This window comes from Saccopteryx leptura, chromosome 1 (assembly GCF_036850995.1).
Source record: "Saccopteryx leptura isolate mSacLep1 chromosome 1, mSacLep1_pri_phased_curated, whole genome shotgun sequence".
Lineage (NCBI taxonomy): Eukaryota > Metazoa > Chordata > Mammalia > Chiroptera > Emballonuridae > Saccopteryx > Saccopteryx leptura.
Genome location: NC_089503.1, coordinates 34,764,194 through 35,052,551, shown reverse-complemented (window position 1 = coordinate 35,052,551; position 288,358 = coordinate 34,764,194). Strand labels below are relative to the sequence as shown.

At 36.7% G+C, this 288,358-nt stretch overlaps 2 protein-coding genes across 3 annotated transcripts; one reads left to right on the top strand and one right to left on the bottom strand.

Annotated features, from left to right (window-relative positions):
• Positions 1–45,344: 45,344 nt before the first annotated feature.
• On the top strand, positions 45,345–287,970 carry ANO3 (anoctamin 3). Its single transcript, XM_066364170.1, has 27 exons — positions 45,345–45,442; positions 119,237–119,431; positions 120,472–120,543; positions 133,078–133,196; positions 173,331–173,489; positions 186,196–186,296; positions 191,526–191,570; positions 195,273–195,404; positions 198,955–199,061; positions 200,736–200,791; positions 202,028–202,149; positions 206,703–206,837; positions 214,271–214,367; positions 220,834–220,894; positions 252,265–252,347; positions 253,081–253,221; positions 254,012–254,176; positions 262,665–262,701; positions 264,780–264,891; positions 265,676–265,733; positions 270,556–270,653; positions 272,315–272,448; positions 273,688–273,840; positions 278,288–278,435; positions 282,800–282,880; positions 283,058–283,163; positions 284,897–287,970. The coding sequence occupies exons 1-27, from the start codon at positions 45,397–45,399 to the stop codon at positions 285,077–285,079; spliced, it is 2,946 nt and encodes a 981-aa protein (XP_066220267.1). The 5' UTR covers positions 45,345–45,396; the 3' UTR covers positions 285,080–287,970.
• Positions 220,108–234,734, bottom strand: MUC15 (mucin 15, cell surface associated). Of its 2 annotated transcripts, XM_066364178.1 has the most exons (4): positions 234,545–234,730; positions 226,556–227,277; positions 224,239–224,388; positions 220,108–222,359 (listed from the first exon to the last, which is right to left on the bottom strand). In XM_066364178.1, the coding sequence occupies exons 2-4, from the start codon at positions 227,238–227,240 to the stop codon at positions 222,199–222,201; spliced, it is 996 nt and encodes a 331-aa protein (XP_066220275.1). In that variant the 5' UTR covers positions 227,241–227,277; positions 234,545–234,730; the 3' UTR covers positions 220,108–222,198. The 2 variants fall into 2 exon arrangements, with proteins under 2 accessions (XP_066220275.1, XP_066220285.1); XM_066364188.1 differs by lacking the exon at positions 224,239–224,388 and having other exon boundaries at positions 234,545–234,734.
• Positions 287,971–288,358: the final 388 nt, after the last annotated feature.

The window sequence follows — 288,358 nt, the reverse complement described above, 5'->3', positions numbered from 1 at the left end:
TTTTATAGCATTTTCTACAGAAAAAGAAGTTGAAATACAACTCACTACTTCTTCAAAATTGGTTGATCAAATATTTAAAATCATTACTGTTTTAAAAAATTTTGTTTCACAATTTCTTATTAATATCGCCATGCAAATTTTCAGTATTGCTATGAAATCTGGGAAATCCTTTTTCCATTCCCCTCATATATGAGCTACGTGACATCACTGCATTTCACATTTTCTGCAGGAATCACTCTTGAATCCTCTATGTGACAATGTCAGCATGTTTCTAGGGTTCCTTCCTTGGTCTTGGAAGGTTCAGGGGAAAGGAGGGATCCTGGTGCTTCAAGTTTTTTGTCTTCACAATGAATTTGTTCTGCAAGCACAGGCAGTAGTGCCATGTCTCCAGTTAATTATTTAAAGCAGGGGTCGGGAAGCTTTTTGGCTGAGAAAGCCATGAATGCCACATATTTTAAAATGTAATTCCGTGAAAGCCAGACAACGACCCGTGTACATTACGCATTATCCAATAAAAATTTGGTGTCCCAGAGGACAGCTGTGATTGGCTCCAGCCACCCGCAAGCATGAACATGAGCAGTAGAGAATGAATGGATTGTAATACATGAGAATGTTTTATATTTTTAACGTTATTATTATTTTATTACAGATTTGTCTGCCAGCCAGATGCAGCCATCAAAAGAACCATATCTGGCTCACGAGCCATAGGTTCCCAACCTCTGATTTAAAGCATTCAACAATTAGTTTAACACAAATATATAGTAACTCATTCTTGCTACTAAAAATGAGAACTAATAGAGCCCACAATTTCCTCACACTGAGTGAATCTGTGCTGAGTAATTTTTTAAAGATGATTTGACTTTGAGTGATGGGCACAACAGTTCAAACGCTATAGAAATGTTTACCTGAAACATATGTATTCTTATTGATCAGTATCAACTTATTAAATTTTAAAAAATGAATCCATATTTGAATCTATTCAATAAATATTTAAAAGCACTAGTTCTCCAAGATACTACACTTCTCACAAAAATTAGGGGATCAGGGAACATGCAGATTCTCCAATACTCTCTGCCTTTTGTATAGTACATTTTCACTAGTGAAATAAAAGATGGTTTTGCATCTCATTTGTGTAATTGAACAACTTTCTTTGACTTGTCGTTTGCTTTTCTGATGTTCTTGTTTAATAAAAAAAATCAAATGCTTCTTTTTTATTGTTTTGTATTCATTTTTAAATATCCCCTAATTTTTGTGAGCAGTATAGAATTCTACCATCAAAACACAGATCTGGTACCTTAAATTCTAATGAGAAGTAATAAATAATTAAATACACAGATAATTAATATTAATAAACAAAACACAATTAAACTAACAAAAACGTACAAATTATAATGAATGCTTTAAAGGAAACAAAATGCTATGAGGAAAACAGAAATCGAGAGTTTGGAGACCAAATCTAGATAGAGAAATCTCTGAAGCATTACATAACTTCACACCTGCAAGATGAGACAGAGCCAGACACAAGCAAAATGAGAGAAGTATGGTCAGGGGTGGGGATCTGTTTGTGCAAAAAAAACCCCAAACAACTCAGGACTTAAACTACCAGGCTCTGTTTGAGGCAACTTTGAGGAAAATGTTGCGTGGAATCCAGTGGCTAGGGGCGTGGAATGATGTGACTGGGTAGCACCCGCGTCCCCACGTCACTGCGGTCTTGTAGGTCAGGGCCATGAAGGTCCTCAGAGCAGTGGGAACAGTTTCACGGTTGGACCTGCGGCAGTCATGACACACTTTCTCTTCAGTCTGTAAGGCTAAACGCCCTGCGTGCGGCAGGGGGTCATATGAGCGCAAGAGAAAGGAGGTGGGCAGCGCAGTTAGGCGGTTGACCCATCAGTGCGGGCAGGAGGCAGGCGATGGTAGCTTGTGCTAGGCAATAGATTACAGATGGAGCAGAGCGTTATCAACTACTATAGATGGTAATGGCTGGTGAGTAGAATGTGAGTCAAAGAACAGAAAAAAGAGCATCCAAATTTGACATGGAGAAAGACTGAAGGAGAAACATATTTTGTTTAATCCTTAAAGCAATCCCATGAGCGTTTATATACACTTTCCATCTACATGAAAGTGAATAATAATGAGAAAGCTTTACCTTTCCTGCTGCTGCCCTTCCATTTAGAAGTGAAAGAATATAACTCAATTTCTTACTGGATATATTGCCTTAAGAAATACACATTTTGAATACTGATCTTCCTTCCTCCCACGAAGTTTCTGAATGTTTGGACTAGTTGGTCTCAAAGTATATAGTATTTAAATTAAGACTATGAAAAGTAAAATTACACTGGGGAACAAAATTTTTGTTGCATCCACAAAAACACTTGTTCTTACCTAATTCGAGTGTGCTGATCTCAAATCTGACATTAGTTTTTCTCTGTAAGCTACAGTTTTTTTTGCAATTCAAGATTTTTAGGTTTTCATCTTATTGTAAAATTTTCAACATTTTTAGTTTAGCATAATGAAGTAGAATGTCTTCTTGGGCATCATCTTTGTGAAAATATAATAATTTATATAATGCTGTAAATACACTAAAAGATATGATTGCATCAGAATTTATCTACAATTTCAAAATAGAACATATTAAAACACTTATTTTAATCATAAAATGTGTGCAAAACTTATTTAAATTCTATTCAGGCAAAAATTTGTGTTTGTAGCTCTTGCATTTGTGTACTTGTTGAGGACAATCCGGTTTGATGCTCCAGCAGTAGTCTGCTCATCACTAACAGCTCCAAGATTTTCAGGAAACTTATCAAGGTGACTGTTCAGGAAGTGAATCTTAACGCTCATGTTACATCCAATGTTGCGGAAAGCCAACAACATCCTTTGAATCAGAAGATCATAGTTTTCTGCTTTTCTGTTGCCAAGGAAGTTCTTTGTAACTGCCACAAAAGACTGCCATGCTGCTTTCTCCTCCTTATTCTTCTTCCTGGCAAATTCTTCATCACGTATAAGGGTTCAAATTTGAGGTCCATTGAATACACCTGCTTTTATCTTCTCGAAAGACAGGGCAGGAAAAGCAGAAATAGTATGTTGAAAGCATTCACTTTCTCTATTCAAAGCTTGAACAAACTGCTTCATTAAGCCAAGTTTGATGTGAAGTGGGGGAAATGATCCTGTCTCAATTAACTACAGGTTCATTCACAAAATTTTGCATCCCTACTTTCAGAGCTTCATGTTTTGGCCACTCCTTCTGTGTCCAGTGTTTCTCCTGAGCAGTGTTTCTTCTGTGTTCGTGTCCCACGAACACAGAAAGCAAGGATACTTCGTGAAACCTCTCTGATGTCCTGGCAGGAAATTTACCATTTTAAGATCCACACAAATGATCCAATTAAGCTCCTTATACTTCAGAAAGTCAAGGACAATTGTTATATCATTCTTACTAAGTCATTCAATTAGGGTTAGCTAAACTGCTGAGGGGTTAATGACTGCTTGGCATCAGAAGAAGACCCTTCAGATTCTACAACCATTTCTTCATGCATCTTATCAAAATACACTTGATTACTATGCTCACTTTCTTCGTCCTTAGAAGAAATAAAACCATTGAAAACTGGAACCGGGAGTGTCTCAGAGTGTGGGATAGGTCATATTGCTGAAGGAATATTAGGATATGCGATCATATGCCGTTTTTTCTTGCTGATGCCCTTTGTATGGATCAGACAGAAATAACAGTCACTGCTGTGGTCCTTAGGTTACCGCCAAACCATGGGAATACCAAAAAGCATTCTTTGCATTTTCCTTTTGTACAGTCACAAAGCATTTCCTCACAATTAGGACACACAATATGAAGAGGCCAATTCTTGTCTTGATCGCCAAGGAGAACTTGAAAATAGGCAATATATGCACATGTCACAAATAATAAAATATTGCGCCTTTGACGTTGAAGAGTGTAACAGCCACATATATAACAGAAGGTGTCAGGACTAGTCTTACATTTACGCCTACTCGAAGAAGCCATGATTCAATCTTAAAACAACATAAGAGGGTGTTTTTATCAGATAATAATTTTTTACATTTAAAAACAACTACAATTATGTAAAAGTGATGTTTGTAAAACATTAATTGCCTTGTGGTTATGTTCAATACAAGAGTCCTTGCCCTTTAACTCCAATTTAAAAACAAATGCATACCATTAACTGTAACAAAAATAAATTAAAATTTCATAAAAATTAGAGCATGCACCAAAAAACGGATTTCAGATTTGGAATCAGCGATGCAGAAATATATAGAAACAGTTCTATAACCTCATGCAACAGAAAATGAAAAAAAAAATTGTTCCCCAGTGTTTTTGTTAGAGCCTGTGTGCCTTCAGAATTTCCACTAGAGGGCACTACAACAATGAGTTTTATTTTCCTCTTTTCCACGTTCAGTTTTTGTTAACTATGCTAGTCACCCACCCGCAAAGTTAATCTTTTTTATTTTTTTAAAAGTTAAATTGTTTTTTCAAATGTTTATTTTATTGATTTTAAAGAGAGAAGAAGGGGAAGACAGAGAGAAAAAAGAAACATCAATTTGTTCCTTTATGCGCCCTGACTGGAGATTGAATTGGCAACCTCTGTGCTTGGGAAGGGTGCTCTAACCCACTAAGCTATCCAACCTGGACTCACAGACTTAATTAAGTCCATTCACTCTGTAATCTTTTAGAAAATTGTATGTGAATTTGATACAAGAGCCTAATGTCTTGATCAAAACCTTCTGGAAAGAGAAAAATGTAGGAAATGGATGAGAAAGTAAGAAATTCCTATTATTTACATAATTGGCAACAAAGCATCTGAGTTAAACTGTGGTAGAGGAACAATCTGAAAATATTTTAGTAAGTGAGGCATTTAAGATTATATAAAATTTAATAAAAATTATTGTTATTACCTTAAGATCAGTGATAGGATTGAAATAATTTAGCAACCAGTTCTCTGTCCTACTGACCATTTTAACTATAAAAAAAGGTATACCAAAAGGTGGTTAATCATTTCATGCATTTAATAATTAAGAACACTATAAGAGGTGCACAAAACCGTATTATATTATAAGAAAGAGTTTTAAAATATTAATGAATACATATTAAATAATACCTGGCAAAAAACAATAAAACTGTTATTTAAGATATTTCCATATTGCTTCTTGATTAACATCCTCACTTGATTTTTTTTTTTAATCTATGGACAGAATGAACAATACTATGGGCACTTAGTCATCTGAATGTTAAAAAAAGGAATAAGGAATATAAATATGTGATTTCCACATTGAGTGGCTGCCCAGGCACCTTAAAGAGAACCCTGATTACAAGTGCCATTTTAACAAACCGTTCATCAAAATTAGCAAAAAATTAGGTATCAGTTCTGCCAAACCAGTGCGAACCGGCTGAATCCCACCACTGTTTAAGGTATATAAAATCATTTTGGTCTGTCTTATTCACTATGCTGTCTATATTTTTAATATTTAAATATTAAATTAATAATTTTATTATCTAATTAATATCTAATTAATAATTACAAACAATTAGAGGGTACCTTTTAACATGGCCCCCAAAATCTGTTTTTCTAATAAGAAAAACATTTCTTAATATAAAATTATTTTGGAAGCACTTGAGTCATAAAGGGTATCTCCAATTTAAGATATAACACAAAATATGCATACTCATAACAACAATAATAATAATAGCAGTCACAATATATAGAATCTTATTTAATCATTTCTGTTAGATCTGAGGTGTTCATTTCAGATGCGTGCAACCCTTTGTCTTGTGCTGAATAATGAAATGCTGTGTGAGCACTGCAGTAGCAGCAGCGATGCAGGGGAAGGCATGAGTGATAAAAGGCATCACTCAGAGTGGAGTCTCTGAAGTGCCAGTAGCTGAGTACCCTTCCAGGAAAGCATGTTTCTGATTCGGGATTGCCTTCCTCCCAGGCATCTGACACAAGGTGGTGTGAATTCTGAAAAGCCCTTGGGTGTAATTTGTTGCCTCTGGATATCAGATAAAGTGACAGATACAATACCACTTTTTGAGGTGTGTTTGTTTGTTTGTAGTGAGAGAAATAGAGAGAGGGAGACAGAAAGAGGGGCAGACAGGAAAGGACAGAGATGAAAAGCATCAATTCTTTATTGCTACACCTTAGGTTTTCAATGATCACTTTCTCATCTGTGCCTTGATGGGGTGGGGAAGTTCAGCCTAGCAAGCAACACCTTGTTCAAGCCAGCAACCTTGGACTCAAGCCAGTGACCTTGAGCTTCAAGCCAGAGACCTTTGAGCTCAAGCCAGTGACCATGGGGTTATGTCTATGATCCCACACTCAAGCTGGTGACTTCAGGGTTCGAACCTCAGTCCTCAGCATCCCAGGTTGATTTTCTATCCACTGCGCCACTGCCTGGTCAGGCAAGTTTTGAATCTTGATTAAGTCAATGCTATCTAATTTACTTGTATAACATGTGCTTTTGATGTCATACCTAAGAAACCATTGCCTAATCCGAAGTCACAAAGATTTTCTCCAATGTTTCTTCTAAATATTTTATAGTTTTAGCTCTTAAATTTAGTTCTATGATTTTGTTTGAGTTAATCTTTGTCTGTGAAATAAGGAAGCCCATCTACATCTTTTTGAATGTGAATATCCAGTTCAAGCACAATTTTTGAATAGATTATTCTCTCCATATTGAATTATCTTGACACTTTTGTTGAAAATCAGTTAACAATTAAGATAAAGGTTGATATCTAGACTCTTAGTTTTATTCCATTATTCTGCATGCCTAACCTTATGCCAGGTCATCAGTGCCTTCATTAGTGTAGCTTTGTAGTAAGTTTAGATAATTGGAAGATTGAGTCCTCCAGCTTGTTCTTCTTTTTCAAGATTGTTTTGACTATTCTGGGTCCCTTTCATTCCCATATGAATTTTAAAATTGACTTGTCTGTTTCCCTCTCTCTCTCTCTCTCTCTCTCTCTATCTCTCTCTCTCTCTCTCTCTCTCTCTCTCTATCTCTCTCTCTCTCTCTCTCTCTCTCTCTCTCTCTCTCTCTCACACACACACACACACACACACACACACACATACACACTAGCTGGAATGTTGATAGATATTGCCTGGAAACTGTATATCAATATGAAGAGCATTGCCATCTTAACAGCGTTAATTTTTCTGATCCATGAACATAAGATTTATTTTCATTTACTTAGGGTTTTTAAAATTTCTTTCTACAGTGTTAGTAATTTCATAGTGCAAGTTTGAAGATAGAAAAAGAATATTCTCCTTTTGTTAAATTTATTGTTATATATTATATCATTGCTGATGATATTGTTAATGGAGTTGTTTTCTTTATTTTTAATCATTTACTGCTAGTGGATAAAAATACCATTTATTTTTCTATATTGTGTCTTGCAAAGTTCTTGAACTTGTAAGTTATAATTGTTTCTTGGTGTATTTCTTAAAATCATATACGTGTGTGCTATTTATACATAGCAATAGTTTTACTTTCCAATCTGAAACATCATATTTCTTTTTCTTGACTAGTTTTTCTTCCTAGAACCTATAGGAACAATAATGAACATCTCCTCTTGTTCTTGATCTTAAGGTGAACGCTTCATTCTCTCACACTAAGTATGTGTCAACTGTAAGTGTCTCATAGAAGACTTTTATAAAGGCTTAAATAATTTGTTTTTATTCCTAGTATGTTGACTGTTTTTTTATCATGAAATGCTTATAGATTTTATTATGTGGTTTGTTTGTGTGTGTGTCTGTTAAGATGTTCATATGATTTTTTTCTTTATTATGTAAATATGGTACAGTATATTATATTGGTTGATATTTGTAAGTGATAGCAATCTCTTTTTCTTGGAAATATCCCATTTGGTCATGGAGTATAATCCTTTTTATGTGTTGCTGGGTTTGCTTTGCTATTATTTGGAAATTTTGTTGAGGATTTTGCATTTATATTCATAATAGAGTTTGGTCTTTAGTAATATTTTCTTGTGTTGTCTTTGTTTTTAGCATCAGGGTAACACTAGGTTTATAAAATTAGTTGGGAAATAATCTATATTCTTATATTTTTGGAAAATTTTCTGATGTATTAGTATTACACTGGTGCCTTGAGATATGGGCAGACCAACACACAATTTTTTTTTAAGATACGAGCTGCAACTTCTGTTCATATTTTTGTTCAAGATCCCAGAGAAATTCTGAGATATGAATCATGATTTGGGAAGCTGCCGCTAGTTGGTGCATTGGTGCACAGGTCCAGTATCAGTAGCACAACACCAGCATCTTGTTCTTTCTCACGTGTTACACGCAGAATCAAGTCGAATCTTGTGTGCTGTACTTGTTCTTGCATCATTTTTGCATTTTTTACTAACTTTTCTGTGTACTATCATGGGGCCAAAGAAAGTGAGTGTAAAGGACAGTGGTGAGAAGAAGAAGAGAATGATGTCAATAGAAGTAAAGCAAGAAATAATAGAAAAACATGAGTGTGGTGTACAAGTGATTGAACTGACAAGGCTGTACGACCGCAATACATCTACAATTTGTACCATCCTTAAACAAAAGGATGCCATCAAAAGTGCAAATCCAGCAAAAGGAACTACAATTCTTTCCCAATTAAGGACAAATATCCATGAAGAAATGGAGAAGCTTTTGCTGGTATGGATAAAAGAGAAAGAGCTGGCAGGAGATACAGTGACGGAGACTGTAATATGAGAAAAGGCACGTATTATTTATGGCGACTTGAAGAAGAAAGAATCATCAACCTCGAAAGAGGCAGCAGAAGATACGTTTAAGGCAAGTCACAGCTGGTTTGAAAATTTCAAGAAGAGATCTGGAATCCACTTGGTGGTGAGGCATGGTGAAGCTGCGAGTGCTGATGTTGAGGCAGCTGAGAAGTACATCGCACGTTTTGCTGCGCTTATCGCAAAGGAAGGCTACATCCTCCAGCAAGTGTTCAACTGTAATGAAACAGGATTGTTTTGGAAAACAATGCCCTGGAGGACTTTCATCACCACGGAGGAGAAGAAGCTGCCAGGCCATAAACCCATGAGGGACCGTCTGACCCTTGCCTTGTGTGCAAATGCTAGCAGTGACTATAAAGTAAAGCCACTGCTAGTGTATCATTCCAAAAGTCCTCGAGCCTTTAAGACTCACAAGATTCTTAAAGAAAAACTGCAGGTTATGTGGCACACCATGCTGGGGCATGGGTTATGCAGCAGTTTGTTTTTTTTTTTTTGAAGGGGTAAATCTCGTCTTTGGACTGGCAGTGAAGAAAAATCTTCAAGAAAATAAACTCCCAATGAAAGCATTACTAATTCTTGATAATAATGCTCCAGCCCACCCACCTGGTCTTGAAGATGACATTCTCAATGAGTTAAAATTCATAAAAGTCCTCTACCTCCCACCCAACATGACATTAATCTTGCAGACTATGAATCAGCAGGTCATTTTCAACTTTAAAAATCTTTACACAAAGCACTTGTTTTGTCGCTGCTTTGAGGTGACTGAGAATACAAATCTAACCCTTCGAGAGTTTTGGAAAGATCACTACAACATTGTGATATGTTTACTCATTGTTGACTTGGCATGGCAAGAAATTACAAGAAGAACCTTGAACTCGGCATGAAAAAAGTTATGGCCTGATATTGTTGCAGACAGGGACTTCGAAGGATTCAAACCAGAGATTGAGACTGAGGTAGAAGCGTTGGAGGAGATTGTGTCCCTCAGAAAGTCGATGGGTCTGGAGGTAGATGAGGGTGACATAAACAAGCTCACCGAAGAACATGAGGAGGAACTCTCAACTGAGGAATTGAAGGAGCTACAGATGATGCAATTTATGGAGCTTCTGCAAGAGATTAGTAGTGAGGAGGAGGTAGAGTCGGAGGAAGTGATTTCTACAAGTGAAATTAAAGACATGCTGGCAATGTGGAAGAAGCTTTCAAGTTTCATTGAAAAGAAACACCCAGAAAAAGTTTCAACTGGTCGTGCTTTAGCACTTTTTAATGACACTTGTTTGTCACATTTTCATAACATTTTAAAAGGCAGGCAAAAGCAAACCTCTTTGGATAGATTTTTATTTAAAAGTCCTGCAAGTGAAAGTGCTGAAAGTGCAGCCAAAAAGGATAAAACAGGTGATAATTAAATGAAAAATACATAATGTTAAGCTTAAAGTTAAGAAAGTGCAGTTTTTGACAATTAAGATTTTGTGGTTTCATTTTAAGTAAAGACAGTGCAGTTTTAGTTTTGTTTAAAGTACATAAAATGCAGTTTTAGTTTACATTTAGTGTTAAGAAAGTGCAGTTTTAGTTTACTGTCTACAGTGCCTGTATTTCTTCCTCCCTCCCTCCTCCTCCGCCATTCACCTCTGTTAGCTGCACTCGTCTGTCTCCAAGGTAGCAATATAGCACTAAATAACACTTTTTTCTTTTATTTCATATATTTTGTTATGAATTAGTAAAATATACATGTGTGTTTCTTAATTAAAAAAATGTCTTTTTCGTAATTTAGGATGGTTTGGGGATGTTTCACAGGGCTGGAATGGATTAAATCTATTTCAGTTGTTTTAAATGGGAGAAATTTGTTTGATATATGAGTTGAATGACTTATGAGCTCGGTTACAGACGAATTAAACTTGTATCTCAAGGTACCACTGTAATTATTTTTTATATAAAGTTTGCAACTGCTTGCATATGAGTTTATCTACAAGGAATGCTAGGTGAACACAGAAAACTACACCCAACTGATTCCAGCCACATAGAGAGACACAACACACAAGTACATACATGTACACCCCCATTTCTATGCCCACAAACATCTACCAGCTAACTCAGTCACTGTGTGTTATTAGCCACACCCATCAACATCTTCATTACAAATTTTCATCAGATTTCAGATAACACTTTTACCATCACTTCACAATCTACAAGTCTTTCTTTTCTGTTTTTTTAATTTTTCCATTGATTTTGGAAAGAGAGAGAGAGGAAAGGGGGGAGAGAGAGAGAGAAGCATCAACTCATTTCACTTAGTTGTTCTATTTAGTTGTGTACTATCTGCTTGTTTCTCGTACATGCCTTACTGTCGGTGGAACTGTGACCTCTGGTCACTTCAAGTCAATGATTTATCCACTGAACCACCTGGCCAGGGCACAATGTATAACTTTTTCAACAGCCACTTCCACAAACAAACTTTGGGTCTCTGTCAAGTAAAATGTCACTTTATTGCAGTATTTACATATATGTTAACCATTAAGAATATATATAAAACTGTGCTTCCTTTTTTATTAGGTTTTAATTTTTATGTCATCTAAATATTTTAGTGTTGTGTCCCTAATCTCATTTTACCATAGTTCCTGTGTTTTTACTGATGCATTCTGTATAATGTGGTAATTTTTAGGAATGTATATGTCAAGCTATAGCAAAACTATTTATTTCTTTAAAGATTTCAAGTTATTTAAATACTTTCTTTTGCTTTAAAATTAAAACCACAATGAGTAAGAGGTTATGGTTTGCCTAATTTTAAAACTCAAGAGTGTTTTAAAAATCTGATTCTGTCTATTCATCAATTCCTAGGGAAATAATATTCATCTTAAAGGGAAAAAGCTTTGGAAGCCAAGGCATCTTTATTTATTATTCTTGATTTAGTTCTACTCAGTGTTTTTCCAAACTAAGTATCCTTAAAAATTATTTTACAGGTTGATAAAATAAAAACTATGTATGAGTAAATAAAGGTGTTTTTTAAGTCACTCTGGCCCATCTATTATTTGTTTATTTTACAGTGATTAGAGGAAATGTGTCCATCTAGCATTCTCCTGATGAACTATTTAAAGCAGTAACTTGAAACCATTAAGGGTCTCTAGCTTTTTGAATACCTGATAAAAGTTATGGATCAACTCCCCATAACAAAATACACAGTCATACACAAGAATTCTGAATATTATTTTATGACATTAAGAGAATCTCCAAAGCCCAGTTATGTACTTTCAGTTAAAAGAAATCTTGCTATTGTAGAGTTTAGCTTTGGAAGTGAGTTATTTTATATTCACTAAATTCTAAACCTTTGGCACCAACATTGATAAAAAAGAAAAAAAGATATATCTTATGCAGTAAGAATGAAGTCATCATCTTTCTTATATATTATCTTTTGTATATATCACTCTTCTTGACTCATATCAATGAGCAAATTCATCACCTTTAAACCATATTATGAAGAGAGCTGTGTATTCCAAGAATGAATTCCTTTCTAATTCATACATAACTTTTCACTAGATATTTAGTTCAAAGGTTTTTAAAAATGTTATGACTATAAACTTAGTAGTATATATCTTCCTTTATATAAGCATGACAGGCCAGGTGAAAGTTTGTCCCATATTTTATGAAAATGGGCCTTCACCAGAGAAGAATTTATTACTTAAAATATTACGTAGTAGATTGTATTTCTTTCCTTACAAAAGGTATTTACATGCATTTTTTACATAATATTTTCTGTGGTTCAAGTTTATTGGTTAGGGCAGAAACTACTAGTAGGTAGGAAGGGAAGAAACTGTTAGTTGCCTATTCAAGAGCATTCTCTCTTTCATACTTACTCACCGGACTCTTCTTCGGGTATGAGAAAGCAAAAAGCACAGAATTAGCGGGGCTGTTTTCCAGAACCTTGGATTTGAATCATGATCAGTTGTAGCATTTCACCAAAATCCCCTCCCCTTTAAATAGGAAAACAAGAAGTTTGGTCGATACTACTCTGAAACTCATTCTGCCTTTTTTAAATCCTGAGTAATTTTTCACAACCTGGTTCTATTGTTCCTCCCAATAAGTAAATCCAGGTTTTACATTACTAGAAAAAAATATATATGAGATCTATGCATCTGTAGTTTTTTGGGTTGTTGTTGTATGTTTGTTTATAGATCATCCTCAGACTAGAGCAAGTTCAAGGATTCCATGATTGTTGTTGTTGTCACTATTGTTTTTTACTATTTAGCTTTGTAATATAAGAAAACCTGGGGTAGAGGGGAAGTTGTTTTATGGAAATACATGAAGAAAGAATTTGTCACACTATGAGGACCTTAATGATTATTTAAGCAAACTACTCATTTTACAGATGGAAAAAGTGAGCCAGAGGATAGAAAATGAAATTTTCCTTCCCCGAGTATCAATTATATGTCCATGTGTTCTGCATATGTAGTTCTATTATTATTAATGTATTAAATGTCATCTCTGTAGCAATTTTATAAAGTTGGTATTACTAATACCAATATACATGTGTGTTTGGTGGAGGAGGCCACAGAAGAATGGCATGTTTGAACCAGTTGTGGGAAGATGGGTGGTGGAAGCTGAAAGAACAAGGGTGAAAAGTGGCTTCTGTACAAATACGGTGTTTTTAAAGGACTGTTGTCCACAGTTGGAAAATTAGAGCTTATAATCTTTTCTTAGGGTTCATCTGACGATATGGTGATTGCCTCAGTACTCTGAGCATACTTTCAATATGGAATTTGTAAAACTGCTGGAAGGCCATAGAGCTATTCTCAAAGTCCTATAATTTCAATATTGATCTGCAATAACCTCCTTGCTGGTGCTTTATATAACGTGACCTTACTGAATCCTCACAATGGTGCTATTTAGTTATTATTATTGTTTCATTACCACTCTCTGAAAAGGGAAGGGAAAGTCTCAGTAGATTTAGCAACTTTGTCAGGGATGTGCAACAGAACTGACCAAACCAAGAAGCAGACCCTGTTCTGATTCCACCTCTGACTCAATGACATTGTTCCACACTGGGAACAAAGTCCTATGATTTACCACAGTTTAATTTGTCATTCTCTGAAACTTCAATAAAATTTTAAAAAATCATATGCCTTTTTTCCTTCCTTCCTTCCTTCCTTCCTTCCTTCCTTCCTTCCTTCCTTCCTTCCTTTTCTTTCTCTCTCTCTTTCCTTTTTTCTTCTTCCTTTCTGTGTATTTTTAAGAGACAGAAATATGTCTGAGACAATGGGTACTGATGTCACCAATTGACAGTCTTCCACTTTTGTCATTTCTTGAACAAATTTTTGACTAACCCTTTTATAGTAAAGCCTTAACAACAATCAAGCTCATTTAAGTCAAGTGATTAATGGAGAAACTGACAGCTAATAAAAGGCTTTAAATGCAGTTAATAACACTTAACGATATTATGAAGTAAAAAAAGAAGTTATTTATATTTCCTTAAAAAAGTTACATTTTTCTATAAAAAGTCAATATGTGAAGTAGATCAACTGCTCTTTCCATCAGATACCAGGTCAGACTGAAATTTTTAGAGATGTCTTTCAATGTTCTCTGGGTTTCCTCTTGCAGATGTTATTGTTTGGAAATAAGACTCAGAAAACAGAGCCCAATGGACACTTTAAGCCAAATTCCTCCTTCTTCCCACCTTCACCCATGCTTCCAACTTCTATATTCTTAAGAGATTATTTTTCCTTCTGTTCTCAAACTATAGAGCTGACTCCCTGTGGATGACTCTGTTTTCCTTTATGAGTCTGAAAGTTCTCTTGTGATAAATGTACTCCAATGCGAACTAGAAAAGGGAATGGTAGACAGCTACTTAAATCCTGTGCCACTAATTTCACTGCCTAAATATGTGTTTTTTTAATAAAGAAAAGAAAATGAATTGGTTTAATATTCTCTAAAATAAAGTGTCAGTGGGTAGTAAAATGACTTTGTTTTTCCTTTGCATTGGTAACTGATCTTATGTGCAATGATTTACATAGAAAAATGTTTTTGGTGCCTAAGAAAAATAAGCTCTCATTACATTAATGAGTTTATTAAAACCCTACTGCCTTGGGAAAGTTAGCAGTTTCTTAGTGAGTCACTAAATGTAAACATCTCTAAAATAAGAAATGAGAAAATGTATATGTGAGATGCCAATGCTGGTGATGACCGTAGATTAACTGACCCACTATTTAATGCTTTGAGGGCAGGCTAATATTAAGCAACATATTAAAGACATAGAAATTTATGTCATGTTTCTTTTTTACCAGTCTGAAGGGGAGAACAAAAGTAAGTATGCTTTCATGGTAGAGTCCTACCAATTACTCGCATAGACTGAGTTCTTCCTTAAGCCTGAGCTTAGTTTTACCAGGACACTTGAAGGTTTTACTGATGTTAAAGTTTCAGTGAGAGAGAGGGCAGTCTTGCTATTCCTGTGTTAGGTGATAGAAAATCATCACATAGGTGAGAAATTGTAGATGCTTCCATTATATTTCACCACAGTGAGTAATTATTGATGAATGATAACAAAGGTGTTTTGCAAAGCTCTTCTATTTCCATAATGAATAAGACCATAAAAATTCTTAAATTTTTTATAACTTACATATAAACAAAGGAGCCAGGTTTCCCTATTAAAAGTATTATTAGCAAAAAATAAAAATAAAAAAATAAAAAAAAATTATTAGCTTCCAAGGCACATAAAGGTGGGTTTTCTCTGAGCCTTTGAGCATCAAGAACTGGAAGCTGGAACATTTGTAAAGATTTAGAATCCCTAATGTTATACATGAGCCCTCTTTGGGCCACTATAAGTCATGGCTATTCAAAATATATTTGGCAAGCTCTAGAGATAAGCCAGAACCAAGGCAGCCCATTCCATATTGAATTAGTCCAAATTGTATTGGTTCATATATATACAAGGCATACTTTAGGAGTTAATATGAGATTATTTTCTATATATTAAAGTTAGCAATCACTGACTACTTTTGTCTTTTTTTTCTGGCAAAATATCCTCCAATACTTCAACTATTGCACATGTGAATTCCTTTTTACTCCCTAGTATTTAAGCCTTCTCTTTTGTTACATTTAGCTACCCTGAGGTATTTCTTTTTACCTTTCTGAAATCTACCAGGAACATTTAACATTTTTTAGTAGTGAGTATATCTGTCAATATCAGGAATAACCAGTGAGTGTCACTGTTCTAACATAGACAGATACTTACTAGTTTGTTGTCCTATAATGATCAACATCCTTGCAGAAACCATAAACCCTGTAATTTTAAAGAACGCAGGCAGTGGGCTGGATGAATCAAGAATCCTTCATTCCACCTACATCAGCTGCTGTAAATTCAGACAGATTTATGATTGCTTTTTTTCCTTCACTACTTTAGTTTTGAAAGAAAATCATTTATCTTGCTTCCCCTTCAAAATAAACAACTGATTATTATCCCCCAAATGCTGCTACCATTCAATTTTTTTATGCTCATAAAGAACTTATTCATGACTACTGGTAAATATTATTTCTGACTTTACTTCAATCATTTATTAAATAGATTATATTTACTAGGGAAGATAATAATACTGAGTATGCATTTGAACAGGTTTCCTAGTAAGCACTTTATGTTTATTAATTCTTTTAACTTTATAACAATTCAGTAAGGGAGTCATTATTTATGTCATTGTGTGAATCAGTGTTTGCAACCGCCAGCCCATGGATTGATTGGTGCCGCCAAAAATTGCATGCCACTTCACGAAAGAGTTCAGCACCCTGATGCTGTATGAAGATTATAGACCCAATGATCTTAGTTGAATTCACTTTTGCTCACACTGATTTCCACCTTAGCAATCCCAAAAATAATTCTTCTATTTTCACTGGTCCCCAAATGTAGAAAGGTTGAAAACCTCATGAAAAAGAGGCTGACAGAGATGAATAACCTGAATCAGAGTGATACAGTAAGTAACACATCTGACATTACAAGCCATGACTGTCTGACACCAGACCCGTTTAACCTCCTTGCCCTCAGACATTTTGCCCACATGCAAAAATGGAAAGCTTAGAAACTAGTATCTCAATCTTTGAACATGTTGACATTTTAATGGACTCTACTGATATAACCTCTGTCTTCCCTGCCTGAATTCTGAAATAATTGAGAAATAGAGCACTAGAGACCGACAGATGGATATAAAAAATCAGTTGTATAATTTATAAAAGCTAGGAGACTAGGACTTTGATGTGTGGCCAAATGAGCTTGCCCAATTTCTTCTCTTTCTGAATCAGAGACCTATCCGTCAAGTAAATAGCATAGCAGGGGAACCTTAGGCAACCCTTGTAGTGTTAAGTATCAAATTTTGTGGCAGGAGAGAGAAGGACAGACTTAAGTGAAGAAGAAAGAAGAGTTTGCTGAACGAAGCATTACTAGCTCCTCCTCCCCCTGCCCCCAAACCCAAACTTGCAAATCACATAACCCAGATAACTTAAAATTTTCCACAAGGGAAGAGAGCCCAGAAGTGTACTCTACTGAAGTTTCTGCTTAGGCAGACAGGAGTGCATGGAAAAACTGTTCCTTGAAACAGATGTGTTTTTTTTATCTGCAATGCCAAACAAGGTTATTTCAGGCTTTGTAGCACTTGTTGTCATAATAATTTCAAAGATTTGGGCTTTTACTTTGAGTAAAGGGGAGTTCATTGAGTGAAAGATTTCAAGCGAAGTAGTCATATTAGCTGGATTTCATGTTAAATTCATCTGCCTCATGTTTATTTACTCTCCAACTCAAACCTACCTTCAATTGAGATTGGAAAACTGTGGGTGAATATGAATTTGTGGGAGCAAATATCAGAAAGCTCATTTGGGAATGTTGAGTTTAAACATGATTCTTTCACATCAAATGGAATGTGAAAAAAAACAGATATGTGACACATCCTTCATTAGAGAGAGATGGGTGAACTGAAGATGTACATTTAAGAGGTATATGCATATAAATGATATTTAGAACCATGAGACAGGATGGGATCACCAAAGATAGTGAAGAAATACAAAGAAGAGAAAGGTATCGAGATTAATCCATGAGCTTCTCCAGAATTAACATGTCAAGAGATGGGAGGAATGCACAAAGGAGCTTGAGAAGGAGCATGTAGTGGGGTTGGAAAAAAGCCAAGACAAGGTGGATTCCAGGAAGACAAGTGAGAAAAGTGCATCAAGGAAGAAGACACAAGAAATTATGTCAAATGTTCCTAATATATAGATAAACTGGAGACTAAGAATTGACCATCGACTTTGACAATGAAAAAATTGTTAGGGTCTTTGGTAGTCTCAGTGGAGTTATAGGACAAAAAGAAATAGATATTGTTGCCCGACTGGTGGCGGTACAGTGGATAGAGCATCAACCTGAGACGTTCAGGTTGAGCATGGGCTCACCAGCTTGAACATGGGGTTGTGAGTTGAGCATGGGATCATGGTGTGGGATCATTGACATAATCCCATGGTCACTGGCTTGAACCCAAAGGTCACTGGCTTGAGCAAGGGAGTCAGTGGCTCAACAATCAATGAATGACTAAAAGTGACACAAGTACAAGTTGATGCTTCTCATCTCTCTCTTCCTTTCTTCTTGTCTGTCTGTCTCTCTTAAACATACACACACAAAAAAATTATTGTAGAAGATTTAACAAGAGTATTAAAAATAGTGACTACTATTGACTCTACTTTTGTGGAATTTAGGAGCAAAAGAAAACATATAAATTGAGAAGAAGCCACCAAGAGAACTAGAGTAAAAGGGGAGAGTTTTTTTTCTTTCTTTCTCTTTTCAGGAATTGAAACAGAATGGTTGTATGTTGATGAGAGTCATCAGCTAGTGGGAGGAGCAGAGACTGGATTTTATTCTATAAGTAGAAAGTATGGGGGAATTATTGGGCTGATGTCCTGAGGTAGTTGAGAGGGGTGGCAGCTACTGAATAAGTAGAGGAGATGGGCTTAATTGAAAGTGCAGTTAGTTTATCTGAGTATACAAAGACAGAATAACTGAGTACAGATGCTGGTAGGTGGGTGGGAGCTGTGGAAGTTTTCTTCAGATTGCTTTCATCTTCTCAGTGAAATAGGAAGCAAAATGATTAGCTAAGAGTGATGATTGAAGAGGAGGTGTTGGAAGATAGAGTGAGGGAATGAAATATGAAATAGTTTTGTAGTAGAATGGGAAAATAAGATAACCAGGGAAATAAATATATTTGGACTATTAATCAGCACTAAGTATTCACTTGAGGTTACTGTTATGAATTTAAAGATCAGTTCCCATTTTAATGTTTTAATCTCCAGTTGTGGTTTAATTGTCCAGGTATATGCATGAAGTAGGTGTGATAAACACACACACACATACACACACATACACACACCTTATATTTAAAAAGAGGGTTTTGGTGTCTGTTTGTTTGTGTTTTTTGCAACTCCTCTATGCCATTCAAAAACATTTTTAATAATATTTATGATCATGTTACAGCTCTATCAGAGATGATATTTTAAAAATAAGAATTCAAAGGGATAAATGCTAATGGAGGGAGACTTGACTTGGGTAGTGAACACACAATGTAATATACAGATGATGTGTTGTAGAATTGTGCACCTGCAAACCTGTATAATTTTATTAACCAAGATCACCCCAATAAATTCAATAAAAAATTTTTTTAAAGCTTGATACCATGTCTCTGAGACAATTGCTGATATTTTTCTTTATTTTGACTTTTTCCTCTTCAACATTGATTTTGATTTAAAAAAAAAAAAACAAAAATATGTACAAAAAATAGCACACTCAACTAACATAATCATGTACATAAATATAAAAAATAATTTTAGTGATCATTCCCATCTCTTTCATAAATATAGGGAAACTAAAGCTCAGAAAAGAGAAATGGGTCCATGGCACACAAGGTCCTGTACAATCCTACCCATAGAATCTTCTGAGTAAGCTGTACCTTATTTGTTTTCTGTAGAGCCAGATTGCAGATCAGGCTCAGCCTTATGTTAGAACAGGACCAGGGGGGTATTACTTGAGATTTTGGCAGTCATATAAGAACAAACAGCTAGAATCTTTCATTACAGACAGTCTTCTGCAGAACAGGTATGTAGAAAGAGTTCTGTGCTAATTCCCAGCAGATGCTCAACCTCTCTTCTCTTATATACTCAAGAGCTCAGCTGAAGCAAAAGGAGCTTATCCTTCCATAATATCCTTCGCATCATTGTAAGGAAAACAGCACTACTGTTGCTTTGTTACCTCTTTATTTTCTTAATTACCTCTTCATAATGTTGAGTTTCATAAGATATAGCAACCCAATAAAAAATTCAGAATTACCCTGTGATTAGCTTTCTCATTTCCATTTAGAATTGAAAAATCTAGAGACATGGATTCTGGTCCTATCTCTTTTACAGCTGTGAAAACTTGGTTAAATAACTGAGCTTTTTTGGGCCTCTAGTTTCCTAAGCTAGTAAATAAACAGAATGGATTCAATCAGCCGTATAAATGTTTTTCTCATATAGCCTCCAGGCTGTATGAGAAATAAAAGTACAGTGAATATAGTTTTTATTTAAATCAGAGCTAGAATGGCTCTGTTGGCTACTCTCTTAATACCCTTCCACCTTTCTAAGTTTCCTTGAGACCGCTGAACAAAACTCTTCTGCTCCAAGAGTCACAATTTCAAAACCAATAGACCAGATGAAGTATTTCTTTGGCTTTATTGTGCTAAAAGCATATGATGTCACATTAGAGGAGAGAGAAAAATGAAAGGTTCAGACAAAAGATGTTTATGCACCTGAAGACCATTAAATACCATACACCATAGGTTGTTGTATTAATATTTTCCCCATATTAATGTAGTCTTAAAGAGAAAGAAGTAAGCTCAAAGTGGGATTAGGATAGACCTTTGTCTTCTCATCTCAATTTTAAACCCCACAATATAAATCTGTTAGAAGAATTTTCATGGTAAAAAAAGTGGTGTAGAGTGATTAATATCACAGATTGTAATGCGGGGAAGTGAATGATGACTCAACCCTGCTAAATTCTAGCTACTGGGCAGAGGCTGGGAAGGTGCTTGATAATATCCAGTCGACATGTCAGTCATCGTATGATATCTGTCTCACACAATCCCTCACATGCCAACTGAATTTTACCCTGATCTTTGAAAAAGTGAGGAAAAAAGCTTCCTCACGCAAAAGTGGTAAAGGTACAGAGGTCCATTAGAAAAATAAAAGGAAAAAAAAAAGTCAAAATATATCTGATTATTTCAATGGATAAGCTAAGGGATTGAATACTACTTTAAAAATTCTTTTTATATTTATCTCATTATAGAAATAATACAAGTAACAATATACAAATGCTGGAATGTATTTAAAATCACAGAAGAAAATAAGTCTAAAATGTTACTATTTGGAGATTAGCACTTTTAATATTCTGTACTATTTACTTCAGCTTTTGTATGGACATAGCTATGTATTAATAAAATTATGGCCTGACCTGTGGTGGCGCAGTGGATAAAGTGTCGACCTAGAAATGCTGAGGTCGCCAGTTTGAAACCCTGGGCTTGCCTGGTCAAGGCACATATGGGAGTTGATGCTTCCAGCTCCTCCCCCCTTCTCTCTCTTTGTCTCTCTCTCCTCTCTCTCCCTCTCTGTCTCTCTCTCTCCCTCTCTCTCTCCTCTCTAAAGATGAATAAATTAAAAAAATAAATAAATAAAATTATGATGACACTATGAAAAAATTTAGCACACGCAATATACAGTGTGTCCATAAAGTCATGGTGCACTTTTGACCGGTCACAGGAAAGCAACAAAAGATGACAGAAATGTGAAATCTGCACCAAATAATAAGAAAACTCTTTCAGTTTCATACCTATTCAGTTTGATGTGGGCTCACACACAGACTTTTTAGGGATCCTTAGGTAGCTATCCCGTATAGCCTCTACAGACTTGTCACTGACTGATAGCCTACCAGAACGGTTTCTCCACCAAACTGCTGGTTTCCTTCAACTGCTTATCCCACCGAGTAATGATATTCCTATGTGGTGGTGCTTCGTTATAAATGCACTGATATTCACGTTGCACTTTGGTCATGGATTCGAATTTAGCGAGCCACAGAACACACTGAACTTTCCTCTGTACCATCCACATCTCGACTGGCATGGCCATGGGCTGCTCCGCTGTATACATGGAGTTACGTCATCATCTGCACATGCACACATGCTGCCACATCCTACAGAAACTGGGAGGGTTTTCCTTTTATTTGGTGCAGATTTCACATTTCTATTGTCTATTGTTGCTCTCCTGTGACAGGCCAAAAGTGCACCATGACTTTATGGACACACTATATAAAAATATCTTATAATCAAACCCTCAAAAATATTAATTATTATACATATTAGCTTTTATAATATGTTGGTTAAATTTGCCATATTCTATTTTTATCTCTGATTAGTAATAAGGATTAATAATTTTTAGTATTTAAATAATTTTCATACTTTAAGATTGCATTTAGAAAAGCAAGCTTTTTATTTAATCTTTTTTAGTGAATTTTTGAATAGCACAGTTAAGTACATGTTAACATTTTATTATTTAAAATAAATTTCCCCAAATTGCAAACATTCTTCATAAAAGTTAAATATATACATATGTATTTGATAAAATGTAAATTTCCTATTACTTTCCAAAACTACTTATTAAAGGTAACAAGTATTACTTGTTTAATGCATAGAAATTTCCTTAGCCATTCCAATTTATATAGCAATAAATACATACAATAGGGGGGATTACAAATGGGTCATAGTATAATCATTGCTGAAACTTGCTTTTTCACTTAAGATATATAATCACTTTTTTCCACATCAGTACATGTAAATTCAGCTCAATCATTTTATTTTATTTTTTTTTTTGAAGAGTAATTATAGTTTAATTTTGTGGGAAAAATGGTGCTTTTATTTTTTTTATTTTTTATTTTTTTTAATAAATTTTTATTAATGTTAATGGGATGACATTAATAATTCAGGGTACATATATTCAAAGAAAACATGTCTAGGTTATCTTCTCATTAAATTATGTTGCATACCCCTCACCCAGAGTCAGATTGTCCTCTGTCACCCTCTATCTAGTTTTCTCTGTGCCCCTCCCCCTCCCCCTAAATCTCTCCCTCCCTCCCTCCTGCGTCCTCCCTCCCCCCACCCCTGGTAACCACCACACTCTTGTCCATGTCTCTTAGTCTTGTTTTTATGTTCCACCAATGTATGGAATCATGTAGTTCTTGGTTTTTTCTGATTTACTTATTTCACTCCGTATAATGTTATCAAGATCCCACCATTTTGCTATAAATGATCTAATGTCATCATTTCTTATGGCTGAGTAGTATTCCATAGTGTATATGTGCCACATCTTCTTTATCCAATCTTCTATTGAAGGGCTTTTTGGTTGTTTCCATGTCTTGGCCACTGTGAACAGTGCTGCTATGAACATGGGGCTACATGTGTCTTTACGTATCAATGATTCTGAGGTTTTGGGGTATATACCCAGTAGAGGGATTGCTGGGTCATAAGGTAGTTCTATTTGCAGTTTTTTGAGGAACCACCATACTTTCCTCCATAGTGGTTGTAGTACTTTACATTCCCACCAACAGTGTATGAGGGTTCCTTTTTCTCCACAGCCTCTCCAACATTTGTTATTACCCGTCTTGTTGATAATAGCTAATCTAACAAGGGTGAGGTGGTATCTCATTGTAGTCTTGATCCGCATTTCTCTAATAACTAATGAAGCTGAGCATCTTTACATATACCTGTTGGCCATTTGTATTTCTTCCTGGGAGAAGTGTCTGTTCATGTCCTCTTCCCATTTTTTTATTGGATTGTTTGTTTGTTTGTTGTTGAGTTTTATGAGTTCTTTGTAAATTTTGGATATTAGGCCCTTATCTGCAGTTCAATCATTTTACTGGTTTTAGAGTATTATAAAATTTTGACATACAATTTTTTTTTAGGATTTGTTTCTAATGTTCTAATGTTAAACACAGTATGGATCTATCTTTTGTCTTTGTGAATGTATTTCAGTAACAAAGAATCCTGGAAGGAGAACTGCAGACTTACAGTGGATATGTGTTTTAAGTTTTAAAGTTACTGATATATTAATCTCCAAGTGATATTTACCGGTTTAAAGTCATATTGAGAGTATATAACAGCACCTGTTTCTCTACACTTTGCCAACCCTGTCTTTAGGAAATGACTGCATCTGTAATAGTGTTTTGATTACCTCCTTCATTCAACTGTTAAGAATTGAGACACAGACAAAAGTAAAGCATATATGAGAGGGAGGGGGTAGGGGAGAGGGGAGTAAAGAGAGACAAATATATGGTGATGGAAAATGATTTGACTTTGGGTGGTGGGCAGACAACACAATCACTATAGAAATGTTTACCTGAAACCTATGTATTCTTATTGACTAATGTCACCTAATTATATTTAATTTTTAAATAAAAAATATTGAATTTTTACAAACTTTTATGATTAATTTATAAGTTCACTTGGATAGTTATCAGAGAATATGCTCGGGAATATACTTATTTGGACCCATAAAAGTACAATCCCATGCTTGTCTTATTATGCCAACCTGGTGAAATGTGCTGGTTTGTTCTGATAGTTTGCATAATTGTTATAACAACAAAATACCCATTTCTGAGTGTTTGTTTCATGGGTGCTTAAAAACCTCTATTTTTATATAACATAGTATATAACGTTATATAACGCATTCACATTTCTATACATTTGCACAACAGACACATACAAACTGTCTTTGGGTTAAAAAACCATCTATTCTTCTTTCCTATCTCCTAAAAGCTTTCTGCCTAGAAAGAGAATCTTTGCTTTCTAATGTATATAGATAGTTTGTATTTATTTCCCACATGGCATATAACATATTTTAAAACGTCTCGTAAAATTAACTTGTTTAGATAATTTATTTCATTCAAAACTAATGCTTACAGCCTGAATTGTGGTAGCGCAGTGGATAGAGCCCCAACCTGGAACGCTGAGGTCACTGGTTCAAAACCCTGGGCTTGCCCTGTCAAGGCACATATGGGAAGCAACTAATATGAGTTGATGCTTATGGCCTCTCTCTCTCTCTCTCTCAAAATAAATTTTAAAAATTTACTTTAAAAAACTAATACTTACATTTAATGTTAAACTCATGCATATTACATATATCATACCCATATCCATATCTGTATTACAAAGATGTAAAAAGTCATCCTACAAAAGGTTCATAAGAAATTTATTATAACACTGGTTAAATAATCTGAAAACTACTTAATATTTTAAAGAGAGAAGGGAGTTTTAATCATTCTTTGAACCCCCTCAAAGACAGAAACAGAAATTAAGAAAAATTGAATTTCTAGGGTTATCTACATAGTTTGTTGGTTATGACTCATTTTCATCCCAAACCTTTTCATTAGTTCTTTAAAAAGAAAAAAAAAGTAAACAACAATATTCCACAGAACTTTGACCTAATCAAGAAAAACAACTGTAGATTATGTTGTTTCAGCATTGATAATGCATAATGCATGGTTTGGATTTAATCTAATTTAGAAATCATCATTCATTGAAACAGTTAATGCTTGCAAGCATTATTACTACATAGTCCCAGGGTTTTATTTGAACAACTTCTGATACTGGCTGCCCTCACGTCTCCTGTCTCAAGGTCATATGTAGTTCCTCAAATGATTTTGGTGTGACCACATTTGTCCACTTATTTAAGGGATTTAGCAAAACCTGTTATAGGCTTGTCCATGAGTCAGATTACAAACCTAATTTTTGCTTTCGTCATGAAACCTGAAAAAAAGGGGTTTCCCAGCAATAGCAAACTTGATATCTAATATTTAACACATAGTTTGTAGAGACTTATCCTTAAAGACCAAAATGTTAGAAATATTTCAATTCACTTTTGTGTTTCTGAGGATGAACTAGTGGTGTAATGTAAAATTTTTTCAAAATTCTTTTATGTACCTGAAACCTGTATATTTTGTTAATTTATATCACTCCAATACATTTTATAAAAAGGAAAAGAACTGGTTTTCAAACAAGATATAAAACATTTGGCCAGATACACATCCTGACATAGAAACTAGCATTTTGAAAGTGATGCATAGTGGACAATCTCTGCAACTATGTTTAGAATATAGAGTTCCCCTAAGAGCTGAAGATAACTTAGTTTCCCCAACCCCTGCCACGTACTCCACTTATGGCTCTTCACTTCCTTACTGGTTTCCTTTATTTTCCTTCTGCCTACCCGCTGTGGGTATTGGCGAAGAATCTGTCTTGACCTCCTGTATTTTTTTCTTCCTATTCTCTTCCAAGAGCTTATTCCTTATATAGGTTCAGTCCTTACCTTTATGTGTGCCTAACATCTCAATCTATGTCTCCTCATTTTACCTCTCTCTCAGGCTCCTGACAGATTACAAATTACAGAATGGTTATTTAAAAGCATTATAACAAGTACTGAATTGTCCCCAAGTCGACCCAAAATTATGTCTGAAACTGAGTCCACTGTACCTCACTCCAACTTGAACTTTCAGCCTGCTTCCCTAACTTGATAAAGGTTAAACTTATGTCAGGTCCCCTATGCTTGAAAAATTAGCACAAACTATGATATATGCTTTTTAATTTAGATCTCTCCACTTTATCCACTCTCCAGCCAACTGCGCCATTGTCATGTTTCTTTGCTAATGTACATATATATTTTACTTTTTAGTTCCACAAACTTGATTGGTAATTCCACCTAAGAATTCCTCAAAGATTTATCTATGACTTTTCCATAATTTTCTACATGCAATTGCCAGTTTAATTATCCTAAAACTTACTTTCAGTAATTAAGGTCTGTTCCTCAATATCCTTTGTATGTAGTCAATGATAGAGAGTAAAAGATAAGATATTTTCATTTTCTTGGTCATCATGTGACTGAATTGGACAAATTTTTGTCAACTTCTTTGTAATTATGCCATTCTCTGCATTTGTTGCTCTGTAGCTCTGTAAACAGGTTTATTCAACCCTATGTCCTTCTTTTTTCTCATAAAGCCCTCTGCTTCCATACTGTCATTCAGTATTTTACACACCTGAAGTAACTTGGTATTATATTTTATGTATCAAAATCCTTTATATAACCGATCTTTAAATAATATTGTTCTATTCAATGTAGTTTCATTATAACATTGATGAAATGCCATAGGAACTTAACTCTGATAAGTTCTAGCTTATGGTAAACTTGGTTTCCTTATATGTTGTTTTACTAAAAGTTTCAGAACCCATCAATGCCGTTAAGTGAAGATGAAGACACTATACCCTTTAAACAATTTTTATTTAGTGAATCAGAGAGAAGAAGAGAGAGCAACATCAATTTGTTGTTATACTTATTTCTGCATTCGTTGGTGGATTCTTGTCTATGCTCTGACTGTGAACTGACTCACAACCTTGGTGCATGGAGACAACGCTCTAACCAACTGAACTACTCAGCCAGGGTGTAACTGCTTTAGAAGTTCAATTTAAATCTGATCTTTACCTGAATGCGTTTAGCCCAAAATGTTTATGGCCATTCTGAAAAACTTCTGTAATTTATCTCCCCAAAATATATAGTTTTATCAGTTTTATCATATTAATAGCACAATAACCAAATCTAAATATTCTTCTTGAAGACACAGAAGTGCTAGGTAACAAAGAATAATGAAGAAACCTGGTTTCAAGTCTCAGTTCTGTGACTTCAGAGCTGCATATCTCTTAAGGAGCCACACACACTGGGTCTCAGTCTGTTCATTTGGGAAATAAGTAGGGGTGCATTAGATACTTTTCAAGTCTCTTTCATTTTATGATGTAGAAACTGATATTTAAAGGCATTTCATACACCATAATATATAGCATACTCTACTATAATAACACAGACTCCATTATTATAAACATTATTATAAAATAAACTCTATTATGTGTTTATCTGGTGAATAGTAAAATTTTTAAGCCTATTCCCTTATAAGACTATTTAAACTTCAAAATCAAAATAATAGATTGCAGAATGGTTGTTTTATTTCTGTTACTGTATAAAACCAGTTATATTCAGTTGACATGCTAGTAATATGTGGGGTTACCAATATCTGAATAATCTCAGGCAATTTTTATTGAAATGAAAAATAAAAACTTGCTAAGTACAAGGTACTGTGCTAAATAAACATTAGCAAACTTAAAATAGAAATAAAGATGTAGAAATGAATCTGGAAGCATGGCAACTACCTACAAAGGAACAATTGTCTAATGAAAGAGTCATATTGAAAAAGAAATAACTATAATTATATGCATAGAAACTGTTGATTTCTATCACTTATTGAATACATACTATGAACTCAAACTTATGCCAAGGGATTAGCATATACAGATGCTAATTAACATGACCAAATTTTAATTTTTATGACATTTGAAGGAGGTTATTATCATTCCTATATTGCAGAAGAAAAATAATGTGAGGTCCTGGCAAATTGGCTCAGTGGTAGAGAATTCGCCCAGTGTATGGATGTCCCAGGTTCAATTCCCAGCCAGGGCACACAGGAGAAGTGCCCATCTGCTTCTCCACCCTTCATCCTCTCCTTTCTCTCTGTCTCTCTCTTACCCTCCTGCAGCCAAGGCTTCACTGAAGCAAAGTTGGCCCGGGCGCTGAGGATGGCTCCATGATCTCAACTTCAGGTGCTAGAGTGGTGTCAGTTACAATGGAGTAATGTCCCAGATGGGCAGAGCATCACTCTCTAGTGGGCCTGCTGGGTGGATCCAGGTCAAATACATGTGGGAATCTGCCTCTCTTCCTCCCCACTTCTCACTTCAGAAAAATACAAAAAATAAAAATAAAAATAAAATAATGTGAGAGAGGGACCTTAATTTCCCCGCGATCACATAGATAGGGTATTGACAATCCATTGCATCTTATTAAATTTTTTTGAGGCTTAGGAACATTTTTGTAAGAATGCTTATTTTAAAGGAATTGTTATTTCTAAGTGGAAATGTTAGTTAGAAGTTGCCTTTGAAAGTAGTCTTAGAATTGTATCTTAAAAGAAAAAAAAAAGATTTTTCATTGACCTGGTGGGTAGGCAAGGTATTATAAGCATAAAGAACAGATTGACCAACATTCCAGAGGCAAGCTGTAGAGGCTCAGGGAATTCTGGTGATATAATATGGATACAAAGAAGGGCATGGAGTGACCAAGGGGAAAGACAAAGCTTTCAAGGGTGGGTGGGCAGGATATTAGAAGAGTGTGTAACTAACCCAGGGAAAATGTAACTGGAAAATCTAACCATTCTAAGCTCTTTCAAAAACGACAGCTAACTCAGCTTGCATAACAGCAAATAGAAACTACCCACCTGCTTAGTTTCTACTGCAATTAACTGAAAGTTGTGTCCTCCTACATACTTTTCTAATTTGACCTATACCACATAGTAGTTTTATAGAAGCTGTAGTCAACACAAAAAATTCTCTTTTTATTTTCAAATAATAATTTTCTGCTGTCTTTCTGGTCTACTGAGCTTCTAAGCAAATTTTTTCTTGTTCTTTTGTTCACTCTCACAGGCTTGCAAAAGTGCTCGTCTTATCCTGGGCTTGAGAAGAGCGCGTGGGCTGCCAATGGTGTAGATAATGAAGGTGAGGTTGAGGGAGGGGTTCCAGGCAATCCTGCCACCTGTGCTCTTCAGCATAATGGAGTAACAACTTCAGAGTCTTTGTCAGGTGTGAAAACTTAATATAAATTTGCAGTATCATAGTCATATTATTAATGATCATGAAGCTCCTCATGCAGTTTGCAAATACAAAACTTACATACAAAAATCTTCGCACAATTTTTTTTTTTTTTTTTTTTGGAGATGGAGAGACAGAGAGAGGGACAGATAAGAACATACAGACAAGAAGGGAGATGAGAAGCATCAATTCTTTGCTGTGGCTCCTTAGTTGTTCTCCCACCACTTACTTTTAAGCAATGTATTACATTATGAAATAATTAGTAATCTCATTGTAAGTATTAATAAATTAGCAAAAAACTACTGTACAAACCATTTTATATACACTTAACTATAACTTTTAAGATAAGATTTTTGATGTAGATTTTATATGATAACTATAAAAGTTTGCTATTGTGTTCTTTCTTTACTATTTTTTTGTATTTATTTTCTGAAGTGAGAAGTGGGAAGACAGAGAGACAGACTCCCGCATGTGCCCTACCGGGATCCACCTGGCATGCCCTCTAGGAGGCGATGCTCTGCCCATCTGGGTGGGGTATTGCTCCATTGTAACCAGAGCCATTCTAGTGCCTGAGACAGAGGTCATGGAGCCATTCTCAGCTCTCAGGCCAACTTTCTTCCAATAGAGCCTTAGATGCAGGAAGGGAAGAAAGTGATACAGAGAAAGGAGAGGGAGAAGGGTGGAAAAGCAGATGGGCTCTTCTTCTGTGTATCCTGGCTGGAAATCGAACCTGGGATATTCACACGCCTGGCAGACGCTCTACTGCTGAGCCAACCAGCCAGGGCATTTCTTTACTATTTAATGTTACTACCATTTTGTTTCTAAAATGGATTTCTTATAGTAAGTGGTATATACAGAAATTATCAGATGCTTCTACATAACCAAAGTAAGGATTATGAAATAAAATTAGCCAAGAGAAATGGTAAACCAATGAAGAATCATATGAGTAAAAATAAGCTCTGGAATAATACCAATGATAAGAATATTAGAAGAAACTGGTAATTACTGAGTTCTATGCCAAGTGCTGTAGTAAGATATTTGCATGGGTGCATTGATACCTCCCAATAAGTCTATGATGCCAGAACTACTGTCATATAGAGATAAAGTAAATGAAGATTATACATGTAATGTCATTTGTCTGTGGTCTCACTACTTCTGCCCTAATTGGGGCCTGAACCAGGACTTAAAACTAGGTCTGTCTCCTGAAGAGACAAAGCTCTTGACCATTCAAATATTGGCTTGATCCTAAAACCTAGCAACACACAAAATTTCTACCTACTATAGAAATCAGAATTAAAAGTATTCTTCTTGTTAGGTGCTATATGAAATAAACTGTTACAGAGTCCATCCATATTCAAGGCCAAGTTCAGTGACTCTAAAATTAGCACTCTTTCCACAATTTAGACTGTTTTAAAATGCATGAAACATCAGAGACCTCTAACTAAGGCTCAGAGAAATAAAATATATTCAGGCATATCCTTCAGGAATTAATTGCATAAATTTTCACTGAGATCTTCAGAGGTGAAGGTTGCATACTTTCCTAGTTGTCTCCCCATTTGGAAACCTGTTGGGAATCACCCATCTAACCTTGAACCCTCTATGACTTGAATTGGAGAACTTTAGGTAAAAGCCCTGGGTGGATGTCTCTTGGATACAAACACCAAGAAATGTGTGAATGAGTGCCCTTTGTGCAGACACAAAAGAATGCATGTGAATGGGCTTTAGAAAACTAGCCTAGAGGATCTAGAACAGTGGTTCCCAACCTTTTTTGGGCTATGGACCGGTTTAATGTCAGAAAATATTTTCATGGACCGGCCTTTAGGGTGGGACGGATAAATTTATCACGTGACCGAGACAAGCGTCAAGAGTGAGTCTTAGATGGATGTAACAGAGGGAATCTGATCATTTTTTAAAAATAAAGCATCATTCAGACTTAAATATAAATAAAACGTGAATAATGTAAGTTATTTATTCTTTCTCTGCGGAACAGTACCAAATCGGCCTACGGACTGGTACCAGTCCACGGCCCAGGGGTTGGGGACCACTGTTCTAGATTGCCCCTTCCTTTGTGCTTCTTAATTAGCAAAAGAACAAGAACATACTGACCCAAATTAGCCCTTTGTCCGTGTCAGCAAAATGGCCATTAGTCATTCTTTCCTCTTATCTCCTGGTCTCCATCCCTTGTAATCAATCCTGTTATCTCTGTTCTCCTGCTGAGCAATAAAAGCTGAGAAGGAGATTCAGGAGGTCTTCTCTCCCTCCCTTGGCAGGCCTCCCCCTCTTCCTCTTGACATCAGTTTGTGTCTTGAGTAGGTTTTTTACACACGACACTGGTAATTTCCAGCAGGCGGTAGTATATAAACCAAAACCAAATATTATGCTATACATAACAATCACCACACTAAAGGTACAGTTTGGTGATGCAACTGTTAAAAAAAATTAGAAAACTTAAACTAAGACTAGTGGTTAGGGAGACATGACTAACTGGCATAAAATAATTAGAGAACAGCTCATGGTTCTTTATAATTAAGTGCTGACTGACAGTATGGATGAAGAAGCTCAAAAGAGACTCATGTGGGTGGGTATGTTCAGGGAAGAGATGGCACACCAACCAGAGAACTCGGATGATGAATAGCAGGTGAAAAACATTCCAATAAGAAGTTATGGAGAGAAATATTTTCCATTACTTTTTATGAAGCAAGTTAAGGAATATATTTTGATCCAAGCTGACAGAATACACTGGGGAAAAGAAAGAAATCTGGTGGTAAATTAGTTTATGTCAGATTATGAGAATTTTTTTATATTTAATTTTGTTTTACCCACTACAGCTACATAACTTTATAAATGCATTACATATGATAATGCACTTGCTTTTGAATGTATGGTTGTTGTTTTTTCTTCCTTTTTTTGTCTTCCTTCTCTTCCACTCCTCTTCAGTCCAGCCATGTTAACCCACCCACCCATATTAACAACCCAGTCTATAACTTTCTATATATATTTTACCCTGTTCAAGTAATGAGACTTAATAGTAGGATAAATCATAAATTACTATGTACTGTGTATGAGGTTTTTTTTTTTTTTAATTTTTTTTTAAATTTTTTTTTAAATTTATTCATTTTAGAGAGGAGAGAGAAAGGGAGAGAGAGAGAGACAGAGAGGGAGAGAGAGGGAGAGAGGGAGAGAGAGAGGAGAGAGAGAGACAATGGGGAGGAGCTGGAAGCATCAACTCCCATATGTGCCTTGACCAGGCAAGCCCAGGGTTTTGAACCGGCAACCTCAGCATTTCCAGGTCGACGCTTTATCCACTGCGCCACCACAGGTCAGGCCTGTGTATGAGTTTTGTTTTCAGTCTTTGTTACCAACACCAATAATGCAATATACACCCTGATATACAGGTCATTTATTCATGACTGTGTTGTATGAATAGATTTCTAGGAGATGGATTATTGGTTAAAATAGGCTCTAATGTTTCATAGTTCTAAAACTGTATATAAAAGAATGCTTTCCCAATATCCCCTATAAAAATAAGCTCCTTTTCATTTTTGATACTGTGAAAAGCCTAAACGTATACCTTGTAATTTTAATTTATATATCCCTGACAACCAGAGAAAATATTTGATAATGTGGTCTATAAATACTCTACATTTCTCTCTCTCTTTTAAAGTTTTTACTTTTTTTTGTTCTTTTTTATCAATCAGGGAAACAGAATAAGAAATTCAGTAAGTATTATGAAATAGGGATTTGTTATAGGAATAAAAACATACTTAATTATAGCAGTTTTTGGAGTATAATGATCCAAGATGGTGTGGGTCAAATAAGTTTGCAAATATGATGTATATATTTGCTCTCTTTGTTTGTGGGCAACAGGCTGTAGGCTGGCAAGATCTTTATAGCCTAAGGCTTGGCTTTAAGACTAAACCTTTCCCACACTTTTAATCATAAAATCTTCTCAACACTAAGCTTTTCCCCACACCCTTGACTGTTGCATGATATGGGGTGGTGCTCTGTTATGAGAAGTCCCATTTATGCCTCAGGTAAGTGGCTTTGTATCAGAGACTTCCTTATTTGTATACTGGCTTAAAGGCTTTAATTTCTACTCTATAAAATAAGAGAGACCAGGGGCTCTCTCTCTCAGTTCCTGAAATTAGCATTGTAGAAGAGAGGCAGCCAAGATGGCAGAGTACTGAAGGAGAAGCCAGTTTATGCAGAGTTTGTGCAGAGAGGAGATAGGGAACAGAGGTGAATAAGGCTGGTGAGGTAAATAAGCCTTTGATTCTAGGAAACTCGGATAAGTCAGTGGCTTTGGAAGCCCTGAATGGAAAGGGAAGTGTTTTCCCACTGTGTGTATTTCTCACCCGCCAAGTGCAAGCTAGGATTAAAGGTAATGGCCCACCAGTTCTTGGCTCCGTTGTTTTATTACTGCCTGTCTGAATCAAATGTGAACCTGCACGGGCCAGGTGGCTATAATGGTGGCTGCGGCTACTGGCTTTACAGATGAGATGTCGGAGGATCAGAGCAAAGGCACTAGCCAGCCTTTCTGGAGCACTGGTGTGGAAGAAAGGTCAGAGCTTGATAGGGAGTTTGGAGCGAGACCAAGAGGGAGGGCCAGTGGAGCAGCCTGTGGAAAAGCTATTGCTTCTGTGTCTGCTTGTGGCATGGCATTTTTATGGGGGAAAAAATAGCTGCATACAGTACCTGGGAGAACGAGGGCTAATTAGAATCTGTCTGCACCTCTGTGTGACGCTGTCATTGATTCTAAGCACAATGACCTTCAGAGCTCAGTAGCTGCTGCTTACCTTCAACATTCCTAGTTTTGCCCAAATTTCTCTTTTGTTAAGCTGGAACCATACAGGGAAGGAAATTTGGAAAAACACAGTTGAAGCTTAGCAAAGTGAACACAAAACAGATGCGACAAAGCACATGATCAATGTTTGTAAAAGTACATAAAATACAAAGATTACATATATACTTATAAAGTTATGTTAAATGATGTTCATTGATTGTAGGAAGTCATCTAGATCTTTTGTTATTTGCTTGCTTTGGTTTACTATATTGTTTAAATTTTGAGTGGCATATATTGTCTTCCATTACAATTACAATTTTATTAATTTCTTGACTGTCTCATAGTTTTGCTTTTGTATTCAAAGCCATATGGTTTGATGCATAAAATATATGACTTTTATATCTTATTTATTAATTATACTATTATCTTTACCTAATGTGCTTCTTTAATATTTATCCTTCTAATGTGAAATTAACTAATATGGAATTAATATTGTTAGACTTGCTTATTGTTTAATTTTCACTTACCTAGAATCACTTTGGCCACAACTTTATTATTTTTCCTTAAATATTTTTATTCATTAAAAGTATATATCTTGGTTTTAATCAAATCTAAGTCTTTGTCTTTAATAAAAAAAAGTTATTCTGTTTATATTTGAAATATTGAGTGATATACTTGATTTTAATTATTCCATCTTGCTTTGAACTTATTATTTATGTTTGTTGTTGAGCATACTGTTTCTTTTTCCTTATTTTTTCTGGTTTAATCAAGGTGAAATATATTTAATTTATTTTCTTTGATAAACTATAGGTCTTTTGCCATTCATTAAATATTACACTTATTTTTTCTTGTCCTCATAATCAGATGCTTTAAAACAAATTGTTTTGTCTATAAAGTACATGCTTCTATTTGTCTCTCATTTGATCTTTTTCTCCAATAAAAGAAAGTCTTAGTATTATTTTTACTTTCCATTTTTTCTTTCTCATTCTACCATTCCTCATTATACTCCTGTCAGATTTTCCTCTCCCCACCTCCAACTACCTGGAGTTGTTGAAAGAATTGATAACTAATAGTAATTTATTTTATAGTGTCTCCTTTCTTTTTAATATATTTTTATAGCTCTATAATAAGTATCTCTAGAACAAGTGTATTATTCACCACTTGAATTTAATCAAATAGATAAGTAGATTTTATACTATTATATTTTACTCTTATTTCATCTTAAAATTTCTCTCCTGATTTTTCTTGTTTTTAGTAGTCTTTCCTTAAGTATTTAATCAAACAGATTATGTAAGTTATATATTCTGTGAATTATTGCAAATCCTCAAATGTCTCCTTATACTTGAGAATAAATTATTTCTGTCTATGTATGTGATTCTGGGATGAAGGCACTTTTATCAATCTGAAGAAGCTATTCTAGTTTCCAGCATTACATATTTAAAAATCTCATGTCAGTCTCTTTTCTGTTTTACTTAGTCAATAATTTACTGATTCTTAAGTAACAAAATATAATTTGAGGATTGGGAAACACAATCACTAGAGTTAACAGGCCAAATTTCTTGAAAGGGGCCATATGCAAATCCTTATTTTTATACTGTAAAATGTACCACTATACATTTTTCCTCCAAATGTTCAACCATTGTTTTACAATAAAATACCACAAACTTGGAAGACTTCAAACTAGGTTTATATAACCATTTGCTTTCTATTCTTAAGTAATACAAAGATGTACTGTGTACTGTTTCTTCTGGTATAAAGCTTGCAAAAACTAAATATTTTATATATATATATATATCCTGACTGAATTTGGCACACAGATTTCAAATATATATTTGTTAAATGTAATGAAAAGAAAATATGTAACTTTCTCCTATTACTTGTAGAAATCATACAGGAGGAAGAAGAACATTATACAGGGTGGGACAAAAGTAGATTTACAGTTCTTCATGTGAAAAATAAAACTAAATAAGTCAAGAATGTACTCTGTTTCACGTGCTCACTATTTTTGCCCCACCTTATATGATGTAAAGTATGATTCACTGAAAGTTTTTTAAGGCAAGATAATGTGATCAATTTTTCAGTGATGCTAACCTATAGTGTTTTATATTTACTTTAATAAATGTTAAGGTGATAATTGACATATTGATTATTAATACATAAATGGTTTCAAGTTACCCATATTGATTCTTAAAGTAAAAGCAATGCTGTTTCATTAGTTAAATTATTAATTCAATAATGTTTTTATCCAATGACTTTTGTTTTGGCAACCTTTTTTTGTGTTTATCATATTATAGTGTCTAATTTCAGATTAAAGTTCAGATTCCCATAATGCTTCTCTCTAGATTAAATCATGGGGCTTTCTGTACTATTTCCATGACTCTCCTTTAATCCTAGAAACCAGCTATAAAGATTGTATTTATGAGGTAACAGTTCATAAATAACAGACAAGAATCTTAGAATATGAGAGGTGAAAGAGACAATAAAGAGCATCTAATTGATGTTTGACAGCATGACAGTTTACACATGGTTCAAGTGTGGAACTTTGGTCTCCCCAAACATTGTCTTCTTCCCGCTTTTCTCTTCTGAGGTTGAAAGGGAGCTTCATGCCAAGGTGCTGATTTTTGGTTCAGTTTTTTTAATTTTATTTATTTATTCCTTTTTTTTTAGAGAGGAGAGAGAGTTAGAATGAGAGACAGAGAGAGAGAGAGAGAGAGAGAGAGAGAGAGAGAGAAGGAGCAGGAAGCATCAACTCCCATATGTGCCTTGACTGGGCAAGCCCAGGGTTTTGAACCGGTGAACTCAGTGTTCCAGGTCAACGCTTTATCCACTGTGCCACTGCAGGTCAGGTTTTGTTCGGTTTTAAATCTGAGCTATCATTAGATTAAAATGGCATAATGATTTTTATTCCAAATCATTTTTAAGTACTTAATATCATTTTGTCTTTTGTTTATTTTTACATTTATTTTTCTAATGTACATATTACATATTTATCTTTTTTTTTAACAGAGACAGAGAGAGAGTCAGAGAGAGGGATAGACAGGGACAGACAGACAGGAATGGAGAGATGAGAAGCATCAATCATTAGTTTTTTGTTGTGCATTGCGACACTTTAGTTATTCATTGATTGCTTTCTCATATGTGCCTTGACTGTGGACCTTCAGCAGTCTGAGTAACCCCTTGCTCGAGCCAGCAACCTTGGGTCCAAGTTGGTGAGCTTTTGCTCAAACCAGATGAGGCCACGCTCAAGCTGGCAACCTTGGGGTCTCAAACCTGGGTCCTCGGCATCCCAGTCTGACGCTCTATCCACTGCGCCACTGCTTGGTCAGGCTATATAATACATATTTAATGGTTAATGTGACCATAAAACTTCTCATCTAAACCAAGCCACTCCTTAAAATTCCAGGCTATTAAATACACTGTGACAAAAGACAACCGGAACTATAAGGTTAAACTATTGTTAAACAATATAAAAATAAATCAGTATTTCCTCCATGCACACTTAGCTATATTTTGAGTTTTATCATTATAGATATATCTATGCTGTATAATATCTTACTGAAATTGATCTCACTCTGTAATATTCTTTGCAGTCTGCTTTTATTAATAAACAACATATAAAGGAGCTTTATTCCAGTAAATAAAATTCACACAGACTACCTTTTTAAAACATTGCTCAGTATTAAATAATTAATCTATTTGGAAGAATGCCAAGCCAGCCAAGCCATCAACCACATTCCTTGCTCCAACTGGACTAGTTCTGTTCAACTAGAGACCACAATGTAGTCACAACCAGTCACTCCAGCTTCTCAAGAGTCAAGAATGTATTAGCTCTGAAAAATACATCAGTTGGTACAAAAATTACCTTCATCTCCATCTCCTTACTGGCAAATACCCAAACAATCAACAGACAAGAGTCTTAGACCAGTTAGCCGGATGCATCTGCATCAAGCTACTAGACAAGACCAGCCATAAACAACTAACACCACTCACCCTGGAGCACCAGCTGAGTATCAACTTTGCTCAAAAGCATGGAGATTTGCCCAACTTTGCTGTAGTGAGTAACATGATCAGATGTCAGTTTAAGTGCTTACTTCCATCACTCCCAACTGAGCAGACATAGAAAATAAATCAGTGATTACCACATTCTTAAACTTCAAAAAAAAAATCACAGCAAAAATACTCTATATGAAATTATCTGCGTGGAAGGAATGAGATCACAAAGCAATGCAAAGCTGCCTGACCTGTGGTGGTGCAGTGGAGAAAGTCTCAGCCTGGAGTGCTGAGGCCACCAGTTTGAAAAGTCAGGCTTGCCTGGACAAAGCACAGATGAGAAGCAACAATAAGTGGATACTTCCCACTCCTCCCCATGCCTTTCTCTCCCTCTCTTCTCTCTCTCTAAAATAAAAAAAAAAAAATTAAAAAGCAATTCAAAGTCACAGTTTTAAGAAATCTCATGCTGCAAATGGCTTTTCTAGTCTACCTGAATCATTATCAGCTAGAAGCAGCGGTCATTGGGACTTGGACATGAGCTGCAAAGTATAGAATGGTGACAACAATTCCAGTGCCATGAGGACTTTTCCTGGATGTGGACTTTTCTGGACTCCTGCTCCCTGTGACAGCTCCTAACAGACTGAACTGTGGTTGGGTTGCATTTTTCAGGGATTTGGCATGGTGATGGGGCCAACTTGGACTTGGTGAACATGTTAAGGACACTACTTTTCTATGAATTCTTGCTGTACTGGCCAAGAGTTTGCTTAAAGGCTTTTAATCACTGTAAAAAAAAATAGAAGACTGGATAAAGAAGATGGGGCACATATACACCATGGTATACTATTCAGCTAGAAGAAATGATGACATCGGATCACTTACAGCAGAATGGTAGAATCTTGATAACAGTATGCGGAGTGAAATAAGTGAATCAGAAAAAAACAAGAACTACAGGATTCCATACATTGGTGGGACATAAAAGCGAGACTAAGAGACATGGACAGGAGTGGGGTGGTTACGGGGTGTGGGGGGAGGGAAGGAGGGAGAGGAAGAGAGGGAGGGGGAGGAGTACAAAGAAAACTGGATAGAGGGTGACGGAGTACGATCTCTCTTTGGGTGATGGGTATGCAACAGAACTAAATGACAAGATAACCTGGAAATGTTTTCTTTGAATATATGTACCCTGATTTATTGATGTCACCCCATTATAATAAAAATTTATTTATATAAAAAAAATTTCTATTGTAGTTCAATGTGCTAACATCTTTACATGTCATATGTTATGAAAAATTTTCATATGCATCAATATGCCTAATAATTTCAAATAAAATTTTGGTTCAGGAAAAAAAATCTCAAAAGGTAATATACTAGACTTATATTTTATCTTTAATTACTTAATAAAAAATTTTTTAGAGAAAGGCGGGGAGACAGAGAAATACCCCAACATGTGCCTTGACCAGGATCCACCTGGCAAGCCCACTAGGGGGCGATGTTCTGCCCATGTGTGGCTGTTGCTCCATTACTTAGCAATGAAGTCATTTTTTTTAGTGTCTCTGGCAGAGGCCATAGAGCCATTCTCAGCACCTGAAGCCATCTCGCTCAAACCAAACAGCCATGACTGCGTGAGGGGCAGAGAGAGAGAGAAAGAAGGGAAAAGAGTGGAGAAGCTGATGGTAGCCTCTCTTGTGTGTCCTGTCTGGGAGTCTAACCCAGGACATCCACATGCCAGGCTCTACCACTAAGCAAAAAGGCCAGGGCTGGGCTCATATTTGAATGTTTTATTATGAGATTCCTTTAAGAAATTAAAAACAGTAATTGAGGATCATGGAAAATTATTTATTCAGAACAATTAAAATGGACTGGATTCTTTAGGCAACTTGAAGACATAATTGTAAGATTTTAACAGAGGCATAAGATACACCCTGCTGTTCAGTCCATTATTGCCTACTTTGTCCCACATATCTGTCTTCTCTTGATGATGTCTTCTTAAGCAAATAACTTTGTTCTTGTTTCTTTAAAATACTGTGTAATAAGACCACATCAGGCTGCATTCAAAGGGGGTAGAGGCTCTTATTTTCCTCCATTGCTTTTTCTTAGTTTTATACCTATCAGGAACATCATAGCTGAAGGCTTCTCTGATCATACAATCTGGATTATCAGCAGTTCTAGTCTGCTTAATTCTGTTGTTGTACTGTCACCTGTGGCCAGGAAATACAGATGTTTTGGGAAACAGTTGCTAAATTGCACCCTGGCTAGTTGGCTTAATGGATAGAGTGTTAGCCTGGTGTATGTATGTCCAGGGTTCAAATTTTGGTCAAGGCACATAAGTGAAGAGACCATCCACTTCTCTTCCCTTCCTTTTCCCCTTCTCTCCCTCTTCCCCTCAACCAGTGGCTTGATTGGTTCAAGTGTCATCTGGTTGCTAAGTATGATTTGCTTGGTCTGAGCACATCAGCTTCAGGTGCTAAAAATAGCTTGATTGAGTTGAGCATCAGCCCTAGACAGGGTTGCTGGGTGGATCCCAGATCCTAAATCCTGGTTGGGGTGCATGTGGGAATCTGTCTCACTATCTCCCCTCCTCTTACTTAAAAAAATTTGTACTCCATCTTCTCATTTATCACAATATGTGTGTGTATATTTTTTAGTTTGTATTTGTCTTTAATATAGTGTAGATAAGCCTGACCAGGTGGTGGCACAGTGGATAGACTGTCGAACTAAGACACGGAAGACCCAGGTTCGAGACCCCGAGGTTGCCAGATGAGCACAGGCTCATCTGGTTTGAGCAAGGCTCACCAGTTTGAGACCAAAGTCACTGGCTTGAGCAAGGAGTCACTTGGTTTGCTGTAGCTCCCCAGTCAAGGCACATATGAGAAAACAATCAAGGAACAACTAAGGTGCCGCAAAGAAGAATTGATGCTTCTCATCTCTCTCCCTTCCTGACTGTCTGTCCCTACCTGTCCCTCTGTCTGACTGTCTGTCAAACACACACACAAAATATGGTGTAGTGTAGATAACAACTATAACCAAGAAAGTACTTAATATATTAATATAAATATATAAAAATATAATTTTTTAAAATATAAAACATTCTAATATATTTTTCTTGGCTTTCCATAAGAAAGAAGCTAACTGCTTCCTGGCACTAAACAAACATTTTTCTGGAAGTCATTTAAAAATCTAACCTCATTTCTTTCTTTACTTATTCATCAGGAATCATTTATTAAGCTTGTGTGGCAGAAACTATAATGTTTGCTGAAGAAACAGATATTCTACACTTAAGTTTTCTCCAAGAGACCAAGTCTCCCTTAATAATCTCTTAGTGAGATTGCTCTCTCCTCTGTTCCTTACTCTTGGCAGATAAACCCATTACTAACATGAGCTGGCTATTGCACTTCACCCATTAATAGCTTACATAACTGGTTCTAAAAAGGAAATAACCGCAAAGAGAATTTTTATCTCTATTTCTGTCTCCACCTAGGCAATAGGAAGCAGACCTGTCAATTTCGATTAATTCAGAAATTCAAGATGTTTAGGGATTCTGACAGAACTCTCTGAGTACCTAGGATAGAACACATTACAGGGAAAATCCCAGTTACCTAAGTTGAGAAGGTCATATATCAAAATTCATTTGAAAAAATTATATATATATATATAAATATATATATGTATTACTAATATAAGAAGAGTTGGTACACAATATTATGTTAGTCTCAGGTGTATAATAAAATGATTCAATGTTTATATACCTTACAATGTGATCATTACACTAAGTCAAGTAATCATGTCACCTTGTAATGTTATCACACTATTATTGACTATATTCTGCTTCACCTTTTCACCCATGAAAGGAATAAAAAACATCTTAAAGAACAAAGTCCTTACCTCTCTGGGAAGCAAAAGTTAGCATGGGGCTTGATAAATTTATTACTGAGAAGGACAGGAGACAGGTGTTGAGCTGTGGGAGGGCAGACACAGCACAAACCTTGACAAGAATGTAAGAAGCCAGTGTGCAAAACTGGAAAAGAAAGAAAAATTGGAAATGTAGAAAGATAGAGATGATATTTAAATATATGACCATAATAAATATAAAATCAATATGTATCATTTGTAGAAAGTATGAAAATGATAGAAAAATATGGAAGTATTAAAAAACATCAAACTGAATCCTAACTTTTAAAGGAATTATTCTGGACAATTCGAACGTTTTTTACATTCTTATTTTTTCTAGTTTTGCAAATCATAGGATCATATTCTATATATTAATTATGCCTGTTCACTGAAAATAATATAAAGTAAAATTTTTTTCTCATTATTAAAATTTGAAGCTTTTTGAAACCAAAAATAGTAAGAAAAAGTAACCCAACAATTATTTTAGCCTTCCCTAATTAAATTATTTAGCATTCATTCTTAGTCTTTCTAACATGAAGATGCTGGTATCAAAATATTTCCTTTTATCAGATCAGAGGAAGATTTATTTGCCAGGAAGATCTTTATTCAAATCCCTTTCTGCACTCCCCACTTCCAAACATACACACTTTCTCTCTTTACACCCCCCCCCCACAGAACTTTTTCATCTTTTTGCATTGCTTTTCTGTAAAACAGATAGTGCTTGAAATTCCTAGGCCCTTCATACGCTGTTCCTTTAGCAACATTCCTTAAAACATGATTTTTAAACAAGCAAAGATGGTTGTTGAATCCCTTGCTAGTCAATCTGTCAGTCCAGCCTAAGATGTTTCTAATAAAAGACAACTTCATGAGAAGATAATGTAATCACAACTATAGTTCAGAAGTTAGGGTGCAACAGTGTCAGAAATAACACAAAACAATTTTCGGGGTGAAGTAACTAATTTCTACAGTGGTTTAAACTCATAACTCAGGTCTAGATCCAGCACATACATCCCTGCCTCTTGCTGGGTCACAGTATGGGAGATGGCTGTAGAAAATCAGACATCTGCAGAAAGAAGAGGTTTTAGAAAACCTCTTGCCTGAGTGTAGAGTAGAATTAGAATCTTTTGATCTTTCCAACTGCTCCTCCTGACCAAGAATTGGATTAAGGCTCTGATTTCAAAAATATATATTCTAATCTCAGTGTTTTAAAAGGGTTTTGAAAAGAAAATCAGATCCTCATAGGTCATAATTCTATTTAATTATCTATTGGACACTGATTTCCTGCTATGACCTACCCTTTGAATATATAATTGAATTTAATCCTCACCTATGAGGATTGGGTTGTATAAGAATACAATGAGTTGTTGGCTTGTGTCAGAATTTTATTAACTGGAAATGAACCAAACATAACAAAAACACCTTCAGGCAACTTATTTATTGTTTTGAGTTTCAATGCTCTTGTTAAAATATCTGCTAAAAGTGCCTTTGTGGAGATAGTCTCTCAGGTTTGTTCTAAGTTGCAGGTAAACTGACGTGCAGTTTGTTCTTCCTAACCAAGTGTTTCTTCAGCGCTGCATACTGAGCTCTTACTGATTGCTCAATACTTTTCCTTCCTGAAGGAACATTATCCTTCATTAAAGCAGGCTGCACGTTCCCTGCTACACTTTCCACTGAGAGCGGAATCCAATTTCTCTCTTCTTGCTTCAGCTGACTTCAGCCATGAGAACTCAAGAGAGACTCTGAGTCAGAAACACAAGACTGAGCCTAGCCAATGTACAGAATGCCCAGAGAAAGAATAAATTATAGATTTGCGCCTCTAGTTTCATAGCGGTTTGTTATGCAGCTATATAAAACCGGAACATTTGCTTTTCAAAGCTATGTTCCATTTGCTACCCTTGTATTGTGCACCACACGTGAAATCAAAGACTGTTCCATAGTCGATTGACCTAATTGATGTTCTGAAAAGGTTAAATCTCGGCATAGTTCCTTCTCTTATCTGCCTTTATTTGAATCCTTCACCTGATTCTGAGTTGATCTCACAAAACTTAAACCCAGGATACCACAGACCTTTTTACTGTGTGTCTATTCAGTAATGTTACATCTTCCAGAAGGAATTTATGAGGCTTAAAAAAGGCAGCAATGGGGCAGAGCATCGCCCCCTGGTGGGCAGAGCGTCGCCCCTGGTGGGCGTACCGGGTGGATCCCGGTTGGGCGCATGCGGGAGTCTGTCTGACTGTCTCTCCCCATTTCCAGCTTCAGAAAAAAAAAAAAAAAGGCAGCAATGATAAGAGGAAAACAAGACTGTCCTGAAAATGTGTTGAGCTGACTCGTAATTCTATATTGGATACTGGAGTTTGACTTTCACCTCTTTGGGCATCAAGGGCCTTCTCTTTCAAATAGGGTGTTGGTTTGTGTAATCTTGAGAATTCTTTGTTGTTCTGGGTCTCAGTTTCTTTTATAATGTTAGAATAAAAATATTCTGCCATGTATACTTTATAGGATTTCTATGAGGATTAGTTATCATAGACTCCCCCCCCCCCCCAGTATCTGTAATAAATGATCCACTGTCACTATCATATATGAGTCAAGGTCTCTAGCTGAAGCACAGGTCGGGAATTCAAGTGTAACGAGCTAGTTATTTAACGTTGCTTTTCTAATAAAACCATTCTACTGGATAAATGGAGGCTATCTGTATTTTCCACATTGAAGTTTAAGAGGGAAGGACTGAAAAATGTCTCGGTGTCTACTGTTGCCTTCTTCTCAAAGAGCCCAACTTGGCTCTTGTAAGTACCAGTGTTTACAGACCAACTTAGAAAAAAATGCTTGTGCCTGATACAAATCATCCTCAAAAATGAAAAAGAGGGAATTGCTTGAGGCTCTGGAAATTTGCTGGGACTTTGCAATCAGTAGAAATAAGTCCTCCCTACCTCTCCCAGAAAACCCCGCGGAATTCCCACCCACGCTGCGGCACTGGAGACAGGAGATGCGGGGTTATTCCGCGAGTAGCCACTAAGGGGAGCCGGACGGTGGACCCTCCTCCGACGTTGCCATGACAATGCTGGGCGCGCAGCCTAGGGAGTGATGCGCCCGCTAAAGCAGGTATCGAATATCAGCGCGCTCGCTCTGGCTCTGGAATTGCGTGGAGCCAGGAAGCCTTTCACAAAGTCTGGCTACTGTTCCTCTGCCTTTCTCTCGGACAGCTTCCTAACCCGGCGGGGACGTACTCAGTGAAAATGGTCCACCATTCAGGCTCGATTCAGTCCTTTAAACAGCAGAAAGGTCAGTTGGAACCGGTCCCCTTCCTTGCGGGTGTCCCGTCCCCCTATGCATGCCCTTGCAGTTGTGTAGGAGCCTTTTTTTTTTTTTTTTTTTTTTTTTTTTTTTTTTTGCAGGCTTAATGCGACGCAGAGGTGGAGAACTCTGTGAAGTTTTTTTTTTTTTTTTTTTTTTTTTGATTGCTCTTTGTTTTAATGCCTCTCCCCTCTGCATCCGAGATGAGTCTGAATTCTGAGCCTCCGCACGATATTTGGGAGAAGTGGAATTCGTCATCTCAGGGACTTGATTTAATGTGAATTTCTGCTAAGACTGGTTCAATGCATTGCAGTAAACCAGCTTAGTGGAGTTGTCCTACCAGCATTCCGAGGTTTGAAGACAGAAGGGTCAGACCATGTTTGCCCCTGTCTGTGAGTCAAATGGCTCATGCAAGCAGATCTTTTAATTGGGAAGCATTCACATCATCCTAGGATGCATCAATTTTTGGAGAGTTCAAGAAGTTGGCCTGTTGAAGGGGCTCAGAAACTTTCTTGGAAAACTTTATTTTGTCCATGGCCTCTGCTTGAATCCAAGGTTCAGGTTTCTGTAATTATTGGCAGCTTTGTATTTTCTCTTAGCTTCATGGTTCTCCCTGGATGCAGTGATGAGTCCATATGTTTATAGTCAAATCAAGAATTTTTCCAAGTTATCCTCCTCACTCTTCATCCTTTGTTCTTTATTTTGTTTAAAAAGAATTTATAGAGTGTGTGTACATTGAGGCATATTTCAAGTGTTCTGGAGTTTGAAAACATTTATTAAACAGCAGCGTTGCCATTTTATTGCATTAATGATGTTAATTATGCCATTGTTGATCATATGCTATCTGAGAGATGTGAATTTTGGAATGGTAAATTTCCTCATCCAAAGTGAAGTAAATGTTTACTTATTATTTCTACTCTCCCCTCCGATGCCATACACACACACACACACACACACACACACACACAAAAAAAAACTTTGCATGAATGGTGGCATGATTACTAGACAGTGTAGCGATCGCATCATAAGGTATATAAATGTCAAATCACTATATTCTACACTTGAAACTAGTACAATGTATACCAGCTATATCTAAGTATATAATATATATTTCAACAGTTGTTTCTATATAGATATTTGACTTTTTTTCTTTTAAGCAAAAAGTGTGTGGACGCACCAGGGATAACTTATTAGGGATTCTTATATTAAGCACAATATTGGACTGAGTTTTGAACTCACAATTTTATACTCTGTGCAAGGCCTCTAGGTGCTTTAAAAATATATAGTATGCCCTGGCTGGTTGGCTCAGTGGTAGAGCATCGGCCTGGCGTGCAGAAGTCCCAGGTTCGATTCCCAGCCAGGGCACACAGGAGAAGCGCCCATTTGCTTCTCCACCCCTCCCCCTCTCCTTCCTCTCTGTCTCTCTCTTCCCCTCCCGCAGCCAAGGCTTCATTGGAGCAAAGATGGCCCTGGCACTGGGGATGACTCGTTGGCCTCTGCCCCAGGCGCTAGAGTGGCTCTGGTCACAACAGAGCGATGCCCCGGAGGGGCAGAGCATCGCCCCTTGGTGGGCAGTGCGTCGCCCCTGGTGGGCGTACCGGGTGGATCCCCGTCGGGCGCATGCGGGAGTCTGTCTGACTGTCTCTCTCCGTTTCCAGCTTCAGGAAAAAATAGTATGTTGAAACAGAGTGGGGTGGGAGACTGCCCAGCTAAACAATAATTTCAGCCAGTATACAATTCCACTTCAAATTGAAATGTTCCAAAGAGAATTAAATTGCTTCAAAAGGTTGTTTTCTTTATTATTTTAAACTTTAGACACATAGGGGCTTTTAAAATGAAGACATAAGTTATAGGAACTGTGCCTTGACATCGTACAATTAATATCTTCTTCTAACAAGTGACTGGGAGATTCATTTCTGAAACCTGGAACCTGGAACCTTGAAGTGGCCTCCACATGATTTATTAAGCATCGATACATACTGTGTTTTTAAAAACAAGTAATTGCCAACTTGAAGACCAACTGTCATTGTTCAATATGAGTGATAAAATCATTTTGCTATTCTTGGCACTCCATATTGTTTTTTTTTTTTTTTTTAATGACACATTATGAGCCTTTGTCTTCAAGTCATTCTTTACTTTTTTGGCTCATAGGACAACTTTAGTGAAAAGATAACTATGTAGAGGAGGAGGGGTAGGAAGGAAGTACCATTCAAGTGGTTTTGCTTAATTGCTTCTTAACTCTGGATAGACATTTGAAAAAGACACACCAAGCTGAGGGTTAGCTATTTTAATTTTTCCAAGAGAAAGAAGCAAAATGATATTCTAAATACTTCCTGACTCAGGAGTCATGAAACAAAACACTTGTACTTTTCACCATAACATTAACCTGAGCACTACATACTAAGAGTGGAGAAAATTCTGCGATTGGAACTCTGGAATCCTGCATTTTCAGTTTGCCTTGATAACTGGCTTAGGTGTGTTTAACTTCTTTGGACTTGGCTTCATGACTTTGGCTTTTTATTTCCCTTTTTCTCTGTCATATGGGGAAGGGCCGCTGGCAGTGTGACAGTGGAAATGATTTCTTCCTGAGCCAGAAAAAAGGAAAGCATGTTTTCAGTTCACCTATTGGAAATAATTTAGTTGAGTAATCCAGTTTATGAGGATTATTTTTGCTTTAAGTGAATACGTCAATGTATTTTTTTAAATGTATAATACAGTGTGTCCATAAAGTCATGGTGCACTTTTGACCAGTCACAGGAAAGCAACAAAAAACGATATAAATGTGAAATCTGCACCAAATAATAGGAAAACCCTCCCAGTTTCTGTAGGATGATGTGGCAGCATGTGCGCATGCTCAGATGATGACGTAACACCGTGTATACAATGGAGCAGCCCACGGCCATGCCAGTCGAGATGTGGATGGTACAAAGGAAAGTTCACTGTGTTCTGTGGCTTGCTAAATTCGAATCCGTGACCAAAGTGTAACGTGAATATTGGTATGTTTATAACGAAGCACCACCACATAGGGATAACATTACTCGGTGGGATAAGCAGTTGAAGGAAACCGGCAATTTGGTGGAGAAACCCTGTTCTGGTAGGCCATCAGTCAGTGACGAGTCTGTAGAGGCTATACAGGATAGCTACCTAAGGAGCCCTAAAAAATCTGTGCATGAGCCCACATCGAACTGCACCTAATAAATATGAAACTGGGAGAGTTTTCCTTTTAGTTGGTGCAGATTTCACATTTCTATCGTCTTTTGTTGCTTTCCCGTGACCGGTCAAAAGTGCACCATGACTTTACAGACACACTGTACCTAGAAACAGCCTGAGATATATAAAAAAAAACACCCTTATTATACGACTTAAAAAATGTCTGCCATCAATTAGAAAACAGATACACTGTATTTAATCTCATTGATGGCATAGTGATTTTTCTATATATGTGTATGTAGTAATCCAACCCTGATCCAAAAACTCCTTCTTATTCAGCAAATCAGTAGAGATGCCAGAATAGTTATCTGTAAAATGAACTACTATATGTAAAGCCCAATTTCTCTATTAATGTAATTCATGGTCTTCATTTTTAGCCCTGGATTTTAATCTTCTGTATTATGTTTAGAAGTTTTGCTCTTTGATATCTCTAAGCCTCAGTTGCCACTTCTGTGAAATGATAATGTTTACATTGCAGATTTGTAATGTACTTAGCAGTGTGTGTAGCACACAATTGGGACTCAAATAACTTAGTAAATAATAACCATAATAAGCCCTGGCCGGTTGGCTCAGTGGTAGAGTGTCGGCCTGGCGTGCAGAAGTCCCAGGTTCGATTCCCTGCCAGGGCACACAGGAGAAGCGCCCGTCCGCTTCTCCACCCCTCCCCCTCTCCTTCCTCTCTGCCTCTCTCTTCCCCTCCCGCAGCCAAGGATCCATTGGAGCAAAGATGGCCCGGGCACTGGGGATGGCTCTTTAGTCTCTGCCCCAGGCGCTGGAGTGGCTCTGGTTGCGGCAGAGCGACGCCCCGGATGGGCAGAGCATCGCCCCCTGGTGGGCAGAGCATCACCCCTTGGTGGGCGTGCAGGGTGGATCCTGGTCGGGCGCATGCGGGAGTCTGTCTGACTCTCTCTCCCCGTTTCTAGCTTCAGAAAAATACAAAAATAATAATAATAGTAATAATAACCATAATAGTCTTCTCTTCTACCTTCTTTATCCTCCTCCTTGTTCTTCCTCTTCCTCCTTTTTCTTCTTATTCTCAGGTTCATTGACCTTTTGTTGATTCCCTAGGAGTAAAAAAAAATCTTTAGTAGTTACCTTGTAATTTTTTAACTGTATTTACTTTTTTTCTCAGTAAGTTTTATTTATTGGGAGTTTATCTTAAGAGAAACAGTGAACTACAGAGCATCAAAGGATAGTCATGTGCAATCATTTTGAGTTACAATCACCAACTACCCAAATCATATGCCCATATGATTCTTCAGGAAAACTGCAACGTTCCCATAGAGTAAATTTAGATATTCAATTCATTTTATAGTTTTAAACTTTCATTGCAAATAAATCATACGCACTCGCTCTCCACTCACCCATATTTATCAAGCTCTTACTGTGTGCCAGTCTTTGTGCTTAGTGATGGCATTATCAAGAACACTTATATCCCTGAACCTATTGCTACAAACACCTCCTTCTCAGAGAACTTTGTACAGTAGGAAGTCCAAGATTTCTGTTTAATGCAACCTTTGTGAGAATTGTAGGCAACTCTACATCTTTCTAGAAAGATGTTGACATTTTATTTCTTGGCAATGCCAGGTAAGTTGTATTTTCCGAGGAGGACATCCACATACAAATGTTTTTGTTTTTTTGTTTTTTTTTTAATTTTTTTTTACTTATTTACTTTTTTAGATTTTATTTATTCATTTTTATTAGAAAGAGAGGGGAGAGAGAGAGAAAGAGAGATAGAGAGAGAACAGGGGGAGGAGCAGGAAACATCAACTTCCATATGTGCCTTGACCAGGCAAGCCCAGGGTTTTGAACCGGCGACCTCAGCATTCCAGGTCGACGCCTTATCCACTGCGCCACCATAGGTCAGGCCAAATGTTTTTGAATTTTTATTATACTTTAATTAAATTCTGAATTGTTTTGATAAGAGGATTAATATGTGACAAAGTAAAAAGTGAGAATCTTTCACGGGTGGGTGGCAGGAAGGTCATTTATTATTTATTTCTGAAGTCCCAAGGGTACATTGGATGTTTTAGCCTTACAGACAATTGGGAGTGCGTGTTTTTACTTTTGCCGTAGCACATATTGGAGGAACACATTAGCTGGCAAATCAGCAGGGATTTTTGGTGGAAGTCCAACTGTACTTCCCAGCCTGGCTTGCTCTGTTTCATTTGATTTATGATGGAGTCATGTGTCTTACAAGAGTGAGCAAGAAAAGGACAATGTGAGTTCTGGCTTCTGCCAGCTGCTGTTTACCAATATATCGAGCAAGAGTTTTAGTGAAACCATGGGTCACACCAACACAGCTTGTCCCAGAAGTCTTGGATTGAATGGGACCAGCGGAAGCTGTCAAGTGATTTTCATTATCCTGGACATCTATTTAAAAATGAAAAGAGTACTTTTAATAATTCCACTAAATCAAACACTTCTTAATAAAATGTCATTTAATAATAATAATCTTTACACTTATATGGGAATTTATAGACCATAAAGTTATTTCTCAAAATAAATAATTTTCTAATACAGGTACACACCTATAAAAGTTCTTAGTGACCATCCTGTTTTGTTCCCAGAACCTACTTCATAATACCCAGAAGGAATGGTATTGAAAGAAATACCTACTTTCAGTTTCAGAATCTCTGGTATTCACTTTTTCAGCCTCCTCTGCCCCTCACTGATATCTTCAGGATCTAGAACCTTCATATACTCTTACTTAAGTAAAACTAGAAAAAAAAATCTGAAGCTATAAAATATTACAGAAATTCATTGGCACCTATGTATAACTCTCCCTGGTACTTTGGTAGTTTATCCTTTTATTTATGACTAATAAAGAGAAGACAATATTTCTTGTTTTAATTCCCAGCTGTATAGAAAAAAAAAATTGCAGGAGATATTTTAGGAACAAAAATTATACTTCTTTTAGGCTATTACTGAATATCAACCTGAATTATTAGAAAGAAGAGTTTCTAGTTTAGAGCCCTCAGGACTTCCCCTTGTCCTTAATTTCCATCCTCTCCTTTCTTTCCTTCGCACAGGAGCTTTCCTAGATGCTTATAATTCTTGTTCCCCATGGATAATCTCTCAGTAAGGGCAGGTCAAACTATGAAAAGAATTAAGAGCTACATGAATTCCCAAAGAAAATACATACATCTGGAACAATTTTTAAAACCCTGTGTATTTCAAATGGCTCAGAAGAAATACTGTTTATTTTCAAAATAAGAATATTGATGTTTAAAAGAATGATTTTAAATTAGCAGAATTTGAATTTATTATGTGATAAGTATATTCCCTCTAATTAGGAATGAAAAGAAATGGGAGTTTAAAAGAAATTCAAGTCTAACATGTGGTGGCCCAGTGGGTAAAACATCGACCTGGAACTCTGAGGTCGCCTGTTCAAAACCCTGGACTTGCCTGGTCAAGGCATATATGGGATGTGATACTTCCTGCTCCTCCTCTTCTTCTTCTCTGTCTCTCTTTCTCTCACTCTCTTCCCTCTCTAAAATGAATAAATAAAGTCTTAAAAAATAAAAAAATAAAAACATAAAATAAATTCGATCACAAGCAATATAATGTGAAAATGTGAGTGTTTAAAGTTATCCAGAGGTTCAGTTATCCCTTTTCTTAAAGATTTTAGGGAGTTGAAGTCTTCATTAAATCAAGAATTTAAAATTATTCTCTGCACATGAATGTTAACTGAAAAAAAATGGGGCAGGATGATTATACAAATCAAGTTACCAAAACAAACCCAAACCTTTAAAAAGTACCAAAAATTCAACCGTTTTCTGTGTATCATTTTAGTAATTTACAATTGTGCAAATGTTGAGAAACTATGAATGTACAAATTTTGGGTTAATGTCAAAGTGGCTGTACCTTGATGAAAAAAAATTGACTTAAAGTTCCCTGTGAATGGATCCTGTAGCTACGAGTATTTACCTTTTCTGAGCATAAATTTCCAATCCATCATTTTGGAATTATAATCCCTGCCTCTTAGAATTTTAGTGAAGAAATAATAATAATCGTAACCACAAAAACAACAGCAGCAGTTAATATTGTGTGAACACTACTTACCACCAACTGACCCCAGAGCTTAAAAGTACAGTGCATTATTTCATACTTACTAAAGCTTTAGTAGTTGGACATACTCCTTTAACTGTGTTCAAGGTGAGGGAATTGAGGTTTAGATGTTATATGCACTGGCAAGTTAGCTTTTCCTGATTGGTGGAGCTGAGGTTTGAAGCAGCCTTTCCTGGTTCTGAAGTCCACCTTTGTACTTGCTTTACATTCTGTAAGGAAGCTTGGTTGCTGCAGGTTCTTTGGAAGAAAACACAACTTAAGCATCTGGAAGGCATCTCACTCCCATCGGATTCCCGCCACAGCTGTCCATAGCTTCTTCCCTTGCTCTGAAATTTCTCTGCAAAAATATTGGAGTTCAAGGCAGAGTACTATGATTTCCAGGCTTGATCAGAAGTGGCTCAGTGTCACTTCTGTGGCTTTAATAAAATAAAAACTTCCAATAGGATAACCCCCACACTCCCTTTTGACTCTGTAGTTCACCAATGGTGACAGAAGTGTGAAATTATGTTCTAAACCTGGCACTCCATTAGTAAAGCCAACCTGGCTGTTCCTCCAGATTCTGCCTTTCCTCTTGAATGGCACTGTACAAATTTTTGCAAAGTGACAATTACTTTATATTCTTCTTGGTATCAACCCAATTGGAATGTAAGATGCTGCACTAGCTGCAGGCAGGATCCAAGTTCACCAAAACATGAGTCAGCATATTCCCATCCTCACTGTGACTGACATGCAGTTGGCCAAAGAGGAGAGGACTTTCCTATGGGTGAACCTAGGTGGATTGAAAGTGTGTTGCTGAAAGTATTTTGCAAATGTACTGCATCAGTCATGGTACAGAGATAATAGGCTACCCAAAAGCCATCTTCCTAAAATAACTTCTAAAATTGTACACATGCATTTTATGTCTGGCTTTGAAGCACTATTAACAACACTTGAGAGGTGGGAGCTTGTTGCTCTGCAAATATATACACAAGGACTGGTTTAAACACATTTTCCATCACTGGCTGTTATCATGAGCAATTTGTTTCATCGACCTTAGCTCGTTTCCCTCAACTATAAGATCAAGGCTTCCCAAATTAGCAAGATCTAAAGAATTGCCTGGAGTTAAAATGCAAAATTTTCAGTCCCTCCTGACATAATATCTCATCTTTAAGGAGACTAGGAATCTGCTTTTTTATTTTTTTAAATTCATTACTTTTTTTTTTTTTTTTTTTTGTATTTTTCTGAAGCTGGAAACGGGGAGAGACAGTCAGACAGACTCCCGCATGCGCCCGACCGGGATCCACCCAGCACGCCCACCAGGGGCGATGCTCTGCCCCTCCGGGGCGTCGCTCTGCCGCGACCAGAGCCACTCTAGCGCCTGGGGCAGAGGCTAAGGAGCCATCCCCAGCGCCCGGGACATCTTTGCTCCAATGGAGCCTTGGCTGCGGGAGGGGAAGAGAGAGACAGAGAGGAAGGAGGGGGTGGGGGTGGAGAAGCAAATGGACGCTTCTCCTATGTGCCCTGGCCGGGAATCGAACCCGGGTCCCCCGCACGCCAGGCCGACGCTCTACCACTGAGCCAACCGGCCAGGGCCAAATTCATTACATTTTAAAAAAGAGAGAGCCAGAGAGAAAGAGAGAGGGAAAGAGGGAAAGAGAAACATTGATTTGTTGTTCCATTTGTTTATGCATTCATTGGTTGTTTCTTGTATGTGCCCAGACCAGAGGTTGAACCCAAAACCTTGGCATATCATGACAAATCTCCAACCAACTGAGCTACCTGGCCAGGGGAGGAATTTTTTTTCCTTAAAAAAATGCGTCCTACAGCATTCTTACAATTGAGACTGTTTGAAAAATAATTTTGTAAAATAATATACTATGTAAGTGCTGACTGAGATAATGAATTTGAGTACAGTGAGTTGTAATAGGTGCTCTCTATTATTAGTAGAGGCCGACTGTATTAATGCCAGATACATTGACCTCCGCACATGTGTGTAGTGCTACGAATATATATACAACTTCAGTGTGTTTCTCATACTAACTATGCATAATACCCTGATCCTTTCTTTCTAAAGTTTGATGAGGTTTTTAAATGGAGCTTTAGTCTTGCCTCATTCACTAGGCATTTCAGTAAATGAGTTATTAAATTTGTAGGGAAGTTCTCTTGGACTTTGTCTTCAGTTGTCTGTCATGACCCTTGTAAATACTCCAAATGCTATCAATTCTTTATCTTTGGTCTAAGAATTTTATTTTATTTTATTTTTGTATTTTTCTGAAGTGAGAAGCAGGGAGGCAGAGAGACTGACTCCCACATATACTCAACCAGGATCCATAGGCATGCCCACCTGGGGGCAATCCTCTGCCCACCTGGGTTGTTGTTCCGTTGCAGCTGGAGCCATTCTAGTGCCTGAGGCAGAGGCCATGGAGCCATCCCCAGCGCCTGGACCAACTTTTCTCTAATAGAGCCTTGGCTTTGGGAGGGGAAGAGAAAGATAGAGAGAAAGGAGAGAAGGAAGGGTGGAGAAGCAGATGGGCGCTTCTCCTGTGTGCCCTGGCCGGGGATCGAAGCCGGGACTTCAACATGCCAGGCTGACGCTCTACCACCGAGCCAATCCTCTAAGTATTTTAGTTCCCACTTTTTTACTGTGTAACTTTTTGCAAAATAAAGCACTTTTGGTGAATTTCATAGTATCTCAGAATGTCTTTTTAAAATGAAATGCATAGTCAAATTTTAGAGCTTTTTGATTTATTTAAAGAAATGATGTATTTTAGGTTTGTATTTTCTTATAATTTACTTTTATAATTTAAAGTCACTGTGAGAAAAGTAATTGGTGAAATGAGCAGGGATATGGAATCACATAAAATTAATTGTGTTTGAATCTTAGGAATTATATAGTGAGTGATCATGTCAAGCTAACTAATTTCAATGGGTTTCAATTTCCTTATGTCTGAAATCAGAATAATAAATGCTATTATTATATGCTCTTTTTTGACAGACACTATCTAAATTCTTTTATTTGTATTAAACCAGTTAATATTCATAAAAAGAAATTTCTATTAATTTCATTTCATTGGTGAGGAAACTGAAGGACAGAAAAGTTAAGCAAGTGTTCAGGGTCACGTCTAGGAGTAATGGAGCTAAGGTACTTACCTGTCAGGTAGAAATGTTATGTTAGCTATAGTGTATGGTTAGTTCATTCTAAAGAGATTGATTGCTACATAGTAGTTCCATTACTTGACAACTAGTGTTTTTATAAAACAATACTTTTTATCTACCCCAACTCCACATCAATGAGATTATAAATTGTTCATTACTCAGTACATGGTTTTTGCTTTTTACCTATATAATCCCTGCTTATCTACTTGGTTACACCAATATTCCCCAATTCATTTTTCAAATAACTTTCTCAAAGTTCAGCTGGTTGTAAAGGTTCAACCTCTTTTTCCATTTAAGTAAAGTGAGCTTAATTTACTAACATTGGTTCAAATTTAGACTTAGGACATAAAAAATGTATTTTAGTGAGGTGGTGGTTCTCACAGATATAATAGTATACTTCCAGCCAGTAGTACTAAAGGATTTTTAGTCTACTTGCCTAAAATAGTCCTGAGTAAAGACGGGATATATAAATACAAGACTTAGAATAAAAGAGACACATATGGTCAAGAACTTGAGTGGAGGAATAAGCAGCTTGGATTCAAATGATACCTCTGTATGATTTGCTGTGTATGATTGTATGATTTTTGCCATAGTTTTTACTTCAAGTTTCTCTTTTTCTCCTATATAAATGGGGCCAACTGGGTTGTTTTGAGGGTGCCTTTATATAGTTACTTAAAAAAAGACATTTACCAATATATATACTTCTTCCCTTTTTGCTATTTTTTTCTGATCTTAAAAAGTTCTGAGATATTCCAGTATGATATATGCTTACAGTGTAAATGTTTCTATGAGACAGTGATCAGGAAAAGTGACATTTAACATACTTTTCTTACAGTTCAGTACTTAGGCTGATTTCTTTTGAATCATGGCATATCTATGAATTTTAAAGTAACAAGAGTTTATGTTTAGAAAAAAAATTATAAGTAATCCCCATATGTTGTTAATCTCTCAATTCACATTTATTTCCGATATAACAGTAGTAACTTCTGATCATTTATGATCTGTAATTATGCCTATAAAAATTATAGAGCTGTTTTTATTTATAGATTGTAAGTGTGAAAAATGGCAACCAAAAAGAATTTTATTCAGGTAGGGTTCAAATTACATCTTTCTCTTTATTGTGCTTTATGTCTGTTATAATATGAAATGAAAAGATTTAAGATTTCAGTCACTGAGCACAGACAAAAATAGGTGAAGGATATCTTTGATGAAGAAAATACAGTCTATTTGCTTCCTTTCTTTGGTATAATGCCTCCACTGGGCTATTGTATTTTGAATGATGCTTCTCTCTTTCTCCAGTATTGCTCCAAGATGAGTGAGTTGGTGGGTCACACCACATTGAACAGCTTGCAATTAGTCATAACTCTTAGCAGATATGAAGAAATCACCCACTTATGCCCATTTAGGCAACATCACTCTAGAATTCAAATCATGGATAGCAGTTAGTTTTCCTATATAATTTATATAAATCCATGTTTTGCTAAATTTATTTTTATATGCTCTAAAAACACTAAATGATGATATAATTAAACAATGAAATATAAACAAGCATATTCTGTGTATAATTGATGTTCAAGACATAATTCTTATAATTTTCCTCATACAGCCTGAGACCTGCATGGTCCTTGAGTACCCCATTGTTTTTGAGAAAGGCATGATTTGATATTAAATAATAAAAAAGGGACAGGAGAGATTCTGTAGCTCTCTCTGCTTCTAACCTAGTCTTTAAAATACCTACTATAGACAACTGGAAATGTGACAATCAAGACTTCCTTAGAAATTACCCAATATTCCTTCCACCAACACAAACATCTTTGATGTGAATGGTATCCAACAGATACCATTAAATATATTAAAGCTTAATATATTTAAATTTTATTTCTGTCAAGATTTTTTTTTTTGGTCAGATATAAATGCTTTCTTCAGATTCTCAGTAAATGAAAGGATGTTGTCAAGTGTTTATTGAATACTTAAAAATTTCTGTCTTAAAGTGTGAAGGATTTGTACTGAACTTGCTGTGTGCCATCCATCACTGCGTGCTTGACTTCTCTAAATTTCTCTTTCAAAAAAAATAATAAAGAGGGTACTGTCAGCTCTATTTTACAAATAAGGAAATTGAGGCACAGTATGACAAATACTTGACCCGGTAAAATAAGGTCATTGTTCAGCAGAGCTGGAATTTAAAAAAATAATATGATTGTAAAACTTGTTCCTAAAACAGAATACTAGGTTTATCAAGGTCATAATAATAATTCTGGATCTATTGTGTGTCCGTCAATGTACTGTGCATTGTATAGATGTTATATCACATAATTCTTATATTAACATTTTGAGGCAAAAAACCGTTGTACAAATAAAACACTGAGAAGTTCTGATTGAAAAGGTGATTATTCAGGAGAAGTGTGTGGTTCCTCTTATAAAATTATTATGGTTTTGCCTCTTTTGCTTCGTTTCAAAATTTATTACCAGGAAAGGCTGGTGATGATTAATGTAAACACAGAGGATATTATCAGACTCTCTGAAAGGAAATTATGAACTTATTATTCTAGTGGATTCTTGTGTTAATAAATATTATTTAGTTAATTAACTTAGACTCATTAAGCATTCTCAACTCAGGATAGGTAATTTTTTGATTCATAGCATGCACTCAATCTTTAATTTGTGCATCATCTTGATACTACAGTTAATAGTTTACTTTAACATAGCTTAGAGTTTCACCCTTGAAGCTGTGCTTTAAAATAACATTTCAAAATTTAAAACCCATGTTTATATTCCTTCTGTGATCTATTTATTGAAATTAAATTAAAATGGTAAAATATAGTAGTTTTAATAACATGTTATACTTGTACATATTTATGGTGTGTACTATCTCAGAACTATAAGGATCATGCAGTACTCACACATACCTCAAATACATGGAATTATTATTATTTGTAACTAGCATTTCCCAGTTTGCCTTAGTAAATCGTTTTATTTTACAAGAACCCCTCACTACTGATATAATCCATGTGATAAATGAGAATTGTTTGAAAGAAACTAATGAACCAGAGTAGAAGTAATCTTCCTTAATGTTAAGAAGAGCTGATATTAGCAGAAATTAATAGTTGAGCTCAGTGACCTCCTTTCTTAGTGGAGCAGAGAATTCCTCTGGCAATTCCCACATCATCTGAGAACTTCATTAATCTGAAAGAAAAAAAGGAGAGATGAACAGAAGGCAGAGAAAAGGATGGGTAGAAAGAAAAGCAAAAAACAGACAGGCTTATGTGGAGAAACCTGAAAAAACAAACTCAGATTTTGAAGCCAGTACACTATTGATACTAAGAACTTAAATTTCAAACTGTTTTAGAAGGACTGTGGATAAGAGTAAAAGCCATGTTTATTCTCTGGGAGGCATGTGTGAGGCTCATCAGCATGGGATGATCATCAACCTCAGACGTGGTCGGTCCTGCCTGAGTGTAGACCTAGACCGGTTATACATGCACCCACTCACCAAGTTTAAACAGGCTGCCTGCCGGGAACTTTATTTGTGCAGTTATATTTGCACATGACCTAACATTGTATAATATATACAATATATATATGTATATATATATACACATATATATGTATATATATATATATTGTTTCTAAATTTCAAATAACATATGATCATTATAGAAAATTTGAGAAAGGAAAATCATTACCATTGTTGGTCAAATAAGTTTGTAAATATGATATATATTAATATGTTTGCTCGCTTATATTTTGCATTGGGTGTGGGGGGCAGGCTGTAAGCAGGCAGGATTGTTATAGCCTAAGGCAGGGGTCCCCAAACTTTTTACACAGGGGCCAGTTCACCGTCCCTCAGATCGTTGGAGGGCTGCCACATACAGTGTTCCTCTCACTGACCACCAATGAAAGAGGTGCCCTTTCCGGAAGTGCGGCGGGGGGCCGGATAAATGACCTCAGGGGGCCACATGAGCCTTACCAGTCTTAGTTTTTTTTGTTGTTTTTTTTTCTTGGTTTTTTTTTGCATTTTTCTGAAGCTGGAAACAGGGAGAGACAGCCAGACAGACTCCCACATGCGCCCGACCTGGATCCACCCAGCACGCCCACCAGGGGCAACGCTCTGCCCACCAGGGGGCGATGCTCTGCCCATCCTGGGCGTCGCCATGTTGCGACCAGAGCCACTCTAGCGCCTGAGGCAGAGGCCACAGAGCCATCCCCAGCACCCAGGCCATCTTTGCTCCAATGGAGCCTTGGCTGCGGGAGGGGAAGAGAGAGACAGAGAGGAAGGTGCAGCGGAGGGGTGGAGACGCAAATGGGCGCTTCTCCTGTGTGCCCTGGCCAGGAATCGAACCCGGGTCCTCTGCACGCTAGGCCGACGCTCTACCGCTGAGCCAACCGGCCAGGGCCCCAGTCTTAGTTTTAAGACTAAGCCTTTCCCACCCTAAGTGACTTTGTATCAGAGACTTCTTTGTTTGTATTATGGATTAAAGGTTTTGATTTCTACACTATAAAATGGGGCAGACCGGGAGCTTGCTCTCTTGGTTCCTGAGATTAGCATTAGAGAGGAGAGCAGAGAAAGGCCACATTGAGGAGAGGTGAAGCAGCCAAGATGGCGGAATGCTGAAGGAGAAGCCAGATTGTGCAGAGTTTGTGCAGAGAGAAGGAGATGGGCAACAGAGGTGAATAAGGCTGGTGAGGTAAAAACCTTTGATTCTAGGAAACTTGTATAAGTCAGTGGCTTTGGGCGCCCTGAGTGGAAAGGGAAGTGTTTTCCCACTGTATGTATTTCTTGCCCGCCGGGTGCAAGCTAGGATTAAAGATAATGGCAAACTAGTTCTTGGCTCCGTTGTTTCATTACTGTCTGTCCTAATCAAATGCGAACCTGCATGGGCCAGGAGGCTATGATGATGGCCATGGCTACTGGCTTTCCAACCATTTAAAATTGTGCTTGTTAAACAGTCTTCATTTAAAAATATTTTTCGATTCTGATTTTCTAGTTTATCAGTTTAAGGTTTAATTAATTTATTATTTTTTAAATTTATTACTGTTTAAGCTTATTTTATTTTTAGGTGCGTCGAGATAATTATATCATATAAGTTTCACATTTTTCTCAGTTATATATAGAGGAGGTCTTTGGGTTATGGCACAGTTCTGTTCTATGACAGTTATGTAACCCGAATTTTGGTGTAAGTCAAAACACATTCTAGCTTAAATCACTTATCTAACCTAACATAGTTGTAAAATCATAATCTGGAACATAAAAACACAACCAAGCCAGAGAAAAAGGAAAAGGACATAAATATACTGTACTGAACACTGTACTGTAGTAACAGAAAAAAATGACAGAAAAATGAATATATAAAAACAGTACTGTGCTAACAGCATAAGCCGAAACATTCGTGTGTCAATGTAAAAAAAAAAAAAAATTCCAAACCTGTAAGAATTTTAATGAGTTTATTTGAGCCATACTGTCAACAATTGCTGGGAAGCAGTGTTTCAACAGATTGAGAAAATGCTCCCGCAAATGGCTTTTCACCACTTATTTTATACATTGGAATCAAAGAAAGAAAGTAAAGAAGTTACATAAAATTGATTGGTGATAGATTAGGGAGGCGGGAAAAAGCAAAACTGGGAAATCTCTGGGACTGGATAAAAGTGAAAGTGTATACAATAAACCTCTCTTCTGTACAGAGGCACAAGACAGTCAAGTGAATTAACATGATAATAATACCAATGAAAGTGTTTGTTGGTTCTTGCTCTGCCTAGATGCCTGCCTAGGGGGCAGAAAAAGATTAAGCCCACACCTCAAAGGCATGTTATCAGGAACATTATTACAGATGCAAAAGGCTTCAAAGCAAACACTGACCTTTGTTCAGGTAGAGAATAGACATGAGTACCCACCATAAACTGCTTTTAGTTAGGAGGGTTTCATTTAGACCAGGGGTCTCAAACTCGCGGCCCGCCGAACAATTCTGTGCGGCCCACAGACTAATCCACGAAGTTCAAAATATTTTGGATAAAATTAAGTAAGCCTAGGGGCCTACTTGTATTTTTCATTTCTCTAGCATCCTAGCTAGATATTAGCTTAGTTAACAGCAGTTGTGATGCGAACTACAGTTTCTGGTCGTTTTGTGACACTGAGTAAACTGCATGTACGATTGTGCTTACCATATATATATGGTAAGATTTAGTAAATTCAGCAGGTCCCAGTACAAATGCATTAAGTTTTTTCATTCTTGTGTTTATGAGAAACATGAGCCTGATGTGTCCTAGCAATTTCGTCAATGTTTGGGCATATATTTGAAGGCAAACTCTCATTTCCTTGTCAATACATTGAAGAATTCCTCTCTTTTTACTCTTAATTGTGTTGAGTGCAGAAAACCCCCACCATCCATATCATCTTAACTTGACACCTAACACAGGATTGAAGAAACTTGCCTCCAGTCTTTCCGAGGAACATGGGGGTAGTATAAACAATCCAGCATCACAGCCTAACAGCCTTTTGCAACCTAATCAGGCAAGTGAGGTGGGGGGTTGGGCACACTGTCAGCTTACAACCAATTCCCCACACCTCTGCCCCCCAAGAATCTAAACTCCAAAAACCCTGTTGGTTTTTTGGTCCCCAACAGGCACATATTTCTCTGGAATACCATAGGGCACACCTGGAAATCTTCTAGGGCTCACCAGTGTGCCCTGGTGCACACTTTGAGAACCACTAGTGTAGGCATTCCCTGAGCTTGTCAGGTTCATTTTGTGGTCACGTCTTGATTTATTAAAAAAATTTTTTTCGTCCACAAATGTCTCAATTTTTAAAGTTTTTATGGAAGTAAGCATCATAAACTCAAAATGTCGTATGTTGAGATTGTCATAACCCAAAGACCATCTGTATTTGGATTCTTCTCTCAGCTAAAAAGATCCAATTTTGTGAATTTGTTTTTCCAGAATAAACACAGTTATATCGGGTTGATTATATTTTTAATACCTTCATATGTGAATAAAAACTTTTGACTATAGAATACTTAAGACAGGAGAAATTTAAATTCAGGCAAATGTTTTTATTTAGAGTAAAATGCTCTTTTCTGCTTAGATTCTTTTAAAAAACATTTATTGATTGATTTTAGAAAAAGAGGCAGGGAGGAAAGAGCAACATTAATTTGTTGTTCCACTTATCTGTGCATTCATTGGTTGATTCTTTTTAATTTTTTAAAATTTATTAATTTTAGAGAGAAAGAGAGAAACAGAAAGAAACATCCATTTTGTTGGTCTAATTTATGCATTCATTAGTTGATTCTTGTATGTGCTCTGACTGGCAATCAAACTCACAGCCTTGGCATATTTAGACAATGCTTTAACCAGTTGAGCAAATTGTCAAGGGCTCTGCTTAAATTCTTACAGGTTATCTCATTATTAGTGAAATCCAGATTTCTGACACTTATGGCTGAGTATTGAATCTCTATTGTTTTGAGCTGCAGAGTATATCTTTTTTCAGCCCATGGAATTTATTATAGCAATGCTTTTATTATTATTACTTCTGGTTCTTTAATTCTTGCCTCTGTTCAACCATCACAATTAATTGTATAAACCCCAGGATATACATATTCCAAATTTGTCTTCTTTCCTATTACTGTCATCATTTTTGTCTTTTTTTCCCTACATTGTCTGGTAGTGCCTCTTAATATTGTGTTCTCTATCAATGATTCAGTTTTTTCATAAGAAGATTCTGTTCTTTATTTCTTCAGAAAGCATTTTAAATATTTACTAATAAATTATTAGTTACTTTAAATTATATCTTCAATTTACCTAACTATTTTCATTATAAAGTGTTGTAACAATATTTTATGAGAATACTATTTTTATTTAATGGGAAATTGCAGGTGCTGTCTGTATTTTGTTTGTTGTAACATGTCTTGCTCAAAGCTTTACTCTTTTGCAACTTTGAGACATTGTTTCCTCTTCTATTGAAAAAAAAAAAGACTTAAACAAGCCAGGTGTTCGAACTAAAGCAGTTTGAAAGGATTCCTTTTATTATACCCCCCAGTCTTGTCTGAAGGTGGCTGACTACTCTCAGTTCATTTGCCAGTTCAGTGACCTAGAATCTTGAGATGACGTTGGAAAGTGGATCTTTGGAGAGTCTCTCTAGATGTCATTTTTTTTTTTTCATGGAAGTGTTTGTTCAGTCAGCTTTGCTTCTGGTCACCTTTACTGGTGAAAAATTCTTTTGGCTAGTTTTCTACTTCAGGCAAATTTTGTGTTTTTCTGTAGTTTATTTCTGTTTCTTATCTATCAAGGTAAACCCAGTGGGATCAATGAAAAACTCCTCTTCTATTTTTTTATTTATTTGAGATGGACACACTAGCCCTGGGCTATTGATTTTAAACCATTAACACCTAGAGATCTGTCCTTTTTGCCTTGCTTCTTCAGTCAGGTGATATTAGAAACTCAAACCTAAATTCCTTCAAACTTTCTTCCAGCAATACAGTACCAAAGATCTTTATTGAATCTGGCTTTGTCTATTTCAAAATTCTTTCTTAGTTTCTAGCCTTGAGGGAGGAATGAAGATTTAATCATTTATTTTCTCTGTCCCTATTCCTCTTCTCTCATCTCTTTGGTCATTTCATTTCAAATTTTAGATAGAAGGAATTACATGCTTTTCTTTATCTAGTGACTTCCTAAAAATTCTCTTTTTAGGAATTTGATTAAGAACTTTGCCAATATATGAATTATATTTGTCAAAATGGATATCTGTGCCCTTTCAAATTTTGTTTTAATGCTTTCTAGATTTTAAGAATCTTTACCGTTTTCATTGCTTTCTATCTTTGATATAGTAAACTTCAGTTTGTTTTCAGCTTTCTCAATGAATTGGATGGTGTATATATTCTGTTTCAAATTCTCCTGATGGTCTGGACTGTGCCTGCTGATCAATACGTATTAGATCATTCACACCTGTCCCTCTTAATTATCTTGATTACATTTGTTAATCCAAGAAGTTTTGCTATAAATTTGGAAACTATCCCAGTTTTGACATTTTTTCATAACCGAACCCAACCGCCTTACCTACTTTCTTGAGCATAATTACAGTGAATTCTAATTGAATGTTTACTCTGTTTCCACCCCCACCCACAAGTAAACGGTAATCTGTTTAGATCAGGTTCTTACTAATTTTTATCACCAAAATTGAAATAGGTGCCTAGCATACCATAAGTATTAATTTTATTTTATTTTGGAACAACTGGTATACAAGGGTGATGAAATTCAGGTTTCTATTAAAATGTCTTATTCAGTTATTTTTCCTTTTGACCATAAGCATAAAAATAGACGACTCTGCCTGTGAATAGAGGCGTATGCAGAGCTGCACTAATTAGAAGCTATTGCTAAGATAACAGTTGCTGATCTCTCATTAAACACTTTTATAAAGTTAAAGTAATGGGTATGCATAGTTTTAAAAATAGTGGAATAGTGACAAATACCTTTAAAAAAAAAAACACAGCAGTATCATGTTGCACCCCTTTTGCACTTCCCAGGCTTAGTTACCAGAAAAAAACAAACAAACTTCTGATTGGATTCTCATGGTGCAACATGTCTTACAAATTCTCTCAACATGATCAACTGCCAGAAGTTAAGGCTCACTTCATTTGTTACCCTTCTTTCAGGGGTTACTATCCCTTGATGCCATATCTCTAGATTCTTGCCAACCATTGTTTCAGATGGGAAAGTAAACTGATCCCTATTATTCCTTCTTGTTCCAAGTGGAACTGTACTGCTATCGTGTGTATGTGAATTTATATATACATAAATGCATATAAATATGTGTAAAATAATATGTACATTTTATATTTAATTATGAATAGAGTGATAAGAATACAAGCTATATCATTTAAATGTTAATATCTATTTATCCTACTCTTTATTTTTCCCAGCATCCTATTCTTGATTTATGAACACAAAATCTCCTAAATCTTTTTTTAATCTCTCTAAAATTTTAATCGGCAACTTTCTTTTTTTATTTATAAGATATTTTCCTTTCCTCAGCTACTCCATCTCTTTTTATAGCATATTGCATTGCTTTTGTTGTCTCCTGATTTTTTTTTAGAACAATATATAGTTTAGCTCTGTTTCTGTCTTTTTCACTCTGCTAGTTTCCTTAGCTGTCCATGATCGCTGGCAGTACCTAAGGCCCTAAAAATCCATCCAGGATGCTTGAGGGCTAAGCCTGGTTCCTGATGTACTTTATTTCAGGGAGATCAGGTAGCAGAGGAGATACATTCAGTCCCCTGGCTAAGATAGTGATGGTGTTACCAGAGCAAGCCAGGATTCGTGTTGTCCATTGCCCTTTTTATTGGCCACTTAACAAAAGATGAGGAGTGAATAGGTATAAGAGTGACTATAATTCAGATCACAGCAACTTAAGAAGGCAGGGGACTCCTGATCAAAAGTACTGCTTCAACAGTCTCCGGTGTTTTCTTTTCTTTTAATTATTCATTTTAGAAAGGAGAGAGACAGAGAAGGGGCGAGGAGCAAGAAACATCAACTCCCATGTGTGCCTTGACTGGGCAAGCCCAGGGTTTTGAACCAGCAACCTTAGCACTCCAGGTGGATGCTTTATCCACTGCACCACCACAGGTCAAGCGGTGTTGCTTTCATAGAGTTCAGGGGATATTAAGGGGCAAACGTCTTTGCAGTTAGTCCTGTAACAATGTGGAGGAGGTGGTGGTTCAGTTGCAGGAATGTGTATCCCTGGCATGTTCTTCTGATGTAACACAGGCTTAATCAACTTTGTTCTATTTGGTGTCTTTGGTAAATCTTAAAGGCCACGGGGACAGGGACAGGTGTCTCCCAAAAACAGCTAGGACTTGGGACCTATGGGACCATTAGTCTCTGGGAATTATGTGTGAAAAGACTCCCTGTTTTGTTTATTTGTTTGTTTCTGTTTGGTTTGTTAGTGAGAGGGTGGGGGACACAGAAAGAGACAGACAGACAGGGAGAGAGATGAGAAGTATCAATTCTTCGTTGCTGCATCTTGGTTGTTCATTGCTTGCTATTTCATATGTACCTTGACTGGGGGGCTATAGCGGAATGAGTGATGCTTTGCTCAAGCCAGTGACCTTGGGCTTCAAACCAGCGACCAGCTCAAGCCAGAGACCATGGAGTTGTCTCTGTGATCCCATACTCAAACCAGTGACCGGGCTGAAGCTGGTGAGCCCGTGCTCAAACTGGCAACCTTGGCTTTTGAACTTGGGTCCTCAGCATCCCATGCTGAAGCTCTATCCACTACGCCACCACCTGGTCAGGTGCTCCCTGTTTTCTTTTTTTTTTTTTTTTTTTTCATTTTTCTGAAGCTGGAAACAGGGAGAGACAGTCAGACAGACTCCCGCATGCGCCCTACCGGGATCCACCCGGCACGCCCACCAGGGGCAACGCTCTGCCCACCAGGGGGTGATGCTCTGCCCATCCTGGGCGTCGCCATGTTGCGACCAGAGCCACTCTAGCGCCTGAGGCAGAGGCCACAGAGCCATCCCCAGCGCCCGGGCCATCTTTGCTCCAATGGAGCCTTGGCTGCGGGAGGGGAAGAGAGAGACAGAGAGGAAAGCGCGGCGGAGGGGTGGAGAAGCAAATGGGCGCTTCTCCTGTGTGCCCTGGCCAGGAATCGAACCTGGGTCCTCCGCACGCTAGGCCGACGCTGTACCGCTGAGCCAACCGGCCAGGGCGCTCCCTGTTTTCTTAGGATAGATACAAAGTAAAGAATTAAGATTGGTGAACTGAGTTTCTAATTAATTTATAGGCCTTACCTTTTCACGGTAAATACTGTGGCTAGGCTTTTATAAACAATTATTGTGACTTAAACTCCCCTAATTGTCAGATCCCTCCCCAATGTTAGATTTCCCCAACAGTCTTGCAAAGCTAACTTTTCGCTGCATTTCAAAGCAAAGGCTGGGACCAACTAAGGGGGAATAGCAAGCAGATTAACTATTTCCCAACCCTTACACAATCTCCTATTCATTACAACTGAAAAGTTAACATTACTCAACTAAAATTTCTCACTTTGAGCTCCCCTATCAATGAATGTAGGGAACACAAAAGGATGCTAGCATTTGAAGGATAGAAAAATGAAAGGATACTGAAGCTATAATTTTTATTAGGTAGAATCTCATTTAATCTCACTTAGTTATCCTTGTGCCTCATGTTATCTCTCTCTAGAAGGGGATGAGACCTGGTGGATGAACCTCTCAGGATGCCAATCTGTCTTAGCTGTAGGAGTAACCTAGCTTTCCATAATATAACTTATATTATGTATATAAACATAATATAATATATATTACATAAATAATATATATTTTATATATAATATATATTATATATTTAATATATATAATACATAATATAATATAATATATATTGATATATAATTTATGGTATTATTTACCATAAATAATACATCAATGTGCTGGGCCTCTTAATGAAGGTCTCATGGAATTCCTTCTACATGTTTCTATTTGAATCCCTTCTCTACTTCATTAGTTTTCTCTATCACCTTATTACTGTATTCTAAAAGCTTATTCAAAGCTCTTAGTTAATATTATCTAATCATATTTTCCTTGATCTTATAGATTAAAAATTATTTTTATTCTTTGAATCTTATTTTAGTGAAGTTTTTGAGGAGGCTGAATAAGTAATTTGTAGCAGTGACAATTTTGAATACATACCAGTTGGATATCCAAAAGGGTTCTGTATTGACATTAGTTTTGGCAATGATTTTTTTGGATTTGATACCAAAGGCAAAATAAACAAATAGGAACACCTCAAGCTAAAAAGCTTCTGCACAACAAAGTAAACCATCAACAAAATGAAAAGACAACCTAATGAATGGGAGAAAATACTTTCAAATCATTTATTTGATAAGGGGTTAATGACTAAAGTATTTAAAGAATTTATAGACCCTGGCTAGTTGGCTCAGCGGTAGAGCATTGGCCAACTTTGTGGAAGTCCCGGGTTTGATTCCCAGGGCTCACAAGAGAAGTGACCATCTGCTTCTCCACCACCCCCTCTCTATTTTCTCCTTTCTCAGCCATGGCTCAATGGTTTGAGCAAAATTGGCCCCAGGCACTGAGGATGGCTCCATGGCCTTACCTCAGTTGTGAAACTAGCTCGGTTGCCGAGCAACAGAGCTGCAACCCAGCTGGACAGAGCATCGCCTGATAGGGGCTTGCCAGGTAGATCCTGGTTGAGGTTCATGCAGGAGTCTGCCTCTGCCTCCCCACCTGTCACTTAATTAAGAAAATAAAAAGAACTTATAGAACTCAATAGCAAAAAAAAAATCAAACAAACAAAAAACAAACTAGTTAAAAGTGGGCAGAGGTGCTAAATAAACATTTTTCTGAAGACAATACCAAGTGGCCAACAAGTATGTAAAATGTGGGTAGACATCACTAATCATCAGGGAAGTGCAGATCAAAATCACAATGAAATATCATCTCAAACCTGTTCAAATGTCTGTTATCAAAAAGACCAGAAATAGCCAGTGTTGGCGAATATATAAAGAAAAAGGAACCTGCCTGCACTGCTGGTGGGAATATAAATTGGGGCTGCCACTATGGAAAACAGTGTGGAAATTCCTCAAAAATATAAAAATAGAACTACCATGTGATATAGAAATTCTATCTAAGTATTTAACTGAGGAAAAAATACTAACTCAAAAATATATATGTACCCCCATATTCATTGCAGCATTGTTTATAGTAGTCAAGCCATGGAAGCTACCTGAGTATCCATCAATGGATGAATGGATAAAGAAAGTGTGATATGTTGTATATATGAGTGTGTGTATAGTTGGTTTTCAACTTTTTCAATGATATAGAAGGTATCTATTATGTTTCAAATTCTACTAATAGTCTGGTCTGTGTCTTCTGTTCATAAAATATTAGATCATTCACACCTTTTCATTACCTTGATTACATAAATGTGTGTGTATAGATATACAGTGGAATATCATTTAATTATGAAAAAGAAATCTTGCATTTGTGATAACATAGATGGATGTTAAGGGCATTATACTACATGAAATAAGTCAGACAGAGAAAGATAAATGCCATACAATCTCATTTATAAATGGAATATTAAGTAAACAAGAAAACAAAACCCCAACCTCATAGAAAGAACAGACTGGTTGTTGCCAGTGGCAGTGGCTTGGGGAGACAGAAAAACTTGTGATGAGGGTCAAAATGTACAAACTTCCACCAGACCAGGTGGTGGCACAGTGAATAGAATGGTGGACTGGGATACAGACCCAGGTTCAAAACCCCAAGATTGCCGGTTTGAGCGCAGGTTCATCTGGCTTGATCATTGCTCACCAGCTTGAGCGTAGGGTTGCTGGCTTGAGCGTGCAATCATAGACATGACCCCATGGTCACTGGCTTGAGCCCAAGGTTGCTGGCTTGAGCAAGGGGTCACTCGCTCTGCTGTAGCTCCCCTGGTCAAAGCACATATGAGAAAGCAATCAATAACAACTAAGGAGCTGCAACAAAGAATTGATGCTTCTCATCTCTCTCCCTTCCTGTCTGTCCCTATCTGTCCGATCTCTGTCTCTTTCAATGTCTCTGTCACACACAATAATTGTACAAACTTCCAGTTATAAAATAAATAAGTCATGGGATATATATCCAGCTTGGTGGTTATACTGTATTTTATAATTGAAAGTTGCTAAAAGACTTTGTACCTATGTATGGTGACGGATGTTAACTAGACTTATTGTACTGATCATTTAGCAATATATTGTATAAGTAACAAATCATGTTATATAACTGAAACTAATATAATGTCATATGTCAGTTACAGCTCAATAAAAAGGAGAGAGAAAAGTTCCTATAGTAGGTAGTAAATGCAACTTTACCCCTACATTTCTTCCTATTAAGCTTCATAGTCAACATGTGACTACATTTTATATTTGTCTGCCCCAAGTCAGGAAAGGCAAGTTTAATTTAATTAGAGGTCAGTTAACCATATCAGAGGCCAGTGCTTATAGCCTGAATAATAAAAAGTTGTGTTTGAAATGAGAGGTTTCCAGGTCCTTAATGAATATTTGTTCTCCCTTCTCTCTCAAATCAGTGGGAGAAAAAAAAAAAGATAATCTGAATAGTATTTATTAAGAATTTTGGTCTTTGGAGAAAAGGTCCATGGGTGCTTTTGGAAATGTTTTGTATATTTATGAAATTTTGGAGAATATGAAATTTCTTTTTCATTTCAAATACCGGTGACTTTTTATGGTTTTAGGCTTTGTCCTGTACCAAAGCAGAACAAAAGGAAACTGAACTTTGAAAAGATTTATCCTTTATTGTAACAATGTCCAACTAGTGGGCCACAAAAAGTTTTAAAACATGCAATACCTGACTATTTAGTCAGGGCCATTGACCTCTTTTTCCTTACATTGTCAAAAAAAAAAAAGAATGACAACAGCCAACTGAACAATAGCTTTCCAGTGTGAGTGCCGTGTTTTGAATGATAAATATATAGGTCATATCACAGAGTTAAATTTTATTGGTCACATCACATAATAAGGTTACATCTGATTAGTTAATTCTTAGTACCAAATCTTTCTATACAAGTATAGGCACTTGATTTTTTTAAAAGTCTTTAGCAAAAATGGTAGGTTGTTAGCAGGACGGTGGCCATGGAAGTCGGAATCCACTAAGGAGTGTGTAACAACTCATCTGCCAAAAAAAAAAAAAAGATAGGTTGTTATTGTTATTTAGTAAGTTAATCAAAATTATACCTATTTTTTCAGACTGGCAGAAAACATAATTTTTTTTTAGTGTGCTGAAGAATTTTAGTATTAGTTTATGTGTAACAGGAGATGAAGAAGATTGAAAGTCACTGCTTTATTGTAATATTTGTAATAAAACATAATTGCATTTAACACAGAAATGTGACCTAACTGCCTTTTATGATTTAACTGATGGTGTAATTGGAATGATTAGTTGAACCATTGTTGTTTATGCTTCTCTCTTATAATTACCATGCAAAAGATTAGAGGATATTAGCAATAAATATACTGCTCCCTAAAATTAGGGGACCAGGGAACGTGCAGATACTCCAGTACTTTCAGCCTTTTGTATAGTGCATTTTCACCAATGAAATAAAAGTTGGTTTTGCATCTCAGTTGCATAATCAAATGACTTTCTTTGACTTCTTGTTTGCTTTTCTGATGTTCTTGTTTAATAAAAAAAAAATCAAATCCTCTTTCCTTTATTACTTCATATTCATTTTGAAATATCACCTATCTTTGTGAGCAGTATATATTCATTCCAAAGAAAAATCAAAGGGGTGCTAATTAGGCTTCTGATGTTAGCTGTTAACTTTGCTGCTTGTTGCCCTGGTGATTGAGAATGTAATACTAGTGAAAATATTGCTCCTACCACTTTACACATGCTCCAGGTAGTGCCGTGAAAAACACATAATTGTCAATAACCATTCATCTTCAGTCTTTTAAAATTTCCATTTCTTTTTGCAATGCCCTGTGCTTCTTTAAGATTTTCATCTCTCTCCATCGCTAGCTGTTGTTTGGTTCTGCCTGTGGGTGGTGAACCCCGTTCCAGATTTTTATAAAATAACCCCCCCACACACACATATATCCATTGTAATTTAGCAGAACAGTTGCTAATTCTTTGGACTTAGTGCCTGATTCACAGATGCAGGAGAGTTATTGGAACTAAACATTACTATCTCTATTTACCATTTCCTCTTTTAAATAGAGTTTTTAATATGAGGATGCCGATTAAATGTGACCAGGTTGAAGCTTCTCTCACTGATACCCATGGCAGAAATTTCTCATTGACCACGGTCATGGATCTTGAATTAAATCTTCCTTATATTATCCTCATGATAGTGTTCTAGGAAGCCACAATCAATCATTAAAAACTGCTTTGAAATTTTTATTTTGAAACAGAATAATAATGATAAACAGTTTGTTTACCTACTGTGTGTCAAACAGTGTATAGTTGGAGTTTTGTGTATATTACCTCTCATTCTGAGAACTAGCTGAGGTAGGTTATGTTTTTCCATCATTCAGTCATGGAAATTGAAGCTTTGAAAGTTTAAGTAACTTAAAATCAGATTGTTCTTTATGAACTCTAAAACAGTTACATCTGCCTCAGAAATCCCTCTTGCTCCAGTAAGCAAGACAATTATCTTAAATGAATGAATGGTGGCAAGGAAGGCTGCAGGTTTCTGAGCAGATAACCTTGTGGCAATTATGAAATCATGCCAGCTAGGGCTGACCATACACAGAGGAATTCCACTACTGATTCTAAATACATGAACAACTTATGCTTGTGATATGTGCCTTAGATTATCAGTCCATCTCCTAAATTAATTTTATCTTTAGGGGAAAAAAATCACCTTCCTGTGAATTCTAATATAATTTTACACTTTATTTTGTACATATTTATTAAGCAAATATTAGCAGATTGCTGTAGCAACTAATAACATGTATTTATGAATTAACTTACACAATTTTGCTTCTTAGTCTTTCCCATGAGGGAAGGTCGTAAGTGCATTCTTTTTAAAAAAATTTATTCTCAGCTTCAATGTGTATGTTTAATAAGTATTTCTTAAATGACTAGAGGAACGTATGATCTGGAATCTTCCCTGAAGACTCTTAGAACTCAATTGGTGGAACTATAATATACATGTTTACAATCAAGAAAAAATGATATAACTAGATATTTGTTTTACAGTGAGTAATACAGTCTGTTAAATGATTTGTCAAGAGAATGGGAATACTAGGTGGGATGGCACGATTAGGAATGCGCCATTCTCATTAAATTTAGATTGCAAATATCTTAGAGTTCAAGTTCGCACATCATTCAGATATGGAACTCGTGACCTGTAGAGAAGAAATAACTTTCCATAAATCAAACTGTTGGTTAATGGCAGGACACAAGCTCATGAGGTAATCCATGTGGACATATTAATTGATTGATGCCCACTTTTAGATAGCGTCTGTATTAGTCAGGGTATTTTCTAGCCCTGCCATAACAAAATAGCACAGACTGGATGGTTTGAACAGAAGAAATGAGTTCTCATAGCTCTGCAAGCTGCAAATCCAAGATCAAGATGTTGCAGGTTCGGTTTTTCCTGAGGTCTTTCCCCTTACCTTGCAGATGGCCTCCTTCCTGTGCCCTCACATGGACTCTTTCCTGTGTGCCTGCATTCTTAGCTTCCCTTTCCTCTTCTGAGAAGGACACTGGTCCTACTGGATCAGGGCCCCACCCATATGACCTCATTTAACCTTAATGACATCTTTCTAGACCCTGTCTCTAAGTACAGTCACATTGAGGCTTAGGAATTTCTGACTGAAGTGTTTTGAGGGATACAATCCTGTCTGTTGGAATGTGCAAGTGTATGCTTTCGGAGCATGTGCCCTTGTTCAGTTTTTATGTTCTTGAGGGTATATATACCCATTAGTAATAAATTCCTCTTCTCTTCAAGTCTCCTGTCTGCTTCAGTTCTTACTGATGACTGTATTTTCTCATGTTCCTTAATATAAGTTGTAGAAGAAAAGAGAAAGATGAAATCAGTTTACTGAACCTGTGTCTCAAGGGAAGAAGATACCTTAGGTTTTTAAGAACACAAGAAATTGCAAAGTTCAAGTGTCTACTTTTGTTCCATTTAACTATGACCAGAACAATCCTTAAAGGACTTATTTTAGAGTAGGGTTTAGTGTATATTCATTTGTAATGTTCCTTAGAAGAAGAGGTGTACTAGTAGAAACTGTAGCTAACAACTGCAGTACAGATATTTTAACCACATCCTTCTGCACAGTTTCAACATGATAGCATATGTCACATGCCACCTTATGTGGGTTCACAGAGCTCCAGGGTCCAAGTACTGTTCCAAATCCTGCAAGCTGAGAAGAAGGGATTTTAATTTGTTGTCTTCCACATGAAATAGGTCTGTTGGCATATAGAGCCATTTCTGCATGTCTGGCCCCTGTTTGCTTGGAGGATCATTGAGAAGTATGGACTTGTACCTACTCCCAGCATTTGATAATCTCATTGGTTCAACAATGCATCCTTTGCTAGTACTTTTAGTAATTTCTGCAGTAATTCTAAAATATCATTGCCACTCGTTCAAAAAAAAAAAAAAAAAAAGCGCAACTCTCTGAATCCTGTTCATACCTTCAAGGCCAGCATTTAGACAGAATAATATCTCTATTAATTCTCTCTCTCCAGTTGAAATCCTGAATTTTAAAAGTATTAAATTCCACCTGAGTGGGCAACAAATCCTGATGACAAAGAGTTCTGTCTGAAAGCGCTGAGAGCTCCCTGTGCCCTGTCACTGTGAATACAGATTTTAATGACAGAAACCTTGTAGGTTCTATAAAGTGAGCCAGAAGAATTTGTAAGCTGTGACTTTGCTACAAGAGTTAAAAGGTAGCCTACCATCAGTTTCCGAATGATCTCTGTATCAAAGCTTATGTCAAGAACCTCAGTTGGAGTAATTCTAATTTAAAATAAAGTTACACATTTTCTGGAAACACAATTGGCAAAGTTCGATTTTCTTTATTCTTCTAACTGTGTGAAATGCTACCCTTGGCCAGTGCCATATGTGAAGGAAGGAAGGATTGGTAGAAGGTGGGAAGATGAAGGACAGAGAGGGAGAAGAAGAGAGAGGGGCCCAGGGAGAGGAAAGGACGCCTCTTAATGAATGGTTGAAAAAGCACAGAGATCTGCAACCATGGCATAGGTAATTTATTTCCTTTCTGTTCATAGAAGATAAGGTCTTGTTTGTTTTTCTAGCTTAAATCAGATAAGTATGACTTTAAAGTAACATTTTTTTCAAATCATATAAATGTGTGTGTGTGTGTGTGTGTGTGTGTGTGTGTGAAGTGTGGAACTAAGCGGTGACAGTAAAGGTGGCAAGAGAAACAGAAGCTTCATCTGAAATATCAGATTTCAGAAATGGATCTAGGAAATCGTTCAAAATCTGTGCTATCTGGAAACATATGAATGTCAAAGAGACTATACCATTTCTCCTTGGCGTTTTCTATTTTTCGATTTTCTCCTCTTTTTTCACTTCTTCCTCCTCCTTTAAAAAATATTTCAGTTTGAGCTCTGAGGTTAACAGATATAACATAAGTCTGATTTTTATTTTCATGCTTTCTGATTATTTTTAAGTGAGAGGCAGGGAGGCCATGAGACAGACTCCTGCATGAACCCGGACTGGGGTCCACCTGGCAAGCCCCATACAGGACGATGCTGTACCCTTCTGGAGCCACTGCTCCATTGCTCCGCAACCAAGCTATTTCAGCACCTGAGGTGAGGCCATAAAGCCATCCTAAGTGCCCTGGGATTTGCTCAAACCATTAGAGCCATGGCTGTGGGAAGGGGCAAGGAGAGTGAGAGAGAGAGAAAGGGGGAGGGGTGGAGAAGCAGATGATGGAGAATCGAACTGGGAGTTCCATACTCTGGGTCTATGCTCTACCACTGAGTCAACCGGCCAGGGCCACTTTCTGATTTTTTTTAAATAGCAACAAACAAGTTGTCAATTACCAGTTTATATATATCAGATATATATACAATATATATACATATATTTTCAACAGGGTCTGATTTTATTTCTTAACAATCCTAATTTGCATACTCAACACAGATTTTTTTTCCTCTAACTTTATCCTCATTTTCTCTGCGGTATTCCTGTATAAAGAAAGCATCTTTTCCCATTCTTTTCAAACAGCATTGCTACAGCCTTTGCTGTCTTTGCATGAACTAAATAACAGATGCTCAATGACCAATCACAATCAGATTTTGAAAGAAGTCAGGTGATTGGTCGCTGATCCTGATATACAGCTGTTAACTTTGTAGTGATTTGTGTATTGAGAAGCTGGAAGAGAAATTTGTGCTTTATTCAGCTACATATAGTTAATAACACCATGGTAAAAAAAAAATTAATTGTGTTGCTGGGGAACTGGTATTTCTATTTATATTGTTCTAATTGAAAATTGCCGCCCTTAGAGCCATACAAAGCAAGGACAGTCTGTACCATCATTGAAAAAAATGGACTAGGCCTGACCAGGCAGTGGCGCAGTGGATAGAGCATTGGACTAGGATGTGGAGACCCAGGTTCAAGACCCCGAGGTCACCAGCTTGAGTATGGGCTCAACTGGTTTGAGCGTGAGCTCACCAGCTTGAGCCCAAGGTCGCTGTAGCCCCCCACCCCAAGTCAAGACACATATGAGAAAGCAATCAGTGAACAACTAAGGGCTACAATGAAGAATTGATGCTTCTCATCTCTCTCCCTTCCTGTCTGTCCCTCTTTCTGTCTCTGTCACACACACACACAAAATATTGGACTAGAAAAATCATGTTTTACAAATAGAGACTAGAAATATTGTTTGTCTTGGCTGTGCCTCAGTGAGGAGGAGAAGAAACAGCCTACTCTAAAAATCTATAAATCTACCCTAGATTTACACAGATCTCCATTAACACAGTGTGTGCAACAAATCACAATGAGCAAGAGTTGGCAAAACTGAAAAGTGCCAAGAGCTTCAGGAATTGAAATTACCATATAGAATATTATAATACTTATGTATAAAGAAATAAAAGAAATGGTTGAAAGTATTAACACAGATATAAATAAAAAGAACAAATTCAAAAGGAACCACATGAGTCTCTTGATTTATAAGCATATAATTATTGTCATAAAAAAGCTCACTGTTAAACTACAAAAGTGACATAGATGAAGAGAATTGATGAATTGGAATATGAATCTGATGAAAATTGGAAACCATAACTTACAGAGCACTGAGCCAGAAACTATAAAATAATAGGCTAAGACATGGAGAACAGAATGAGAGATTCTAACATACGTCAAATTGGAAATTTGGCAAAAGAAAGTAGAGGGAATGATGAAAGCTTGCAGAATTGTTGATCAGATCAATCTTCAATATCAGGAAGTTCACTGGATACCAAACATATAAATTAAAATAAATGCAAATGTAGATACATTGTAGTAAAACTGCAGAACATGTAAAAAAAAAGGGGGTGGGGGAGCTCTGAAAAGCACCCAGAAAGAGAAATGAGTGCCAGCAAATAAACAGTAATTAGAGTGCTGACATTTCAAGGGTAACAATGGAAGCCACCAGAGAGTAGTACAATATCTTCATATTTTAAAGAGGTAACTGTCAGTATAGTTATATACTCTATGATAAATCATCTTACAAAAACATTCATTTTCAAAGAATCAAAAACTGAGTTGGCTACCAAGAATTACTCAGAAAAGGACATTCTAAAAAATATGATACAATCAGAAGAAAAATATCCATACTGAAAGCAAGATATACTATATGAAAAAATGAAATGTGAATAATGTAAATAAGCAATAATACCCTATAATATTTGGGGTTAGTAAATAAATTTTTATCAAACTTAATGGACAGCAGCACCATCTGAAGGAGATAAACATTAGTACACAAGCAACTCTAAACCAAGACAATCCCTCTCTATCATGCAGTATTAAGCTACAAGGTGCTTGGCAACACTCTTATTATTCTAAATCTTTGTGTCAGCTACTGAAACTGAGACCTCCTTCCTCTCCAAAAAAAGAGCATGTCTCATCTGTTATAATTTATACAAAAACCAAACGAAACCAAAATAAGAAATAAATAGTAATAAGCAATCCAGGGATTGAAGAGCCCTAAGAATGACTTAGAAAGCTACTCAGTAGTGTCTGAAAAAGTGTCACATCAGCAAATAGCCAAATGACAGGCAGTTAGAAGCTATTGCTGGAAAGATGTGGAGAAAAGCTACAACAGGTATTTTTAGGAAGTAAGAACCTGTCAAGTTTGCAGAAATAAGAGTAGGTGGCCTTGGTTACAGGTGAAAGAGGAAAGATCAAAGCTGCAGACAAATCATGAGGAACCTTGCAAATCTGTTTCTAAAGTTGGGATTTCCAACCCCCCTCCCCCCCGAATTTGATAGAAGCCATTAGATTGTTTCAAACAGAAAAATGATACAATCTAATTTCCATTTCTAAATCACTGTGGAATAAGGGAGTAAGAGTACAAGAAGTTCAGGAAGGAAGCATTGTCATGTCTAGTGAGAGATGATAATGCTTTGTTTAGTGTTAAAGTAGGGGGAATCCGGAGAACTGGGGAGATTTAGCAACTGTGAGGAGCATAACTGAGAGCACTAAGTGATGAACTGGTTTCAGGAGAAAGCAAAAAGGAGGAATCAAGGAAAACCTGAAATTGTGACTTGAGCACTTTGATGCATTGGATGGTTCTCTTGACTTTAAAAGATTTTTGTTCTGTTTAAACCCTGTGTAGCCCTTAGAGGGGTTCTTGATATTTATAATTTCTGAGCTGTTCTGATTCCGTGAGTTGATGGCTTGATTCGTATTGGTTTCTCCAAGTCCTCTCAGCTCTTCACCTATTTGATTTTTAAAGTGTTGCCAATTGCCTCTCTGCTTTTTTAGATTCCAAAATTATGGGTATTACTATTATAATTTTTATTGAAAGCTCTTAGAAATACCTGGCTCAAAGTATGTACTGTGTGAATGCTAATAATTATCTTCCTATATTTACTAAAAAACTGTATTTTACCAGTTTTTATGGGTTATGTCTGGGAAAACTTTACCATCGTTTCCTTGCCTGTTATGCACAATGTAGTGTGCAGATGGTGTTGTATTGAGTTGTATACATGAAACCTGTATAATTTTTCAAACCAATATCATCTCAATAAATTCAGTTAATAAAAGAAAAGAAAAATTAACAATTGAGTCAATGCACATATTTAATGTAAAGTACATATGTATTTTGTATTATGTTATTTTGCTTTTTCAAAGTCAAGCTGAATTCTGGTACTTGAGTCAAGATGATTTTCTTTTTTTAAAGTACTAGTAATTCCTTTCTAAAGACAACCAAATTTATTATGAAAAGTAAAGCCTCACAGTTAGTAGTCAGAATTTAATAATCTAAATGCATTTATGATAAGATAATTGGTTATTTAAGAAGTCACCAACTTCTAAAACTTTCAATCTATTCTTCTACCTTAGGTTTAATTCTAAGGAGCTTTTTAACATGTGAATGTGGAAGGTCCATGAGACACCACACCTTAGTAGCAATGTTTTATTTTTTTCTCGCCACAGTTACTCTTACTGTTCTCTCTTTCGGGAATGTTACCTCAGAATTTGCATAGTTGATTAATTGTTTACCCCTCACCTCAGTTCACTATCTGCAATGGGGCTTTTTCCTTCTCTGGACCACCCTTTCTAAACAGCACTCACATTACTCTGCATCATGTCTCATCCCATTATTATGTTTTGTCTTCTTTATACCATCGTGAATTATTCACACAGTATAGACTTTATATTACAATCTCATCCTACTTGAAAGTTTCAAGGGACAATGTCTGTCTTGTTTACTGGCGCATTCAACAGCTCCTGACACATAGACGTAATAAATGTTCATTGGCTGATAGAATGATTTCATTGGCTGCCAGATATAACTGGTAAAGCCTCATTCTTACATCATCTCGACCCCAACCTCCATTCTTTTGTGTTTGATATGGAATATGCCAACAGTGTTTAGAGAATTACTTGTCCAAAGTTTTCCTCGTCAGTTAACTGTGGGCAGGGGCGTTTTCCACAAACGGTAATTGTCAGCTGTGATTTAGAACTTAATGGCGACTGTGAGTAAAATGGAAAATGAGTATTTTATTTTAGAAATAAACATAAAATGGACTTATATACCAACTTTTTTTATTTCTTGGAAAAATGCCCTTGATGGCAAGAAAATTCATGATTGTATTTCTTGTTCTCAAACTATATTTTCAGGATAAATTCATACTGTAATATTTATTTTTATATTTACTCTCTAAATTCTAGCCAACTGGGATAAGAAATTAGCAGGCATACACACATATACATAAACATATAATATTTTAAATCCAATTTGTTTATGCAATTGAAACTCAGTTTGTGCAGAGAGATTTCTGGACTTAGTACTTTCATTGGAAGTAAAATAGTTTGCTTAAACAAGAGGAAAATTATAAAGCATGTCAGTTCGTATATATTTTTGAAATTAGAATTTTCAGACAATAATTTAGAACCCACTGATACCATAATAATAACAATAGTTTTCATACCGTGAATATACAGTTTTACAGTTTTCAAAGCAATAGCCTCTTTATATTAGTGGTCAACTTGATAACCTCATTTATCAATTTGCTGGGATTTCTGGATTAGAATGTAATTAGCAAGAATATCCTTTAACACTTTACACTTGGTCTTTCTACTCTTCTTCCTTCCTTTTGCCACATCTGCCCACTTCAATAATCTCTTAGAACTCCCACCTTAAGAAAATTTAATAAAAATGGGTGTGATTGTTTTAAAAAACTGGCTACCTAAGAAGAAACAGTTGTAGAGGCAGGTTTGTTGTCCCCAAATGCTCTTCTATTCTGGAGTTAATCATCATGGCTCAGAAATTACATAAAATCTCTCAAAGTCTACTTTTATCTGGTAGCAAGCTTATTAGAACAGCTATGAACCCAACTTTATAATCCCTAGTTTCTTCCTCCTTAAGGATGCTCCAAGGTTACACACATGCTCCATGTGTTATGCAGGCTATAAGATTGCCCTCTTAAGTTGTAAAAACCACTTGTATTATTTGATGAAAGGTCTAAGAATTGCAGCCCTGGTGCCTATTTTTTGAGCCATAGAAGCTTTTCCACATGGATGAATCTTCATAGAAATATTGCATTTACTATAATCTGTGGTATCTTGGACTCGGCGTGAACATTTGCCTGACATGAGGACTCTGTAAATGAAATCATCATTGTGCTCTTCAGTACTAAATAGAAAAGAGATATTTATAACAGTTAAATTGCACTTTTAGGTGAAGTTCAGTCTATGTCCACATTTGCCAAAGCTTGGTCCTTGAAATTCTATTAAATATTTAAAGAAAAAAAAGGGGAAGAGTGATCAAATGAAGTGGGAACTTGCTTTTTAATAATATTTACTATCCTCTAATCACCACTGGGATGGATAGTAATATATAGTAAAAAGCATATTGAAGACACAAATAGGTTTTTATTTCCAAGAACTGTCCAAACTTGTTTTAAATACACTAATTTTCAACAAATATATACCAGCATACTAAAAAATAATTTGATAAGACATGCTCTGAGAAATTTCAACTGACGAATGGATCATTAAACCTACATACTGTATGGTGTTTAGCTGTGAGATTCTTGACTTATTTCCACTTTTGATATGGTGTCTTATGGACATCCCACAATCACATGTTAGCATGCTTCTGATAATTAAACTCAAGTTAGCATAGTGGATTGGCTGTTTTAGGAAATCACTGCAGTTTTTATAAAGGGTCACCCCATTCTGAATGAGTTTAGACCAAGGTTAGTCAACCTTTTTATACCTACCACTCACTTTTGTATCTCTATTAGTAGTAAAATTTTCTAACTGCCCACAGGTTCCACAGTAGTGGTGATTTATAAAGCAGGGAAGTAACTTTACTTTATAAAATTTATAAAGCAGAGTTACAGCAAGTTAAAGCATATATTCAATAATAATAATTACTTACCAAGTACTTTCTGTCGATTTTTGCTAAGTTTGGCAGAATAAATCATTATAAAACAACTTACTATAGTTAAATCTATCTTTTTATTTATATTTGGCTGCTCCTCTACCGCCCACCATGAAAGCTGGAACGCCCACTAGTGGGCGGTATGAACCAGGTTGACTACCACTGGTTTGGACTATTAAATCCTGAAATCTAACCTTTCAAACATTATGTTTTCACAATTATTTCAGGTTTCCTTTAGAGAACAACTACATTGAATAAAGAAAACATCCTAAAACAAGTTCCAGGTTTTAGCCTGAACTAGGAGAGAAAAAAGACACAGTATTTAGACTCCTGATTAAATATGTACATTGAATACTCTTTGATTATTTCTAATTCCATCATATCTGGCAAAGATGTGGAAATAAAGGATGGTAAGTAATAAAATACAACAAAACAATAATAATGATAGCTAACCCTTATGTAGCATATACTTTGTGTCAGGCATTGTCCTCAGTGCTTTACCTGAAAATAACAGCCTGCAGTAGATGTCCTCACAGTGTTGGAATCTGGAAAAAGATGATAAGCAAGAAGTGACTAACCTTAGACACGAGGTAGGTAAAAAACTGAGAATGCATGGAGAATCCAGCAAATCCAACAGAAACCATGCCTGTCAGCCCTCAGAACAACTAAAAAATTGTCAATTCCAGGAACCTCTGGAAGGGCTAAATGGATAAAAGCTTAAACAGGATTAGCTGAACATCTTTTTTTAAAAATTTTTAATTTATTGGGTGTATATAGATTCTAGTGTTTCCCTGAATACCTCCCCCCTCCCCCTTGTTCCCCACCGCAAGAAGAGACCTCCTCCAATGCATTCTAGTGCCTATGGTGCAATTCCCAGTTTTTCTTGCTTCCTTCTTTTCCCTGTCTTCTGAAAACAGTTCATCACTTAGCTCTTTCAGCCCTACACCCGACAGAAGCCAAAATTTTCCAGCTCTCCCTGTTCACCAATTTACTCTAACGTTAGGCCAAGCCACTGCCATATCTCACCTAGGTTAACGCAGCAGCCTCCTGATTGGCCTTTCTGCTTATATTCCTACTCCACACACTCCATCCTTCCTAAGTTTAGTAGAGTTTAGAGTCATTTTCAGAAAGGTATCCCAGCTGGTTAAACATGATGGCTAGCTCTCTGTCTTCTCCCTTTGAGTTGGCATTTCAGGTGTGTGAACGTTGACCCTGGCAGTTCTACTGCTCCTGACTTTAGTCTCTGATCCTATTCTCCCACTTAATCATTTTCTTACCTCTCTCCTCACTCTGCCCTTGTATGCTTAATCTCGATTTTTCTCAAGTTGTTTAATGAATTTAAAGTATCCTTTTTTTTAAAAAAAAGAAATCTTGCTTAAATCTTATTTATTCTTAAAAACTTTTCTTACATTATACTAATATTTTTAACTTAAAATTATAAACAATTTGATACTTGAGATTTATATGGAAAAACATTTCATATATAGCTCATAAATAAATAAATGATAGGCCCTGGCCGGTTGGCTCAGTGGTAGAGTGTTGGCCTGGCGTGCAGAAGTCCCGGGTTGGATTCCCGGCCAGGGCACACAGGAGAGGCACCCATCTGCTTCTCCACCCCTCCCCCTCTCCTTCCTCTCTGTCTCTCTCTTCCCCTCCCGCAGCTGAGGCTCCATTGGAGCAAAGATGGCCCGGGCACTGGGGATGGCTCCTTGGCCTCTGCTCCAGGTGCTAGAGTGGCTCTGGTTGCAATGGAGCGACGCCCCGGAGGGGCAGAGCATCGCCCCCTGGTGGGCAGAGCGTCGCCCCCTGGTGGGCGTGCCGGGTGGATCCCGGTCAGGCGCATGCGGGAGTCTGTCTGACTGTCTCTCCCCGTTTCCAGCTTCAGGAAAAATAAATAAATAAGTGAATTAACTGATAATGAATAGATTGAACAAATTAGTGATCACAATGAGGATGTTGGGAGCTAAGTTTCTTACTGTTGGAGAAAGTATTTACAAACATAGAAAACAGGAAAGCTAGCCTGACCAGGCAGTGGCACAGTGAGTAGAGCACCGCCGTACTGGGATGCAGAGGGTCAGGGTTGAAACCTCAAGGTCACAGGCTTGAGCCAGATTTTTTTTTTTAAACAAAGATCTTTTTATTTTAAACTTTATTTATTTATTTATTCATTTTAGAGAGGAGAGAGAGAGAGAAAGAGAGAGAGAGAGAGAGAAGGGAGGAGCAGAAAGCATCAACTCCCATATGTGCCTTGACCAGGCAAGCCCAGGGTTTTGAACCAGCGACCTCAGCATTCCAGGTCGAAGCTTTATCCACTGCACCACCACAGGTCAGGCCATTGAGCCAGGTTTATCCAGCTTGAGCACGGGCTCACCAACTTGAGCGCAGGGTCTCTGGCTTGAGCATGGAATCATAGACATGACCCCATGGTTGCTGGCTTGAAGCCCAAAGGTTGCTGGCTTGAGCCCACAGTGGCTGGTGTGAGCAAGGGGTCACTCGCTCTGCTGTAGCCCCCCCACTCCAGTCAAGGCACATATGAGAAAGCAATCAATGAATGACTAGGTGCCACAAGGAAGAATTGATGTTTTCATCTCTCTTTCTTCTTGTCTGTCTGTCCTTGCTGTGCCTCTCTCTGTCTCTCTGTCTCTGTCTCTTTCTCACTAAAAAAAAATTAAAAATAAGAAAAAGAGAGAGGAAAGGAAAGCTAGAAGTAACCATTAGGTCCTTTGGAAGTTGTGTTAATTTCACATTGCTGCTACAACAAATTAGGACAAATTTAGTATCTTAATTTATACTCTTAATGTTCTGGGGGTGAAAGTTCAAAATCATACTTACTAGACTAAATTCAAGGTATCAGTAGGACTCATTCCTTTTGAAGCTTTTAGTGAAGAACCTGCAGTTTTATCTTTTCCAGCTTCTAGAGTCTGCCTGGATTCCTTGGCTCATGGCCCCTTTCTCTTTCAAAGCCAGCCGGTTAACATATTCAAATCTATTTTTAATGCTCTGACCTTTGTTTCCATCATCAGATCTCTTCATCTGACTCGTCTACCTCCTGCTTATAAGGACTCTTGTCTCATCTGGACAGTTCAGATTTCTTCTCCCATCTCAATATATTTAACTTAATCACACATTTCAGGGATTAAGGTGTGGATAACTTTGAGAAGGGTATATTATAGATATTATTATATATAAATATTATAATATATAATATATAAATATTATTATATGTAAGTGTTATTATGTAGTTATTATATATATTCTTCCCTCTCTGGTCTCTAAAATTCTCATTTCTTATGTATGCAGAGTCCTAAATATACATACTTTGATACATGGAAATTATATGAAAAGAATATTTAAGTACAGCATATATTTATATATTCATATTATATATGTGTGTATATATATACTTTAAAAGATATGTGTAGAAGTATATAGATATATATTTGTAGGAATATGTATATCTGTGCGTATACAACTTTTCACTTTTTCTGCTGAAAGAAACTAGAAGCAAGGGAATGCAAAGTTAACAAGCACAGCAAGTGCCCAGATTTTGGTTTTAAATACCATCCTCCAGTGAAAGAAACCAGGACTCCTTTGGAAATGTTCATAGTGAGACAGGAAAAATAATGATAAACTTGGAACAGCTTCTTGTGCTAGGAGGTAAGAATGTACTGAAAATAATGTGGGGACATATGAAAAAGACACAGGCCACATCCAGGGAAATTTTAGCATTAAAATAAATAATGACAATAATGAATAAAACTCATTGAATAAAGTAAGATATTGTGGCTCCATAGTAACATAAATAAATACAAGTAAATATATATTTAAACTGGGAATAAGGGAAGGATCTTCCTTACATTGCAATGCAAGGTTATCAATTTAGAAGAGATATGGAGGTGGAAGGTCTCCTTTTAATAATCATCATAGTACTAGATAATTCAGGGGGAATTTTCAATAGAGATTAAGGCTGGTAGGAGGAAATTTAGTGAAGAATATAATTTATCACAATCTGATATTATCTTCTCACAAAATACCAATGAATTACAAAAGAAAGGTGGCGGTTTGATTGAGGAGGAACCTGGAAGACACCATGATCAGATGATTTGTGTTAGCAATGCCAGGTACAATATGTTGACATCCTGAGCCTACTGATTCAGTGCACTGACAGGAATACATTATTTTTACGGCTTTACTGCCAGAAATATTTTGTAAAAGATCAGACAAATTCAGGTTGAGGTTCATTCTACAGAATATAAGGACTTTAATCTTTAAAACTGTCAAAGACGAGAGTTATTCTGCGTTGGAAGATACCAGTAAGACAATACAACTAAATACATGTTCTTGGATAGTATCCTGGCCCATAAAGGAAAAAGAGACATTGCTGAGATAATTGATAAAATTTTAATCAGATCCATGGATTGTACAGGAGCATAGTATCAATGCTGATTTCCTGACTTGAAATATTTAATGTGTTTATAAAGTAGAAAAGTGTGTGATATGTTTTGGTGAGGAGGAGACAATCAAATATGCAAGTATTTAGGGGTGATGAAGCAGCATGACAGAACCTCTCAAAAGGTTTTGGAAAGTTCTCATAATAATAGTGTAGAGAGTAGAGAGAGTTGGGGGGGGGGGAAAGAATATTAATGAAAACGTAAATGAAAATGTAGATTTGTCCAAAATGGTAGTGATAAAGGTGATAAAAGTAGAGTCTGAGACTATCCAATTCTTTCTTCCATGCATCTTAACCTTTCTCTTATTATGTCTCTTTTCTTCCCTGTCTTGCATTCTGTGTAATTTAAATGCAGAATCTCAGTTCTTTCTTTAGTTGTATCTATTCTACTCTATAACTTCATTGAGTTTTATATTTTAATAATTATGCTTTTATTTCTAAAATTCCTTTAAAATTTTTTCAAAGCCAGTGTTTTATAACTACTTTCTTTTTTATATTTTTATCCTAGATTTTATTTTTAAAACATTTTATTCTTAGTTACATTATGTTCTGTATGTTATTATTCCAAAAAATGAAATATATGATGATAGAAAAAGTTTGACTTTGAGTAGTGGGTACATGATGTACTATACCGATGATGTATCATAGAATATACACTTGAAACACATAATCATATTATCCAATATCACCCCAATAAATTTTATTAAAAAAAAACCATAAGTATCTAAACTTATGTTTTTATTTGTACAGATTTTCATTAGTAAATATTCATTTCTTTGTTTCTTTGGGTGGTCATTGTGGTCTCTTACCACAGATTATAATTGGTGGGAGTGCTCAAGGCTTAAACCAAAGATGCTTTTCTTTAGAGAGAATCTGTAATTTGTGCTGCTGGGAGCCAGGGGCAGTGTGCCTGGACCACCTTTCCCTGCTTTCACTGCATAGGCTTCACGTACAAATTGCAATTTCAGCTCCTCACTTTGGAGTGGCCATAGTTCTGTCTGTTCCAGTTCCCGATCATAGTTATTTGCTCAGGATTTTTAAATTTGATTTACTATGCTGTGTTTTGACCCATAGAATATTTTATTACATCTTGCAAACTGAGAAACACATTAAAATAAGTTTTAACTAGAATCAAGTAGTACTTTATCTTGACTTATCTTTCACTAAGCAAAAAGAGGAATACTGATATGTAATATTTTATTCTTCTTTAAGTGACTGTAGGTCTCTTTTAGATAACATCAATATTGTATATGTTTATGTCTGGACTTTAGCACTGTTCCATACAAAACAATTATGAAGTGAACAACAAATGAATTAATGAAGATCTATTTAAAATCTCTTCTTTCACAATAGAATTGCATGTGATATCTTATTTAAGCCTTCCTAATATATTATGACTAATTGTTTTCTCATTTTATAGATAAGAAAACAGTCTGAGAGAGTTCAATCAATTGTTTAAAATTAAATCTTATAAATGGTTTTATTATGACAGATTTTTAATGTCTCCTAGTCATAGAGTCACTTGAAGGCACTGCCTATGACCCCCATTAAGAGAATGCCGTAATATACATAAAGGAGGATTGAGGCATAAACAAGTTAAACAAGTAAATATTTAACTGTGTACATGCACACGTATTCTGTACACAAAAACTTTTTCTACATAGTTTTCTTTCTTATATTTTTCTTGTAAGATTCTGCCATGTAAACTTTACCCAAATGGAGTAAATGTGGTGCATTCTGTACAATGTTGACAATTGAAGGGAATGTTAGGGAACATTTTATATTTGACAAAGGCTAAAACTCAAGACAAGTCTATAGGTCTTCTTGTATTTAGAAGGCAAAATCAGTGCTTAGAGGGAAGCTCCACAGAATTTCTTCCTAGGCAGTAAATCTTTAGGACAATTTTGTTTTATATGTTAAATTAATTTATAAACTCCTGTATTGTGATTTATTTTCTATTTCCATAGCAACAAGATTTAACCAGTGTCAGAAATATAGCAGCAACTACTCCAAATACAATTCTTTTGTTTTTATTAGGAATTATAGAACCTAGAAACAAAATGGTACAGCAAGGTACAAGAATATGTACCGAGGCATCCTGGATTCAAATCGCGGCTCTACCACTTACTCTGTGGTCTTTGGCTAACTTAACCTCCCAGTGCCTCTGAATAGAATGTGAATATTGCAAATACTTATCTTATATGGATTTTGTAAAGGTTAAAAGTGAGTAAATAGCCCTGGCCGGTTGGCTCAGCGGTAGAGCATCGGCCTGGCGTGCAGGAGTCCCAGGTTCGATTCCCGGCCAGGACACACAGGAGAAGTGCCCATCTGCTTCTCCACCCCTCCCCCTCTCCTTCCTCTCTGTCTCTCTTCCCCTTCCGCAGTGAGGCTCCATTGGAACAAAGATGGCCCGGGCACTGAGGATGGCTCTGTGGCCTCTGCCTCAGGTGCTAGAATGGCTCTGGATGCAACAGAGTGATGCCCCAGAGGGGCAGAGCATCGCCCCCTGGTGGGTATGCCAGGTGGATCCCGGTCAGGCACATGCGGGAGTCTGACTGCCTCCCCGTTTCCAGCTTTGGAAAAAAAAAAAAGTGAGTAAATATAGCTGAGTGAGTGAATGAATAAGTAGCTCCAAGATTGACACATAATTAGCACAATGTATGTTTTTTTAAAAATTATATTTCTCCAGCCCTGGCCAGTTGGCTCAGTGGTAGAGTGTCAGCCTGGCATGCGGGAGTCCCAGGTTCGATTCCCGGCCAGGGCACACAGGAGAGGCTACCCTCTGCTTCTCCACCTCTCCCCCTCTGCTTCCTCTCTGTCTCTCTCTTCCCCTCCCACATCCAAGGCTCCATTGGAGCAAAGTTTGCCCAGTGCTGAGGATGGCTCTGTGGCCTCTGCCTCAGGCATTGGAATGGCTCTGATTGTGGCAGAGCGATGCCCAAGATGGGCAGAGCATCGCCCCCTGGTGGGCATGCTGGGTGGATCCTGGTTGGGTGCATGCGAGAGTCTGTCTGACTGCCTCCCCGTTTCCAACTTCAGAAAAATACAAAAAAAAAAAAATTATATTTCTCCCACCTTGCCAAGCTGTCCTGTTCATTTTCAAATGGGCATTCTGAAAATCAATCATTATACAATAGAAACCATTCTTTAGAGACCTATGAACTTTTACTAACATTTGAACAGAATTTTCTGATTCCTATAAATATTCTTACTTTATAATCATAAATATGTATTAAATAACACACGTTTGCTAATTTTGTCTAAATGTTGAATATCTCTAGGTACTTTTTATAGTGTTTTATCTTTTCAATTACGCATCCTGAAAATGTATTTTTTTTAATTAAAGATTCTGAGGAACATTGAAATTCTAATTTTGTATATAAAGTATTCTGCAAAATTCTAAAATTAAAAGAGGTTTATAATAAACGATGTATTTTTGAAATGTTACAATGAGAAGGTATTGTACACCTCTGCTGCCTAACTCAAGGAGTATGTACTGAGCTGTTCTGGGAAGCTAAGTGTGTGTGTTTTGGTCTGCATTGCGAGGGAACTCTTGAAAGCAGATATAAAAGATAAATAAGAAGGGGAAAAAAGAAGGCAATCAGTAATCAATAAACCACTCACCATTTCCTGTCTTAGGATGGTTTGTTAAGTGTCTTCAAACTGTTCAAATCAAATAGAAGTGGTTTTGTGGTTGGCAGAGAGTAGTCTGATAAGTTCTTGAAATATCTCCAGGACTGCCTTTCAAACTCCCTTTAGTGAGGCTTTACAGTAGGGGTCAAGAACCTATGGCTCGCGAGCCAGATGTGGCACTTTTGATGGCTGCATCTGGCTCGCAGACAAATCTTTAATAAAAAAAATAATAACGTTAAAAATATAAAACATTCTCATGTATTATAATCCATTCATTTCCTACTGCTTATGTTCATGGTTGCGAGTGGCTAGAGCCAATCACAGCTGTCCTCCGGAACACCACCAAATTTTTATTGGATAATGCATAAAGTACATGGGTTGTTGTATGGCTCTCACGGAATTACATTTTAAAATATGTGGTGTTCATGGCTCTCTCAGCCAAAAAGTTTCCAGACCCCTGCTTTACAGAAATGTGGTGTTGTGAGGTGGCAAGCAAGAGAAGGAGAGACAGAGGGAGAGGGTAAGGGAGACGGAGAGGGAGACTTAATTAATTGAAAAGATTAGGTGACTTGTAATCGCTCTTTAAACTGAAAACTGGTTTAATTGTTTTGTTCTGGACTCAAACCTAGCTCTGTTACACACTAGGTGTTTGACCGTGGGTGATGAGGACTCTCTCTACCTCACCCTAAAAATAGGAATAAAGATACTCGGCCAGATTGTTGTGCGATTAAAGTCATGTGAAAATGCTTTATAAATTCTAAAATTTCCTAGGTAAAATAAAGGAATCCAGTATCCATATCTATCTTTTATGAGTCATGAAGATTTGCCTTAGAATTTCATTATGTAATTTTGTAAGTTTCTCAGCTGCCTTATTAGACCTGGGTTTTAGTGTTTTTGAATGTTTCATTGATTTTGTTATTAAAAAGCCCTCAATTGTGCTTTAAAATGTATGCTTTTGATTGAACAATTTTGCAACTCAATTTCAAAACTATTTGTATTTTCTTCTTTTTGAATTACTTTCTAGTTACTTTTTAATTGCTCTTATTTACTGGGACCTTGATTTAATAACATACATTATTAAATAGTTAAAGAACGCATTATTACCTATGTTAATCTTGAGCTAATTATAAGTAATTTATTATTTGTGTTAATATTGTGCTAATTATTGATTTACTATATTTGATAATATTTATTAATAATAATCTTATATTGATAAATAATTAAATATTGACATTTTGCCAATCATATGTGTTATTAATGTGTTTTAGTGTGTCATTTTCTTTTTAAATTTTTATTTATTTATTCATTTTAGATAGAAGAGAGAGAGAGAGAAGGGGGGAAGAGCAGGAAGCATCAACTCCCTTATGTGGTTTGACCAGGCAAGTGCAGGGTTTTGATCCGGCGACCTCAGTGTTCCAGGTCAATGCTTTATCCACTGTGCCACCACAGGTCAGGTCTAGTGCGTCATTTTCTTTTTATCTTATTTTATTAATTTTATACATATATTTAATTTCTGTATATAATTTTAATTTTGGTTTTGTCTTCTTCAAAATGTTTCCACAGAGCTGGTAGATATTTTCTTCTTTCACCTTTGCTATTTTTTAATTTTTTCAATATTTACCTTTTTAAATCATCTGGAGTTTATTTTGAAAGGTAGAAAGAGTATGATTCTGACTTAATTGAGCACCAGTCTTCTTTTACCTCTCACCTTTCTAAGATCTGTGACTTGGTTTTTTCTGGTTCTCTTTTTTATAATCTGTCTTACTTCTTTCTTCTCTCCGCTTTTCGTTCGTTTTTACTTCCTTTTTCTTTCTTGTCTCCTTCTTCTCCTTTTGTTCCTTCAATGTGAGCCATTATCTTAAATCATTGGTCAATTTTCTCTCTGTATTATTCTCCTGAAAGACTTATCTCCTTATACTTTAGTGTTTACTTCTTTAATTTTTTTTCCTCCGTAGCTGTGACCTTCAGTAAATTAAGTCCCCCATTTCTGTTTGCCCATTGAGAACTTTACTTCTGAAATCTTGCTTTTACTGCAGATGCAGCCTAGAAAATGAAGTTCACTTCTTTCCCGTAATGAGTTACCCCTCTAAACTACCTTAATTTTCTTAGACAGATTTTCCTTATAATAATTTGTGTGTGTGTGTGTGCACGTGCACACACATACACACACATATTGAGAAGAAGATAATGGGTTTTAAAATTAGAAAATCATCGGTGGTGTCCAGAAGGAAAATCTAGCCTTACTTGCAATAGAAGTCAGGATAGAACTAAAATGATGTTATCAATAAATAAAATTAAATGTGATGAATAAGATCTAGCATTATAGCCTAGAATTTTGCATCTGGTATCATAAAAATGCCATTTCTTTAAAGCCTGTTTTAGTTTGTAAAAACAAAAGTTATCTAGAATTGAAAAGAAAAATCAAAACACTAAAATAGCAAAGGATCTCAAGATTCCTCTGCGAAAGGTATTTGTTTTAAACAGTGAAACTGAGGTTTTTCTGAAACCCCGTTGTAACATAGCAACACGATTTCTTTGTTCAGTCCCTTGTGGATTGTAGCACCTCCAGTTTATCTCTTGCCTTCTCATTCCTTGGTTTGTTTCAGCTCTGAAATGCGGAAGAAACCTGTTCTCTTCCATTTTTCTCAATCATTGGTGAAAAAAGTTTTCTTTTGAAAGTAAAAAGTGCTGTACAATGGTCTTGTATCACATAAGAAACTTGTGATAAAATCCTGCAGGACTCAGTAAATACCGAGGAAAAGCGCACTTTGAAGATGCCCTGGTGAAGAGCCACGTAGAAGCTCCGACTTACGGCCCATTAAGGGAGAGTGTACCCAGAATCACACTGTATTCAGGGATCTGGGCGCACTAAATTTTTGCGAAGACAAGTGGTATTAAGTCATTTTTAGAGCAATCTAGAGTGAGTTCTTGCAGGAAAATAAAGAACTTTCAGTCAGTTTATAATCAAGGGGAATGGACTTTGAATTTTCAAAAGACCCCTGTGGGTTTAGAGAAGAATACTAGGAAAGGCTGGAAAGAGGTAAGAAAGTAAATTCCAGGTGCATGGACAATGTTTTATCACAGAATGTGACCGACCCAAAGCAAATTTAACACAATGTGAATATTTGTCAAATATGAAATTTTACTTGATGGGTAGATCATCACTGTATCATTTCCTGTTCTTTTTGTACATCTGATTTTTACAAATGAGAACAGACCATTTTAAATGGATTTTCACATGAGATTATGTGGTGTACTGCAGCATGGATGATTAATATTAGAATTAAGTGAAAGTGATTGTAAGACAGGAATAAAACGTAAGCAATGCTTTCGTTATCTGGTAGAGAGGTGGGCCTTCCTCACAGATCCTGGCAGGATGTGTTCTGCGAACCTCAGCCATGTTATTCATGTAAATCATCCTAAGACTTGTGTACCCTGGTGGTATGCCATTCATCAGCCTCTGGAAGGAAAGATGAGAGAAGATCACAAATAATTAAAATGTCATTAAGAAACTGAAGTGAGCCTCACCTGTGGTGGTGCCGAGAATAAAGCATCGACCTGGAACGCTGAGTTTGCTGGTAGAAAAGCTTGGGCTTGCCTGGTCAGGGCACATAGAGGAGTTGATGCTTCCTGCTCCTCCTCCACTTCTCTCTCTCTCTCTCTCTCTCTCTCTCTCTCTCTCCTCTCTAAAATGAATAAGAAAAAAGGAAATTGAAGTGAACCTACTACGTAGGACTGGAGTCATGTATGTGGAGACTTCTGAACTCAGTCTAGAAAGATGACTGGAATTGGAGTAGGTGGGGGGATACAGAAGGGAGACAGACCATTCCAAACAGATGGATTGGTGAAAGCAAAGTCATAGAGTTGAGAATATAGAGTATTTGTAATTCCTCCAGCTTGGACTTCTCCAGTCCGAGCACTCCTACTTGGGAGAACTCAAAATCTGGAGAGATAAAACTGTGTCCAGACTCACTTTTGTTCTCCTCCAGAGTCCAGATTTACCTTCTTCTTTCCACCATTTTTTTTCTGTGAGCTTCAATGAATCTTTTAGCACTAAAGACTTAAGAATTGTAGCTATTCTTTGTCTTACAGGCATTTGCCTTTGAAAAGAGGCCCATGGTGAAGGATGGTGCTTTCACTTCTAAAGCACGCTCATTAGAGTAACCTTTCTTTTTTTTTAATTTATTTTATTTTTTTATTTTTCCGAAGTTGGAAACGGGGAGGCAGTCAGACAGACTCCCGCATGCGCCCAACCAGGATCCACCCGGCATGCCCACCAGGGGGCGATGCTCTGTCCATCTGGGACATCGCTCTGTTGTGACCAGAGCCATTCCAGCGCCTGAGGCAGAGGCCACAGAGCCATCCCCAGCGCCCGGGCCATCTTTGCTTCAATGGAGCCTCGGCTGCAGGACGGGAAGAGAGAGAGAGGAAGGAGAGGGGGAGGGGTGGAGAAGCAGACAGGCACTTCTCGTGTGTGCCCTGGTCGGCGGGAATCAACCCGGGACTCCTGCACACCAGGCTGACGCTCTACCACTGAGCCAGCCAGCCAGGGCCCAGAGTAACCTTTCTAAAACAACTCTACCATTCATCTAATAGACTTCAGTTACCTCCTATCAAATACAAGAAACTTATAAAACACAAACTCCACAGCAGGACTTTCAGACCCCTAATGATCTGCACTATTTCATCAAGTTCTCTCCCCTCCACATGCTATAGCCTCGCTTAACACCTGCACTTCCTGCTGCCTCCTTGAGCGGTGCTGAGTGCTGGGAGTAGCCAAGGGCCCGGGGCTGACCTGCAAGCGGAGCTCAATTACAGGCTTCACCATTTACCAGCAGTTTTAATTTGGGGCAAATTATTTCCTCAGGGAACTTTGGTTCTTCATTTGCAAATGATATAAAATTATTTAGTGTTCAGGATGATTGTTATATTTAAATGAAGTACACATAAAGTGCTTAGAAGATTTTCTAGAGGTATCAAACTCTCAACATGATTAGCTCTGTTTGTTCTTACTCAGCTTTGAATGGAGTGCTTTACTTTTGTTGGTTTTTGAATGAACTCAGTCTTTCTCCTTTATCCCCTGCCCTTATACCTCCAAGCACATCATTTTACATATATATGTATGTATATATATATATTTTTATTGGAATGACATTGATCAATAAGATTATATAGGTTTCATGTGTGCAATTCTATGATCTATCATCTGTATATTGCATTGTGTGTCCATCACCAAAGTCAAGTCTTCTTCCATCACCTAATATCTGACCCCCTCTTTTTAATGGTTTAACCGGACACATTGATCCTGCCCTAACCACACTTGAAAAGGAAGACATTTTCCTTTTTCTCTTCTGTGTTTCTCCTTTTCACAGTGTCAACTGCCTTCCTGGAATGTGAGATATGTTATGATGACTTCTGCATTTAAATTATTTACTTTCTGCAGTCTGCAAAAGGCTAAACTCTTCATAAAATAATAACACTTAAGAAGGCTAAAAAAAATGCATACATTTCTAACCATATAAAGATTGAATAAATTCCTTAGATAAAATAAGTTATCCGTTGTTCTTATTTTTATTTTTATTTTTATTTTTACAGAGACAGAGAGTCAGAGAGAGGGATAGATAGGGACAGACAGACAGGAACGAAGAGAGATGAGAAGCATCAATTATTAGTTTCTCATTGCGACCTTTGTTGTTCATTTATTGCTTTCTCATACGTGCCTTGACCGGGGGGCTACTGCAGACCGAGTAACCCCTTACTCGAGCCAGCGATCTTAGGCTCATGCTGGTGAGCTTTGCTCAAACCAGATGAACCCGCGCTCAAGCTGGCGACCTCGGGGTCTTGGACCTGAGTCCTCCGCATTCCAGTCTGATGCGTCATTCCAGATCCACTGCGTCACTGCCCAGTAAGGCTCCCTTAATCTTTATTACCTTTATCCTTATTGCCACAATGACACCGTTGTGGTAAGGTTTATGTTTCTACAGATAGTGATTCCGTAAAGTAGAGAGTATTTGCCTTTGTGCTCTGAATCTCGGGCACTGACCCAAACATTTGATCTAACTTTAATATGCAAAGTCATCAAGAAAAGTAGTTTCTGTTTTTTACTGGATATGAGCTTATAGTGGATGGCTGGGCATTTTCATAATCAAATCTAATTCTAAGGCAGCAGTCAAGTGATCAGGTATGCCAACACAGACATACGTCAAGGCCCAAGTGTACAGGGCATGAAAAAAGTGATAGAGATTATTCTAAGCAACTCTCAAATTGGGGAGGGGGTGTTTTTTGAAAATATAAAACAGTTGTGAAAAACATTTTCATATAAAAATCACTTGTAGCAAATTTTATCATATTTATTTGACATATCATTTTTTAGGCCTTGACCAAAAGATATACATATTTGAGAGTTGCAAACATACTGTCAATTTAAGAAACATTCAAACCTGTAGAAAAATTTTATGAGCTTAATTGAGCCAAATTGACAATTGCTAGGAAGCAAAATTTCAACACCTTGAGACTACACTCCAGAGAAGAGCAGTTTTGCAACCCTTTTTATACATTAGAATCAAAGAAGCAGACGTGGTGAGGCTACGTGAAATCCATTGGTCGTAGATTAGGGAGGAGGAAGAACGCTATGCGGGGAAATCTTTGAGATTGAATAAAGAATAAAAAGGAGCCCTGGTCTGATAGCTCAGCTGGTTGGAACATCATCTGGGGCTTGGAGGTGGCCGGTTTCATCCCCTGTCGGGGCACATGTAGAAACAGCTCGATGTTCCTGTCTCTCTCTCTCTTTCCCTTCCTCTCTTGCTAAAATCAATCAGTCAATAATATTTTTCAAAAAAGAGTAAAAAGGAGAGACTAATATCTCTTTTACAATGGTGGGTGTGGGAGAGTTAACAATGAACATTTATATCACATAGAGATGGTATTTGGGGCAAAGATAACAGTAAGGAGTTCTGTGGTCTGGTTGCTTTCGTGTTGCAGTGTTCTCTGAGGGGTCTGGAAAAGCAGGCTTACCTTCCAAGGGTATGTTATCTTAGACGCAAAAAGGCAATAGGCTGGCTTGATTAAGGTAAAGATTGAATTTTGTCAAGGAAGTTACAGTCCCAGGACCTTTTATGTTCAAACCATCTTATGTGGTTACTTTCGGTCTCTGAGTTGTTAAGGTCTGCCATGCAGGCCTCCCCTTAGAATGTGGCCCCTTTCTGTACACACTACCCATAGGACATTTAGTATATGGCATGTTTTTTATTCCGTGGTTTTTCTTTAACATTTTTCTTTCATTAATATGGCTTTCTGCCTGGGAATATGCTAAGGGCTGAAGATACAGTGGTGAACAAAGCAATATGAATTACATATGAATAATGCATACATAACGCACAACTATGTCTGTGTATGAATATATTAAGCAGTGAAAGAAAGTGGTGTTTCTGTTACTAAGGAAGGAAAGCACATGGTTAGTAAGGACTCCCGGTGTCTAAATTCAGGGATACAAAGGTGATCTTGAGAGCTGAATAATTAGATTTTTTTAAAAATAAATTTTAGACTTCTGCAGCATTAGGCTTTCATTCTAATTTCAATCTAAATGCAGCTGATCATTTGTTTCTTGCCATTCGAATGCACCAACAACATCAGCCAGCTACATAAGATACATAAGATTGCACTCCTACATAGTATGAGACTTCCCCTCCCTTAGTCACATTTGTCTATATTTTGCCAACTTTCTTGCTAAATTTTCTGCTTCTGTGGCTCATTTCCCACCAACTTTACTGTGAGATGGGAAATTTAAATTTCCAGCACTCTTAAGATTCCAAAGTGTCCATTTCATTGTATTCTATAAGACTTTTTTTTTAAAGCTATACAGTAGTCCCTTGTTGTTCATAGTGTTGCCTTCTGTGGTTTCAGTTACCCATGGTCAATCCTGGTCTGAAAATATTAAATGTAAAATTCCAGAAATACACAATTCAGAAGTTATATATCAGGCGATATTCTGAGTAGCTTGATGAAATCTGTTAATTTTTTTTTATCAATTGATTTTTAGAAAGACAGAGTGAGGAAGGGAGAGAAAGGGAAGGAAGAAGGGAAGCATTCATATGTTGTTCCACTCAGCTGTGCATTTTTTGGTTGCTTCCCATGTGTGCCCTGACTAAGGTTCAAACCCTCAACCTTGTCGTTTGAAACTATGCTTTAACTGATTTAACAACTGGCCAGGGCCTTGTGATGTTGTCTTGTGAAGTCTTTCTCTCTTCTTCCTTGGATGTGAATCATTCCTTTGCTCGACATCTCTACGCTGTATGAGCGACCCGTTTAACTGTCATGATAACACAGTGCTTGTGTTCAAGTAACCCTAGTTGACTTGGGTTGAACAATTATAACAATGTACTATAATAGTTGAACAATTATAACAATGTACTATAATAAAACTATGTGATTGCCCCAAAGCCCTTCACATAGTTTTATTATAGTACATTGTTATAATTATTTGATTTTATTATTAGTTATTATAGTTAATGTCTTACAGTGCCTAATATAGAAGTTAAACTTTATCGTAGGTATGTATGCACAACAAGCCTTTGAATAATATTTTGTCCTTCTATTCCTTTCATTATACTGTCATGAGGAAAGAAAATTGATTCCTGGCAAGGACTACTGTCTGTGTATAGTGTGCATATTATTCTCATGAATGTGTGGGTTTCCTCTGGGTGGTCTGGTTTCCTCCCACATCCCATAGACATGCACATGAGATGAAACTGGCATGCCTTCAGCATCCCAGTCTGAGTCAGTGCGGGGGTGGGTGCGATGCCCCAACGGTGGAAGACCATCCTGTCTAAGGTGGGCTCCTGCCTTGTGTCCTGCCACTTAGTGCTTTGGTGTCTACCCACCCATGACCCTGAGCTGGAATAAGCAGGTTAGAGAATAATTGTCAAACTCATTTTTAATAATCTTTCTTAAATGTATGCATAGCTTGCTTTTATTTCAGTGTTTAATATTAGAAGTGATTTGGGTTTTAATTTAGAAGTTTTGTGATGTATTTTCCTGAGCAGAAATATGCTGTAAGAATGTTTTTGTGACCAACAATATGCCACAAGTGAAGACTTAACTGTATTTGAGAAAACGTATTGTATTATATAAAGGGTTCCGTGTTATCCCAGATTTCAGGCATCTACTGGGGCTCCTGGAAAAAATTCCTCATGGATAAGGGGAAACTATTTCATTTTACTTTTTCCTAGCTTAAAAAAATTTTTTTTAAAATATGGTATACAAATTTGTGTTGTGGAATTGGGGACTTGAAACCTGTAGAATTATATTAACCAGTGTTGCCCCAATAAAATTTTATTTAAAAATTGTATTAATTTTTTAGAGATAAAAACATTGATTTGTTATTCCACTTATTTATGCATTCATTGGTTGATTACTGTATGTGCCTTGACCAGGTATCAAACCAACAACCTTGTCATGTCAGGATGGTCCTCTAATCAAATGCCGGGCCTCCCTGCATTTTTTATGAGCCAAATTTATCAAAATTTTGTCTTTTCTAACAGGACTTGACTAAAAAAACAAGAATCAGTCATCATATAGAAGCATTTTAATTGCTTTTTAAACCTATTTCCTCTAATACTACACTTGAGAAACGTGAAAATGAACTGACATCTGCCAGGTCTGAAGTAATTGGGTCATCAGTACCATATGCTCCACTTTGGGGATGGCACACTTTTTAAAAACCAAGTAGTGAATACTTTGGGGTTTTTTAAATTCATTTTTCAATTATAATGGACATAGAGTATTATATTAGTTTCAGCTGTACAACATAGTAATTAGACATTTCTATACCTTACAGAGTGATCCCGCTAATAACTCTAGTACCCATCTGACATCATACATAAATATTGCAATGTTATTGACTATATTTCCCAAGCTGTCCTTCACATTCTTGTGATTATTTTTATAACTGGCAATATTTTGGGTTTTGCAAGCCATATGGTCTCAGTTGCAACAACAGAATTCTGACATTACAGCCTGAAAGAGCTGTAGATGATATATATGAACAGGTAAACATGGCTTAGCTATCAACAAAATTTTATTTACAAAAACAAATGGCAAGTCATATTTGACCTGCAGACCATCGTGGACTGACCCTTACTCTAACTCTTTCACTCAACCAGTTCCACATGCTAGAGTTTTTACTTTTAACCCCTTGCCTTTCCTAAGTAAATTCTAATTTGATAATTAATTAAAACCTAATTTAAAACAGTTTAAATAATGAGGAACATTTACTTTCTCACTCAACAAACTACTCCAAAATAGAAGTCCTTCAGAATTGTTTAATGCACCAATTTACTAGCTCAGTGTTTTCAACAAAGATCCGTGTTGTATGCAACTATCTGCTCTACTATCTTTAGAGTCTTGTTCTCGACCTCAGACTAATTCCCTTCATAATTACAACATGCCTGCTGCAGTCCCTGCTGTTAGGCATAGACACGACATCTCATTGTAAAAAGAACCAGTATTCTCCTTATTTCTTCTTTCCAGAGTGAGAAAACTTTCCCATATATCCTTACGAACGTACTTCCTTTCACTGTCCATTGACAAAAACCGAGCTGGGTGCTCATTTGTAAGCAAGTCATGGTTAAAAGAGATGGTGTTACACAGCTGACTTGGGCTTCTCAAGTATACCCCCGACTGAGAAGAGAGTCATCTTATTTAAATGATAATGCTTGAACAAAATCTGGATCTTGATTGTCCTGATGTGGCAGTGGGATTTTTGGTAGAAAGTCAATAATATATACTCACGGTTTAGCTGTTGGCAAATTATTTCCTTTGGAAAATATCTCAGAAAAGGAATGAATTCATCAAATATTAGGCATGTTCTTATCATTCATGCTTACATATTTTTTTAAAAGATAAAAGAATGTACTTGCAGAATAAGAACAGATTATATATAAAACAATTTTTTCAATTGTAAGGTCGGCGGATAAAGGAGAAAGGTCAGGCCCGAGAACTTTGGCTAGGACCGCTGTTGGGCAGATAAAATGTATTATGCTCACTTTGTTAAAGATGCCGTTGCCCAGGTGATATTAATGTGTGTTGGGGTGGGCTAAAGGCAGGCAGAATCCTTGTAGCCTGGGGCTTGGTTTTGGGATTAAGCCTTTCCTACTCTTTTTGATGTAGGGCGGTACAATCCAATCATGCCTTAGAGAAGTGACTTTGTATTAGAGACTTCCCTGCTTTGTATATTGGATTAAGAGTTTGGATTTCTACACTATAAAATGGGGACGAAGTGGGAGCTTGGGCTCTTGGTTCCTGGGATGATTAGCATGAGAGAGCAGAGGGAGCAGAGCAGAGAGCAGAAAGAGGCCATGTGGCCAGGAGAAGCAGCCAAGATAGCGGAGTGCTGAGTGAGATGCCAGTTTGTGCAGTTTGACGCTGAAGAAGGAAGGAGATGGGGAACAGAGGTGAATAAGTCTGTTGAGCTAGAAACCTTTGATTCTAGGAAACTCGGATAAGTCGGTGGCTTTGTGAGCACTGAATGTGAGTGGGTTTTGGAGCCCAGTGTATATTTTTACTTGCCCGCCGGGTGCAAGCTAGAATTAAAGATGACAGCCCATCAGTTCTTGGCTCCATTGTTTCTTTACCGACTGTCCGAATCCAATGCGAACCTGCATGGGCCGGGCTGCTGTGATGGTGGCCCTGGCCGTGGCTCCTGGCTTTACAACCGCCCACAACCAAGCGCGCCAAAAGAAACTTCCGAGGAGCCCTTTGGAAAAAGAGCGACACCTCTATCAGTCAGTGAGATTTCACCAGTCATATTAGCTCGACCACCTTAGGGACCCTTTAAATATCTCTCACACTGGTCACACCTTGCGACTTCTCTGAGCCGTGCCCCCCCACCAGAGAACCTCATTGGGCAAGAAGCGCTCAGTACTCAATAAAGCCTTTTATTATTCCACACTTCGCGACTCTGGCCCCTTTCTTCCTTCTCGGTGGGGAAAAATATTTTACATCAATATTTCTACTTATTTTTATGTAAATTTTTAAATTTTTCAAATACAATTGACATTCAGTACTATATTAGTTTCAAGTGTAACATACAGTATATATATGAATTGTAAAACATGCCATAGCATCCAGAGTCCATTGATTAGAAAGTTGTAGAATCAAACATGTCTATAATTGAGTGTTCCAGTTAGTTCCCTGATATATAACAACTTATTTACCTCTTTGCCTTTATTATTTGTTCCACTATTTTGCATGCTTATCTCTGCCTTCTGCAAATAATATGCATTCTTCAAAACCCAACTGAAATGATAACTCTTCTTTTACTACTCTCCTTACTTGGAACTAATGTCAGCTATTTCTATGTTCTGGGCTATTTGAACAGTGTTGACAGAATGTCCCTTTGTATTCAGTATTAAATATTTTCAATCAAATCTGATGTCCTATGAACTTTAACTTTCTAAACTTCCTTTTCCCTTTTCTCTAGTGCCACAGCAACAACTATAGTTTTTTGTTTGTTTGTTTTGTTTGTGACAGAAACAGAGTCAGAGAGAGGGACAAATAGAGACAGAGAGACAGAAAGGGAGAGAGATGAGAAGCATCAATTCTTTGTTGCAGCACCATAGTTGTTCATTGATTGCTTTCTCATATGTGCCCTGACCAGGGGCCTACAGTAAACCAAGTGATCCATTTGAGCCTTGTTCAAACCAGATAAGCCTGTGCTCAAGTTGACGACCTCAGGGTCTCGAACCTGGGTCCTCCACGTCCCAGTCCAAAGCTCTATCCACTGCGCAACCCCCCTGGTCAGGCGCAACAACTATAGTTTTAAAGCCACTCTCTCTCCCATAGATAACTGGAGTAGCCTACTCATTTGCTGCCATGCCATCACTTGTATCCTACTCCCATCCATTCTCCACGCTGTAAAGATGCACTAGACTGTGTCACTCTGCAGCCTAAAAGCTTGCAGTGACTCCCCATTTCCTTTAAGATAAAGTCTAACCTCTTCAGTAGGTAATGCCAGGCCATTCAAGAGCTTTCTGCTGTAGTTCTAGCTCTGTGCACTGTCCCCTTTCCATCACTTTCTGCTTTATTTTCCAGTAATACCAAACTTTTCCGTCTCATCCAGATGTTTCTACAGTATTCTCTCCGGAAAGCTCTACTCTCTTGTTTTTTCTGACTAATTCCTAGTTATTCTTCAGGTACAGCTTAGATGTCTTGTAGAAGACCTTCCCAACCTCAAATTCCCACCATAAGTTTGGGTAAGAAGCCCCTTCTACATGCTGGAAAAGTATAGGGCACTTGTAAAGGCTTTCCTACCTTGACACCTGTCACACCTTAGTAAGTATAAGTACTTATACATTTCAAAACTCCCTTTTATCTAACTTGTTATCTGTAACTTGAGCTGACTCTATAAGTGACACATAGTTCAATAAGCATGGAAATACTGAGATGAAATGCACTAGTTTAATGTTTACTTTTTTCCATAAAATAAAGAAAAGGGGATGTTTTGGAGCTGGAATCAGTAAATGGTCGAAGAACGCATGTGAAATTGTTTATCCATCCCTATAACACTAGACTGTGACTCACCATATCTACTCTATATAGTTTAATGACCAGACCTTGGAGGGGCAACACTAACGTGAATCATGCCAGTACATTAAATTCACTGTATTCATATATTGTAAATTTAAGTACTGAGGTATGTGTAAGGGAATAACAAGACATTTCTGTCGATGTATAAACCACCATGAAAGCAATCACTATCATCTATTTTTCCCTCAGTAGATTATTTTCATCTCATTGTCTTGTCTCTGTTTGTACCTTGGCAGGGATATTAAATTATGTATGAGTAGATGGCAATTTATGTGATGTGTTCTCTTCCTTTTGTTTATTGAAAAATGAAGTAGCAATCAGGATGATGACATGAAACTCTTAGAGACAAAACATGTGGCTGACTGTGAATGTGGTTCAGTAATTAAATGACTGCATGTCAGTGATAGTTATCAATACCGTAGTCATTATCTTTATGGTTGTAAACCTCCTGATCCCGAGTTTTTTTCCTTGACCCTGACACATTTATTATTTCATGAACTCCAAGGATGAATTGTAAAGAAAAAAATGCTTTTTGACATTTATACATGTAAATTAAGCTTAATGGGGTGTTATTCAGTATTCAAACATTCCCCAGTATTCACTGAATAAATACCTTTTGAGTATCTACTGAGTAAACTTATAAAGTGCCTATTATGTGTCAGGGATTGTGGCCTCAATGGTAGTCTCACAAAGAAGCTGTAAACAAGCCAGATCTCTTGCTTTCGAGAGCCTTATCATAGAGCAAATATGCACACAATAATCAAATAATTACAGGGAGAATTATTTAATTACAGTGGAGATAATATGCTTCTATTTGAAGAAGACATAAGCAGGGGAACTCCCTTTAATTGAGGTGGGATCAGAAAACATGTCCTGAGTAGCTGGAAGTAATCTCTTTCCTTTGTCATATCAAGAGCTGGTGATATAAGCAGAATATTACATGGCGTAACTGAGCACAGATTAATAGTTAATTTTGAACTGAATCCCAAATTATCACCTTTATAGGAAATGAAAAGAGATGATGTGGTTTGGCAACACACTAAAAAACAGTTTTAGAAACCAAATCTTTGGAGAAGAAAAGATTTAAAGGAGAAGTGATAGCTTTCTGCAGATATATGAAGAGCGGTCATGTGGAAGGAATACTGCATTTATTTTTTGATTTTCTGAAGGGCAGAACAAGGGAAGCATAGGAAAGAAGATATTTGCTTTACACATGTAAGGATTTTTAAATTTTTAAAGTTTATGTAAAAGTGGATTCTGTAAGTCAAAACACCAAGGTGTATACCAGAGGCACAGGGGTAAATAACACCCACTTTCCAGTTCCAGGAGCTCCATTTATTTGTCCATCCATCCATCTATCCATCCATTTGTTCAGTTTTCTTTTTTTTTAAAAGATTTTCTTTCTTTTTTTTTTTCCTTCCTTTCCAAGTGAGAGGAGGGGAGATAGAGAGACAGACTCCTGCATGGGCCTCAACCGGGATCCACCAGCAACCCCCATCTAGGGCCAGTGCTCTTCCATCTGGGGCCATGCTCCCAACTGAGCTATATTTATCCCCTGAGGTGGAGGCTCCATAGAGCCATCCTCAGTAACCAGGGCCTGTGCACTCGAACCAATCAAGCCATGGCTGTGAGAGTAAAAGAGAGAGGCAGAGAGAGGAGGGAGGAAAGGAGGTGTGGAGAAGCAGATGGTTGTTTCTCCTGTGTGCCCTGACCTGGAATTGAAGCTGAGACATCCAAATGCCAGGCTGATGCTCTATACTGAGCTAACTGGCCAGGGCTTAAAGAATTTTTTTTCCTGTGAGAAGTGAAGCAGAGACAGACTCCTGCATGCACCCTAACGGGGCCCACCTGGCAAGCACAATAGGGAGCAATGCTCTGCCCATCTGGGGACCTAGCTCCGTTGATACTGGAGCCATTTTTTAACACCGGAGGCAGAGGCCATGAAGCCATCCTCAGCACCTAGGGCCAACTTGCTCCAATTGAGCAATGGCTGCAGGAGGAGAAGAGAAGAGAGAGAGAGACTGGGACATCCACCGGGCCAATGCTCTACTACTGAGCCAACCAGCCAGGGCCAAGAATTTCTTAATAGCTGGAACTATCTGAATGTGGAACAGGCTTCCCTGGAAGAGGCACTGAAAGTTTGAAGTAAGAATGACATAATCTAAGCAGAACTGCAGAGTCTAATGTGAGAGCAGTATCGATTGAAATGTCCATTGTTTGGATGTATCTATTATTTGGATGGGTGCCCCATGTAATCAGGATGCCACTGGCTGTCAGAATAAGTTTTGTTTTGCTTTCCTAGAACCTAAGACTTCTGAATCTGAGAGAAAGAGTTTGTACAGTTTGAGGATAAATCAACTGGCTTAAATTATATTTTTCTAGAATAGAAGAGAAAATTCTTTTAAATACAATGAAAGCAGAGACCTCCATTTGTAACACCTGTCACATGGAAAATCAACTCAGATGTAGCTGAGGACTGAAATATTTCATTCATTTATTCAGCTATTTGCTCACTCTGCCAAATGCAGACCATGGTGTCCACGATTGGAAGGTATAAAGATAAGTTAGCTGCAGATCTTGACTGCAAGTAGCTTTTAGTCTAAGAGAGAAGACTGATACGAATGATTAAGACTGAGTGCCGATGAGGAGACATAGATTCTAGCAACATGTTAAAGTTGATTTCATTAGCTAAGGGTTGAGAAGTTTGCCAGTTTGAGAAAAGTGTTTATCATTTCCACTGTTTCCAACAATTACTGCAGTAAAACTAATATTTCTTTTGGAGATATGCCAATCATAGTGCGAATATTATGAAGTATTGTAAGTAGGCCTTATGAAATGGAAGTTATTTCAGATTTTTAAAAATACATTGATCATGCTAATACAAGTTTTCACTTCATTAAGTACTGTTTATAGTGATTTAAGTCAAAACACTAAGGAATATAATTACAAACTTCATCCAGTATGATCTCCAAGTGACATACTAGCATGTTTGTCAGCCCTTATCGAACTCTTCTGTACTTGTCTTGCTTCCTTCTTATCATGTCTGTTCATTTGCTCAGTCCAGCAACCTAGTTTTGCTTTTTTCTTATTCTTTATTATTTGTAACTTTATGTGTTCTTCATGATAGGTACAAATAATTGTATGTCTGTTTGGATGCATCTTTTTTTTTAAACTTTGTTTAAATTTTATTCATTTTATTTAATTTTAATATTTTTGTTTTTTTCTGAAGTGAGAAGCAGGGAGGCAGAGAGACAGACTCCCGCATGTGCCCAGCTGGGATCCACCCAGCATGCCCACCAGGGAGCGATGCTCTGCCCATTGAGGCTGTTGCTCTGTTGCAGCTGGAGTCATTCTAGCACCTGAGACAGAGGCCGGGGAGTCATCCTTAGCACATAGGCCAACTTTTCTCTAATGAAGCCTTGGCTGCTGGAAGGGAAAAAAGAGATAGAGAGAAAGGAGAGGGGGAGGGGTGGAGAAGCAGATGGGCGCTTCTCCTGTGTGCCCTGGCCGGGAATCAAACCTGAGACTTCCACATGCCAGGCCAATGCTCTACCGCTGAACCAACTGTCCAGGGCCTTTATTTATTCATTTTAGAAAAGAGAAAAGGGAGAGGATCAGGAAGCATCAACTCCCATATGTGCCTTGACCAGGCAGGCAAGCCCAGGTATTTGAAGTGGGGACCTCAGCATTCCAAGTTGACGTTTTATCCACTGTGCCATCACAGGTCACGCTGGACACATCTTTTCATTTGTTCTATTGTCTTCGTGGCTTTTCAAGTCAGGAAGTTAAGTGGGCACTTACCAATGTATGTGGTTGATCCTGAAAATTTAAAGTGTATTAATTGGAAAATTAAATTAAATCACTCATATGTCTGTTAATTTTAATATAATCTCAACAACAAGCATTTTTTTAAATTTTAATTTAAAATTTTTGAAACATTACAAAGTTGAGAGCTAATGGAAAAATTTCATAGGATTTAGAGAAATACAAATCTGGATTTGAATATCAGCTCAACTGTTTGTATGAATTCAAGCAATTTAAGCCTATAATCTAAGCTTATATTTTCAGCCACCTGTCAAAGGATAATGATAAATTTTGTGCAAGCAAAATTATATCTGAAATAAGTCATACAGAAAAGTTAAGAACCATATGATTTCACTTATATGTGTGATATAAAAATGAAAGCAATAAATGAACAAACAAAATAAACAAACAAAACCTCATAGACAAAGAAAACAGTGTGGTACTTACCAGAGGGAATGGGGGATAAGGAGGGTAGTAAAGGGTAAAGAGGATCCAATATATGGTGATGGAAGGTGATTTGATTTAGGTAGTACACACACAATTCAATATACAGACCATGTATCAAAAAAAATGTATACTTAAAACTTTTGGCCCTGGCTGGCTTGCTCAGTGGTAGAGCATCGGCCCAGTGTGTGGAAATCCTGGATTCAATTCCTGGCCAGGGCACACAGGAGAAGCACTCATCTGCTTCTCCATCCTTCCCCCTCTCCTTTCTATCTCTCTCTTCCCTTTCCGCAGCCAAGGCTCCATTGGAGTAAGATTGGCCTGGGTGTTGAGGATGGCTCACAAGGGCTCCACCTCAGGCACTAAAATGTCTTCGATTGCAAGGGAGCAACACTACAGATGGGCAGAGCATCGCCCCCTAGTGGGCATGCCAGGTGGATCCTGGTCGGGTGCATGCAGGAGTCTGTCTCTCTGCCTCCCTCCTTCTCACTTCAGAACAATACAAAACAAAAAAACAATAAAAAACTTTTATAATCTTATTAACCAATGTCATCTTTATACATTTAATTTTTAAAAAGAACATATGCATTTAAAACACTGTAGTCTTATCAATATTATGAATTTAAAAAAAAAAGAAATATGTCTGACATATAAATGCCTTAATGAATGTAATCATCATTACAAGTAATATTGACTAAAAAAACCAAGAAAGTAAAATGAAAGATTTGATAAATAACAACTCATAAAATCATAAAAATGATATGTAATATTCTGAGTCTATACAGTTTAACAGGTAATTAAAGAATCTCTTATCACTGTAGTATAATGAAGCAATATTGCTATTGATATAATACTCTTGATAGTTATTTTAGGATTTTTAGTCTGCGAAGCTATTTTTTAAGGAGTATGACTGGCTCTTGATGTACTGAAATCTATGTCCAGTAAATGTAAAGCACTGGCAGTCTATTGTGGGGGAAATGAACAAGCATTTATGGTCCCTGACCTCAAGCATTTATGGTCCCTGACCTCAAGGGGCTGAGTACAATAGTAAAGATATAGCTCGCTCACACAAATCACAATGCAAATAGAAATGACCATTATTGGCTAAACAGTTTTCAGTAAAGGGTATAAAAATTCAGAAGAAAGAGATTTTACTTTTAAGGACAGAATAAAGGGAGATTATATAAAGGCATAGCTGTTTATGGATGCACTATTGGGTATATTAAAACTGCAGAGAAGGTAGTGGCATGGAACCACATTCCTCTTTAATCAAAATTTAATACCTGGTTTGTTTTGCTCCTGATCAACCTCTAATGTCATAAGTTGAATCAGACAAATCTCTCTGTATTTCTGAAAAGGAATGTTGTAGGTAGTCACTCCTGTTCCAGAAGCCAGGAGTCCTTTTTAAGAGATGTGACAAGACAGTATATTTTACATGTGTGCCTTACAAAGAAAATGGCAAGAACATTCTTAACTCATTTTAGGTCCCATAACAGCCATGAGCTATATTTACTCATCGGTGCTGAGTCCTGCTCTGGCACTATGATGCCCATGGTGCTCTCAAAAACAGGAAAGGGAAATAAAGAAAATTATGTTTGGTTTTGTCACACATATTTGCACGTTGTCATTCTATTATCCCTGAATGCCTTCTCTACCAGTACTTCACTGAAGAAATTACTTCAAATATTTTTTTAACTAGAGATAATAATTAGATTTTTTTTGTGTGGTGTATATTTTAAATCCCTTAAATAAGAATATCTCAAAGCAAATATGACATGCATTTTAGGGAAAACTGTTATCTGAAGATGGCTTAATACATTTCTTTAAACTTGTCTAATTTTTCCACATTCAGTATACGATCTCTATTTTTGCAGAAAAGAATTGTATTATTTTAACCTATATGTAGAAATAGTATAAATTTCAGCCTATTTTAATATGATAGAGAACAAATTTAAATTTTGTTTAAAATAAATATAATATGAAACTAACTTCTTATTTTAGGAGGGTATTGTAACACAACCCCAAAGCACTAGTGTCATAAACTATATTTATGTACATTTTCATTGACTCAATCTTTGAGGTTTTGCTGCTGTGTTTTTGTTGCTGTTGTTATTTTCATTAAAAAACAAAACAAAGGAATAGAGTTGGTGGAAAGAATTTATACATAATGGCTCCTGCCCAAGTTGAGAAGACTTAAATTGGAAAGTGGTTAAAGTAGAGATAAAAATAAGTATGATGATTTTGAAATAAAGACCTTGAGACTTCTTTTAGAAACAGAATGACAAAACTTAACTACTGAAAACTATAGAATATTATAATATTGGAACTGAAATTGTCCAGAATTTGGAAGGTAATCTAAATTTAAGGTTGGAGTAATCCCATGATTTGGGATTTTTTTTAATGTACAGTACTTTTTTTCATAATTGTCAAATCTTATATTAGTTGGGCCAATTTATTTGTTTTGATTAAGAGAAATTTATTTATGACTTAAAGGCGTGATTTATTTTATATTGAAACTACACTTTTAACCCAATACATATTTGTGGTCATAAAGAGGCATTCACGGATATTGTGCTAGATCCAAACTGATCATATATTATTTGAGATAGCTGTGAGAGAAAGAATGTGTGCACGTGTGTGTGTGTGTGTGTGTGTGTGTGTGTGTATTTGGAAGTCACTTGAGCCACGTTAAGGCTTTTGAATTCTCAGATCTACCTAGAATTTCTTTAGAAGTTCTTGCATATTTCTAGAACTATTCGAAGACCCCTGTAGCAATTGGCATAGAGAAACACACTATATGCTATATCTGTTAGGAATTTCAGAAGATGGTATTACATCTGAACCTACTCATTTACATAACTGTAAAGGGCTTGTCAGGCCAACTGAAGACGTGGAGATGCAACATTCAGAGTTTCAGTGCTATACCCTGAACTGTGTGTGTTACCTTTCTCAATTTCACGTCATCTGTTTGCCCACTGCTGCCTTTTGACTGCACAGGTCCCATAATCCGGTCAGTGAGCCAAAAAAGAAAGTAACTTTCACTGAAAATGTATACCTGAATCAGAAACGATATAGTTCCTACTAAAAGAGGCAAAATAGCTAATGGGTTCCTGTCTTTTGAATGTGTTTGACTTTGCATTTCTTTCCTTTTCATTGTTCTCATTGCAAAAAGTGGCACTTCCTTATCCATCAGTCTATTTTCTTTTCAAGGAATAAAAAAGAAAGTTCTAGAACATTTCTTTGTTCTTTTGTGTGGTACTTTGGAAGAAAACCTATCCAGGACCAGTTTTTCCTTGAATAAAGGCACATGTTCTCTTTTCCTTTGTCTTTGAACTGGGCATTAAATCTCTGCACAACGTGAGTGATTTTGAAAGCATTCTTTTCTATAATGTCAATTTCAATTTTTAAATACATTATTCATTCTATGATGACAAGATTAGAACATTTCTATTCAGATAGCTTTTAAAAGAAAATTAAGAGGTTATGAAACTCCCTGGAGGTTTTTGACATTAGACTTTGACTGAATTAAATGATTATTCTTAAATGTCTTACTGTTATAATGATTGAAGTACTCAGCTTTAATTTTGTATAGGTTGGCAGCTGTTTTCTTATTAATTTCCATTTTACATAACAAGTGGTCTTACTCTAGATATTCTAATCATATTCTTGATAAGATTATTCAAACTACTTTTCTTCTCAAAAATATATATAGATGTATACAAAAGCTATTTTGTGTTCCTAAGATATTATTTGAATGATCTTATTTTGTTGTCCCTTAGACATTTTTTGAATGATCTAGACAAATAATGTGCACATAGAATTTTTGAAGATTTGTAAGCATTTCTTGTGGTAAAGTTAAGACCCAAGGTTTATTTTCTTTTTTTATATATATTTTTTTTCCTGAAGTTGGAAACAGGGAGGCAGACAGACTCCCGCATGCACCTGACCGGGATCCACCTGGCATGCCCACCAGGGGGCGATGCTCTGCCCATCCGGGGTGCTTCTCTGCTGCAACCAGAGCCATTCTAGTGCCTGAGGCAGAGGCCACGAAGCCATCCTCAGCACCCAGGCCAACTTTTTGCTCCAATGGAGCCTCGCTGCGGGAGGGGAAGAGAGAGACAGAGAGGAAGGAGAGGGGGAGGGGTGGAGAAGCAGATGGGCGCTTCTCCTGTGTGCCCTGGCCGGGAATCGAACCCAGGAATTCTGCACGCCAGGCCGACGCGCTACCACTGAGCCAACCGGCCAGGGCTACTAGGTCCTCTTTGCCATGGAGATGGAGTATTAGAAGAGAGGACTTTGCAGTTGCCCAATCAAAACTGCTTCTTCTTGCATATCTGAAAGTAAGAATGCTATAGTAAGAAGAACATAGTTTGGAGATTTCATGGTTTTAAGTTCGGTTGTTTGCCAATAACAAGGCTGAATGTCTCTAAGTTAGTTAACTTCTGTTTTCTTCTTGCTAAATATTCATAATTAAAGATTTGTTTTAGGATTATTGTGAGAATGAAATATATCAAATATCACCTAGGAATTCAAAGTTGGTTCATCACTCAAAAATCAACTATTATAATTTACCACAGTAACAATCTTGATAAGAAAACTACATGATACATAAATAGATGCATAAAAAAACATTCACCATCCATCATGATAAAAACTCGAGCAACTTAAGCATAGAAAGAAACTTTCTCCATGTGACTTAGGACATTTCTGAAACACAGCTAGTATCATACTTCATCACAAGAGAATGTTTGCTTTCCTGTTAATATCAGGAACTTGGCAAGATTGTCTGCTTTCACCACTCCAACTTAAATGAGATATCAATTCACACCAGTCAGGATAACTATCATCAGTAAATCAACAAACAGTATTGGCAAGGGTGTGCAGAAAAGGGAACCCCTATGCATTGTTGATGGGACTGCAGATTGGTACAGCCACTGTGGAAAGCAGTATGGAATTAACTCAAAAAATTAAAATGGAACTGCCTTATGACCCAGCAATTCCACTTCTGGGAATATGTCCTAAAAAGACCGAAACAGCAATTTCAAAGACAATATGAACCCCTATGTTCATTGCAGTGCTATTTGTAGCACTGGATCTGGAAACAGACCACATCCCATCAGTAGATGAATGGCTAAAAAATTCATTTTATACATTTATACAATAAAATATGACCATGAAAGAGATCTTAGCTTTTGTGACAGCATGGATGGACCTGGAGAGCATTATGCTAAGTGAAATAATTCAGTCAGAAAAAGACAAGTACCATATGATTCTATTCAAATGTGTAATCTAATGAAAAACATAAATTAACAAGCAAAATAGAGACAGACTCATATAGAGAGCAGGCTGACAGCTTTGGCGGGGCAGGGGGTTGGGCGAGGGAGGTAGGATGATAGAACAAAAAAAGACACAAAACTCCTGGATACAGACAACTGTGCTGTGGTTGCTGGAAGTGGGGAAGGTGAGGAGGGGGTGGGGCATCAATGATGATGGGCAAAGACTTGACTTGGGGGGGTGAACACACGGTTAGTTGTACAAAGATGGGTTGTAGAATTGGGCACCTGAAACCTGTATAATTATGTTAACTAGAGTCACCCAAATAAATTCAATGAAAAAATCAATCGCAATTACTTTGCAAGTGTTTATTTGCACTGTCTGTGCAGCCCTTGTGCCAGGTGCTGAAGCTGTGGCTGTGAACAGACAAGCATGGTCCTTGCCCCTCATGCAGCTTCTCTTATAGCTCGAGAGACTGTGTGCTAAATCATAACCTCGTAAGTGAATCAATGCAAACACTTTAATAGGCAAGTCCTATTTAATAAAGCAAAGTACATGTTTCCAAGAGGACATATGGTGAGGGAAAAGTCACCCACTTGGGATGAGCTGTTTGACTTGGAAATAGAGAACCAGGCACGGAGATAAAAGTAAAAGGAAGGCACTCATTTCACCTTCAGGACTTTTCAAATGTATTTGTACCAATTTACAAACCTCTACCTAACTTTGTGCCTTTCTTACAATATTCTGCCTTGCATTAAACTTAGAGCTTTTCTTATTTCATCCTAATATATTTTAATTATATGAGGTAAATCTGGATTTTGCTAGTTACCCTTATTTAAAGGCTAAACGTGTATTATTCGCCTTTGTCTCCTGCATAGCCTAGCACATAGCAAGCATACTCAAAAGTACCTTTAAGTCAAGAGTTACCTTTCCCGTGTTAACTTATAAGCATCTTAGAGTACTTACAGTTCATTACCAAAAAATTTAAATTTTAATCTCTAGTGGTAAAAAAAAAAAGGTACATGTGTTGCTTTCTGTGCTCAAAGTTAGGCTGCAAGGTCCTCTGAAGTTACACTTCTATTCGTGTGCAGTGGATAAGCTCGTTTGTTCCTCCAGATCCAGCCTGCCCCGTTTTCTCCCTGCCCAGTGCCCCAGGAAGCAGGTCTCTCTGGAGGACAACAAGGTTTCACAGAACCTCTAGAAACTTTAAATTTAATCAATGGGAGGCAGCAGCCGCAAGACAAGAAATTGACATAAGAGAGGGTGGTGCATTTATTTCTCTGTGACCTCCATGCCAATCTGTGGTTTGGCAGTGGCTAGACTCCTCTGTCTAAAAGCACAAAGGTGCTATCATTGCCTCCAGGTTCCCGTATCGCTCCCTCTCCCGCCTTGCTCTGCAGGCACACGGCTGAAGTTTTCTGGTCCTTTAGTAGTATAAGGCTTCACCAACCCTTATTGGTTTCTCTTATCTTGCCTGGACCCTTGTAAAGAATTCCCTTATTCAACTTGCATCAGTTACTCTATGTTAGCCATCCCTAGCCTACTGAGATTCTGCTATAAATGACATACTTTTCCTTGTTCAAAGTGAGAGTAAACTTGAAAAGTGAGTGAAGAGCAAACTAGTGTAGAAGAAGTTTCTGAGTAAACAAACTTAGAAAAGCTCTAACTTGAATGCTCTAAGTTATATTACAACGCGTAGGGGCCTGGAAATCAGGTGGATGGGGTTTGTTTCAGCCTCCCAGACTTCCTGCATGTGGGATTGGAAACAAGTTACTTAGTTCCTCTGTGTCTCAGGATCCTCACATGTCAAGTAAAGATGACAAGTCCTACCAGGACTATTGTGAGAATTAATAATATACAGGATGGGCCCTGGTCGGTTGGCTCAGTGGTAGAGCATCGGCCCAGCAGATGGATGTCCCAGGTTTAGTGCCTGGTCAGGGCACATAAAAGAAGTGACCATTTGCTTCTCTCCCTTTTCTCCTCCTGTAGGCAGAGGCACAGCTGGTTTGAGCATCAGCCCTGGGCCCTGAGGAGGGCTCACTTGGTCTGAGTTTGGTTTGAACATTGGCTTCAGGCCCTAAAAATATCTTAATTAATTTAAGCATTAACCCCAGACAAGGGTTATCAGGTGGATCCCAGTCGAGGTGCATGTGGGAGTCTTTCTCTCTATCCTCCCTCCTCTCACTTTCAAAAAAAAATAAAAATAAATGTACAGGATATACCTGGCCCTTTGTAAACAATCCATAAATGTTGCTTTTATCATTAGCAATAACTTCCAGTGCTCAAACAGCAAATCAAAAATGTTCCTTTGAAAAAGATAGAGCTACTCCTAGGAATTTTGACGTGCAAGAAAATCCTGTGTCCATTTATGCTTTTGTCCCCCAGTGTGTACTTATTATTTAGGTAGATGTGCTTTGATTATACAACTAATATAGGAAACTATGTTTGGATATTATAAAATAAACGGCATCCTGAGACACTACCTATCCTCGATCCATCGATTCTAAAATATTTCTAATCTAGGTATGAAGTCTTTCTAAACCAATTCTTCTTGAGAATATAACAGGAGGCAGACAAATATAATTGTTACTTGTAAATTTTTCTCTTATGGACATAGTGTAAAATTTATTAAGTAACAAAATCATGTTGTTCTGCTATAAATATTCCAAAATTCTTCTGACAAGTTACTTGATAGAGTATTTTGAAGTTTATCCTATTTTTTAAAAGTATCTTTTCTTTTCCATGAGTTCTTAGGATGAGTTAGTTTTCTAGAAATTTTTCCAGAAGAGGGGTCTTTTGAAAAATGTATACTATGTTTTTCACTGAGAGCAGTAAAATTTTCTTACCCTTCAGTTTTCTTTTTGAAGTTTTCTAAGGATTTTTTTTTCATTAAAATTCCATATCAGCTTTAAACTCATTGAGTTATATGGTATCTGAATAACAACTTCTTCTCTTTTGATGTTTGATGTCTTATGTGAATGCATCTCTAGAAAATATCTTTTTGCAATTATATCTCTTGGATCTTTCTGTATACTCAAGTGAAATTGTCATTTCATTAGATCCTTTTAAATATGTGAGCATTTATGAAGTGCTCTTAGAACAGTTGGGAGTGGTACTAATTGTTGCTTTAGAAAAATCTGTTCTAAATATAGGAAATGACACATTTTCTTCAGTTCTGCAGGTTTAGCCTTGAACTTGAGAGCTGCATATGCTTCCCCAAATTGACATGTTATTGTGGTCTTTTTTCTGGTTATTAGCTTTAAATGGGTAGCTATCAAATATTATTTAGAAGTGCCATGTAAAGCCAAATTAAGAGAAGAAATAGAACTTTGGAATGTAGAAGGAAAACGGTTTGGATTCGCTTTGGGTGCTGTTAATGTAAATCACACCAAGCAAAGAACAGGACTGCTAGTTATGCCAAGCAGAAAGTGATGGCTGTTGATGTGGAACTTTGAAAAGAAACTTTGTACTCTTTAGAACATAGGATTCCTGACTTTCAGTTTAGACTATATGGGTTACCAGCAAAGATTATCTGTATAATATCTCTGGAAACAGTTCAGAAAATGAGCAAACTGCATTTGCGTTAGAGATATAGGAGAGTGGACATGCCAAGTAGTAGGAAGGTCGTTTGTTTCGGCTTCAACATTATTTTCTTAATTTCCTTTAAGTGTTCATTTGACAAATATTTTTTAGCAGTTATGTGTTTACGGAGAGTTTTCTACAGAGTTTCTTACCTACGTACACAGTCCTTTGAAGAAAATGTGTTAAACCCAAGAATTACACATAATAAAAACATAGGAGAAGAATATGCCAAACGGAATCAGCTCAGATGACCTACACTGGTATCACCATCTGTCCAAGGAGTTTCTCGTGGGTGGTTTTATAATGGCCTGTGTATACTTTTTACTGATTTATACTATAAAGATCTGCTTTTATGTATCTGCTTCCCCTGCGAGTGAGCACCATTTTACACCCAACACTGAGTTAAAATTGGCTCAGAGAAAGAACTCAAGAATTGCTTGAAATTATTAAATAGAGGATGGAAAATTGAATGAATAAAAATTAATCTAAAAATATTAATTGACCCTTGTTTTGTGTAATCAGTTCCACACATTGTTAACTCACAGCAGATCATTTATTGCTCATGTTTGGTATTTTATAGGACAGTTTGAAATAGAAAACATATAGTTTGATAGATGGTCACTAGACATTTCCTGTAGATAGGGCTCAAGCAGTATATGTTTCTTTTTCATCAGAACATGTTCCACACAGTTTATGAACATTTAGATATGGAATTAGTAGAGATTTGCTCTAGTTCTGTGATGTCTACAGCAGAACTAACACTCTGTTTAAAATTGATGTAATATTTGTACCAAGCCAAACAACAGTAACAAACCATCCCGGTTGGGGTTCCTGAGGATCCATGGAACTGCGTGGAAAGATCATCAAATTTGGAATCCAATAGCTGTAGCTTTTTCTCACTCAGTCCTGCCAGTTGCTAACTTCATGACCTTGAGCAAGTAAATGTCTTAACCATTTTGTTTCATTTTCCATCTGAGGTGGACATTCTTTGCTGTAGCAGACGTTACTGGGGCTTCCACTTCTGGAGTCAGAGTCTTCATAAGTGGCATTTTTCTAGTAAATCAGCCTTCTCTGCATGAGGGGAGGGACTTACACTGAGCACAGGAATGCTTTCCTTGGATCTCAACCTGCTGGTCAACTTTTGGTCACTATCCCCCTTCCAGCCTCTTGGTCACCACTGATGCAGTATACATGTGTTTAAGGGAAGCCAGCATATAGAAAGAAGGGCTCTTTATTAATAGTAATTTGAATGTTTATGAATTAGTTTTTATTTATTGTTCTGCTGGAAAACCTAAATAGTTAGATTTATCCAAAGACAATCCAAACCACTGTTCTTCTAATTAAATGAGTTTACACATTCGTTTTCTACAGAACCTTTAAAAAATGGCAAAAGACTAAACTGAAAGAGGAGCTATTGATTTCTCAGAACTATTTAACAGGAAGCTATAAGTATTTTCCATGATTAAATATAAACAAAACTAATCCAATTAATTTTTATTCCTAAATGATGCTTTGTAAGAGTAGTTTTCAAAAGCTGCCATCACAAGTATCAAAAGTATTTGTTGGCCCTGGCCGGTTGGCTCAGTGGTAGAGCGTCGGCCTGGCGTGCAGAAGTCCCGGGTTCGATTCCCGGCCAGGGCACACAGGAGAAGTGCCCATCTGCTTCTCCACCCCTCCCCCTCTCCTTCCTCTCTGTCTCTCTCTTCCCCTCCTGCAGCGAGGCTCCATTGGAGCAAAGATGGCCCGGGCGCTGAGGATGGCTCCTTGGCCTCTGCCCCAGGCGCTGGAGTGGCTCTGGTGGAAACAGAGCGACGCCCAGGAGGGGCAGAGCATCACCCCCTGGTGGGCAGAGCATCGCCCCTTGGTGGGCGTGCCGGGTGGATCCCAGTGGGGCGCATGCGGGAGTCTGTCTGACTGTCTCTCCCTGTTTCCAGCTTCAGGGAAAAAAAAGGTATTTGTTAATTTTTGCTGATTTTTTTTTCTTTTTGCTGACACCACCTGTTTGGATTTTTAGGTATGAATATTAGCAAGAGTGAGATAGCAAAGGAAACGCCATTAAAACCGTCTCGGAGATCCCTGCCTTGCCTGGTGCAGAGCTATGCATACTCAAAGAGCCTGAGCCAGTCGACCTCCCTCTTCCAGTCCATTGAGAGTGAATCTCAGGCTCCCACTTCTGTGACCTCAATTTCTGTTGACAAAGCTGAGCAAGGTGAGCTCTTCTTTCTTGTTCAACTCGTAAAGACTAAAATTGTCAGACCAATCTTCCTTTCTTACCTTCATCCACTTCACTGGTATTTGTGAAGCTCTTTAAGAAGGAGGCTGGCACAGGAAGAACAGTACAGTTCCTCATGCCAGTGGGATGAAAGGTCATTTGTTGATTAGACTTGCTTTCAGTTCTGTCCTGCCTTGAAGGTAGCCAACTCCATGCAAACCTAGACCTACTATTTGCCGTTTGCAGGGGAGACAAGACTAGCTTATCTGATTATTGACTCATTACCATTCCTGGTGAAAATTTATAAGCATTAATTGAGTAGAATTCGTCATCAATCGTAAACTAAATATCCTAAAAAACCCAAATATTTTAAATAATATTGACAATGAAGCAGTGAAGATTTGGATACATGAAGCTGTGGTTGCCCACCAAATGTTGGGACTGAAACCTTAGATAATACAAAGGCTGAAATATAATGAAGTGCCGGCTAGATGCCACATTCAAGAGACTGGTGGCTGTCCTTAGGCAATGTTCTCCACACAGATCTGTTGTTCATCTGAGACACACCATTGTGTTCACATGAGTCAGGGGTCAAAATACAGTCAGGCCACCTCATCATGCAGTAAATGGGGTGTATTTTTATTTTCCCCTCTCTTTCTAAAAGATTTGTATCTTATTAGAATGTATTTCCTTATTCTCTCTTAGGATTGCTTCTTCCTTTGGATAACTTGAAAATACCAAGATTAGCTTTTCAATATTATTGTGAAATCACTACCTATTATAAATAGTCATCTTACATCTCTGTCCAATAAGGAAAGTGGCTAATTGTTCAAAGGATGAACGTGTTATAAAATATAGCACAGATATTTCTTTCCCATACTGAGTGAAATTTTAAATTAATTTCAACTCAATAACTTAAAAATTATTTATATTTGGCCATCATTCAGACATCAGTCACTTTGATCATTTTCCTGTTATTATATTTTTATTTCTCAAACCTACCAGAGTCTTTCAAATGTCTTTTTTTTTTCTTCCAGTTAACTCTGAGGAGGATAAAAAAGGCTCTGTGCTCAGATGCTCTTTTGCTGACCTCAGTGATTTTTGCTTAGGTGAGTTGATATCTAATTTTTATATTATCTTTTCCACCTCCCTAAAGGTAAGCTGTCTTCTTCAAACTTAGAATATAATGTTTTTAGAAGCAAAATACTCATGTTTGCTCCTTAACATTTTGAGGGTGACTATAATATTCTGAGATTAAATTATTAAGATATTTTATATACAGTTTTACATTCAAATAATATTTGAAAACTTGTAATGAACAATAATAATTTGATAACTGAAAATATAATTACTGCTATTATTTTTGGACATTCTTTGCAATTCTTTATGAATAAGTTCATTTATATTACTCTGTCTACACTTATCAAATTTTAGCATTATCTGTTGTTGATTTCCTGTTTTGCTAGATGAAAGGTTCTTTTATATAACCTTTCGATTTTTCTTAGTTATATTGTTATTTTCAATTTAAACCTTTCAACTGACTAAATTTGTAACTTTAAGTAGTATATTTATACCTTTGTATTATGTTCTATCACATTTCAACAATATATTTCAACTCCTCACTTGGCAAATATATTACAGTTATAAAAATAATGCTTTCAGGCCCTGGCCGGTTGGCTCAGTGGTAGAGCATCGGTCTGGCGTGCAGGAGTCCCAGGTTCAATTCCTGGCAAGGGCACACAGGAGAAGCACCCATCTGCTTCTCCACCCCTCCCCCTCTCCTTCCTTTCTGTCTCTCTCTTCCCCTCCCGCAGCCAAGGCTCCATTGGAGCAAAGTTTGCCCGGGCACTGAGGATGGCTCTATGGCCTCTGCTTCAGGCACTGGAATGGCTCTGGTTGCAACAGAGCAACACCCCAGATGGGCAGAGCATTGCCCCCTGGTGGGCATGCCTGGTGGGTCCCGGTTGGTCAGGCGCATGCGGGAGTCTGTTTGCCTCCCCATTTCCAATTTCAGAAAATACAAATAATAATAATAATAATGCTTTCTGCAGGTGTAGTTCCAAGTTGTAAGGACCTTTGTGCCTCTCCACATATTCCCAGAGTCAAGGTCAAATGGACTCTCCAACTTTCCATGAAATAGTCAAAATCATACAACATTGTACTTACTTCATTGTTTACACCACAACCTTTGTTAGTTTTATTTTCCTAAACTATCTGATTATTTTTCTTGAAAAAACAAAAATATCTCTTTTTCTAAACATTTTCATTACGTTTCATTTTCTTGTTTTTATATCATTTATCTCACTCTTTTTCTTAAAGTAATTCTTGTTTCTACTGACTATTCATTAGATTACTGGGTAATCCCAGTTTCTAATGTCACACTTATGATCCTTTATTAATTTTCATTCTTTTTTTTCTGAATATATTCTTAAGCAATCACCTCTTAAAGCTGATGTGATATGCTTACTTTCTAAGTTATTGTATATCTTAAATGACTTCAGTTTACTCTTACTATTGATTGGTTATGAAAAGATTTATTAAAAATCATTGTTTTTTAATTAGGAAACTAATTCACTATTATCCAGCCTTCATTGTTACTACTGTCTAATTCTTATTCTTTTGCAATTTATATATTTTTCTTTTTTTTTTTTAATTTTTACAGAGACAGAGAGAAAGTCAGAGAGAGGGATAGATAGGGACAGACAGACAGGATTGAAGAGAGATGAGAAGCATCAATCATCAGTTTTTTCGTTGTAACACCTTAGTTGTTCATTGATTGCTTTCTCATATGTGCCCTGACCGTGGGCCTTCAGCAGACCGAGTAACCTCTTGCTCGAGCCAGCGACCTTGGGTCCAAACTGGTGAGCTTTGCTCAAACCAGATGAGCCTGCGCTCAAGCTGGCAACCTCGGGGTTTAGAACCTGTGTCCTCCGCATTCCAGTCCGACACTCTATCCACTGCACCACCGCCTGTTCAGGTGGCTATTACTTTTTTTTTTTTTTTTTTTTTTGTATTTTTCTGAAGCTGGAAGCAGGGAGAGACAGACTCCCCCATGCACCCGACCGGGATCCACCTGGCATGCCCACCAGGGGGCAACGCTCTGCCCACCAGGGGGCGATGCTCTGCCCCTCCAGGGCGTCGCTCTTTTGCGACCAGAGCCACTCCAGCACCAGGGGCAGAGGCCAAGGAGCCATCCCCAGCACCCGGGCCATCTTTGCTCCAATGGAGCCTCGCTACGGGAAGGGAAGAGAGAGAGAGAGAGGAAGGAGAGGGGGAGGGGTGGAGAAGCAGATGGACGCTTCTCCTGTGTGCCCTGGCCGGGAATCGAACCCGGGACTTCTGCATGCCAGGCCGACGCTCTACCACTGATCCAACCGGCCAGGGCTTACTTTTTAAGAACTATTTTAATATCATGTTAATGATGTTTCTAGACAAAGGAATAACAATTTATTCAGCCATGTTAAACTCTGATTCTTTTTCAACAAGTTGACAAATGGCTCTTTGATGTGATATTTTACTGTATGGACAAAATGAGAAAACTTGTAGAATATTAATTTTAGAGACATTTATTTTTACATCTAAAACTCTATTCCAAGAAAACTAATAACAAAAATGAAAAATACTTCTTTCCTTACAGCTTTGTTACAATAATCAAACATAGAAATAAAAACACATTGATTTTTCTAGTAATAGGGGAGTACATAAAATAATTATAAAACATTTATATGCTAGAATATCACAGAAGTGTTAATAAATTTATTGAAGATTTAGTGCATGTTGTTAAGTGGGGAAAAATAGCCTAAATATAAATGTAGACATCTTCTGACTTTAATCATTAATTTAAAATGTTTGGAAAAGAGTAAGAAAGAAATATGCCGGTATGCTTGTTAATAATATGTTCATGTGATAAGATTATTTTTTGTTGTTATATTCTTCTTGCTGTCTGTTTAAAAAAATTTTTTCTCTAAATAACATATACAAATATTATAGAAGAAGAAAGCATAACGAAAAACACTTACATCAGATTATTTTTAGTAAATAAGGAAAATGCTCACATTTCAGTCAAAATAGCACACATTTTTATGAATAGTTTTTAAAAACTAAAATTTGAAACTAGTTGATAGTCACCCCATATTTGGAATAATGTTGACACTGAAAGGTTCTATTCTGGCCTTCCATTAGTAGGCAATATAATGTTTTATTTATTTTTCCTATGACAGTGATGGGTTTACTCAGCTTTCTCTTTGGTGTCTCCATTATCACTTAAGGTTTTCTTTAGTTGAACAAAATTTGCATTCAAATCTGTCGCTTGCTGGACTTGCCTATGATCACTGCCTCTGAACTCGGTCTTTGCCTATTCATAAATTGAATACAAATAAAATAAAGCCAGAATTTATCAAAAAGTGATAATCATCTTCCCCAACAGTTACTTTACAGCCTTGGAGTGAATTTATTTATAACCTGCAGAAATTAAGCTCTGAGTTCTCACTAGTGAACACTTAGGTGGCCTGGCTTTATTGGGGTTCTTAACCCTGTCCCCAGTTTCAAGTCAGGCAGGAGCTTCTAAAACTCTGTGGGTATAACTTTAGGGAATAAGTTCTAAATTGTTTGAAGAGTGCAGTCAGTATTCATATTTTTAGCTTTGTCTAGGTTAATATTAAATGTAGACATTATTAAAAATTTGTAACCTAAAACTTATATCTTGGTTTCTCTCTTGAGTACACTGTTAGGATACTTTTTTATAACTTTTTAATGATGAGTTGTTACTTATAACAGCATCTGAATGACTGTAAATTAGTCATGTTTCTTGTAATATTATTTTTTTGTATGGTGGCATAGAATAGTGCTGGCTTATTAAGTTTCCTAATTAAAGGAAGACAACTACAACCTCAAAGAGAACATTTTATCAGACACAAAGGTCTCTTCTATAGCAATTAATTCTGAAAGAAGTCACTATTGTTAGTTATTTTCTGATTAAAAAAAAAACAAGAACAAAACCTTGTCCAGGATATCCATACACGTGGTACAGTTTGTACATCAACTTTCACTAATAATTCTCCCAAAGCCGTACCAGTTAACAGCCCAACAGTCACTCTAGTCATGCAAGCCTGTCTGTTTCATTCCACACTTCCTGGTTTTGACACGGTGCCAACCCAAATATTCCAATTTCCTCCAAATGCTTAATATAATTGGATGCTCCGTCTCCATGTTTTTTCCTCATTGTGCTAGTACATCTCAATCATATGATACACTTTAGTTGACTTGCATTTATATCTCTCCAGACATTGTACCTCCTACTCAATATTTTAGCATTCCCAGCATCTTTCTATCATTTATTCAATTTAGAGAAACATCAGGGCTCCTTAAGGGTTTAAAACATGTACACATGAGGTTTTTGCCTTTATGATGAAGGTGAGAATGAAGCCCTAGTTGACTATAGTATCACGAAACATTCCAGGAATCCATCTGGATGTAACACCTGGCTGGGAAATACTGTTTATTTTTAAAAAATTATCTTTAAAAGGGGTCAAGAAAAATGAAATCAAATATAGCAAGAGTATAATTAAATAAACCATGAGTATTTCAGGAATACATGCTCTCTTTTAAATTTAGCGAATTTAAAATTATTCTAATTATTGCTTTTCAAGTTCAAACTACCAGCTTCTAGCGTTGGGTTGGTTAGTGCATAGGAGTTTCAAAGTATCAACAAGCTCTGATACAATTTTTGGAAGCTGACTGATATAACTAATTAATGGCTTTTCTTTTTTGCAGTGATCTGCTTTGAAGTGCCTTATAAGAATATTAATGTTTTGACAGAGAGAACTGTATGTGGTCATTGTTTTACTGAGGATAGATAGTTCTCGTTCAAAATTAGATCTATAAAGGAAGGAATATTTATAGTTTGTTGGTTCAGAGCTGGAAATTTCCAATTTGGTCGTCCAATAAAATTTGCAATATAGTATGGATAAAATGTTTTTCCAGCCAAACATTGGTCAAATTTCCATTCTTGTATCTATTAGCTGTGTAACTGGTATATTAATAACTTCTTTTAGCTTCAGTAATTTCATTTGTAAATTGGGATCAATTATTTACACTTTTCAAGATTATTGAATTAAATGAAGAGGCATAGTTTGATCACAGCTCCTAAAATATCACCATGGAGGTTTAACAAATATCTGTTCATTTTTTATGCAGTAACTAAGCTTATATTTCAACACCAAATTCTGCTGGGCTCAGAAATACCTTCACTTACCAGCTGTTCCTATTATCACAAAAATGTGATTCTTTTTTTATTTTTAATGAGAAAAGAGGAGATAATCAGGCAGATTCCCACATGTGCCCTGGCCAGTGTCCACCCAGCAACCCCATCTGGGGCTGATTCTCAAGTACCTAGCTATTTTTAGCTCTTGAGGCTGATGCCTTCCAACAGAGCTATCCTCAGCGCCCAGGGCCATGCTAGAACCACACAAGCCACTGGCTGTGTGAGGGGAAGAGGGACAGAAGGGGCAACGGAGGGGAGGAGAAGCAAATGCTCGCTTCTCCTGTGTGCCCTGACCTAGAATTAATCCCGGACATCCATGTACTGGGCAGATGCTCTATCCACTGAGCCACCAGCCAGGGCCAAAATGTGATTCTTATAGCAGACTGGAATAACAGTAACTCACTGAACTCTTACTGAGCAACTCTCTATCACATTATTTCAATTCTCCTAACAACCTTTTTGGTCAGGGACTTTTTTACAGATGAGGAACCTGAATCACTAAGAGATAAAATAATTTGCCATATAACTAGACATTGGAGAACTGAGATCCCGACTCAGGAAGTCTTAATCCCTCCCCTTCCTTCTTAATCACCACAATAAGAACAGAGGCCTCTAAGATGATAGATGATACTGATGATTGGGTGAGTGTATAGAAAGATAAATGTGTATAGATTGAACACTGGCACTGTGGAAAGCAGTTTATCTGCAGATTTGTTTATTGGTGGGGTTGATTGAGTACAGCTCCTAGCTGTGTCTGACTGGTGTTAGGACTTTAGAACAAAGATGGTGTTAGGGAGAAGTCAGCAGCAAAGGAACTACACAGAATACACCTGAATCTTCATTATCACCACGTCATAACCCTTCAGTAACCATACATGGACCATTAGATTTAGTCTTTACAAGAAACTTGGGAGGAATAATAATTTTAAGCATCATGGAATTTATTAGCAGTCAGAAGATACAGTTTCAGGTACTGACTCTATGTAAAACCACACATCATCTGTGCCTCAGTTTACTGATGTGTGATATCAATATATTATGCTTTGATTTCTGTTTGTAGTGTAAATAGAGAGTGTTTGAGCAGAACTGAATGAAGAGCTTTTGTTTGTCCTGGCCAGATAGCCTAGAGCATTGTCCCAAAGTGCAGAGGTTGATGGTTCGATCCCTGGTCTGGGTACGTAACACTCAATGTTCCAGTTTCTCTCTCTGTCTCACTTCCTCTCTCACTATAATGAATAAGAAATAAATTAAAAGAGAGTTTTTGTTGGTGAAAGTAAGAGAATATATGTTGGAGGTGATATGTAAATTATAAAGTATAACCATAACCTTCGGCCATTATGATTATTATTTTCATCTTCAGCCTCAGCTATTCTGGCAGTCCTGGAACACATTACCTTTAGCAATGGGAAGGTTGTAGAGTTGCAAGAAAGTGGAGGCCAACTCATAAGATCACTCGTGCATATTTAACATTGTCTAAAAGTTACCTCAACCGTCTCTGAATGCTCCAGAAGTTATAATATAGTATAATGAAATAATGAGATAAAATGGTATTATCATAAATAAGAACATGATTGAGCTGGAATAATTCAGCTATAAAAATTATACTTCCAGAGATGGTTTTACGTTTTATATTGCAAACATAATGGCCTACTCTACTGATTGGTCCCCTAGAGCTTTGAGCTGCTGCTGGTTTATGTACAAGATTTAGAAGACCTAATGGATTCCCACTCAACTCAACAAAATTTCCACCATAAATCATATTACTGGTAATTGTAAAAGGGATATATAATTAAATTTTAAATTGTTCATGGGCATACTCAAGGTAATTACATTGAATCCTATTCACTTAGGCTTTGAAAATGGAAGATAATGGCTTTTTTGGTAACCTCAATTTACATAATTTGTTTTGTAAATTTGTAACTACTAGAATGTGAATTTAAAGAAAAGGAATATTCATGGTGGGCAAAAGTAGATTTACAGTTGTGAATATATGAAACTCAGATTATTCTTATATTATTATTTATTAATTATTTTTATACAAATAACTGTAAACTTATTTTTGCTATACCCTGTGTACTTCTTCAGTACCAAAAATTTTCAGAATAAGAAACTGTAAATGACCCACTGCCAATAAATTAATAAATGACATAACCAAGATTTTAACTTGGAGTCACTGAAATCAGTATGAGTTCTCATTCCTGTACTTCATTACTTCAAATTGTAAATGATTTTTTTAAAGATTTGAGACCTTTGCTGTTGTTTTTTTACTATGATATCTTCCTTGAAAAATAATTCACGTACCACACAATTTACCCTTTAAAAGTGTATACCTCAGTAGTTTTTAGTATATTCAAAGACATATGCACTCATCACCACAATCAATTTTAGAACTTTTTCTTCACTTTTAAAAGAAACCCCACTCTTATTAGCAATCACCTGTTATTCTCACCCCAATTCTGCAAGCCATCAGCAACTACAACTTCTCTCTCTGTCCCTTTAGATTAATCTGGATAGTTCACAGAAGTAGAATGATACAATATTTGGGCTTTTGTGACTGATATTTTTTTACTTAACATAATGTATTCAGGTTTATTCAGGTTTTAGTGCTATTCAGTTCTTTATTCTTTTTTATTGCGGAATAGCATTTCATTGTATGAATAAACCATATTTTATCCATTCATCAATTGATGGACATTGGATTGTTTTCACATTTTTGGCTATTATGAATAGTGCTGCTATGAGCATTTGTGTACAAGAGATTTTTGGTGAACTTATATGTTTATTTCTCTTTAGTAGTGAGGTTGAATATGGGATCCTATAGGAATGCTATGTTGAAACTTCTGAAGAACTGCTGTTTTCCACAGCAACTGCAACATTCTTTATTCCTACCAACAATGCGTGAAGTTCAATTTGTCCCCCAGTTCAAATTGAGAATTTGGGGTAGAAATAAGCAGGAAATGTGAAAGGGCTTCCTAAAATTGGTGGCCTTTGTTAAGTCTCTCAAAACTTTCCAGTAACAAGATGATGATAAGGATGTTGTGTTCCAAGAACATTCCTATTGTAGGAATAAGAGAAAGAAAAGAGAGAAAAAACCCTCACACCAAATTAAATGAAACATAAAATCTTTTGCCTAAAAAATTAAGTTGAGTGCAATAATCAGTTTAAAATAAAAAAAAATTCCTCAAATTGTATTTCTTGTATTCCATGGGAAATAAAAAAACATTAATTAATATAAATTACATTATCTTTTGGAAACAATAACTTCATAATCAATTAACTTTTTAAAGCTTAAAGGACTTTTGAGATATTTACAAAACTTTTTTTTATTTTTTACAGGTGAGGAAATAGACTCTCAGGAAAAAGAAATTACATAGTTAGGACACAGCAAATTTAGGATGAGAAATGATGGTCTTGTGACCCACAGACCAGACACAACCCTCACTAGCATATGCTGTTTATCTGTTGCTCTTTAACCAACAAGAATCTCTGTGAAAAGAAAAATAAAGATGGAGAAAGAGAGAAGAAGAGAGATGTTAAGGGGAAAGGAGGAAAGGTAGAAGGAGGAGTGGAGCAGAAGGGAGGGAAAGAAAGAACACTAAGCACCTTGAGCCTTGGAAACCTACAGGTTGAAAATGGTAGGGTTTGGGTAAGAGCTTCAACAAAGTAACTGCAAAATTTTAGTTTCTTAATCCCTCATTAGACAACAGTTCAAGGCAAGTCCAGGTTTTGCATTTTTTATTTTTATTTTTAAAATAATTTTATTTTTTATATTTTATTGAATGAATTAGGGTGTTTAACATAATTATGTAAGTTTCCAGAGCTCAATTCATCTCTAGACCATTCTTCTTCCAGTTTACCCCCCATATGACTTACTCCTTTACCTCATCTGGTCTTTGCTCAAAATTTACTACAATTCTCAGTACTAAAATAACATGCCACTTTATGTTCTGTTTTGTTTTTTTTATTCGGTGAGAAGCAGGGAGGTAGACAGAATCCTGCATGCCCCCGACCGGGATTAACCCAGAAAGTCCGCTAGGGGGCGATGCTCTGTCCATCTGGAGCATCGCTTCATTGTTCAGCAACCAAGCTCTTCTCAGTGCCTGAGTGAGGCCGTGGAGCCATCCTCAGCTCCTGGGCCAACTCGCTCTAATCCAGTCATGGCTACAGGAGAGGAGGAGAGAAAGAGAAAGAGCGAGAAGTGAGAGGAGGAGGGGTAGAGAATCAGATGGGTGCTTCTCTGGTGTGTCCTGACCAGGAATTAAACCCAAGACTTTCTTGTGCCTGACCAACGCTCTACATCCCTACTTTTAAATACTTATACCTTCCTTCCTACTGTATTTTTCTCCAATGCACTGATCACAAAGCATACTTATCATTTCACTGAATTTGTTTTGTGTATTGTCTTTTTTTCTCTTGACGTTTCTTTGAAGGTAGTGTTCTGTTTGCTGTTATAGTTCCAACTCTTAGAAGAATGTCAAGCATGTCGTAGGTATTTAATAAACAATTATTGAATAAATAAAATGTAATTTACTTAAATCTAGGGGACACATTAGAATATATTCACAAACTTCAGCTTTGGAGTCAGATCCTGATGTGTCTCATGTCTGGATGCAACCCCTGCTGCTCTAGTGATTTTGGCACATTACTTACTTTCCATATGTCTTAGTTTATTATTAAATGTAGGTGCCCTGGCCAGTTGGCTCAGCGGTAGAGCATCGGCCTAGCGTGCGGAGGACCCAGGTTCGATTCCCGGCCAGGGCACACAGGAGAAGCGCCCATTTGCTTCTCCACCCCTCCGCCGCGCCTTCCTCTCTGTCTCTCTCTTCCCCTCCCGCAGTCAAGGCTCCACTGGAGCAAAGATGGCCCGGGCACTGGGGATGGCTCCTTTGCCTCTGCCCCAGGCGCTAGAGTGGCTCTGGTCGCAACATGGCGACGCCCAGGATGGGCAGAGCATCGCCCCCTGGTGGGCAGAGCTTCGCCCCTGGTGGGCGTGCCGGGTGGATCCCGGTCGGGCGCATGCGGGAGTCTGTCTGACTGTCTCTCCCTGTTTCCAGCTTCAGAAAAATGCAAAAAAAAAAAAAAAAATTTAGGTAAAAATTATATCCATTTCATAGAGTTGTTACAAGGATGAAGAATATAATGCATGTAAAGTTTCTGGCTCTTGCCTGACCAGGTGGTGGAGCAGTGGATAGAGCATCAGACTGGGACACAGAGGAATCAGGTTTAGGTTCAAAACCCCAAAGTCATCAGCTTGAGCATGGTTGCTGGCTTGAGCCCAAAGATTGCTGGCTTGAAGCTCAAGGTTGCTGGCTAGAGCAAGGGGTCACTTGCTCTGCTATATCCCCCCGGTCAAGGCACATATGAGGAAGCAATCAGTGAACAACTAAGGAGAAGCAACGAAGAATTGATGCTTCTCATCTTTCTCCCTTCCTATCTGTCTGTTCCCTCTCTCTGTCTCTCTCTATATCTCTGTCACAAAAAAAAAAGTTTCTGGATCTTAGTATGTACTCAGTAAATGTTAACCACCAATCAGCTTTAGCTATATCAATAGGTGTAGGTATAACCCTAAATGCTTAGAACACTTTAACATATTTTTTTTTACTTTAACATATTTTTTTTTCACTTTAACATATTAATAATTGGCAGTTAATTATATCTTACAACATAATAAGACCTGTCTGTTAGGTTTGTGTCCAGGGCCCCTTATCAAAACTTCAATGAACCAGGAAAAACTTTAAGTGATTTGGCTCCAGGACAGTTCCAGTAGCTCTCCTTCCATCACTTATTTAAACATCTTGTTGCTGAATAATTAACCATCACTGTGACCAAGGCTTCCCAGGTCAAGGCTAACCTGCCCCGACTTTCCCATCAAGGCTAACCTAGCTAGCTTTGTTCATTAACCTTATAAAGGCTTAAATCCCCAGACACTCAGAGCTAAAGCCACTGAGGTCTCAGCCCATCCGTTTGTAGATACAAAATTAAATTTCTTATAAAACTCATCAGGCCTTGTGCGTCCCTCGTTTGGCGACCTAGTACTGTTCAGTCTTAGTTCATAGCGCTGCTAAGAACCTGATATATCTATTTGTACGTGGCCTACAAGTTATAGCAGATGTTAAGCTTTACTAATAACAGAAATTAAGATATTTTATAAACAAAAAATGTTTTTTTCCTTCTGTCACAAGACTATGCCAAATGATTGAACTCTTTAAAGCACTATATAGTGTTGTCTGTGTCAAAATTTGTATTTCATATCTTTATTAACAGTTTAAAAAGTAATTCTCCAAAATATTTTTATTTATTTGGAAAGTTTAAATATATAAGAGTCTGTTTTGGAATTTGAAGAGATACTTGTATCACTGGGAATATGAATTCTGTAAAATGTGTCAACAGTTTTATAGTTATAGAGATTCTGTACTTTATGTTCTTTTACATTGATTATATCTTGTTTGTTATTTTTAAAAATCTTTCTTTTCTATTAGCATTTCTCTTGTGATTTCTCAGACTTCTTACACCATGAAGTCAAATTCACATTTATAAAACTTCCCTACTTTTAAGAAAATAAATTCTCAAACTTATACAGTTTTTAATTAGGCAAATAAACGCTTGGGCAACTGTTGAATTCTTGCAAATATCTATATTAACATATGGTATCTCTTGATATTGAATTTTTACAAGTATCTGTACCTTCAAGTTCAAAAGAAGTGGTGTCCAATAAAATTTTTGAAAATTTTATTTTCAAAAAGTGTAAGGACATTGAATAGCAGAGCTACATTTACTTTTGTTCTTATTTTTTTTTTGACAGAGACAAAGAGAGTCAGAGAGGGAAAAATAGTGACAGACAGAAAGAGAAAGAGATGAGAAGCATCAATTCTTTGTTGCACCACCTTAGTTGTTAACTGATTGCTTTCTCATATGTGCTTGATGAGGCGGAGGGCAGGGGGAGACTACAGCAGAGCATGTGACCCCTTGCTCAAGCCAGCAATCTTAGGTCTTAAGCTAGCGACCATGGGGTCATGTCTATCATCACATGCTCAAGCCAGCGACCCCGCACGCCCAAGCTCAAGCTCGTGCATCCCTCGAGGTTTTGAACCTGGGTCCTCCATGTTCCTGTTTGACGTTTTCTCTACTGCGCCACCACCTGGCCAGGCACAGAGCTGCATTTAATGCTTAAGAAAGTTACTGTAGTGTCAGCATTAATCCACTGCTAGGTAAACTTTTGTGTTATTAATTTTTTTTGGCTTACTTATTAGGTGGATAGGCCCTAAGAAAATTAAACTTGGCTGAGCCTTGGGAAAACATGAAAATAAGAGCTTAATACATGCAACAAGAGAGAAAAGAAAAGGGATAAAAATGGATATAATTGTCTTTGTCTCTTTTCTAGCCTTAGGAAAAGATAAGGACTACCTAGATGAATCAGAACATGCTAATTATGACCGATCTCGGCTCATTAAAGATTTTGTTCCCAAAGATAATTCTGAATCCAAGAGAAGATTGCCTAAGGTAATGTAAATTAAACTATCAAAAAGCCATTTAAAGACTGTAACTTTTAAAACCTTTCATTTTTTTCAATAGTTATCTTATTGTGCTGAAGGGTATAAGAGGGCACAGCGTTTTATATACATATCTAATGACTCAGAATTGAGAAGTAATGTGTAGATGTCATATGCAGTTTTATAATTCAATGTAATTTTTAAAACCAATCTGACATGTCAAATTATTCAGTGATATCTTCTTTAGGATGTTATTCCATTATATTTTCTGTTTTTGAAAGGCAACATGGTTTTCAATAAATATGTCACTTTAGTACCAAATGGAACAGGATTTGAATTTCAGTTCCCCTACTTTCTAATTGTGTTAATTTAGCACAGTGGTTCTCAACTTTTCTAGTGCCGTGACCCCGCAATACAGTTCCTCATGTTGCGGTGACCCCAAACCAAAAAATAATTTTGGTGGCTACTTCATAACTGTTATTTTGCTACAGTTATGATTCGGAATGTAAATATCTGATATGCATTATGTATTTTCCGATGGCTTTAGGCGACCCCACCGGGATCGCGACCCACAGGTAGAGAACCGCTGATTTAGCAGGTTATGCTCACTTAGCCTTGTTTTCCCTGTCTATAAAATTAGAATAATGTCTGCTTGACAAAATTCTTGGATGACTGCATGAGATAACCATGTGAAAGTATCTGGAGCATAGCAAAAGCTGACTCTATGACCATTATACAACAAGTTTATAACAACTTGGAGACTGAGAATATCTCATTGAAACTATAGTTTGCTCATAAATGAGTAACAGGGCTGGAGTTCAGTTTTAAAAAATCTCTAGCTTGAACAATGGCACCATCCCTCAAAATCATGCTCTTTGAAACATCTGAGTGTTTTAAACCTTTTTCTGTCCAACACCCTTTTGATTTGTTACGAGACAAATCCTGGCTCAGTGTAAGCTTACTTTTTTTTTTCTTGTTTTATTGATTAAAATAGGAATGCCTTTTTAAAGAAAAATTTCAGTTTAATACAGGGAGTGACAGCTTTCGTTGTCACTGCATGACTAATAATCACATTTGTGAATATATCTCTCTCTGTGATGTTTGCTTTGCCTTGGCTTGGATTAATTTCGCAAATCCCTTTTTAGTCACCACCAAAACATTAGTGAAGACATTTGGCATAATTTAAATATTATTATCATAAAAGAGACCAAACTTTAATGAATACACGGAGGGATAAATTCTTATACCAGATTTCTTCATTTCTCTTTGGTTTTGTTTAGAGTCACTATTTTGGGCCAGTATTTCTTAGGTTAGTCACAAATCAGGGGTTGATATCTGTGTTTACTTCATCTGCCTCTGTATCTGATCAACACAATGGATGTTTAGAGTGTCTCTATTATCTATAAAGTATTATTCTCAGTGACCTGAGAGAAGGAGGAATTATAAGAAAAATTGAGGCAAAACAGCTGGTTTTTCTTAAGATCACTGTATCCTTAATAGGAAGACAAGCATAGTACACTTCAAATGATTAGAAATCTGTATATCTGCTTCTCTAGAACTTAACACACACCACCAGTTAGACCCTCCATTTCATATCTGCTCATAAATAGGAATTTACCAAATCTCACTTTGACTAAACTTAAACGTCGGAATATAAAATTGATTTTGACCTTAAAATAAGAGATGGTATGTGATGATGGTAACAGGCCACACTGTTCAATCTAAAAAAATCTTAGTCTAATGTGAATCTACCTGATCACATAATCTATTGCACTTAAGGAAATACAACTTAAACAGTTTACTAGGCATTATGACTTTATCTAAGAATCTTATTTATCAATCATTCTGTAAATATTACTTAAATGATTTTGAGTCAGCATGGTGAATTTTTATTTTGATCATGTATCTACTGCTTATGATAATTTAATAACTTAAGTATAATGGTAAGGCACTATAGTTTGGAATTAATATTCAGAGCAAGGCATTATATCTTTAGAATATTTTGCTTAAAATTATGAACTTTTGGCATATGTTATTTATATTAAAATTCTTTGTTATTTCAGAGATGAAAAACATCTGCAATATTGAGATCTAATATGATGAAGTGATACTGATAAAGTAATAGGGCATATTGTTTTATTTATTTGGAAGCTACTATGCACAAAGCTTGATGCTGTAAGGCAGAGAAAATGGCAAATACAGACAGGTGTTGCTGGCCAGGAGCTGGGTTGCAGTTCAGAATGCATGCGTATAAATGGAGAAAGCTAAGAGCATAGAAATGAGATGACACTAAATATGGGATAAGTTAAGATTTGGATAGCCTAAAGCTTTATAATAGGAGCCATATTTAAATAGCTCAGAGGCATTGTGATAGCTAGAAAATTGACTATAAGACCCTGAGTGTAAGGCCAGTGGCCGTGGCCATGCAGGTTTCCACTGGGTTCAGGCAGATGGTAAAGGAACTGTGGAGCCAGAAGATGGTGGGTCCTTCCATTTATTAGAGCCTCCAACGGCAGATGAGCAAGCAGACAGGGAACACTGCTTCCTTTTCTGGGGTCTGACAAACAAAAAATACCAGGGGAGGCCCTGGCCGGTTGGCTCAGTGGTAGAGTGTTGGCCTGGCGTGCGGGGGACCCGGGTTCAATTCCCAGCCAGGGCACATAGGAGAAGCGCCCATTTGCTTCTCCACCCCAACCCCCCTCCTTCCTCTCTGTCTCTCTCTTCCCCTCCCGCAGCCGAGGCTCCATTGGAGCAAAGATGGCCCGGGCGCTGGGGATGGCTCCTTGGCCTCTGCCCCAGGCGCTAGAGTGGCTCTGGTCGCGGCAGAGCGATGCCCCGGAGGGGCAGAGCATCGCCCTCTGGTGGGCAGAGCGTCGCCCCTGGTGGGTGTGCTGGGTGGATCCCGGTCGGGCGCATGCGGGAGTCTGTCTGACTGTCTTTCCCAGTTTCCAGCTTCAGAAAAATTAAAAAAAAAACAAAAAACCAGGGGAACAAAAACACTTCTCTGGCAAACAGTAGCAAGTAATGGCTCCTCCCAATGGCTGCAGGCAATCTGCAATCTACAATCTGCCTCCTTGAGGGTAAGCACCTGCAGCCTTACATAGACCGTACACACTTGGTGCTGCCCAGTGCTTATGCACCAATCAGGCCAAGTACAAGCGAGCCAGCCTAACACACTTGTTTGCCCCAACACTGAGATAGACCCCCTCCCCAAAAAATCAAGAACATAAAGAAAAACAATTGAACAACTGAAAGAATAAGCAGCAACTTTAAAATAGTTAGACAAAAAAACCAGTTAAAGAAAATTAAAAACGAAAAAACCCTTCTCTAGAAACTGGAAGATTTGGAATTGGGTATTTGAAGATTCACAGAAAGCAACTTGGTTACTTAAAATCAGTGCAAACACATCTTCTGTTAAGTTCATGGATGTATATAGAATATCTATGTTCCCATATCCAATGTTCATCTATAATTTTAAGCATTTATCCAACATTCTGCATCTGTGTGAAATTATTTAATAATGCCTATTAAATTGATTTTTGCATCCTGCATCCTATATCATGTCAACATATGATATATCTATATCTATATATCTATATCTATATCTATATCTATATCTATATCTATATATATATATATAAAAGACACATGGCTTTCTAGCTAAGCTTGACAGATTGAAGGATAAATGTCATTGATTTTTAGTAGGGTACAGTATTTACCATATAAATAAATAAAGACATTTTAAATTTTAAAAAATTAGCCTTAGTTCTTTTTGTACTGTATCACTCTATTTTCAATGAGACTTTGCGAATCCTCCTGTCAAGAGGCAGAAAACTCTTGGAATGGCCTGGGGCGTTGTTTTGACTAATAGTCTGCTGTAGAAATGAAAATGTGCAAGTGCTGATCTTTATAGTTTATAGGCCTTGTACTCCCATTCTTTCCCTTGGGACTCTGCCTCTACCATGTGAGTCAGTCAGAGCTAGTCTGCAGGAGGTTAAGACCATGTGGACCAGAGACCAGTGAGCTCAGTTGCTCAACCTAGGCAGAGATATGAGAAAATTCCTTGTCAAAGACCAAGAAACACAGACTCATGAAAACGTCCAGCTGAGACCAGAGAAACCACCCAGCTTAGCCCAGTTTACCCACAGAATTATGAGCTAAACAAAAACTGTTTTGGAAAGGTTTGTTACTCAGCAATAACTAATGGAAACAACAATAAATTTTAAAAGATAACATGTCTGGTACCAAAGATTGTTCATAAAAAGTGAGCTTTTTTTTTATCAGTTACTGGGAATATTTGCAAAATTGCTCCTGAGTTTTTTTGTTTCTTTGTTGTTTTTGTTTGTTTTTCTGAAGCTGGAAACGGGGAGAGACTGTCAGACAGACTCCCGCATGCACCCGACCGGGATCCACCCGGCACGCCCACCAGGGGCGATGCTCTGCCCACCAGGGGGCGATGCTCTGCCCCTCCGGGGCGTTGCTCTGCAGCGACCAGAGCCACTCTAGCGCCTGGGGCAGAGGCCAAGGAGCCATCCCCAGCACCCGGGCCATCTTTGCTCCAATGGAGCCTCGGCTGCGGGAGGGGAAGAGAGAGACAGAGAGGAAGGAGGTGGGGGGATAGAGAAGTGAATGGGCACTTCTCCTATGTGCCCTGGCCGGGAATTGAACCCAGGTTCCCCGCATGCCAGGCCGACGCTCTACCGCTGAGCCAACCGGCCAGGGCAAAAGTGCTTTCTTTTTTATGTAATTAAATCAGGGCAAAATGCAAAGATTACTTTTAAATGAACTATCAATATATTTATATAGTTAGTAGCAGTCACAGGCAACCAATAAAAATAATAAATTAATATTTTAAAGGCAAATTTATTTCCTTTCACAATTTGACAAAAAGGTTCTGTCACACCAGTGTGGATAAAAATCCAGGAAGAAAATTTGTAATATAAGAAAAGGAACAATTTCATAAATCCATAGATTGGAGTACATAGGCTGTCTGCAAACAAAGTTCTTTTTTTTTTTTTCCTGAGGTGAGAAACGGGGAGGCAGAGAGACAGACTCCCACATGTACCCAATCAGGATCCACCCGGCATGCCCACTAGGGGGAGATGCTCTGCCCATAAGGGGCATCGCTCCATTGCAACCGGAGCCATTCTAGCACTTGAAGTAGAGGCCATGGAGCCATCCTCAGCACCCAGGCCAACTTTACTCCAGTGGGGCTTTGGCTGTGGGAGGGGAAGAGAGAGATAGAGAGAAAGGAGAGGGGGAGGGTTAGAAAATCAGATGGGTTCTTCTCCTATGTGCCCTGGCCAGGAATCGAACCTGAGACTTCCAAATTCCAGGCCAACGTTCTACCACTGAGCCAACCAGCCAGGGCCAACCAAAGTTCTTGAATAGAGAAGGATAGTTTTTAACATCTCTACAATTTAAGTTTGAAACAATAAACCTGGAGAGCAGATTCCATGATTTCTGGTATAGTTGTTAATGAAGAGTTTACTGCTGCTCCTATCTCTTGGGGTGCCCCAATAACAACAGATGTTGCCATTAATGAGAATATGAATCTATATTCCAATTGACAGTAATATCTCCTCTTACAGAATATTGGGTATCAAATTGGACAGAAAAGAGGTTACAGACCAGAAAAATCTTGACATTAATATTTTAGCAGCTTATTCAATTTCAATCATTAAGCTATTCACTAAGACTGTGTCAACTGGCATTGGCAGATGCTGTTCATCTTTAACTCAATTAGTAACAGGAATAACATTCTGTTAAGACTGGAGACAATGATCACTTGGTAGAGAAGTTGAAGGAAAGATGGCCTCTGCAGTTTTCTATAATGTACCTTTCATGTGGACATTGGCAACTATTTCATTTTCCTTCATTGACTGCTTCTAAATCAGGTACAGGGACTAATATTCTGAACTTGCATATTTTTGCCAGTGATTGGGGGGTAATGATGACTTAAATAAACTACAAGATAAATTACTAAATTTGACTCAATACGGCTGCTTCAATTAACAAAATTATACATGAAATTAAATGTTATTTGCATTCATTGGGGTAGTTTTTAAGAAAATGTTAATACTTCGCTAACTTTAGGTCTGGAATTAAAACCTTTTTACATTTAGCTATGTCTTTATGGAAAGTGATACACTAATATTTAATTTTCATATAATATATGGGATATACAGCAAATTATCGTGGTTTATAAATCTTTTTGGCCAGTGTTTTTAAGAAAACTCCTTTTCCAACAGCCAAAGGAGGCCTGGTCTTGTTTGAAGAGTCTGCTAATGAGGAGGGCATTATCCTCCCTGTGATCATTGGAAGCATCTCCCTTCCTTGTGCCATTTAATTTGCTTACTCAGACCCTCAGAAGTCTATTCTAGACAGTGATGAGGACATGTTCTTCACTAGCTGATTGCCACTGAATATTTTCCAGAACATTTAGTATAAGGTTTTCCAGAATTATTCTACATGATAATGTGAGTTGCTTAAATTCAAAAATGTCTGTGTTATGACCAAGGTAAATCAGTAAAGAAATATTGATCTTTCAAAAATTGTCTAAGTGTTCTCACAAGAACTAGTCAGTTATTCAGAGTGGATTAAAACATTTTAGATGGCAGTTCACATCTTATGCCAAAAATAATCTAGGTGCTAAGTAGGTAATAAATTTAAAATTAATATGTAAAAATAAAATGAACCTTTTTTTAGTTACAGCATTTTTAAAAATGGCCTTTTAAATGGTTTTCATAAACCAACAATAAAATTAATCATGGAAAGATTAATAGACTTAACTATTTAGGTACTAATAAGTATCAAAATTATTAAAAAATTTTAAAGTAAGGGATAAATTCAACATGATAAAGAGCTGACATATTGGAATATGTATGTATACAGTGTGTCAGTCAAGTCATGGTGCACTTTTGACCGGTCACAGGAAAGCAACAAAAGACGATAGAAATGTGAAATCTGTACCAAATAAAAGGAAAACTCTCCGAGTTTCATACCTATTCAGTGCAGTTCGATGTGAGCTCATGCATAAATTTTTTTAGGGCTCCTTAGGTAGCTATCCCGTATAGCCTCTACTGACTTGTCACTGACTGATGGCCTACCAGAACGGGGATTCTCCACCAAACTGCCGGTTTCCTTCAACTGCTTATCCCACCGAGTAATGTTATTCCTATGTGGTGGCACTTTGTTATAAACATGCTGATATTCACGTTGCACTTTGGTCACGGATTCGAATTTAGCGAGCCACAGAACACACTGAACTTTCCTCTGTACCGTCCACATCTCGACTGGTATAGCCGTGGGCTGCTCTGCTGTATACACGGTGTTACATCATCATCTGCGCATGTGCACATGCTGCCACATCATCCTACAAAAATTGGGAGGGTTTTTCTTTTATTTGGTGCAATTTCATATTTCTATCATCTTTTGTTGCTTTCCTGTGACTGGTCAAAAGTGCACTATGACTTTATGGACACACTGTATAAGGATGGTTAATATTCCTAATCTACAAAGCTATCATAATATTAATAAATGCAAGGTTAAAAAAATACTGGAAAACTATAATTTTTACATGTAAACTGATTAGCAGAACTAATAATTGCAGAAATATAAATGTAAGCAATGTTATTTTAAACCAAATTAGAAAACCTTTTAAAACAAAATAGAACTCAGAATTAACACCAGAAACTTTCAGTTTTGTGTCTTCCTGCTAGGTGTGTATATTGATCCAAATTTTCTGGAAAACAATTTGACAATAAGCATTACAAACATAAAATAATCTTGCTCTTTGACCCATGCTAGGAATCTATACAGAGAATGTAATTAAATGTTAACCCAGATGATTATGTTTAAGAATGTTTCTCACACAGTAATTTGTGAGAAATAAAAAGGAATAAAGCACTTAAATGTTCAAGAATAGGAGAAGAAATTAAAATTAGAAATGCCCTCAAACAAAGCAGTTGAAAAATAACTCCCATTATGAGTATATATGGTGTTCACAAAAAAAGCATATGTGAAGTTTGATACAACTTATATAAAAATATATAGCACTTTTTTATTGAGAAATGCTTAGAATTATATACAAAAATTTTTATACTGTTTATGTGTTCTTAAATTTAAGCCATAAGTATTATATTATCATTCCCAATTTTATTTTTTTTAATTTTTTTTATTTATTTATTTTTACAGGGACAGAGAGAGAGTCAGAGAGAGGGATAGATAGGGACAGACAGACAGGAACAGAGAGAGATGAGAAGCATCAATCATTAGTTTTTTTGTTGCGACACCTTAGTTGTTCATTGATTGCTTTTTCATATGTGCCTTGACTGCGGGCCTCAGCAGACCGAGAAACCCCTTGCTCAAGCCAGTGACCTTGGGTCCAAGCTGGCGAGTTTTTTTTTTTGTTGTTTTTTTTTTTGTTTTTTTTTTTGTTTTTTTTTGCTCAAGCCAGATGAGCCCTCGCTCAAACTGGCAACCTCGGGGTCTCGAACCTGGGTCCTCTGCATCCCAGTCTGACGCTCTATCCACTGCGCCACCGCCTGGTCAGTAATTCCCAATTTTAAATTTTACATGGCGACTAAATGACTGAGCTAAGATGTAAAATAAGATGATTCTGTTTCCCAAAGCTTTTCTGCTTTGTTACACTGGCAAGACAAGAGCAATTCAGGACTTTACCTCTTAAGTCTGGTAGCCATCGTAGTAGCTTTTCAGTTAGTCTCCCAAAACTCTATTGATCACTCATACACCAGGAACTGTGGTAAGCACTTTGTATGCATCATCTCTTATCATTAGTAGTTCATTTTATCAATGAAAGGAATAAGGTTAAAGAGGTAAGTTTCGAATCCAGTTTCTGAGCTAGGCAGGGACAGAGCTGCATTGTAGCAAGTTTCTTTGACTCCAGGGTCCTGTGCTTCTCTAACTCTGGTTCAATAGTTAACTGTAAGAAATACACTTCCATATATAAATCATACCTTTCTAAAGCTTTAAACCATTACTTTAAAGTAGGCAGCTCTACATTTTAATAATCCTGTGGCCAACTCACATCCCAGGCATGGATTGACCTATTTGTAACTTACTATTCTATCAACAAACAAATAAAAATAGACAGGAAGCATGACCAGGTAGTGGTGCAGAGGATAGAGCATCAGACTGGGATATGGAGGACCCAGGTTCAAAACCATGAGGTCAACGGCTTGAGCACGGGCTCATCTAGTTTGAGCAAGGCTCACCAGCTTGAGTGCGGGGTCACTGGCTTGAGCGTGGGATCATAGACATGACCCCATAGTCACTGGCTTGAGCCCAAAAGTTGCTGGCTTGAAGCTCAAAGTCTCTGGCTTGAGCATGGGATCACTTGTTCTGCTGTAGCCCCCTGATCAAGGCACATATGAGAAAGCAATCAGTGAACAACTAAGGTGCCACAACAAAGAATTGATGCTTCTCATCTCTCTCCCTTCCTGTCTGTTCCTATCTGACCCTCTCTCTGTCTCTTTCTCTGCCTTTGTCACACACACAAACACACACACACACACACACACACACACACACATACACACACACACACACAGATAGGGAGTCTGTTACAATATACTAAACCTCAGCAAAAATAGTGAAAAGGGGAAAGGTGTATATTCCTTTGGATTATATAATCATCAATGTATTAAATATTTTCAACTGCATCTGCTACACAGTTTGGGAACTTCTCTAGTCAATCAAAAAAAAAAAAAAAAAAAAAAAAGAAAAACAATCCATCCACTTTTCCACAAAAGCCCCTAGAGCTATATCTAGAGCAAAATACTAGGATATCAAAGCATGGAGACATTTTTATCATTAGTGTAGATTTAGGTGAGGGATGGATCTGCTGGGACAGATTTTTCATCTCCTCAGAAAGTTTAGAGGTAAAATATCTGCCTCTCTACTTAAGAAGTCTTATTTCATAACAAATACAGGAAACAAACAAGATGCCATATATGTTTTTTAATCTCCTGAAACTAATATTTTGCCCATTAGACACACAGCAGTCTCCCTCAACCACCAGTTTATGGGTTTTTCCCATGAGTGCTAAAGAGCTCATCTTGGGAGATCTATCTCCCAAGCCTCCCTGGAGGACTTTAGCTCTAAAATAAGAGCTACAATAGCTTGTTTGCAGAAATTTTACATTTGTTTATGAGAAGTGAAAGTAAGTTCAATATATTAGCATCTGAGCATACCAATTAAATTGTACAGATAATTGTTCTTCTTGATATTTATATGTTTGATCAATGATAGTTTCACATAAGCTAAGCTAATTCTCTGGACACGAAGGCAGCCAGAGAAGTTAGATCAAAGCCAATGTCATTTGAAGACATTAAAAGTCAAAGTTACCTCATTAATCTCCCACCTCTAAATTGTGTAGGTAACCAGGTAACCAGGCCCTTCAGGTTAGTGTATATCAGAAGGATCAGAGGATTGAGAATTGGAACATATCCTTAATAATAATGATAATATTAAATAGTTACAACAGCTAACATTTATTAAAGACCTTTCAGAGATTTTGTTGATGCCCTATATTCTTTTAGCTTCATTCTAAGTCTAAAAAACTATGGTCTATTTTTACCCCTATTTCATATGAGAGGGAATGGAGGATTATAATGGCAAAGTAACTTCCTTGTTATCATACAGTTGAATAAGCAGAGAACATGTAAGAAGATTGAGGCTCTTGTGCTTAGATTCTGATAAACTGTAAAATGCCCCTTCCCTACTACTTAGAGCTTCACTTACCCATGTCCTTTTTCCCCCATTTGCATTGACATGCAGACTTCTTAATCTCACCAAAGGAGTCCATCAAAATGTGAATATTTTGAGCAGCTATCACAAACCTCAGATGAAAAGAATGTCAACAAAAATAAGACACTCTTGTATTTATTAATTTCTGATGCTTGTGGAAGTAAAAAACAACAAGAACAAATTGCTGCTGTTGACATCTTTGCAAGATACAAATCAATATTCCAGTGGGGGGTCCTCGTCATGGAAACATGTTTGATTTTACTTGATGCCACAGGCAGTGTAAACACAGGGCTCAGAGTAATCTACCATTTGTTGTTTAAGAGTTTCAGATTATTGCGGGAAGTTAAGATTTCCTATTTTATGAGCTTACTGGAAAATCAGTGCTTAAATCAGCTGATTAACTCTAGGCCATATTCATTAAGTGACTGCTTCGTAATTAATTCATCAGAGTCTTGTCAGTCCCAATTACAAGTTGTCCTGTGGTGACTTTCTTGATAGAAGTAAATGTAATCTGTTGCAATTCATCAAGTGAAAGTTAACCACAGGGATAGGGAGACAAAATGTTTCAGTTTTTTTTATTTGTTCGTTTATTTTTACATAACAGTTCCATCACTTTCAGATTGCAGTCACTTCATTATATTCAGCCCAGGGCCAATATAATGCAATGTCAAGTTTAACAGAAATTACAAAGTTTTGTATTGTACTTTTCTCTAATGAGCAAGAGAATAAGACAATTTCCATGAAAAGCTGAAAAAAATATGTAGGAATTCCTAGTTAACCCCACTCAGCTATCATAAAACATTACCTGGCTCACCAATAAAAAAGTTTCATTTGCCAGACCAGTATTATTCAGACTGAAACATACCTCCTACCTTTTATGTTAATCTGCACAGCTCATTCAAATAGCATAAGAAAGTGCCATAGATTATTAAAACTTTGACAATAAAATTATCAAAATGTCACTGACATTATATGACTAAATGTCATTTAGGTGAATCATACATAGACACTATTAACCAATGACACATGAAGGCAGCCCCTACCGCACCCCATAGCCAACTCCCTTAAAAAAGAATAAAGTAATAAAAAAAGCATACAGATAGTCTAAAGAGATTGGTTGTCTTTTTTAGAAATTATTATTCAGACTCAGGCATTTAAAGAGTTGTCTGAAAACCCTCCAGTCAAATGCCTTGTGCAGCATTCAATATGTAACTCTGTAGCTAATGGAAAAAGCAGGCGTGGAAGAGAGAACTTTCTGTTGTCATGCTGAACAGTGCTTTAAAGAAGATTGTCATTTGAGACCTTGTCAGCAATGAAGGATTCCAGATGCAGCTGAACCCAGAATTCTGACTGTGGTATGTTTACAAGTACATCAATCTAAAAATTCTAGATTACTTTTCTGTTTTCTTAAAAATATGTAGAGAAGCCAGTTAAGAATAATTGAAATTGATTTCAGAATTGGGGATGAGTGTATCTGTTATTTCAAAATATTAGAAATTTATTTTTTAAAATAAGAAATGGGTGATTTATAGTGTTATATTTTAAGCATCAGTTAGTTTATCTCGCATGTAAAACAAATGCCGCCACTCAAGTTTTGACTGTTTTTAAATTCATTTGAATGTTAGTTTCATTGAAGTCATTATTCACAAATTCCATTCTAAAATTAGTTCTTGATTCAAAAGATACATAAAATAGAGTTACTTGTAAAAGTACTTATTTTTGAAATGTTCTTTAAAAGAATTTTTATACAAGGTGTTTTAGTGAATAATTTTAGTTAAAGTAAAAAATCCAAGGAAAAAATCTGAGCTTGGAGCATATTTCATAGTATTAAATGTTAAAATAAATGAGTAACATAACTATGAAATGAACTGTGATTTAAGCTAGGAAACAAAGGGATTTCAACTGGTTATCTTTATTTTCTCATGGCTTTAAAGGTGATAAGAAAGTTATTATTGTCCCATTCTGAAAGCTTTATTTTTATTTCTTTGTTTAAAATTGTCAATTCTTTCCCTTTAGAAATGAGAGGTTTAATTTCTCAATATACGTTCAAGGTTAGATCCCTTAGAGTGGATAATCACTGGTATGGAAATTTGTCTTTTTCTTTAAGAAAAATAAGTATTTAAAAGAACTCCTTATGTGCTACTTAAAATATAAAAGTCAGTGACAGGAAATGTATACTCAAATTTATTCTCCATAAATAACTTTGACTTAAGAGGATATGTAAAACTCATTTATTTTTTTAAATGTTTATTTCAGTGAGACCCCAATAGAAAACCATACTCTTCCCCAACATAAACTACTCTATTTGGAAAGGCTTGGCTTTGGTTTTTATCAAGTAAACCAGAAAAACTGTGCTTTGTTAAATAAAAATGAATGGAAAGAGACTAATCTAAGATTTAAAGTATAGCACTTAGTGCAATGTTTGTTACATTATAGAAATTCAATCAATATTTTTTCTCTTTAGTTCCCATTCATTTTTTTAAAGAATTTTTATTATTTCCACAGATACATGTTTTGTAAGATGATATTCAGAGTCACACTCGATCCAGTAATGCAGGTCAGGTAACTCAGATGTTTTGGATCCCGTCTGAAATCTTATCTTTAATGAATAATGTTCCATCTTCTTTGCAACCCCATTAATAGTGTTGTCCAGCGAACTAGTCCTCTTTCATGGGATACTCCACATGTGGAAAACTAACGATTCCCCTTAAATAAAACAAATAAAATCACTGGGAAAATTCACCTCTAAGGCAAAGTATCTGGTAAATCATCCAGATCAATTCTTGAGACAAGTAGCAAATGCAATTGTTTCATGGTTCACCCTGATTTTAACTGAATTAATATTCAGCTATCGAAATAAAAGTAGCTTTATATTTGAGGACTCTGTTCAGGGAAGAATATGAGCTGCATAATTATGCTTAATAGTCATAAGAAATATGTATGTTTTATAATCTTTAAAGCAAATTTACAAGCAGAACTATCACTAACTGTTAGATTAAAATATTTTAAAAATTATTTTTGAAAATTTTTTGTTAATAAAATGATAGGTTTCTTTTAATGATATTTAAGGTTTCAAATCTTACATTCTAAAAAATTTTGGCTAGGGCAACTCTTTAAAGTATGTACAGTTGTGTTTCCAAACAGCTACTTTACAACAGTGGTTGTCAAATTTAGAATTTCAGAATTGCATGTATGTCTTATTGGAAAACAGGTGATAAGCTCTATCCACTGAGCTTCTGATGACAGTAATTCCAGCCAAGAACTGAGAATTCGCATTCTTACTTTTTTATTTTTATTGAATTTATTGAGGAAACATTGGTTAATAAAATTGTATGTCTCAGGCATACAATTCTATAATACATCACTTGCATATTGTATTGTGTGTTCACCAACCCACGTCAATTCTACTTCCATCACCATCTATCTCCCTTTGACCTTCTCCTACCTCCTCCACCCCCTTTCTCTCTGATAATCACCACACTGTTGTCTGTGTTTCTGATTGTTGTTTTCTTTTAATCTTTTTTTAACTGGATGATTTTAGAGAGATAGAGGAAAGGGGGAAAAGAGAGAAAGAGAGAGAGAGAGATGGAAGCATTCATTTGTTCTTCCACTTATTGTGCATTCATTCATTCATTGGTGGCCCTGACTGGGGATTGAACCTACAACCTTTATATTTCAGGATAACTCTATTAGACTGATCTAACCAGCCAGAGTTTCTGAGCCTTTTTATTTTTTTGTGTATGTGCTAATAATCCCTTCACTTTTTCACCCAATCTCCCCCAACCCTCCTCCCTGCTGATAGCTGTCAGTCTGTCCTCTGTATCTATGAGTCTATTTCTATTTTGTTAATTTATTTTATTCAGTAGATTTCCCATATAAGTGAAATCATATGATATTTGTCTTTCTCTGACTGGCTTATTTCACTCAACATAAGGCTCTCCAAGTCCATCCATGCTGTTGCTAAAGGTAATATATCCTCTTTTTTACGGCAGAGAAGTAATCCATGGAAGAGTTGTGATACATTTACATAATGAAATTTGCTTTTCTGACAACTTCTCAGATGATGTTGATGGCTGAGCTGCTGGTGCTAGTCCCACATTTGAGAATCACTGCTTCAAAATTCCCCTTATATTTCCTGTGCACTCTGCATTTTGAGAGACTACCATGTGCCAAAATCTGTACTTGGCCTCAGTGTGTGTGTGTGTGTGTGTGTGTGTGTGTGTGTGTGTGTGTGTGTGTGTGTTTGCTAGAGAGATCAAGCAACAGAAACAAGGACAGACATGGACAGACAGACAGAAAGGGAGAGAGATGAGAAGCATCCACTTGTCATTGCTGCACCTTAGTTGTTCCTTGATTATTTTCTCATATGTGTCTTTCCTGGGAGGCTCCAGCTGAGCCAGTGATCCCTTGCTCAAGCCAGCGACCTTGGGTTCAAGCCAGCAACCTTGGGCTCAAGCCAGTGACCATGGGGTCATTTCTATGATCTCACACTCAAGTTGGCGACCCTGTACTCAAGTGGGTGAACCCACACTCAAGCCATTGAGACCACACTAAAGCTGGATGAACCTGTGCTCAAGCTGGTGACCTCGGGGTTTCCAACTTGGGTCCTCTGCATTCTAGGCCAATGCTCTATCCACTGTACCACTGCCTGTTAGGCTCAGCCTCAATATTTATTGATGAGTAAAACAGGTAATATTTTTACCCTTGCAAAGCTTGTAGTCTAGTGAATAAGTAGCAAAATAAATAAGTAAACCAACACAGAAATGTCTATTTATCAGTTGTCTTTATGTGGGTCATTAAGTAATGAGAGAGGAGCTACTCTGGGTGATCAGAGAAGCAGTCCGTCAGAGGGATTATAGCCAAGAACTGAAAGACGAGTAGTCAGCCAAGGTAAGAGTGGGAGAAGGGGGTATTCCAAGCATAGAGTTTGCCCTGTTAGGGCCCTGGGATGGGAAGGAGTTTGGTGTATTTGAGAAACTGACAAGTGACCTGTGTGTCAGGAACACAGAGACTGACCAACAGGATGGTGGAAATGAGACAAGAGAGAGAGGTGAGTAAGCATGATGTTGCATGGGGACTCTGATGGGGAGTTTGCATTTTATTCTAAGTTTAAAGAATTTTGAACAGATTTTTTTTCTTGTAAGATCTCTGTGCACATGAGGGTGAAGGAACAATGGTAGTAGTTCATACAACTTTAGAGCAGTCCAGCTAAAAAGTGACCTTGATTTAGCTGGGAGTGGTTGCCGTTGAGATGAGTACATCAGTTTCCAATATCAAAATGAGGAAACCACTTGGCTGTGTAACCACAGTGGTAACAGTTATTTAACCCTTTGAGTAGTGAGTTGTTGGTTAACCCTTTGAGTGAGGACGTACATGAACGTTCGTACTACTCAAAGAGTTAAAAGTCAGAGTGGGTTAATTATAATGTTATGGGAACAGGTCAAGGGAGTGAAAAAAAAAGCAAGTAGAACATGAAATTATAATTGTGTGTGTTTATGTGTGTGTATGTGTCTGTGTGAAAGAGAGACATCAATTATAGTAATAGTACAATTTGTGATTTTTATTCCCTTTTATATACAAGAAAAATGTACATTATTATAAAATTTCTAAATTGAAATACTTCATTGAAAAGGAAAAACTGTGTCTTTGAGAAGACAACCACAATTTGAATAAGTCAGTAGTGTGTGTGTGAATATGTGTGTGTGTGTACGTGTGTGTGTGTGTGTGTGTACTCGCATATGCATTCTGGCACTGTACAGTAGATGTAAAATGAAAAAAAGACAGTTCTTGTCCTCAAAGTTTTCAGTATATTGAGAAGCATAAGAAATAAGAACAATAGGTCTCAAATGTTAAAAATTATCCTTACAGTATTTGACAGCTCTTCCAGGTATCAATTGCTCATATCACAGCCAACCCTAAAAATCTTGAACACACTGTCTTTCATGACGGGTGCTTGTGCATGTAATGTTTCCTCTACTAGGGATGCTCACACTCTCTCTCCTTCTAGTCTCATCATTATAGTGTCAACAGAGTCTTTCATGGTCCTAAAAATTCTTTGTCCTACCTATTTATTGTTTGACTCCCCCCACCCACTTTCAACAACTACTGATCTTTTTATTAGTGTTCTTACTCTCTCTGTAGTTTTGTCTTTTCTAAAACGTCATGCCCTTGCCATTATACGGTATGTAGCCTTTCATATTGGCTTCTTTTACTTAGTGATATGCATATAAGTTTCCTCCCTGTCTTTACATGGCTTAATAACTCATTTCTTTTTAGTACTTAACAATATTCCATTATATGGATGTACCACTATTTATTTACCTACTCACTTACTGAAAGAAATCTTGGTTGTTTCAAAGTTTTGACAATTATGAATGAAGCTGCTATAAACATCCTGGTACAAGTTTTTGTGTGGACAAAGTTTTTGACTCTTTTGGGGAAATACTAAGAATCACAATCGCTAGATCATATGTGTAGTAGTATCTCATTGTTGTTTTGTTTTATATTTCCCTGATGACATATGATGTGGAACATCTTTTCCTATGCTTAATTGACAAAAGTATATCTTCTTTGGTGATGTATCTGTTAAAGCTTTTGACCCTGTTTTTAATCAGCTTTTTTTCCCTGAACTTTAAAAGTTCTTTATATAAGTTAAATAACAGTTCTTTTATGGCTATGTATCTTACAAGTATTTTTTTTTAACAGTTTACTGTTTGTTTCTACTTCTCTTGATATTGTCTCTCATAGAGTGGGATTTTAACAAAGTCCAGCTTACGAATTATTTCTTTCATGTCTTTGGTATTGTATCTCAAAAGGTTTCACCCATACCCAAGATCATCTAGGTATCATCTAGGTTTCTTCCTCTGTTATTTTCTAAGAATTTTATAATTTTGTATTTTACATATAGGTCTGAGATTCATTTTATATTAATTTTAGTGAAATTTAAAGTGTATGTCTAGTTTCATTCTTTTTTGCATTTGTCCAGTTCTATCACCATTTGTTGAAGAGAATATATTAGCTCTGAGTGAAGACTACCTCTCTCTCTCTCTCTCTCTCTCTCTCTCTCTGGACAGTCATATCTTTGCTCTAAAAGCACCTGCACTCACCTCCTCTATGGCACAAATCATACCAAGTTGTAATTACTTGTCCTCCTATCTTTCAACCTGACTAAATTACTTTCTTTTAAAGGATGAGGGCCATGGTTTATTTTTCTTTGTAATTACATTAGCATCAAGCACAAACCCTGAATCATAATCATTACAACTTTAGGTGAAACAGACTTATGTGTGTGGCCCTCAAGAATGAAGGTAATTAAGCTTATGTTTAAAAAGGAATAAAAATTTTTGAGTAATTTTACTTCGAAGAATTAGTATTAAAAAAGCAAAGAGGTTAATAGAGATGTGTGAACAAGGATGTTCATTGCAGTATTATGAACCATAGCCAAAAACAATTAAGCTAAACAAGCCTTTATATCCTTCAGTAGGAGGTAAATAAATAATGATATAATCATCAAAAGAATCAGCTATTCCCAAGTGCAATAGGACATAGCCAACCTGCACCGCTAATAACTCTAGTGGGTGATGGCACAACAATCAATAAAACACGGGAATATAAAACTATAGGATTTTCCACCCCTCATTCTGGTACACCCTGAACCAGCAGATCTGCTCCACGGGAGCTGCTGAGAACATAGCCTCAGACATTCTTCCCTAAAAAGTAAGTCATTGTTTTGGGAACCCCCAGTATTATGTATTCTTGATCTCATGTGTATTCCTATACTTAAAAAGATAAAAAGAACTCAACATTCTCTCTTGAAACAAGCTTTGTTTTCTGCCTAACTCAAATGAAATTAAACTATGTATTAATGTAGAGATTTATAATGGACTTTTCCTGTCATTTTACCTAAACATCACTTTCTTTGGGGTTCGGATGGAACTAACCATCTTTTCCTGCCCTAAGAGAGCCAATAGAATTCTTTATCTAGAATGACAGATACAGTTTTGGACAAGGTCCCCAACCAAACTGAATTCCACTCTGGGATATTCTCCCAAAAATATAAGGAGAGATGCTCCCTCCCTAAATATATGGCAGGGGGGAGAGTTACTTTTAGAAAGAAGAAATAAGGTAAACAAAAACAAACAAGAATAAAATTAAGAGATAGAGTAGAGATTTAATAGTGCAGATAGTGAGAATTATTAGCTCCCTTTTCATAATTTCCAAAACTTTCTATTCTGGAAGCTATCTAGCTCTATTTCTAGACTTTTTCGAAGTAGATAAACAGAAAAAGCCCTTTGGAGTTGGAAGGGCCAGTATGATTGTCTGACTTGCATTGAATTTCTGTCACTGGAACTGAAAAAGTCCTGATTAATAGAGATATCCATAGTATACAATGGAATAAGTACAAGTTTTATTACAGTACATATAAAATTCCATGTCTGTGTGATTGTATTATGTATTTCATGTTACGTACAATATATACTATATATATGCATACACACATACATTTACATCTATATTTTGAGGAGAAAAGAGAAAGAGAAAGAAAATTCTGGACTTGATAATAGCTATTATCTCTATAAACACTTTCACTTTCTCTTTATTTTGTATTGATCGTGCATTATTGGGAAAACACATGCAGAGTTGGGAAAAATAGAGTTGACAATGCCGTTATGAAGGAGCAAAGGGAGAGTGGGGACAATTGGAGGAGCAGCGTGAGCACAAGTACATAGTCTGGACCAGATTATGTGTGTGCAGCAGCCGAGGCACTTAGAACTAAGTTCAATACAGATATTTTATATGTGTATGTGGGAAATCTTCTTACTGAGAAATTATCTGTATATAAGGAAAGTTTATATATGCATATGAAGTTCCATTTATATTTATTTCTTGTATTGTCTAAAAATATAACATGTTTTTAAAAGGCATGTTTGCGCCTGACGGGGTGGTGGCACAGTGGGTAAAGTATCAGACTGGGATGCAGAGGACCCAGGTTCGAAACCCCGAGGTCACCAGCTTGAGTGCGGGCTTATCTGGTTTGAGCGAGGCTCACCAATGTGAGCCCAAGGTGGCTGGCTTGAGCAAGGGGTCACTTGCTCTGATGTAGCCCCCAGTCAAGGCACATATGAGAAAGCAATCAATGAGAAACTAAGGTGCTGCAACAAAGAACAGGTGCTTCTCATCTCTCTCCCTTCCTGTCTGTCTGTCTCCATTTGTTCCTCTCTCTGTCTCTCTCTGTCTCTGTCACAAAAAAAGCATTTTCGCCTCAATAAAACAAATATTACTTAGGAAATTTATTTATTAAAAAATCATTGGCCCTGGCCGGTTGGCTCAGCGGTAGAGCGTCGGCCTAGCGTGCGGAGGACCCGGGTTCGATTCCCTGCCAGGGCACACAGGAGAGGCGCCCATTTGCTTCTCCACCCCTCCGCTGCGCTTTCCTCTCTGTCTCTCTCTTCCCCTCCCGCAGCCAAGGCTCCATTGGAGCAAAGATGGCCCGGGCGCTGGGGATGGCTCTGTGGCCTCTGCCCCAGGCGCTAGAGTGGCTCTGGTCGCAATATGGCGACGCCCAGGATGGGCAGAGCATCGCCCCCTGGTGGGCAGAGCGTCGCCCATGGTGGGCGTGCTGGGTGGATCCCGGTCGGGCGCATGCGGGAGTCTGTCTGACTGTCTCTCCCTGTTTCCAGCTTCAGAAAAAAATGAAAAAAAAAAAATCATAAGGGGGATTAAGTGGTTAGAAGAGCATGTTTTTAGGATTCTTAAATAGAGATCGCTGGATTGACATTCTTTATAGTTGTGGTTATTTGTGTGTGTGGGGGGGTGGTGTCATTGATTTGGAAAGCAAGAGTTTCAAAAACTGTAAATCTTGCCATGTGTGTGTTTATAAATATAAAATTTTATTTTAGTCCTTAGGTAATCCATTCTTCCTTTGGTAACGAGGTGTTCAGGACAATACCTCCAAGAGATTGCTCATCCTGATATGAGACCTGGGAGTTAGCAGAAGTTCCTGGCCTTTCTGACACTTAAGCAAAATATTTTCATTAATGAATGCCACGCAGTTATTTGTATAAAGGAAAGGGATCCAGAGGCAAGGACAAGATTAAAGAAACTACTACTCTTTTCGAACCTTGGCCTTGGAATCTGTCACCTTTGTTCAACAGGGACCTAAAGTGGTTCTGGGTCAAAACAGGCAGACAAGAGGGGAGGCTTTTAGTGGAAAAAATAGCATGATCTAAATATATGTTGACTACTGTTATTAAGAATCATCTCTAATGCTGTGTGCTCCTGGTTCATCACTACCGAATGTCATTGCCACAGCCCTGCATGCCCGAACCTGATTTGCAAGGACTCTGGTGACTTTCAATTGTTTGGCTTCCAAAGTCTCCAAGAAATCAGTCATAACAACCTTCTAACACAGACACCAGCGCATTATATATTCCTGAGCCACGGTGCTCTTTAATACCAGGAGATTAAAAAGCAACTTCAAAATGGTAGCTCTCAAAAATGTCCTTGGAGAGCACATTATTTATCCTATTTAAACCTCCAGTCAGGAGACATCTTGCCTTGGAAGGACTGAGTTCCCAGAGACTGTTAGGAAATCCATGTTTTATTCTGCCTTTCCCCACACATGTCATTTGTTCCTTTGCATCTCCACCTTTATCCTATGCTTAAACCACTTTATTTGTTTTTTCTTTTGTTTGTGGAAAAATAATTACAAGAAATTCTGTGTTTTGACATAATTCATCCACATTGTCTTTACATCCAGATGGAAAGCAGGTGAATTTTAACCTACCCTTCCCCTGTGGTCTCAGCCTGCATTTCCATTTCTGTCTTAGAGCAACCACACTTGACAATTTATAATTTTCTGGTTTTCTAAAAAAACAAAACAAGAATATAAAAATTCAAAGCCAAAACACTTAACTATCTATACATTATTTATTAAATGGTAATGTATGCAGAGGATATTTAATTTGTCCTCATGTACAATTTAGTACTTCCCCTAAATATTGTTTGCGAGGTCTAAAGCCAAAGGACGTCATCTCTAAATCAGTCCAAAAAAAGACAAGGGCTCCACTGCTTTCCAGGTTCTCAGTCTAATCAGGAAAAGCAAAATGCATTATGAGCCATGAGCCACGGGCTGCGGCATAGGACTGAATTCTTCATCTAGAATTCAAATAGCGTTTGCCAAAATCAGGTTCTCCTTTTTCTTTTTTCCAGGTTCTCCTTGATTACCATTAGAATGAGACTAAGCCTTAGTGTTTAGTAATAAGTAAGGGAGCTGAAGTGTATGTATCTTTTTCTGTGTGTGTGTATGACCGTGACAGAAAGAGACAGAGAGAGGGACAGATAGGGATAGGCAGACAGGAAGGGAGAAAGATGAGAAGCATCAATTCTTCATTGTGGCACCTTAGTTGCTCATTGATTGCTTTCTCACATGTGCCTTGATCGGGGCGCTACAGCAGAGCGAGGTACTCCTTGCTCAAGCCAGCGACCTTGGGCTCAAGCCAGCAACCTTGGGCTCAAGCCAGCAACCTTGGGCTTAAGCTGGTGAACCTTGCTCAAACCAAAAGAGCCCATGTCAAGCTGGTGACCTCGGGATTTCAAACCAGGGTCCTCTGCATCCCAGTCCAGTGCTCTATCCACTGTGCCACTGCCTGGCAGGCAAGGTGTATGTATCTTTGGCTTTATCTTAACTCTTCTGTGTCACTTTAAGAGTGAGTGTTCACAGATAGTTTTGCTCAAATGGTATGATGTCATATAATGCTTTTTTTCCTTATACTTTATATAGTTTATAGTTTTTTGTTTATTTTTTTTTATGAACCTGACCTTATAGAGTTGTTCTGTTTCTATATTACCTGATTACTGAAACCTGTCTGTTCAGGAAAGCTACCTTTGGTCAGCCCCAATTCACATGATAACTTTCTATATTAAATTCAACAGTTGTCTCTAAATGTATAATCTAAAATGGTTGTTATTTGCCAGACACTCATTTAGTACTTGTTTTATTAAAATACTCTGGCCCAGCTGGTGGTGGCATAGTGGATAGAGTGTCATTCTGGGACGCTGAGGTCCCAGGTTTGAAACTCCAAATTCACCAGCCTGAGTTCAGGGTTGTTGGTTTGAGTGCAGGATCATCGAAACGATGCCCAAAGATTTCTGTCTTGAAGCCCAAGGTCACTAGTTTAAAGCCCAAGGTCTCTGGCTTAAGTAAGAAGTCACTGACTTCGCTTGAACACCCCCCCCCCCCCCGCCTCCCGGTCAAGGCATGAATGAAAAGCAATCAAGTAACAACTAAAGTGATTAGTTATGAGTTGATGCTTCTCATTTCTCTCTATTTCTCTCTCTAAAAAATAGAAACTCTTCTTTTATGCACATTTATTCCTTCCTCATTATATTTCCCGTTCAATGTATCATCATTTATAGTTACATCAATAAGTTCACTGCATTAATTGTGCACTAATTATTTTTAGATAAATCTACTCAATTATCTCATTGTTGGATGTAAGCCTGTGTCTGTCATGTTCACTGTTTTCTCCTATACCTAAAATAGTAACCAAGACAGAACACTGTATCAATACTTATATATTCTCTATTGTTGAAAATGTTTATCTCCCACTTATGAACGAGGAAGCCCGTGAGCACAGAGGATAGTAAAATCCAGGTCCAGATAGGGAGTTACAGGCAGATCCAGAATTCAAATCCAGATCTGTGTATTTCCAAACAATAAACATTTACTCCTAGACTGCACTGACTCTCGGATGATGGTAAGAGAAAGCTAGGCTAAAGAAAAAAAGCACAATTTGCAGTATAGAATTGGTGAATAAACTTTGTTTTTGTTTATTGCTTTTTTAAGTCTTTTAAAAAAAATTTTTTTATTTTATTTATTCATTTTTAGAGAGGAGAGAGACAGAGAGGGAGAGAGAGGAGAGAGAGAGAGAGAGAAAGGGGAGGAGCTGGAAGCATCAACTCCCATATGTGCCTTGACTAGGCAAGCCCAGGGTTTCAAACCGGCAACCTCAGCATTTCCAGGTCAATGCTTTATCCACTGCGCCTCCACAGGTCAAGCTGTTTATTGTTTTTATGGGTTGTTGTTTTTTTTTTAGGTGAGAAGAGGGAAAATAGTGAGACAGACTCCTGCATGTACCTTAACTGGGATCCACCCAGCAACCCCATCTGGAGCCAGTGCTTCAGTACAAAGCTATTCTTAGTGCCTGAGGTTGATGCAACCCAATGGAGCTATCCTCAGTGGCCGAGGCCATACTCAAACCAATTGAGCAACTGGCTGAGGAAGGGGAAGAGGGAGAGAAGGATGGGGAAGGAGAGCGGGAGAAGCAAATGGTTGCTTCTCTTGTGTGCCCCGACCAAGAATTGAACCCTGGGAGTCCATACACCAGGCTGACGCGCTATACACTGAGCCACTGGCCAGGGTGATAAATAAGCTTGTGTTGTTCAAGCTGGAGCATATAAGACTTCACTTCAGTCCTCGTTTTATATTTCTAATTACTGTTCACCTCTCTATCTCCAATCATTTGAACAAGTGTCTGAGGCAATAAACCTCCGCAAAAAAAGAGATCTGTTGAATATAAATGGCTCTTTGTTTCTTTGGCATCTAGCTTAAAGTAGTCACACAGTAAGTACATTAGTGGTGTGAGTGAGTGTGTGTGTGCGTATGTGTGTGTATGCGCGCACGCACTGCTGAGTTTTAATAATCTGGCTTTCATAAGATGTGATTTGTGTCCAGTTTTGGTTATTGACATTTTTTTTTGTTTTCTATGTGGGAGGATGCTTTATAAAGACTGCTCTGGGTAACTCCAGAGGCAATATTGACTAAAAAATAAGCAGTGATTTAACGGTCTTCCAAATCCATCACAGAATTACAACCTTGTGTTTCGCTTTTCAGCAGGAACGCATCGCAAATGGTTGGCATCAGTAAGTCAGCAGAGAGCCAATTTTTCTGCCTTTCAAGCAAATGTTCTGCCCATGCTCACCTTATGTTTTTAATTTTTCTTTTTTTAATGATGAATTATCATCCTTTTTGCCAGCTTTAAAATAGCGCAGCCATTAAATAAAGATGCAGCTTTTACATGCTAAAAATCACAGGAGTTAGTCCAGCTCTGGGCCTGAGATCACTAACATCAGTCTTTAAAATGCATGTATCTTCTGTACTGGTCTCCATTCCTCCTCCTTCCTGGCTCGCAGTCCTCGGGGACTCTAACTCACTTGCTGAATGTCCAATGCCCAAAGCAAAGCCACCTGGCCTTCTTAGGACATTTCCTTCTTCCCGTTCCAACATCAAAAGTCCTACCATCTTGTCTCAAGTCTTGCATCTGGCCAGGGAAAATAAACCCCAATTAGGCTTAATTTAAGCTAAGGTTTAATGGCTTGTTAGAGCCACATGTTTGCCAAAGCATAGTTTTCAAAATAATTTTTAAGCTACATAATAACAATTGAAACCATTTTTAGTAAACATGACTTTAATATGTTAAAAAAATACAAAACAAGCACACTAACAGGTTTTTCTTTAGTCTAAGCATTTTGACAAAGGCTATTTTTTAAAGGAGGAGTGCAATCTAAAGAAAATAAATTAAATATGTGGTCTGTGGCTATGGCAAAATATGCATATATTAAAGTTTGAGAAACGGTGCCATATTGTACCTTGTCTAATCACTCTCCAGATGCCAGCTGTCATTAATCTAGTGCATACGAAGTCTGGCATTCATGCTTGTTATTTTACCCACATCACAATTTCTTCAAGGAAGTAAATAAGCCTGTTATTACCATTTTATAAATAATGGTGTAGAAACATTAAGTATTTGTGCACAGTAACATGAGATAAGAAGTAGAAATGGGTCATCAATTCTGGTGCCTCCACTACCAGTCACTGTCTCCACAAAATTAAAGAAATATAAATGTCTTTACTAGTCTCGATTTCAACCATGAGGACTTGGGTGCTGGCTGTTCATAGTCTCCAAAAAGGAAAGATTAGTAGGTGAACAGGAAATGTTAGTTATCTTCACTAATGCCCCTTTTTCTTATTAATTCAATGGCTACACTGTTAGTTTAGCTGTGGGGCTTCGGATTAGTTATCTTCACTAATGCCCCTTTTTCTTATTAATTCAATGGCTACACTGTTAGTTTAGCTGTGGGGCTTCGGCTATGTTTAGAGGATTTGCTCTAAGAGATAAAGTCCTTTCTGCCAAGGCTGGATAAGGGCAGCTTAGTTACAGGGGCAGGTGTTCTTACAACTGGGAGGATTTTGAGACTGTCTGATCTAGAACTTCTTAACCTGGTGTCCAGAAAGCTCTAAAACCCCCGCATGAACTCCATGAACTTTCTGAAATTGTGTGCAGTTATATGAATATGTGTGTACATGGGTTTTGTTTTTTTCTGCGTGGGATTAAGAACCACTGGTTTTGTCTTGTCCCATCCTTCTACAGTTTAAGATATTAAACAATCACCAGAGGCAAAGCCTCTACAGGTACAAATAGCCAAAACCATAATCTTATAGGACACCCGAGGGGACTCCATACAGTTCATCGTTCTCTCAATCTCTTTATGAAATATCTAACTTTTAACAAGAGTAATTTTGGTACTGGATGGAAAGAACTAAGCTTCTGGTAAAACAAACAATAATATTACATTGTATATTTTCAATGCCAACTTTCCAGAGTTTCCAATGTGACGTGGTATATTCTTATAATCAGTAGATTATGTAGCCAATGAGATAAGATCCTTTGCTTTATGATTTTAACATTTTTTTTTTAATTTTTAATTTTATCTTTTTTAGTGAGAGACAGACAGAAGGGAGATGAGAAGCATCAATTCTTTGTTGCTTACTCATGTATGCCTTTACCGGAGCCGGGGAGAGGGGTGACACAGAGGAGGGCTACAGTAGAGCGAGTATCACTTTGCTCAAGCCAGCAACCTTGGGCTCAAGCCAGCAACTATGGGGCCATGTCTGTGACCCCGTGCTCAAGCCAACAACCCTGTTCTCAAGCTGACAAACCCGCGCTCAAGCCAGCGACCTCCGGGTTTTGAACCTGGGTGCTCTGTATCCGAGTCCAACACTCTATCCACTGTGCCACCGCCTGCCTGGTCAGGCAAAGTTGTTTGATTAATTCTTCTTCTTGCTTGATTTTAAGACTTTCTGTGTTACTAATTGAGCTTTTAAGGAGAAGAAAAAAGGAATATAGGACTGCTGGGTCATGAAAACTAATTTTTTGCACATGTAAGGAACAGCCTAGAGCCTATCTTTTCTGCAGGAGCCAAAACATTTCTCACCAATATAAATACATCGTGGTGTGAAGGTTATGGGAGTCTTTATTCTCTAAGAAATAGGTATGATTAGTGATAAATACCTAAGAGCCTAAGAATTTAAAATAGATTGCCTTAGAGCTACGTGAATTATCCTGATGTCCACATATGATCAAGGACATGGATGATAATAGTAGGCAGCTATTCAGTATGAGAAACTTGGGTACTCTAGACTGAAGGTATGCCATTTCAAGTTACATATAACAGGGAGCCATTCCCGTGTTTCAGAAATATTTTTCCCTGATCTTTATTTTTGACTTGATATTTTTATTTGCATTTTCAGAAATTAAATGAATTAAACACTATAAACTATAAAAATGGCCCACACACTATAGTTAATGCAATAAAAAAACTGTAAAAAGTAATTCTACAATTTTAATCATGGTCACTAAACAGTATACTGCCTTTCATCAACTATGCTTGTCCCTAAATTGTTATTTAAAAAATGAAATATGGTAAAACAAGCTTATCTGAATCTGCCCTTGTAGAACTTGATCTTTCTGAGTTGAGCTCTCCCTTCTTTTTGGGCATCTACCTGCCATTTATCTGTTAGTAACTCTGGAGCCAAAAGAAGGGAGTATCTTAATATTTCAAGTACACTTACTACTGTGTTATTCTAAAAATATCTTGGACAGACTGGGCTGTTTGGCTCACTCACCATTGTATACCTGGCACCCAGCACACAAGAGTGTGCTGATACAAAAGCCCACATTTGAAGGATGTCCTTAAGGGTAAAAGCGACCCAAGTGCTCAGATATGCAGCTTACCTTTCCATTGCTGTTTTTTTTCTGTGCCCTGGACTTGACCTAGTAATTCTTCACTGTCTTGGAAATTCTTTAATAATTTTTAAGATTTTGCTTTGCATAATTTCTGCTTGTTCATGAGAAAGATTGATCTGAATAACTACAAATAGTGCTTCAACTTTTTTCTTTTTCTTTTTTTTTAAGGAATGTAATCATTGGATTTGTGAGAGTACCACTATTTTAAATTAGTTTTCTTAAACACATGTTGGACATCATCAAGTGTCCCTTTATTATTAATACTCTTTTGTTTCTGTATGAGAGCTCTGTGAAAGACAGTATGGCATTCATGTGTTGATGTTACAAGTCATTCCATTATGTTACAAGTAATTGCTATGACATTTAAGCAGTGTTATTAATTTTTTCAAACTTTGTACTAAGTTCATTTTCTCAAAATGCCTTTACAATAAAAATGTCATTTAATTTTGTATTGCATTTAAAATTTGATTCTTCTCAAAACTTTTCATTTTCAAACTTTCAATAAATTCTGATAATATATATGTTTTTTGGATTTTTTTTTGTTTTTGTTTTTGTATTTCCCACTGACTACAGCAGAGCACAGAATAACTTCAGGTTGGCTTTAAGTAGAGTTTATGTGAAAAGTGGTCTTACATAGTGATATGGAATTTGACAGTGTTCATATTTCTTCAGCACATGAGCCCTACCTAATGTGATCATTTGTTTCTAATAATGCCCTTTAGACCTAGATTTTATTTTCTGAATCACCAATGATCTGTTATGTCCAGTTTAATATCTCTGATAAGCTTGTTTCAACATATTTCTTTTTTTTTTTTTTTTTCGTATTTTTCTGAAGTTGGAAACGGGGAGGCAGTCAGACAGACTCCAGCATGCACCCGACCAGGATCCACCCGGCATGCCCACCAGGGGGCGATGCTCTGCCCATCTGGGGTGTTGCTCTGTTGCAACCAGAGCCATTCTAGCACCTGAGGCAGAGGCCATGAAGCCATCCTCAGCACTCGGGCCAACTTTGCTCCAATGGAGCCTTGGCTGCGGGAGGGGAAGAGAGAGACAGAGAGGAAGGAGAGGGGGAAGGGTGGAGAAGCAGATGGGCACTTCTCCTGTGTGCCCTGGCCAGGAATCGAACCTGGGACTCCTGCATGCCAGGCTGACGCTCTTCCACTGAGCCAACTGGCCAGGGCCACCATATTTCATTTTTTAATGATGATTTAAGTACAAGTATAGTTGACAGAAGGCAGTACACTGATTAGTGGTTGTGATTAAAATTGGAGTTTTACTTTTTAAACGTCTTTGATTGCAATAACTCCAGTGTGTGTGTCATTTTTATGTTTTACAGTGTTTAAAATTCATTTAATTCTTAAAATACTCATGCAAAGTTGTTGTCTTCATGATACATCTAATACCATAATACAGGTGAGAAAACTGAGGCTTAAGTTATAAGTAAGACTTTAACTGCTAAACAAATACACAATCCCAGACCATTTATTTCAAAGGTCAACAGCAATGCTGATCTTTTAAATTATTGTTATTATGAGTGTATTTCAGCAAATCAAAAACTGTATTATAAGACTATATTATCTGTAAAAAGGTATGCCCAACACTGAGCTTTACTGGGTCTGAATTACTTACCATATTTGTTTCAAAATAATTTATCACAGAGAAAATGGAAGACTCCTATGTAACAATCCCTGATCCTTTCCCTTAGTTTGTCTCAATAGAATTAACCGCTGTTCTGACTTTGCTGATGTTTTCTTATGAATATTTTTATACTATTACTATGTATGATATATCCTTAAATGATCTGGAGCATTGTTTAGCAGGTTTTTAAACAATGAAGAATATGTAATGTATCTTATATTGCTATTTAAAAAGTTAAACAACTCTTTAAGCAATGGCTACTTAAGGAGACACATCATATTCCATAGTATGATTGCAACCCAAATGGCATTAGATGTATCTCCACAATTTATTCACTTTCTGTACGATGTGAAGTTTTATTTGTTTCTTTTTCTCTTCTATTCCAGATAATGCAACAATCTTTTTTCTCTCATTTAATGTCTATTAATATATCACATTTTTTCTATTAGATTATTTGCTTTATTGATTCAGAATAGTGTATGTATATTCTGGAGATTAATCCTGTATTAGTTGTATTTATGAAAAATATATTCTTGTTAAAGCTACCTTTTACATTTTTTGTGACATATTTTAGTGTACAGAAGTTTTATTTGAATGTAGTCATATTTATCAGTTTTACCTGTATTGCTCTTCTGCTGCTTTTATTTTCACATTAAGAACAAATACATAAACAAAACTACTTCTTTATCAAAGTCATAAAAACATCCTCTTATATGTTAGTACAAAAGCTTAAATTTTTATTTTCATATTTATCTTTAGTTCTCTTTTGTTTTTGTGTGCATTGTGTTTATTTTTCACATGATAATATTTGATTTTCTTCATTCTACTAATTTAATTATAGTACATATTATCCATAAAGTCATATATACATATCCCTGGCTGGATAGCTTGGTTGGTTAGAGCATCATCCTGAAACACAGAGGTTGCTGGTTTGATCCCTGGCCAGGGCACATACAGAAACAGATTGATGTTCTTATCTCTCTTTCTTCCTTTCTCATTAAAATGAATAAATAAAAAAATTTTAAATGTCATATGTATGTGGAGGTTTTTCTGAGATCTCTGTTTTATTTTTTCTATTGTCTATTGTTGCATGAATATCTTGCATGCAACATATTACTATAGAATTGTAATAAATATTGTCATTTTAAAGGATAAGCCCATTTATATAGTTTTACAAAAATTTTCCTTTCAAAGCACTTTCATCTTCCATATAAATATTAGAATTGGCTTGTTAAGTTGCATATATATACTTAAAACAGTTGAGATTTTAAATTATATTAGCTTTATAAGATGAAAATGATATTTATAATAATGAATTTTCCTGTGATGAATAGATGTTTTTACATGTATTGTAGGCAGATTTATCCATCTTTTTCTTTTTTATGTTCTGTTTAAAAACTATTTATCTATTCCTATATTAGCTTCAAGAAGCAATATTTTGTGCATTTCACAATTAATTATCTTTTATTGATTTTAGAGCTTTATTGAGATAAAATTCACATTATATAATTCATCTCCTATTTAAAGTATACAATTCAGTATGTTTTAATATATTTGTAAGATTATGCAACTATCACCATAAAACATTTTGTCTCCCCATAAAGAACCCTGTACCCATCAGCAAATTCCTGCACCCACAGTTAATTTCTATTCCACTCACTTCTTCTCCTGAGATATAATTAATCTCTATTCTTTCTCTGTTTCTTTGCCTATTATTAAATTTCATATAAATGTATCATTGAAGGTCTACAGTGATTGGCTTCTTGAATCTATTATTGTAATATTTTTTTTTTTTTGTATTTTTCTGAAGCTGGAAACGGGGAGAGACAGTCAGACAGACTCCCTCATGTGCCCGACCGGCACGCCCACCAGGGGCGACGCTCTGCCCACCAGGGGGCGATGCTCTGCCCCTCTGGGGTGTCGCTCTGCCGCGACCAGAGCCACTCTAGCGCCTGGGGCAGAGGCTAAGGAGCCATCCCCAGCGCCCGAGCCATCTTTGCTCCAATGGAGCCTTGGCTGCGGGAGGGGAAGAGAGAGACAGAGAGGAAGGAGGGAGAAGCAAATGGGCGCTTCTCCTATGTGCCCTGGCCGGGAATCGAACCCGGGTCCCCCGCACGCCAGGCCGATACTCTACCTCTGAGCCAACCGGCCAGGGCTGTAATATTTTTAAGGTTCATCTATGTTGTATTTAAGAATGTTTATGTTGTAAGAGAATATTTAATTCCCTTTTAGTCCCAAATAATATTCTGTTGTAAGCTATTCACATATTTATGTGCTCATAGATATTGTAGTTTCTTTTTTTTTACTGTTATGAATAATGCTATTATGAATGTTCATATTCAAGTTTTTATGTGGGTATATGTTTTCATTTCTCCTGAATATCTACATGGGAATCTCCTATGTGGTCATCTTGCTGACATCATTTTCAAATTTTATGGTTGGCAGTAAATACTATCAATTATTTTCATTGTATACCTATGAGTTAAATTGATGATATGGTGAGTATATATAACATAAATAATTGCCAAACTATTTTTCAAACCTTCTGCACCATTTTACATCTTGACTAGTACTATGTAAGGGTTCAGTTTCTCCACATTCTTTCCCATGTTAACTTATTTTGTCTTTTTGATTATAGTCATCATAACGGGTGAGAAATGGTATCTCGTTGTTTTGACTTGCATTTTCCCTTATGATTTTCATTACCTTGAGAAACATTGAATGTGTTTTTTGGTCACTTGTGTATCTTTTTCCTGAAATCTCTATTCAAACCTTTACTTATTTTTAATTGAGTTACAGTGTTTGTGTTTTTTATTGTTTGTATATTGTGGATATAGTCCCTTATCAGATATGTGGTTTTTAAATAGTTCTTCCATTCTGGGTTTGCCTTTTCACTTTACTGATGTTTACTGATGGTTTTTTTTTTTCAGCACAGACATGATTGATTTTTACATAGTCCTCATTATCTGTTTTGGTTTTTTGTTTGTGTTACTTGTACTATTGGTGTTGTATCTGAAATTATTAGCAAACTCAGGGTCGCAAATATTTACTTAGGTTATGTTACCTTAATAATTTGATAGTTTTTCTATTACATTTAAGTATATGATTCATTTTCAGTACATTTTTGTGCATGGTTTAAGTAGGGATTCAACTTCTGTTGCATATCGATATACAATTGCACACCACTTTGTTGAAAAGACAGTTTTTCCTTTGAATTTACATAATACTCTTGCTGAAAGTCAATTGGCTATTTGAATAAAGAATTGATGTTTAGATAAAGTCTAGAGGAGTCAAATTAAAAATTTTATACGAGTATCTAGTTCATCCGAAATAGAATAATTTAATAAAGAGACCATATTAGCTTTTAGTATTTTCTAGATTTCATTGAATTTTATTTCTATAGAGTATTACCTATATGTGTTTTAATTTTAAATGTTTAAATGTTTGTTTTACTATGTTATTTTTGTTACTGATTTTTAGATCCTACCCAGGGCAGCTACCGTATCAACTTGCCTCCATGTTCTGTGGTTGTCTACCTCTTTTTTTCATACCTGGAAACTAGAATTTTATGTATTTTTTTCTACTAATTCTTCTATGAATTTTATAATGTCTATGTTTTGTTTGATCATTAATTTTTAGGTGTTTCACTGTGTAAGGCTTTCAAAGTGTTATTTGCCACATTGCTGAAATCACAACCTGCCTTCATTTTTCATACCTTACTTCTCAAACATGGTGCTAAATTTTACAAGGAGGATTTTGCATCTCTGCATTCTCCCTTTCTGACTTTATCTCATTGGTCAACAAAGAGTGCCCCATTGCAAAGCATGTGCTGTGTATTCCAGTCGGTTTGTGACATTTGATAACATTGAGTTAGATCGGAGACTACTATTTATTTTGGAAGAAGAGAAGCCCTTGTCTCCTATTTTCTTCTTCATGCTGTTAAAGGTGGTTAGTCATGTAGGAGTAAAACAGATTTCAATTGTCATCTACAGTTTTCCCTGAGAAAGCCTTTGGAGTACTTCAGAGGGTGAATTCCACTGCCAGAAATTTCTGTGGACATCATTCTGTACAGAAATAAAAACCCCAGCCAAAGTTACATGAATGATTTGAGAGATATTAGAAAACAGCCTCTTGGAGAAACATTTAGGAAAGAGAAGAGCATGTGGAATGTCGGAGCCACAAGGGCCTTTACTTGTAACAACATCCCCACTTTTGTTTCATGGTAGGGGAACTGAGCAACGGGGAGGAAATGCCAGTTGTCTAAGGACACTTCAGCAGGGACAGAACGAGGAGTAAAATCCAGATCCCATCAGTTTTCTTATTTTCTTTTGTATTTCCTCTATTGTAACATTTTCCCTGGCTGGTAAGTTATCCCTCAGGAGTTCGAGTGAGGATGTTAGTGAAAGAGACCATAAGCCTTCCTTCCCTCATATAGTATTTCATAAGATCCCTTTTAAAAATTGAATGTTTTAATGTTTTAAACCAGTTCTTTAATTTTATCCTGCTGTGACAGACAGACACATTTAGGATGGCCTGAATGATTCCTACTCCCTGGTATTCAGGCAGGCTCTCTTTACTTAGCAGCTCAGTCATTTTTAAAGCTCTTAAAATTTTAATATGATTTAAAAATAAACTATGAAACTCTGAATGCTGTGTAGTTATTCAAGCAATAGGAAGAATAGGCATCTTAAGTCTTATTCGTTTCCAAATGTCTCCCTCCCTCTCAAAGTCTTCTTCCTGGAAGAGTGAAACTAAAGAGTTAGATGGAGGTCAAGGTTGTCATGAAGTCTGCAATGTCACTGGCACTTCGGTGTATATGCTCTTCTGAAGCTATCACTTGGAGCAGACAGACAGCTTTGTCCCATCGATTACATGTCCTGGGAGCAGGTGAGGCTGCTGAATGGATTTGCACCTGCCTCCCCTGCGTTTGCAAAAGCATAAACAGTCAGAGAGAAGAGGCACAGCCCTGCTTCTTCAAGACCTCTTTCCTTAATCTGCAGGTTATACAGAGCCACACAGCTTGCTCGACCACTCAGTGTCAAGTACAAAGGGAGATGAGGCAAATCCCTATGGGATTCCCAGATGGACCAAGTTGCTCTTTGGTTACAACCAGACAAGAAGCTTTCTGTCTGATTTTGGAAGATTGCTTTCAGCCCACCTTGTTACGCCACTGAAAGAGCAATCAATCAGCAAATTTGCCCTGCCCCGTGTTTACCGTTATCCTGCCGGGCCTCAGAGGGAGCTCTTTGTGGTTCCATGACAAGGCACTGTTTGGGTTCCCTTGGTGATATATTATTTTGTGAATCTGAAAACAGTTTTATTTTTCAGAGTCAGTGTAGCATTCATTGCCTGTTAAATAGTAAGCCAATCACATTATGGAGGACTTGTTGACAAGATACCGTAAGCTCTCTGAGAGAAAATGAAATCAATACCTTATTAATTGTAAGTTGATTGAATTCCACAGTCAGTAATAAGTTTTAATCAGCAGCATACCATGCTTAGGATATATGAAGACATAATACAGAATAAGAGTCAGCAATAGTTGATAATGTAGAGAATGTAAAGACCTTTCTATTTTAAAGCATGTCTCAATTTCAGCATCTGTGAAATGGAAGAAATAGAACTTACCTCTCAGTTTTTGTGAGCATGAAATGTGTTAGTGTATGCAAAATATGTTGAAAAGTACTTGATTCTGCTCAGTTTATGTTATTATTTTTTTAGATACTATTTCATCAGTTATTATTTTTTAAATAACAGTTTTCTTTGCCAAATTATAATAGGAATTGAAGTACAATCACGTAGAGCTTCTGCTGGAGGATTAGAGAACTCCAGGGTTAATGACAAGATGATTTGTATTTCTGTGTGGCCTAGAGGTGGGGTTGATTATCTGTTAAGTATGCCATAAAACCAGCCAGGTTATTCTCAGCAGTGAAGGCCACCCCTGTATGCACTGAAATCATATATATTATATATATTTCAGAAGGCTCATAATTAAATATGATTTGCATAGGAAAATTTTCATAGTAATTACTTTTCTGATATATTTGAAGTTAAACTAGATACATTCAAATATATATTATAGAGATTATTATGCTAAGTGATATATACCAGCCAGAGAAAGACAAATATCATATGATCTCACTTACATGTGAAATCTAATGAATGAAGTGAACTGAGGAACTGAATAGAGGAAGAAGCGGGATCACAGGGAGTAGAGGGACAGCTGTCAGAGGGAAGGGGGAGGAGGGGATGGGATCAGAGAAGGTGAAGGGATTAGTGAAATCCTATATACATAACACAGAGATACAGATAGCAAGACAGCAAGTCCAGAGGGATGGGGGGAGGAAGTTAGGGGATATAATGGGTGGGGACAGGGGATGGGGGTGAGGGAGTTATATTGAGTGGGACACTTGAATCCATGTTAACACAATAAATTAAAATTAATAAAAATTTTAAAAAATTTAAATGAAAAAGACAAATATATATGCAGTAATATACCTTTTTATTCCCTAGGACACATAGAAAATTAAAACATTCTTCTCTTATAATTACTATTTTATAATGAAAAATATCTTTGAGAAAAGAGTAAAATTTTAATTAATTCGATAGCATTTATTAAATTTCAGCCACCTGTGGAATCTGTCCTGATCCATGGGATAGGATGAGTTTTCTGTTTGTTTTTAATAAGATTGTTTTTGTTGTTGTATATATGTGATTTTCTTGACAAAACTTTGTGTTTTCCTAAAATGAAAAAAATTGAAAACCTTCTTTTTCTTTCTATAATAGCAAGCTATTTTGAGAAATGATTTTAACTTTAAAAAAAATGTTGTTACATATCAGGGTTGTTTATATTTTTCTCTAATTAAGGAATGTAAGGCTAGAATTTCTGGATAAAACATGGCATCAGACTAACAGTGTCTAGACTGCTATTTCCAAGTTTCCCTTAATGATTGCCAAAAGAAGATACAGAAACACAAAAACAAACACCACTGTAGGAAACTAATAAAAAGGATTGTCATTATTTGAAGGTTTGGCAGGACAGGATTCATAAACACAAGCCAGGAACACAGACCCTGGGCCTTATTAGCTGAAACCAGTGTAATGGCCACAGAGAATACAGAGGACAGGTGGACTGAACTGGCCCATTGTTAGTCCTCATCATGATGCCTCAGAGCCACACACTCGAGGAAAGTAAGCATCCGCAGCCCTGCTCATCAGCAGCAGTCTTCTGAGCACGCCAGAATCATGTCCTGCTCTTTCCGCCCAGCCTCACATGTGCCTAAGTCCAAACAGACACAGAAATACCCTGTAAATGAGCATGGCACTAATTAGTTGCATTCTGAATACCAAAATTTGGATAAAAGGAGTATTGTGTGTGAGAGCAGATATACTGACAGCACCTGAGACCTATGCATATTGGAAAGAATATAGTTTTCATGCTATATGTTATGATAAAATAACTCATTTTTTAAAAGCATAGACTAGAAATCAATCAAGAAGCTCCATCTGTACAGAACCATGTTCCATGACATCTCATAAGACACCAGAAATTGGTTCAGGGTCTGTACACAATAAGCTCTACTCTAAGTTAAGATCAACAAATTGCTAAAGTTGAAAATAATCATTTTCTGTGAATCAGCAATCTATTTCTCCTAGGTATAGACCTAATAGAAATACATGCATATGTGTACTGCAAAATACGTATACAGATGAATGTTTATTATAGCTTTATTTGTAGTAGCTAATATATAATCTCAACAATTAAAGAGTTGGTGAATGAACTATGAATATTCCACAAATATATTTTTAATGGGTAACTGTTTTGTAAGATTCAGTGTTTCCATGTATAGAAACGTCTATTGCTACAGGGTACTGGAACAATTGGATAAGCACATGGAACTAATTATTAAAGTGTGACCCCTACCACACATCTTGTGCAACAAAATCAATTCCAGTTGACTTTGTGTAAAGTTTAGCCATGGACAGATATTTGAAATATAGATACATATGAATGTCAGAGGACTTATCCTGAATGCCTGTAGATAAATCATTAGGAAAGTTATCAGTAATCATAGAAGTACAAAATTCAGTCCCAATAAATTATGACTAAGCACCATGCCACCAATATAGCAAAAAATAATATATAAATAAAAAAAAGACTGAAAAAGTTATGAAGCAGGAGAAATTTAAGTGGTACTGGTAGAGATTTAAATTGATGTAGTGTGTTTGGCATTATCTACTAAAGTTGAAAGTGAGCATTTACTGCCTGACTAAGCCACTTCAAAACCCCGAGATCGCCTGACCTGTGGTGGCGCAGTGGATAAAGCATCGACCTGGAATGCTGAGGTCGCCGGTTCGAAACCCTGGGCTTGCCTGGTCAAGGCACATATGCTTCCAGCTCCTCCCCCCCTTCTCTCTCTGTCTCTCTCTCCCTGTCTGTCTCTCTCTCTCCCTTTCTCTCTCCTCTCTAAAATGAATAAATAAAAAATTTTTAAAAAAAACCCCGAGATCACCAGCTTGAGCACGGCTCAACAGCTTGAGTGCAGGATCGCTGGCTTGAGCGTGGGATCATGGACATGACCCTTTGATTGCTGGCTTGAATCCTAAGGTCACTAGCTTGAAGTCCAAGGTCTCTGGCTTGAGCCCAAGGTTGCTGGCTTGAGCAAGGGGTCACTTGCTCTGCTGTAGCCCCCAGTCAAGACACATATGAGAAAGCAATCATTGAACAACTAAGGTGCCGCACGAAGAATTGATGCTTCTCATCTCTTTTCCTTCCTGTCTGTCTGTCCTTATCTGTCCCTCTCTCTGTTTCTCTCAGTCTCTGCTCCCCCAAAAGAAAGTACATAAGTATATTCTGTGAATTCACAATTTTTGTCCTAATTTACAGACCTGATAGAAATGAATGCACAACGGACAAGTGTATTGTGAGATACTCACATGAAAGTTCATTCTAACTATATTTGTAATAGCCAAGACTATAAACAGACCAAATAACCACAATTAGTGGAAAGCATACATAAGTTTTGTTGTACTTATATGTATTATAACAGCAAAAGAATAAACTACAAATATATAAAAATTAGAAAAGGATTTCACATTCATAATATTACATGAAAGCAGCCAGACACAAATATTATTTCTTACATGTTTCCATTTATATACATAAAGCCTGATAACAGACAGAACTAAATATAGTGTTAAAGGATATATCCTTTGGTGATAAAAATAAGAAAAGCCAAAATGTAGGCTTATGATTACCTTGGGGAGGGGAGATGTGCAAGGCATACAGATGGAAGGGATGTCGGTGCAGTTCCATTTCTTTTATTTATTTGTTTATTTTGAATAACCAACTGAAGGCTAGCTAAAATGAAATGTTGCTTTTATTTTTCTTTTAATTTATTGATTTATTTTAGAGAGAGAGAGAGGAAGGGAGATAAATAGAGAAAGAAGCATTAATTTTTTTGTTCCATTTATTTATGGATTCATTGATTGATTCTTATATGTGCTGAGACCAGGGGTCAAATCACAACCTTGTTGCATCCATATAATGCTCTAACTAATTTAACTACCTGCCCAGGGCTGCAAAGTTTCATTTGTTAAGTAGAAATTGTCAGATAGGTCTCCAAATGTTAGGAAATTTTTGAATCTCAAGAATGTCTTTATGGGAAAAAATAGAATAGAGAGTTGGTGCAGATGTTTAAGTAGTTTCATGTAAAATATAGAACAAAATGGCCAACATATATAAGAGCTAAGAACCTGCAGTCAAAATTGGATTAAAGTCCTGGCTCTTCAGTCATATTCTGCAATATACTAGTTCAATCTCTACTCTTCGAAGACAATCAAGAAAATCTGATGATCAATAAGGATGGTTTTATTAAAGTTACAACAAATAAGGATACCACTTGGATAGTCTTAGTAGTGTTTGAAAAGGGGAAGTTAGGGAAGAGTTTTCAAACGGTTCCAGGACCTGGGCTGAGAGGTTTAAGGTAAGTCTCACAAGGCAGAAATTTGATAGTGAATTGTTCGGAGTCTGTGAAAAAGAGTTGAAGTGGCGGGCATAGCAAGGTAAACAAAGTAAGCTGTTTTAGTTGGATTGCGGTCTCCTGTCCTGGGAATAAGTACTTCTTGGAGCAAGCAGCTCAGGAATTACTGTGTGACTTAGTGTGGTTGAGGTGTAGGGAAATAGCACCTGGTATGAATATTGTTTAATACAGACAATAATGTTTGCTTCAGTTCTCAGTACTTATGTTTTTTAAGCCATATTATCTTTAACTTTGAAATGCAAACTGTGAGTATTAAATAAAATAAAAAATATAAAGCAGTGTGTCTGGGCCTGATTTTGAATAATACCCAGCCGATACCATTTCTACAAGGCTGTGTTGAATAAAATGTACATTTTGATGCTAGCATCAGAGAATCCATGTTCTGGTATTAGACTGCTCCATTTCAAATCTTGTTCCATTACTTTCTAGCTTATCTCCTGCAGTAGATTGCAAATTTTAAAAATCATTTTCCATATCTTATAAATGGAATGTAAAAACACATTTTTTTTTAAATACTGGATTGCCAGTATCTGAACAGAAGTGACTGAAACCCTGTCATTGTGCTTGCCTAACCCAGACTGTTAATAGTCATTGTTTTATTTGCAGAATGACATGAATTACATAGCATCTAGTGGACTTCTATTCAAAGATGGCAAAAAGCGGATTGATTACATCCTGGTTTATAGAAAGTCAAATATACAGTATGACAAAAGAAACACATTTGAAAAGAACCTCCGAGCAGAAGGCTTGATGTTGGAAAAGGAGGTAGGTGTTTTAATAATATTAATTATGTGATAAAATATGTTGGAAGAGAGACAATGTTTTATGTTTCAGTATGGACAGTGCATAGCATATGGCTTCATAAAATGTAGTTATTTTCTCCCAAATGTAAAAGAAATATATACTATGTATATAGCCCCACTTAAAATGTATTCCATTTTACTCTGTACATTTCTGTACATTTAAATATTTTTCAAAGTACATAACCATTTTTACAATTTTTAAGATTAAAGAAGGAATAATTATATCCCTGTAAACTACAAAATCCTATTAAAAGTAAAACAAAATGTCTATAGAGTTTGCCAAACTGTTAATGTTTGGTATTCTTTTTTTTTTTATTCATTTTAGAGAGGAGAGAGGGAGAGAGACAGAGAGAGAGAGGAGAGAGAGGCAGGGGGGAGGAGCTGGAAGCATCAACTCCCATATGTGCCTTGACCAGGCAAGCCCAGGGTTTTGAACCGGTGACCTCAGCATTTCCAGGTTGACGCTTTATTCACTGCGCCACCACAGGTCAGGCTGTTTGGGTTTTAATTATTAGAACTATAGGTGATTTTCTTCCTTATTCTTTTATGCTATTTTTAATGATTACTTTAGAGCACTTTTAGGATCACAGCACAATTGAGATGAAGGTATAGACATTTTCTATATCTCCCCTAGTCGTGTGTAGCCTCCCCTATTATAAACGTCTCTTTACCAAAACGTAACATTTGTTATCGTTGATAATGCTACAGTGACATATCACTCTCACTCAGAGTCTATATTCTACATTAATGTTACCTTTTGAGGTTGTCCATTCTATGAGTTTAGACAAATGTGCAAAATGTACCACATTATAGCATCATACAGCGTATTTTACTTCTCTAAAAATTGTCCGTGCTCCACCTGTGCACCTCTCCAGGAGGGCCAACCTTTGATCTTTTTAACTTTATGCATGGTTTTGCTTTTTTCAGGTCCTATGGTAGAATCACAATGTGCAGCCTTTTCAGATGGGCATTTTTCACAGAGTAGTATGCATTTAAGTTTCTTCCATGTCTTCTCATGGCTTTATAGCTTCTCTTTTTAGTGTAGAATACTAAATATTTCATTGTCTGGATGTACCAGTTTGGTTATCCATTTATGTACTGAAGGACACCTTGGTTGCTACATGTTTTGGCAATTATGAATAAAGCATCTATTAGACATCCTTGTGCAGATTTTTGTGTAAGATGTAAGTTTCCACCTCCTGTGGTTGAGTACCAAGGATTGCACTGCTGAATCACATGGTAAGAATATGTTCAGTTATGTAAAAACACCTCCGAACTGTCTTCCAAGATAACTGTACCATTTTGCATTTCCACCAGTAATTAATGAGAGTTTCTGTTGCTTCACATCCTCAGCAACACAGCCATTCTAATAGGTGTGTAGTGGTGTTTCTTTTTCTGGTGTTTCTTTTTCTGATGACAAATGATGTGGACCAAATTTTCATGTGCTTATTTTTCATATATGTGTCCTCTTTGACAAGGTGTCTGTTAAGATCTTTGGCCTGTTTTTCAGTTGGGTTGTTTGTTTTTTTATTGCTGAGTTTTAAGAGTTCTTTAAATATTTTAAATAATAGTACTTATCAGATATGTCATACACAAATATTTTCTCCCAGTATGTGGCTTGTCTTCTCTTTCTCAACTGTTTTTTTGCAGAGCAGAAGTTTTTAATTTTAATGAAATCCAATGTAATAATTATTTCTTTAGTGAACTGTGCACTTGATGTTATATCTTAAAAGACATCACCATGCAGAAGTGACTTCTGTTTGGATACTTCAAGGTCATTCAAATTACCTCCTATGTTTTCTTTTCTCTAGAAATTTATAGTTATTGATTTACAGTTTGGTCTATGATCCATTTTTACTTAATATTTTTAAAGTGTGTAAAGGGTGTCTAGATTCATTTTTTTTTTTTTTTTGCATTAAGATGTCTAGTTGTTCCAGATCATTTGTTTAAAAGACTGCTGTTGGTTCATTGTATTACCTTTCTTCCTCTGTGAAAAGTCAGTTGTCTTTTTCTTTTTTCTTTTTTTTTTTTTGTATTTTTCCGAAGCTGGAAACGGGGAGAGACAGACAGACAGACTCCCGCATGTACCCGACCGGGATCCACCTGGCACACCCACCAGGGGCAACGCTCTGTCCACCAGGGGGCAATGCTTTGCCCCTCTGGGGCATCGCTCTGTCGCGACCAGAGCCACTCTAGCACCTGGGGCAGAGGCCAAGGAGCCATCCCCAGAGCCCGGGCCATCTTTGCTCCAATGGAGCCTCGCTGCGGGAGGGAAAGAGAGAGACAGAGAGGAAGGAGAGGGGGAGGGGTGGAGAAGCAGATGGACGCTTCTCCTGTGTGCCCTGGCCAGGAATTGAACCCAGGACCCCTGCACGCCAGGCCAACGCTCTACCACTGAGCCAACCGGCCAGGGCCCAGTTGTCTTTTATAAGTCAGGTTAATATTATGTGGGTTTATTTCTGGGCTTACTATTCTGTTCTATTTATCTACTTGTTTAGTTATTCACTAATACCCCTACTGTACCTTTAAAATATGTCTTGAAGTCAGGTAATATCAGTCCACTGACTTGTGCTCCTTCAATATCGTGTTATCTGTTCTGGGTCTTTTATCTTCCAATGTAAAGCTTTTATTTTATTGGCATTGCATTAAATCTATAAAACAAGTTGGGAGGAACTGACATCTTAATAATACTGAGTCTTCTTATTCTTTTTTTTTTCCAATGTTAGAAGCAGGGAGGCAGTCAGACAGACTCCCGCATGAGCCAGATCAGGATCCACCTGGCATGCCTACTAGGGGGTGATGCTCTGGCCCATCTGGGGCATTGTGCCATTGCCACCAGAGCCATTCTAGCACCTGAGGCGGAGGCCATGGAGCCGTCTTTAGCACCTGGGCCAACTTTGCTCTAATAGAACCTTGGCTGCAGGAGGGAAAGAGAGAGACAGAGAGGAAGGAGAGGGAGAAGGGTGGAGAAGCAAATAGGGGTGCTTCTCCTGTGTGCCCTGACCAGGAATTGAACTTGGGACTTCCACATGCCGAGCCGATGCTCTACCATTGAGCCAACGTCCAGGGCCAAGTCTTCTTATTCTAAATATGTCTTCCTTTATTAGTTTTTTTTCTAATTCTGTTCATTAGAGTTTTGTAATTTTCCTCATATAGAACTTGGGCATGTATTTAAATTTAAACCTAAGTATTTAACTCTTTGGGGTGCTAATGTAAATGGTATTGTGTTTTTAATTTCAAATAGCACTAGTTCATTGCTCATATTTAAGAATGCATTTGATTTGTGTATATTAACCTTGCATCCTGCAACCTTACTATAATCACTTATTAGTTCCATGAGTTTGTGAATTTTTTATTTGTTTGAATTATCTATATATAGTGATCATGTAATCTGTGACTGAAGAATGTTTTACTTCTTCCTTATTAAGCTGTATACCTTGTATGGTTTTTTGTGTGTGTCATATTGTATTAGCTTGTATTTCCAGTATGATGTTGAAAAGAAGTGGTAAGGAGTGTATATTCTTGCCCTGTTCCTGATTTTAGTGAGAACGGTTCTGATTTCTTACCATTAAGTATGATTTTAGCTATTGGTTTTTTGTAGATATTCTTTATCAAGTTTAGGAAGTTCATCTTTATTTTTATCCGTTTTTTTTTTGTTGTTGTTGTTATGAATGAGTGTTAATATTTTAAGTGCTTTTATTAATATGATCATACAATTTTTTCTTTTTAGTTTGTTGATGAGATATATTATGTTAATTGATTTTTGAATGTTAACCCGGTATTGCTTTCTTGAGATAAATTGCAGGTGGTTGTAGTGTATAACTACTTATTTTTATATGTTATTGGATTCTATTTGCTAATACTGCATTTTGTTGAAGATTTTTGCATCTCTGTTAATAAAAGATACTCGTCTGTAGTTTCACTTTCTTGAAATGTCTTCGTTTGCTTTTGGTAGTAGGATAATCCTCACCTGATAGAATGAGTAAAGAAGTACTCCCTCTACTTTTGTACTGCTCTCAGAGAGATCGTAGAGAATTGGTATTATTTCTCCCTTAAATATTTGGTGAAAATCGTCAGTATACATACCTGGACCTGTTGCCTTCTGTTTTAGAAGTCTATTAATTATTGATTCAATTTCTCTAATAGATACAGACCTAGCCAGATTGTGTTTTACTTTCTGTGTGAGTTTCAGCAGATTTATCATAGAATTGTTTGCATATTCCTTTATAAACCTTTTAATTTTCATGAGATCTGTAGTGACATCCTATTTTTCATTTGTGATATTGGTAATTTATGTCCTATCTCTATTTTTCATACTTAATGTGACTAGAGACTTACTGATTTATTTATCTCTTCAAAGATCATTCTATGGTCTTATTGATTTTTTACTATTGATTATCTGTTTTCAATCATTGATTTATCCTTGAATTCTTTTTTTTTCTCCTGCTTACTTTGAGTTTAATTTTCTCATCATTTTTATTTTTCTAAAGTAGAAATTAATGGTTGATGGTGGTGTTTTGTATATGGCAGGAAAGAAAAGACTTCAAGGATAACTTAGGTTTGTGGCTTGAATAATTTCTTTATTCATTCAACAAGCATTAGTGATGCACCCATATCTGCTACATTCTGGAGATAAATAGGAACCAAGATAAAAATGTACCATGTTCTCATGGGAGGGGACAAACCATAAACAGATAAGAAAGTTACATAGTGATGGGTGTTACCCAATAGTTCAAACAGAATGTTATATAGGGAGTGAGATAGGTAGCTATGTTAGCATGTGCGTTCTGAGATAAAGTGATCTGAATGGAAAGGAAGGAGTTCACCATTGGAAGACAAGGGGGTACAATACTATCAGCAGATGAAATAGCCAATTTAAATCACTATTGACTAAAGAGAGCTAATTTAAGGAAAAAGTGGGATAGGAGTATGGAAATGAAAATCATAAACTAGCAATAGAGGTACCTTTGATAAATATGGCTAGAAATGTTTAAAATTTATGTCTAGAACTCAAATGAAGAATCTCAACTGAACGTAAATATAGATGGTAATAGAAGTCATGTATTAGTACAAAATCACTGAAGAATGGGAGGGGAAATGAGCCTCAGAGTTAGCCTGGGAAAGGAAGAAGATAAATTTACTTGAAGGAGTTGAAGGTAGGTAGGAAGGAAGAGATGAAGAGTCACAAAAAAGAGTGGTTATTTGGATAAATTACTGCTGAGAAGTATAGTAAAACAAGAAAGATGCCATTTCATTGAGCAGCATGGAGATCTTTGGCAAAAGCCATGAGAATTATTTTTCTGAGATGGATGGACTTACAAGCTAGAATGGCATAAGTTGAAGTGTAAATAGATAATGGGAAAATTGAGGCAGCAGCAAATGCCATCAACTTGCTTATCTGCCAATGGGGGGAAGATGAACAATAGCCAATAAAGGAAAAGAGATAGTGTGAAGTTTTATTTTTTTCCCTCCCTCCCTCCCTCCCTCCCTTCCACCCTTCCTTCCTTCCTTCCTTCCTTCCTTCCTTCCTTCCTTCCTTCCTTCCTTCCTTCCTTCCTTCCTTCCTTCTTAGATAAAATGTTCAAATGATGACAGGTAAGATCCAAGAGAAAAAGATGGAAGGAGGGAAAAAGAGAGAGAAAAGAAGGAAGAGAAAGATTGAAGAAACAGGAGACAGATACAATTTTAAAAAATAAAGGCCCTTAGGAATTTGGGTAAGGGTGAAAGGGAAGCTCAAGTAACAAGACATCAGTGTAAGGAAAGCAAGATTCTGGAATGATATTTTAAAGTTAATTTTTCATAATTATTACTTTTACTTGTCAAAGTTGTTTTTAAAAAAATGGTTTACTTTACTTAAGTTTCTAATTTTAAAAGTAATGACATTAATCCTTTAATGGTTGGGTTAATTAGCACTAGATTAATTATCCCAACATTAGTATATAGAATCAACCTGCTATGACAAATGCAGTTTGGGTGAACAAAAACATGTTTCTATAAATAGCATTTTAGCAGTATGTCATAAAAATGATTCCTTTAAGATTTCAAATAAAGATTTTTTAAAACTGTTATATTCTGCTTTACAAATTACCACACATTTTTTTCAGCTCAAAATAAACCCATTATTAAGTCAGAGGTTTGGGCATGACATGACTGAACACTTTTCTTTATTTCTCACAAGACTTAAATCAGTGTGTTGTCCAGGCTTTGTTTACAACTGGAGCTCTAAGTATTCTCCAGCTTATGTGATTGTAGCAGGATTTAATTCCTTGTGGTTGTATGATTGAGGTTCTTATTTCTTTGCTGGCTCTCAGCCAAAGTTAGTCAGCTCTTAGAGGCATTCTCTTTCCTTTCCACGTGGCCCCTCACCTCTATTTTCAAAACCAACAATGGAAAATCTTCCTTGTGTCCCTCTGCTATTTTAAATCTTTCTTGATGAGAAGAGCCTGTTTCTTTTTAGGGGCTCATCTGCCATGAAGGTAATCTTTTCTTAACAGCAAATGTGATATATAACATAGACTACTTATGGGAGTGAATATTCCATTATATACACATGTGCCTGAGGTTGTACAGGACGAGGACAACAAAAGACAAGGATCTTGGAGAATATTTTAGAATTCTGAAAGCCACACTATTAAAAAATATTGGTATCATGAAGAAATGTACTGCCTTTCTAAGTAAACAGACTTGAAAAAAAACTTGTATCTTGTGATGGCAAGATACAATCTAAGTATATTTTTAGGTTAAATCTCATGTTCTTGATGAATAACTGGTATGTAAATACTTAAAGCTATTTGAACTATCAAATTCAGCATTTTGCATTATCATAAACATTTAATTTTTGTTCAAATTTCTACTGTCAAAGGTTGTGGCCTTTCGTGGCAATTTAATTTTAATCAGTATTAGTTAAAAATGTTTAGGACTTGTGACAAGTTTAGAAAGGGGACAGTGAAATGATGAAAATGTCACAATATTAGATTTTTAGCTGAAAATGAGAATATTTCTTAGTGAATAGTACTAATTTTTAAAATTTACATTTATCAGAGCTAAGCACTGAAGCTGGCACAGAGAAAGTCTCAAATTCTCATTATATTGCACATTGATGTGAACAACTTTAGATGGTCAAGTCATCAGGTAATGATGCATATTTGAAAACCATAAGAATGGATAGATAGATGATCGGCAGCTGTCAGGGTAGGTGCTTTGTTATCCAAATTCATTTTCAGATCATAGCAGCAATTTGTCTTTATCTGAGATATAATACCTTGAGCTCCACATTCTATTTTCTTTCTGTTTTCTACCACCAACTTGCATAGTGACTTTATAAAATCAATTTTTGAAATTTCCTCTTCTTTCAAGAGTGAATGTTCTACCCTTTGGGAATTTTGGATAGAATAATTAAGTAATAATGTGAAATGTGAAGGCAGTGGGTGTTCTGTTCACTCAGAAAAGCCTGCCTTCATCATAGCTAAACAGAATAGTGCCAAATCGAGTGCTTTTGATTGCAAGGGAGAAAGTAATCTTCCCCCCTGCCAGCACCATCCCTACCCCAACCTCCTGCTCAGGAGCTATGAGAACAGGAAACTGCATTTTTTTTATAAGTACAGGTATAAAAAAAGAGAAATTATGTTGAAGGAATTATAAAAGAAGACAGTTCATGCTTCTTGAAAGGAGCTATATACGTTGAAAGTTAAGACATACAAAATTAGAAATGTTCTAACTCTTCGTGCACTTAGTTTGACATTTCACTCATTAACGATAGTTAATGCAGAAACAGCTTTCTAAAGCATCCCATTTATTTAAGTTCATTAGATTATTTTACAATTTACTGGTTGATAAGAATGAATTAATAAATAATCAGTGCTAACTAACTCATCTATTCATGTTGCTAATTTCATTTTCCACATAGCACCTCTTCCAGAATAATTCTGGCATAATGGCTTTCTTTTCTCCAGCATCTCTTGCTTAGGCACATATTAACTAGACTGTGCTCAAAATTAATTATATCAATTCATTCATTAAACATTTGTCAATATTTATTTTCATCATTTTGTTTTTAATTAAGTGAGAGGCGGAGAGGCAGAGAGACAGACTCCTGCATGTGCCCCCAACCTGATGCACCTGGCAAGCCTTTTGTGTGGCGATGCTCTGCCATCTGGGGCCGTTGCTCTGTTGCTCAGCAACCGAGCTATTTTAGCCCTTAAGGTGAGGCCATGAAGCCATCCTCAGCATCTGGGGCCAACTTGCTCAAACCAATCATGTCATGGCTGCAGGAGGAGAAGAAATAGAGAGAGAAGGGGGGACGGGTAAATAAGCAGATGGTCACTTCTCTTGTGTGCCTGGACCAGAAATCAAACCCAGGACATCCACACACTGGGCCCACTCTCTACCCGATTCAACTGGCCAGGGCCTATTTTTATCACTCTTTACCTTTTATTTTAAAATAAACATTCTTAAGTGCAGGCCAGTGGCGCAATGTATAAAATAAACATACTCAAAGTAGGGAAGGTCAATGGAAATTGTACTGATGTGAAAACATCTTTTGCTATCTTTTCCATGGTGATTTGAAGAATATAATACCTCAATAAGCTCTGAAAAAAAATTCATGGTCCAAAATATTGAACATTCTGATTTTTTTTCCTTCTTGTATATTTTTAGTAAGTACATACATATGAAAGCATCTCACAAGGTTTTTAGTGAAAAACCCCAAACCAACTTAATCATGAATCATGCCTCTGCCCACCTCTTTTTGATAATATTCTGTGTAACAGTCTTTAGCAAATACAATAGAAGAGCCTACCCTGTGGCGTTGGTGGTGAGGCTGTGCTTTATATCTGAGTAACAGTCTAGTGAATGTCTCATGTTTTATAATAATCCTGTTTTAAAATGCTGCTAATATAAATTTGAAATATTGTTTTGTCAAATCTGTGAAATCAGCCATATTTTAACAGAGCTTTATGAATATATGAATATAAAATATTACAATTTAACTTTAAAATATATTTTAAATACAACTTAGAAATTTCTTTCATACTTTTTTGAGTTTTTAAGGTTGGTAGGTTTCTTGAGAAGTTCCATCTAGTCAAAATTTAAATGAGCAATGTTAACTGAATGGAGGTTAGCTGTGTCTGTCCTGGCAGGTGTGTCTAAATGGGAACAGACAGAAGTGCCTCCTTTATGCATGTCCAGCTCTCTATGACATGATGGAGAGGCCCTGGGGATTCACTGCTAACTTGACCACAAACTTTTTCTTAACTCTGTGGGCCTCAGGTATTATAGGAGCTTCAGAAAATTACTGTCTAGACTTTATTTTTTAAGTTGAATATGAATGCAAATAATATAGAAGACCATAGTAGTCAGTTATTCAGTAGATTTAATTTAGACTATTGGACTGCATCTAAGAATCTTGATGACTATTGGGTTCAAGAGGTATCTGATTCTCTGTTAATGATATAAGCAAAATATACAGAAGAATGAATCCATTTCTGAGAATTCTGAAAAATTTGACTAAGGAACACAGTTTTATTAATACCTCCTTAGATAATTCTGATGTACATCTGATGGCTTTGAAAACTCTTGTCTGGATCAAAGACACTAAACTTTTTATGCTCTCTTGATATGGGAATAAGTGGACTAAAACATTCGAGTAAGTGTGCAAATTTGGCAGCTGTATAAGATAATGGACTTGTACCACTTACAAGTCCAGGATTTCCATAGTACCTGGCAGGTAGTAATTATTCAACACAATATGGTAAAAGAATAAGTAAATAAATTAATTAATGACTGATGGTAACTGTCTATCCCTTCTTTCTAAGCAATAATGAGAGAAAATTGTTTTTGTTCCCCCAATAAAGTATTTTTATAGTTATTGCTAAATTGTACAAAGCAAGGTATATATAGAAAAAATTTAAACTACACAAAATCAAAAGAACAAAAAGTAAAAATGATTTCAAACTTTATTATATGCATATAACTACCATTAATTTTGGGTTAATCCTTTCATAAAACTCTTTATTTATACATATAAATGCTTAACTCTAAATATATATATTTATATAACTGTTACAGATTAGATTTTTTTACTTTAAATATTTTTTTTAATTTTTTAATTATAGTTTACATACAGTACTATGTCAGTTTTAGGTGTACAACCCAGTGATTAAACATCATATAACTTACAGTTATCACCCCAATAAATCTAGTACCTGACCATCTGACACCATATGTAGTCATTACAATATCATTGACTATATTACTTATGACTATTTTGTAGCTACCAATTTGTGCTTCTTAATCCCTTTACTCTTTTCACCCATCCTCCCAATCCACTCCCATCTTAAAGAAGACTCTGTAATATTTCTTATAATATTGATTTGGTGGTGATGAAATCCTTCAGCTTTTTCTTGTCTAAGAAATTTTTTATCTGTCCTTCAATTTTAAATAATAGCTTTTGTGGATAAAGTCATCTTGGTTGTAGGTCCTTGATTTTCATCACTTTCTATATTTCTTGTCAGATCCTTCTTGCCTCTTTGGGTTCATCTTGTTTAGGGTTTTGTGCTTCTTGGATTTACATGTTTATTTCTTTCACCAGGTTAGGGATGTTTTCTGTCATTATATTTTCACATAAGTTTTCAATTCTCTGCTCTCTCTCTTCTCCTCTGGCACTCCCATGATACAAATGTTAATATGCTTAAAGTTGTCTCAAAGACTCCTTCTACTATCCTCATTGGAGGGTGGCGATTTTTTTCTTTTTGTTGTTCTGATAGTGTTTTCTGCTTTCTTACCTTCCGAATCTCTGATTCGATTCTCTACTTTATCTACTCCTCTGTTGATTCTTTCTAATCTTTCATTTCAGTTCATGTATTCTTCATTTGTGTCTCATCTTTTTAAAAAATTTTTCTAGTTCCATTTTTGTTTCCTATTTTTTTTGAAGTCCTCACTAATTTTGTCTATTCTATCTCACTGATTTTATCTATTTTATCCCTAAGTTCATTGAGTGTCCTTATAGTCAGTGTTTGGAAAATTGCATGTAAGTAGATTGCTTATCTCCATTTTGTTTAGCTCTTTTTTCTGGAGTTTTGTTTTGTTCTTTCATTTGGGATGTGTTTCTTTGTCCTCTCATTTTGGCAGCCTCCCTGTATTGGTTTCTATATATTAGGTAGAGTTGCTACATCTCTCAGGCTTGGTGGAGTGGCCTCGTGTAGTAGGTGTCTGTGTCCTACAGGATCTAGTGACAGAACCTCCCTAATCACCTGAGCTGGGTATTCCAATGTGGTACAGCTGTCTGTTGTGGTTGAGGGATTTACCATTAGGCCAATGGGCTGCAGTACCTCTCTGTGACCATCATGTAGCATGGCTCTCATGCCCACTAAGTCTTCTCCTTAAGTGTATTGCTTGTGGAGTTGGCTCTGAGGCCTCCCAAGAGGTACAGGCCAAGGTCAGTCACCACTTATGTCCTGCCCAGGGCCACAACCGACAGGAGTTACAAAATGATATATAGATGGTTTCTACTTGTGCTGGGATTGGGGGTTCCTAGGAGAAGCCATACTGCAAACCAAGCCTGCTGCCACTAGTGCAGGGTATGGGGCCACTTATTGAGAGGTACAGGGGCATGTGGAGGCCAGATGCCGCTTATTTATGAGATTTTAGGAAAGTCTGAAGTATGAGTCAAGACAGGTCATTTGTATGGAAAAACCACTGGAACCAGCTTGGGTGGGCCTGCAGGTTGGTGGGGCTGGGTCTCAGAAAATCACTAAAGTGAGGAGAACGGTGATAGCCAGGTCCATGGAGACTCAGTTAGCCCTGTATGGGGAGGACTCAGAGAAGAACAGTAGCCTCTGACAACATTTCTATTTGGGAGAAATCTGTCATCTGAACTCTTGATGTCAGACAATTCCGTTCCTCCTCGTATATCCCTGGGGCCTTTCTATTGATAGCTTTTGCCATAGCACGTGAACACAAAGAAAGTGAAGCCCAGTAAATCCATGTGCAGCCCTTTAAGAGAAAAGCTGGGACTCCAACAGACTTCTATCTTACTCAGCCACATTCCCTACTGGTTTTTACAGCCAAAAGTTATGGGGACTCCTCTTCTTGGCACTGGAACCCTGAGCTAGGTGGCCAGGTATGGGACTGGGACTTCTAGCTCTTTAGAGGGGACTTCCACAGCTGAGATCTCCCTCCTATGTCTCTGCCCCCTCCACATCTCTGCCCCTCCTACCAGTTTCAATGTGACTTCTTTATATCCTTTGTTGTAGGACTTCTGTTCTGCTTGACTTCTGTACAGTCTGGATGATGGATATTCTATAGTTTGGTTGTAATTTTGATGTATGAGAATAAGAGGAACTTGATAAAGTGCCCAAACAAGAATCACTTTAGATTCGTAATTGGCTCATAATTTTTCTCATTGAGGATTCTGGATCTTGATTATGATCGATATAAAAATATGTATGAACTCATATCAGTGATTACTTCTTATATATGATGTCATTATTATAATTTTATTTAAGATTTTTATGTATTAAGAATTTCTGTTCATATAAATTACTTTTAAATTAGTGAAGGTGATGAACGTGTAGATAAGGAGACAATGTTTTTCCTCTCAGATCACATTGTCCCATGATATCAACAGCTCTGATTCTAAATAATGGTGCCTGTCCTGCTGTCTTTTGCAGCCAGCTGTTGCAAATACTGATATCATGTTTATTAAAGTTCATATTCCATGGGACACGCTGTGCAAGTATGCAGAGAGGCTGAACATCAGGATGCCCTTCAGGTACATTCAAATTTTATTTCATTATCTCCCAATGAATATTAAGATAATGTTTTTTTAAAAAAAGAACTGTAAAGCAATAAATGTAATATGTTCTAATCTGTTTGCCGAATGTGGCAAACTTTTGCTTCCCTGTTGACTTTATATAATTCTAGGAGGACTTGCCTAGAGGAAGGGGGAAACAGTTGTTTTCAAATTTTAACTGATAACATAATTTCTAAGATCAGTCTCATTTCTTAGTTCATGTGGGTAGATAAAATAATTATTGTTTTCCTGGAAGGCACAAAGTGTAAGTATTTAGCATTCTTATAAACACAAATTCAGTGTTCTCTCAATGCTGGTTGGCAAGAATCATTCTTTAGGTGCAGCTGAACCAGATGGTTTCTTAGCTCTGTGTTCAGTATCAAAGGAAAACATAAATGAGACGCCAGCTCAGTTCAAAGATTATTTTCCAGTCTTTTTTAGAGGCAAGCAAAGATTGAATAAGAATGTTTTTCTATGTTTGCATATCTTGTGTTATATGCAGAATGTTTGACTTGCCTCCGTCATTTCTCAAAATTAAATTCAACAGCGTTCCTACTATGTGCAAAATGTTAACTCACATTTAAGATATGGACATTTAAACTTATTTGGAGTGTAGTGTGATCTATCACCTGCTAAAAAATTTTAAAAGGTACAGAGTAACAAGATACTAATAAAAAGAGGATCTTTAGATAATGAATATGAAAGAATAGTAAAAGCACAGTTCAGAAATGTGGAGAAATCCTTATACCTTGTAGCGTGAAAGAAGCCAACTCTGATATGAGTGCTGATATCCTTAAGTTTTATGATACTCATTTTTTAAAAATAGTATTAATTTTTTATTTCCTGGTAAGGGTGCACTTGAAAGAAGAGTCCTGATACATCTAAAGAAAGAAATATAGAAACCACAAGCCTGTGCTGTTACTATCTTTATTGATGTGGCTGAAATTTTGTCTTTATAATATGTTTTTCAACATAAAATTTACAATTGCTACATTATAAAACTTACAGAAAATGCCATTGAAATTCTCATAATTTAATAATAATGTACTAGAAAATATGAAACATTTTCCCAAGTGTATCAAAAGAATACTAGTTCTACAGACTCTTAGTAAAACAATATCCTGTGGCCCAAGATGATTCTGAATTTCTGAGTTATACAGTGTTTCTTCACTGTAGGGAATTTTTACAGAAGTGAGTTTCATTATGTCTTTAGAGTGCATCAAAATCACGTGGGAAACTTTGTAAAAGTAAAGATTCACGGAACCTACACCCAGAAATTCAGGCATATGAAATCTAGGATGGGATTGGATATATACTTTTGTAACAAACATCCCAAATAATTCTGATGCTGATGAGAAAGAAATATTGTCTCAGAGATTGTAATATTTTAACAATCATATAATTTTTATAAATTTCTAGAGACAGTTATACAGAGCGACCTTTCCCAAATTTCCATCTGTTAAAGAAATTTTTAGAATTTTAATATGATGATGTTCTTGGGGAAATAGTTGGAGAAGTGTTGGAACACAGAGTTCTTTGGAAACATCTTTCCAGATCAGTTTAAATAATAGATACAGCATTAACTAACTCCTTAGTAACTAACTACTCATTTATTTATGATATTCCTGAAATTTTGGATAGTTTTCAGCTCACAAAAAGAGAATGCTATTCAAGCATAAGCAACATAACAAAGTATTTTCATGATGGCCAATTCAGTTTCCAACTGTCAGCTGTTATCTCATTTAAGAACATATATACAATCTTAAAATTAAAATATTCAAGAATAACAAAGAACTTAAAGAGGAAAATATGTATATCTTTTTAAAGATTTATGCATATTTTATCCATGTTTAGCTAATCTACATGTTATTTCAGTTTTGAAACATACATATTACATTCCACAAAGAAAAGCAAATTTATTCAGAAAGAGATATTAAAGTTATTACCCTGCCTGCAAAAGTTTTCAGCTAATTTATTGTTTGAACATGAATCTTAAGCAATTTATCTAAATGGTCTGCTTAAATATATTATAGAATTGTATATACCTATATTTTATAGCAATTTCTTTGCTTCATTATCCTTCCAAAGTAAATATGACCTATATATGTGACTTGATGTTTTACAATTAACCTAGAAATTTTCAGAGGATTAATAATCTACATTCTAGTTCTTATCCTATCAGGAAGGACTTAACCTGTCATCTCTACATTCCAGAAATATAAAGTCCAGCTCTCATTATTTTTCTTTTGACTAAGAGATGTTTCCTATTTGTTCTTACCCCCTCTTTCACATCAAAAGGGTCAAACTATTTTAGGATGATTCGGTAATCCTATATCTTCTCAGGTGGAGTTCTACCATAGGATCAACCTTCTGTCTTTCCTCAAGTTTCCTCTTCCACAAATATGTTAAATATAGAAAATTGGGAAAAATAATTTCAAGTTAGTAAAAACAATCTTTTCTAGATAAAACAGTCATTTTTAAAAAACACAGTTAGGATTAAACTTAGATTATTCTTTTACACAAAGGATAATTTACTCAAAAGATAAGATACATAAAAACATAGGGATCTCAATCTATAGAGCAGAATAAAAGATACAGAAATGGAAGGAGTTCTGCTTGACAAGGAGCAGGGGTCCCAGGATCCCATCCACGTGACTGCCCTCCTCAGCTGGCCTTGCAGTCATCTCCATGTGTGACCACTTGGCTACATGAAACACTGGTTGGAAACAGTATTGAGATAATTATTTACTTATAATTTTGAGTGGTTGTGTATTCAGTGGGTACATAGCTAGATAAATGCTGCCCTGATACAAGGTATAAAATAGCAGACTCTTTTCCAAGGAGAAATAAAGGAAGCTCTGTCGCTGAATAATATATAGTTAATAAATTACAGCATGTAGGATTATGTGTGGGAAATGATTTGGTTCTGCAGGTTCATTTTTGTAGAAAACTGAAAATTGCACGTCATTATTAACTTCATCATATCCTTGTATATATATTTTAGGGAGTATATAATTAAAAACAAAATCTCCCTAAACCAGAAAACTTCTCCACAAATATAGATGAAGAAGGAAACATTTTTATTATAGAATAAGCATTAAACTAGAATGTGATGTGCATCACAGGCAATTTGCTGAGAAATTGCAAAGACCTACAGAAATCTCACTCTTTCACACAAACAAATACACCCTATTACTGACATGTTCTCAAGATAAGCAATATCTAGTCCCCAGTAAAGGACTGGACAGTACCAATTGTCACATATAATTCATCCTAGATATGGTGTACTTGTTAATTGAAAAAATTGTATCTCTTATTTTACTTTCATTTACTCTTACAATAAAAGTGGTCTAAAAAGTATGTATATTCATCTTATATGACTTTCTTCCTTTATTTGTTGATTTGTTCCAAAGTAGCAGCAATAAAGATAGAAAACAGTGTTTAATCCAAATATGCCGTGCTTTCATTTCTTATCGTATTCATGACCAACAATTATAACTATAATTTTTATCTCCTCTTAATCATATTTCTGGATGTTTTTGATGCCAAAATTATTTTAAACTAATTTTAACATCTGTAGTTTTTTTTAGTGATACCTCTTTAGCAAATGTTTATTAATTGTCAAGTGTTCTCAGGCATTGAAGGAGATAATTGCAACTATGAATTAAATGAAGGCTCACTCATTTATTTACATCAGCAATCTTAGTGCTTATTATTTATCAAATAATGTGACAAGTATATGCCAGGCACAAAAATGTCAAATGATATGAAACTACTGTCTTCAAGAAGTACGATATCCTACAAAGGTAGTCAGTGAACAGTTGTCTGACAATGGGGAACATAATGCAAGAGAGCCTACATAGAGGAGATTCAGAGTGAAGATGGGTGTATAGTCCAATGGTGATTGAATGATATATACACACAAATGTATGTACGTTTGAAAAAATGAAGGGAGAAGATATTTAAACTAATAGACATAGCAAGTTTTGTAATTCTATATTTGAATTTAGTGTCAAGGTATGGCATAGACAAAATGAAATTTATTTTCTAGTAATATGACCAGTGATTGCATTGAAATATGATAGCTGAGAAGTTTTTCTTGTTTTGTACACAGTTGTTAACAGAAGACTATGTACAGATAGTCCTAAATCGCAGCCCTGCTTTCTACATACCACACTAATCTTCTGTAATGGGTTTTGATGAGTGGGAATACAGAGACATTTTATAAGGCCCAGAATGGCATTCCCAAGTTCCAAGATGAGGATGCTGTGAAACTCTTTTAAGAAATTAATTAACCTCGGTCACTAGGATTTTTAATTCTTTAAAATCAGACATTCTACACACCTACTTTAGCAGTAGTAGTCAGACTCCTTACCATCTGTGCCTTGTTCATCATGCTTCCACCTCTGTTATCACTATACTCAGATTGCAATTTATACTCCAGTTCTTACCAAATTAGTTACAATTCCCTGAATCTTACCACATTTGAGCTTGCTCTCATAACCATTCCATATGTGGTCTAGAATGCCATGTGCCAAGTACTTCTTCAGAGGACTATTCCTACTCATGATTCAAGGTTCAACCTAGATAACATCCTTCTGGGAAGGCTTCCCTGTCTCTTTCTCCTTCATCTACAGAAACTAATTGAGATCGGTTCCTAGATACTTGCACAGCACTCTCTGTTTTCCTGCATTTTCACATTTTTATTATAACAACCACTTGTCTCAACTGTAGAGGAAGCTCTTTGAGGGTAGAGACCCTTTTTATTCTCCCAATTTGTAGAGGTTATACCTTAACATTCTTTGAAAAATAAGAAATAATTTTACATATGTGTTTAGGTGGATGGATGGATGGATGGATGGATGGATGGATGGATGGATGGAAGGAAGGATGGATGACTTTGTATAACAAACAAGTGATCCAGTTAATATACATTGTGTAGCAATGTAAGACCTTCAAAAAATAGAATTAAAAATAAAATATTAAAAAGTGATTTATTGATTTATAAAAGTATTTTTACTAGTAACTTAGATTCTAAAATTAAAACAATGTGAATTCAGATATCTCCCTATTATATGGTTGATTTTATATCTTTCTTAAGCATGTGGAAGTTAGAATGTTGAAACGCTCAATATGATTGACTGTTGTTACTCACCGGTGTCACTATTTTCCTCTGACTTTCCCCAACTGTTTTCTATTATTTTTCAGGAAAAAATCTTATTACACTGACCGGAGGAACAAACCAATGGGCAGGTTGGTGGGTGACGCATAATTTGTTAAAGACTAATTTATCATTTGGGGGAAAAAATACACATTTGATTACCCTTATGAACAGTTGTAAATTTTAAGGAAAAGACACTTTATTGATTTAAGAGATTTCAAAACTGAATTTTGCCAAATTTAACAATGTTTAAAAATAGATCGTTGGGGTTTTTTTTTTTTGGGGGGGGGGGGTTATGTACCATTGATATTTCTGCAGTCTTCACTTGATATAATTGCAAGTTAACATTTTAGGAAATTTTAATTTTAAAAATATCTATGAAACCAGGATTGATAGGTGAATGTGACCTAGTAGAGTAATAGAACAACTGACCCAACAGAAACTTTCTGGACCATTTGATCCAAATCTCTTAATTAGCAGAGGTGGAAAGACGAATATTCCCAGTGACGAACTGCTACACAGCACCTTCAAATCACAGACCTACTTTGCTTCCACCACTTGACAATGCCTTCTGATCCTAGTGTTGAAAACAAAGTTCTTTTCAAGAGCTTTCATCTCAAAAGAGCATCTCTTTACCTACTTGGGTAACAGTAGCTGTGACAAAGGAATTAATCAAACCACAAGCCTGAAAAAGATGAAATTGCCTGGAATTTCTGAATTGCCTTGGCCCTGTTCCATTGGAGGAAATGAGTTTCCATTTAACGAATCCTAAAACAAAAGGCTTCTTACACTTTGCTGTTTTGTTCATTGCAAAAGAATCAATAAACAAAAGCAAAAATGTGCTTTTGGTGGATTGGGTATGCTTTTTTTTTTTTTTTTAAGAGACAAAGAGAGTCAGAAAGAGGGATAGACAGAACAGACAGACAGGAGCGGAGAGAGATGAGAAGCATCAATCATTAGTTTTTTTGTTGTGAAACCTTAGTTGTTCATTGATTGCTTTCTCATATGTGCCTTGACGGGAGGCTTTAGCTGAGCCAGTGACTCCCTGCTCAAGGCAGCAAGCTTGGGTCCAAGCTGGTGAGCTTTTGCTCAAACCAGATGAGCCCGCGCTCAAGCTGGGAACCTGGGTCCTCGGCATCCCAGTCCGATGCTCTATCCACTGTGCAACAGCCTGGTCAGGCTAGAGTATGCTCTATTGAATAATATTGCAAGATACTACAAGTCAGAATGACACAAAAATGAGAAGCATCATCTAGGATAAATATAAGACCATTTTAGGAATGAATTCAGTAAATCTAGTTTCTTTACCAAGAAAATGGCTAAATAGAATTTAGGCCTGACCTATGGTGGCGCAGTGGGATAAAGTGTTGACCTGGAATGCTGAGGTTGCCATTTCAAAACCCTGGGCTTGTCTGGTCAAGGCACATATGGGAGTTGATGCTTCCTGCTCCTCCCCCACTTCTCTCTCTCTCTCTCCTCTCTAAAATGAATAATTTTTTTTAAAAAATTTAAATATAATTTAGAACTTCATAACAGGAAAATTTTCAATTTTAAAACGGGAATATTGGTCTCTTGGAAACATTAAATTTAAGTGCAGTAGAGATTGGTGACAAAATAAGTCAATCTTGGCCAAGGGGATGTAGTAGTAGAACAACAGTATTAAAGGAATTAGCCTGACCTGTGGTGGCGCAGTGGATAAAGCATCGACCTGGAACGCTGAAGTCACTGGTTCAAACCCTGGGCTTGCCTGGTCAAGGCACATATGGGAGTTGATGCTTCCTGCTCCTCCCTCCCCCTTCTCTCTCTCTCTCTCTCTCTCTCTCTCTTACTCTCCTCTCTAAAAATTAATAAAAAAAAGAAAAAATTAAACAAAGGAATTAGTACTCAAATTGCTCTTTTATAAAAACTATTATTAATAATGATTCTGAGCCAAGTCAGATTTTTCTGTTTGACTGGTTAGCATGCTCAGATTTAGAATGAGCTTCGTCTTGGTCTATGTAGCAAATTTCCAAGTTTATTTTTGCATAATAAAGCCAAGGTCATTGGAATGTTATAACTTATAAATTTACAACTGCAAGTTTTTGTGTCTTTCCCTGCATGTGCCTGCGTAATGTTGGCTGTGCTGATAATTGTTGGGGTTTGTTTTTGTGTACTCGATAGAATTAATGAGATTTTTTTATTAAAGGCAAGGAAGGGAGGCAGACTCTTGTATGTGTCCCCACCGGGATCCACCGAACAAGCTCCCTAGGGGCAATGCTCTGCCCATCCTGGACAGGTGCTTTGTTGCTCAACAACCGAGCTATTTTTTGTACCTGAAATAGAAGCCTTGAAGCCATCCTCTGCTCCTGGAGCCAACTTGCTTGAACCAACTGAGCCAAAGCTGTGGGAGGGGAAGCAAGGAGGGAGAATGAGAAGGGTGTAGAAGCAGATGGTCACATCTCCTGTGTGCCCTGACTGGGAATCGAACCCAGGATATCAACACACTGGGCTGATGCTCTACCACTGAGCAAACTGGCCAGGGCTAGAATTAATGAGATTTTGCTGCTGCATAATTAGTGGGTTTTCTGATAAACAAGAATCTTTCTTTCAGAGACTTGCAGAAGGATAAAATGCTGTATATGAATATAGCAACATATGTCTATTTATGTAATACTGTCATAATTTAGTTTTAGAACACACGTATTTAGAATGTCTAATAAATGTGTATATTAAGTCCTAAAGAAACAACATTTTTAATAGTGGAAAAACATGTTCTTTTATTTCTATTTTGGTCAAATCTAAAAGTAAACAAGAAAAGTGAGCACTATACCATGTGTCCTATGTTTTATTTTATTATTTTGTATTTATTACTTTCTGTTTAATTTCATGAAATGAAAATTCAGTTATCAGGTATTTCAAATGATCTTTAATTCTCTTAATGTTACTCTAGTCAACCTCATTACAATTTACTTTTTGCAAATACTCTCTTTGTTCCTTTCTTTTGTGGCTGCATCTGGGGAGATAGCAAATAAATAGAAAAAGCTGTTATGCAATTATATCACGCTGAAAAAACAAATGTCATGTGTCTGCCTGAATTTAGACTTTCAACTAAGGAAATGAGTGATTTTGATTTTTTTTCTTTTAAATTTACCTTTGAAGAAGAAAATTTAAGTTGTGTGTGTGTGCGTGTGTGTGTGGTCACTGTTAGAAAATTACAAAACCCAATCTCTAGGTAATTGGAAAGAAGGAAACAAAATCAATTATGTGCACCGAGATTTCACTTGTGCTTTTTTTCCCCCTAGAAATGTGTTTTGTACAAGAATATTTTAGCCAAGAAACATGAGGGGATAATTAATGTACAGGCATTTATCCAGCTTTTGAAGTTCATCATTTCTCCAGGCAGGTTGTTATGAAATGGTGATAGTTTTATTATTGCTACTATTTATCATTTGTTTACAAAGCATTTTCATACTTAATTATCAAAGCATCTTCAAAATGACCCTTCATGGAGGCAGAACAAATTGTAACTGCTTTGGAAATCAGAAAACTTCAATGATTTCATCCTCACTACTCCCCACCACCTCATACCTCATCCCCCAGCCTTCACAGCTGTTTTGGTTCTAACGAAGTTTGTTTAACCTTTTAATTCAGATTTTTTTTTCATTTCCTCCTGGAAGCAAGAGGAATGCATGTGTGAGAATTGTGAGTGTGGGCACGTTTATGTATTTTTGGAACTCTTTTTTGGAATAGCAGTGGAAGTAGGCATTACTCTTGAATGCAAATTTATCTAATTCTAAAACGCAACTTTGTGCCAGGGTACACAATTACTTCAGAAGACTCAAGAAATGGATGTCTCAAAACCCAATGGTTCTCGACAAGTCAGCTTTTCCAGAGCTGGAGGAGTCAGACTGCTACACAGGCCCCTTCAGCCGTGCACGGATTCACCAGTGAGTTGCCATCTGTTTTCTCCCACCACCTGCCTTGGTATCTTTCATTATCTGGGAGTTATTGACAGAATAAAAATAGCCGAGACCAGTATCATTGTTTGCCAAATAAGTCACATAAGGCATCATTTTATTAAAATGTATACTTAACTTAGAACCACACTTAGTGAACATTACTATCAACTCTGATTTAGAAACATTCCAATATTGAATGATTAATTATAAACTCATTGTCTAGTTTCCCATCCTTTCAAAATAATTACTATAGTTATAAGTCATTGTAGTTAAAGGAACCAAAATGATGATAATTATAATAATAGAATTGCTGTGAAATAGCATGTTTGAATTGTCTTAATTAATAAAGTATATTTATAATTATATTGCATTACTTTGTATATGTTAGCTTATTCTATCTTGCTTTAATCTTGTTAAGCTAAGGTGAAAATGAAAGCTTTTAGGGATTTGTTACATGCCTATCTAGCTAACAATATATCTCTAGTCATTTATTTATTCATTTACTATTTATTAAGTTTCTACATTATACAGATTGAGGTTATGACATAGTCTTTTTTCACAGTACTTTAAGTCTACTGGAGGAGACAAAAATGTTAACAATTAAACAAAATAAGATAAACATAAATATGGAGAAATGCACATATTAGTACGTCTACAGCTGCGAGATCAATTTGCTATCCACAGTTTGGGACTGATTTATCTTCAGAGATGTGGAGAATTGAGCAGTAGGAAGGCACAGAACGCCTGCCCACCGAACATGGAACAGAGGCAGTAATCAGTGGAAAACCCTCTCACTTCTGAATACTTTATTTATGTTATTATTTACTCTTAGAAGCAGAAATAAAAGCCTTCTTCTTGATCCCAGCTATGGGAAGTGGAGGAAGGAATGGAAGTCTAAGTAACTGTAAGATTTAGAGAGAGGTCACAGTTCCATGGAAGTTTCTTTATCTTTTATTGTACTTTTTAGACTCTGTAATGGACCAGATAAAAAAGAAAATGCTGTTGTTTCTCTTTGAACCCAAGAAACTAGGATGACCTTTGAAAAATCTCAACCATCTTGCTTATATCCTTGCAATGGCCTCCTGTTTACACTTAAATTAAATTCAAATTTTTTATCATCTACCATGCGGCCATATGGGCTGTGGTTCCTGCTCAACCTTATCATCTCATCTGCTGTAATTTCCACACCATAAACTTACTTCAGAGACACAGGCTTCATTCAGTTCTATCCATCAAAAGCTCAAGTTTAATTCCATCTCAGACTCTGCTCTTGCTGTTCTCTTTTGCTAACATGCTCTCCCCCCTGATATTCACATTGCATATTGCTTCCTATCTATCATTCATCTCCCACTCAGAAAGCACCAGCTCAGCGAGACCTCTGAAAATCTTATCTGCAGTCCCCTTGTCGCGGTCATTCTCTATGCCATTATGCAATTCCTCAAATTCTGTAACTGATTTCTTTACTTATGTATCATGTTACCTTTTTTTGTAACATACAGCTAGTGTTCAACTTACGACCGACCTCGATTGGTTCTGACAGACTGGTTGTAACATGATTTGGTCGTAAGTTGAGTAGGCTATATGTACAGTACTGTGAAATGATGTTATAAAAATCTTTAAGTCATATTTTATCATAATTCTCTTTCATTATTGTTATATATCATAATTTTCTTTGTTCATTTCATGCCATTTGTATCATCTCTACACCATTTTGTTTCCTGTTTTTACATTCGTCAGGTTTAAGTAAAACACTGCATTACCAGTACAACTGGTTTAATATTTTCAGAACATACAAAATTACAAAATACAGGTGCATACAAAAATACATAATACAGGGGTAAAAAATACCATAGGAAACATTTTCCCAATTGCAAAACATATCAAAATATATAAACATGTATGAAACATTTTATTGGACAGCACTGTCATACTCCCAGCTGGGCAACACTTGTGCTGCCAGACGCGGAGCAGTCATGGCTAGTGATTGTGGTTGTAAAGTCGAACGATCTTAAATTGCATAGGTCGTAAGTCGATCAATACCTGTAATTCCACAGGAAAGAAATTTTTCTGCTAAAGAAATATTTGTTCAGAGAATTTTGAAGCAGTGTGATGGTAAAATAATTAATGAACATTCCTGCTGATTTTTATAATTAATAGCACTGCTACTCAGTGCATTTAAGTATAAAAATGAAAACCACAACATCAAAATATTGGAGGGACTCTGAGTCTAATAAAATAAATAGCTAGGCAGATTACCACAATATAGGGCAAGTAAAATGAAAGCGTTAAGAAAGCCACAAACAAAATGCACATTTTTGTGGAAAGGGGAGGAACTACATCCAGAGAAGAATCAGGAAACCTTTATGACGGAGCTAGCTCTTTTCAGGCGTAAAAATGTCAAGGGAGGTGATGAGAGGTAGCGGAGCGGATAGAGAAACAGCAAAGTCTTGAGGTAGTGAAGGATAACATCGCAAGATGATGAAAGAGTCTACGATTCGCCACGCTAACAGTTACAAGAATTCAGAGTTATAATAAGACCAAAAGGGAGGCTGAAATGCAAGAATAGAGAACCTCAAAGAAAAATAAGAAATTTCATTATGTGTTTTGGAGAGCTGCTAGTGTGTGAATATTTGGAGTCCTCTAGGAGTCAGTGAAAGTCAAGTGACAAATGGCAAGGCCAGTTAGGAGGACATTGTTTTCAGCACTTAGGCAAGACGCCGTGAGACCCAGAACCAAATGCATATGAGAAACCCGGGGACAGTTTACTTGTAAAAGTTATTTTGTTTTGCAAGTGTTTGAATCTGGTCAGTGAACAGAAAGCAAAGACAACAGAAGACCTCTAATACATCAGGACTAAGTCAGAGAAAATGATGCTTTCTCATTCACAAAGATAAAACAACTGGAAACAGAAATCGCCAGCAGTTGAGTGAGCGCCAGGACACTTCCATTATTTTGAGGCTCCCAGTATGTTATGAAGTAAATGGCAAAACAGAACCCTCCTTTCTTCTGGATCACCCTTTTGCTCTTTACACCACTAACTCTCAGGTGGTTCCTCCTTACAACTTTTCCTATGTAGGGCCAGAATCGGGCATGAGGGGAAGGGAGAACTATTGCTCATTGCTGAAGTTCTGTAAACAGGATAAGCTAGCTTGGAAAGTGTGGCATGGGGAATTACATCAATTTTTAATGTGTTCTATTTGGAACTACACTGATTAATTAAAATGAATGAGAGCTGATGGAAACTCTATTCTCACTTTGTGCAATGCTACACAAAACATATGAAGACATCCAGGCTTTCTGACAAACAGAAAGAAATTAAAATAAATATTGGAGAATGCCCTGTATGATTTATGTTTATTTAGTCTCTGGCAATTAATTCTTTTTTTTTTGAAGAGGATAATTTCTCTTCTGATTTGCTATACTTCACTCGCATTAGTTTAAAGAAGAAAACTGATAAGTGACTGCTAAGGAAGTTGTTACTGTTCCTGGGTTCTGTGCTTTGCTCTGAATATTAAAACCAGTCCCCTTATCTTAACAGCTTCATAATAAACAATAAGGACACCTTCTTCAGCAACGCTACCCGCAGCAGGATAGTCTATCATATGCTGCAACATACAAAATATGAAAATGGGATATCAAAAGTGGGTAAGAACCTCCCTGGCTGGGTAGCTCAGTTGATGAGAGCAGTGGTCCCCAACCTTTTTTGGACAACGAACCAGTTTAATGTCAGAAAATATTTTCACGGGCTGGCCTTTAGGGTGGGACAGATAAATGTATCACGTGGCCAAGACAAGCATCAAGAGTGAGTCTTGGATGTAACAGAGGGAATCTGGTCATTTTTTAAAAAGTAAAACATTGTTCAGACTTAAATATAAATAAAACGGAAAAAATGTCAGTTATTTATTCTTTCCCTGTGGACTGGTACCAAATGGCCCACAGACCAGCACTGGTCTGCGGCCTGGGTTTGGGGACCACTGGGTTAGAGCTTTGTCCTAAAATGCAGAGGTTGCCGGTTTGATCCCCAGTCAGGGCACATGCAGAAACAGATCAATGTTTCTGTCTCTCTTGCTCTCTCACTCAAATCAATCAATTATTTTTAAGTAGGTATGAACACTAATTAAAAATGCAGAGAAAGTAGAATTTGTAGTTACAAATATTTCTTAGAATTATGTAACAACTAAAGCTTTGCCTTTATGTATTAAATATGAATATATAACACATTGAACACGCACTCTAAACCAGGGGTCTCAAACTCAACTCAGCATGTGGGCCGCAGAGCAAGATCACAGCCCTTCGGCGGCCGCACTAGGTCTATAAAAGGCAACTGTTACGCAACACTTTTCTCACTGCAGTTGAAAACAAAAAAAAAATCAGTACAACAAGCACAATCGTACATGCAGTTTACTCAGTGTCACAAAACAACCACAAACTGTAGTTCGCATCACAACTGCTGTTAACTAAGCTAATATCTAGCTAGGATGCTAGATAAATGAAAAATACAAGTAGGCCCCTAGGCTTACTTAATTTTATCCAAAATATTTTGAACTTCATGGATTAGTCTGCGGGCCGCACAAAATTGTTCAATGGGCCGCATGCGGCCCGTGGGCCGCGAGTTTGAGACCCCTGCTCTAATCAGTCTATTTTTCAGCCTTTTAATAAAACACAATATAACAAAGTCTTTTAAGAACATTTGGCCATATGTATCAAAATATGAAATGTAGAAACACTTTGGAACAGAAATTTCATTCTTGAAAAATATCCTAAAGACATAATCAGATTTTGAATAACAATAGATGTAGACATTTGTTCATTGTGGCTTTGTAATAGAATAAAACTAGAAATACTTTAACTGTTCGTCATTAGCAACTGACAGATAAGTTAAACTACATCCACATAATACATCTATTAAACAAGAAATAATTCAAAGATGTCTCAACACCAATAACCTTTTGAGATCTTTTGAAGGGTGGGGAATCTCTCTGCTTCCTTGACCAAATTTTGTTTTGGGAAAAAGAAATATTGCTTTAGACTCATGTGATCCCAAATGAGTGGATATTCAAATTCCTCCCATTTCATAATGTGGCAAAGTGAAAACCTATGTTGGCACCTTGCACTCTCCATTCATTAATGTTGTAAGGACAGGATTAGCATCCATCTCTTTTGTGACCTTACTGTCCTCCTAGGTGATATGGTTATGGAAGTCACTTTATTTATTTTAAGTTTTTTAATTAATTTACTGTGCAAAGTGTATGTATGTTGCTTTAGAAGTAAGTTTTCATTTAAAGTAACTCAAGAACTGTTCTTTTTTTCTCTTTCCAGGTATCTGCAAACTGATAAACAATGGCTCATACATCGCAGCTTTTCCCCCACATGAGGTAATTTTTAAATGCAATTTCCATTTTAAAAAATAGGATTCTCATGTTCAATGCTTGATCCCAATTTATTTTTAAAGAATTAAGTCTGGCTTTCCTCTCCCAGGAGGGTTCAGTCAGTGATTGGCCTGGGCTTTTCTGAGACCTCCATTCTCATCTGTGGCTGTATACTGACTCTTCAGCTCCTGAAGCCTCCTGCAGTTTGTCCGCATCAGGAAGTCTAGTCTTAGAGGGAGCTCAGGGACATTGTCCAACCACCCCAGCTGCTTCCCTCTGCTCCAACACAGAGTTCCGTGATGACCCACTTTGGGGTCTACACCATTCCCAAAAGGCAGACCCTGATGTGTGCATACTACTTTGGGATACCTGAAAATCAAACACAAAGCCATAGAAAACCTTCAGCCCTTTGTGCACTTGATTCTCTTCCTGATTATTGCCTCTCCACCCATTCTAAGTAGAAAATCCTGCTTTAACCTGCAGTTTGCTTGCTGAGTCATAAATTAAATCTCAATCAATTTTAAACCCTACACACACACACACACACACACACACACACACCTTTTATTCATTTTAAAGTAACTTTGCATTTGAATATAGAATGAAGTCATTAGAGGTTTCACATCTGCAGTTTCAAAACTGGTCACTCTTCTATTTATAAAGGTCAAAGACTTGCAGGACATCATCCCAGTACTTGAGGAATTCACAGAATAGGGCAACTCATAACAGATACAATGAGTGGTGCGCTTGCAATTTGGCACTGAGCTAAATATTTTATATGGGTTATCTCATTTAATCTTTGCAAAAACTCTCTAAGAGTGACAGTGATATTCACTACACTTAATATGTCATTGAAGCATAGAAAAATTAAGTATCAAAGGTACAGTTTTAAACCCAAGAAACCGGACTCTAGTTTCTCTCAAGATGTTAAAGTTATTATGTATAGTAATAGACCTTAGGTTCCACACAGTAAAGTCTAATTTACTTGAAAATAAATGAATCTCATTGATTTTGAAACAAAAAAAAAGGAATTTAAGGAAGGATTTTATAAGAATTATCAGAATATTTTCAGTGAATGAAAGATATACAAAGACATCACTATTCCAGAGATGAGCTTACGTTTACTATTTCTGAAGCTTTCAATAAGTTATTAAGTTATTCTATGTGGGGGGAAAAAGTAAAAGCAATTCTTATTTAGTTCAAATGTCAGTAAGAGGAAGGGTGTTGACTTACCTGTTTCAGGGAGCCTACAAGAGCAGCCTGCCCATCAAAACCCACGGACCTCAGAATAACAGACACCTGCTGTATGAGCGCTGGGCACGCTGGGGAATGTGGTACAAGCACCAGCCCTTGGATTTAATCAGGTACTGTAGCTAGATCAATAACGGAAGACATATATGTGGGGTTTTTTGCCATTTTCTTAGATTTAGAATTATTTCATTTACTCCTCAAATTATCTGTATCAGGATGTAACCAGGAAAGAAAAATAAGCCTTATGGGGTCTTTTCAATAAAAGAAACTTAATTTAGAAAATTGGTTACTAGGGAGTGGGAAAGTTGAGATAGCAAACAGAAATAATGAGACAATCAGAGATTAACAACAGCAGAAAATTGCTAACTACCCTAAAGCTGAAAGGAAAAAGGTGTAAAGTATATTTCAGTGCCCAATACCTGGACTAATCCATGATTAGATCACTTGTAAAGACGTGAAAGTGTGGGGAGTAGCTCTATGAAAAGACCATGTACTCTGGACATAGCCCTGAGGATAACCAATAGAAGAGAGAATACCCGGCTTCTTCCTTCCTTCCATCTTTGAGTCTCCTAATACTTCCTGACCCAGCTTAACCAGGAGCAATTTACAACGGAACTGGCGTAACCTACTTCCTTGTGAAAACAAATCAAAACTGGGAAAGCAGAAAACGGATATGAGAGCAAAGAGGAAAATGGCCAACAAAACATCTATGCCTATATTTACCTTTCAACAAGAATTTAGTGAATATATATTCAATCCCAGGATTTATATTCCAGTGAGCAATAGCCTTCAACTTAACTTAGTCTTGAAATACTGTTACATTCATGACTAATTTTATTTTGACGGAGGATAAAATGTTTGTTTAAATCAGAAAATATGTATTAAAAAGGACTGAATCCAGTCCCGGGTTAACTATAAATATTTCTAGAACGAAAGGAAAAAAAACCACATTTCTATTATAAAGTTATATACTTTGAATTATTTATGAAATATAAATATCAAGAATCACAACTGTATTCGTCACTGTGCTGGTCGGAAACTGATAGAACCGAGAGAATAGAAGGGGAATGTGTAGATAATTTCATAAAAGAATTATATGCAGAAATGTAATAGGATCAGATGAACCAACAAATGATGCTGAAGCTTCCAGGGACTAGCAAAAGCTGGATACCTTTATCTAACTTAGTCCTGCAGGGCAAGGGAAGAACACAGTTGGTGGAACTTGCCAAAAGCTATAATCATAGGAAGGGGGATGCCCAACAGGAGCTATGGTCTGAGGAAGAAAGCAGCTACAGCCAAACCATAACCCAAAAAGGAGAAAATCAGGGTAACAGATACCGCAACATCTCTCTTTTCCAAACCTGTGATGTCTTACTGGTACGTTCAGTTGTCCAACAAACCATCAGAAAGCCAGAAGAAAGAATTATAGGTGATACAGTCCATGGAGGTGAACCTCTTGGGGCCTCCAGGCACGAAAAGGGAAGAGCATGGATTTAGATGTACAAAGCATTGTATGCTGCACCAAACCAATTTTATTTCAAGCAGTAAGTACATGGGTATATCCAAATTTAGGATGCTTTGATTTTAAATCCAAAAATCATAAACCATTGATCAGATTTATATTTATATGAGTGAAAGATTATTTTAAAGCTATATAAACATAGTGAGATGACCTACCTCACAATACCATGTTTATTAGGAATTAAACCATGAAGTTGGGATTTTCAGGCAATCATTTCAGTTTATATAGGAAACATTGCTATAACTGCTCAGATCATTTCAATGAGCAATTTTTATTTTTAGTAAATAGGTTTGCTCAGATGCTATTAGCAATTATTCGGCTCTTGGAAGAAGGTATTCCTTATGAAAAACATGTATTTCGTGTTCAGGTCGCTGAGGGAAGAGGAGTGTGGTGAACAGCTCAGCCGGATGAAGGCCATAGAAGAGTGCAGATGGCATTTCAGCAGGTTCACACTCTAGGGACTTGCTTGTTATCAACAGTGAAGTGGTGAGGAGGCAGAAATATATATGAAACTATACAGTTTTGTGCATAGAATTTAGTCCAAGACTCAGTTTTCTACAAGCAGCAGGAAAATTACCTTAAAATCTATGACTTTTATAAATTATTTGGAGTAAAGTTGTTCTTAAGACCACCCGTTTTCAGGACATGGAGGTCTTACGGTGTTGCTTCCTATTTGTAGTGAGAGAAAGAGGGTCTTAAGGAGTTGGGCATTTTAGACACTTTGCTAATGGTTGATGGAGACCACAGTGGTCATACAGACAAGGTCTGGAGTCTCTCATGTGGAAGCAGGCAGCTCATTCAGAGTGGACGGGAGGTGAGGGTTTGTTAACTGTTTTTTTTTCTTTTTATAAACAACCATTTCTGGACATGTGTTTTTTTTTCTTTTTCTTTTTTCATTTTAAGACTGAATCCAAACATTAACTCGCCAGAGCCTTTCTTAGTTTCAGTCTGTTTCCTTATGGAAAATATTTGAATCTGAGTAGAGCACATTTTAAACATTGTCAGCTACTAGAATATAAATCCTGGGATTGAATATATATTTACTAAATTCTTGTTGAAATATAAATATAGGCATAGATGTTTTGTTGGCCATTTTCCTCTTTGCTCTCATATCTCAACACCTGCTTCACAAAATAGTTGTGTGGCATTTTAAAAAATATTTGACCACAGTCATCAGACGGATTTAAATGTAAAAACTAAATGAAATAATTCTCTCTAAAAACAGTTCAATTCATGATTTCTTTATTTATGATGGAGATTATTTTAGCAGCAGATTCCTGTCATCATCAAATAAAACATCACATAAGGTACCAATATAAAAAAGATCAACATAGAAGGGCTGTGGCTGCAGAGTGATGGCAGTAACACCAATGGCAGTCCCTGATTCTTCCTTGCTGTCATGGTTGTTGAGTACCTCTAAAGGACACTTTGATAGCCGACATGGTTGTGAATACCAATGCTCTAGGTCAAGGTGTTTTCATCAGCCTTCTTTGCCTAGAACTGTTTCTTTCCTCTCCTGAAACAGATCTGAAATTTGATGTAACTCAGGTGATTATACTCCTGTCAAATAATATCGCTGCTGCTCTTAAGATTTAACAATGTGTAATGAAAAGTTATCATATAATACTGTTTGTATATGGTATCTATCTGTGTAGTTTTCTATAATTATTCTAAAGATACTCTGATGTGCTAGTAATAGGTGCTAAAAAAAAAAGAACCCTACTTCATCCTACAGAGGAACACTTGTTTAAAGCCACAAAGGCTTTGTTGCAATACCTGTTATTAAAATTATTTTCTTTTTCAAAGTAGAACATTATCATTGTATAAAAAATGAATAGACTTGTAATCCATGTCTCCTAGAAGAAATAAATGAAAAAACATCCATAATATTAGATACATGATACTTAATAGAGAACTACTTTATGTCTCCACATGATAGAAGATACACAAACTTTGGTTGGCACAATACAGAAAAAAAAGTAGAAAAAGAATAATTTTCAAAAAGAAAATTCTTCCCAGCAAGAATCACTGCGTAGTGCAATATTTCTAAATGAACTATAAAACAGCAATCTTTAAAACTATTGCCAGGACAAAAGTGTGTGTTAAGTAATAATTTTTAGAAAACAGAGATCAAACAGTAGTAAAGACATTCAAGAAATTACTCTTTCCTACCAGAACTTTATAAACAGTGTGACAGTTAATATTAATAGTGAGCTTGGTGAAGAGTGATTGAGTAGTCTTTAGAACCATCTTATTCTTCTGCCACTTCCATATAAACTGTATTCATTAGCTGAAGGAAAATAAAATACATTCATCCCTTCAGGTTCATTTGACACATCCGGTGGTGGGAACAAGTGAAATAAGACAGAGTCCACCTCCTAGCAGCAGTTTGCGGTCATGGGAAAGGAGAGGAAAAGAGGCGTGCCCGATAACTGCCCCGAAGTGTCTAAATTTAGCACACTGAAATGTGGGTGAAGGCAGGACATTGAACCCAGGGCTGGAGTGGAAGTCAGAAAAAGCTGTCTGGAAGAAGTGATATAGAAAGTGAAGGATAAGGACAAGCCAGACACAAGAAGAAGGTGAAATGTAATATTCCAAAGCATGAACCAAGGAGAGAACCTGGGGCTCTAGGAACTGCGTAGTTGAACTTTGTTGAAGAAGAGGTGCCGTAACTGTGTAGCCTGTGTCTGACATAAGGGAGTCTGGCCAAGGTTGCAGATGGAGCCTGAAGCCGAATCTGTTCTCCCCATCCACCTAGAGAGGAGAGTTTTTTTCTAATTTATGCAAAAGCAGCATGATATAGCATAGCCTTGTGCGTGGAAAACATCAAGGGATTCCACTAGAAGGATGCAGAAAAGCAAGAATTAGCTTGTGAAAAAGCTTTATGAGCCATATTAAAAAGTTTAACACAGAAATAAACACACTTTATAAAACTGTTCTTATAAGGACAATGTTTAAAGATAAACAGTGTCACACCATTATTAGAATCATTAACAACCATGAATATTAAGACAACCCAGATGGAGCTGCCAAGGGAACCAGCTGGTAGCCTCAAATGTCCATCTGAAATTCTGACTAGGTGTGACATCAGTATTTGTAGTGTCACTTCGGTTGCCTTATGCTATCATTTGCTTTCTCATGCAGGCTATATTTTGGTGAGAAGATTGGGCTATACTTTGCTTGGCTGGGATGGTACACTGGGATGCTGATTCCTGCAGCATTGGTTGGCTTGTGTGTTTTCTTCTATGGAATATTTACAATGAATACAAGTCAAGTAAGGTAAGCTACAGGCTGACTTACTGAAAATTGTTGGCCTTCTTCTGTTTGGACAAAAGCTTTATGATAATACTGACTATAAAAAAAACAAGTTGATGGCACTACAACTTATTTGTGGCTTTTTGTGAGTTTTTTGTTTGTTCGTTTGTTTTTGGTAGGGGAGCATCACAACAACAAAAAACGGTCATTTCTCTATGTAAATTCTCTTGCACAAGTTCTAAATTTTTCTATTCATGCCAAACTTCTCTTTCTAATCTATGCCACATCATAAGCCATTAATGCAATAGGCAGTTTTATATAATTTACATTTCTATAGCATTTAGAAGTCTAGAATGCTCTCTCAATACATTAGTTAAAATAATTGTATAGGCCTTGGCCAGTTGGCTCAGTGGTAGAGCATCGGCCTGGTGTGTGGAGGTCCCGGGTTTGATTCCCGCCCAGGGCACACAGGAGAAGTGCCCATCTGCTTCTCCACCCCTCCCCCTCTCCATCCTCTCTGTCTCTCTCTTCCCTTCCCGCAACCGAGGCTTCATTGGAGCAAAGATGGCCCAGGCGCTGGGGATGGCTCCATGGCCTCTGCCTCAGGCACTAGGGTGGCTCTGGTTGCAACAGAGCTACGCCCTGGAAGGGCAGAGCATCGCCCCCTGGTGGGCATGCCGGGTGGATCCCGGTCGGGCGCATGCGGGAGTCTGTCTGACTTCCTTCCAGTTTCTAGCTTCAGAAAATTACAAATAAATAAATAAATAAATAATTGTACAGCTACAATTCTTTTATTTTTTAAATTGAATGTATTGGGGTGACATTGGTTAATAAAATTATACAGGTTTCAGTTGTACCATTCCATTGCACATCCTCTGTACACTGACTGCACTGCGTGTTCACCCCCCCAGTGCAGTCTCCTCCCATCGCCATTTGTCCTCCCTTCCTCCTCCACCTCCCTTCCTCCCTGCCTCGTCTCCCTCCTGCAATCCCTGGACTGTTGCCTTTGTCTAGGAATGAGCTGTTTTCTTTCTTTGCTAATCCCTTCATCTTTTTCACCCAGCCCCCAATTCTCTTCCCTTCTCTATATTTTCTGTGTCTATGAGTCTGTTTCTATTTATTTTGTTGTTGGTTTATTTGTTCATGAGATCCTACATATAAGTGAAATCAATTCTTTTAACACTTATAATATACAAAGACCTTCCAAATATGTTGTGTCATTTAATATCAACTTTATTATCACCCTTGGAAGTGAGTATTCCTTTTTTGCTGATGAGGGAACCTTACAGGGTTAAAGATGTCTGAACAAAAGACTCATCTCACATAAACCTGGCTCTAAGCAGTCTGCTTTCCTTGGAACAGGAAATCATTTTTCTATTTCCTTCTTACTATCTATAGGAACAGATATAATAAAAATATTTTGCATATCAGCTTAAGATACCAAGATAGTAGTGAAATAAGGTTCCACAATCATCATCACGCATTTATCAGAAGAGTGATTGTTCCATTAAAGTTGTAGTAACTCAAGATCTGGCTATAGCCCTGGCCGGTTGGCTCAGCGGTAGAACATCAGCCTGGCGTGCGGGGGACCCGGGTTCGATTCCTGGCCAGGGCACATAGGAGAAGCGCCCATTTGCTTCTCCACCACCCCCCCTTCCTCTCTGTCTCTCTCTTCCCCTCCCGCAGCCAAGGCTCCATTGGAGTAAAGATGGCCCGGGCGCTGGGGATGGCTCCTTGGCCTCTGCCCCAGGCGCTAGAGTGGCTCTGGTTACGGCAAAGCGATGCCCGGGAGGGGCAGAGCATCGCCCCCTGGTGGGCAGAGTGTGGCCCCTGGTGGGCGTGGTGGGTGGATCCCGGTAGGGCGCATGCGGGAGTCTGACTGTCTCTCCCGGTTTCCAGCTTCAGAAAAAGAAAAAAAAAAAAAAAAAAAAAAAAGATCTGGCTATAAGAACAATACATTATTTTTCAGCAGAGGCAACAGTCACTCTGGCACTGAAGACTCTTAACAGCGTGTTGTTCTCTTTCATGAATCACTACTAGGGCATCTTTAAGTTCAAAACCCCTCTCCCCTCCTTCAACACTCAGCACTTTTTTCTTCTTTGCTTCAACTTTTGACTCTGGCCTTCCCACTGGGTAGTAATGATGACATTTAATGGGACCATGTGAATTCATTTCCTTGAATTTTTCAAATTATGTGTATTTTTAAATACATGACTTGAAACCACACCAACACAATAAACTAAAAAATTTAAAAAGTGTATAATATTAATATGCATATGTGTGTATGTGTGTGTGTGTAACTGTTTTTCTTAAAAACAAAGTTCTTTCATTGTCCTAGAAATGAATCTTTCTCCATAACCAACTGCCTTGATTTGGTGTCTCGGTATCAAGTCTAAATAATAATTAGCACGAAAGCAAAAAGATGCCTGCTGGTCAAAGCATTTCTCTAGTCACAGGTTTTTTTCAGAGTTTAGCAGCCAGTACCACTCTGGAAGGCAACACCTTCCTGTTCTTTAGTTTATTTAATTCATGTCTTATAGTTTTCAGTGTATATAGATCCTCCTCCTAGGTTAAATTTATTCCTAAGTATTTTATTTTTTCTGATGTAATTGTAAGTGGGATTGTTTTCCTAGTTTCTCTTTTTGACAGTTTGTTATTGTTGTATAAAAGCACAAGTGATACGTATGTATTCATTTTATATCCTGCAACTTTATTGAATTTGTTTATTATTTCTAACAGCCTTTTTGGGGGAGTCTTTAGGGTATTAAAGATACTCTTTAAAAATGAGTTAACCCAGACAGAAATTGATTCTCAGACAGCTAGCTACTGTCCAAGTTGATTCCACGCATATTGACAAGGTTTTTCCAGATCATGTAGACTCCCCCATCTTCCCTGCAAAACTGGCAATGAACAAAAGGCAATGAAAGGAATAGATGCTGTTCCTATTGAGTTCTGTACCAGTGGAGTAAATTCAGCTCTTTTTGTATGAGATAAGTCTTCTTTAACCTTTAGTACAAGGAGTGTTTTCAAAGGCGTTAGCCAACTCTTTTCTCCAGTGCTTTATGGTATTATTACTGATACCTCTGTCACACTATAATTAAGATCTTGTCAGACTTTCTATTCTAAATCAAGATAAGCTTCACTGAATATCTTGACTTTTAAAATTTCATGGAGCTGAAAAATTCCATTCAAAGTGTCAGACGTGGTTAAGCTTAGGTGTTATCCTGGCGGTAAGGGGAAGACAGGGCTTTGATTGTGTGCTGCTTTGTTTCAGTTTAAATATATTAAGCTCTGTTTTGTTTATTGCAGAGGAACAAAAGTTAAAAAGCTGGGAATTGGATTGTATTTATTATGTTTCTACCAGCTATGTTCGTATGAGTTTAAGTCATAGTTCTTAATTGTAGAATTATGTAACAATCAAGTGGTAGATTATTTATTGTATGCATAAGTACACATACATATGTGTTTACATTCAGTTGTCTTATGTAATCAATTAGGGTCAAATTTGTGCCTGGGAGAAGGCATGTCACAGAAATATGAAAATGAGCAAACAAGTGTATATGTATGCTTCTCAGGCTTTGCATTTCAGGTCCAAAGCAAAGAACAGAAACCCCATCTTTCTAGTCCATTCTTTCTTCTTTGGCTTTAAAATTCACCAAGGAATTGATATGGTCCTCAGTATTAACCACACAATAATTTTCCAAAGCAGATGAGTCCTAAAGGACCTCTCAAACCCTCTCCACACAACATCCTCAGAAACAGGGTTTCTTTCATGCATTAACTGCCTGTGACATGTCAGGTGCATTATCAGTACCCCTTATGTAATAGCACAGCTAGATATCACCTCCTCCTATACAGAAAGAAATTGATCTTCAGAGACGTAAATGACGTGGTCAGGGGAATATATCTAATAAATGGTCAGCTAGGATTCAAACCTCTAATATATTTTTTAAATCACGATAAGAAAACTTAACATGGGACCTGCCTTCTTCAAAAATGTTTCAGTGCACACTACAGTATTGATACCTCTAAACACAACATTGTAGGGCAAATTTCCAGAACTTATCTATCTTGCGTAACTGAAACTCTATACCACTGGAACAGCAGCTACTTTTTCCCTCTCCTCTTCCCACTGGCAAACAACATTCTGTTCTGTTCCTATGAGTTGGACTGCTTTAGATAACTCATGTAAGTGGAATCATGCAGTATTTGTCCTGCTATTATAACTTATTTCAATTTGTGTAATATCCTCTGTTCATCTATGTTGTTACATATGGCAGATTTGCTTCTCTTTTAAGACTGAATAATATTTTATTGTATGTTTATACTGCATTTTTTATCCCTTCATCTATTGATGAATATTTGGGTTATTTCCATATCTTGGCTGTTGTGAATAATACTGCAATGAATATGGGTGTGTAGGTCTTTCTCCAGGATGTTTATTTCAGTTCTTTCAGACATATACTCAGAAGTAGGATTATTGAATTAAATGGTAGTTATATTCTTTAATTTTTTAAGGAAATTGCATTATTTTCCATAATGGTTGTACCATTTTACCAACAATGTCTAAGTGTTCCAAATTCTTCACATCTGTTTATTTGACAAGAGCAGTGATTTAATTGCTTTCTCCTGATGATTATATATGATTCTAAAATCCGTGCTTTAACAATGCTCCTACACTTCCTTCTTTTAAACCCACTTAAACATTTCCACAGTTCCCTAAAATGGTCATCCCCAAGCATCTTATCCTGTGCCTTGTCACAGAAAGCATTACATCCTGGAGCGGGTCCAGACGTCCACCCTGAATAGACACATTTCTCTCTCCTTCCGTTATCTTAAGTGGTGTTAATTATTATTTCCTTTGAATCCACTCTTAATGTGAGTCTCTGACAGAAGATATAAAATAAAAGAGAGCTACAGTTCCAGTGGTGGTTTATGTTATCTGGCTCAGCAAAAAGAATTAAGGAACACTCATGCTGGACACTCTCCCTCCCTCTAGTGGTTAAGTCAAAGAAATTTCTGAAAGTCTCTCTCTTATTTCAGGCCAAAGAAACACATTGTCAAAAAGTTGTTTGATGTTTTTTATAATATATCAAGTTAAATTTTGAGTAAATTACAAAAAGTATGAGTTCACTGATTCTGGAATTAAAAATAGGATTCAGTCTGATGGCTGAGATTCTTGACATGAGGCTTTTGTGTGACCATTTGAAAGTGAGAAAGAAAATATAGTGTAAACCAACTTTATAATACCTTTTTAGTATTCAATTTTAGTATAAGACACATTGTATCATTCTTAAAACATAATGTATTATGATAGCAAGCCTATTTTAATCAAAATTTCCTTCAACGAGTATGTTAATTTTTCTTGTTTGTACAAGTTAGTAGTAGTATTACTAAGAGAAGATATAATCTTTTCTTTCTTGGGGCTTTTAAAATGTTTTAACTGTTTCCTCCTACTTCATTCGTATAGACATCCTGGTTACTAGAAATATGCTGTGTGTGACCCATTACACCACCATCATCAGTAATAAATTAGTTCTTGATAGGAAAGTTCCTTTGTTTTTGACAGAAAGCCAGAGAGAGGAACAGACAGACAGGGAGAGAGATAAGAAGCAGTAATTCTTTGTTGCAGCACCTTAGTTGTTCATTGATTGCTTGCTCATATGTGCCTTGACCAGGGGGCTACAGCAGAGGGATTGACACCTTGCTCAAGCTAGTGAACTTGGACTCAAGCCAATGACCCTGGGCTTCAAGCCCGTGACCTTTGGGCTCAAACCAGCAACCATGGGGTCATGTCAATGATCCCATGCTCAAGCCAGTAGCCCTACACTCAAGCTGGTGAGCATGCTCTCGTGCTGGTACTTCGAGATTTCGAAACTGGGTTCTCCACGTCCCACTTTGACTCTGTTTTGTGCCACCACCTGGTCAGATGGAAAGTTCCTTTTAACATGAAGCAAACATATCCTTCTTTTAGATATATCATAGTAGATGGAGAGCTGGACCGAAAATCAGAAAAACCTAAATTCAGTTCTCTGAAGTACTGATTGTTAATTGACCTTAAGCAACTCACTTAATTAAACATCAGTTTCCTCCCAGTTGTAGAAATAATTACTATTACAAGAGATTGCAGTGAGGAAAAACATGAATAGACATAAACTCATCTTTACTTACTGTAAAGCATTTATGTTACTGTCTAGTATTCTTACTTACTGTTTATTCTGACTATGGCTTAGATTATCCTTAGCCAGCACTTGAAATTCATGGGATCTCTGTTTTGCTTCATTTGAGTGTAGACATTTTAGAAAAATGTATTTTTTTTTTTTTGCAAATACCACCAATTACACTTTTATTTTTGGACATATATTCAAGAACCTTGAAATTACTTTCAACATTTCCAGAGCAGATTTTCTTAAAAACAATTTAATTGGGAGATACTCAGTGGGAGAGGACCATGTATGACAGATAAAGGCACAAAACATCTTAAAAATAGGTTGCTGTGAACTCTCAAGCTGGGAGTTTGAGATATTTTAGAAGGTAGTGGCATAAAACTGAAGAGACCGATGCTATAAAGTTACATTCTCATAAAGAATATAATATATTTCAGTGAACAAAAATTATGTCATGTCAGCATGACTGTGTGTCAAGGCACCACAAAATAATATGAAAGAATGGGAAGGAAAGAAAGAAGGAAGGAAGGAAGGAAGGAAGGAAGGAAGGAAGGAAGGAAGGAAGGAAGGAAGGAAGGAAGGGAGGGAGGGAGGGAGGGAGGAAAGGAGGGAGGGAGGGAAGGAGGGAGGGAGGGAAGGAGGGAGGGAGGGAAGAAGGAGAAAGAAAGAAAAAGAAAGAAAGGAAGGGAGGGAGGAAGGGAGGGAGGAAAAAGAAAAGAAACAAGAAAAATAAAAAGAAAGGCTAAACTTCCCCAAATTTCTAGTGAGCATGATGCACTAATTTATTGCAAGGGAGATAATGAAGTTGTGTGAATTATGGATGCTGCTCATTGAGGTGATTCTAATGCATTGAGATTCAGGGGAAAGATTGATACATTTGAGAAGTCGGAGAGTCAGATTTGATTCTATCTCAACCATTTCCAAGTCTGTGAGCTTGATTAAAATTCCCTAGGGTGTTCCTAACAAGATTACCCTGCATGCCACAAAATTGTGTACAAGTGCCTGTGTAATATAGCTCCGCAAGTGCCTCCCAAGTATAAAATACGGTCTATGATCCCTAAGTTATCTGAGCAGAGATTTCTGAAAACAAAGAAGCAAACTGAAACTTCTGTATCACAAATACAAGTTGGAGCCATGTCTTTACTGTTCCTTCCCTGTCTCCATGGCCGCTATTTCCATTTCTTCTTTTCCTCTCTGTCGTGCTGCTTCCCACAAGATTGACTGTAGGAGCTAAGTACCTCTCTACACATGAAGGCTTATGCTTTCTTTTTTCTTCTTTGACTTCTCAAGCCAAGAAATTTGCAAGGCTACTGAGGTCTTCATGTGCCCTCTCTGTGACAAGAACTGCTCACTACAGAGACTCAACGACAGCTGCATCTATGCTAAGGTTAGTGTAGACCCTCACACTCCCCTTCCTGAGATCCAGGTAGTAAAAAGACCTCTGGTAAATTGCTTTTCACTGAGGGTAAATGTTCCCAAGAGTTACAACAATCCATATCATCAACAATGGAGTAAGATGTCGCTCGATGGCAATTATGAAATTACTATATTTTTATTTGAACAGTGTCCTCTTCCTTTGTCTTTATAATTGATTATTTCCATCACAGACACAAAGTTTCTTCTCATCATTAAAGAATGATGTCTAGATGCTTTATAGAAAAAAAGTGATTATTTTCATTGCTAATAATTACATTTGAATCTTCCATAAAGACTCATGAAATTAAAATACTTCTAATTTTACAAAAAAAAAATGAAATAACATAACAAAAACGTTCAAATTGCTGCCTATTAAAATCACCGAAAGGTTTTCTAAAACTGCTGAAGCCTGAGTAACACCCAGTGCAATGAACTCAGAATCTTTGGGTTCGGAATCTAGGCATCAGCATATTTTAAAACTGCCCAGGTGATTCTAACAAGCATACATATTTGAAAAACTGAACTTTACAGTTGTTATTGTATTTTTATAAAACAGTCTCATTACATTATAATTAACATACAATAATATGTACATATTTACAGTGCACAAATTGATACGCTTTGATTATATTTATGCGCTGGTGAAATCATCGCCACAATCAAGATAATAAACATGTCCATCATTTCCAAAAGTTTCTTCACGCACTCTTACAATCCCTGCCTCCCCCCCAATTCTCTCTTGAACTCAGGCAGCCTCTGCTGCTCTCTGACATTATAGATACGTTTGCATTCTCTAGAGTCTAGACTTTTATGTAGATGGAATCAGACTGTGTGATGTTTTTCTGGCTTTCTACACACAGCCTCATTATTTTGAGGTTCATCCATGTTGTAACACAGATTATTCCTATTTACTGCTAAGTAGTATTGCACTATATGGCCATACCAGAGTTTATCCATTCATCTATTAATGGACTTTGGGATTATTTCAAGTTATTAGCATTTTAAATAAAACTACTTTAAACATTCATCTACAAATCTTCCTATAGATAGGTACTATTATTTCTCTTGGGTAAATACAGTACTTAAGAGTAAAATAGCTAGATTATAGGATAGATGGATATTTAACCCTCTAAAAACTGCCAAACTGTTTTCCAAAGTGTTTATACCATTTTACATTTTTGCCAACAGTGTATGAGAGTTCTGCTTTTTTCTATGGTCACTAACCCTGAGGATGGCCAGTCTTCTTAATTTTAATTATGGTATTCCAATAGACGTGTAGAGATATCTCGTTGTTTAGTTAGCTGAAAATAATTTGTTTTAGGTCTTAATTTTAATATCTGTGACAAGAGCTTACAGCAGTGCTCTGTTTATTCCCACAATAAAAGCAAGTCTGTCCGTGTACTCTGCTCAGTGCCCTGTGAGAAATGAGGACGTCCAGTCCGGCAGTGAGAGCAGGCTCTGTCTCTCTTTGAGCTCTTAACACCATGCCCATCAGCTTCTCCACCACTCCTCCTCTCCTTCCTCTCTAGGTCTCTCTTCCCCTCCCATAGCCAAGGCTCCATTGGAGCAAAGTTGGCCCTGGCACTGAAGACGGCTGCATGGCCTCTGCCTCAGGTGCTAGAATGACTCCAGCCACAATGGAGCAAGGCCCCAGATGGGCAGAGCATCGCCCCCTGGTGGGCATGCTGGGTGGATCCCGATCAGGCGCATGCGGGAGTCTGTCGGCCTGCCTCCCCGCTTCTAACTTTGGAAAAATACAAAAAAAAAATCGTAATTACTCTTCTTTTATTGAATGGAAATAAACATTCTCTTTTAAAATCAGTTTATGTACTTAAATATACTGATATTTAGAAGTTACTTGATGAGCAATGTCAAAAATAAAGGAGCCAACTTTTACCTAAGAAGCAAGCCAACCAATGTCGCATCATCTAGCTGCATGATCACCTAGCTACATCATCTCAGAACGTGTAAATTTCTTATGGAATCAATCACCACTTGTGATGAGTAGTGAGCAATTAAATCTGCCATATTTATTGGAAAATATGTGTATACATGTAATTATTCCCTTAATAACTTCAAGGATGTGTTTCATGAAAAACAGGTTCCTTCATGTAATATCAATTATATCTAAGTACATTAATGTTTTCTTTGATGACTATTTTTCTTTCTAATATTTAAAAAAATGAGAATTGAGAAATTTTTACAATTAAGTCAGTGATTTTTGCACACTTATTTATGACAATTTATGAAGGGCATAAAAAAAACTGTTTTGTAATGTTAGTCATATGATGAAAACAAAAGTGGTAGGCACTATTCAAATGAACCATGGTAACTTTTTTTGCAATAAAATGAAACACATGAATTAAAAATAAATAAATAAAAGCATTTGTAACACACTGTCAATCCCCATTATGCTAAAATTTCTTATTTAAAATGAAATCATGTTAGAAGAGTCCTGCATTGTTGTTGTTTTTTCATACAACTTTTTTTTTTGTATTTTTCTGAGGTTGCAAATGGGGAGGCAGTCAGACAGACTCCTGCATGCGCCCGACCGGGATCCACCTGGCATGCCCACCAGGGGGCGATGCTCTGCCCATCTGGGGCATCGCTCTGTTGCAACCAGAGCCATTCTAGTGCCTGAGGCAGAGGCCACAGAGCCATCCTCAGCGCCTGGGCAAATTTTGCTCCAATGAAGCATTTGCTGCAGGAGGGGAAGAAAGAGACAGAGAGGAAGGAGAGGGGGAGGGGTGGAGAAGCAGATGGACGCTTCTTCTGTGTGCCCTGGTCGGGAATTTAACCCGGGACTCCCGCACGCCAGGCTGACGCTCTACCACTGAGCCAACCGGCCAGGGCCATTCATACAATTTTAAAAATGACTCAACTCCTGAAGTTAGCTTTATTCATAATAGTTTTTAGATTCTGCTTTTTGTTTTTAACTTGTGCAACAAACATGTATTCAGTACTTAGTATAAACCTCAGTACATATATTGACATTGAGGCTACAACAGAAATAAGACAAGATGGTGTTTCTTCTTTAAGAAACTTCATGCAAGAGTCAGTGTAAGACTATATAAGAATCACCTAGAACATCTGTTATAAAAGTCATTTCAGGGCCTCAAGGTTAAGGCTTAGAAATCTGCCTGTTAACAAGCAATTCAGGAAATTCTGATTCCTAGGAGCACATTTTAAAAAGATATTACTTAAATAAGTAATGAGTTAGGGGAGGGGGAGGAACAGTGAAGTTTCTGGAAATGTTTGGTGTAGGGTGTACCCAGATCCAAAGGCCATGGATGGTGATACAGATTTTGCCCTAAGAATTGCCCTCAGGACTGAAGAAATAAGAGAAGCCTGTACTCCAACTTAAATCCTGACTCCATGTCCCATACCCTCTCCCTGAACTAGCCTGGCTCTCAGGGTTGAATCTGCCCAAGAAGTGCCTTGTTTTCTTTAGCCCAGAGGGCCTTTAATGGAGCGTAAGTGGCAGTTTCCATAACCTTATTTTATTCTGTACCCATCAAATGATTTTGGAGAGAAATCTAGCAATTACAGCAGAGGAGATACAGACTTTAAGCTTCCAACCTAATAAGAAATTTATCTCCTTAAACAATACCCACACTTATTGATTTCTAGCCACACTCAGTTCTCCAAGAGAAATAAGATGTCAAAGATAATGTAAAAGTTGTGCTTAAACACAGCTTTATTTGAGACTCAGCTTACTTCCATCTTCAGTAAGTATTCTCTCCACTCACATCAACAATGTTGAATAAAATGTGTGTCCACAGGTCCCCTATGCATGCACAGAGGCAAGCTATTTTTCTAAAAAAATAATTCATTGCCTTGGCTAGATAACTTAATTGGTCAGAGCATTGTCCTGAAGTGCAGAGGTTGCCAGTTCAATTCCCGGTCAGGACACATACAGGAGCGGCTTAATGTTCCTGTCTCTCTCTCCTTCTCTCTCTCTCATTAAAAATCAATAAAATAATATTAAAAGAAAAAAATAATTCATTGCAAATATACATTTGTAGATAAAACAAGTTTATTTTTGCTTTTAGAAAACTCTATTATGTTGCTTTGGGGATTTTCTTGTGATTTAATCTGGAGTTTTTTGAGGAATAGGATAGGAATACTTCCTATTAGGCAGAGTCTTCATTCCCCTTTATTTTCCTCCCACTCACCCACAATCTAACCTGGAGCCGTCCACACTAGACTTGACTCTTCCTTCTCCCTCTCCTCCATTTTCATTCATCAGCATATATTAGTGTCCTAAATGAAGCCCTGAACACCGCAAGCTATAACCACAGGCTCTAATTGCTTTTGCTGTCTCCCATATCATAATACAACCTGTGCATGATTTCTCAGTGGATCTAACACAGTGATTTTATACTTTTACAGTCCTCCTTAGAGTGAGTTCTGAAGTCTCTCCTAACTTCCATCCTAACTTTACCTCCCATTACATATGTGCATTCTCACATTATATGAATATTATATGCATACCATGCAGTGTCGCGTGGATGTTTTTCTAAAAAGTTAATATTTTAATTTATTCAGTTAAAAAATGCCTGAGATGTCTAAACCAACTTATCAAGAAAAGAAATTAAAAGCTTTTTCAAAATGTTCCATTAACTATGACACATCATGTTCATGAAACTCAATTTTGTGAAGAATGGTCTTTTATTTGCCACTTCTCTAAAAGCAGGTCTACTTCTGGAACACGAGAGAGCCACTCTTTCTTAGTGCCCTTTAAGTCCCCGTTTGAACGGTCTCTGTTCTAACCCTCTAAGGGGCCAGGAAACCATTCCCTGCAGGAGTTCTGTTTATAAAGGAACGTAGACAGCTGTTGAGCTGCGGGCAGCAGCAGGTGTCTCTGTGGGATGCCTCTGGAAACAACAAAGCTGGATTTCCCCGCTGGGAGTAATTTCATAAGCTCAGCAGGAGAATTTCTTTATGGTCCTTTTCTCTCCTGTACCTAATATATACTGATGAGAGTTATGAAAACCAATTTCATAACATTTTTATAAATCTCAATTCTTCACAGACATAGAAGGGGAGAACCATATAAGACATTTCCCACTTATCCACAAACCATCAAAATGAGCACATCTTTTGTATAAGGATATTTTCAATGGTGCTACATGACAGGAAAATGCATCCTGCCTTTATTCTTTACGTATTGTTTGCAGCGTGTTCCAGGTGTTACAATTAAAATACACATTTCACACCTCCATTGAGCAGCCTGTGAACTGCAGACTGAGCAAAGAAGACATCATTTACTCCCAGTTCCCTGATAATAATGTTCCTTACTCCCTAAATGGCCTCTTTCTCCCGTGAGGTTAGTGCTCCTATTTTCTCTATAGCAGCAGTTCTCAACCTATGGATCGCGACCCCAGCGGGGGTCGAACGACCAAAACACAGGAGTCGCCTAAAGCCATTGGAAATACATATTTTATTTAAAAATGTATTGAAATACATATTTTATTTAAAAATGTATTGTATAATAAATATGTATTTTCCAATGGCTTTAGGCTACCCCTGTGTTTTGGTCGTTCGACCCCCGCCGGGGTCATGACCTACAGGTTGAGAACCGCTGCTCTATAGTGTCTATGGTATGTATTTGACTTCCAAACGTGTATTGTCTTTACTGTATCCATTTAATCTCTCTCACTCCCTTATAAATATAGTGGGGGCATTGTGCAAAAGAAAAGAAGCAAAGGTAAACTGCATTTACACTTTATTAAAAATCAAACAATTCTTGTAACCCTGAAAATTGTATTCAGTAACATCGTATAACTGTACACTGTTCTTTATAAAACTTCAGGAAATGTCTGATTCAGAAACACTTGGACTATAGTCTACATGTGAGTGATTTGTGAAACTTCTGAAAAACAACTTAAGATGAAATTCATTACTTCTTCTAGCTACTACTGGGCCATGGCCCAGTCTAAAAGAATATCAGAGAGTAAGGACATCACTGTGATACAGAGACACTGAAAGTCCTGCCTCAGTAGTAGAATTCTGCATTTTGCAACTTCTCCAATCCCAGATTTTGGGGATGTTTTGCTAACAAGAAGTCCGACTAAGTATGCCTCAGATAGGGAGCTGACTTCTTACAGTCCACACTGTCACTTGCCTGTCTGTGGTCCACAAATACTTCCTTGAGATGCTAGCACCATTTCTAAGCAGAAATGAAGATAAAAGAGAATAAAGGGGAGTAGAGAAGAAAAAGGGGAACCTGCAGATCCTTTACTTCTGCCTGTTGAAAAAGACTATCGCATGAAACTGTTCCAGGGTCCATGAAATGATCTCATATATTGTATTTACAAACTATAAAGTAATGTGATTACATTGGAGAAAAAATTATAGGACCTAAATTCAAACCACAATCACCAGATTATTGTAACCGACAGTGTGACTAATAGTGTTGTTTGTTTCCCACAAAGGTGACCTACTTGTTTGATAATGGAGGGACAGTCTTCTTTGCCATTTTTATGGCAATATGGGGTAAGTATGTTCTTCCATTACTTACTTCCTAGCCTTCATTCCCTGAGGCTAGTGTGTTTCCTCATGCACACACACACACACACACACACACACACACACGAGTGCACACACACACACACACACACACACCACACCATCATAAATCAAGTCAACAGTCTCTTGCTTTGTTTATCCTCTTCACACATTCACTGTTTTCTTGGGAATTTATCTCTTGATCTAATCCTCTAATTCCTAAATCTTCCTGTATGAAAGAGTATTTTTTCCTTCCAATAGCAGATGGTAATTATAAACAAACTGAAATATGCTAGAATACAAAATTAAGCTTCTTGTATTTTCTCTTATGAAACTAATGCTCAGGAAATTTTTTGTTTGCTTAGCATTTCCATTTACCTGTTGTTAACTTTACTCTTTGTATATTGAGAGATGCAAAATTTGTTCCACAGATGATTGATTGGTATTGTCTAGGACATAATGAATTCTGTTCTTATCTGTCATCTTAAAACTATAAAAATTATATACAGTTACACTCTTTGACTGACATTTTCCACCACGTTTCTCATTGAGTTTTTAAAATATCCAATTAATTGAATTCCCCATCCTTTGAGATAAAGCAATTACTTTCCCTATTAGGGGCAGCTTTTCTAATATAGCCTTGTATTGTCAACTTGGAAGCCCCCTATGTGACCACCATGTGCTAATGCAGAAAAGTAAAATAGACTAGACGACAGGTCTCTCACTCCGAGTTCCTAAAATTCCCAAAACAGAAATTCTGTGCCATACAATCTTTCTAGCTTTAAGTCAAAATTTAAAAGAAAATATTTACTTCCAATGTTCCAACAGAATGCCAACTCTGCCATATGGCATTAGGATTAGAGAACGGAGCGGTAAAGAGTCGATCCATTAATTATTGTCCAATGAAAAGTAAAAATGTAGTTTTGGCTCTCCATTTTCATTGAAAGATGTTTTTAAATTAAATTATCAAGTAGAGCCATCAAGGTGAAATCTTTCAGTTACCTGCTTCCGCAATCTTACTAATGATTCCATATTTCTTACAAATGAAAAAAAAAAAAAGATTGAAATCCAAATGACTGTAACTCAATAGATGCTTCAGCAGAGCCAAAAATGGCAGACAGGAAACCTTGTGGATGATTTGTCCTCTTCATATTTCTGCTGCTAGTCTTAGGCTTTTGCAGTTCTTCTTGGCACAAGCCACATCACATCATTCGGCTTTCGGAAGATGGGTTGGTGAAAAGGCCCGGATGTAGGTAAATGCTTGCCAGATGAAGCCTTGTTTTCCTTCAGTTTTATATCGAGGTACGAAGTGGAGGGATGTCATCCATAGGAATGCCATCACGTGCATTTTCTCGACCTGCCTGCACGGATGCCTCATTCACAGTCGGGTTGTAATAGTTAGCATTCCCAAAACTCACATCATAGGGCTCCGGGGCATTGTCTAATCGCAGAACTAAGAAAGTAACCAAGAAAAGGGATATTATAGTAACAGTTTGAAGGATGTGAACATGCTCAGGCATCTGCCAGACCTGAAGAGTTGTTCTAGGTGAGTTAGTACATCTATCCTTAAATAGGCTTTTCAGATATTAGTTTTGAAATTTTAAATTAGTAGATGTTTTTCAAGCCATATTTCTTTTTTAAAACTAAGAGAACAGTTTAATCTCCAAAATATCTACACTGGTGGATCAAAAACGAAAGGAACTAAGGGAAAAATCGCAACAAAAGTATAGCAATACTTTGTGTAATACAGACAAATGTCTCATTGACTTGAACCTTTTGATTTCAGAGCCTTGTCAATAGATTTAGAATTTTTACTTCAGGCATAAACAATAATTATTAAAAAGTGAAGAGCATTAATTTTAAAATCAGTATTATTATTCTGCCAAATGTTTTTATATCTCTGTGGTTGAACCATTGAACATGGAGACAGGAGAAACTATTTGTAAAAGTTTGTATTTCTTGCTCATAGATCCAACTTATCATGTACTTGAATTTTATGACCAATGATGAAGGACTTTTTTCTTTTTCAACAGTCAATTATTATTTCCTCAGTGAGCTTGAATATATTTTCAAATTAAACTTGGCACGCAGGATGTACTTTTAAATGCTAAAGCAGTCACTACTAATTAGATTATTAGTCTAATTATTCAATGAAATATTTTTATATCTTCTCAATTTTGGAACTATCTTTTTACGAACTGGTCTCCCAGGAATCTTAAAGATTTTGAAGAGGTGCCCTCAATCTATCTTGAAAGACTAAAGTAAATGGTGTAATTATGTTGTTTCCTGATGCCTCAATGCACATTTTAACATATATCAATGTAATAGATAAAGCTTGTGTATGTGATAACAAAAAATAAAATTTACGAAATTTAAAAAATAGAATTGAAACCCCTGCTGTTCAGAATTCTATTCTTTAATTTTGAAAAATTACACTTTTCCTTTTATATGGATTGCTAGAAACCCATTTTCAAAATTCAGTTAAATTTGTAAGTAGTGGATTTGGTTCTGAAAAGGAGCATATGTCAGTCATGATCTGCAGTAATCAAAAATCAACAAGACTTTATCAGTGGGACCCAGCAAAGTCATTTAACTTTTTTTTATGGTAGCATGAGTCCTTTATGTAAACCAAAAAAGAGTTGTGATATTTTTTTCCCTGAAGTTTAAAAAAAGAGAGGAGTCAAGCATTTGAAGTGATTTAATTTGTGTTCTGAACATTGTATTATATAGATCAATCTCAGTGCTTTATTCTTAGCAGCAACATTTTTTACTGATAAACATTATGGTTCTTTTTCATCACATGAATGGGAAATCCTGAATTAAGGTAAATTGTGACTTGATATAGTCAAATATGGAACTCTTTAGAAATCCTGTTTTGGAGACTCATTAAAATAATTACTATAGGGCTATTAATCTGTAAAACTTTTGAAGAGCTCATTAAAATATGTCTTTGCTCAAACTACTGCTACTAAAAAGTTCAACAGTGGCAATAAATGGCTTTGCAATTACTTGTTAACAAAACTGACCAATATGTCTTAATATTATATTATTATCTTCCAATTTTATAGATGTATTTTAGGTTCATGGGTTATTATTTAAACCAATTGTGATGCAATTAGCAAAAGTTTTAAAAATTGTATCCTTATTTTCTCAAAGTGTATTATTATTTTGATTATGTTATTTGAGAAGCAGAGAGTAGATCAGAATAAATCTTTGGTCTTTTTTCTGTCATAAGAATCTCTGAACTCCTTTTAGATAATGTGGTGACCATTAACAATGCTCACTTGATTCAAAGCACTGTGTGCAGGTGAAGTGCTCAAAGTAGCATTTACCTGGTTCGTTTCTATCATCATAAAGTCGCCGATGGGAAAATGAGTTTGTTTTTCTTTGTCCACATAACAAGTAGCCAACAAGAGTAAGCAATGAAGCACCCAGAATAGCACCTAAAATGGCCCCAAATACTATTCCTGTACTTCTATTCTCTAGGGGAAAAAAAAGAAAAGATTTACAAACAAGAAATAAAAATAATCATTCAAAGAACATATATATACATATATGTGGATTTCCTATGTACCACAAAGAATGCTTACCAATATTTTTTTAATTAGATAATGGCGATATTGCGTGTTTATGTGTGTATGTGTATTTTATGAAGGATTGAGCATTTGGGATATATTGGCCAAATATACTTCCTTATAAAACCAAAATTTAAATTTTAAATTACCTTGAAATACTTCTAAGTCTTATTTTTATAACTGCTTCATTAGTTATCAACACAAATTAGTACTAAAATATCACGTGTGTGCTCCATTAGAACCTAATTTCTATGTTGAACGCTATATTGTTTTTAGTCAAGTCTGCATCTCCGATGTAATAAATGGTGAAATGACCTTTGAGTCTGTTTTTATAATAATTGAGAAGTAAAAAGCTAATAGGAGTAAATGGATAATAGAAAATCAATCCACAAAGCTTCAATTGAAAATCACTATAAGAAAAAAGCAGTCTATCCTGGTAAGGATGTTTTCAATGAAATAAGTGACTAAAGCCAGAGCTAGAATACCTTGCACATAAGGGAACCTATGTGTAGTTCTGAGTGTAAAAAACCCAAAATTTCACTCCATCATCCTATTACCAGGTACCTTATTTGAAGACTATCAGAAATAAAGACTTACTGCTCCCTGAGCTCATATTTAGTGTATTTTAATTTTAATATATTTTTTAAATTTCTTGAGAAGCTTAGTAATTAGGTAGGAAAGGGTTCTTATACAGTCTGATTCTCTATGAAACTTTATTTAATTTAAAAGATTAACCTCACACTGGAAAGTTAACCACAAAATTATTACTAATATAAAAGTGAAGCAAAGTTAGTCTTTTTTTTTTAATTAAAGAACAATAGTAGGAAAAAGTACTCAGTGCTCTCAATATGTACTTTGAGTTGAGACAGAAGAGAGCTAGTATTTTTAAAATATATTTCTGATGGAATATTAGAGTACGTGTGAATAAAATTGATGTTTTAAAATTATAGCTAAAATGAAAATGTATATTCATAGAATCCATTGGTTGCTGAGCTATAGGAAAGACAGGACTGCAGAACTTAAAACTTTTCCTGTACCTTCACAAAGCTTTCAAACAAGGAATTTATATATATCATTAGGTGTTTACAGCATTAATATAAACTATAAATAAGTTTTATTGGAAATTGATGAATTCATAGAAGGGAGAGGGTATTTCTTTTTAAGTTTCAGAGAAACAGGAATATCATTAGACCTCAAAAAAATAAAACAATGAATTTTCATTAAATATTAGAGATCTTTTTCACTTTATGTTTTAAAGCTTGATGTAATCCCTAAAAATGAAACATAAAAATATCCCCATGACATAATTTTTTTTTGGTATTCACAGCTAATTTCCATTTTATGATGTTCATTAGGTATTAAGCTAAAAATTCAGGAGGATTTCCTTTTGTTGAGTTTATTTACTTTTTTAAAATATCAGTGCTCTGTTTTCCTATGGTTGCTATGTGGTATCAGATAACTTATAATTTCATTTATTTCAATTTTTAAAAACCTACAGTTATGTAGTTTTGAAGTTCACAAGGGCCGTCAAACTTTTTATAAAATCCACCCACTTTTGCAGTGCTGGTCAACCTAGTCCCTACCGCCCACTAGTAGGTGTTTCAGCTTTCATGATGGGCCAATGGCGGCACCATTTGGTTGCTCTGCTACCGCCCACCATGAAAGCTAAAATGCCCACTAGTGGGCGGTAGGGACTAGGTTGACCAGCACTGCAAAAGTGGGCAGTTTTTATAAAAAGTTTGACGATCCCTGCTAGGGTTTCTATAATTCAGGGGAAATCGTTACACAGTATTTCAAAGCTGTATCGCCACCACAGTCTCTGTTTCTTTTCAGCCTAACCCATTTCTCATTCTGTCCACTGTTTCAGCATAATAGTAATGACTAGAATATGCTGACGTCGGTGCTAAAAATCCCTTCACTATTTCTAATGAATATCATGGCTACCTCTAAAAGTGAGATCCACCTGTGCTACTGCCGTCTCCTCTTTTCTAGTATGACACGTTGCTCAGATGTAATCTATATGACCTATTTGGAGATTATTTCACACCAAAAGGTTAAATCTGTTTATATTTACCATCTTGGGGGTCTGATGTATTTGGAAAGATTTTTGAATTATTGGTGAATTTTAAGGTGGGCTGTAGAGTCGTTTCCTGATAAGGGGTAAATTCCACCAAGCTCTCACTGGTCGTGGCAAGCCATCCATCTGGTCGCATTGTCATGGGGTTCATAGGTGTGCTAGTTGGTGCCGGAGGGAGGGTGCTAACTGTGATGGAACTGTTGTCAGTGTTCATGGTATCATTGGCCAAGGACCAAGTGAATTTTTCTGAAGATCCAGCACTTGTAGCATTGGGAGGTACTGAGACGGACAGAGAATTTTCGTCTGTTACAGATGAGTTCTGAGGCAGTTGTGAAACAAAGCTGTGGATCGCGGGAGGGCTTTCAGAATATACCTCAGGTGTGGGTGTTGGACTTCTGGAAATGACAGTGGTCAGATTACCTACAGAATCTGTTGTTCCAAGACTTTTATATGATGGATACCATAAAGAGGACTCATTTGCTTTGCGAAGGGTTGTTTCTCTGTTTTCTTGACTTAAGTTGAAATTTGCTTTAGTTTTCCAAACATATTCTTTTGCCATCTTTTTTAAGTCTTCGGCAAAGTTTTGTGTGGCATTTATTTCCAGACTTTTTTTCCCATGGCTTACAAATAGTAGTAAACTAAACAAGGTTGAAATCAACAGAATTTGAGCTGAGTTCAACATTGTAGCCTTCTTTGGTATTAGTGATTTTCAGAAAAATCTGAAATAAAATAACAACCATTTGAATTATTAAAGATCTATATTTTTAAAATATTAAAATCTGAGATATAATGTTGAGATAATACCATAATCTTAATTCCAAAAGTTTGTTTTCTTGCAATTATATACTAATACTAGAATAACTGAGTTTTATATTCTGTATATATATATTTTTTGTCCTCTAAGGAAATATCAAGCAGACCCACTATTCTACTCTTCAAAGATTATTTAGCTTGCAACAAGTTAAAAACACACACACACATTATATTTGAATTGCTAAGTAAATTTTTAAAAAATACTATAAATACAGTGTGGTCAAAAGTTGGTTTACAATAGTAAGTATTAAAACCAGATTTTCTTGGCCCTGGCCGGTTGGCTCAGTGGTAGAGCCTCGGCCTGGCGTGCAGAAGTCCCGGGTTCGATTCCCGGCCAGGGCACACAGGAGAAGCGCCCATGTGCTTCTCCACCCCTCCCCCTCTCCTTCCTCTCTGTCTCTCTATTCCCCTCCCGCAGCCGAAGCTCCACTGGAGCAAAGATGGCCCAGGCGCTGGGGATGGCTCCTCGGCCTCTGCCCCAGGCGCTAAAGTGGCTCTGGTCGTGGCAGAGCGAGGCCCCGGAGGGGCAGAGCATCGCCCCCTGGTGGGTAGAGCGTCGCCCCCTGGTGGGCGTGCCGGGTGGATCCCAGTCGGGCGCATGCAGGAGTCTGACTGTCTCTCCCTGTTTCCGGCTTCAGAAAAATACAGAAAAAAACAACAACCCAGATTTTCTTGTATTATTACTTATTAATTATTGCATTATTTTCCATATTGAAAACCATAAACCCATTTTTGCCCCACCCTGTCTACTGAGTGTAAAGCTAGCTGATTTCTTCGACCCGTTTAGAAAAACATGTTCTTTATAAAGATGCAATTTGAAATATTATGAAAATGATGTTACTGAATATAGACTAAATGTACCGCTTCAAATTGATTCAGTTAGAGACCTTATTTGAAAATATTTTTTATACCTAATTTGAGTTATTTGAATTTGAATTTAACATCACTTTTCAAAAATATTTTTTATGATGTCCTTCGTTCTAATAATTTCAAATTAGAGATATTCAGAAAGACTTTTAGCTGTTAGGATACTTTTTAACTATATATTTCTTTACTGTATTAATGAAGGATCTGGTTGAGAGTGAGTGCGTGCAGAAAAAATTACCTAGCTAGTGGCAGAGTTGGGGGTTTGAAACCGTGGTCCTGACCTCCAATCCAGGCACAATATTTTGCTTAGGTGTGAAAGTGCTACAAATTCATAGATAGCAGGACATGGGGGGAAAGATTTTGAAATTGGACTTATATTAAAATTCTAACTTCTGTCACGAATAACATGAAAAACAATCATTACTTATAACAAGCAATTACTTTATCATCATAATCATCATTATAATTATACTGACTTCACATTGTTGTTCTAAAGACTAAATGAAATTATTCAAGTAGAAGTCCTCTAAACCAGTGGTCCTCAACCTTTTTGGGCCACAACCAGTTTAATGTCAGAAAATATTTTCACGGACCGGCCTTTAGGGTGGGACGGATAAATGTATCACGTGACCGAGACAAGCATCAAGAGTGAGTCTTAGACGGATGTAACAGAGGGAATCTGGTCACTTTTAAAAAATAAAACATCATTCAGACTTAAATATAAATAAAACGGAAATAATGTAAGTTATTTATTCTTTCTTTGCGGACCGGTATGAAATGGCCCACGGACCAGTGCTGGTCCACGGCCCCGGGGGTTGGGGACCACTGCTCTAAACAATACCTGGCCTAAAGTAAGCAGTTAATAGACATTAAATTCCATTTGTTATTAAAATACAATATTTCTGTATGTGTCTTACACTTTCCAAAGCCTACAATATCATCTCCCTTGATCACCACAATGATCCCTTAAGACAAAAAAAAAAAAAAATAGCTTGTATTATCCCAGTTTCGCAGAAGAAAAACCTGAGGTTCAGAGTAGCTAAGAATGGGGGCTAGTAAATGAAAGAGGAAACACTGAATGGCAAGTCTACTGACTCCAACTTAATCAGGTGCTATAATTTAAAGTGTTTTTCACTGAAAAAGTTATTCTTTAAAAAATGTGTTAGGTTATTTTTCTTCAAACAATAAAGTCTGGGCTTGACAAGGCGGTGGCACAGTGGATAGAGCATTGGACTGGGATGTGGAGGACCCAGGTTCGAGACCCTGAGGTCGCCAGCTTGAATGCAGGCTCATCTGGTTTGAGCAAGGCTCACCAGCTTGAGCCCAAAGTCTCTGGCTCGAGCAAGGGGTTACTCGGTCTGCTATAGCCTCCGGCCAAGGCACATTTGAGAAATCAATCAGTGAACAACTAAGGAGCTGCAACAAAGAATTGATGCTTCTCATCTCTCTCCATTCCTGTCTGTCTGTCCCTATCTATCCCTCTCTCTGACTCTCCCTCTGTCTCTGACACACACACACACACACACACACACACACACACACACACACACAACCCAATAAAGTCTAAAAAACTGATTTTATATTCTTTGAATTTAACCTTTGAGCTTATTTTTTACTAAAAGCCTCCAGGATGGCTGTGATGAGAAAAAGGAAGAGGATTATTGCTATTATTTATCTCCAACATTACCAGCTATTTTTGAAAAGCTCTCCCAGAAACTTTTACAAATATTTCTAACCTTGATGGTTTTTTATTAGGATCTGAGGAGCTTCTAAATATCCCCTATTATTATCTTTTGGTTTTAAAGGTCACCCACCTTGCTTATTGATTTCTTACATAGTGCTACAATTTAAATATAGCTATAATACATCTTGATATACACTTATTTCTTCAAAAGCTTTTAGCAAGCAGTCCAAACTTGTATATTCCTGAGGTTTCAAGCTATAATATCTCCCTTTCCCTATACTTTTCACTTAAGAAAACCTTATTTAAAAGGCAAGGCAAGTAGACATATGACAACATTTGCAAGGGCATTATTTATGTCTACTACTTAAACATTTATCCTTGAAGGTTGGTTAATAAATTGTGTAATATTCATTCATGGAAATAAACAAATTAGAGCTAAATATAAAATTATGGGTGGTTATCACGAATATAATGCAAAGCTTAAAATGCCAGTTGTACTGGTGATTCTATGTATATAAAGTTTAAAAAAAGGCAAAAACAAACAAACAAAAAACTAGAATGTGAGAAGTCAGGAAAGTGTTCACCTATGGGGAAGAAGAAGCCAATATTGATTGGGTAGGCTTGGAAAGGGCTTCTCTATGCTCACAGTATTCTGTTTCTTCACCTGGTAGGCATTACACAGGTGTTTGTGTTTGTGACAATTCTGTTTATTTATTGTATATTTCATTCACTTTTTTGTCATAACCAAGAAAATTAATTTAGGTCCTAAAAATTGTTAACATAACTGGAAAATATTACTATTAAACATTTATTATATCAGATGTTTTGCATTTTTTCTCATTTAATTCTTATTAAAACCAATCACTAAGTTGAAAGGATTATTAATTATATTTTACAGGTGATTCAATAAGGCAAAAAAATGTAAATAATGTGTCAAACGACACACAACTGGAGACACACAACTAAAGAGATAGGATTAGTTAAGATTCAGACCTCGGCATTAAAAATACTAATCACTCATCTATGTACCAAAAGTCACAAAGGAATATGGAAAATTACAGCTATTTATAATCTTTTTTAAACACTGGAAAAATAGGACCTTCTCCACAGTACCTCTTAAACACACAAAATACACTTTTATCCTAACATAAGAAAATTCTAACAATTTTCTCTGTGGTTTTTAGATGGATACCTTTATCATGTGATTTATAGATTAACATGAACAAAACACAAGTAATTGCCCTAGGACCTATGTTAGTTCACCATTTTGTTAAAGGGATGCCTCACCTAGCACATTTAAAATACTCCCATGTACCGTTTTAGAAACACCCTTCTCCTGTGAACTCTGTCAGGTTTGTGGAGAACATTATATCCTTTTTCATTATCTACTGCCAGTGATCTGATTTGTTTCTGAGTTGTACTTGGCCATCAGTCTTATCATTATTATGCAATATGATTTGCTTTGCCTCTACCTACACTGTCTGGTTATTTTCTCTTCTTAATGAGGTGGTCACTAGAGGGGGAAAGAGGTCCCTTGGCTGTTCTTCTAACTTTCTTATAACATTACATGGTGAGCATGGCATTGAGCTTCTGTTCCCTTCCCCTAATAGGAATCCACACGTCAAGAGTCTACAGAGTGAGTTTGTTGTCCTTGTTCTCCTTTGCCTGTAACATTGAACCACCAAGGGGCTCTCTCGACTGCTCTCCCAGTTTTTGATTGCAAAGTGAAAACCTAAGGTATTAATACCTCAAATGAGCCACGTATTCTATTACTGCCTATAATTTATCTCCAGGGAAAAGAAAGGGCAAAAAGGATAAGATCTGATGCTGTGAATACTATGTGCAATATATTCTTAAATTAATAAATTTGACCTGACCTGTGGTGTTGCAACGGATAAAAGCATTGACCTGGAATGCTGAGGTCTCTGTTTCGAAACCCGGGCTTGCCTAGTCAAACATATGGGAGTTAATGCTTCCTGCTCCTCTCCCTTTTTCTCTTTCTTTTTCTCTCTCTTTTCTCTCTTAAGAAAAAATTAGTAGAGTTGGGGGGGTAAGGCTTTTGTGAATATTGTTTTATTCCTGTTGTCCAGGCGTGGCAGCGGCAGACAGCTTTGCTTCTGTTCCTTGGCTTCTAAGAGAACCACATTACACTTCTTCCTTGGGTCTCTTTCACTTAAAGGGATAGAAGCAGCCAGGAATGGAAAGCCCTGTACCTCTACTGAAGCAAAGACTAAGCAGCTTTACTTAAGTTCAGTCCCATTCTGAATTGAATAAAGCAGCAAAGGTTAGTGGAGGTGGTGCCAAAGCTCCAGAGGCAATGTAATGAAAATGCATTCTTTTTCTTTGCACTTTCCTCTCGGCTGATCTCCATCTTAGAGTTCAACTACGTGGACTGTGTTATGTACTTGTTACGTAAAGCTAAGTTATGCTGGGTGATGGATGGCATGCTTGTGTGTGCCCAAGTTTATCTGTCAACCAGGTGCAGCGTAGAGGGAGACAGAAGGGGGGATAAAGAAAAGTGAAGTTGCAGTGGGAGAGGACATCGGGGCAGCCAAGCAAGTTGCATCATTTCCCCTCCTGGTTGTTGCCCCTTCTTGCCCCTAAGTGGAAACTCCGAAGAGGAATTATGCAGGTGTAACATAGGAACAAAGCTGAGGTCATTACAAACTCGACACTTCTAAGATTAGAATTATCATAAGAGAAACAGAAAAAGAGAATTCCCATCTACTCTGACAGCTTAAACACAGATTCTAAACCTTTCTGTATATACCAAAATGTTTCTATTGTATCTAGTATTTAACAACCTGCCAAATATACTTTCAGACAGTGTGTTTCACTGTTTTTTTTTTATAATTCCTTTACATAGAGAAAATGAACACTATTTTCTCCCTTTCTTTGGTGTTGGCACTAAAAAGTGGTTTCACATTACTACTTTTGCAGGGAGGGATGCAAGAGGTGGTAAGAGAGAAAAAAAAATGTGGCCATTATGGGAAGCAATTCCACAATCTCTGTAGATTATTTTGCTTTTCCTTAAATGGAGTAAGTCATTATTCTGCCCAGCTTCCCTGTTCTGACTGAGTCATAACCATTTTGTACGATCCTTGGAAAACAAGGAGTTATTCTGTTTTGTGTCAGGTAATCAATGCAGGCAAGGGAAGAGAAATGCTAGTCATTCTAAACTCAATCAAAACCAGAAATTTAAAATAAAAACATTAGTTTAGGTACAAGAGAGGATAATATAAAAACATGTTTTTGTAGTGAAATAAGAGTATATTCTGTGCTACTTTTCTCTGTTGCTTTTGATCACTTCTTGTTAATAGATCTCAGGCTACAGAGTAAGACAGATGGGTTTTGTTTGTCTTTGTCATAGGAAACTCAGTCTGACAGGTAGCCAATGTCCCAGGCAGACTTTGAGTGTTACTACGAGTGGCTTTTCCAATCTTGGGCAGTATTTTGCTTTGCCTAAATGAAGGAACCACAGTAAATGAAGACGTAAGGACTTATGTCTCTGTAAATGCCTCTTTTATGGAGGTTTAAATAGGGTGAGAAGATTTAATTAAATGTAAAGTCAAGCTATACCTGACAATCATAGGCATATCAGTTTACTTTTACTTTCTTCAAAATGAAAGAAAGAAGAAAAAAAAAACATAACTTTTCTTCAGAAAAAAAGTTTCAAAAGTTTATCCACATCATTTTAATTTAAAGACTCAAGTATGCATAAATCCAGAAAAATATATAGAATGTCATACTCTCCACCAACTTTGGTGTTCTCAGCCATAAATACCAATACTGAAATAATTATATGAAAGAGTGTCATGCTTAGAAAGAGAAACTGTGCCTCCAACAGAAATATTCTGGACCTAAATTCCAAAGCATGGGCTTTTCAGCCTTCTGTCAAGTTTTACTGTCTGTAGGAAATGCCTCTATGAATCTAATAGAGAATGTAGAGAATGGGTGAACAGTAAACCAACATTGATTTTAAGAAACTGTGTTTACATCTTTGTTCCATGGGCTGTCTTCTGTAACAACTGACTGAGCCTCTAGATTTCCAGTGAGTGGTAGACATGTGTATACACCATGCTAAATAAAATTATATACACAACATTTTGCCAGATCTTTTAAAGAAGTCTCTGGGAATATAATTCATTGTATGATAAGACTGTATTTAAAAAACCCACTATATTCTAATATTTTAACAACCACCTTGAAGCCAACGTGCATAATTTAAATCTAAATATTCAATTTATATTCATGCTGCCTTCTCCACTTGAAATGTTTTGAAACTTTAACTGAGATGTGACCTAACAAAACTCTCTCATAGTCACGTAGGTTTTAAGTAAGGTTTTTATTTTACCTCTTCATCTGGTTTCATCATCTAGGAAATTTGGCAGTAATTCTGAAAATTACCTCAACGCAAGTGCTTATTTGGAAGGTAATTACTTAATGAAATAACTACCTATCCTTACAAGGGTCTTCGTGGCCACTTCCCAGACTGTCTTGTCAAAAGTTGAGCCCACTTTGAATCTGTTTGGAAAATCAATGAAAGACAGGGGCAGACAGACAGACACAGGGTTGGGGAGGGGGGTGAATCCTCTGTAACCCAACACCCAGCATACACTTACCTTCAGGTCTACGAGGTGTTTACAAACAGGAACTGAAATACCACCGCTTTCTTGAGTAAAGCAGTCTGCTTTGCATTAGAGAAAGCAGCTGGGTTAAGTGTAACGACGTCCCGCTGAGCAGGAGAGTGGCAGAGAAAGAAAATTAGGTGGAGCTGTCTGTCCCTTGCTTGTGTAATACTGCACCCAGGAACCTGACTGACCTGCTTCTCAGCTGTCGGCATGAAGCTACCACCTCATTCAGGCCTTTAAAAAAAATTAGTCCAACCCTCCAGCTTTCATAGGTCTGTTGTTTTGACTTAAGTGGTGGCAAAAACAAGGGGCATTTATTTCTTGCCCTGAGTGGATAAAGGACAAAAGACTTTGGAAACATCCCTGGTGCACAAAGAATTTCTGACACGCTCTGGGTTCCCACTTTGCGGGTGAGGAAACCCAAATGAGACACGCCCTACATCTGTTGCTGTGTGCCCGCCCGCGTGCTGTTCCCCTGACTCAGAAACAAGTCTTTCCCATCGTCGGATGTGCTATTTGTGTGTTACCTGAATGGGGAAAATGTCATAGGGTGCACTGGAATCAGTTGTTATAGAAAGTGACAAGCAGCACAACACAAATTAATGTTCAGTGGGATTCTTGCTTGGGAAAGCTGCAAGCTTTAAATTAGAAATAATCACCAGGGTTGCGATGGGCTTTCTTGCTGACTTTCAGAAGTTTGGGGAGTCACTGGGGCCTGTCTCAAAATGGCCACATGATCCTGAGGGGTCCTGGGAGCTTTCTCAAATAAGAACACATCCTGTGTTCTCTTTCGCTCTGACTCTCAGGTTAGAAGCTGGAGTGTTTCAGAAGTGCCCAGGTAATGCTTTATTAAGTACTAGAGTTGAATAACAACCTGGCATGCTTCCTTCACTTCCTTTCACGGCTTATGAAAGGGAGTAGAGTGAAACTGCACTTTCTGGGATATTCTGCACATCAATATTTGGGAGCTGGCGCCAAGCTCTGTTCAGCTCAGTATGCCTGAGGTCCATGCTTAGTTTCTGTTGTGCAAGGAGATAGGTTTCCAATTGCTGAGAGAGAAAATGAAACTTTAGCTGAGGTTCAGGAGCTTCAAGCTGAATGCAAAGAATCTGCCCAGTTAATTGGCCCCGGCAAAGAACAAGGTAATTCTATAGTTTTCAATTTTCGGAAGCCCAAAGGCCCCTTTAGAGTTTGATTATAAATTAAGCCAACCCCTTAAAAGGAAAAAAAAAAAAAGACATGTTCACTCAAAGGATACTTAAGCTGTATCTGTACTGGTATGAAGAAAAACAAGTTAAATTTAATAAAACAACTGGTTGCTAAGCAATGGCTTAATAGAATGCAATTGGTTGTTTTCAGATTAGTCAGTTACTAGGAAAAAATCCAACTGAAAAAAAAAAATTATATCCATACTTAGAGACCTGAACGTGACTTGGCAAGATTGAGTGTACCATAATCTTAGGAATATTTTTAGATATAGGCATGAATATCATTATCATTTTCTGTCTTTTTTTTTCTGTGACAGAGACAGAGAGAGAGACAGACAGACAGAGAGAGGACAGATAGGGACAGACAGACAGGAAGGGAGAGAGATGAGAAGATGAGAAGCATCAATTTTTTTTATTGCAGCACCTTAGTTGTTCATTGATTGCTTTCTCATATGTGCCTTGACCGGGGAACTATAGCCGAGCCAGTGACCCCTTGCTCCAGCCAGTGACCCTGGCCTCAAGCCAACGACCTTGGCCTTCATGCCAGTGACCTTTAAGCTCAAGTAAGCAACCATGGGGTCATGCCTATGATCCCACGCTCAAGCTCAAGCTGGTGAGCTCACACTCAAGCCAGCAGCCTTAGGGTTTTGGGGTTTTGAACCTGCATCCTCTGCATCCTAGTCTGACAATCTATCCACTGTGCCACTGCCTGGTCAGGCTCATTATTATTTTCTGACTTGACCATTAATTATGGCCTATAATGAGCATGAACATTACAAGGCATTTTTGCTATAGTTCTCACTTTTTCACTGCCAGTAGAGCCAAAGCTCATCTTCCGTGGCCCTCTTGTCTGAAGATTCCAGCTATGGCCTCAGAATCCTTTTCATCATTGCCCTCTTGACCCCAAAGATAGACCCTGTCTACTCTCCTTGTCATGAACACACTGGAAGTTATAAATGTAAACTGGGAATTTAATGCCTTAAGTTATTACTTTGCTCACTTAGTTGTGATCAGAAACCTTTGTGAAATTACATGATTTGGAGTTCAAAAGTAATTTCTTGGCAAACAAAAGAGTCTCACTGAAACACATTTCCAGGTATAAGCCTTGTTCTAGGAAAACCCAATCCCAGGTAGGACCTTGTTTCTCCAGAGTAACTCAATAGATAGGGCCAATTTCCTGACAATTTTATCGACCAACCAGCTGTGATGACACATAGTACGATGTTTACATAATTTTTTTGTCCTTACCTACTATGGTACTTTTCATCTGGCACTCACCAATGCTTTACACCCACTGATTGAGTCTCACAATGCATATTGGAAGGAGAAAGATGTCTTTGTCTGAAATGGTGGCACCACACACCAAGTGGTTTTCCAGAACATGAAATCACATTATTGTCACTTGTCAGTCACTCGTCTGAAAATAGAACCAGAGTAGCTTGGGACCATGTCTCAAAATCAAAACATTACTCTAGATTTAAAGTGATATTTTTTATTTTATTTTCTTTAGGATAGTTCAATGATATTTGTTATAAACAATGGAAATGGATGACTAGGACATTTTTTTAGGGATGATATAGTTGTCAATATTCTATTAGAAGAGAAATAACTGTAGAGGGGTCATTCTCATGAATGCTAATAGTTGTTTAACATACAAGCTTATTTTTTCCCATTAAGTCGTGGTGTTATAATATGGTCTTCTTCATTTAAATATAACTTTATGGAAAAGTTAAAAACTCCATTTTGGTGCTAAGGTCTTTCTAGAATAATGTCCTTTACTAAGTAGAAGTTGTGACATAATATACACATATATGCATGGGTGCATACTTACATGCATACTACACAAATAGAGAACTAAGTAAAGCTGATAAATCACATAAAACTTTAAATCAGGCATAGTTCAAGGAAGTGAATGACATAACTATTACAAAACCTGCTGCATTCCTATCCACACATTTACGTTAGTGTTTTCTCAGTGAATACCTTTGTAAAGATAAAAAACTAAAATAAAGTTAATGTTGAAACCTACCTCATTGCAGTAAGCCTGAATCAATTGGAAAACAAACATGATAAACTTAAGAGATATTTTTTATAATAAAATCTTAGATTTTATGTTTAATATTCATTCAATTTTGGAAGAGTTTCTATTGTTTTATTATTCATTATAATGATAACTCAGTCAAAATTGGTTTTTTTCCAAGCCTCATGTTCATAAGAGATTTTTAAAATATATTTAATTTTATATTCTTTGTTGTTTCAGAGAAGTATGACAAGATAATCAACACTTTCCGACATCATTATAAAGAATAATAGTCTGAGGTAGAAATGGAATGGAAATAAATATAAAGACTCATCTTCTCTCTTTTCCCTGCATTGATTTCCCCAGAGCACTAAGCTGCCAGCCAGCATACCCTATCTTATTTATTTTTGTACTTTATTGTTCCTTTACTAGAAAGCTCATGAAAGCCAAAGCATTTTTGTTTGCTTTGTTCAATGCTTTATCCACAGAGCTAGAATAATACCTGTCAAAGACTAAATGCTCACTAAGTGTATAAATTAATAAATAAATGAGTGAAAGGTTATAGGAACAAATAACTATATTTAACGATAATGATAAAAAGTGAATATACTAAAGAGAAGACATCTGCTAGTTCACTTTTCTTCTACCTAGAATATTCTAATTGTTAGCTCATGCAGATGTGAAATCTACTTTTTGTTTTTCACTTGCAGATATCCCTTGGATATATTTATGTGATTGGACATATAGATCTTGTGCCAGTTGCCTTTAGTGGGTGATAAGAGATGAGAGCTAGTTCATAAGAAGACGAAGACCTCATTTTAGCTAGAGGTGCATAAATCTTTTGTTACAGAAGGTGAGAAAAAAAAGACAGTGAACATAAGTGTAGATAAGTGAATAGAGATAGTTTGGGTGGATGCTTTCTTTTGAATATTTTATTTTTAATGATGAGGTAGACAACAAAATTGCAACTAGAGAGAATGGTTGTAGGGACTGGATATCAAAAAAAGGCGATGACAGCATGGCAGACTCAAAGATCCACTGAAATAAATTTAAAATAAGACAAGTCACTCAGCATAGCTATGCTTTTCTTCAGCAGTGTTAATGTTCATTGTAGATAGAGTATTGTTTTTAACTAAGGTCATATTCAATCTATGGGTTCATGACAAACTGAGACCAGAGTTTGAGAGTTGAGGGCATATACAATTGAGTGAATATAATGATTGACCATCAGGATACATAAAGAAATGAAGGTATGAAGGGAGGAAAGGACAGTGAAAATATGATGGGATAGTAGATTAAAAATCTGGGTCAGAAGAATTGTGCTTGGAGTTCAGAGGGAGTGAGCTAGAAGGATGGAGGGGATAATTGGAGACTGTGGGTGGTCTGCAGTTATTGATCAATAAGATGCCATGGAAGTACATGAGTGATGTAGAGTAAGAGAAATAACTGAGAGTAAAGATTAAAGAAACAAGAAGCCATGGTCCTAGAAAGATTATCCGCATATACTTTAATTTGCAAGAATTATATTGGCAGTCATGTTGGTAAGAGTTACCCTAAACCAAGAGTTTCAAAAATCTTTAGAGAAGTTGAGAGAAGAGTCCCCAGATAGTGCTAGATGACCTCCACAAGAAGAGATATTAGGATGTATGGATTGATAGTGTGAGACTCAAATCTGTGAATCTTTAAACAGAGAGAAAAAATGGTCTTGAAGCATCAAAGAAGAACAAGAAATTCACTACCTCATCTTTAGTACCTATTGGTGTGGGAGACAGCCATCACCTGAGAATGCCACACGGGAAGTGGGGCTTCAGGGGCATCCCAGGTTCCAGAAGGTGAAGGGGCATAGAAGACTTTTCTGTTGATTACTTTGAAATGAGAAGGACATAGTGAAACTCTCAAAGAGTTGGGAAAGAGTAGTTGTTCACAAAGGCAATCCCCATTTCCCTAGAACTAGAGGATTAAAATCTGAAGGTTAAGGACTAATGTGAAAATTCTGGTCTTCCTGAAGTAACTGATATGAGTACTGTTATAGAGCATAGTGATTTAGTCCCAGTGAACCCAAATAGAAGTGAGACAGGACAGAAAGGTGTGTGTGTGTAGAATTTGGGTATGGAGACATCTAACCAAGTTGGAGAGTTCTGGGCTTCCTCTGGGCTTCTTCATGGGTGAGTTCTGAAGTGAAACTTCTTATTCCTAACACCCAAAACAACTTTGCAACCCTGCAGGCAGCATCCTGCTAAGAAATAATACTGCTTCCTTTAGCACGATGGTCTGTTGTGTGGCAATACCACACAATGATTCATTCCTGTATGATGAAGTATACTGTTATGTTTCCTTATTTTAGAATCCTCATTTAATTATAGTGTCTAACCTCTTTAGATTATGGTTGCCCAATTTATCATCTATGTAATCTATGTTTACAGGGCACTAATTAAAGGTACAACCAGGCATAAATATAACAAATGGCAAAGCAGGCAGATTGATAATCTTATAACTTACTTTTCCATTTATTAATGCTTTCTAAAAGTATATGTCAAGTCAGATAATTAGAAAATTCTAGCATCTCTAATTTGTTTATTTCTGGTTAGGAATGTTACAATAACAAAAAAACAATCTCAGCAGCAACAGCACAGACTTTATTTGCTAAGTGTCCTCAGCACTGAGCCATGACCTGGACCCAGGGGCAGGGTGAAGATAGAATGAAATGCCTACGCTAGGTCTGTGCATTGTGAAAAAGACCCTTGATTTGTACCTGGGCTCAAAACCTGGGCAGAAGAAAAAGAAAACTTTTTCATTCTCGACATGAATAGGATTTGAAATCATGTTCACGGGCAACAAATAACAATGCCAAGTGGCTTTCATATTTACCTAAAGGATTATAAACATGTTATACACTTCGTAGAGAACAATGAAAATGTTGTTTTTAACTAAATTGAGAGTTGTTGGAAGCTCTTAGCCACAAAAAAGAAAAGAAAAATTTTTGTGCTGAATCCAAACAGAATCTTTAAAAAGAATACCCGGGTTGTTGTAAATCTCCTTCTTTGAATAAATATTTTAAACCAGTAATCTGCCTTAGAAGACAGAATGACCTGGGTTAAAATCGAGTTCATTTGGGGACAGGCTCATCATATCTGAACTGTGATGTTATTACCAGGAATATAGCAAAAAATGTATTTCTTGTTCATGGAGCTGTTGTGAGGTTAAAGAGTAAGCATGTAAAATATTTAATATAATGTGGCTGCATCATGTGTGTGCTTGATGCATTATAGCTGTTCATGGGAAGAAACACCCAATGTTAGAAACTCTCTTTAAGAAAAAAATACAGGCCCTGGCCGGTTGGCTCAGCGGTAGAGCGTTGGCCTAGCGTGCGGAGGACCCGGGTTCGATTCCCAGCCAGGGCACATAGGAGAAGCACCCATTTGCTTCTTCACCCCTCTGCAGCGCCTTCCTCTCTGTCTCTCTCTTCCCCTCCCGCAGCCAAGGCTCCATTGGAGCAAAGATGGCCCGGGCGCTGGGGATGGCTCTGTGGCCTCTGCCCCAGGCACTAGAGTGGCTCTGGTCGCAATATGGCGACGCCCAGGATGGTCGCAACATGGCGACGCCCAGGATGGGCAGAGCATCGCCCCCTGGTGGGCAGAGCGTCTCCCCATGGTGTGCGTGCCGGGTGGATCCCGGTCGGGCGCATGCGGGAGTCTGTCTGACTGTCTCTCCCTGTTTCCAGCTTCAGAAAAGAAAATGAAAAAAAAGAAAAAAATACAAACTTATGAATAAAAAATAAGGTGCAAAAGTAACTAGATGTGAAAAATCCAAATTTACCAATTTTAAAAAGTTCTAAGTATAAAAATTCAAAATCCAGAAAAGTAACAATATCTTCATTAATTAATTTCCTGACACATTGTGGTCATGTTTTTAGCCAACATTTCTCTCTACATTTTATTACCTCTACATATTATGTTAAAAAATATTTCATAAAAAATATAGAAGAGTAATTGCCTTTTCTTCTAGCACAGTTTGTTAAAGGTTATTTCTTGTTATTGATATTTCTGAAAAGTTTATTGCACCATCATGATTTATTATTGGTAATGTCATGTGCATTTTTAAATTTGGGAAAATTTCTATTGTGTTCCAATGAATTGAAATTTGTTTTTGAAATAGTTTTCCAAAGAGTAGTTTCTGGCTCTGTATGTTTCAGGTTGTATTTCTTTTCCACTGTCAGTGCTAAATACCACAGAACATGTGCATCTCACCGTACAGCTCCTGACCTGGCAACTGAAAGCCAGCATATGCACTGTTGGAAGTGTCCTCAGAACCCATTCTCATATTAGCATATTTAGCAATAATTGAACCACACGAGGAAGTGTCGGCAAACCCTATAAATATATCCTACTAAACCTAAACCTAAATTAACTGTCCCCCTGACTCAACATTCTATTAATCAACTGTCAAAAAACATTCAGGGTCACTCTACCACCCAGTATTAGGCAAGACAGAGATTCTGGGCGTCAACAGGGAACTTTAGAGAAATCCAAATTATAAATATAAGTAATTTAATTATTCTTTGACTAATTCAGAGTTTGCTTAAAGTGTGGACCAAGAAGCATTATGTTTGTCTCTGTATGTTGTCTCCATGAAAAATCAGATGTCATAGTCTAATTAAAGAAAAAATATTTTCAAACAATTAAGTTATAAGCATGTAATAAAATTTTAGTACTTATATCGCAAAACAAGAAAAAAATTCTCTGAAATACCAGTACAAAGATTTCTGTCTTGGTAGAGACATTTATAAGAAAAGAGATTGGTTAGTAATTATTTTTAGACTTAAAAAAAACATCAGTTCAGGACTTTAGACATGATGGGCCACCAGTGGGAGGATCAGAAACTGACCTCCCAGAAGTTCTCAGTCTCATTTAAATCTCTTAGAATTTTGCTTAAACATTTTCCTCTTTGCAGAAATATATTGTAAATTATCTAACTCAAAAAGGTCTATCCCAAATCATATTTGGAATACTTTTTCCTTTGTCATGGAAAAGAGGTCTGGGTTTGAATTTCAGCCAAGTGAGTTCCTCAGGGAACTCAACCCCCAAGAGCTTCAATTTGTTACCTACTGAATGAGATCAATAATCTTTATTTCTCCTGGGTCATTGTAGAAATGATATTAGTTAATTTAAAAATATCTAGCACAAAGTCTAGAATATTATAAGTGCTCAATGAATGCTAATTAATCTTCTTAATCTTTGCAAATATGATGCAACTTATTTTCATTTTTCCTTATAAGAATGGACAAACATTGTGCTCTCAAAAATGTTTTCCATTTAATTATTTTGAGGCAGCTCTACAGCCTTAAATATAAAAGAAGGAAAAGGAGAATATAAATTATTTGCTAGATAAGGGCAAACAATGGAAATTACCATGTAGAACCTGATCATGATCATGACTGAATTTTTATAAAAGTGAATCAACTGAAATATAAATAATTGATAACAGCTCTATTTTTCCTGCAGTAAAATGTACAATATCTTAATGCAGTGAAAATCAAGGAGTTTGTCTACAAAAGTTCTACTATAATATTTTAACAACCAGCAGAATGTTGAAAAGACTGGTTATTATAATTGATTTTACTCTTAAAATGAATTAAGTATAAACTACTTAAAAATTGTACCTTATTTCATTAATATAACACCTCTATGAAGACAATTTTGCTCTGGTTGTTGGTAACCTGTATATGTGGAGACTGACCCTGGCTTAGCCATCCGTCCAAGGTCACACAATTAGAGAAGAGCACAGGCAGCTTTGAAACCCAGAACAGTGCTATTCTAAGCCATGCCATTTCCCCACACCATATGGCCTTTCCTGGATTTTTGTTTTGAGGATCATTGTAAGTTGATCAAGATAAATTTTATTGTGTTTATTATAAAAGTGAAGTTAGTCATTGCATTCATCGTGGCTGGCATTCACCAGTGGTGGCAAGTGTCCATTTCCAAAGGGATGCCTCTAAGGTGAAAAGGCAGATACTTAACGACGTACAGACCTTGGTTTGGAGCATTTACGTAGCGGCCATAGTTTTTCCAGGGGTTAACGGGACATGTTCCCAGTCCTGATGAAGTTTTCCTGGGAAGACAGGCCAGCCGATGAGGGAAAGGAAGCCTTTAAAGGACTTAGTTATGAATTTGTTTTTTTATCATAAATTAATAACCAGTATGGCCATAACTTTGAATATCAACAATATAACTATCCTAAATACATTGCTCAATAATAATAACTTGGATGGAATTACCAATGTTTTAATAGTACCTTATAATTAATGGTAGGATTGTAGGTGACTTTTATTTTCTTTACAATTTTAATTCATTCAGCATATATTTATTGAAAGCCAAGTATATTGGAGGTACTCCTAGGTACCTGCATTTCTGAAGTTAACAAGACAAGGTGCTCTTCAGGTGGTTTTTGGCTGGTGGTACATTTGTGATCAGAAAATGCTCCACTAAATTAAGAAAAGAATGTCTATGAACTAGTTGAATGATAAGCTGTGAAAAAGGCCTGAGAAAAATTAATCCTGAACTTAAAATATATTGCATTATATTTTATAAAAAAAAAAGACATGGCAATGCTATCAATTTTTTATGTGGTGGACTCTGCCAATGTTTTAGCAATTCAGCTGAAAGGATCCACTTACATTTGAACAAATGCTGCTGAAATGACTACTTAATATACACAGGCCAGTAGTATATAGAGTGGCCATGTTATCAGACTAATGGGGCCCATTTGCCTGCATGCATCAAAGCCCGGTAAGACACCAACAGAAGTTTATAGCAAAGTAATGGTTTATTTTCAGGAAGTGGCCCATGGGTGAGCTAATACCTGGCACCCCAGTGTCTTCAAGGGGATGGGTTATATAGGGGAAAAATCATTAGTTATTATGACTAAGGGAGTTAGGGTGGCCATATCATGTTCTTAAAAAGTAGAACATGCCCTGGCCGGTTGGCTCAGCGGTAGAGCGTCGGCCTGGCGTGCGGGGGACCCGGGTTCAATTCCCGGCCAGGGCACATAGGAGAAGCGCCCATTTGCTTCTCCACCACCCACCCCCCCTCCTTCCTCTCTGTCTCTCTCTTCCCCTCCCGCAGCCAAGGCTCCATTGGAGCAAAGATGGCCCGGGCGCTGGGGATGGCTCCTTGGCCTCTGCCCCAGGCGCTAGAGTGGCTCTGGTCGCGGCAGAGCGACGCCCCGGAGGGGCAGAGCATCGCCCCCTGGTGGGTAGAGCGTCGCCCCTGGTGGGCGTGCCGGGTGGATCCTGGTCGGGCGCATGTGGGAGTCTGTCTGACTGTCTCTCCCCATTTCCAGCTTCAGAAAAATACAAAAAAAAAAAAAAAAGTAGAACGTATTTAATATTGTTGGAGAGAAAGGAGGAGGAGGAGGAAATTGGAAGTCAAGTTAGAGAGAGATCCTATATCCTCAAAGAGGAAATTTAACATGACACGAAGGACTTGATTTCATAAGGAGTTCTAGGTGTGACTGTGTCAAGTAGAGCTTAGGTAACTCAAATATTTGAGTAGTTTAGCTCAAATATTCAAAATCTGTCACCTCACAAATATTTATAGGCTCCTTAGATTAGCTTACTCTATATTCATGTGCAGGACTCTATTAATATCATATCGTTAACAGTGTTAACCAAAAAAAAAAAAAAAAACCAACGGTCACAGATATTTAAAATGTTCCAGTTTCATAGCCTTAGTGATAGTTGCAGAACCTGTTTAGCGAGATTTCTATTTTTTGCCTCATGTATGGAGATGTTGAGATACCGTGTGGGGAAAGCACAGGATGGTTGAGGATGTTGAAAATTAATCTGGGAGATAGAGATGAGCCTTTAGTCATACCTGGGTGTTATCCAAATTGGCAGTCTCATAGTTGTTGCTCTGATAACTTGTTTCAGCTGGGTCTTGTTTGGGAAGACTCGAAATCTTTATCTCTTCTAATGAAAACAGTACTTGATGTCTTTCCCCTGCATCCCCTGCGCCCTGCTGAAGTATGGTGACGTCGTTCACAAACTCTTAAATTAATGATTATTTTTCCAATTAAAATTGAATTTCATCAATATATAAAACAGATTTTTTTTAAAAAAGGGAATTCTCTGGTGAAGGCCCCTTCACATGTCTCCAGTAAAATTCCTTAGAGCATGATTTGTAAAGCTCCAGAATAATGGAAAGGACCCCTGACCAAGAGTTAGAGTCTTGATCACTGTATTTCACTCAATCAATTCAGTGTAACAGACATTTACTGAGCATTTTCAGTGTGACAAGCACTAAAAATGTTAAGCAAAAGATAAAAATAAGCACTTTAAGAAAAAAGAAGGTATGGGAACAAGTGTAATAACGTGTTGCAAATGCTTTGGCAGATTTCGGGACAAGGTTCGTGATTCATGTCAACCACTCTGCGCCTTGTTTTCTGTAAATTGAAAACTAATGACTTGGGACAAACTACATATAGAACCTAACCTCTTCTATTTGCATGACTGTCTGATTCTGTTACTCTGGACCATTAACTAGATTACAAAGGAAAGCCGCTAGAAATGGACATGAGGAAATGCACATGCAAGAACTGGATGCAGCATGTGCACCTTTGAAATTGTTTATGTGGAGAAACTTTTGTCATTACAGTCAGAAAGGGAGGAATTAAACAAATACAGCCTGACCAGGCAGTGGCTCAGTGGATAGAGCATTGGACTGGGACATGGAGGACCCAGGTTCAAAATCCCAAGGTCACCTGCTTGAGCACAGGCTCATCTGGTTTGAGCAAGGCTCACCAGCTTGAGCTAGGGGTTACTTGGTCTGCTGTAGCTCCTTGGTCAAGGCACATATGAGAAAGCAATCAACGAACAACTAAGATGCCACAAGAATTAATGCTTCTCATCTCTCTCCCTTCCTTGTCTGTCTGTCCCTATCTGTCCCTCTCTCTGTTTTTCTCTATCTCTGTCACACAAAAAAATACAATATACAGTCACTGAGGAACACAATTATGCAATATCATTTTCAGCCTTCCCACAATACGCCTTCCACTCCATGACTCATGCGAAACCTGGCTTTCCCCTGATAACAAATGCCCTTCTCCACTGGACGCCACTCATCCTCCAGCTCCACTCTCAACCCAGTTTTATGGGTCTCAGGGGAAGAGCTGATAAACCTTCCACATAGAATCATAAGAGAACATAGGCAGTGGATACTTCTCCAACAATGCATACTTTGTAGAAGTGTTCCATAATCCACTTTCCACTGAAAATTAGTATTAACACTTCGGTATATATTCTTTTGGGCATTATGCATCTGTAACCATAACATATCTAATCTATGTATATATTATATATAAGGTCTACTAGAAAGTTCTGTCCGTTTCTATCACAAGTTTCGACACGTAAGCACATGTTTATTTGGCGCATGTGTGCCTCTCTATTTTTATCACTTAATGTATACTTACTGACATAGCAAATTAACTAAAAGTTGATTCACGTTAGTCTTATGTGTGAAGCCATAGTGTACCCATGGCTACTGATAAAGTTCATTTATGCCACTGTAATTTTTATGAATTTCAACAAGGAAGAAATGCTACAGAAGCATGTCTGTCGCATCCACCACATTCCCCAGACTTAGCACCCTCCGACTATCACTTGTTTTTGTCCTTACAAAATTTTTTGAAGGGCAAAAAATTCAAAAATAAAGAAGATATCAAACAAACACTGGTTCAATTTTTCGCATCAAAAGATAAAACATTTTTCAAAAATGGATATACAAATTGCCCTCACGCTGGCAAGAAATCATTAATAATAATGGCAATTATATTATTTAATAAAGTTTATTGACTGTAAGAAAAATTTGTATTTTATTTTATTCCAAAAACAAACAGAACTTTCCGGTAGACCTTATATATTATAGACATATAATACATATATTCTATTAATATCTGCATCTATTAACACTTCATTATTTGTAAGTGAAAAAACTGGCTGTCACTTTATACATTTTAAAGCATTTTTGTTTTAATATTAAATGTAATACACTTCCTTTTCTCTTTACCATCCCACAGTCTCTGTCACCAGGCTCATTCTGAGCCGTTGTTCTTTGCTCTGTCATCTTGTAGTTCTCTCCTTTGAACTCCGTGCTCTTTAATTGACTGCTTTCTCTGTATTTTATATCTCTATATCTGGATGCCACTTTCTTTGAGATTTTCACAGTTGGCTCTCAAATTCCTATTCCCACCTATTAGCATGTCAAAACTTAACTCTAGACAGTAATATCTAGGATGGCACTATATTGTTATAGAAAGAGTATGAATTTCTGAGTTAAAATAGTTTAGATTCCAATCAGTAATGTGACTTTAGCAAGTTAACTTAACCTCTAAAAGTACCAAATTTCTAATCTTAAAAAATGAGAGCAATAACAACAGCGGTTTTATGGAACATTCCATATACTTGGTTCATGCCAGTGGTGGGAACAAATCATTTAACAACTGGTTCTCTGCCTTAATGACTGTTTTAAGTGTAAAAAATTATATACTGAAAGGTGGTTTATTATTTCATGCATTTAATACTTTTTAATACTTAAATAAGAACAATAAAAGAGGTACAAAAAACTAGATAATGTTATAAGAAAGAATTTTAAAATATGAATGAAAAAATATTGAATAATACCTGACAAAAAACAATAAAATGGTTATTTAAGATATTTCCATATTGCTTCTTGATTGGCATTCTCACTTGCAATTTTTTTCACTTCTGGATGGGATGAACATTCCTATAGGCGCTTAGAATATGCGGTTGTGCAGATGAACATTAATAAAGAGTAAGGAATGTAAATCTGTGATTTCTACATTAGGAGCTGCCCAGGCACCCACCTTAGGGAGAACCCTGATTACAAGTGCTATTTTAACAACCAGTTCGCTGAACTCAACAAAAAATTAGTTATCAGTTCTACCAAACTGGTGCAAACCTGCTGAATCCCACCACTGGCTCATGTAGTTGCCATTCACATTTTTTGTTAACTATTGAGAATGACTCTGATAGAAATGAGAAAGGAATGTATCTAAAATGTTAAAATGCTTCAAAAATAATTGCAAATCAGAACAAAAACAGCCATTATTTTTGAAAGCTTGACCTTAACCAATTCTAGTAGTGGTATTACCTTCTGCCTCAACGCCATGACTGATCTCCGTTGTGCCTCTTGCATGAGCACAACTGCTTTTCTGCTAGGAAGTGGTGATCCATGCTGACTGCACTTGGGAAGTCTTTGGGAGCTTTAAAAATATACTGATGCTGGGTTTTGTCCTGAGATTTTTATTTAATTGCTCTGACATTGGGATATTTTTAAAGCTCTAAGATGTTAAACTATATAAATCCGCTTGCTTTACTTCTCCTTCTCTTCCACACTCTTTATATTCTCACCCTTGCTGAAACCTGTCTGGGTCTCTATCATTAATGCTCCTGTATTCTTTCAATCTGCTACATGCACTGAGTCAGGGTCCCAGAGCACACTATGCATATCAACTTTTTACCACTAGTTGTAATAAAATGACTAATGTTTGCTTGCCATTTGCATGCTTTATAGATACTTTAAACAAAATGTTTTGACTCATGGAGTCCTTGACAGGTTCACTTTCTTCTTGAAATATCCATCCATACCCATTAATCAATCCTCAACTCGCTGCCCGTTCAGTTCAATGCCTTATCTCATCCTCTTCTATCAAAAATGGAAGTAAGTTCATAATACTCTTCTGGGGAAACAAAATGACTGAATTGAAACCTTAATTAAAACTTTTAGCCCTCCATCTTATACATAGAATCTACAACTTATTTTTTAGAATTCATTCTTCTTATGAGCCAGCAGTACCAATCTTTCTGATGACGTAAGATATGTAGTGTTTTATTTCATTATGTATTATTGGAATTTGAGTATATTTAGATGGACCAAGAACTTTCTAGTTTAGAGTAGGCTCCAACATTTCTCACTGTATTTATAATCGACCACACAGATATCCTTACCAAAGAGGTTTAAGACCAATGAAACACTTTAAATTCAGTGTTACTTTCAGGTCAATTTTGTAAGCTTTCAAGGCAAAAAGGCCAAGCTGTTAATCATTACCTTGGGTGCATAGTCAACAGTGAGTTAAACTGGCACTGTTGAATAATTGTTGGACATCAAAACCAAAAGGCTGTTTAAGGGCAAATAGCATAGTCTTGGCAGTAAGCAGACGTAAGAATGTATGTTCATCCTGAAATTACACAGGAATTTTGTTAAGGCAAATATGAGTTATAGTGCCAATATAATTGTTAAATGAAATAAAAGTAGTCAAAAGGAAGACCAAGAGGAAGAGTTTCTAGATAGGATCATGTATGACTAACCTGGTCTGGCGTTTTGGGAAAGCGATCTATGTATTAGGTACCATCTGCTTTGAACCTGACATGAGAATTCTAGTGATGGTCTTGGGTTGTTTAGAGATTTTTCAGTTTAATATCTCCAAAAGGCTGAGATGACCATTCAGCAGTGGGTGTCCATTTTCAGTGAGAAACATGAATCTCATGAATCTGTAAGTCACTACCCTCAAGTTCAGTGCACAAAGGTTAGTTAGTAATGTCTGACATGGCCCTTTCCATCAGGGCTGAAGGGCATCTTTATGGAGATGACAATTCCAATAGACATAATCTTCCTGTTGGAGATTATGATGTACTGTAGATAGATCTCCGTCTTCCAGAAGATGGTTGTGCTACGTGCTATAAGTTACTTTTAAGGGCCCCTACAAGCTCTTTACAGTAAATTAGGAGTTCTCCTTTCAGCGCAGGTTCATACATTCCTTGATCCAATCTCATGGGGCTGCTTGCGACACTTTTAAAAGGAGACAGTCTGTTTGTTGAAAAGAGTAGTTCGTAAGGTTGAGAAATACCAAGAGAAGAGCCATAGGCCAAGACACTAACAGTTTTGCCAATTGCGTTTTCTTTACCAGGTTAGTCTGGTCTAAGAGACTGGAAAACTAGGGATAACATGCACAATGAAAATGTTTCAAAATCATCCAGACCTTACAAATAGATTATAGAATGAGTTCTATGGTATGAGTTCCCCAGTCACTATGGAGCTCTGAGGGGATTCCCCAAGTAGGAGAGCTTTTCTAGGAGTTATTTTACTCATTACTATGGCTCTGTGGCTCTGTGGATGGGAATGCTTTCTACCAAACGACAAAGCATACAAGTCATTATTAACACATTTATATCCTTGAGAAAGGGCAGACTGAGTAAAGTTCACTTGCTAATCTTCAAAGGGACCTAAACACAGGGAAAATATCTGATATGAATGGATTTTCCAGGGTTTACTTTACCAGATTTGGCTTTGTTTGTTTGTTTACTTGGGAAACTATCTTGCAAATAGCTTTAAACAATACTATTTTCCTATAAAACCATTTTTCCAGTGTCCTAATGAGTTAAAACATGTACCTATTGTAACATATGATATTGTATACAAACAGGGAGGAACGGTTGGTCATTTGGACCTACCTATAAGTTTCTTTTAAGACCAAATTTATAGTCTTCTTCTAACCATTTCTTTTTCATTTTGTTGAACAGCTAAATGCTATGTTTCCAACAGTGTTACCTCTTACATCCCCAATTGCTGCAGCTGGTGGCATAGACATCTTTGTTCATGGCTGTGATTGTGTTAATGCTACTACTTGAGCAGTATTGTCAGCCAAGAACTTACCTCTGCTTTTCTTTATGTTTACTATTGAATTTCCAGGGAATTTTATGATTGCTAAAGATTTAGGTAATTAGATAATCTTTATGAGGTTTAAAAGATAAGAGCTGGGTTTTTTATCTTTTGTGTGGAAGAAATTAAGAAGTTCTGTCTGTTTCCAGAGCATACCAGTATCATGGACAACACCAGAGTTGTTCCTGTGTCAGTATACTTGTTAGCCATGATACCTTTGGCCAAATTGGAAGCTCTAATCAATACATAGCAACCTGCTTGTTGAGCAGAAGTTGCCTGAAACTTGGTAGCCTTGCTGTTTTCCTCTCTCTCCCTTACCTTATCCCTCTGTGAGTACTGGAGAAGGAGCATCTGGCCTTTATTGTCATTCCTGGGGAAGGCTTTATTTATGTATTGTAGATAATTTTGAATAAGCATGTACAAGTCAAAAGGCATAGTAAATATTTCACTCACTAATATTGACCTTCTCTCACAGTTTCACTTTGAGGGGCCAGGTTAACAAAAGTCTCTGCTTATTTAATCCAACGAGGAAAAATAGATTCTCTTCTAGACATGCACATGGATAGCAGTGTCCGGAGACACGGAGAAGAGGGGAGAGAAAACAAAATTCTAATTGTATGACTTTATTATAAATTTAATATTAATAATTTAGTAATATGATGAAAATGCATCAGCCCAGAGAAGAAAAGCAATGATGAAAGAACATAATATGGTTGAGTAAATATATAACTATAATATTATTATTGATAGCCACAGTCTTCCTGGAGTTTTGGAAAAGAAGAAGAAGTACACTGACCTATACTTGGGACCTTATTGAATGGGAAGAAGAGGAGGTAAGATGTTAGGAAAACAGATGATGAGGAAACATAGCAAATGATGTGGAAAATTGTTCATTGCCCTTAACATCTAAATCAGAAGCAGCTAAACACTATTAGATTTTTCCCTTGATGTTTTTTACTAACAAGATTTCTTATTTAAAGAAAATAAAAGAGATCAATGATGAGATAATGTCTTCTTTTCTCAAAGACTTTCTATACTATTTCCTTAAACTACATCAGTGGAAATTGTGTTAATTAAAAACATAGGCCCTGGTTAGTGGCTCAGTGGACAGAGCATTGGCCCAGTATATAGATGTCCTCAGTTTTATTCCAGGTCAGGCCTCACAGGAGAAGTGACTATCTGCTTTTATCCCCCTTTCCTCTCTCCTTTCTCTCCCTCTTTTCCTCCCTCATCTAGTGCCTCCATTGGTTCAGGCATAGCCCCAGACCCTATGAAGCACATTGGCCTTAGGCACTAAAAATAGCTCAGTACTAGAGCATTGGCCCCAGATGGGGTTGCCAGATGGATCTTGGTTGGGGCACATGCAGGAGTCTGCTTCAATATCTCTCCTCCTCTAACCTAAATATATATATATATATATTTTGCATCTTATTTTTAAAAAGTAATTTTTTTGCCAAGACTTGATACAAAGTAAGTCAAAATGCAGGAATTTTGTATGTAGTCTTAGATAAATTTTTAAAAAATAATTTATTTTGATATTTAAGTAATTTTAATTTTCTGTCATAGGAAACACTTCGTCCCCAGTTTGAAGCAAAATACTACAAAATGGAGAGAGTGAACCCCATCAGTGGGAAACCTGAGCCACATCAGCCCTCTTCAGACAAAGTCAGTCGTCTTCTTGTTTCTATCTCAGGAATATTCTTCATGGTAACGTATGACCATTACTGACAGAAGGTTGTGGGATTTCAGGGTTAGAAAAAAGTTCTAGCCTGACCTGTGGTGGTGCAGTGGATAAAGCATCGACCTGGAAATGCTGAGGTCGCCGGTTCAAAACCCTGGGCTTGCCTGGTCAAGGCACATATGGGAGTTGATGCTTCCAGCTCCTCCCTCCTTCTCCCTCTCTCTGTCTCTCCTCTCTGTCTCTCCCTCTCCTCTCTAAAATGAATTTTAAAAAAAAGCACCTCTTACCTAAGAGTGTGCCTTAAAAAAAAAAGAAAAATGTTCTAGTATACCAACTCATTTTGTGACACTGATGATGCAAGAAACCACATCCTGTTTAATACTTTTGCAATACATACTATTAAAGAATAAAGATCAAAGCAGGTCATAGAGTAATTACAAAGGAAATTTGTGTATATCCTTAGGTAAAACAGTCTATAAGAGAAAAAAGATATAAGGTAAGATAAAAACTAAATGCATAACCCTGATAAATTAGTTATTTTGTTTGAAAACCAAATATTTTATTTAAAAGTGGAAATTTGAGAAAAATTTTATTTTAGTGTGATAATGTTACCACACAACAACTTAAGTCTTATACTATTTATTTTGACTCTACTATAAATTAGTTCATAAAAGGAAAAAAAATAAATATATGCGAAGTTTCTTGAAAAAATAAATTTCTTTAGCTCCTAGGGACAGTGTATTGGACCTGTGGTTTTGCTTTTGTTTGGTTAGTGTTGCAAAATCTGATTGTCTCTTCTGGTCTCTCATATTGTAGATTTCCTTGGTGATCACTGCAGTGTTTGCTGTTGTGGTTTATCGCCTGGTTGTCATGGAACAGTTTGCATCCTTCAAGTGGAATTTCATCAAACAGCACTGGCAGTTCGCCACATCTGCTGCTGCTGTCTGTATCAATTTCGTAATCATCATGGCACTGAATCTTGTAAGTGTTTACAATGCTTCAATAAGAATCAAAGGGAAGAAGGTCTATGTTTCCTTTGTACTAGGTTGTTTTCATAGGAAGCCAAAATAAGACTAAGCCACACCTCTGGCAAAGACAATTCAGTTTAACAGAAAATATATTATCCATGTGACTCAGATGATAGATTTATTTATTTATTTATTTATTTATTTATTTAATATTTTGAAATTTGTTTTCTTTTATTGAACTTATTGGAGTGACATTGATTTATAAAATTACACAGGTTTCAGGTGCACAGTTACACAACATATCATCTATACATTGTACTGTGTGCCCACCACCCCAAATCAAGTCTCCTTCCATCACCATTTACCCCCCATACCTTACTCCACTTCCCTCTATCACCCTCCCCCCAGCAATCACCACGTTGTCTATGTTCGTAAGTTCTTTCTCCTTTTTTTTTTTTTTGTTCCACCTCCCTACCTCAGTGGCTAGCAGCATTCAAACACACACACACACACACACACACACACACACACACACTCTCTCTCTCTCTCTCTCTCTCTCTCTCTATTCCTCTGTTCCCAGTTCTGCTATCCCCCTCCCTTCTGCTCCTCTGAACACTGCCCAAGCTTCCATCAGTCTGCCTGGTCAGTTTCTCAGCCTGGTGTCCTGCTAAGAGGCAGTGGACCTTGGAAACCAGTAAAGTGGAGATTTGCTACTTGACCTGTGTGATCCTGGCCGCCCCATATAACATCTTGGAACTTTAGTTTCTTGATCTTTCAATGGAGAATACTAAGACAAATACATACATAGTAAAGTGAAAGATTAAATGAGATCTGCTTCTGTTGCATAGGTATCAATAAATGTTAACTTTCTTCCTAATTACTACTCTTCAATATTTTAACATTATTTTATTTTTCCTTTTTAGTATGTACTCCTCTGTCTTTGCTATCAAAATACCAACATTTTATTTTCCAATTTTTCTCATCTTTAAAAAGTAAAGTTTATTTCCCTCAGTCCATCATATAGAAATGCTGATGATATTTTCTTCAGTCTTTTTTAATTCTTCAGACCAAATCTGCATTTACACAAGTTTTCACTTTTTTTCCTTTAAATGTTACCTATTACTCATTCATAAATTATCCATGGAAAGATAAGTGCATGCAAGTTGTGGTATCATGTTTTCATCAAATACATACCTAAAATATAAGAAAATTTGAAGTTTTCATTAGTTCATATAGAAATCATACTCACTGTGGTAATTGTTAGAGTCCCTACTTTTCCTTTTAATGTCTGAATTATAGTTTCTCCTTTTTGAAGTCCACAATTTTATCTTTCTAACTTTGAATTATAGAATAGATATTATTGACATAAAAACATTAAAACTATTAAGAAAAGTCACTTGACTCAACCCAAAGGCCACTCACTTCCCTTCCTACCATACACTAATTGTACCCATTGAAGGTAATCAATGTTAATGGTTTCGTGTCCATTTATTCCCCCTGCCCATCGTTTACTATTTACTGCCTTCAAAAGAGTACCCTGTGTGCTTGTGCTTGACAGTTTGTTCCAAAAACCTGGTGATCTTCAAAAACATCTTGAGTGAATTAATGAACCGGCCTACTATTTTTGAAGAAGGAAATATTTTACAGACAAGGAAATTGACAAAGCCAAATGTGGTTAATTAACTTGTGCATGGGAAGGCAAGCATGACGACTTTGGGAACAGAACTTCCAGATCCAGGGTTCAAGCCTTGGTTCTGACTCAGTTTCTTTACAGTTAAACTGAAGAACTTGTCCTGATCAGATCTTCACTTAAAAAAAATGCTGCTCTTATCCTCAGACATTTTCCGTATTAAAGGCACATACATTGCAAAAATTTAAATTTGGCTGAGGTTTGCTTCTTAAAATATTTTCTTAAATTCTGACTCTGCTCCACCTCAAATCTATAGTTTCAGTTACCCCTACCCTAGAATCCCAATTGACCCTCATATATTATATATAGGCCTCCTTGGCATAAGGTTCACATACAGCTTGTTCTTGCTAAGTTTGTATGTATGATGAGGATTGATACATTCTTTCTTCCATAGTAAGGCATTTTACAGATAACAAAGACTGAAATGAATGGCGTATGTCTCTACTTGTAGAAATAAGACCTACATAGGGAGATGAAGATAGTATTATTTTTGTCATGAAAATAAATCTTTTGAGATCCTCAAAATTCCACTAACTCTACTTAAAGATAAGAGCCTGTGTAACTGCCTAATGCTATGACAACCATTCATAATTGCTGGGAGAAGGCAGGACTGACTTACTTTTTCTAACTGGTTATTTCTACTTGTTGGGCATTTTGATACAAATATTAAAAGATTATTGGAAGTGGAATAGATCATGAATACTTTGTCTTTGCTCTTGCAACTAACTCAGAAGAATGTAAAATGGATTTAGCATGAAGAAAGTCAACTACAAAATCCAGGTCAACAAATGTGAAAGAAAAGTTATATTTCTTAAATTTAATCAATGTAAAACAATAATGCCTCCTGAATTCATGCATTCCCTCCCTTCTCAGCATGTTAAGACATTTCACAAGTGATTAAACGGCCCTCTGATTCAACTGAACACACAGAATTAGTTTAAGAGCTTAAATATGTTTAACTTAAAATTACTAATATCAAAATGCCAGACTCTTTTAAAAAAAATTATACTACCAAAAATATTCACCAGAAAATCAAATGCTACTTTTTATTTTCAAACCACCACTAAATACAGAGCTTTTGGTTTCTTAATACCTCTACTTTGTGATCCCTGTGTTTCCATATTCCACGAGTGAGGAACATGGCTTCAGTAATATGCTACTAATCTGATATGCTTTTCAGCTTTAACTCAGGAAATTATGACATGTAGGCATGGCATAATAGTTTAAATCAATCAAGCAATTTTTTTTTTAGATAAGGAACTTTCAGCGTTTAATGTACACAGCCAAAAACCTTAAACCACTCTTCATGCATTTTTGTCTCCTTCATCATATCAGTGACTGTTATAAATTTTGCTTCTGTGGCACCTCTTTCATCCATGCGCTGCTCACCGTTCTCAAAACAACCTCCTTAGTCCATCGGCGTGTCATCGTTAGTTTAGACCAGCGGTTCTCAACCAGTGGGTCGTGACCCCAGCAGGGTCGCCTAAAGCCATCAGAAAATACATAATGCATATCAGGTATTTACATTCCGAATCATAACTGTAGCAACATTACAGTTATGAAGTAGCCACAAAAATGTTTGGGGTCTGGCCCTGTCTGGTTGGCTCAGCGGTAGAGCGTCGGCCTGGCGTGTGGGGGACCCGGGTTCGATTCCCGGCCAGGGCACATAGGAGAAGCGCCCATTTGCTTCTCCACCCCCCCTTCCTCTCTGTCTCTCTCTTCCCCTCCCTCAGCCAAGGCTCCATTGGAGCAAATATGGCCCGCTGAGGATGGCTCCTTGGCCTCTGCCCCAAGCACTGGAGTGGCTCTGGTCACGGCAGAGCGACGCCCCGGAGGGGCAGAGCATCGCCCCCTGGTGGGCAGAGCATTGCCCCTGGTGGGCGTGCCGGGTGGATCCCGGTCGGGTGCATGCGGGAGTCTGTCTGACTGTCTCTCCCCATTTCCAGCTTCAGAAAAATACAAAAAAAAAATGTTTGGGGTCACTGCAACATGAGGAACTGTATTGTGGGGTCACGGCATTAGAAAGGTTGAGAACCACTGGCTTAGACTGATGTAGCAGCCTTGCAACTGGTTAGTCATCCTGCCTCTATTTTTCTCCTCTTTATTTCTCCCTTGCACACTCCTTTTGGAAGGTTCTTCCTAAATTGCCAATGTGATCATTTTATTGTATGCTTGAAACTGCTCCCTGGTTTCCCGTCTTCTCTGCTACAAATTCTAAGTTCATTTTCGTGGCCCATGAGGCCCTCCATTGTTTAAAGTCAGCCTTCCTTTATCTCCTGGTCTGAAGCAGGGTCTCTCCCTCCCTTCCGCCCGCTGCACTCCGGCCACAGAACCACTCCCCTGCGTCCCTGGCATTCTGCTATTTTGCAATCCTGCCTCTTAGTTCTATCTGCTTTTTATTTTTATTCCTTTGGTCTCCTTGAAAACTATCTTTTTATTTTTGAAAATTCTGTGTAAGGATCACTTCCTCCATAGTGTTTGTTTTCAATCCCATATGCAGAACTGAATAATCTCTTCTCTGTGTACATTCTTCTTCTCACGAGGAGTGTGGACACGCCTGTTCTCCCTTCATATCAGATTCTCTGGGTGGAGTGAACCGATCCCTCTCGTGACTCCTCTTCTGTTACAGAGCTGGAGGCATGCCTCTTCTTCATGAGCCTTAGCTTCCTCCTTTCTGTATCCCCAGGTCTTTGCCTACTGCCTAGGCATTTTAAATTTAAACTATATTCTTCATATAAATTTTAATTATTTTATTCTTTAAATAGACATCCTGAATATTGCATGTGTTCAAAATTATTTGTTATTGGAATTGTATTTTCAGTGTCTTTCAAGTTTCTGGCACTTGTTATTTTCATTCAAAATAATAACTAAAAATATATACATCTTTGGAAGCTTTCAAACAGGTGCATCATGGTATCCCTAAATACATATTTAAATTAGAAAAAAAAAAACAGGCTAAGATAATCCAAATTTGATTACAAGTTCATCTTCAAGATCATGAAAGTAACTTAATGGTTGTTTTCTGTTCTTCCTATGCTTCAAACCACTTGAATCACCTGCAAAACTACAGATCCCAAGCTCTATTCTGGATCTCCTTTGTGGAACTAGTCAGCCTATATTTTTTTTAAAAAGTGACTCTGATCTAGTCAGTTCCCTAAAATAGCATTAGAGAATCAGCGATTCAAGGATGTAAAGTAATCTTGTTACGTAGCCAAGATCAGATGCCACACTTCCAAAGGTAATTGAAAATAATTTAACAATAGACAAAACTCTCTTATTTTTGACATCCATTTTCCTACAAAGCCAGCATTTGAAGCCAGGTGTTGCGCCTTACTAAACCCATCCTCTCTTCTTGCAGCATTTTGCCATCCCTGAAAGTGCTGTGCTACTGAGAGGTAGCATGGTTACTATCACTGATGTGTTACTATCGTACCAGCAAATATTTCCAAGTAGATCTTAATGTAAATTAAGAATATGTAATTATTTCAAAATGTATATTCCTGATGCTTGTCAATTACATTATAACTAATTAAAGAATAGGCTACAGATGTCGGTCTCATGATTAATGAGTAGTTATTAAGAAACAAATTAGAAATATCACAGCAGAAGTACTGTTGTAGTTTGACATACCTGGGATTATGCCAATTAAACCATTTCAACATTGTCAATAAATGAATCAACTCCTTTTAAAATCCATATATCATGGAACAAGTAACTATATCCAAATCAATAAACAGAAAGCCCTAAATAACATTTGGCTAATGTAAGCAGTCTGTGCTTTTTCTGAACTCTCCCACAATATTGGTCTGTTTCCATCTGTAGAGTCCAGAGAATACATTCCTATTATTTTCATGGGCTTGATCACTGAAGATCTCAAAATGTACCTAACTTTCCTTAGTACCTTGTGATCAGTTGCAATGCAAAGAGTTGTATGGAATAGCATGAATCAAAAGGTTGGACCACACATCCTAATTTAGAAAGAAAGCATTGCCTAATGACTCATTTAATAAAAGAGCTGGCTCTTAAAAAGAGAAATGTCTTTGGTTAGTTTGTTCATGTCTATGTCCACAGTTTCTAGAAATTCAGAAAGGTGATTCTGCAAAAGTCTGTTTGAAACTTAATTTTACAGTGAAGGCTGGATTGTGAGGCTCTAACTCAGAAAGGAAGAATGCTGAAACAAGTGCAGAAATCTTTACTCTGCCCCTTCACAACAGCCTTGCCCTTTCTCTGCCTTTGCCATTCTTATTTTTCTCCAACTGATTTGTGCATCCGTTGGGAACATGACAGCTTGTCAGCTCAGAATGAATTCTGAAATCCTTACCATGGCTACTCAGGCCCTGAAATGCTGTTTTCCTCTGAAATCACTCTCACTCATCTCTTCCCACTTTACTGCCTCTCCTCCGGTCCCTCTAACTTCCATGCCTTTGAAGAAACACAACAAGTGCATTCCTATCTCAGGGCATTTGCACTTACTACCCCTGTGTCTCCACGGAACTTAGCGCACATCTCTGCTTGGCTCCCTCCTTATTTCATGCAGTTCTCTGCTCAGATGCCACCCTCTCAAAGATGCTTCCCTGACCACCCTGTTAAATAATACTCCACACCCACCACCACTCTCTAACCATAGAGCTTTCTTTTTTTAATTGACTCTATTAGAGTGACATTCATTAATATAATCATACAGGTTTCAGGTTCCCAACTCTACAACACATCTCTGTATTTTTTCACTGTACTCTTCATCTCAAACCAATGACATATGTGCTTGTGTTTTGGCTCTGCCCACTGGAATTTAAGCTCCATAAAAGTAGAGTATTCTCTCTACATATATAAATGTTGTGGCCAGGACTGTTAACCCTGAACCTTTTTATCCTTCCTTCCCCAAATACATATTCATTTCACTACATACACACACATACACACACACACACGCACACACGTGTGCACATGCACGCACACACACACACACACACACACACACACACACACCTGCCCTGTCAAAGTGATTGCCGCCATACATTATACAGTTGGATGCATTTAATTTATGGCTCTTCCTGTACTTGGTGGTTTTGGAGTTGACAGGTCGCTCTGCATGGACAGATTTTGTAGCTCATCACCATGTTGGCGCCAGTCAGCTAGCATCTGGATCTTGGATGATGCAGGTTCCAAAGTGGCCCAGAAAGCTTCCCAAGAGCAATATTTCCAGAGGTGGATGAGCCTCTTTTGTGATTTATAACATTCTTCCAAACATTATTGTGATCTCCTGGGGCATCAGCTGCAGACATCGTCTTCCCAGGCTTGCAGACAGATTCTGTGTGCAAAGTATTAAGATAAAAATCTGAAATGGTTTATGTGACAAGGCATAGCATAGAAGTACAAAAGAACTGTCCAGTAAATCCTGACTTTGTTACTTAGTAGTGCTATTGCAGGCAAGGTATCTGACATTCTAAACCTCAGTTTCCTCTTCTGTAAAATGGGGATCATTATGCCTATTTGATGAAATTGTTGTGAGGACTAATTTAAATAATAGTATATATAAATCAAACACTGTTTGACACCAACCAAATACTCTGAATGGCAGACATTTAAATTAAATTCTAGTTCAGTCTCAGGGAGGGCACTCAATCCAGTGCTGGGGGCATAGTACCACTTAAGTACCATTTATTGATTGACAACTCTATCTTTTATTTTTTGGAAACCGTTCTATAATCATCTGATTTGATAAATGAGGCAGGGAAAAGAATATTTTATAATCTGGATAACTTTGGTGTTTATGAATTCAGGCTAATCTTGTCCTAAAATTCACTTGTGTGTATAGTTAAAAAATCTGCACTAGAGATAGAATGAGATTATTATACTCCATGTAATCTTTCTGTCTCAACATAACAATTTAGATTTTAGGAATAGGTAAGTTTGAATCATGGCTAAGAAGAATAATCACAATAGTCCTATTAAAAGAATAGACCGGGAAGGGGAACAATTTTTAAAGTGTCCAGATATCTACCTTTTAATTTTTCATGCCAACAAGCAGGGTTATTGAAATCTAAAGAATAAATTTTAGAATTACCGAATTATATAGTAACATTTACATACACACACATATACCTACAAACACACATCACTCTTCTGTCTGTAGCAAACATATTTTCCCAACTACATTTACTTAAAATATTATAAAATATATATTTTTTCTTTGAGTCTGCATGAGTAATGGACAGAGCATGTTGGTAAAGAGAGAATGTAGCAGAAAATGAAAAATGTTATAAAAATCTGTTGTGCATGTGTCTTGCTTGTTTATACATTCAACAGATTTGACTTATGAATCTTATATCAAATAACCACCAAACCATTTTTGTTTTTTAGGAATGCAAATTTGCATACTGTCTTCGTCATAGTTAGGAAAAATGTTTTATCAATAGTAAAGAAGTCAAGCTTCCACTTAACCCTCCACTGTAGTAAACAAAAGAGAAAAGAGTATATAATTTGATAATCAAATCCCAGGTCATCCATTAACTAGTTAAATGACTTTAGGATTTTTCTGCCTCATTTCCTTTATTTATAAAATGGAAATAAAAATGATCAAAACACTTTGTTATTACAGAAATCAAATGTGACTGTATAGATACACATATTTATAACACTTTCATATTACAGGCATTGTGTGTATATGTAAAGCACTACTAGTAAATGTAAAAATATGCTCCAACTTAATTAAAAATGTAGCCACTTTGTAGAATACACTTCAGATGTTTTTTGAATATATAAATAACAGACCTTTCTAAAGAAAGCAATAATAACTATTGTCTTATTACAGGCTTATGAAAAAATTGCTTACCTTCTCACTAATTTAGGTAAGTCCATTTTTCTTACTTTACTTTTTAATAAGAAAATACTGTATATGGGTCCATCAGTGTGTACTTGCTTTATGTACTTTAGTATTTTTAATATCGACTTCAATTATATAATTGTCAATAAAAATGATTTGGCATTGGATGTTAGACTCCACTTCTTTCACCTGCGCTCTGGGAATTCCTTTGCCCTTACTTCTCAGTTGGATACTACTTTTGGGATCCTATGTTGCCATCTGTCTTGGCTTAATTCCTTGTCTTGCTACCTGGAAATCAAAATTTTTGAGAACTTGTACGTCATAAAATGTATTTTTAATATTCCAATTTATTTTTGATCCCCCAATTTGGGAGACAGAATTTTTAATACAGAGCTATTTGAGCAGTAATCTCATACTGTTTGAGAACTCACCAAATCCTAGGCACTGTACTAAACACTTTCCACTTATCATTTTGTTTTATTGTAATTGCAATTCTGTGACAAAGATCCTTATTTTATGTATTAGAAAACAAGATAATTAAATAAGTAAAGTTTAAATGCAGATATGAAAGACCCCACTTAACTTTAGTGGAGTAACTATAGCACTCCACTGTAATGTTACTTCTGTAAGGTAGTTACAAGGACACGGACATGTGATAATAGAAGAAACATTGTCTAGAGGGGACAAATGAGCCCTAGTTTATGTTCTGGAGCTAAATTATTGTATCACTTGGACATTATGTGACCATGAGCAAGTTTTCTCTCTCCCCATTGTTTCTCCTCTTCCTCCCCCTCCTCTCCTTCCCTTCCTTCCCTTTCTCCTCTTTTGGATTCTCAGCTTCCTCAATGGGAAAATGATAACAGTTTCTATTTCATCGTGTTGCAGCTTGGCTGCCTGACAAATGACAAGTGTTCAATGAATGGGAATAATGTGTCATTGATCTTAGCTAAAATATCTTCAGCTGGGTAATGAAGCACTTGAACTAAGTTGTCTTTCAAAACATTCTTCTAGCTCTTATTATTTATATTCATTTTCTTTTAAAGTACTTTATACCCAGGATGGCGGTAAATCTAAGAGTGTGATTTGGGGTGCCATAATTACCAGAAGGATACGGAACAGTAATTTGTGCTAAGTACTAGGAGTACCGAAGTACTCCTATGCAGACATGTCGGCTTTCCTGAGTGCTTTCACTGTGCCAACCAACTGGTTACTCTGTGAATGCCCCACAGACCCTCTATTTCTGGAAGCCAACACTTTGGGACTTGAAGTTCCTTAGGACCTATTCCTTCTTCATTCTATGATGGGCTTCTGCCTATATTTTGACCTAACTTTTTTCTTAAATCAGATCTAATTTTCTGCCTCTTTAATTTTTCAATTATATTACAATTTGTTAGATGTATAGATATATTTTCTGTCATTTATTTGGATACTGGATAGGAGCAGAGACTGCAGTTCCTACTGCCATTTTGATCCAGGCCCTCTCATCATGTTTTGTTTGGTTTTGTTTTGTTTTGTTTTAAGAATCCTGGAACCATATCATGAGAGAGTTGACAGGGTTGTTGAAATGATCTCTTCTAAAATCCTCATTTCTTAGATGATAAACAAATGTGAAGGGACTTGCTGAGATTATCAGCGTGTGAGGGTAAAACTGGGATAAGAACTTAGCTCTTCTGATCGATGTGGCCCCCTTTCCTCTTTCCCATCTCACTTAAGTCTACGCACAAAACATTCATCCTTCAGAGAACTCTGTGGACAATTTAGGTCCCTATATTGAGCATGGCTAGATGGGGTGAAAGACTGATTTAATATTTATGTTTACTTCTCTGTGACAAAAACAGAGAGAGGATCCTGAAAATATTTACTAATAACAGATATTTTTATAGCTGTGGGGAAGGTCTGCAGATTATGCCACTGAATCCTTCCATCATCTCTGAACAGCAGATATGATCATTCACGTTTTACAGTGCAAACACTAGACACTGAGCAAGCCTCATGGAATTTGCAAATGACTGAACCAGAACTTAAACATAAGGCTTCTGATTCCGTATCCACATTTCCTGTCACTCACTTCATCTGTGTAAACACACCCTATGTTTCTCTCAGAATATCCTCGAACTGAATCTGAATGGGAAAACAGTTTTGCCCTGAAGATGTTCCTCTTCCAGTTTGTCAATTTAAACAGTTCTATCTTCTACATCGCTTTCTTTTTGGGAAGGTAAGTCAGCTTTATATACGTTATCTTTATAGAGTGAAAGAGATTGTCAGTGGCTCCATTTCCAATTTGTTATTAAAAGTGGCACTTTCTTATCCCCAGCCTTGAAAAACTGGGCTAATCAGTTTTCACATGTTTTCAATCAAAAGATTTCAGTATAATACTTCCAGCTGCCACCAGCAGTTAAATTTGGCATAAAAAAAACGCTGAAAAACTTATCTGTCGTACATGGTTTGAATTATAAATATCCAGTGTTTAATAATGGTTTTTTTAAATAAGAAAATGATTTTTGTATAATTGTAGGTTATAGTGCCTTAGTGTGGAAACTTCTTCTATTTATCATGTTAACATTGTTTTTCTATCTTATCTGCAAAATATGGAAACAAAGCATATTAAACTACTATTTCCGGTTTGCCAGATGATGAACATTCCAGCCAGTGCCATGGAAATATACTGAAGCTAGAAATATTTTAAATTAAATTATTTAGCACATTTTGTTAGTATTCTTTAAATGGATCAACCAGACATTAAAACTCTACAGGTGAAAGTGGAAAAATCCATTCAGTTGGTTTGTCTGTACTTTCTCAACCCATTGGTATTGATTTCACATATCACTGTTTCCTTTTAATGTCAGGTACTTTGATGTGTAAGCATGGCGTAAGTCAACCACTGAGGAACAGGTTGGCCCAATGAACATTTATGTCCACCCACACATGCCCTTGTGATGCATTAAATGTTCTTATGCCAGCTCACATAAATGCTAATGAATTAAAATGGCTTTTTACAGATTTGTAGGCCACCCAGGAAATTACAATAAACTTTTTAACCGGTGGAGACTGGAGGAAGTAAGTACTTTGTAAAGGAGGGCGTGGGGTTGTGCATGGGTGTGGGCCAATGACTGTGGGAAGAAAAGGGCAGGAGGAGGGAGAGAGAGAAGGAAGATATAGAGATTTCTGGGCATGCTGAAGAGTGATTACATTAAGAAAGCCTAGCCCTAGTTAATGTGTGGATGTCATAGGTTCGATTCCCAGTCAGGGCACACAGGAGAAGTGCCCATCTGCTTCTCCACTGTTCCCCCTCTTGCTTCTCTCTCTTCTCCTCCTGCAGCCATGGCTCAATTGCAGAGAGTTGGCCCCAGGCGCTGAGAATGGCTCCATGGCCTTTGCCTCAAGCGTTAAGAAGAACTCTGTTGCCAAGCAATGGAGCAATGCCCTAGATGGGCGGAGCATCACCCCCTAGTGGGCTTTCTGGGTGTATCCCAATTGGAGTACATGAGGGAGTCTGTCTCTCTGCCTCTCTTCCTCTCACTGAATAAAAAAAAAAGAAAAGAAAAGAAAGCCTAAAACTCTATAAGAACATACACTTTATATTACAGAAAACTGGGCTCATATGCTAACCTTGTTTCTTATTAATTCTTTGCCCTTAATTTAACCTCTTTGAGTATGTTTCTCCTCATCTGTAAAGTGTAATACTTAGGTTGCAAACCTATTTATAGATAAGAAATAATTTGCATAATACAATTGGCACAACCCTTGTCCTGTGGCAGATACCCTATCAATTGTAGTTGATATTTATAAATGCACTGTCTCCACAGCTACCTAGATATTATTCTATTGGCCAAAGATGGACTAAAGCCATTCAAAACACCTGGTTCTTTGGAAGTCCCCAGTCAAACTTGCAATATTCTTCCATAGCCCAGAATGACTGAATTTGCTAAACGGCTTTTCATCTACCCAATTTGGGAACCAATGCTTACTTTTTCCCTGGAGTTTCCAACTGGACTTAGCAAAGGTAGTGTGGGGAACACAATGGTTAATGGAAGGTGGATCTGTAAGTTGATGCCACCAATAATTTTGTTTAATTGGATATTTTTGTAAAGTCATTGGAAGTCATGATTATTCTTTGAAAGTCTTAAGCAAATAATTATAATACTAGTGGCAGGAGAAATGTTTTATAACCATCTTAGACATTTTCCAAAATATATATGCTATATCTATATTTTTAACAAAGGTTTATTTGATTTAAATAAAAATCAGTGAAATAAAACATGTGGCTTTGTGATAGACCCTAAAAATCCTAGAAGAGTAGATATAAAGGTATATACATAGGGAAGATAAGAATTGACCCTCTGAATTCAATCATACAATGAGCATTTATTGACACATACTCTGTTCTAGGCCTCTGCTGGGTAATATGGGGCATGCAAATGAAACCCCTTTCTTTGATGTTGTTGATAGTCTTTAAGAAAAGAATGTAACCATGATATGTAACAAGTATTTTGTCTTTCCAGTCTGTTTGCGTTCTAATTCTGTCTCATCCAAATGCATGATCTTAAATATCTCTAAGTCTTAGTTTTTTCTTTTATAAATTGTGATATGAATGGCTTTTTCAGTAGTATTGGTGATAAGTGGATTAAATTACATAATGCATGAAAAATCTCTTATACAAATAATGGTAAATTATTATAAAGACAGAGAAAAAGTCCTGAATTTCAATTTAGAATATTTAAGAATGGCTATAGTGGACTTCCTTTATCTTATGCCATATGACATCTCATACAGTATTTTGTGTAAACCTACATAAATGCTAATAATAGCTAATTTTTAATGAGGACTTACTATATCCCAGCATATTCTAGTGATTGTTTTTGTGTTCTATATATATTAATGCATTTAATTCTCATAAACATTCTATTACACCAACTTTACAGATTTGAGAACCAGAAGCTTAGAGAAGTCATATAATTTGCCTCCTATTACAGAAACATACCTATAAATTGATGAAGTCGTCAATTTGATACCAGTTTGATTCAGGCAGCCGAGCTTCAGGCTCTGTGCTCTGAACACTGTGCTTCCCGGCCACCATTGGGATAGCATACAGGCCCAATGGAGAATATACTGGAAACTGATATTCATGAGAGATTGCTGAATGACTGCTGGCTCACACTCATAAATTGGATTCAGAATAAACATACTAACGTGGGTGAAGTGAAAGGAACAAGGGTCTTGGAGTCTGAGAGTCTTGTCTGCTACTTAGCTTCATCATCTACACGGTGGAGATGCCGGCACCCATCTCACCAGGTTTTCATAAGCAGCAAATGAGAAAAATTGATGGAGGCACCCAGCTTCGGCTTGTCCATGGTTAAAGGATTTTGAGTGGTGCAATGGGAACGAATGCCTGGGTCTCCTGCATATTCATTCATGCCCTTTTTCTCATTCCAAGTATAGGCCCTTTTTGCTAAATGAATTTTGGAGCATGGAGGACTAGATTTAACTCAAGGGAATCATCATATAATATAAAGGAAACAGACCCAACAAAACTGCTGGATCCCTTTCTCTGCTCTATAAATCACAAGTCATCAAGGCTCACTTTCTACAAAATTATAAATGGTCTGTCACCAGCCGTCTCACTGTGGCTTACCATTGTGGAGAGTGATTCAGTCACACAGTTCTATAACAGTCCTCTTTTTCCCTTCCCATATAATAATATGCTTTGCTAAAGCAGATCTTCAAGACAACAAGCACACTTGGTAAATAGAATTCATTTTTAGCATTAAGTAAAAAAAGCAGTGGGTTAGGGTTCAGGAGACCAAGGCTTTTATTCCCACGCCAACATACAACATTGACTGTGACCTTGGACAAGTTAATTTGCCTCTTTGAGACTGAAAAAATGAAGAGTTTCAGCTTGCAGCTGTGATCTATCTGCTTCTATAGCTTAGTATGTAATTATTCTGCCTCAGACATTCGAGCGACTCATTTATCGTATATATGTGGCAGAGTTCAGGGGTCCTAAATTCATCCTAGAAAGGAGGGTAATGCTTGGATGGGAGAACTGAGACTTGCCCACACCATAAAATTACAACCTGCAAACCTCTCGCTGGCTCAGATTAAGGAGTTTTAAATTACTGGGCTGAAACTGGAAAATCAGGCTTTGTGCCCTAATTATTTGTTCTCTTTGAAGTCCCACTGGTACCTATTTGATAGAAGTAGAAACTGGATCAAAGGTGTAGAATCTATCATCTTTATGAAGAGGACATGAACCCATTTCCAAAGAAACAGACCCACGTTTTTGTACCCTAATGTCTTCTATAGTGCATAGTTTTCAAGCAAAACACATGATTGCAGTTTTCATTGCAATCACATTTTTGTTTGTGTGGGTTTCCAATACTAACTTTTTTTAAGAAGTAGATTTTTTTTTAAATTATTGAATTATTGACATAACATTAATTAATGAAATGATATAAGCTTCAAGAGTGCAATTCTGTAATACACTGTCTGAATACAGTGTTGTATCCTCACCACCCAAAGTCAAATCTCCTTCGTTACCATCCATTGCCCCTTTACCTTCTTCTGTCTGCCCCCACATCCCTTTCCTCTGGTAATCACCATACCGTTGTCTGTGTCTGTGAGTTTTCTTTTGTTTTTGCTTAATCCCTTCACCTTTTTTCGCTGAGCCCCCCAACCCCGCTCTTCCCTGACAACTGTCTGTCTGTTCTCTGTATCTATGAGTCTACTTCTATTTTCTTATGGCCATACCACCCCGAACACACCTGGTCTCATCTAATGCTAACTTTAATTGAACATCTGAAATCACAAAGGATCATATAGAGGCAAAATTTGGATTGTACCGGCAAACTATATATTTTGTGACATGCTTTTATCACTTAAGAAATACATTATAATACATGTAGATATTCCCTCACTAGGAGAGAAAGCTTAACATCTGCCCACATATTGAGGGTGGGCTAGACTTAGTAACTTCTAAACAGAAGACTAGGGAAAGGGAAACCTGAGTAACTTGACAGAAGCAACATCTGGAAAACACTACACCAACCAAGGGATGCAAGTTACTATCACTAGCGATGCCATATGAACATCATGCGGCCCCTGATAGGATGTGATGAAAAATGACATACCACCAGTCTAACATGTGAAAACATTAGAAAAACTCAGATTGGGGTATTTTTTCACAGGATACTTGTCCAATGGCCCTTAAAAACTATCAAGGATATGAGAAACTCAAAAGCTATCTAGATCAAAGGAGGCTGCAGAAACAAGACAAATAAATGCATTGAAATATCCTGAGCCATGAGAATATAAATTGAAAAAATGAAATGTAAATAGAGCCTAAGAGTTTAGTTAATAGCAGTACTAATGCTGGTTTCTTGGTTTTGATGAACATACTTGATACTGTTAGGGGCAATGGAGGGAATTGGGTGAGGGGTGTATGGGAACTCTCTGCATTATCTATGCAAATTTTTTATAAGTTAAAACTTTTTCTGATATAGATAGGTTATTTTAAAAGAATCTATCATAAACATTTTGCCCCAGAATTAAATATTTGTCTATATTCTGACTGTTAATAGATGTATAGTACTCTAGAACATTCATTAAAGGCAATCCTGCCAGCACAGAGCTGGGCAAATAGTAAAGTGCTCATTAAAGTTAGATTAGTTGTTACTGCTGTTGTCATTTTGATTATATCAATAGAGATCTAGAAAACTCCTCAGTCAAGTGTCCTCATCCATGCTACTGCTTTCTTGTTTGTATTTTCTGTATGCATTGAGATAGTGTGACCCGAGTTTAGAATCTGCTTTACAATTTATAGGTGGGGATGTTCAGGCCAACTGAGAACAGCAAGATCATTACTGTTCTTGTTCTGTTTCAGTGTCATCCTAGTGGCTGTTTGATCGACCTCTGCCTCCAGATGGGAGTGATCATGTTTCTGAAGCAGATATGGAACAACTTCATGGAACTGGGATACCCGTGAGCACTTCATTTTTTAAATCGTGTTATATATAGTTACGGAGAAGACAGAGAGAGGTATTGTGAACAGTTCATAAGAATTTGGGCTTGACAATCAGATGAGGCTTCAGTTCTCTCTCTGCTAAATGTGTGACCATGTGTCTGTTAGTAAAACTTTCTGAGACTCAGTCTTTACATTTCTACAAGGGGATCAGCAGCTACATCTACCTCCAGAACAGCTGTAAGGACTAAAGGAAATAATAGATGCAGAGGAACTGGTACTCTGTTCAACACATTAAGACACTTGCTGTTCTGAAAACATTGTTGATAGTACAGGATCTTGAGAATAAAAATAACTTCCTGATTTATTTTGGCAATCAAAATACCAAAGTGCTGTTGTTTAATAGACTTCATTTCCACACACAGCTCCCCCCAGCCAAAAAAAGAACAAAACAAAGATAAATTCATGAATAGAGGAAAATTGTACTTTGTTATATATACACATTTAAAAAGGAAAAAAAAAAAGATTGATTGTGATAACATCAAATCCATACCAGTCTTTGGTCCCTGTAGATAAGTTTTACTTGTGAACTGCTGGCATGGAAGGACACAGAATGCCCACTTTTACATCTATTAAATAGATTATTGTTCAGAATACAACAAAATACAGTGTACTTAAAAAAACTTGGTAAGGAAACTTTGTGGCCTAATCAAGATGAAAAATATCTCTATTCTGAGAAGTTTCCTGACCATGAGGGAAGAACTAGTTGATTGATGCTATAAATAGTTTAGGGTTAGTCTTCAAATTATACCATGATTCTTTCTCCCTACCGGCCCACAATTGGTATCAGGACATTTCTCAGCAGAGAACTTGAGGCTAGAGAGGTGATATTAACTCTGAAATTTCCCATAAAGTATTGTGTTATGTTACATAAGCAGTCTTAAAGCATGAACTATGAAATTACCAAGACGTTGTTCAAATTCATTCTCTACCTCTTGCTAAAGATGCTTATATTATAATAATTTACTTGACTTCACTGAGCCATTATTTTTATTTGTAAAATAAGGAATTTGTGAAGATTAAATGAGATGACCCAATGCTCATTAACCTTCAGTAAATTACAGAACCTTTTTGTGAAGAAATTTTTATACAGATCTTTAATATTCGTAACACATTAAAGTGAATCTCTTCCAAATGAAGAGAGAATAGGCGATGGAGGATTGGGAAGCCTAGTCTATTATTCATGTTCCTTCTTATTCTTGACTTACCTTTTTGAAACATAGGGTTTGAGGAATATCATTTTAAAATGCCTGAAGATTTGAGGTTATGAGAATTGAAGGGCTCAGATGCAATCACAACAGGCAACATAGGAGTACTTATATAGATGGCCTGTGGCAAACAATCATAGAAATAGATGTTTGATCAGTATCAGGAAGCATCTAAGTACATGAGAGGATCAGTTTCTCACTAAATATGTAGATGTTTATAGAGTCTAGGAGAGTTCTAGAAGGTTGAGACCTATTCTCCCATGCTAAACGTGAAAGATGAGACCATACAAATTATCTTCAGTTCCCAGGAATGCTTAGTGTAGTCCCAGGGGACTTGATGTTAATACACTATAAATTGCTCGCCAAATACTTAAATAAGAGCTCAAAAGCCCTTTGTCTACTTTGTGGTGTAGATTGATCCAGAACTGGTGGTCACGACATAAAATCAGGCGGGGAGTACAAGATGCTTCTATACCTCAGTGGGAAAATGATTGGAATCTGCAGCCCATGAATATTCACGGACTGATGGATGAATACTTAGAAATGGGTAAGAAGAGAACCTTCTACAGAGCTATCTGGCCTTCTTGATACTATGTTCTGTTTCACAGAGGCCCTTTGTTTAAGAGAGAAAACCATCTCTCTCCTTTCTAACCCAAGCATTCTATATAATACATCTGCACTTTTAGCTCAACACTACTAGAGAAACTATTAAAGCAGTACCCTTGGAAGTGTATCACATTTTGTCCCATAATATTTGTCAGCTATAACAGTTGACCAAAATGAAGGTTTTTCTCATAGTAAATCACCTAGCTTTTGAGCAATATTTTAAAGGAACAAAATTAAGCAAAACCCATTCCTATGTTAAGAAATGTTCTATACCACCCGAATAAAATAATAATTATTTTTCACAGTAAACCTTTATGCAGATCAAGTCTGAATTTTGGTTTCTGGGAAAAGCATACTTACTTATATTAAGAAAAAGAGATTTCTGGCCCTGGCTTGTTGTCCAGTGGGTAGAGCATCAGCCTGGCATGTGGACATCCCAGTTTCAATCCCTAGTCAGGGCACATAGGAGAAGCAAACATCTGCTTCTCCTTCTTCCCTCCCCTCTTCTTTCCTTCCTCCCTTCCCGCAGCCAGTGGTTCAGTTGTTTCGAGCGTGGCCCCAGGAGCTGAGGCTAGCTAGGTTGGTCCAAGCGGTCAACCTCAGGTGTTAAAAATAGCTTGGTACTTGGAGCATCAACCCCAGATATGGTTGCCAGGTGGATCCCGGTTGGGGTGTTTGAGGAAGTCTGCCTCACTATCGCCCCTGCTCTCACCTAAAAAAAAAAATCCATTCTCATTGGTACTGTGTGTCATCTTGACATTTGCTTTTTCTCTGGCCTTCAGTTTTCTCATTTATAAAAAGAGAGAACAAGATTAGGTCTTGGGTTCCTTCCAAAGCTAAGCATTTTTCCAGGCCTCCTCTTTAATTTTTTTCTCCTGTCTTTACTCCTCGCTCATGCTGCATGGTATCAAGGTAGAAAGAACATGGATTTTCAGCCTGTCAAGATCTGAGTTTGAATGCAAGTTTTAGCATTTTTTTGCTTTCTACCCCTTTGTAAGTTTATTGAACATATTAGAACTATAGTTTTCTCAACTCTGAAGTGGAATAAACATATATTACTTTTGTAGGGATGTTGAAAGATTAAGAGCACTTTCTATAAATCATTTCATACTGCACAATGAAGACATTCAATGAATGATATTCTTTGTACTACTGATTTTCTAATGTTCTCCCTTAACAGTTTTGCAGTTTGGTTTTACCACCATATTTGTTGCTGCTTTTCCTCTGGCCCCTCTTTTGGCTTTGTTAAACAACATCATTGAAATCAGGCTGGATGCATACAAATTTGTCACCCAGTGGCGGAGGCCTCTGCCAGCTCGAGCAACTGACATAGGTAAGACTCTGGAATTAGATAACTTTGGCACTGCTAAGGCCATTTAGATCTTATTTAATACCATGTGGTTTCTCTTATTCCCTTCCAGCCATAAAAAGAAAACAAACAAATAAATAAATAAACTGAGAAGCTTTTAGTTAATAAAAAAGAAAGGGAGACTAACTTAGTTGAGAGTAGGTTCATACTAAACGTGCTATTTTATAAACTTGGTTGTAACTACAAGATAGCTCATATCTATCTTTCCATGTTAATAACTGTAGCTCTGCCTCATTCTTTATGCTTGACACAGATTTCTATTATATGTTGTATAACATTTTAAAAAGTCAGTCTTGTTTAGAGATGTTCGGATTGCTTCAGTTCTTGCTATCGTAAACAAACTGAGGTGAACTTCTTCTTGATACCTCGTCTGATTTTTTCTTAAAAATAAATGGCAAGAATAGAACTATGTCAAAAAGCATGTATATTAAAATTGTTGCTAATTTGTTAACATTTTATCTAGAAATATTGTGCCAATTTATATTGCCACCATAAGGGAATGAAAGCCCATTTCTCCATTTCCTCAACAACTCTAGATGGAACAAGTATTTTGTCGTTTCCTCTTCAACAATCCAAAGAAGAAAAAATATCAGATTTATTTGCATTATTATGGTTATGAGATTAAATATATTTGTATTTCTTCTTTACTAAATGTATTTATTACTTTTAGCCATTATATCTGATTTGGCAATCTTTATCTCATATTAAAAATATTAACTTTTAATATGGATGCTATGAACACTTACTTTCAAATGCTGGTTTTCAATTTTTTACTCTATCAAGAATAAGGTTTAAAGTATCTATGTATAATTAAATTGATAAATCTCTCTTATAGTTGTTATTACTTATGGCATTCTTTAAAAGTTTTTTTTAGAACACAAGATTTTCAAGTATTGTGTTAAATGTTGTTTGTTTTAGCTGTATTATTTGCCTTTTTGTTGGAATTTTACTTTTATTTAAAGTGTTGATCTATCTGGAATTTGCTGTTAATAAAGGGGTTAAAATTGAGGTCCAGCTTTTCTTTTCTAGTAAACATCCAGTTTTTCAAAAACTATTAAATAACCCATCTCTTTTTTTTTTTTTGTATTTTTCTGAAGTTGGAAACAGGGAGGCAGTCAGACAGACTCCCACATGCGCCCGACTGGGATCCACTCAGCATGCCCACCAGGGGCAATGCTCTGCCCATCTGGGGTGTTGCTCTGTTGCAACCAGGGCCATTCTAGCACCTGAGGCAGAGGCCATGGAGCCATCCCCAGCGCCCGGGCCAACTTTGCTCCAATGGAGCCTTTGCTGCAGGAGGGGAAGAGAGAGACAGAGAGAAAGGAGAGGGGGAGGGGTGGAGAAGCAGATGGGTGCTTCTCCTGTGTGCCCTGGCCGGGAATCAAACCCAGGACTCCTGCACGCCAGGCTGACGCTCTACCACTGAGCCAACCGGCCAGGGCCAAATAACCCATCTCTTTTAAACCTATTTGAATCATCTCTATTGTTTATACCAAATTCTATATAAATATAGGTGTATTACCAGAATCCCTGTTTGTCTCATTGAATCAACTATTTATTCTTGGAATACTGTTTTAATATACTGCAGTTTTGTAATAAAAATTCTAATTATATGGAAAAGCAAATCTACACATTTTCTTTTATCTTTTGAATGTTTTTGGCTAATATTACAAGAATTTTTTTTCAGTTGTACACATACTACTCATTTATATATTCAACAACCACCAAAGTCTGTTTAAAATCTACTAATCTGTAGAGATTTAACACCATTCAACTAGATTTTCCATTTATTAAAACAATGAAAACTTATTATTTTAATTTGCTGTCATTGAATTTGAAAATATTCATGATTTCATTAGTAAAAAATGTAAGCACATTAAAGAAATTCTAAAAAATAAATAAGTAAAAAATAAAACTTCAATTTTAACTTTAGTGTTTACTTTTCACTATATAGACTACTATTTTTTTGCTACATTATTTTGCTCAAATCAGAAGACAGAAAGGTACAAAAAAATTAATAATCATCTCCCCCTTTTACATTTTTCATCTACTTCAGGGAAGCAATGACATTAATTTGACATATTCTTTGTCAATGTGTTTCTTGCTCATACAACTATACAAAAAGTATTCATGAACATGTATAGGATTCTGCTTTTACTTCATGAGCATACTCCAGCTCAAAACATATTAATGTAATTCATTTAAATAAAGTAGTAATATTCATAATATGAATGACTTATAAATTTTATAGTTATATACTTAATTACCAAACAATAAAGAGAAATAAACATATATAAATAGAGCTATAAATATAGATATAGATATCAACATTATAAGTATTATATATCATATACCCACCTATATGTATATGCAATATGTCAGTAGTATAGATATAAAAAAATAGTACTACTAGAGTAAAATGTATTCATATTTTAATTTTAAAAGGTATCAGTTTATTACCACAAATATTATTAAAAGTCATACTTCAAGCAACTACTTAAAACAATTTTGTTTCTCAATCTTTAATAACACTGGATGGTATAAGATTTTTGAAGCTTCAACAATCTAGTGGATTAAAAAAAAACTTAATTTTTGAAGAACACTGCTCTCAATATTAGTAATTGAATACTTTTTAACATATATGTTGGTTATTTTCATTTTTGTAACAAATGCTCATTTGGGTTCTTTGTTATTTTTCTCTTGTATCATTTGCCTTATGAAAATTTTAGAACATTTTTTTGCCTGACCAGGCAGTGGGACAGTGGATAGACTGCCGGACTGGGACACAAAGGACCCTGGTTCAAGACCCTGAGGTCGCCAGTTTGAGCGTGGGTTCATCTGGTTGAGCAAAGCTCACCAGCTTAGGCCCAAGGTCACTGGCTTGAGCAAGGGGTCATTCGGCCTCCTGTAGCCCCATGGTTAAGGCACATATGAGAAAGCAATCAATGAACAACTAAGGTGTCACAATGAAAAACTGATGATTGATGCTTCTCATCTCTCTCCCTTCCTGTCTGTCTGTCCCTATCTATCCCTCTCTCTGACTGTCTCTGTCAAAAAAAAAAATTAGGACATTTTTATATATTAATAACCAAGCACATATTTTTCTCCCTATTTATTCTTTTCTTTTGACTAAATAGGATAACTTTTGTAAAAATAAATTTTAAATTTTAAAGTATTCAAATACTGTATTTTTTATGCATTTTGATTTATTGATTTTACGTTTTTCCCAACTGGGGAAATTTTAACATCTTTTTTATTTTTCTCTCTTTCTTTAAACTCAATGTAGCTGTATTGCAAAGACTTTGAAAAGCAAAGAAGAGGGGAGTGCAGGGAAAGGAAAGTCGCCATCCTACCCAATTACCGTTAGCACTTTGAGTATTATTTCTAAGGCTTTTTGTTTCTTTATAAATAAGTATGTTTTAATCTAAGTTGATTGTGTTTGAGACATAGTTTTGACTATAATCAATAGTATGTTTGTACTATATACAATTTCAAAAACGTGTGTGTGTGAGTCTATGATGCCAGGTTGCCCTCTTAAGAAATAAAAAATTCCTAGTAATGATTTGCAGGTCTTCCGACCAAACAAGGTTTACTTTCTTGTATTTCTATTTTTAAGAAGATACTTGACAAAGCTAAAGACAAAACCCATAGTAAAGTATATTTCAGACTTTACTCAATAGTGTAGAACTTGAAGAATTTTTTTTTTATTACTTCAGCAAGTTTTATTTAGGCTTTGAAACCACTATACCGTGTCTCATTCTTAACAGTCATGATCCAATTCCTAGTGATATTTTAGTTTATAAATCTTTAAAGATAGGGCTTTACCTTCCCTCTATGGAAAAGCATTCAATAGCTGTTTTATCTATAATAAAATACTATATCAAGAAATTAAATAATAGAGCTGTGGTTCCAACATAAATAAAATATTATATATTTTGGATATTAACCCCTTATCGGAGCTGTTGTTTGCAAATATCATCTCCCATTTAATTGGCTGCCTATTTGTTTTGTTGTCAGTTATTTTTGTTTTGTTTTGTTTTGCTTTGCTTTTTTTTTTTTGCTGTGCAGAGAAAAGGGGACATGGGGGAGAAGGATGGTGGAAGGGGTGGGGAGAAGGGTGTAAAGAGAGACAAATATCAGGTGACAGAAAATGATTTGACTTTGGGTGATGGGTATACAATATAATCAACAGTTCAAATGCTATAGAAATGTTTACCTGAAACCTATGTACTATTTATCAATGTCACCTTGTTAAACTTAATTTTCTAAATAAAATGTAAAGATTAAAAAAATAAAGTATTTTAATTTTATTATGAAATTTTAAAAATATATATTAATTTGAAAATAAGATTGAGAGAGGTTTTTTGTTTGTTTGTTTTTTAGTCACTATTTTTAATCTTCCTCCTACTAGGTATCTGGTATGGAATTCTTGAAGGAATTGGTATATTGGCTGTGATCACGAATGCATTTGTAATTGCTATTACATCTGATTACATCCCACGTTTTGTCTATGAATACAAATATGGCCCCTGTGCAAGTAATTTCGAATATGGTGAAAAGTAAGGTTGAAATTTACATATTTTTCTGATATATTTGCTGTTTTTAACTAAAATGGAAACTTACTGGGAAGTTTTGTTCTGTGACTATTAAGGGCGATGTTTCTGACCATTGCATTTTTAATATGATTATTGGATGAAATCAAGTGGGATAAAAAGAACAACAGTGTTTTATAGCAACTAATTTTATAGAGTCTCTCTGTTTTCACTGGTAAATGCATCACTGACATCAAAATGTTAAAAATGTTATAATGTATTTAGAAGTCAAATTCAGAACTGGAAGAGACTTTAGAAATCATCCAATGCAAAACTTCTATGTAGATAAGGAAACTGAGACCCGCACTGGTTAATGAAATTGCTGAAGAGAAGGAATAAAGCTAGTTGGTTGGGACATAGAGAATATGAAGGAACTGTCAGCTAGATGACTAGAGATCTTTCAAAGTGAATTCACAGCAAACTGCCTTGTACATTACGAGATGCTTGAACAGCTGCCTTGGCCCTAACCCAATAGATACCAATAGCAACCGTCCTACTCCCTAAATTGTGACAACTAAAAATGTTTCCAGACATTGCCAGATGTCCCCTGGAGGACATTATCACCCAGTTTAGGACCACTGCTTCAGGGACTATGGCTTGTTCAGATTTTTCTTCTTGAATGCAGGTACAGTATTAGGGAAGAATGAAAAAGAGGCTGTACGTGGGAAACAATTTAAGAAATTTAAGTTTTAGTGGAGATTAGCCTTAGGTATGGAAGTTGTGATAGGAGATAAAGTAGTGATAGGGGAAGTTGTTTCTCCTTCCATCAGGAATAATTTTAGGCATGTGTCTTATCTAGATGCAGGACATGTGCTCCAACAGGGTGAGCCCTGGTTTAGGGCAAAATCAGCCCTTAGACCTGATGAACTGATGTTTTCTCAGAACACTGAAAGGCCTTTCTGAACATAAATGTTTCAACTTTTCTGAGACGTAATAAAGACATGACATTTTATTTTATATTTTAGAGTCTTTTCAAGGGATTTTAACTTGAAGTAAAACACCCTAGTATCAAGTTTTAACTGTTTCTTTTACCCAAAGGCATATCATCAATCTAGATCTATGATTAAGAAAAGATAAAAAGGTGCATGTTATGTACTGTAAAACACTATACGTATAAACATAAAGTGGTTTTAGTATTAACAATGAAAAACAAAAATATCTTTTTCTTTTAATTTGAAATTCTTTAGAAGCAGATTTTAAGGGTTTAAAATATATAGATATGTTTTTTTACAACCCTCTTCTTTAGAAACATTATTTGCTGGTGTCTGTACTGCCATCTAGTGGCAAAAGAAAATAAGATTGGTTGGGAACTTTCATGGCCTGCCTTTCAGGTAGATAGCATGTGATATTTTCTTCATGTTGAATGACTACGGATGTAGAATAATTTCAAGAGACATGAAGGGCTTATGTGCTATTGAAACCACACATACATGGGGTCATCTTGTTACTAATTTTTCCAGGTAGACTTATCAGCTAAATTGGAGTAGAAAAATTCAGATTGTAAATTTTCAGGACAAGGTGACAAAAGGATAAGAAGGCAATAAAGAGAAGGGTGTTGGCAAGAGAACAGCTGGAATGATAAATTATGAGGTCAAGGACAGGGAAGGGAGCAAAAGTAGTGTGGCTGTGTAGTGAAGAATTCGGGGTTCAGCCCTGGCCAGATGCTCAGTTGGTTAAAGCTTCATCCTGAAGCACAGAGGTTGCCAGTTCAATCCCTGTTCAGGGCACATATAGGAGCAGATCTATGTTCTTCTCTATATATATTTCTCTCTCTACCCCCTTCCTCTCTGTCTAAGATCAATCAATAAATAAAAAAATGTTAAAAAAAAAAGAAGAATTCCAGGTTCACACTGAGATAGATGTGCATTCGAACCCAGGTTCTAAATACTGTTTACCCTGGGGTAGTGGTTCTCCACGTGTGTTCTGCTGATCTCTTTCAGGGTCCATGAGGCCAGTACTATTTTAATATTACTACTAAGACATAACTTATTTTCCACCACATTAACTTTTGCACTGACAGTGCAAAAGCAATGGCGATAAATTTTCCTGGTGGCTTTGCTTAACCCAAGACGGTGGCAACAAAGAGTGACTCATAATGACATTTCTCATCGCTATATAATCACCATTTAAAAAGTGCCAGTAAACATTTCAAAATGTCCTTGATGAAACAATAATAATTATTAATTTATCAAATCTCTACTCTTTACTAAATGTTTTATCAATATCCTACAGGACAAAATACAGAATGTGCATAAAGCACTTCTGTTCCGTATCAAAGTCTGACAGTCGTCTCAAAGGAGCCATGTGCTTGTTGGAGCCACAGGCCCAACAAATATTTTTTGGCATGAAATAAGGATTTACAAACTATGATTATTCAGACGTGGATATTTAGCAGATACTCTTTTATAAAATACACAGAACTGTCTTACTTATTTTTGTGTGTATGTGTGACAGAGACAGAGAGAGAAACAGAGAGAGGGACAGATAGGGACAGACAGACAGGAAGGGAAAAAGATGAGAAGCATCAATTCTTTGTTGTGGCACCTTAGTTGTTCATTGGTTGCTTTCTCATATGTCCCTTGACCTGGGGGCTAAAGCAGAGCGAGTGAACCCTTGCTCAAGCCATCATCCTTGGGCTCAAGCCAGCGACCTTGGGCTCCAAGCCAGCGACCTTTGGGCTCAAGCTAGCAACCACGAGGTTATGTCTATGATCCCATGCTCAAGCCAGTTACCCTGCACTCAAGCTGGTGACCTCGGGGTTTGAACCTGGGTCCTCTGCGTCCCAGTCTCATGCTTTATCCACTGTGCCACTGCCTGGTCAGGCAAAACTATCTTATTTTAAGGAAAATAATTAATAGTATTTGTTATGAAGTTCAAGTTTTGAAGTGAAAATTAGAATTTTGAATAACTTTTATCTACAACTGTGAGCTTGAAAGCTTCCCAGAATTTATGGATTACTTTTTTCTAATCTAAACATCAGTGGTGATATTAATATTTGTGATGTTTCAAAACTTATGGTAAAAATATATCAACATTTAGAAGGTCTGTATAATTGAAGAAACTATTACCTTCCAAAGGACCCATATTTGATGTTACAAAATCATTTACAGGTAAAAATAAATTAAAAGTTCAAAATAAATTTGTAGCTTTTAATATAAATTATATATGAAAACTTATTGATATGTTTAGATTCCACACTGCTACTAAACTGTAGGAAATGACCAGATATAGAACTTTAGTGCAATACAGAGAAAAATGTCAACAGTTACCTGAAATGTTATTAAAACAATATTTTTTTCCAAAGTATTTATATTTTTGAGAACAGACTCTTTACTTATCCTTCAAACATATTGGAATAGATTTAATGCAGAAACAGCTATGAGAACCTAGTTATCTTCTATTAAGATGAGCATTAAAGGAATTGGTAAACATGTAAAGCAATGTCATTTTTTTTCTATATATTTTTTCTTTTAGAAAACAACATTTTTTTCTTAAAAATGTGTGATTTCTATTAACTTAGAGTTGATAGTTATTTTAAATTAATTATTAAAGAAATATTTTCAAAATTTCTCACTTTTAATTTCTAATGTATTAAAGATTAGTAGTAATCTAATATATTAACTTTTTTTACCTCTAAGAAAAAAATGTTTGAGTTTTTATGTTTAAAAATATAAAAGGTACCTAACCAAAAAATTTAAGAATTACAGGCCTAGAGAAAGTTATTTAGTCTCTGTAAACCTTAGTCTTTAATTTACATGATGGAAATTAAGACTATATATGTCCTAAGGTTATTGTAAAAACTCTGACCACAACTTAATATCAAATCACCAAGGTAGGGATTTTTGCCTATTTTGTTCACTGTTGAATATGAAGCATCTACAATTTTTCTAACAAAATAAGGTTTTCAATAAATATATATTGAATAAGGTAATAATAAATCACAAATAAAGATGTTTGTTGACTGGCTGTAGAATTATAATTAACCAAATAGTATTATATGCATATTTAGAAAACATATTTATAGAGTTTTAATCCATGCTAAATAATTACCACATGCCAGATACATAGTAAACACTTAATAAATGTAAGTCAAATGAATGTGTAAGACAGAAACTATTGGGAAAAAAATGGCAGACAAGAGTCTGTCTCATTAAGGTACAATTACAGATGTAATGGGAATTAAGGAATAGATTCAGAGAGCTGAGGTGCTAGGTGTTTATAATTAGAATGAAAGAATGATGGTACTTAATAAATCCTGTCATTTCTGATGGAGAAATTGGACTTGAAATTTATGAATCTCTGAATCATGTGATACTTTTCTTTTCTCCCAGTTGTTTAAAGGGATATGTCAACAATAGCCTATCCTTCTTTGACCTGAGCGAGCTTGGTATGGGAAAATCTGGCTATTGCAGGTACTGACTTATCAATTACAGTTGTGTTTTCCTTTTGCTTTTATCATTCCATCTCTTCTTTCTCCATGTTAATGAGCTCATTTAAACTGTCATTTTGAAGTTTTGGCAAATCAAGAACATTCGAGACCGCACACTTTGATCTTGAAATTGTTTTTTTTTTTATTTTGTGGGTTTTAGATACCGAGACTACAGAGGTCCCCCTTGGAGCTCCAAACCCTATGAGTTCACCTTACAATACTGGCATATCCTCGCTGCTCGATTGGCCTTCATTATTGTGTTTGAGGTTAGTCACAAACTGATAAAATAGCTCTAAGGAAATGCTTTTCAAACTCATATATTAGTTGCTTCTTTGATGTAAGTTCCTCACTGACTTCAAAAATAGGACTTGAGTATGTCCCAGTAAAAGGTTCAGATACAATAAAACCACTATAACAAGCGTGGAACAGCAAGAGCTGAATAATGGAAGGAGATAGGTAGTGGGCATTTGTATCAAAAAACTGGAATAAAAGAAGCTACTCACAGTTGAACTAAAAACTTAGTTTTGAGCCTCTTTCAAAAAAGGAAACTATAGTTTTTTTTATCATCTAATAAGATAGGTCTTATCTATTCATGAGAATGAAGAAACATTTTCTAAACAATCAACTCTAATTACAGTTGATCATATGTTTTTGCATAATTCAGTCAATTATGCCCGAGAACACTTTTATAAAAAGTGCATATATTTTGATTATCAGAATCATACAATATCAGATTATAGTCCCATGAAGAAATTTGGGAGAAGCTACAGAATTATTACATTGCTTAATGTAAAACCAGCAACCAGCTTGATACAGTGAGAGCTTTAATACCGAAATATATTATTTAGTTTCTTAGGTACCATTCAAGTCTATGGACAAACTAAATGTATCTGTTTCCTGTGGTCAAAATCACACAGAGAAAAAGAAGTGAGGAAAGAAACTCTTGTCCTGCTCTTCTGTGGGAAATATGTCTGCTTACTATGATCCACTGTGCGGTGCAATTTCCTGGAACACACATAGCAAGCTCGGTTAAAAGTCCCTTGATATTTTCTTTCACATATAGAGAGATTATTGTCACAAAGTTCTTTTAGGTAAAGGGGTTCTTTTCCATAGATCATCATAACTCTATCTGTATCAGACTTTTTTTTTCTTTTCTGGGAAACTAAAAAAATCTATAATTCTTCATGGGAAAAGAAAAAAGATGCATTTATAATAATATGAGGTAATAGCTAAATAGTGCTTATAGTCAACCTTTAAGAGATATTATTATTATCACTATTTTAGAGGTGATACACAGAGAACCTAGGTGATGTGCATAAGGTTATGCAGCTGTGTCAGACTAGGGTACAAAGGCAGTCTCCTTCAGCGTTGTACTTTTAAACACAGGCATATTACCTTTTGATTTTATGTTTCTGATTTTAATATATGATACTTTGTCGGTCTATTTTTAAAATATTTTAATCATAGAATAATTATGTAACAGACACAAACATTTAAAAGCAGTTATAGTGATATAGAACTTAGTAAGGTAAAAATTCTGAAAAATGCAAGTGTTAGAGGTTGAGTCTAATCCCAGCATCACAGGCAGATGTATTCTGACTAGCTTGTAGGCTATGTGTTACCATCCATCAGACAAGCGTTTTCCCTGGGTGTGATCTTTCTCCTCTGTGTGAGATAATGCATGTCATAATAGCATTGCATAATGCATAAAGATTTTATAAATATGAACTGATTCATTCAGTGTTTAAAATGGTGATATCAACATATGGCAGCAAGAAGAGGAAATAATTCTTTGTTTCCTTTTAATTTCTCTGTGATATAAAGAACTAGTAGTATTCCCAATATAATTTTTGAAAATATTAATATTCTAGGTGATACATACTGAGTTCTGATGCTTGATTATAAGGCAAATGCAGCATTACTCATGATTGTTCTATTTTATAATTGGCATTTCAGACATTTTAAATAAAAAGTGTACTTTCCCATCTTAACTTTGCAGCACCTTGTGTTTGGGATCAAGTCATTCATCGCGTACCTGATTCCGGATGTACCAAAGAACCTTTATGACCGAATACGACGGGAGAAGTACTTAGTCCAAGAAATGATGTATGAGGCTGAGCTAGAGCATTTGCAACAACAACGGAGAAAAAGTGGTCATCCTGTTCACCATGAATGGCCTTAGTAGCTATTTGGTGCCCAGTAGGGGCAATACCATTAGCGAGAATGATAGCGACTTCAAAGTCTAGGTTGGATCTAGTAGGAAAGCATTCCTGGCAAACTGTATGTATAATATTCTACCTGGAAATGCATCACAGACATCTCTTGGATTTAGAATATCCAAGCTTCTGGGGAAAAGAAAAAGATGACTCATGATTTTAAAAAAATGATTAGGTTGACACTGTAGCAAACCAGGATCTAATTCTCAGAAAAAGACTCAGGGAGTTGTGTGTTTGGAAACCTCCACCTTCTTTCTGTTCGCTGTAACTTAATAGGAAGGGTGATGGTAAGGTTTCTAGAGACAGATTTCCATGTAAATGTTCACAAGCCAGGCATGACTTAAAGTATCGTGTGGAGTTTACTCACATACTCATCTGACTTTGGAATCTTAGGCTGAGTTGAGATACTCTAAAGAAATTACTTAAATGAATTATTGCCTTTGCTGCCAGAAATCCATGCCCTTTCAGCTTACAGGTTCATAAGAGTTTCCCTTGTCTCTTGCTGATATTATGAATCTGTGCCAAAGGGAATTTATGCTGCTCTACATTGACTATGCAGTTGAAGAGTTGCACATCAGCTTTAGTTGTCAAACCAAAAATCTGAGATTCTAAAAAGAATACCATTCATTGAAATAACATTCTATTGCACTCTATTCAAATCTGTTGTATCACTGGCAGAACCAGTTGTACTGGATTTTTTTTTTTACTGAATGTCAATAGAGCCACATACTTACAAAATATGAGTGTTTATTCTCATATCATTTAGAACACAAGTAATTCTTCTGTTACCAGGGAAGGTTGCTTTATAGTATATTTAATTTTTTCCTTGCTGATTTATTACATAGACCCTCACAGAATAATTTGAAAGGCTGTAAATATTTTGGTTTTCCTTGTACCTTTGCACCTTGACAATGTGTTATTTAGGTTACAGTTTATGCAGCTCTGAGACCAGGTGCACCACACAGCACACACCATTGTGACTTGTTTATTCAGGAAAACAGAAGTCAGATGCTTGGCAATTCTTAAGCTTTTCCAACAACGTGCACTCGTGCTCATGAGCTAATGAAAACAATGCATGAATATAAATTTGTAAAAAAAAAAATGACATCTTTTTGAGTTTCACTTTCTTTTCATTACTGAAGGAAGATTTCTGTGACTATTGCTTTGATAGATTGATTTGCTTTATTTTTGAAAACTCTCTAGAAACAAAGGCAAATTAATTGGGGAAGATTTGCTTTGTTGTGGAGTTGCTATTTCAGAGTCAACACTGTATCTGTGAGTGTGACTGTTCACAGATGGATGTGGTGGGAAGAATGGGATGTTGAACTACAGAACGTTTGGTGAAGGCATAAGCTATGGGGGCAGGAGGAGAAGAGAAGAGAAGAGTTGGGTTAAGGAAATGTGTGGTAGAATTCAAGACACTTTTCCTTGCAAAACAGTCAAAGCTAATCTCAGTCTCTCCCTCAACCCCCATCCCAAGAATAAGGTGAGGAATAACACATATTCACACATTTATACATAGATATGATTATTATTTGTCCAATTAATTTTTGTCCAATTAAACAAGTCACAGTTATTTCCAAAATTCATAAAGACCAAATTAAACCCAGTGGAAATAAAGCTACTTTGTACATATGCTAGCTTTTCTCTAGTAAGAAAATGATGAAGTTTCTCTTAGTGGGGAACTATTTTTATAATTCTAACACTGAAAAAAAAGTGACTTGTTAGTCTTTCCTTCTAGGGAAAAACTGATATAGTCGTTGATTGGTTGGTTGGTTGGTTTTGACAAAAATATTCACTTTATTGCTTGTCTTCTGAATCCGAGCAAGAGAATGACCTCAGATTCTAATCATCCCTCACATACCCTTTCCACATGGGACTCTTCCATTTAGATTCCAGAGAAGTTCTGTTTCTTCTGCCTGGTTATCATAGCAACTAACTACACCAAGGAGTTTTAAATTCTTTCATTTGCATAACATCTGCATTTCTTCTTCTTTCTTAGTTAAGTGTATACACATACATGCCTGAGAATAAATACTCTTTATGCCAGTCAGGTTCATAACCTGGATTTATGTCTTTTCCAAAATAGGGAGACAAGACGAAGACATTTGCCTTATGATAGAGCGAAAAAATTAATGACAGCCATGCCCTTGAGAATTCTTCTCTTTCTGAGTTATTTTTACATAACCACCATCAAGGTTTAAAATCATATTGATTGTGTAGAGAGAAAAACATAAAAATAAGAAGGTATTTTTAATAAAAACTATAATTTATTGCTCTAGAAAATGTCTTCTCTGATATTCTTGCAAATGATGGAAAATTAGAAAACAATGAAAAAAGTATCAGAAATTTTCCTTCTGTGAAACAAAGAAGTAGAAATTAGCTATGCTTTCAATGTGGTTGACAACAAAATATTGACAGCCCTTCACAGTCTGTTAGCGTTTAGAGCACTCTGCTTCAGCTGCAAGAAATGTTTTTTATGATGGTTTTCATATGAATATAAATTATTTCTGAAAGATTTATAGAGCACACACTCTTCTCAGGAATTCTGTATTACATGAATGCTGCTTATATTTTTTCATATTCTACAGTGTTGTCTTTTCAAGCAAATCAATATATATACATATGTGCATGTCATCAACCTTGACAAGTTGTTCAAAGTTGAAGTGCTTTCACAGTCTAGTGCGTGGAAAATTGCTTGAGACTGTAATGGAAATAGATTGTAATTGTCTGAGTCTGCGCATGCACTTTTAGGTAAAATGCTGCCGAGTGACTGCATGAGGTACCACTTCCAAATGCAGCCCTTTCTTCCCGAACAACTCTGAGCACAATCTATTGTAGAATGGAATGAAAGGAACCTTTTTCACTCAATAAATTATCATGTGATACTTTTTTCTTATAATTTGCGTGTTAAATTTAATCCTGCTTGATTTTTAAATAATTAAGTTGGGATTTGTTGAGTGTGGATGGGGAGAGGGGATTGCTCATTCTTTAGTTCTATGTAGGGCCAGTAGCTGTGGCCACCAAAGCTGCCTGACCCATGCAGGTTCGCATTTAATCCAGACAGATCGTAGAGAAACAACAGAGCTGAGAACTGGTGGACCATTTTCCTTTATTCCTGCTCGCAACTAGCTGGCAAGAAAATACGCACAGTGGGAAAACACTTCCCTTTCCATTCAGGGATCCCAAAGCCACTGACTTTCTCTGGTTTTTGCTAGAATCAAAGGCCTCACTCAGTCCCCTCT

Bases quoted from the DNA above. Each gene is read 5' to 3' on its own strand.
- MUC15 (XM_066364178.1), bottom strand. From the start codon at position 227,240: ATGTTGAACTCAGCTCAAATTCTGTTGATTTCAACCTTGTTTAGTTTA. The intron at 224,389-226,555 runs GTAAATATAAAC...TTTTTCCCCTAG, and splicing joins TACATCAGACCCCCAAGATG to AGAATAGAAGTACAGGAATA. The intron at 222,360-224,238 runs GTAAATGCTACT...TTACTTTCTTAG, and splicing joins TGATGATAGAAACGAACCAG to TTCTGCGATTAGACAATGCC.
- ANO3 (XM_066364170.1), top strand. From the start codon at position 45,397: ATGGTCCACCATTCAGGCTCGATTCAGTCCTTTAAACAGCAGAAAG. The intron at 206,838-214,270 runs GTAAGCTACAGG...TGACTTCTCAAG, and splicing joins ATGAATACAAGTCAAGTAAG to CCAAGAAATTTGCAAGGCTA. The intron at 264,892-265,675 runs GTAAGTCAGCTT...GGCTTTTTACAG, and splicing joins ATCGCTTTCTTTTTGGGAAG to ATTTGTAGGCCACCCAGGAA.